General features: G+C 37.2%; 6 protein-coding genes and 2 long non-coding RNA genes across 18 annotated transcripts; 3 read left to right on the top strand and 5 right to left on the bottom strand.

Annotated features, from left to right (window-relative positions):
• The first annotated feature begins 8371 nt into the window (after window positions 1-8371).
• Window positions 8372-42474, top strand: cfap91 (cilia and flagella associated protein 91). Of its 4 annotated transcripts, XM_067410455.1 has the most exons (17): window positions 8372-8806; window positions 8966-9042; window positions 12641-12798; window positions 16322-16399; window positions 16548-16604; window positions 16741-16925; window positions 17563-17740; window positions 18123-18280; window positions 22917-23099; window positions 23572-23705; window positions 23797-23910; window positions 24669-24740; window positions 24825-24971; window positions 25565-25786; window positions 26813-26961; window positions 28587-28678; window positions 41772-42474. In XM_067410455.1, the coding sequence occupies exons 1-17, from the start codon at window positions 8590-8592 to the stop codon at window positions 42023-42025; spliced, it is 2475 nt and encodes an 824-aa protein (XP_067266556.1). In that variant the 5' UTR covers window positions 8372-8589; the 3' UTR covers window positions 42026-42474. The 4 variants fall into 4 exon arrangements, 3 of the variants coding, with proteins under 3 accessions (XP_067266556.1, XP_067266557.1, XP_067266558.1); XR_010897155.1 differs by lacking the exon at window positions 41772-42474 and having other exon boundaries at window positions 26653-26961; XM_067410456.1 differs by lacking the exons at window positions 28587-28678; window positions 41772-42474 and having other exon boundaries at window positions 26717-27352.
• Window positions 41227-48523, bottom strand: LOC137036345 (uncharacterized). Its single transcript, XR_010897156.1, has 3 exons — window positions 44406-48523; window positions 42442-42477; window positions 41227-41948 (listed from the first exon to the last, which is right to left on the bottom strand). It is a non-coding gene; the product is annotated as an uncharacterized lncRNA (long non-coding RNA).
• On the top strand, window positions 42504-84984 carry nr1i2 (nuclear receptor subfamily 1, group I, member 2). 3 transcript variants are annotated; one of them, XM_067410458.1, is made up of 10 exons: window positions 42504-44492; window positions 58906-61521; window positions 62758-62948; window positions 65943-66073; window positions 68064-68233; window positions 68344-68624; window positions 68754-68899; window positions 73559-73675; window positions 74077-74182; window positions 74263-84984. In XM_067410458.1, exons 2-10 carry the CDS (start codon window positions 61513-61515, stop codon window positions 74402-74404), a joined length of 1293 nt encoding a protein of 430 aa, XP_067266559.1. In that variant the 5' UTR covers window positions 42504-44492; window positions 58906-61512; the 3' UTR covers window positions 74405-84984. The 3 variants fall into 3 exon arrangements, with proteins under 3 accessions (XP_067266559.1, XP_067266561.1, XP_067266562.1); XM_067410460.1 differs by lacking the exon at window positions 58906-61521 and having other exon boundaries at window positions 42505-44492; XM_067410461.1 differs by lacking the exons at window positions 42504-44492; window positions 58906-61521 and adding an exon at window positions 63407-63439 and having other exon boundaries at window positions 62809-62948.
• A 1321-nt stretch (window positions 84985-86305) lies between these two features.
• Window positions 86306-164077, bottom strand: gsk3ba (glycogen synthase kinase 3 beta, genome duplicate a). Of its 4 annotated transcripts, none has more exons than XM_067410464.1 (11): window positions 163965-164077; window positions 125436-125629; window positions 113088-113171; window positions 100079-100189; window positions 98102-98232; window positions 95202-95308; window positions 94047-94144; window positions 91814-91921; window positions 88993-89179; window positions 88784-88882; window positions 86306-86519 (listed from the first exon to the last, which is right to left on the bottom strand). In XM_067410464.1, the coding sequence occupies exons 1-11, from the start codon at window positions 163981-163983 to the stop codon at window positions 86449-86451; spliced, it is 1209 nt and encodes a 402-aa protein (XP_067266565.1). In that variant the 5' UTR covers window positions 163984-164077; the 3' UTR covers window positions 86306-86448. The 4 variants fall into 4 exon arrangements, with proteins under 4 accessions (XP_067266565.1, XP_067266566.1, XP_067266563.1 ...); XM_067410465.1 differs by having other exon boundaries at window positions 163978-164052; XM_067410462.1 differs by lacking the exon at window positions 163965-164077 and adding an exon at window positions 161293-162990.
• A 4095-nt stretch (window positions 164078-168172) lies between these two features.
• gpr156 (G protein-coupled receptor 156) lies at window positions 168173-189312 on the bottom strand. Of its 2 annotated transcripts, XM_067408747.1 has the most exons (10): window positions 189191-189312; window positions 177247-177400; window positions 176430-176557; window positions 176156-176291; window positions 173844-173954; window positions 173643-173768; window positions 173199-173294; window positions 171391-171627; window positions 170739-170900; window positions 168173-170377 (listed from the first exon to the last, which is right to left on the bottom strand). In XM_067408747.1, exons 2-10 carry the CDS (start codon window positions 177361-177363, stop codon window positions 169052-169054), a joined length of 2439 nt encoding a protein of 812 aa, XP_067264848.1. In that variant the 5' UTR covers window positions 177364-177400; window positions 189191-189312; the 3' UTR covers window positions 168173-169051. The 2 variants fall into 2 exon arrangements, with proteins under 2 accessions (XP_067264848.1, XP_067264849.1); XM_067408748.1 differs by lacking the exons at window positions 176430-176557; window positions 189191-189312 and having other exon boundaries at window positions 177247-177369.
• LOC137035458 (uncharacterized) lies at window positions 175587-200970 on the top strand. Its single transcript, XR_010897078.1, has 3 exons — window positions 175587-176302; window positions 176450-195374; window positions 198823-200970. It is a non-coding gene; the product is annotated as an uncharacterized lncRNA (long non-coding RNA).
• A 1113-nt stretch (window positions 200971-202083) lies between these two features.
• lrrc58b (leucine rich repeat containing 58b) lies at window positions 202084-217467 on the bottom strand. The gene is made up of 4 exons (XM_067408749.1): window positions 216582-217467; window positions 208004-208132; window positions 206091-206368; window positions 202084-203544 (listed from the first exon to the last, which is right to left on the bottom strand). Exons 1-4 carry the CDS (start codon window positions 217034-217036, stop codon window positions 203351-203353), a joined length of 1056 nt encoding a protein of 351 aa, XP_067264850.1. The 5' UTR covers window positions 217037-217467; the 3' UTR covers window positions 202084-203350.
• A 1441-nt stretch (window positions 217468-218908) lies between these two features.
• Window positions 218909-279146, bottom strand: fstl1b (follistatin-like 1b). 2 transcript variants are annotated; one of them, XM_067408751.1, is made up of 11 exons: window positions 278940-279146; window positions 278755-278811; window positions 240405-240509; window positions 238400-238529; window positions 234254-234286; window positions 232183-232313; window positions 227485-227603; window positions 226320-226432; window positions 225156-225266; window positions 222917-223005; window positions 218909-220411 (listed from the first exon to the last, which is right to left on the bottom strand). In XM_067408751.1, the coding sequence occupies exons 1-11, from the start codon at window positions 278940-278942 to the stop codon at window positions 220370-220372; spliced, it is 933 nt and encodes a 310-aa protein (XP_067264852.1). In that variant the 5' UTR covers window positions 278943-279146; the 3' UTR covers window positions 218909-220369. The 2 variants fall into 2 exon arrangements, with proteins under 2 accessions (XP_067264852.1, XP_067264851.1); XM_067408750.1 differs by having other exon boundaries at window positions 240405-240506; window positions 278940-279080.
• Window positions 279147-288358: the final 9212 nt, after the last annotated feature.

The following is a 288358-nucleotide window of genomic DNA, read 5'->3' on the forward strand; positions in this document are numbered from 1 at the left end:
TTTGTTGTTATCTACAAGTATTATTGTTGTGTTCATGCCATGTCATAATATACAACAGGGATGGACAACTCCGGTCCTGGAGGGCCAGTGTCCTGCAGAGTTTATCTCCATCCCTGATTAAAACTCACTTGCCTATAACTTTCTACTAATCCTAAAGACCTTGATTAGCTGGTTCAGGTGTGTTTGATTAGGGTTGGAGCTAAACTCTGCTGGATACTGGCCCTCCAGGACCGGAGTTGTCCATCCCTGATATACAATTTTTAGAGATGACAACACGTTCTATGGACTTGGAATTATGCGTTTTTATGGCAACACTATCAATGCTTAAATTAATCTGCAGCAGTCTGGTGGTACAATGGTCACGTGGTCCAAACGTCGAGCTCTCAGAATACAAGTTGTAATTATGTGAATGCTTTTTACAAGTTCAAATCTTGTAACTACGGTAATTGCAACTTGGCGTAAACGCACCTAATGTGACTTCCACTTCAAGAGGACAGAGGACAGTGAAAAAAGGTAGCCTACAACGGACTGTTTATAATAATCAAAGTCTTCAGACATTACAGTGTTTATATACAGGGCCGTTGCTTGAGGGGGGCCTTTGTGATTTCCACCAAGGGGGGAACAACCACATCCTCTCACAATGATGCCATAATGCCCAAATAATGTCACGAACTACTATTGTACATTTTATTACCACTCTTATATGCAGTGAATACCAAGGTTTTGAAGGGACCATTTTATAATATGTGCTGATTCATGCTCCTGAAACAAAGCTGCGTATGTCAGAATTACCATAATTTTGCCTTCCCATGCTATAGGAATAATTGTAATTATGAGTTTCAAGCTCAGAAATTGGACATGAATGCCTTCTCAAGTTGCATTTAATAAAGGGAAACTGATGATACCCGAGTTTTCGAGTTGGGCGTGCAATACGCTTCAAACTTAAGGGGAGAAACTGTACCAGGCACAGTAAGCTCACATTTCGCAATGCTTGAAATAGAGAGAGAAAAATATAAATATTGCACAAGGGGTGGAGGTTTATATGAACAGATCTCTTGAAAAGGAACTGACTGTCTTCATAAAAGTTATGATGGAATTTTATTTTCCTCTTGCGCTGCTGTACCATAAGCGCCACCTAGTGAATTAGCATTTTCATTCAGTCCATCTGCTGTTTTTGTTGTGCGGGTGTCTTATGTAGTATAATTTCACAAATCTAAAGCCACACCATTCTGTTTTTGCTTTAAATCCTGAATCAAAAACAACTGCTCTTGTTACATGTGTGTAACATCTTTGTTTGGATTGTGATTAAAATGCAGTGGTTGCCTCTAATTTCAAATGGCTACAGATATTTTTTGTATGGCTACAGATATTTTTTTAGAAAATTCTGTCTTTAATTACTCACCTTCATGTCGTTCCACACCCGTAATACCTTCATTCATCTTCAGAACAAAAGTTAAGATATTTTTGATAAAATCCGATGGCTCATGAGGCCTGCATTGAGAGCAAGTTAACTTTCACTTTCAAACGCCCAGAAAGGAACTAAAAACATATTTAAAACAGTTCATGTGACTACAGTGGTTCAACCTTAATGTTATGAAGCGACGAGAATACTTTTTGTGTGCCAAAAAAGCTAAATAATGACTTTATTCAACAATATCTAGTGAAGGCCGAATTCAAAACACTGCTTCATGAAGCTTTACGAATCTTTTGTTTTGAATCAGTGGTTCGAAGCACGTATCAAACTGCCCAAGTCACGTGAACCATTGAAATTTCGAAACACTTATAGGCAGGAACAAACCAAGCTGATGGTCGGCCATTGGGCAGTTTCTGTTCATCAACCGACTAGGTTTTCTCAGTGTGTTCCGCAACTTCGGCTGAAGTTGGTCCTCGTCCGCTTTTTTTCAGCCGTTTCGACATGTTGAACCTGCGTTGGAGCTCGTCGGTCCATCAGGCCATCTGCTACTGCCACCTGCTGGTACGGAAAGGCATTTCATCGCAGGCGCAGAGCGGACATGCTACTCAAGCGTTGGTTTGGTGTGTCAGGGCAACTTTGGACCCAGATGCTTCCGACGTGAGCCAACCCCACAGTCTGCTTTCGTCCCCACTAGTTCATCGGCATCGGCTTGGTGTGTTCCTGCCTTATGAAGTAATGAAGCCTCATTTACTGAAATCATGTGACTTGACCACTGATTCGAAACAAAAAATTCGTTAAAGCTTCGAAGCTTCATGAAGCAGTCTTTTGAAATCATCCTTCACTATATACTGTTGAATAAAGTCGTTATTTTGTTTTTTTTGGCGCATAAAAAGTATTCTTATAGCTTTATAACATTAAGGTTGAACCACTGTAGTCAAATTAACTGTTTTAAATATGTTTTTAATACCTTTCTGGGCGTTTGAAAGTCTAAATTAAATTGCTTTCAATAGAGGCCTCACTGAGCCATAAGATTTTATCAAAAAATATCTTAATTTGTGTTCCAAAGATAAACGGAGGTCTTACGGGTGTGGAACAACATGAGGGTGAGTAATTAATGACAGAATTTTGAGCCTCTGCCCTTTTGATGGCGACAGTTAAAGTGCCCTTTGCGGTCACATCGCGGTGCCCCCGCGTTCCCATTTCTCCTCCCCCGGAATGCAATTTCTACCGAGGAAGACCCACAACACACAGCACATGGAGGCGTCATACAATTACAAGATTCTGACTTGTAAAAAAGCATTCACATCTAATCACAACTTGTAAACTCAAAATTTCCTGAGAGCCTTGACCACATTGTTTATGACATGGTGTATAAACTTGCACAACGAGGAGAAATGCAGAAAGGTAGACTTTAATCATGGCTATCCAGGAGAAACATAAGCATAACCACATCAAAACACAAATGAGAACCGACAGAGACTAATAAGGGAAAACACAGGGTATATATACAAGGCAAACAAAGGGAGAAACTAACTAGACACACCTCAAACGAGGACTCTAATCAAACCAGTAACCAAGGAAACAAACAAGGACAGGACTAATTAACAACCTAGAATACAACTAAGAAACACAGTCTACAACACAACAGGCAAATAGATAAAAAACAAACTATAAACAGATATACCCTGACACGCGTGGCTGATGCAGCTTTATTTTGGCATTGACAGTGTTGCTAAATAAACACAAAATTCTGAGAATGAGGATGTGAAGAATATAACGTGACTTGTTGTTATCTTGTATTTACAGTAATTATAACATGGCGTGAATGCAGAATAAAACTCAGAAAGATATGATGAATTGTTTTTGTAAATTTGACTCTTCATATAGGTTACATCATATAGAGACTGTATAAATGTATGATTCAAATTTTTCCAAAGGTCTACCATCTCAGGCCTACAAACTGTAGATACCAACACTATGCTTTAAACTTCTTAGGCATTACAAACTATTGGTTCATGTAGATGCACAACTGATAAGTTTTCTGAGACAAAGCAACCTCTGAGTAATAAAAGTTTCCTCTGGGCATGAAACATAAATGTATATTAGTGCTGTCAAATCGATTTATCGAGATTATTCTGTGTGTATATGACCCAACCCCCCAGCCCCCAACATACACACACATATATTATAAACACAAACTTTTATGTTAGATGTGACTAATAGTGATAAATCGATTTGACAGCCCTACAAGCTATTAATAGGCTACACAAGTAAAAGAAAAAGGGACATTTGAGTTCAAATTACAAAATGGTTTCAATGAGTTTTGGCAACCTCTGTTGACAAGCAACTGGCATTGCAAGCTCTGTTTTTTTTTTAAGACTGATGTATTACCCCTCTTTGGGCGTCTGGTTTTAGACCACAGTAATTTGTTAGTTTGGTGTAAGCCCTCCTTTTGTGGCCAATACAGCATCAATTCATCTTGGGAATGACAGATACACGTCCTTCACAGTGGGATTCTGAGCCATTCCTCTTCCAGAACAGCGGCAGGTCACTATGTGATGCTGGTGGAGAAAAACGTTTTTTTGACTTGCTCCTCCAAAATTCCCCCAAAGTGGCTCAGCAATACTCAGATCTGGTGACTGTGCAGGCCATGTGAGATGTTCTACTTCTCTTTCATGTTCATCAAACCATTCAGTCACGCTGTGTGTATTGGTGCATTATCATTCTGATACACAGCATCCACTTGAGGGCACAATGTTTGAACCATTAGGTGCACATGGTCCTCCAGAATGGTTCGGTAGTCCTTGGCAGTGATGCGGCCATTAAGCACAGTAGGGAATATTTCAGTCCAAACCATCACTGATCCACCTTTGTTCTTCACTCTGGGCAGCAACAGTGTTAAGCCTCTTTGGGGCTTCTTCACACCGTAACTCCAACGGATGTGAGAAAGACGGACTCATCATAGAACATTACGTTTCACATTGTCTACAGCCAAAGATTTGCACTGTTGGCATCAATGAAACTGACATTTGGCATTGGCACATGTGACCAAAGGATTGGCTATAGCAGCCCAGCCATGAATATTGACCCTGTGGAGCTCCTGACGAACATTTTTGGTTGAAACAGGAGAGTCAAGGTGTGCATTAAAAGGTTAGTTCACCCAAAAGTGAAAATTCTGTCATTAATTACTCACCCTTGTGCCGTTCCACACCGGTAAGACCTTCGTTAATCTTTCCGATATTTTGGTTTAAATCCAATGGCTCAGTGAGGCCTCCATAGCCAGCAATGACATTTCCTCTCTCAAGATCCATTAATGTACTAAAAACATATTTAAATCAGTTCATGGGAGTACAGTGGTTCATTATTACAAAACAACGAGAATATTTTTGGTGTGCCAAAAAAAAAAAAAACCTTACATTCGAGTGATGGCTGATTTCAAAATACTACTTCAGGAAGCAAATCATGATTCAGATCGCGTGTCAAACCGCCAAACTGCTGAAATCACGTGACTTTGGAGCTCCAAACTGCGGATTCGACACACTGATTCATTATGCTCCGAAGCTTCCTGAAGCAGTGTTTTGAAATTGGCCATCACTATGTAAGTCGTTATTTAGTTGTTTTTTTTTTTGGCACACCAAAAATATTCTTGTCGCTTTATAATATTAATATTGAACCACTGTACTCACATGAACTAGTGTTGTCAAAAGTACCTACTTCGGTACCTATCGGTACTGAAATTTTAAAAATGTGACGCTTTGAGAGCTGTTGAGCGCTTTCTTAAACATCTCTGATTGGCCATTGTGTTGACGCGCTCATCAGATATGCCTGTGATTGGCTACAATGATCAACGCATGGGAGCATTTGAAAGCACACGGAAGTGTTTGAATTTGAAAGTGTTTTGAAAGTGGGAGCACGAGCGATTGAAAGCAGGTGTCTAACAGTGGACCGATCCGCGATAGACGCCTGCTTTCAAACACTCCCGTGTGTATATGTGTAAGCGCTTAGTGAAAAGATTAATTGATGACTATTTTACAGCATTGATCATTGAAGCCTATCACAGACATATCCGATGAGCCGTAAAAACAACGGCCAATCAGAGATGTTTACGAATCCACTCAACAGCGCTCAAAGCATCACATTTTTTAAATTTCAGTACCGACTAGGTACCGAAGTCGGTACTTTTGACAACACTAACATGAACTGATTTAAATATGTTTTTAGTACCTTTATAGATCTTGAGAGAGGAAATGTCATTGCTCCCTATGCAAGGCTCACAGAGCCATCGGATTTCAACAAAAATATCTCAATTTGTGTTCCGAAGATGAACGAAGGTCTTACGGGTGTGGAACGGGATGAAGGGAAGTAATAAATGACAGAATTTTCATTTTTGGGCGAACTAACCCTTTAATTCTGCAGTGAGTTGAGCAGCTGTCATTTTAAGGTTCTTGGATACAATCCCGATTAGTACCTGGACATCCCTTACAGACAGCTTCCTCTTGCATCGACTGCTCGTTCTACATGGTGGTAAGCCAGCATTACCCTGGTTACTGTGGCTCTGGATACACCACAAAGACTTGCTGTCCTGGTCACAGATGAGCCAGAGAGACACGCACCAACATTTTGTCTCTTTTGAACTCTGATATGTCTTGCATTATGTTGTGTGTATTGCAATATTTTATGTACAGCTGTGCTATTGCTCTGATGATTCAATCGTTCTTACTAATGGAATATCAAATCAGTGAAGATTGGCCACGAGGCCGTGCATATATACAGTCATAAACTCTCCAACACTATAATGGCCAGTGTTTCAGTTTCATTGTCCAACCATTGTATATTAGGGTACAAAGGGGCTAAAGGCGCCGTGGGGCAAAAGGCACCTTTTATTTTATTTTCTTCTAAACCACTAGATGACACAAAAACTTGCCGCAGCACTTTCCTAAACAAGTTTTTCAAAATGTACATGCAAATTTGTCTGATCCTTGACGCGATCGCGGGCAGCAACGCAAAGTTGATTCTGAGATAGTTTGATCTAATATTTCATGTTTTTAAAAATGTTGTTGATTTAAAGGGTTAGTTCACCCAAAAATGAAAATTCTGTCATTTATTACTCACCCTCATGCTGTTCCACACCCGTAAGACCTTCATTAATCTTCGGAACACAAATTAAGATATTTTAGTTCAAATCCGATGGCTCCGTGAGGCCTTCTTAGGGAGTAATGTCACTCCCTCTGTCAAGATCCATAAAGGTACTAAAAACATCTAAATCAGTTCATATGCATACAGTCGTTTAATATTAAAATTATAATGCGACGAGAATATTTTTGGTGCGCCAAAAAAAACAAAATAACGATTTATTTAGTGATGGCCGATTTCAAAACACTGCTTCAGGAAGCATCGGAGCACAGTGAATCAGTGTGTCGAATCTGCAGTTCGGAGCGCCAAAGTCACGTGATTTCAGCCGTTTGGCGGGTTTGAATCGCGATCCTATTCATGATTCGATACACTGATTCATAACGCTTCGATGCTTCCTGAAGCAGTGTTTTTGAAATCGGTCATCACTAAATAAGTCGTTTTTTTGTTTTTTGGCGCACCAAAAATATTTATAATATTAATTTTGAACAACTGTACTCACATAAACTAATTTAAATGTGTTTTAGTACCTTTATGGATCTTGACAGAGGAAGTGACATTACTCCATATGAAGGCCTCACTGAGCCATTGGATTTCAACTAAAATATATTACTTTGTGTTCCGAAGATTAATGAAGGTCTTACGGGTGTGGAACGGCATGAGGGTGAGTAATAAATGACATTATTTTCATTTTTGGGTGAACTAACCCTTTAAATAACAAATAAGAATCCATTAATGTTTGTATTTTCAGACAAAGGTCTTCTTAATGATTTTCAGTTTTGTCCAAGGTAATTCAAGCAGCAGTTTTTCCATAACGGAAGAGTATGTAAAAGTATGGTATTTGGGGTAAAAAGCGCCCCTGCTGTTGGGGCAAAAGGCACAATAATTAACATGATAATGAATAGCTGGCTGACTTTTCCATTTCTTGACATGACATAGTTAGATTCACATAGCAAATATCATCAAATTGGGTATCCATCTTTGAAATAATACCCATATTTATAATGAAACAATCATATTTTAAAATATATTAGGCTAATCATATCATTTATTGTTACTACTGTAAATCTATATTAAATAGGCTATTATGGGATCTCCTTCAATGCTTTAAGAATCTTTACTTTTTAAAATAATTTTGTTTCTGTATTTTTAAAATCTATTTTTATATTTCATATATACATATATATATATATATATATATATATATATATATATATATATATATATATATATATATATATATATATATATATATATCACATAGGTCTATTTAATGACAATATATTTACTGAACAAATATTAATTATTTTATTTATCAAAATAAACAGAAAATAGTACAAACTTTGCTAAAGTTATTCTAGTCATTATTAAAAACACATTATTTTAGCTACAAATACTTTTAGCTATTTTGATAGCTAAAAGTATTAGTATCAATACTGTGTGCCTTTTACCCCATGTGTGGCCCCCCTCACCACCTCACACATTTATAAGATTTTTAAACAAAATTGACCACTTTATGATTTTTTTTTTTTTTTCACACAAAATATGTTGCTCCATCAATGTCCAATACAAACATATATATTTTTCCTGCAATCATATACTTTGAGAGTAGTGAAAAGCACAATTTTTCTTAAGGTGTGCCTTTAGCCCCGTTGTACCCTATGAAAATGGGATATAGAAAATTTTGATAGTTTGTAATTTTAAGTTTAAAATGCTGTAAAAAATATTTCCAAATATTTTTATAATCATCATTAAATAATGTTAAATGATCTAACAACTTTAAATTGATATTGTTCAGTAAGGCAATGGTCATGATCTTTACTAGGAACTCAAAAGGCAGCGAATACCATTTAAGAGTGGGATAGCCTATTCAATTTACCTTCCAGTATCTCTGTAAGTGCATGATAACAGTACAGTTGGACTCCAATAGTTCAAGTCTACATCCAAGTGTCTATATAAAGCGTCCATCGAATGAATAAAAAGGAGTTCATCATTCATCAGACCGGAAAAACAACAAACAGTTATTTACATACTAGGGTTTTGACATGAATATGTCGTGGTGGGTTTGTATCGACTGCCCCCTAGCGGTGTTTAGCGGCAGTGACGTGATGTTTACGATCTCCATGGTGACCATTACCAAAAATCTCTTAACAAATAAACACACACAAGCAGACATGAGCGTCTCTGTCACACGCGCATTTCAGAAGAAAAATGAGGGCAGAAGAGGCTTCAGACAACAAAGGACATATGATTATTTGTACGGTGAGTCACGTCTGAATTAGAAAAAAAAAAATATATATATAAAAAAATATAAAAAAAATATAAATATATTTTAGAATATAATAGATATGGCTATTATTAGAGAGTATTGCGCCGTTTGTCATAAAAAGTTGAACTGTGGATGACGGTGCTTGTTTTTAGATCCAGTATATACATTGTCAACTGATGTGGATCACGCCAGGGAAAACCTCCGAGCGCAGGCCTCACTGGATCGACTGGTAAGATGAGACAGTAGGATAAAAAAAGATAATGTAAAAGAAAATGTAGTATAGTTTAAACTTATATTAACTCCGAGCTGATCTTTAGAGCCCCTTTTTCCCCCAACCAACTCAGTGAAGTAGGCTACATGAAGTAGGCTACATGTAATTTCATATTTATTTCTGTTACCTTTGAAATAAAGTGTCGAATGTACGTTACTGACTAACATTTATGGTGAAAACATACTTCAATTCTATTGAAACTTGAATAACTTGTTTTTAAATACCCTCTATATATGTAATTATACATTTGTAATGATGAAACTGCAATTAACTTTAATATTGAAAAACACTATAGTTAAAATTATCAAGTTGTACATGTGCTTTATTGTCAACACATCAAAATAAGTGTACTTCTTTAAAGCATAACAATGATTATTAAAAAAATTATTTCAAAATGTTTTTTAAAGTAAAACTTTTAAATTGACATTAGTGCACTTATTAAATAACAATAGCATTAGTTAAAGGGTTAGTTCACCCAAAACTGAAAACAATGTAATTTATTACTCCCATTCATGCCATTCCACACTGATAAGACCTTTGTTAATCTTCAGAGTGCAAATTGAGATATTTTTGTCGAAATACGATGGCTCAGTGAGGCCTGCATAGGGAGCAATGACATTTCCTCTCTCAAGATCCATTAATGTACTAAAAACATATTTAAATCCATTCATGAGAGTACAGTGGTTCAATATTATTGTTATAAAGAGACGAAAATATTTTTGGCGCACCAAAAAACCCCCAAAATAACTTATTTAGTGATGGCCGATTTCAAAACACTGCTTCAGGAAGCTTCAGAGCGTTATAAATCTTTTGTGTCGAATCAGCGATTCGGAGCGCCAAAGTCACGTGATTTCAGCAGTTTGGCGGTTTGACACACGATCCGAATCATGATTCGATACGCTGATTCATAATGCTCCGAAGCTTCCTGAAGCAGTGTTTTGAAATCGGCCATCACTAAATAAGTCGTTATTTATTTATTTATTTTTTTGAAGCACCAAAAATATTCTCGTCGCTTTATAATATTAATATAGAACCACTGTACTCACATGAGCTGATTTAAATATGTTTTTAATACCTTTATGGATTTTGAGAGAGGAAATGTCACTGCTGGCTATGCAGGCCTCACTGAGCCATCAGATTTCAACAAAAATATCTTAATTTGTGTTCCGAAGAAGGTCTTACGGGTGTGGAACGGCATGAAGGTAAGTAATAAATGACAGAATTTTCATTTTTGGGTGAACTAACTCTTTAATTATCATTAGAATAAATATGATAAATGGAACAGGATAAATTGTTGTATAAAAAAAAGAGCAAAATTCTGTTAGGTTGGCAAAGTGGTAAAATGCTGCAAGTCTGAACTGCTGAATTATTTTAGGTTATCGAAATAAATGAAAAAAATGGAAGACCCTGCAGAGACTGAAGTGGTTATTTTGAGTTATTACAGGTCTCTCTGGAATACTTGACAAGAGAATACTTGACTTCTGATACAATACCTGATTGGTCAATCAATCGCAACATTATTATGTGGTCACATAATTAAATATAATGGCCACTAAACAGTAGGCTGCATTTGTCCCTGGCAGCCAGTTTCCTATACTGTGCTAGTTTATGTCGCTTTCTTCTTACACAATTTCTCAAATTAACTAAAATCAATATTCCAGGTCCAGATATTTACTTATTTATTATACTTTTTATTTACTTATTTACTTATTTGTCTTGTATTAAAGCTGCAGTAGGGAGTTTTTAGAAAATGTTGACTTAGCCTGAAAATTTGAACAAGCACAACTTACAGGTCACTCCCCCTTGCTCTATGCTGCGCTACAGCCCTCCCTCCACAGCTCCTCCCCCATCACAACGGAGCCTGCCGTGAACGCGCAGGCTAGTAAGCAAGCAGGGCCACCGATGACGGCAGATAAACAGTTATGGCACATTCACTGGTACGGACGAAACATCAACAATATGATTTACATTGACTATGGCCTGCCCATACTTTGACTACAAACTTGGTCCTCAAAACATTACGTATTTTGCAATACATGTAATGTAACTATATGACGTTGCACTATTGCTATAAGTAATAAATAGCTAGTAAGATAATATAATGGTAACTAACGTTACAGTATGCAAGTAATTATTCTATCGATATGTAATGCTAAATAAGGTTTGCTAGTACATTATTTCAGCAACATGACAAGCCAGTGAATTAGTAGGTTTCAATAGTTGCTTTGCACAGTGCGTGACATTTTATCTGTATGTTATGCGGCTAGAGTTTTGACACTGAGTCAGTGGGCTCCGGCGAGGAATTCACACCCATAGCGACTTCGAGGAGTCAACGGGCGGGGAGAAGAGGAAGCCGTGGTGTGCGGGGAGCATCAGGCGGGGGACGGGCAGGCCTGTTTTTAAATTATCTTAGTTGTGTAGTTCTTAAAAAATGAAACAAATCAAGCAGGGATACTTACTTGTCAAGCAGAAATGTGGCTAACTCTGCATCTGTTTTTAATCCTTTCAGGACACGTAGCTCCCTCCACCTCGAAAAAGCCGCTCCGATATTTACCCTCGTTTTATTTCAGGCTCTATCTAATTCTTTCTTTTTGGCTTTTTTGTCATCGTCATCTGTCTTTTTCCGTTTACCCGTCTTTATTTTATGAGCAGGTGCCACTCGAGGAATTGGCAGTTTGGATTGTTTGTCCGGCATAAGCAAAGCTGCAGCACACCGGTAATCTTGAATTTGAACGCCTGTACACGCTGTGCATGAGAGGAGTGTGATCAGCGCGCACGCAAGCTTAATTGACACTGCTAAGACACTCCTCCTGGCTCTGAGTGACTGTTTCTTACCAGAAGCGGTGCATTTCTGCTAATGGCAATAGGACCAGAAGAGCTTGATTTTTTTCACAGATTATCCTTCTCATATTCTACTGTCAGGACATAATGACAGGTTTAACAAATATGTAAAAAATACATTTTTACAAAAGTTACCTACTGCAGCTTTAAGCGTTCAGGATAATGTACAGCCAGTCATTATCACATTATGATTTCTATATAGGGAACTCTGGCCAAATTCCTATGACTCTTCTTCTCTAAGTTCTCTTTTTCTCATGCTCTGCATAATATCGTCAAGATTGTAAGCATGGATTAGGGAACACATTAAAATGTATTTGGTATTAATGGCACGCATGAACGTAAAGAGCTTACAAGATTTGCTAAGCTCTAATTGTAGTTCATTGAGAATGACTGTTTACTTAGGAAATCTGAAATAACATTCACATTTTTGCTTCATTCTTAATACATCAGAAACCTTGAACATTCTGTAACAAAACATTCTGTAACTTTCAGAACTAAACATCCTTCCTAAAAAAAATAAATTTACTGAAAGTGAACTTGTTCTGTACTTCTGCTACTTCTGCTCTCTGTTTCATTCTAAGGGTCAGAGAAAGAGTGGAAAATGGTCATAAAACTGACTGGTGTTGTGCAAAAAACATAAGTGTGCTAAAAAAAATGATATGACCTGTGATGTGTCCCTTTAAGAGTCCAAATAATTTTTTTTTTTTTCTATTAGCGGAAGGTCCCAGAGTTTGACTCCATGTTTAGTAATCTTCCACACCACCCCCGTTATACATTACGCCTTGAATCCACTGATCCTGTGCCTGCATTCATTGACCGGCGTTGGCGGGGCTACGCTGAGCAGAGGAGGCAGGCCCTGCAGCAACTGACAGGGTAAAATTCACCAGATCCCCACTCTGAACACCATTTTAAGACAATAGTACTTTGTAAATATTATAATAGATGGGTAAAACACCCCAAAACATGCCTAGGACACATTTCACCTTAAAGGGTTAGTTCACCCAAAAATGAAAATTCTGTCATTTATTACTCACCCTTATGTCCTTCCACACCCGTAAGATCTTCGTTCATCTTTGGAACACAAATCAAGCTATTTTTGATGAAATCCGACGGCTAAAGCCTGGCTCACACTACAGGAGTTTTAGGCCGATTTATGCCAGATTTTCTCCTCCTGAGAATCGGAGAAAAAATCTTGTCGAGGACCTTGATCGGCTCCGATGTTCGCCGCAGATTTTCTGGTAATGATAAGATTGAATCTTGCACCTCCCGATCTGCTCTCACACAAATTGGGGCCGCCCTGAACATATCAAACATGTTTGATATTTAGGATTTTAAATCGGGAAGATTACGTCAGTACTTTAACAACAGCCAATGAGAGAAGAGAGCGCTTTTGAAATTGCGACTGCGAAACCAGCTGCTATATAAGTCTGTTGGACAGTGGAGATGGTGGAACTGTGCGTTGAAGTGTTGCAACAACACAACTCCTTGAATAACACGTCTTCAAAAACATGACACAACCGTACGGACAAAGAGAAAAGCTGAGAGGAAATCACTATGGTTTTGAACATACCGGGTGAGTGTAGAAAGCTGCTAGCAAATGTAAACATACCTGTTTATGTCAATGACAAATATGTTTACATCCGCGTCCCAATTAAATCATGTGAGGTGCTCTTCTGGGTATGATAATCTTAATAATATCCTGTAGTGTGTGCTGTGCTACAAATTTCAAAACTTGTAGTGTGTGCATGTTTGAGAGTTGTGAGAATAAAATCTGTAAAGATTCTCCTTATGTGTGTGCTGCAACCAGATTTCATATTCGGTTAGGATATAAAAACTCCTCTAGTGTGAGGTCAGCTTAAGAGAGGCCTGCATTGCAAGCAAGACAATTAACACTTTCAATGCCCAGAAAGCTACTAAAGACGGATTTAAAACAGTTAATGTGACTACAGTGGTTCAACCTTAAAGGAACACTAGGCAATATGAAAATAGGCTCATTTTCCAATTCTCCTAGAGTTAAATAGTTGAGTTTTACCATTTTCGAATCCATTCAGCTGATCTCCGGGTCTGGGGGTACCACTTTTAGCATAGCTTAGCATAGTTCATTGAATCTGATGAGACCAATAGCATCTTGCTCAAAATGACCAAAGAGTTTTGATAGTTTTCCTATTTAAAACTTGACTCTTCTGTAGTTACGTTGTGTACTAAGACTGACGGAAATACGTCTTTAGTAGCTTTCTGGGCATCTGAAAGTGTTAACTGTCTTGCTGGCAATTTTATCAAAAATTTGAATTTGTGTTCCGATGTGGAACGACATGAGGGTGAGTAATTAATGACAGCATTTTTGAGTGAACTAACCCTTTGAAATCAAAAGGAAAAAATACATTTTGTGACATATTGCATTTTTTAACCACATTTCCCTAACAAATTTTCCACCAAATGATTTGGCTGTTTTATTTATTTATTGGAGTTACAGTATTTCTTCTTTATTGTTTGTGGATTCTTTTTGGGATATTTTAAATCTGTTTTCTTGCACTGCTTGCAATTTATATACACTACTGTTCAAATGCTTAGGGGCCGGTTTGATTTTTTTTTTTTAATGCTTTTGAAAGGAGTCCTCTTATGCTCTGCACCAAGGCTAATAAAAATTCAGTAAAACAGTAATATTGTGAAATATTATTACAATATAAAATATATAGGTCTATTTTAAAATGTAAAAGGTGGCAGAAGCCATTACTCCATTTACTCCAATCTTTATGTTATTACTGTCTCTTTTTATAAATTTACTGCAAACTTAATGAATAAAAGTATTAAAGGGGTCCTATTATGCTTATTTAAATTTTCAACTTTCTTTAATCAGCTGACCAATCTGTCACATCCACTCTCAGTCACCAGCTCAGTCACTCTCTCAGCACTACATTTCCCAGCATCCCTCCTGATCCACACCTATACTCTGTCAGCCATCATCACCAGCCCATGAGGCCCATGAGTTCCCCTGTGAATGTTTTTGCTGGGGTTAGGGCCTTGAATTTGAGTAGATAAATTAATAAATAAAACAAGAACAGCAACAAATAATGATTAATGTTATTGAATTTACTACAAATGCAGTTAAAAAACTTGAATATAGCACTTTTGTCACATAGAAACGTTAAACCGATAAAGCACTGATTTTCATGCCGTTAAGTAAATTTAATGCTATTAAATTCTGTCATGATTTACTCACATTCATGTCGTTCCAAACCTGTATGACTTTCTCTCTTCTGTAAAACACAAAAGAAGATATTCTGAAGAATGTTGTCAACCAAACCATTTTGGTTAGGCTACCCTTGACTCCAATTATTTTCTTTTTTATGTTACACAGAAAAAAAGTAATTCATGTTTGTAATGACATTTAGGGTGAGTAAATTATGACATTTTGGATTGAACTACCCCTTTAAAACAATAACATTTTTAAAGGGTTAACACCTAATTTATGTAAGACACTGATATCTTTCATGATGAAACAACATTTTACTTAAAGGTGGTTGTGTTGACTAGCTTGTAGTAGTGTGTATTGGCGTTTTCCAATTTACCTCGTCATGTCTTTACATGGCTGCGGCTGTTTTTTTTTAGCTATATTTACAGATTTCTTGAGAGCTTTGTTCCCCAATATGCAACATAGCCAGCCCCAGAGTCTCGTCCCGTCATGGCCGCCATTCCAGAGTCTCGTCCCGTCCCGTCATGACCACCAAGCCAGAGTCTCATCTCGTCATGGCCACCATTTTAGAGTCTCGTCCCGTCATGGCCGCCATTCCAGAGTCTTGTTCTGTCATGGCCGCCGTGCCTGATCCCTCAGCCAAGATGGCCACCAAACCTCAGCCCTCAGCCTGAATGGCCGCCAAATCTGAGCCCTCAGCCAAAATGACCACCACTGCGCCCATGAACACAGAACACAGTGCTCGCTCCAATCCCAGAGAGCATTGCAGTGCCCCATTCGCACTAGCATTAGTGTGTATCTGGGCCACACACACTGCGGCTCCAGCCCATGAATCCACCTTAGAGTTCTCCTCAGCCCACGAGCCCACTACAGAGTTCTCTTCAGCCCATAAGCGAGACTCTGACTGTGACTCTGACCAGAGACCAGGAACTAAATAGAGTATTACTGACAGACTGGGAAGAGAGGTGCTGCAACAATGTAAAATTTGAAAAATATTTTTTTGTTTTTTGAAAATGAAGCATGAAAACCAATTCTAGTAGACCCTAAAAACAAACTCAAAAGTTTGAAAAATGGCATATTAGGTCCCCTTTTAATTTAATAAATAAATAAATAAAAATTCCAACTGACCCCAATTTTTGAATGGCAGTGTATGCTGTAATTGCATATGAATTAATAATCTTTATATTGTTGTATCTGTGTAAGGGTTGTGTCTGGGGATCATATAAATAGACTGAACCCTGCTGATGTGACAGGAGTGGACCGCTGGAAGTTTTTCAAACGGTAAAAAACACATAGAAAAATGAGTGAGAGTGACACCAGCTAAACATTTTGATTTAGCTAGAATTCTTTGAACAGTTAAATCATATAAATAAGAATAATGATTTTCTCTTTCACTTCTCCCTTTTTTCTCCCATTGTCTTTCTCTCAGCCCTCTTATTCCTTTTGCTCAACAGATTCCTCCTGATGTTGTATTTGCTTTGTCAAAGTAAGTCATGTAGTGCTTGTCACTTCAGCCTTGATCTGAGTTATTGTATTCAATACTGTGATATCAATTATTTGACTTTCTTTCTATCTTTCTATGAGTCTGTCTCTAAACTACTAACTCAACTTTTTCCTCACAGATCTGACCTCCTTACTGCTCCTGATGGAGATGATAAACGGCCCCCCACTCCGTTCCAGCGGAGTGTGGGAGTTCAGACTGACTATCGGGAGAGTGAGACACAGACAGACCCCTACACTCCAGACCATGTGGTTCGTCCTGGGACAGCCTCCCCTGAGTTGCTCACACTGGCCACGCTCACATGGGGTAAACCGCATAAATATAATATAGTCACATTTATTTGATGCATTATACTGACTCTCACTAGCTCCTATTCAGGTTGACAATGAGATGACAATTAGAGAATTTTCAGGAGCAATATCATTGGATTCATTTTCAGAATGATTTTTCCAGCTGATCAATGATAAAAACATTGACATCCATTCAGAAGATAATTCTTATTTTGTTTTATGTTTTTTAAGGAATTTTTATTTATACGTGCACATCATTCTTTTTTTTAGTTCATGTGCCTTGTTAACCTTATAATCAAAATAACTTCTCTTTTCTAATGATGTTTTTACTGGCGCGAGGGCGGGACAACTTGTCAATCACATGAGATCACACCAATAGCAAACCACAACCATCCAATGATCCAAATCCAACCAATTCCTGATAAAGAAAATCATGTCCAGCCATACATTTTTACTTGTTCGAGAAGCTGCTTCACTTGGATAAATGTCACAATAGGGAAGAAAAGACTATCACTTGTTTCATTCCAAGCAACAGAGGACAAAACTGCAGAACAATCTTTTAATGAACAGAACACTAGCATAATATTGTTATAGTTATCTTTATACAGAAATTAATGTTCTTGGTCTGAAAACAAACACTGGTTGTTTTTCAGGCCGTGGGCTGCCCGCAGGGCTGGCAGAAGTGGAGATGATCATGAGGGCAAGAATGAAGAGAGCATGGGAGGCAACTTTGCCCCCACTGGATGACCTCTCTCAGCTTGACAAGAGGAGAAAAATGATGGAGGAGATGGAGAGGAAGGAGTGGGCCTTTAGAGAAGAGGAGATAGAGAAGTGAGCACTACCTGAAGAAAAAGTTTGCCAAAAAACAATGTCATGATTAACTCACAATGTAAATGTGATTTTTTCAAAGAATATTCTGGGCATTCTCTTCCATATAATAACAGTGAATAGGGATGGGGTTTGTCAATTTCCAAAATGACAACAAAAGGACCATATAAGTTTCATAAAAGCAAGCATGGTCCATACTGAATCCCTAAAAACATTTTTCTAAATATCTCCTTTTGTATTACTTAGAAGAGTGCCATATTACTGTTCTTTTTCAGGGTAAACTTATTTCTTAAGCAACAGTGTAAAGAAACTTTCTGTACTTCCTTTGCTTCTGCAATGCACAAACATGTACGTGATGACTTTTGTTTTACTTGTGTTTTATTAGGCTGCAGGAGGCACGACTGACCCTGCTGGTGCAGCTCTTGCGTCAGAGGGAGGAGAAGCAGGAGGAGGTCAAGATGGAGCAACTGGAAGCAAGCTTTTCCCAGCACCAGCAAGAGAAGGAGGCACGGCTTAAGAAAATACGCAAAGACTACATCATATGTGAGGACACAGTTAGATAAAACACCATCATTATGTTGCTCTTAAGAGCCGATTGTATTTATGTCAGTCCTCTTGAAATCCTCTTTTGTTGCCTTCAGACCATGTGTGTTTGCTTTGAGGCCCTATATATATATATATAAAGGCCTCAAAGCAAACACACATGGTGGGTACGGAAAGTATTCAGACCCCCTTACATTTTTCACTCTTTGTTATATTGCAGCCATTTGCTAAAATCATTTAAGTTCTTTTTTTTTCCTCATTAATGTACACACTGCACCCCATATTGACAGAAAAACACAGAATTGTTGACATTTTTGCAGATTTATTAAAAAAGAAAAACTGAAATATCACATGGTCCTAAGTATTCAGACCCTTTGCTCAGTATTTAGTAGAAGCACCCTTTTGATCTAGCCTTGAGTCCCAGTGTGTGTGTGTATATATATATATATATATATATATATATATATATATATATATATAAAACAGGGATGTGATTTTTCCATATGTAATGCATTTATTTTAAACAAAGATGGCGGGTTTTGTCGGATCAGTGTGTTACCCCTGTCGGAGTTTGTTGGCATCTGTCGGAGCTTGTTTTCGCTAAAAAATTTTTTTTCGCCAAATCAATTTTGCTGAATTGGAATTACAATGTCTGAGAGAAGCGATGTGCTGTAATCTGGTGACTCTAAGTGTTGGTCTGCCGGTGCAGTGTGAATTGGCCTTTTCAGAATGAGTGTGGCATTGTGTTAATTTATACGTAGTTAACTTATAAGCAGTGCATTTTTCAGTCTCAGGCATGCATTAAAAAAAAATGCAACACACACCATGCATATTCCCAAATTTGTAACGAGAATCATTTATAAATCCGTTGTCAACAAAAGAGAGGCTTTAAAGGGATAGTTCACCCAAAAATGAAAATTCTGTCATTATTTCACAAATAAACAGTCATTAACTCACACACCAGTTGTGGTAAATGGAAGCTTGTGCATTCTTGCTATAGATGTGCAAGAATCAGTGAGGTTCATTTTAGCATGTTATGCAGCAGGTTTGAACATCTGCATGAACCAATGAGGTTTGTCCTCACACATTAAACAGGAATGGTTGAGCTTCTGCTTATGTTCGCTGATCAATGTTTATATGTGAATAAAAGCCTAAATTCAGTCTGTTCAGCATATAAAGTGATCATGTCTTTTCAGAGAATTTGGTCTAAACTGTGCAATTCATACGGATTATTTTTACAATCTCATTATGAACTTTTTAAAGTATCAAAATGTTGCATAGCTGTCAACACAGGTAGAGAAATCTCTCCAATTTCATTTAAAATAAGCAAATGATGACAACATTTTCATTTTTGGGTGAACTAACCCTTTAAGTTCCCTTTCTTTTGTTTGTGTGTGTGTGGGAAGTCTTGTTTTCTGTGTTAGGACTATGAGTTAAAAAAAAATACAAAAAAGTTTTTTTTTTTTAATACTGTTTTGTGTGTTGTTCTGTCATGCCCTCATTATATTACCAGGGATGACAAGCACAACCTTTGTTTTGCTCTCAAGGGGGCCAGTTGCCCTCATTGTGAGAATCTCACTTTGAGGAATCTCCACTCACGTCTGTCTGTCTTCACAAGCAATGGGAGTCAGGTTTCTGCACCCTGTGGTTCAGGTCCCACGTCTGCCGAGGTGGCGTGGTGGCTTAAATCATGGGGTTAGCAGATGGATCTTGTCGATGAGTTTTAAATGGGCACTGCCCTTACTCTTGCTCAATTTGCCAGAATCCGTGGACTGCTTTCTGGATCCAGAAGCTTTCAGTCACCTATAGTTCTAAGGATTTGGGTGGTGACCCAGATACTTTCAATGGCACTCGAACGTCAACAGTACAGCCTCTTGCATTCAAGAAACTTTTGTAAGTGGTTAACAGTGTAGTAGACAAGTGAAAATTAGAATGGCCAGATGAGAAAAAAGTGGTTATGAGAAGTAAGCTGGATGATGCCTTACTTCTGGCTTTGAACTATACTCTGAAGACATTCAGGTTCAAGATGCTAAATTTCAAAGCCATCATGTCATTCGAGGATTGGTTTGTCACGATAGATATGATAGATATGAAGGATACCTAGTTTCATGTTGAGATTGTGCCACAACACAAGAAGCATCTCGGGTTCGCTTTTTGTGGCGAAGTGTACCAGTATCGTGAACTTCCCTTCGGTCTAGCCTTATCACCCCAAACATTCAAGAAGTGCATAAATGCAGCTCTGTCTCCTCTGTGACTTCAGGGCATCAGTGTTATCAGTTATATTAATGATTGGCTCAAGTTGAAGGAGCTGGTGATTCGACATTGAGATGTCATTCTCGCCCATTTAAAAAGGTAAGAGGACAACCTTTTTTGGGGGTGGTATGGCATTCAACCTCCAGACACAGTTGTCTCCTGTTCAAGTCGATTCTATTTTGACCACGCTGAAGAACTTCAGGCTAGGTCAAAAAAAATCTGTCAGCCAATTTTTAAAGACTTCTGGGTCTTATGGTAGCAGCTGCCAAGATCATACCCTTGGGGCTCCTGCACATGAGTCTGTTTCAGTTGTGACTAAAGAGCAGGGGGTTCCATCCATTTTGCAACCCCCTGGGGAGAATAAGGGTTACGAGCAGAGGACTTTGTACCCTTGCTGTGTGGAACATGGAGATTACTTCTCACCCAGAAGTAGTGGTGCAAATTTGGCAGAGGTTTGGCAAAGGGGATGTAGATCTGTTTGCTACCAAGGAATCGACCCACTGTCCCTATGGTTCTCCTTCATACCTCCAGCTCCGTTAGGGCTGGATGCTATGGTACAGGCATGGCCGAGGCTACGTCTAATTGCCTTTGCCCCCGACTGCTCTGCTCCCCGGAGTTCCAGCCAGGGTTTGTCAGTTCACCTATTGCCAGTTGCTCCATTCTGGCCAGCCTAAGTGTGTTTTTTTTACCTAATATCTCTCCTAAAAGCCTCTCCGTGGAGATTCCGACCAAAACGGACCTTTTCTCCCAGGTTCTGGGCACAATACCGGCCTGAGATATGGAAGCTGTGGGGTACCAGCTCATAGATTTCAGTCTCTCAACTGAGGTTGTTGAGACCATTCTAAACATTGACTAAATAACTGTTAGCAGACAAACACATTTAAAATCTTTCTCTTCAGACTAAAAATATCAATGACTAATCCTGCACTCATGGGCGTTTCCACATTTACAGAAACAAAGCAAAGAAAACTGTGCTTGCAGTCTTTACATTATAAAAAAAAAAAAAAAAAAAAAAAAGTTTTTCTCTAATACACATTGGCCACAATTATTGGAACCCCCAAACATTCTTATGAATAAAATCTGAAGTATATTCCCCATCATATTTACAATTTTTTAGCACACCAATGTGACTAGGAACATGAAATTAACCTAGGAACATGAAATTAGCCATGACTTTCACATGAGTATAAGTAACACAAGGGCTAACTTCCCTTAATCATCCATCATCACAATTGGAGAAATCTAAGGAATAGAGTTCTGATGTGCAACAAAAGATCGTTGAGCTTTACAAAATGAATCTGCCTGGAAGAGGATGTATGTCTATATTATCTTAATACTTGGCAAGGATAGTTCAAGTGTCCAAAGATTACAGGTGGAGAATTGCAGAAAATAGTTTAGTCTTGGGGTCAGAAAGCCTCAAAAAAACATATACAGTATCAAACAGCACCACTAATTGTTTGGGTGGGTTTCAAGAAAAATCCTGTGTTCTCGAACTTCAAACAGGACCGGGCTTTATGGTCAGATAAAAAAAAAAAAAAAAAAAAAAAAAAAAAACAGTTTTGGCAGCTATTATCATGAGATGGGTTCGGTGCACACAGGGGAAAAAAGTATACTGTGTGTACAATTAAATATACTGCTGGATCTTTAATGTTGTGGGACTATTTTTCTGCCAGAGGTCCTGGACATCTTGTTCAGAAATATGGCATTATAGATTTTATGTAATAAAAAATCAATACCTGTCCGCTTCTGCTATAAATCTTATGTGCCGTGGTTGGATCTTCCATCAGGACAATGATTCAAAACAAACATCAAAATCAACACAAAAATGCGTCACTGAGTACAAAATGAAGCTTCTTCCATGGTCGTCCCAGTCCCCTGACCTGAATCTTGTATAAAACTGAACAGGAGAGTCTATCAACATTTGAAGTATCTGGAGAGATGCTGTATGTAGGAATGGTCTCTGATCTTTTGTCAGGTGTTCTCCAAACTCATCAGGCATTATAGGTGAAGACTTATCTTGGCAAAACGAGGCTGTAAAAAGTATTGAATAAAAGGGTGCCATTAATTGTGGCCAATGTCTATTAGAGAAAAACATTTATTTTATTATGAGATTTTCCCTCCATTTTCAATTGTTTAACCTCAATGAAAGGTAAGATTTGTGTGATTTATTTATTTTTTAAATAAAAGGTCTAAAGGATTAACAGCGCAGATTTATTTTCACAGGCTTCTTTGTTCATATTTACCAAGGGTGCCAATAATTCTGACCACGACTTTCATTGTGTTTGAATCTGATTACGTTTTTAAGTCAGATTATCCTCATTTATGAAATAGGCATTTAAAAACAGACATAATTTTATCTATCATGTCTTCCTGTTTCTCACAGCAATGCGGAAGCTTCTGGCAAAGCGGAGAAATGTGGAGGGAAAGCTGGAAAGACGTGATATTATAAAGGATTATTCAGATTATGGGTCTCAGACATACGCTCCTCTGTCTCGGATTGGCCAGTTCCCTGAGCGAAATTCCAACCGCAGTGTGGTTAAAAGCCACTTTCTCAGCACGTACCAAGGTCTGATTCTGTTTACAGATCAGCTAGGTTGTTTTCCTTCTGACTTTTTGGGACACAGTAACGTTTCTTGTTAATGATTTTTGTTTATTTTTTTATTTTTTATTTTTTTATCAATTTCTTCACATATGCTCTGATATTTTTAATTTCATATCAAACAATGTTTTACAAATTTTAAAACAATTTTAAGATTCTTTCTTTCTTTCTTTCTTTCTTTCTTTCTTTCTTTCTTTCTTTCTTTCTTTCTTTCTTTCTTTCTTTCTTTCTTTCTTTCTTTCTTTCTTTCTTTCTTTTTCTTCCAAATCAAATCATGTAGCTGACTGACAGATGTGCTATGACTTTTGTAAGCAATTACAATGTTTTTTGGATCTTTTCACACACAGTACACTGTCAAACACCACTGACTTAAAAAAATGATTTTATCTGATTTAAAATAAGTAGTAAAGATCTGCAGTAACATCTATGTCTTTCTTAGGTCTGTTAGAGCTGGAAGCAGGTTTTTCTCCATCTGTCATGGAGCCTCAAATTAAGGTGCCAAGACCTAAAGTGACTAAAGGCTTCATCACACGCTCAGCCCGCAGAGAACTAGAGCTCATGAAGACTCATCAGGTAATGAGCTGCTGGGTGCTTTTCACACTTACTCACACTGTGGGAAGATGTGAAGTGACAGATATCACCCTGAGTTGTCTTTCCCCACTAGGCTCTGAAAGATGAAAAGGTCTGCAGGGAGGAAAAGAAGCCTCTACGGTTCCTTGTTAAGACGGAAAAACCTGCTCCACGACCCCTGACCCCTGCGGTGGATGACCCTCCTGAGGTACAGCCCACGTTCATACTGTAGACAATTCAGGTCTTCCTTCTGACGTGCAGTTTGCAAGTCAAAACGTGTCTGAATACCTGTGGTTTGGGTAGCTTGTAGGTATGAACACACTTTTGTGATTCTCTAAACTCAAGTGTACCTAAATACAGTGCAATTTCATGATTTTCATAAAAATGTCAAATTAAAAGTTTATGTATTTTAAGTCATTATGGCCCACTTTCACATACAGGGCTTAGCCTAAGCCAGGATTAGGTCTTAACCTAAGCCAGGATTAGGTCGTAGTTCAATTAGGATATTTAAGTATCTTTTATAAACATACACTAGAAAAAAACATAACTGGTGTGCATCTTGAGACAAAACAATTAAGCAGCTAAACTGATTTCAACATTGATAATAAAAAGAAATGTTTCTTGAGCAGCAAATCAACATTTTATAATGACTTCTGAAGGAACATGTGACACTGAAGATGAGTAATAATGCGGAAAATTCAACTTTATTCACAGGAATAAATTACATTTTAAAATATGTTAAAATAAAAACAGCTATTGTAGTAATTGTTATAATATTTCACAACATTTAACTGTATTTTTGAATAAATGCAGCATTTGTGAGCATAAGAGAAACATTAAAAACTCTTACTGGACCCAAACTTTTGAACAGTAGTGTAGTGGACATTGACTCTCTTTGTTTCATGTATTATGTCATTCTTTTCGTATGTCTCGTTTATCATTCTGAGATATCAATTTCTATAACAGGGAGATGAGGAAAGGGAACTGGCTATTATATTTCTGCAGAAAGTGCTCAGAGGAAGATCCACCCAGAATCAGGTAAAGCTTAGTGGGTGGAGCATGTTTTGCTAACTGATGTCTTGTGTAGTTGTTGAATGGATAATGATGTCTGATGGTTGTCAGATGTTCGAGGGAAAAGAGAAACGATTGGAACTGATCCAAGAACTGCGTACCACCCACGCACTGCAGAAGGAAGAACAGGACAAGAAGGAGGCGGAAAAACAGGCCACACTCGCTTTGCAGAGACAGAGAGACATCCAGTCTGACAGAGTAAGCCCAGAGATATAAACACTTCAGATATGACACGAAGCACCTGCTGTACCATGCGAACTTTGACAGATAAAACTACATACTTATCTTAGTACAATCTAAATATGTCTTTTGAGGCATTTACAACATCACCTCTGCTTTCACATATACCACTGATCTTGTCAGGCTTTTATGGGTTCTCATGGGTCATGTCGTTAAGTGTCAGATTTTCCTGTTTTGAAATGAAACAGTTTTTTGTACTATGATAACAATATTCATGTTTTTTTCTGTAATTTTCAGAATTCAAAATTCCTCCCCCCACCCCACCAGTAAAAATTATTAAAACTACTGCAAGCTGTTTTTAATAAAGTCACTGATCATTGCATTCTGATCTTAACATTTTGTAAAAAAAAAAAAAAAAAAAAGAAATTAAAAACATTGTAATCTTGGGATAAAAAATTATTTAAAAAATATGTTTGAGCCCTTTAAATAATTGAGTGTTTGTGCTTTAAATAAAAACAATCACTGAACAAAACAATGATGCAAGAATTAACTATAACTCAGTTATGAAACTGATTAGATTCTTATTCCTTCTCCCACTGTCTTTCTCTCAGGTGTCTCAGATTGATTCCTGTATAGCTGGCCTGTCTGGGGGAGTGATCGTGGACATGCTGGACTTTCTGTCAAAAGAGTTGGTCCGGCTGCAGGAGGAAAGGCGAATCCATGCCTTCACACTATTGGCTGAGAGAGATCGCCGTATTCGTGAGGCTGAGGAGAGTGGAAGGCGGCAGATAGAGGAAAGGAGACGCAGAGAGGAGGATGAGATATTTAAACAGGTCACTAGAATATCAGTTGACAATAAATGTGCTCTTATTTCTACCCAACAAAATCCCTTGAACATACACTACCATTCAAAATATGTTTTTTCTATTTTTTTAGAAATTAATATTTTTAATGACACATTAAATTGATCAAAAGTGACAGTAAACAGAAAATGTATCATTGTTGCCTCGATATTAAACAGCACAATTGTTTTAAACATTGAAAATAAAAAATAAAAAAAATTGCATACTAGAATGATTTTTGAAGGTGACACTGAAGTCAAAAAGTAGATAGATAATTTTGTCTCTAGCATGATTTAACACTTTACTAGCATGATTTACCATAATTGATAACATTTTTCTAGCATTATTTAACACATTGCGAGCATGTTTTAACATTTTGCTAGCATGCTTCTGGCATAAATTAACTGCTAACATATTTTAGCATGTTGTTAGCATGTCTCTACCGTTGAATTAACAATGCTAACATGCTTCTAGCATGATTTGGCAAACTGATAACATATTTTAGCCTGTTGCTAGCATGCCTTAACAAATACCATTAATTAACAAACATTTTAACCTTTGTAGCTAGCATGATTTCATACATTGCTAGCATGTTTCTAACATGATTTAACACTTTGCTGGCATGATTTAGCATTGTTAACATTTTCTAGCATGATTTAAAACATTGCTAGCTTGTCTAGCATTAACAGTGTTATCATGTTTCTAACATGTTTTAACATGAATCAACACATTGCTATCATATTAATATTTTTTGATCAAATAAATGAAGCCTTGGTGAGAGACTCTGATTGACCTCGAACTTTTGAACAGTAGAACATAAAAAAATGGTTATTTTTGTTGTTGTTTTTTTCCCACAGAATTGTCCACTATTGTCACGAAGCAATCAAACTTCACCTTATGTATTTTTTATGTGTGTCCTAGTCATGCACATTTTCATCTTGTACTGCAACCAGCAGCTTTGCAATCTTCTTTTTCTATCAGAGGTCTCTTGTCTATCTGTATATCTTTTGGTATCAGGTGGTCAAGGTGCATCAAGACACAGTAGACATGTACCTGGAAGATGTCATTCTGGGCTCCATTAACCAGACAGCTGATGCCCAGGCCAGAGAGGAGATACACCGTAAAGCTGAGGAGCTGAACACCATCACCTATGCCACGGAGGAGACGTACGTTTCTATGCTCGAATGCTATTGCTATCCAGTTAAAGCCAGTTTCAAGATCTCACAGCTAAACAACTCATTGATGACAATGAACCACAAACTCTTATAATCATGCTACTCATTTCAGCAGAAAAAAAATAAATTTTTCAAATTGCCAAAACAAACCAATTCACTGAACTTTCCTGAAAAAAAGGAATAAAATAAATAAATGCACCTTTAGATTTAAATACATTGAAAAGATTAAATCAGCCCTGTACTGACATCATGTTTGTCACTGTAAGTCGCATACGTCAAAGGTTTTATTATAAGGTTCAAGATCATTTGTGAGCTGCCAAGGATGTATGAATCACAGACCCAAACAGTGTTGACATGAATGTTTTCAATTATTTTTTATCTCTCCATTCATTCATACATCTTTGAGCATTTAGTAAAGACAGAACATATCAAAATAGAGATCTTGATAAAAAAAAAATAAAAAAAACTATCTGATAAAATAAGGCATTTAAAGGGATACTCCACCGTTTTTTCATATTAAACTATGTTATTCCCTTAACTAAGACGAGTTGATACATACCTCTCTCGTCTCAGTGCGTGCACTAAATCGCTCTGTCTTGCGGTGAAACTTTGTTAGCACTTAGCTTAGCCCAGTTCATTCAATAGGGGCCAAGCAGAGAAGCTACCAAATGGCGCAGTAATATCTTCACTCGTGAAAAGTCCTCTCACCGGCCCCCGCTCCCTCTCCTGTAAAAGTGTCGTTGGTTCTATTGACGGAAATGAGAGAGAGGAGGAGAGGGAGCGGCAGGAGGATTACTGCGCCAAGTCAAAGTGCTCCCGAGCACTTGCTATGGTATTCCGCCATACAATATAGTTATCCATTTTACATGCTTAGAAAAGCGCAACGTTTTGTTTTGTGTCACCGTCCTAGGTCGAGTTACACTACTCGAGTAACTGTATTTAAATAGGGAAAACGTGGAGGTGTTTGGTAGCTTCTCTGCTTGGCCCCTATTGAATTAACTGGGCTAAGCTAAGTGCTAACAAAGTTTTGCCGCAAGACAGAGCGATTTAGTGCACGCACTGAGACGAGAGAGGTATGTATCAACTCGTCTTAGTTAAGGGAATAACATAGTTTAATATGAAAAAACGGGGGAGTATCCCTTTAAGGTATACATATGACTCACTTCCGCTTTCAGTATGTCCTGAAAGTATAATGTACAAAGCCATGCTTAGATTTGTCTACAGGGTGACTTCCTCCTATTGTGCTCTGCCTGTTCAAAAACTTAAAACCCTTCTTATCCTTTAATGTGAAATGCAGAGAAACAGTTACAGCCTGAGAAATATGAAATATGTATGAAAAACCTCTATGTCCACAAATTTCGTCCCTCAATAAATAATAAATTAGGGATGTCAGATGTGTCAGCACAGCTGTGGGAAGTCACTAGAATCAGATGCTGTGTATTTGCAGATATATAAATAAACTAATAAACATTGTACGACCAAGTTTCAGAGATCATTGTTATGTTTCCTTCGGTGAGGCTGCCAGCATTTCTTAGAGCATTTTCTTTGTCACAAACAGAATGGATCCGCTCTAATGGGCCTGTGTTATATCTTTCTTGGTCTGTGTATACGTGCAGGAGAAACAGTCAGCAGTCAGAAGAGATTGTGGCAGAACTCGTCTACAGATTCCTCATTCCTGAGGTCCAGAAGATTAATGTCAGAGAAAGAGGTGGGTTATTCAATCAGGCAGATAATCAGTACAGGCCAAGCCAAATTAGTCCTCGATGTCATTATCTTCTTCTCATGCCAATTGACCCTTCGCCAGGAGTTTGATTGACAGACGATATAACCAATCATAATGTCGAATCTGCCATTTCATCCGACAAAGCAATCAGGGGAGTTAGTAGATTAATGTTGGTGGACTTAAACTTGGAAAATGATGTGTACTGATGTCTTTCTGTGGTTGAAATGTGGTTCATTCAGGCTTATTTGATGATATAAATTAAAGGGTTAGTTCACCCAAAAATGAAAATTATGTCATTAATGACTCACCCTCATGTCGTTCCAAACCAGCAAGACCTCCGTTCATCTTGGGAACACAGTTTAAGATATTTTAGATTTAGTCCGAGAGCTTTCTGTCCCTCCATCGAAAATGTATGTACGGTATACTGTCCATGTCCAGAAAGGTAATAAAAACATCATCAAAGTAGTCCATGTGACATCAGAGGGTCAGTTAGAATTTGTTGAAGCAGCAAAATACATTTTGGTCCAGAAATAACAAAAACTACGACTTTATTCAGCATTGTCTTCTCTTCCGGAATCCTTTCCATTGAATTGATTCCATTGAATCCTTTCATCTGTCAGCGTTAGTAATGCACATTTACATCGCCGTGCTTGTTTTTGGCGATTAGGACATCCTGCGACATTTTGAAGCATCGAAAAAACATTTGGGTCCAAAAATAACAAAAACTACATGTAGTACAAACAATGTTCGTTAGTGTAGGAAGGAAGGGGACAGGGTCGGCGGTTAACTGCTGACTGAGCTTTATTTCAAAATTCAGAAATGTAAAACAAAAACTGTGCAAGGCACAAAACAAAATAAACCACAAAGGGCTTCACTCCAGTCACGGCATATACGATCCACAAAGGGCTTCACTCCAGTCACGGCATATACAATCCACAAAGGGCTTCACTCTGGTCACGGCATATACAATTCACAAAGGGCTCCACTCCAACGTGTCGTGCACCAGCGGCTCAGTCAGCAGTCCCCCTCTCTCTCACCGACTCCTGCTTCTAGCGGCGTTTTAACCTGTCTCCGCGCCAATTACTGAAACGAGAAACAGGTGTTCGTGATTTACATTTAACTCGCTCACTCACCAAAGATCTCCCGATGCTCTCTCCCGCTGCAGACCTCGCTGAACCACGCCCCCCTCGCCACATACCCCCACCGCCCGACTCAGGCCGGGGAGCCGTCCGGCCTGCAGCCCCCCCCTCCAATTCCTGGAGAGGAAATCGGCCACAGCCATCTGAACACCCGGCCTGTGGACCACCTTGAACTTAAAAGGCTGTAATGCTAGATACCAATGAGTGATCCGCGCATTGGTATAGTTCATGCGTTGGAGCCACTGCAGGGGAGTGTGGTCCGAACAGAGAGTGAATTCCCGTCCCAGGAGATAATAGCGGAGGGTGAGGACGGCCCACCTGATAGCCAAACATTCTTTCTCAACGGTGCTGTACTTAGCTTCCCTCTTTGAGAGCTTGCGGCTAATGTACAGCACCGGCCGTTCCTCTCCCTCTATCTCCTGGGACAGGACAGCACACAGCCCTCTGTCCGACGCGTCAGTCTGCAACAGAAAAGGGAGAGAAAAATCAGGAGAGTGAAGCAATGGCCCGCCACAAAGAGCAGCCTTTACCTGGGTGAAGGCCTGCTGGCACAGCTCCGTCCACTGGACCATATCTGGCGCATCCTTTTTAGTTAGATCAGTCAACGAGCTGGTGAGGGCCGAATAATTAGGAACAAACCTCCTGTAATATCCCGCCAGCCCGAGGAACTGTCTAACCTCCTTTTTGGTCTTGGGGCACGGACAGGTCGCAATCGCTGCCGTCTTATCAATTTGGGGACGCACCTGTCCATGCCCCAAGTGGAAGCCCAGATACCTTACTTCCACGCGCCCAATTGCACACTTCTTCGGGTTGGCCGTGAGCCCGGCCCCCCTCAGCGATCTCAGGACGGCCCTCAAATGCTGCATATGCCGCTGCCAGTCATTACTGAAGATGATAATATCGTCCAGATAGGCAGCAGCATATGCACCATGGGGCCGCAAAATTTTATCCATGAGACGCTGAAAGGTAGCCGGTGCCCCGAACAGCCCGAACGGAAGGGTAAAGAATTTGTGTAATCCGAACTGCGTCGTGAAAGCTGTCTTTTCTTTGGATAATGGCGACAAGGGGATCTACCAATACCCTTTCGTTAAGTCCAGTGTCGAATAAAATCGAGCCGTACCTAGCCGTCAAGCAACTCGTCCACCCGAGGCATTGAATACGCGTCGAACTTCGACACTGCGTTCACCTTGCGGTAGTCCACACAGAACCGAACTGAGCCGTCCTGCTTCAGGATATCACGTTGCATAATCCACAATGACTAATGCAAAGCGATGCCCTCTTGCTGATCGCTCTAATGGCCCGATGAGGTCCATACCAATTCTGTCGAAGGGGACCTGCATTAATGGAAGGGGGCGCAACGGCGCTTTTGGGGTGGCCGGTGGGTTAACCAACTGACATTCTCGACAAGACGCGCACCACCTGCGCACATTCTCTTGAATGCCCGGCCAAAAGAATCGGGTCATGAGACGATTTAGAGTGGCCGTTTGTCCTAGATGCCCAGCCATCGGGTTAGAATGAGCCACGTGGAAAAGCATTTCCCTGCGGCTCTTTGGAACTAATAATTGGGTCGTATCTTCTTTTGTTTGAGTGTCTTGGGTCACTCGATACAACCTATCTTTTATGATTGCAAAATACGGATAAGAAAGTGGGCGTCCAGGCTGGAGAGGCTGACCATCGATAGTGCTGACCTTTTCAAACACGTTTTTTAGCGTCTCATTGTGAGACTGCTCCAGGGGAAAGTCATCGCGATTTGAAAGAATAAGTCTTCCAATTTCGCTCTGTTCCCCTGAAGCTGAACTCACTGGTCCCTGATCAGTCTCTCCTGCCTGTACTGGCACCTCCTTATCCCGCGATTTTTTCTCCCAAGAGGCATCCGAGCATAATCACCCCAATAATTTGTTAAATGCAGGCCAATTTGTACCCAAAATTATCGGATGCCGGAGGTGCGGATTAACTGCCACCTCCACGCTATGCTTTTGACCCCTAAATTGAATAATGACGGGCACTAACGGATATTCCACCACATCCCCGTGCACACACCTCACCTTAACCAAGCGGCCTGCATCCAATGCCCCGGACGAAATCAGGCTTTGATGCACCGAGGTTTGGTTACATCCTGAGTCCACCAAAGCCTGATACGTACCCCCCTTGACACTCACAGGTATTTGGTACTCGCCAGCTTGACCGGGGGCAGCCTGCGGATCGTCCGGGACCTGGATCAACGCCCCAACCTCCATCACTGGACACCTGTCCACAAAGTGCTCCGGGTCCCCGCAACGCCAACAGGCCGTCCCAGACCTGCCCGCCGCTCTTGTGGCAAGGAGCGGGTTAAATGGTTGACGCGGAGAGAGGGGAGAAGAAGGAGCGGAGTCCCGCCCCCCTGGGCGGGGCTCTTGGTCCATAATACGGGCCCTGTTCCGTTCCACCCCGCCCTCGGGGCGGAATACGTGGCGGGTTGGGCGGATGAGACCTGGGTAGAGGGACAGGTTTAGAGAGAGAGGGGGAATTAAAAGAAGGAGAGAGAGAGGCAGATGGTAGGGGTTCGCCGACCCCTTGGCACGCCACCATGTGGTCCTCTGCCAATTCGATGGCTGAGTCCAGCGACGTGGGGCGGTGGCACTGGACCCACTCGGCGGTTTTCTTGGGGAGCCGAGTGATAAACTGCTCCAGTACCACGCGATCGATAACCAGGTCCATGTCGTTCCCTCAGCCAGTAGCCATTTGCGGCAGGAGTCCCGGAGCTGTTGGGCCAACACGAAGGGCCGGCCGGACTCGCCCAGGTCCAGAGAACGGAAGCGTTGACGGTGCTGCTCGGGGGTCCGGCCGACCCGCTGGAAGATGGCCCGCCGAAGATCGTCAAAGACCAGGAGGTTCTCTGCTGGCAGCTGCTGCGCCGCCACCTGCGACTCCCCCGAGAGGAGCGGGACCAACCTCATGGACCATTGGTCCCGCGGCCAGCCACTTGCCTCGGCTGACCGCTCGAACAAGTCGAGGAAGGCCTCGGGGTCGTCACATGGCCCCATTTTCTTCAGCGGCAGGTGGGTAGGTGCAGCCGGCTGCCCGATGGTCTCCTGGCGAACCTCCCGGTCAATCCAGCTCCGGAACCTCTCGCGGTCCTCTTGCTGGGCCTGCACGATGGCTTGAAAGCGGCGTTCTTGGTCGGTGCGCAGGTCCAGCCCGGCCTGATGTTGCTCCTGATGCAGGACCGCGAGGGAGGCGATGACTTCCGCAAATGTCGAAGGGGAGGACGAAGTTTGCATGGCAGCGGCCACCCAGCTTTCTTCCCGGGTTTCGGCTCCAGTGTAGTACAAACAATGTTCGTTAGTGTAGGAAGGAAGGGGACAGGGTCGGCGGTTAACTGCTGACTGAGCTTTATTTCAAAATTCAGAAATGTAAAACAAAAACTGTGCAAGGCACAAAACAAAATAAACCACAAAGGGCTTCACTCCAGTCACGGCATATACGATCCACAAAGGGCTTCACTCCAGTCACGGCATATACAATCCACAAAGGGCTTCACTCTGGTCACGGCATATACAATCCACAAAGGGCTTCACTCCAACGTGTCGTGCACCAGCGGCTCAGTCAGCAGTCCCCCTGTCTCTCACCGACTCCTGCTTCTCGCGGCGTTTTAACCTGTCTCCGCGCCAATTACTGAAACGAGAAACAGGTGTTCGTGATTTACATTTAACTCGCTCACTCACCAAAGATCTCCCGATGCTCTCTCCCGCTGCAGACCTCGCTGAACGCCCCCCTCGCCACACTACAACTTTATTCAGCATTGTCTTCTCTTCTGTGTCTGTTGTCAATCCACGTTCACGACTCCGCTTCTTCTTCTTCTTTCCTGTTTTACGGCGGAGGCATCCAGCTTATTGGTGCATTACCGCCCCCTTTTGCTCCGGAGTGTGGTTCACGACTCCGCAGTGACGCTGCTGATGTAAGACGCTGCTAACATGTTATCTGGTGCGCCAGAGCTTCGTTTACAGTCTGAGGGAGACGCACGCTGTATTCAAGCTATTCTACATTGTTTGTATTTTGGTATTGCTATATGTTTTAAAATGGTGCATAAGTGTGCATGTCGCGGATGTCCTAATCGCCAAAAACAGCCATGGTGACGTAAAAGTGCATTACCAACACCGACAGATGAAAGGATTCAATGAAATCAATTCAATGGAAAGGATTCCGGAAGAGAATACAATGCTGAATAAAGTCGTAGTTTTTGTTGTTTTTGGACCAAAATGTATTTTCGATGCTTCAACAAATTCTAACTAACCCACTGATGTCACATGGACTACTTTGATGATGTTTTTATTACCTTTCTGGACATGGACAGTCTACCGTACATACATTTTCAATGGAGGGACAGGAAGCTCTCAGACTAAATCTAAAATATCTTAAACTGTGTCCCGAAGAACGGAGGTCTTACGGGTTTGGAATGACATGAGGGTGAGTCATTAATGACATCATTTTCATTTTTGGGTGAACTAACCCTTTAACAAGTAGGAAGAGATATTGGTTCATGAGCTGCTTGAACTGAGGCGCTACAGCGATCCTTCATGACACATTAAAGAGCCACAAAATGGTATTTATTGTTTAAATTTCTTTAAATATTACAAAATTTGAAATTTGCGACTTTGACGTTTCATGTCAAAAGTAAACTGCTCTGTCTTGTCTGTCGATGTATTTTTCACTGCGTGAGAACATGATGTGTGGTGAGAGAATGGCATGGTTGTCGGACATAGCAACAGTAACTAAAAGAGGGGGGTCTTCGCGAATGGTCAATTAAAGGAAGCATGATGTTGTTCTGCTGTGGAACACAACATTTTAAAGATTTAAGGAATGGAATGAATCATGTTGCTTTTCTCCATACAATGAAGGAGATGTTAACAGAGGCCATCAAGCTCCAAAGGACAAAATGTACCATAAAGTCAATTCATGCTATACTGTATGTCCCAAGATTATCACGAGAAATTTAAAGGGGTATCATTTCTACCTGAAAACATCTTAATGTCACACTTTGGAGAAATTAACCTGCAAAGAACTTATTTTTATCATATTATATTAATTATATATTAATAATAATAATAATAATAATAATAGTGAAAGTTCCACATTTAAAATCAATGTATACAATTGTTAAATATAAAATGATAAAAAAAAAAATAAAAAAAAAAATGAAAACATTGACAGGGCAAGTAGAACCATTCCAGCAGAAAAGAAATCCTTATTGTTGATCTTGGAGTTTAGTTTGTAATCTGGATTTGGAACAAACTGTACAGTACTTCAGCATTAAGTTTAGTGACATGAGGATACCGTCACAATCTGCTGGTGTAGATAAACACAATGAAGGCTAGTGACAATCAAACTCAGACTTTACTTGATAGCCCCCAAGGTATATAACAAAGAAGGCAGAAGAATGCACACCACACATATCTACGACATTAAAGCTGCAGTCCGTAACTTTTTTTGGTTAAAAATGGTCCAAAATAAATTGAGCAAGTACATAACCATCCAGTGTTCAAAGCTATCTCATTATCTTAGCTCGATTCACAACGGTAAGCTTGTAATAATGTTTTATAATAAGAGCGACCTGGAGGATTTCTGCGGGAAATTCGAGCATGCAGCAGTTTGTCTTTGTGTCATTATGTCACGTTCGTAAACAGAAAGGAGTCCCGTCCAGGCTAGTCGGTTTTATCATGTGAGGATGCTGCTTGTAGCGGATCATTTATAGCCTGTTCTCACAGCAAGATGTAGAATATGTGATTCTGAAGTACAGTATCCACACCGGTGTAGTGATTGACAGCAAGCATTGGATTCATCCGCGCTGACGAGCTGTGCTGAGGCACAACGCATGTACAGATAACTATTCCGCATATGACTGCAATTGCAGGTTTCAAACAGAGATGGTGACAAAGGGGAAAAATGGTGGACTGCAGCTTTAAACAAGACAGGATTAAAACTGAGGGCTTATATACAAGCCAAACAAATGAGCAAATAAGATAATTAATGAGGTGATTAACAGACCACAGGTGAATTGGATTAATTAAACACATGGGGAAAACTGGGTCAAAGAAAAAAAAAAAAAAAAAAAAATCCAAAACAGACAAAAATCCAAAAGCTCAAAGGCAACACACAAACATATCCCTGACAGATAAGTATATCATTGTTCTTTTTTGTCATTGCTGAGAGATATAAATGTGTCTCAAAGCTGCAGTCATGGCCTATTTCTGAGGTTACAGAACATAGAGAACAAAGCCATATTCAAAAATGAACATGGTTCACAGGCTAGTTCTACACAAACTTTTTTGGCATTTATTCAAACATCTGATTTGAAAAGCTGATCTTAATTCAGATCTTTTCATGCTTTTCATGTCACCTGACCAGTATTTGTTAAGCTTGACTTTTTAGTGACCTGTGAGTTTGACATGTGCACAGTTTGTGTTGTGTGTGTATCACAATGGAAGTCATGCAGCTTGTGTTATATATTCATTGAATTATCCTCGCTATTTTCCATGACCAGTTTTTAATTTGCTACTTCTATTTCCCCATTGTTTGCTTCTGCGCAATACAGACCCTGTTCATACAAATTCATTGACCACATGACTTTATACAGAGAATAAAAGGCAAGGCAAGGCAATTTTATTTGTATGGCACATTTCATACACAATGGTAATTCAAAGTGCTTTACATAAAGAAGAAGAATAAAAATAGAACATAAGGAATAGAAATAACAGTAAAAACAGAGAATTTTGCTATCTGGATGGAAGAGCTAGGAAGTTTCAGGGAGTTTTGTTGTTGTTGTTGTTGTTGTCTGTCAGAGTGGATCTAAACAGATCTATCCATTAGAGCGGATCTAAATGGATCTTCCTCACACAACAGGACTGCTGTCTAGCTCTACCTGTTAAGGCACTTCAAACTGATAAACAAAGTTTCAGTCTCCCCTTTTGCCAAGACACTTCAAACTGCGCCACACAGCCCTACTCCCCCTTCCGGAGATATCTTATCTATGCAACCCAGTTATGATTTCCCCTTTGGAAAGTGTCCTGACTGTAATCCAGAGATATCTTAACCATGCACCACAGCTCAAATTTCCCCATGGTTTGTCCTTGTCCAAATTTACCAAATTTTAACCTAATCACAAATGCTTTCTTCCTAATTCTCCCAGCTCTTTCAACGAGACAGCAATATTTAAATGCATTAAAAGTCAGAAATAACAAGATGATACATAAAAGATATAAAATACATTAAAAATTAAATAAAAAAAAAAACAGGAAAAGGAATTAAAAGAATAAAAGATAATATGTATAAAATAAAATGCAAACAGTTCGGACATAGCACAGGGCTCAATCAGCAAATGCATAGATAAAAAGATATGTTTTGAGTCTGGATTTGAATGTGGCTACTGATGGAGCACACCTGATCTCTTCTGGAAGATGGTTCCAACTGCGGCTGGCGTAACAGCTAAAAGCAGACTCTCCCTGCTTTGAGTGAACCCTTGGTATTTCTAAGTGACTTGATCCTGATGATCTGAGTGATCTGTTTATCGGTTTATCGGTTTATATTCTATGAGCATACCTGCAATGTATTGAGGTACTAGGCCATTGAGTGATTTATAAACAAATAACAGTACTTTAAAATCAATTCTAAATGCAACTGGAAGCCAGTGCAAGGACCTGAGGACTGGTGTGATGTGTTCATATTTTCTGGTTCTACTCAGAATCCTGGCAGCATCGTTTTGTATGAGCTACAGCTGTCTTATGGTCTTTTTGGGAAGGCCAGTGAGGAGTCCATTACAATAATCCACCCTGCTGGTGATGAAAGCATGAACAAGTTTCTCTAAGTCTTGACTGTAGAAAAAGCATCTAAATCTTGCAATATATTTGAGATGATAATATGCTGATTTAGTTATTGTCTTTACATGGCTACTAAAACTCAGGTCTAACTCCAAAATCACACCAAGATTCCTGACTTGATTTTTAGTTGTTTGACCCCTAGAGTAAAGGTACGTGTTCACTTTGAGAACTTCATCTTTGTTTCCAAACATCTTTCTTTAACTGAAGGAAGTTTAGGCACATCCAATTTTTAATTTCATCAGTGCATTGGCACAGGGAGTCAATGGGGCTGTAGTCGTTAGGTGATAGGGCTAGGTAAATCTGGGTGTCATCTGCATAGCTGTGATATGCAATGTGGTTCTTTCTCATTATTTGGCTCAGTGGCAGCATATATAGGTTGAACAGGAGGGGTGCAAGTATTGAACCTTGAGGGACTCCGCATGTCATGGATGTCCCCTCTGACTTCTGGTCACCAATAATAACCTCTCCCTTCTAAGTATGACCTGAACCATTTAAGGACCATCTCAGAAAGTCCAACCCAGTTTTCCAGGATGTCAAGAAGTAATTTTGCACTGCTGTTGACTGTCTCCATGGTGCATTTTGTCTGCCATTCTTCCTGACTTTCACAGGAGCAATGTTATCAATAACATTCTGTACTTTTGAGTTGAAAAAATCAAGGAGAAAATCAACAGAGTCTGCAGATATGCTTGGTGTTAAATATACAGCTTTCATAAATTAGTATTCTCATTTAAGCATCGCATTTTGACCGAGATAGATCTAGCTTCAACAGTCGGAGAGATCAATATATCAAAGAAAATACAGAAATGATCAGATAGTGCTACATCCTTAACGACAATGGATGAAATGTTGGGACCCTTACTAATAATTAAATCTAGAGTGTGTCCATGATTGTGTGTAGGTCCATGTATGCTGAGTCAGATCAAAAGTATTAACAACTGTTAGGATTTTTTTGCCATACTGGATTCTGCATTTGCTATGTGGATGTTAAATCCCCAGTATCCCCAGTAATAGCAAAACAGTCAAACTGATAACAGTTCTGTAAAGTCCTCCACAAAGGCTGGAGAGTATTTTGGAGGCCTGTAAATAACTATAAGTAGAATGCAAGGAGCACCTTTTAACACAATACCCAAATATTCGAATGACAGTTAATCACCAAATGACACTTGCTTGCATTTAGACATCTTTAAATAGAGCAGCTACACCTCCACCTCTCCTAACAGCTCTGCAAACACTAAAGTTAGGAGGGGCTGTTTCATTCAGGATTGTTTAACTGCAACTTTCTTCAAGCCATGTTTCATTTAGAAGCATAAAATCTAGGTTGTTTGTGGTTAAGTCGTTAACTAGAAGTGCTTTATTTTGAAGTGAATGGATGTTTAAAAGTGCTAACTTAACAGTCTTATTTTCTGTCTCCCCAGTTATCTTATCTTGATGTGTAATAGGCAGCAGATTAACTGGGTTTGCCAAACGGTTTGAGAAGGCCTTAAGCTTTCTATCACGTAATAAAACAGAAATAGAGAAAGCAACAAGCACACTGGGTTCCCGCTTGTTCTGTAAACAGAAGAAATCGTTCTGTTTCCTACATACAACAACATTTAAATGAATATTTGTTTGCATGAAGGGATATCTGACCAAAAATGTACTTCCTCTCATTCATTTACTAATTACCATGTCCTACAATCCCATATGAAAAGCAGAAGAATGTTATACAATGCTTTCCATACAGTAAAAGTGGGTTGTGACAATGAACGTTAGCCTCTATAAATAACAACAAAAACATAAATGATCAGAAAGGAACATGAAAGTGTTCTTAAGTTAAGTGTTCTTACTTAATTGTGAAAGAAAAATATTTTGTTCAGTGGTGTTGTTAAAATGCAACACCAAACAAGTGGCAGCTATTAGAGTCTTCTACTAAGATCTTGGCTTTTGTTGGATATGAGTCAATACATTAGACTTTTAATGCTATTTTGTCTTTTTGTGACATTTCTGAATTTAACTGGAAACACAAGCATCATCATCATCCAAAAAAAAAGAAAAGAAAAAAAAAAAAAACATATAAAAACTAGTAAACTGTCATAACACCACACACTCTATTGTGAGCCTGACTTCTACTTGAAGCCACATTGCATACATTTTCCTAGATTTTATTACTAGATAACATATGATGAGTTATCTAGTGGCATTTATTTGCTTTAGAACCCACTGGAAATCAAACAATCAAACACAGTACAAAAATGGTTTATCGTACAAAAGTAAACAAAAAATGTCCCTAAAATCACAAACTGAAGTTAATTTAGTTTAATCATTTGAATATATGATCAAGTGTAGTAATACAAATTATTAAATATTTACAAACAATTTAAAATCATTAAAATACTATATTAATTTCTACAACCAGTTTTTCTTCAAACACACACACACACATAAAATAAAAAATTTCATATTTTCTTTAACCTTTGATCATGGTTTGAGGATGAGGGCATGTTACACAACCTGTCCATGTTGGCATCTGTCTAATTTGACTACTTTTACCAGATTAATTTGTTGCAAAACTTCATGCCTGTTATATTAACCATATTATAGTTGTGCTGATTTTCATTTCTTGTTCTTTTTTTGCCATTACAATATCTGTGCATCAGAAGCTGTAATTTTCCCCAAACATGGTGGGATGGTGTATAAAGCCCCTTAAAGGGTTAGTCCACCCAAAAATGACATTTCTGTCATTAATTACTCACCCTCATGTCATTTCAAACCCGTAAGACCTGTTCGTCTTCGGAACACAAATTAATATATTTTTTGTGAAATCCAAGGGTTTCTGAACCACACATAGGCAGCAACATCAAAGATGGTAAAGACATTGTTAAAACAGTCGATGTGACTACAGTTGTTCAACCTTAATGTTATGAAGTGATGAGAATAGTTTTTGTGCACAAAAACAAAATAAAAATACAGACTTTATTCAACATTTTCTTCTATCCCCTGTCATTCTCTTATGCTGTTGACATAGTAAACACAGTGCAGTGCTTCCTGGTTCTACGTCAGAACGCCGACTCCTGGCCAGCTCCTGCGTCAGCATCACACACATGCGTTGTGTGTGCCGGCGTTCTGATGGAAACACATTGAACTAACCCTAAACTAGGAAAAATATATTTCATTGTTTTTGTGTTCATTGTGATCGAACGCAAACTTTCTCAGAGGAACGCATACACACAAGTTTCTCAGGGGAAAGCAAAACACTTGCGAGAGAATGCAAAAGCATTAACTCCTTTATGTTTTTGCCCATAACACAACTGTTTAGCTCAGAAACTAAATTAATTGTCTATTTACACTAATTGCAAATAGCATCCCATGTTGGCCAAAGCCATTTACACTAGCTATGCCCACCAATGGGCAACTCAACTTTTAAAAAAGACACAAAGAATTCAATGTCTTTAGTGGCGCAGTAGTGAGTAAGACTCACAGATCTGGCTTTTAATGCGATCAACGCATGTTTCGAATCCCCCTATTTCAATACAAATGGAAATAATGTTCTAAAAGTGGAAATAAACTGCGAATGAGTGTTTAATAATATTAAAAGTGTTTATTGGGTAGGGTTAGGGAAAGGTATTGGGAGTTATCCTCCCAATAATGCAGCATTCATTTAATAAATTTAATAAATATAATCATTGATACTCTATGATATTATTGCATCCTGTAATGTACAAAAATACTGTGGTACAAATGGTATCAATATAAAGTACAGATAGCATCTAATTATTATTTACAAATAGAATCTATCGCTATTTTCACCTAGTGTAAATAGCATATCACAAAGAAAATGTCACTTCGTGTAAATAGAATATACTGTTATTTTCACTTAGTGTAAATAGCATCTAGTGCAAATAGCCACTGCCTTTTATTTTTCCTCTGAATACTTAAGTTCCCCAAATCATCATATACATATCAGTTTAATTTATTTCTGTTATTTTTCCATTTAGAAGGGTTTTTTTTTTTTTTGTCTGCCACTCTATCAGAACAGACATACAAGCCAATCTTTGGTTAAAGCCCACCAGTTGAAAACCACTTTAAAAATTGCTCATTCTCTTTTAGTTCGTCAGAGCCAGAGAAGGCATCTGCAAGCAGCTCGTTCAATCATCAGTTGCAGTCCAGGATCTTCTGCGGTCTCCCAGCCCCCATCACCCTCAGACAGAGCCTCTTCTGCAGTCCTGAATGACATACTCAGCCAAGTAGAGGAGGCCGTTCCCAGAACCATGACCCCAAGAGACCCTGGACCAACACAAAACAATCTGTCCAGTGATCCAACAGCAGACACGCATGAGGGGAATGGAAAACATGCAGATTAAGCCAAAGGGCAGCACTACAAAACATTAAAAAGTCCTAAATGTTAGCATTGGCTGTTAAGTTGTCTTTTTTTTTCTACTGTACTTGTATAGGCACAATGAGTGACAGAGTGAATGAACTATACAGCAGCTTGAGTCCAAAGTCAAAAGTTGATGGTTACACAATAAACCCAACATTTAATTTATCATTATAAAAAAGTTAGTTCCTATCCTTGATTCTGATTGGTCAATAGCTGTGTTTTATTCAGATAAAACACGGCTATGACCGCTTCACCCTGTGTATCACTAGTAAACAACACACTTAGCAACCACTCTTAACAACGTAAACTCTATGTTCTCAATTGATATTGTTCATTGAAGCTTACTGTATTATGTAGAAGAGTATTGTGAGAAAGACATCGACTGAGTGAGTTTATTACCTGCATTCAGTTTTAGCATTTTCCTTCAGGTCAGTCCTATGTTGATAAAAAAAAAAATCTATTTAAATGTATGATGTATTATCTTGTCCTTTTAACAGTTAAGGGGTTTTCCCATGACTGACAGCACTAGTCAAAGCATTTGTCAGTTGTGTTTTGTTCCGTGTTCACAACAATTCAGTCTTTTCAATGTAAAAGTCTTTGCTACTGACTGACACACTCATAAAGACAGTCTTTGCCGACATCTAATGGCGTAATAATGTAACTTCTGTTGCTGTTCACGTTCAGGGACTATTTTTTCTGGCGGAAGGAAGGCTAGTATAGGTTAGTATAAGTTTAATTCATGGAAGTTGTGTTGATACATATTTTTGGCTTTAATATTTGTATTGTGTGGTAACTGTTTTATAAAAGCAATTAGGTACTCGAGGCTAGTGCTGTATCGTGAATAAATCGTGGCTGAAGGGCATTGTTTAGCACGACGCAAAGCAGGCTTATTCACGATACAGCACGGCGTCTTGTACATTATTGCTTACGTAAATTACACAATTTTACATTAGTAATGGAACACATTAAAGTCTGTAGACTATTCTGTATTCTTTAGTATAGCACAGCTAAAAGCAGATACTTTTAGACACATTTTCATCTTTATGGAAAATAATTTCAGGTACATGTAGATATAGACCTACAGTACTGTATGTGTGTTAAGCACTGATAGCCTGGGTGGCTTTTTCTGACCATAAGGTCCATTAGATCCTATCTGAGAAAGGGGACAGTATCTCCTGAAATTATCTAGAATGATAAGAGAGATTTATTAGGCCTATTATACCCTGTTTCTCGCATAGCCCAACAGAGGATCTGTAGATCTTATGTTCCTTCTAAAAACCACGAACAGCTTAACCAGTTACTAAATACAAACTCATTTGCGTTTACATGATGAAAGCTCAAATTCCAATAATATTGCCTTCTGCTTAGATCATCCATAATTAGCAGGCAATACTAATTACAGTGTCCAATCCTGCTGCTGCAGGGCCAACATCCTGATGATTTTGGTTCAAACTTGCCAAAAACACACTTGCCAGTAATCCTGAAGACTCTGATTAGCTGATTCAGGTTTGCTTAATGAGAATTAAACTTTTTTTAAGAAGACTTTTTGTATTTTTTGATATATTACAGATCACTGCATTTTGATTTAAATGTATATTTTTGAATTTGTTGCATTTTTAAACTGTGTTTGGCAATTTTACATATTTTGAATGTAATGAATGTCCTGAGAATCCAGATTTCCTTTAGATGTATTTTTATTTTGATGAATTTATTTATTTTTAACATAAAGAGGGCTTTTGTATGTAGGACATGTCCCTTATCTCAAGAATCAGTGAGTGTATTAAACCTAAAATGATTAACAAAATTAAGTTTATATTTTATTTGGTTAAAGTTTAACACTGGCATAAGTCTAATACCGAGAAGTGTAAATTAGCAATGTTGCTATAATCCATCTTGTTTACATATTGTATCTTATATTATTTATTAACATGCATTGTCCCTATCAAATAAATAAAGTACAGTAAAGGTGTAGAATGATTGAGGAATATCAATACAGCGCTGCCTAAAAACGTACGTACTGCAATAGTAGTTGCATAATTTTCTATTAAAAAAAAGCATAATACAATCCCCAGTTTGCCCCGCCTGTGATTGGCTGTGTTTTCATCCGTTTCCCTTCCCTCTTGACGTCCAGACGGTCCTATCTATCGACTGATCAGGCAATTAGGAAAATAAGCAACAGCATTCGTCTCTGTAGCGAGAACGTAGGACATGTTCTCTCGTTTTCCCGTCAAGCGTGTCCTTTGCAGGACATCTGTAACCAGGAAGTAAAAGTGTCTCACGTATAACACACACATCAGTTGTGTGAACTCCTGTATACGTGCTTTAAAAATCAGGACTGTAACTCTGTAAATGTGAAACCTTACCGTGACATGATTTGTGTCGGAACCAGGGCTCGGTGTGCATGGTCGTATTGAAGCATTATGTGAATGTCCTGTTGCTGATATGACATGGTAAGTGACTGTTTTTATTTACAAAAGTAAAGTAGATCGCGAGACGTGACAACAACTGTTGTGCAACATGCAGCGCAAATAATGGTGTTGCTTGTAAACTATGGGAATGAATTTCATCACTGTGTGTGTTTGACGGGATTTTAATAAGACTGTACTGTTGAGACGTCGTCTCAGAGGTCATAAAGCGACAAATCGAGCGATTTACACACTTATCCTGTCAGTATGCATACATACTGTGAAATATGTGCTGAACTTGACTGTGACTGTAAATGGGTTAAAGACTCAAATAAATAAATAACACAAATAAAACATAAATATACATTACAATAGTATTATTTATACAGTTTAACACATTTGTCATGTATCTGTAATATAAAAAAAGATGCTAAAATTCTGTTCTATCGGTGTCAGGTCAGCATTATGTTCTCACTAATATAGTGCAACGAACCTGTGTGTAAACTGTTTTGACATGCTTTGTGGGGACTCTCTTCATAATATAGTGTCTTTATCATTGCATTATGAGCTGTCTTCATAAATCAAATGGCACAATAAACATGCAATGTTTTATTAAAAATGGCCAAAAGTATTCTGTGAGAGTTGTGATTAGAGATTAGGGGATTGAAAATATAACTTAGTATACAAAATAATTACGCCTGTGGAAAGTGTTCATAAGATGTGCCAACATGTGTGTGAACATCCACATTTCCTTTTTTTGTAAACCTTTTCTCTGAAATTTGTTACCCTAGCCTTTGCTAAAGTTTTCCAACTGTTAGGAAATATTATTTAACTTAATAACTCATAATATATATTTAGAAATAGCCTGTATAATTAAATTCTCATTACTGAAACAGAAGATCTCTCTACTGCAACTGGCCTTAAATTGTTGCGGTAAGTGAGAACAGCATTGCGGAGGATGAGGTACCTTAGCATATTTTATTAAATTCAGAGAAGTCATGATGATTTAGCCAACTTTTAATTCAATGTACATAATTAGACATTAATGAAGTACATTTTTCACAGGAAATTGTTAATTTAAAGTTTTTCTGTTACAGTAATGATAGTCAAAATGTTGTCTGACAAGAGAATTTTTAACTGGATTAATATAAACAGATCTGACTACATGGTAGCCATCTTTGAGGTTCTAGCAAATTTGTTGCTTAGTTCAAAATCAAGATTTAATTAAAAATGTGTGTGTGTGTGTGTGTGTGTGTGTGTGTGTGTGTGTGTGTGTGTGTGTGTGTCCTTAAAAAATGTTGCAGAGGATGAGAACATCAGTCATGGTCGCTTATTTTTTCCACTATTTTTTCATTTATTATTGTATATTATACATTAATACATTTGAAAACATCTATTAGAACATCCATATATAATTGTGTCAAGGTAAATACAAAAGTAGTAAATGTGGTAAAATACAAAAGTAATTCATTTATATGTTACAATTACTTGTTGTTCAGTTTATTATGATGTTTTTATATGTTACTTAAATACATGTTTAGTATTTAAATCATTAGTGCCGTGGTGTTTTATTATTTTTTTAAAATATATAACATTCTATCGCAGTCATGGCTGTAGGGTGGACAGCTCTGCATAACAGCTGCGCTTATATTCATTTTTGTGTAATATTAATTTTATACATTACTTAAATAAAGTCATTTAAATGACCCATTAGCCCAATATTAAATTAAATGAAAATCCTATATTATCCAGAAAGGATTTATTTTGCTGTAGAGACAGGCTGGCCGTACTTTATAACTGCATTTTATGTATAGATATACTAACCAAAATATATGCACATTAAATGTTTGAGTAAAAAAAACAAAAAAACAACAACTTATACTTAAATTATTTTACAGCTTCCACTAAGAAAAATAGCTCATTACATTATAGAAATCAGCCTAACAACAAGATAATGAAATTACTTTATGTATTATTATGCAGTCCTGTTCTTCAATTTTAATGGGATATTTCACCCAGATTGTTATTTTTGAAATTATGTCATTTAAGTCATAATTTACTCAATATCAAGTCATTCCAAAACGTAAGTTTCTTCTGTGGAACATTAAAAAAATAATGATTTTGAGAATTTTTAATTGTATTTATTTATTTATTTTTGTCCATACAAAGGAAGTCAGTAGGCACTTTGTTATTTGGGTCACAACCTTCTACAAAATATCTTACGTTGTTTTCCACTGAAGAAAGTAGGTCATAGGTTTGGAACAACGTGGGCGATTAAATGATGACAGAATTTTAATTTTGGAGTGATCTATCCAATTAAGTTCTCATGCAGCTCTTTGTGTCTCTTCTGGTTTCATTAATCTTACATAGCAATGCCTTTTTTTATTATTATTTATTTATTTTTATTTTTTGCTTTAACTGGACACTTCTGAGCTTCTAGCTGCTTGAAAGCTTTTTGTGTTTATAATAAAATTAATGCTGAAGTCTTCCAAGGCCAAACTGTCTGAAACAGTTTTGAAAAGAAATATGGCTGGTATTGCTCACATTAGTATGAAAAGACAGAGAAAGGGTGGACTGATACAAGAGACCTGAAAGTAGCACCATTACGTTCAGTTATACACAATTACCCGGATGAACAGTCACGGTTCAGAACTATTTGACCACTGAATGACATGACTGATCCGAATCAGTTTTTGAGAAAGCTGTGTATGATATGGAGTTACTTACGAATCAGGCTAAATTAGTCAGTTTGTATAGTTGTGCTATATAAAATAGATAGAATAGAATAGAATAGATTTGGGACGGATAACTTCAAAAACACTTTGTTTTTTTTTCCTTAAAGGATAAGAATAAGGAGATGTATTGCCCAGTTGTTGTTGTTTTTTTTCCCCCCAGCTTTAGTTGCATAAAAAACTTCTTGTGCAGTACAATGAATAAGTATAATGCATTTAACATTCAGCACAATACAGATTGAAAGCAAGAAATTAGAATTTCATTCATTATTTAATAAAAAATAACCTCAATGGCCTGAGCAAGGATTAGGCCGTTTAATTATTTGGCCGGAAATTTAAGTAGTTTTAAAAACGTGCCATAGAAAAAAATAAATAAAAATGGTGTGTATCTTGAGACAAAACAATGGCACTGACTTAAAATATATGCCAGTGCAAGTTGCTTTCAGTTAAAACAGATCAAACAGATGCATTTCAGTTCAGACTTAAGCCTGGTCTGTGAAACCAGGGAATATTTGTAAGCCTATTTCAGTTTGAATATCTGAGGAATGCTTTGTGCAGTTTGGCCTGTTTCTGACATGTTGACCCAGTTCAGTTAGAACATGCTGTTCAAATGCAGCGCTCTGTTCTGTTGTTTGGACATTCAGTAAAGTTGCTTTTCCCATAGGGAAGTTTGTTATTACTGTAAATGTCATTCAAATACAAATTGTACACAATTAATACACAACATTTAAAAAAAACAGGTTGATAATTCCATGCAGTGTTTGGTAATGAAGCACATATTGTTATGGCCCTTCAATTTTTAGAAATTAAACTGGGGTTAATTTCTAAGTACATGGGTTAAGTTTTATGTGTTATCTGTTTAGTTATTGTAAATGTTTTAATTTATTCTAGAAATGTCATTGTAATCATTGTAATATTTGCATCAAGTTGTGATTGATTAAATTTACACAGAATCAAAAACAAAAAATGCATTTAAAAATGCCCTTATTATGCTATTTTAAAGGTTCTTAAAGGGTTAGTTTACACAAAAATGAAATTTTTTGTCAATAATTACTCTCCCTCATGTCGTTCTTCACCTGTAAGACCTTTGTTCATCTTTGGACCACAAATTAAGATATTTTTGATGAAATCTGAGTGACTCCTATCCTATCATAATGACTCCTCCATATATAGCCATCACTTTCAGGGTCCAGAAAGATATTAAAGACATCGTTAAAACAGTCGACGTGACTGCAGTGGTTAAACATAAATTTTATGAAGCGGCAAGAATACTTTTGTGCACAAAAACAAAACAAAAATAACGACTTTATTCAACAACCTCTTCTCTTCCCTGTCATTATCCTTATGCAGGTGACGCAGTAAGCACAGTGAAGGCTTTCGTGTTTACATCTGAACGCAGGCTCAGTATTGGCCAAAGCTGATCACATGAGCAGCACGACGCATGAATACGGTGCTGACGCAGGAGCCGGCTAATAATGAGTCGCCGTTCTGACAGAGAGCCTGGAAGCGCTGGATGTAAACAGCGTATGAAAATGACACAAAAGCTTCAGCTTCCTAAAGCTCAGCGACTGTACACACTGTACAGACAGTAACAATGGCGTTGATTTTACCATATCAATCCGATCGCGAGTCCAAAGATGAAATATCGGAACACTAGTTATTTAACCCGAACCTCCGCAAGGATGACTTGAGCAGGACGTTTCTCAGTGATATGCTACTTAGTTTGACTTTCATCATGAGATGTTGCAACTGCAATTCTTCTACATCAGCATTAACAAGTATATGTCCATCAACAAACCGATGTGTATATATTTATAATTTATTGTGGTGCACATGTGGGAACTGTATTATTAACTGCATCAAAAATTGTGCTAACGTTAGCCAAGTACTAAAGTAAATGACTGATGTAACGTAAAATTCGTAAAACAAATCTTGCTCCATTCTTATCATTACTCAGTAAGAGCAGTAAGTACAACAGATAATCTGCATTAATGGACACAATTTTAGGTAATAGTGAGCCACAGTTGATTAGCAAAAGTATTTCAGTAAGACCGTAATAACGTGAGTTAGTTGGTTAGCCCGGAGACCTACACAGTATAAAACATGTATTTTGAACATCCTGTAGAAAATATATACATCAATAATTAATCATACTAAGAGGCTGTGATTCTGAGGAGCACGTTGGTCCAATTAAAGTAGCTATTGTTCTCTCTAATCCCATTGAGGCCTCACAGAGATTTGAGGAGCAATCATGAAAATGTTATTCTGCTGTTGTATCGCTGACTCTTCACATCCTCATCCTTTGGAAGAGTTAACAAAAAGAATTTGCTTTTGCAGAGCAGAAAAAAGCATCTTCTCGACATATTGTGTACACAATACGAACCAGCTACTGCGTTTGAGGGCGGGTCAAAGTAGACATTGTTCGCAGATAGCCAATGAAGACTTTATGTGGCCATTAGGCAAATGTGTTCATTTGTGATGTGTGGCCATCACGGAAGTGGGATTCGAATTCCTAACTACTCATTTAGGTTGTTTAGTCAATTCTTTCATTTGAGAGACAATAACTTTATTTATCATGCACTTTCAGCTTTACAACTTTGCAGATCGTTTACATTCACAGACAGCTACATTATACATTCTATGAAATAGTAATATTCAAAAAAGCATAATAGGTGCACTTTAAGATTGGAAAACATCTCAGGTTACATATGTAACCATGGTTCCCTGAGAACAGGGAATGAGACTCTGCATTTACTGCATATGGGGAGCGTCATACGTGAACTGGTGTCTGAAAGCTAAGGAATCAAACCACTTCAATCCTATTGGCCGGCGACAGCCTATGACATCATTACAGCATGACCGGGAAGTATATAAGGAGCGCCTAGAGAATCAGTCAGTATCTTATCATCTTGAGGGACTGTTCAGCAGGCAGCATGGCAGAGCAACGCAGAGTCTCCTTCCCTGTTCTCAGGGAACCATGGTTACATATGTAACCTGAGATGTTCCCTTTCGAAAGGGAACTCTACTCTGCATTTACCGCATATGGGGAACGATATACCAACACTGCCATGTTTGAGGAGAGTGCATGCCAAGATGGCTAGACAAATATCCAGCAGTTTCAAGCGAAACGCCAGATAGCAACTCACCCTCGGGTCACACAAAGGCTGTCAGTGACAGCATTCCCTATGGCCAACAGCCAAAGCTGAACCTCAAAGAGGCTTTCCGTAGAAAGCCTATCAAGGTCGCTCAAAGGCTTCTGGGACCAAATGTTCCACAGAAAGAAAGTCCCTTTAAGGGAATGTGGCCAAGGAACTGAAGGGAACCCTGGCCAGTCACTAGAAGGGGGACATAGTCACCCCAATGCCACCAGGGAGACCTACCTAACCTGACATAGGACAGACTCAGTCTTGGCCAACCCTGTCTGAATACAGAGTCTCAATAAATGCATTCTTCAGAGAAGACAGCAAGTAAGAGAGACTCAAACCCACACATAGAGACAGGCATCCTGGAGAGCAGAACTCGGCTGAATGCTATGAGCCCTCTTATTGAGGGGAGTATACTCTGTTCAATCCTAGGATCTTCTCAGCACCTGGTTATAGCACTGAGGAGGCTGTGCGCTAAGAAACCCTGATACAGGGGAGCACAAACCAGCCTGGGGGCTGATCCTCAACGGGAGGCCTCATAGAAGCCTTTAACCAATGATCAGCTTAGGGAGCTAAGCACTATTACAAAAACAACCCTAGCAGGGGAGTACAAATCTCAACCTAACAGATAGACCATACTGTAGGAAAATAATCATGGAGGCCAGAGAGGGGTCTACAACTTGACAAAAGCTCTATGTGGAGTTGAAACTACAAGAATAAACCATATGACTTCAGTAACATCAGATAAGACTGTAAAGTGCAAACATAACAGTCCACCTAACACAATCCAACAAGCAGTGTACTCAGTAAAAGAACCTTTTTACTATTTAAAGCAAGAGGAGTACAACATGCGGCATCATGAACTAAAGGAGGCCCAAAAACCGGGCATACAATTTCAGTCAAACACGTGGCGTCAGCTTGTGGAAGTGTTTCAAGCTCCAGGAAGGACAAATAACCGAACTACAGGGAGGTTAATAAGTCAACTGGGGCCCTGGTCAACCAGCAGCGTACTCAGTAAAACACCTCTAACTCTCTCAGTGAGAGGAGCACACTATTACATACACCAACATGCTCTCAAAGGAGGCCTCGAGGGCCTACTACCCATAAACAAGCGGCGTTATTCTAGTGGCCACTAAAGTTCTAGGAGCAAAATAGAACCAACCTACTTACAAGGTAGCAACTTAGCTCAACTAGAGCTAAAGGATAAACATAAACCATGCTCTAGGAAGCAAAATGTAAAAAAACGAATGCAGTAAGGTTTATTACAGAAAGCTCATCCTGAGAGGTCAGCCACTCAGTAACGTACTCAGTAAAAGCACTTTTACTCTCGAAGTGAGAGAAGTACACAACCAAACTCCAATATGCTACACAGGATGCCCAGAAGGCCTACAACTTGCAAGCGCGTGGCATCAGCTAGTGGCAATCATGACCACACCAGCCAGCAGGCCATGTACTCAGTAAAAACACCTTAACTCTTAAAACATGAGGAGTACATACTCCGCCACAAAACTCTATGAGAGGCCTTGACCGGTGGCAGTGATGGGTCTTACATAACAAACACAAAACTGCCAACATGTAATCTGAAAGGAGGCCTAAACGGGGCCTACAACTCCAGCCACACGTGGCGCCAACTAGTGGTTATAGAAGGGGACCAAGCTCAAAAGGGAACCAGTTCTAACCCAGCAGACAGTTGTGGGTAACTAGCTTAACACAACCTGAGCTTAGTCTACACATGAACCCTAGAGGACGGAAGCTAAAAAGCTAGCACCGTAACTCAAACTTGAATGTTAATTCAAGGGGCTCAGGGGAACGACAAATTCATAGCATGAATAAAGTTCTAGAGAGTGGGGCCTAGCATACACCACATATACTTATCTATGCAAAGATATGGGCCTACCACCTGAGACCACAGCACCAGGGAGGCTAATAACAGCCTGCTACCCTAGCTGTTAACCTCAGCCATTGCACCTACATAAACAAGGGGAAAATGGGCATACGGCCTAACAACTCCCTCAGGAGGAGGCCAGAACCTAACAAGGGATAGTAATTTACAGAAGGTGATATATATCAATAAACACCAAACCTTTAGCCTGGGCCACACGCATAGCAATGCCTGGGCTTCACCTCTGAATCTCCATAGATAAGAGGAAATAAAGCGAAGCTCAACAAGCAAACAATGTCAGGCGGCCGATTAAGGCACACCTAGACATAGATACTAACTGAAGTGACGAGTGTTAACTCAAACTTACTCTAGCAAGCAACAGAAGAGAAGATACTTTAAACAACAGGTGGCTAAGAGGTGACCATTTTGTGGCCTGTACAAATATCATTCTAGCCAACCTATCAAACTTGCTCCGAAAAAGGAGGAGGCGCCCGAGCGGCCATACTGGACCTCTGGCCCTGTCTCTGAGCCTGAGCTCGAGACGGACCAGCCTCCTGGCTGTCTACATGCTCAGGAAAAACAAGGTCATCATATTTTAAAACAAAATATAGACCCAGCCTACCTTCCTGTGGCTCGAATACCGAGATTTATATTGGAGTAAAAAGGCTTCTCAAAAAAGAATAACAGCATGTTCTCTAACCAATACGACCATATAACAATATGTAATCATGTGATCATGCAATCGTGGGTTCGATCCCAGGAAACACATGTGCTCATAAGGTGTAAATCACTAAGGTTAGGTTTAGGGATGGGGTGGGTGTAGTCGTTAATAAAAAAAAAAATTGTTTTGCTAAATGGAAATAGGAGAAATGGTGTAAAAAGTCCACACATTGCATTTAAATGAACACACATTTTGATTGGTAATGACAGTCACACGTCATTTCATGACGACAGATGTAACACTACACTGTCATTATTTTTATGCCAGCTAGAGGGCGCATGACTTAAAACGTAAATATAGGTCATAATAAGGTGCTTGAAAAACAACCTATAAGGTCTTTTGTTTTTTTTGTTTTTTTGGAGGACAGACTCAAGAATAAATGTAGGGCGGGACTTGATTTTTACCATTAGGAATTGATTGGACAATTGGGTGGCTGTGGTTTGCTATTGCTGTGATGTCATGTGAGTGACATGTTGATCGCACCTTTGATCGCCAAGTCAATGTTGATTCTTGTTTTATTACGAGGTCTGTCGCGTTTTTTTTTTTTTTTTTTAAACTGGTGATTCTCCGGATTTTTGGAGATTTAGCTGCTCCACTTAAAACTCATAGCTCATTGTGTCAACTAACCTATTTCCCTCCCACACCATACACAATTACGAAGTAGCCGGAGCAACTTTTTTTTTTCTATTTATGGATATGATGAGACACGCACAGGCAAGTGTATGTACACAATTTCCTGCAAAACCATTCAGACAGGTCTAAAAATGAAAACACTTTACAAAAAGGTCTCATTTGTTGACATTAATGTATTAAATAACATGATAACAATACATTTGCTACTATATTTATTAATCTTTGTTAACATTAGTTTATAGCAATACAGCAGTTCATTGTTTGTTCATGTTACTTCACAGTGCATTAACTAATGTTAACAAATACAACTTTAGATTTTAATAATGTATTAGTAAATGTTGAAATTAACATTAACTAAGATTAATAAATACTGTAGAAGTCTTGTTCATTACTTATTGTTAACTAATATAGTTAACTAATGTCAACTAATGAAACCTTATTGTAAAGTGTTACATTCAATTATCATGTCAGGGTATGACAACAAACCATGTTTTAGAAGAAAGATTTATGATGTATGGTCTCAGTTTTTTTTTTTAATTTTTGGTTTAAAAGAAGGTTACATAGTGAACCATGTCGATACAGGCTGTTAATGTTGTCCCTAATGTGATTTTAGTGTTCTCTGTCCCTCCCCCCTTTATCTCGCTCTCGCTATCTCTTCCTGTCTCTCTCCCCCTCCCACTCCCCCTCCCCAACAAAAGAATTTCAAGTGTTAACTCAAACTTACTCTAGCAAGCAACAGAAGAGAAGATACTTTAAACAACAGGTGGCTAAGAGGTGACCATTTTGTGGCCTGTACAAATATCATTCTAGCCAACCTATCAAACTTGCTCCGAAAAAGGAGGCGGCGCCCGAGCGGCCATACTGGACCTCTGGCCCTGTCTCTGAGCCTGAGCTCGAGACGGACCAGCCTCCTGGCTGTCTACATGCTCAGGAAAAACAAGGTCATCATATTTTAAAACAAAATATAGACCCAGCCTACCTTCCTGTGGCTCGAATACCGAGATTTATATTGGAGTAAAAAGGCTTCTCAAAAAAGAATAACAGCATGTTCTCTAACCAATACGACCATATAACAATATGTAATCATGTGATCATGCAATCGTGGGTTCGATCCCAGGAAACACATGTGCTCATAAGGTGTAAATCACTAAGGTTAGGTTTAGGGATGGGGTGGGTGTAGTCGTTAATAAAAAAAAAAATTGTTTTGCTAAATGGAAATAGGAGAAATGGTGTAAAAAGTCCACACATTGCATTTAAATGAACACACATTTTGATTGGTAATGACAGTCACACGTCATTTCATGACGACAGATGTAACACTACACTGTCATTATTTTTATGCCAGCTAGAGGGCGCATGACTTAAAACGTAAATATAGGTCATAATAAGGTGCTTGAAAAACAACCTATAAGGTCTTTTGTTTTTTTTGTTTTTTTGGAGGACAGACTCAAGAATAAATGTAGGGCGGGACTTGATTTTGACCATTAGGAATTGATTGGACAATTGGGTGGCTGTGGTTTGCTATTGCTGTGATGTCATGTGAGTGACATGTTGATCGCACCTTTGATCGCCAAGTCAATGTTGATTCTTGTTTTATTACGAGGTCTGTCGCGTTTTTTTTTTTTTTTTTTAAACTGGTGATTCTCCGGATTTTTGGAGATTTAGCTGCTCCACTTAAAACTCATAGCTCATTGTGTCAACTAACCTATTTCCCTCCCACACCATACACAATTACGAAGTAGCCGGAGCAACTTTTTTTTTTCTATTTATGGATATGATGAGACACGCACAGGCAAGTGTATGTACACAATTTCCTGCAAAACCATTCAGACAGGTCTAAAAATGAAAACACTTTACAAAAAGGTCTCATTTGTTGACATTAATGTATTAAATAACATGATAACAATACATTTGCTACTATATTTATTAATCTTTGTTAACATTAGTTTATAGCAATACAGCAGTTCATTGTTTGTTCATGTTACTTCACAGTGCATTAACTAATGTTAACAAATACAACTTTAGATTTTAATAATGTATTAGTAAATGTTGAAATTAACATTAACTAAGATTAATAAATACTGTAGAAGTCTTGTTCATTACTTATTGTTAACTAATATAGTTAACTAATGTCAACTAATGAAACCTTATTGTAAAGTGTTACATTCAATTATCATGTCAGGGTATGACAACAAACCATGTTTTAGAAGAAAGATTTATGATGTATGGTCTCAGTTTTTTTTTTTTAATTTTTGGTTTAAAAGAAGGTTACATAGTGAACCATGTCGATACAGGCTGTTAATGTTGTCCCTAATGTGATTTTAGTGTTCTCTGTCCCTCCCCCCTTTATCTCGCTCTCGCTATCTCTTCCTGTCTCTCTCCCCCTCCCACTCCCCCTCCCCAACAAAAGAATTTCAACAGGTTTGGCAACTGGTTATATAACATTTATTTTTGAACTTCCTGGTAATTTTACTGTATCCCAAGAATCAACAGCATTTTTAAATGTCAAAGTCTTGGAATGTGTATATTATGCACTTGAATATAACAATTCATATTCCCAGGAATGCTTCTTTCCATATATGTACTTTAAATTGCAGTTATTCAAGGTTGAACATTTTGTCCTAAGGCATTCAGTATGACGTCATCATAGAGAGCAGAGGTCTATAAATGATCAATGAAATTCAGTGTAGCACTTCAATCAGTGAATAAGTGCACAGTGGAGAGACAAGACCCTGTGAGTAATGAGCACTTAAATATGCTCTGTAAGCCTATATGGTTAAAATTATACACAAGGAAGAACACTTTGAGTAGCTTTGTAATGATAAATATATATGCATTTGTGTAAGAGGACTTCTGGACATGCGGATGAACAGTCTTAACCTGGATAAAGTGTTAGATGAGTGAAATACATTGATGTAAATAAACTGTGCTTGTAATTGCAGATTGCATTAAAGAACTCTGTGATGTGTGTCTCTGTGTGAACAAAGTAAAGTAAATGGATACCATTCAATTTTTTATGATAACAATTTATTAATGCAATATGTGGCATTTTTCTGTAAAAATATGGATCAGCAGAGCATTTTAAAATATATGATAATATATAACAGCTGAAGACTGACATGTTAGTTGAAGGGATGTTCCTGAAGCCTATATCCGGATTCGGAAAGGTATGCAAAATGAGTAACGCATTCTACGGTGCCCCTAGGGACGTTTAGGCTTGCTGCAGTAGTCGGTTACATTACAGATTTCACCTATCACAAGAGATGCTATATAATCAATACTATATAATTGCTACAATACTACATACTATATGTGCAATATCACACTCATAGCTTTGCAATATGCCTATATATCAGCATGGCTGTGATTCGACCGTAGGTAATCACAGCGTGCTGATATACAGCAATATGGCATGGTTACAAGTGTGATATTGCGTTTATACAACAGTTCGACGGCACGAGTGTGTAAATAAATAATAAATTACAACAGATTGTCTTTAAAAAAAACTCTTTAATCTCAAGTTGACAGTTTAACAGTTGAGTCCAAGCCTCCGTTACTAATTCTAAAATGTCACTAACTAGTAACGAAGGGACGCTGAGTTGCTTCATTGAAAACCATTGTACTAGAGTATTATGAGAGAGCGAGTGCATTACCTGCATCTAGCTGATATTCTTCAGGTCAGTCTTATATTCATAATCATAAAATCAGTTTGAATGTCTTTGTCTGTGTCCTTTTAACATTAAGACATTCCCATGACAGCGCTAGTCAGTTTCATCTCATAAGATGTTGTTTAAAGTAAAAACAATATCCTTGTTTCCATGTTTCATAAAAAAAGCCTATAAAAGTCTTTGTGACTGACTGACTCACTCATAAAGACTTTCACTAAAGTCAAAATCACTAATGGACTCTTCTCAATACCAAAAAATACGGCATGTTATTTATATAAAACATTATTTATTGAACAATAATATTTAAATGAACAACAATAGCCATTATAACAGTATAAGAAGTAAAATAGGAAATAAACACAAGCAAACAGTTCAGTCAGATGTATAAAAGCAGTGCTCTAGTTAGTACAGGTGTAAATTAATTTAAGTTGTAAGTTAATTTCAGTGTAAATATAAAGATATGTAACTTACTATAACCCTTTAGACAAATGTATTAGCTCTGGAACAAGTAATAGACTAATAAGACCAAAGATTGCCCGTTTGATATACCCAAAATGAATTATACCTCATATTTAAAGACCATCTACATAAGAGCCAGCGGCAAATTCTCTGTAGAAGCTGTTCTCTGCGGGTACATGAGCGCTAAACAGTCGCTGACGGCCTAAAGCTCACATCTCTGAAAGCATCTTAACAAATGTTCAAAAAGGCGCTATATTTATATATAAACACGCATATCTGAGGTCTAAACAACTAAATTCTCTCCAAAAAAAAAAACCTCTTAAAACTACATTCCATTACAAAATAACAGTAGTATCTATAAAAATATGGTGGGCTTGCTTGTCCGCCTTGACAGCCGCTGTGAGAATGCTGACTGTGGAGTGATTGAAACAGTGAAGTAGTTCCCCTAGCGATACTGGTAAAATATAGCATGACTGGAAATACCTCTCTCAGCCAATCAGATTTGAGAACCAGAAAGAACTGTTGTATGAAACCATATAATTGAAATATTTTTTCCTCTGTTCTCATAATTTTTTCCATCAACTTGTCCCAAAGTTAAGCCCAAAGTATACAGGGGCTGTCGCACTACACTTTTTGTTCCATTGATTGCATTCGCATGGGAAAGCGGGTGAGCAGAAATGCAAGCTCTTGTGAAGAAGTTTTGCATTTCGCTGCGTTTCAAAGTTCATATGTTATTGAACTCTAACCTTCAAATTCATATCATGCAAAGCCGTGTGACCAATAGAAGATCGATAAGTCATAGCATGACCTCATTGCTGAATTAAAAGAACAAATTAAAAAATGTAGTCTTGCAGGAAAGTGGAGTAGCTTGTATGATTTTACATTTTGGATTTATTATTATTTGTTATGTGTTGATTTTTGTTTATTTTTTTTAAAAGTTGCTGCAGAGCGTGATGTCATAGCACAACCAAAGAGATTATGCATGCTCAAACTGTACTTCGCTTACTTTGGTTTTTACATGTGCATGAGGGTCCACGTACAGTAAGCGTGAAAATTTCACACACGCTATCAAATGGAGTATACATTGAAAGGCTATGCATTCGACTGTACACATACACTAGCATTTGTGTGAAAAAAATACACTTTGGGCTTTAAGCACAGACATTTAAATATCGTAGTGTCTTCTTACACTAAGTGCAAATAGTGTCTCTTGTTCGCAGATGCTATTTACACTAGCTCCGCCCACCGATGTCTGGTTGGGCCATTCAAGTTTTAAATAAGACGCAAGGAATTCAACATCTTCAAAGGTGCAGCAGTAGTGAGTAAGGCTCGTGCTTACCTTAAACAGCATAAAGTTCACACAGCTAATATAACCCTCAAAATGGATCTTTACAAAGTGTTCGTCATGCAGCATGTCTAATCGCGTAAGTATGGTATTTATTTGGATGTTTACATTTGATTCTGAATGAGTTTGATAGTGCTCTGTGGCTAAAGCTAACATTACACACTGTTGGAGAGATTTATAAAGAATGAAGTTGTGTTTATGAATTATACAGATTGCAAGTGTTTAAAAAATGAAAATAACAACAGTCTTATCTCTGTGAACACAGTAAGAAACGATGGTAACTTTAACCACATTTAACAATACATTAGCAACATGCTAACGAAACATTTAGAAAGATAATTTACAAATATCACTAAAAATATCATGTTATTATGGATCATGTCAGTTATTATGGCTCCATCTGCCATTTTTCGCTATTGTCCTTGCTTGCTTACCTAGTCTGATGATTCAGCAGTGCACATCCAGACGTCCTGCCCTTGTCTAATGCCTTGAACATGAGCTGGCATATGCAAATATTGAGGGCGTACATATTAATGATCCCGACTGTTACGTAACAGTCGATGTTATGGTGAGATTCGCCTGTTTTTCGGAGGTCTTTTAAACAAATGAGATTTATATAAGGAGGGTTTAAGACCCACTGTACTGAACTCTTGTTATTCAACTGTGCCAAGATAAATTCAGTTTTTAATTCTAGGGCACCTTTAAGATAAGAATTGTTGATTTGTTCCAAAAGTGATTTTCACAATGCAGAAGGTGGTGGAGTAAACAGTGTTGTTAATCTCTAGGGAAAGTGAATAGTGAAAGGGAGGAGGCATTGCTAATGTAGGGATTGAGTAGATAAGAAGAAGGGTAATTGGAGCTGCGGGGGAGGAAAATAAACCTGTGCTCATATTGAATAAAGGCACAGGAAAACTCTCTCTGAATATGGCACATTACTTAACCAACAGGTTATTGCTCTTTGTACCCAGAGAATGAACTCATACTGACCTCACGGAGTTCAGCTGCATGAATTAAGGTTTTAAGATCACGTTCTCAAACAATTCAGCCTCTACTGGTCTCTGTAAAAAAAATAGGTATATGGAAACTGAAAATAAAACATGAGGTGATGTAGTCAAGGCCAAACAGTAAATGCTAAGCTGTGATATCAGTTAGATAATAGTTAAGGATTATTAATTACAATTTTACAGATTGCTTAGCCCAGCTTAAAAAAAATTCTAAGAACATTTTTCTAACAATTTTATTAAGTTATAAAAATGTTATTTTGATCTCTGTATGTTCAAAACGTCCTGTTTTTTGTTTTAAATGGTTATGCGAATGGAATGTTAAGGGAATGTTCCATTTCAAAATATTATAGGAATGTTGCTTTTGAATGTTTTCTGAACATTCTGAAAGAAAAAGTAGCATTTTAAAAAATGAGACAAATGTCCAACTAAAACATTTCAGGTAAAAACATTCCATGAATAATAATATTTTTGTGCTAATGTTTTAAAAACATTAAAAAACAAATGAGAATTGTATTCAAATTCTTAGAACAACATTTCTTTATAACAATGCCAGAACTTTTTGAAAATGGCCCCTTGTTAGCGGGTAGTTCACCCAAAAAGAAAATGTTTACAAGGCAGCTCTTTTATTGTTTTCTTCCTTGAATTAATTGATTCTGTTTACATAATTATTAAGTAAGGGTGTAAATTATAAAGTTTAGGGGTGGGTAATAATTTTTAATGTTTTTAAAAGAAGCCTAATACATGCCTATTGATATATATTTTTAAATGTCATTTATTTCTGTGGTGGGAAGCTGAATTTCAGCATCATTAATCCAGTCTTCATTGTCACATCCTTCAGAAATCATTCATATGGTTATTTTCTGCTTAAGAATGAACATTTATTTATTAATAAATGTTGTTATTAATAAATCCGCTAGGACAAAAGCCTCTGCTAAACGAATAAATTGATTGATTACACAAAAGTCTTTGATTTAACAGTTAAAATTAAATTAAGAATCATTTATTCAGATTAAATTAAAAATGTTTAATCCTCTTTTGTAACAACAAATCTGCTATTTTATTCAACATCATAAAAATATGATATAGTAAAAAACAAAATAATAATAAGAAAAAGAACCAGAAAAGGAAAAAAAAAATAATAGTGCATTTTGTTGTTAGACACAAATAATAACATAATATATATTTATAAATATATATTTATTAATTTTATTTTATTTTTTTCACCTAACCCAACCTTCACCCAACCCTGAATAACTATATAGACTACTATTCTGCAGGCACTTCAGTGTTATGGCTAATAGAGAGGGAGTCTGACTTGACCAATGCTTAGTGGTCCCATGTGGATACCATGGCAACACATAATTTCAGCTTTCTTTGACATGGTGCATGTGTGCATGCGCTGTGTTCTTTCGATAGCTTATTTAGGATAAAGGTCTTGGCCTGGAGGACTCACTCCAGATTTCTGCATTTCTTGGATCATGCAAAGGGTATGTTTCCTGAACTTTGAACACCTACTCTGTTTTAAGTTTTAAAGTGACAGCCATGATTTTTTCAGCCTAGTCATAATAACTGTGTAATGATTATGTGATGATTGATGATTGTTTTATTCACTGTGATTTTATCATTTGAGTGTTTATGATTAGATGGGAAGGTTGTTTAGAAGTTTTCATCTCTGTGAATGTGATATTTGTGTTTCATACACTAATGTAATGTTCATAATTGTCTTAATAGTTTAAATTCTTTCATGGCATTTATTGATGACTCATGACAGGTGGATCATAATTGAACAGGAATGAATCAGAAAGGTTTTTTTTTTTTTTTTTTAATATCATCAGACCATTTAAATCAATGGTTGTTTCTTAAAAGCAATGACAAGAGTTCATGAAATTTGAATTGCCACACCAAATGCTTTTGAATTGTTTTATAGATTGTGTATAATGGCAGTCACATTATCTTTCGCTTTCTGTCCTTGTCTCCCTTTTAGAACCAGTTCAAAAAGGGTGCCAACATAATTTAAATATTACATTTTAATAAAGAATGTCATTTTTCGTCAAGCTCTTTATTGTCATTGAACGTGTACAGTGAGATTATTATGTACCGTACTCTAGAGAATTGCATTGCATTCAACTGAAATATATATTAGTGATATATTTAATGTGTGTATATATATATATATATATATATATATATATATATATATATATATATATATATATATATATATATATATATATATATATTAAACATGCATAAGTATAACAAATGCTTAATGCTAAATAGACAAATGCAAAAGTGTTGCATTGGAGATGAGTTGACTCAAGGCAATTCAGAATAATATTAACATTCTGTACTGAGGCAGTGCAAATATTATGTCTGTGGATATTGTTTGCTGGAGGCAGATTCTGAGGTTGTTCAAATATTATGAGGATGTCAAAAGGTTAATATTAAAGCAGGAGCTAGAATTAACAGTAGTGCAGTATGAAGTACTTGCAGTGATTTTGGTCATAATGCTGTATGTTTTATGGTATTTGTACACCATTACCATCACCATATTACTTCTGAGTCATTTGAAATACAGTAAATGTAGCTAGTAGTTTAGTAAATGCAGTTTTTGGTTTATTCAAGTAATCTTTGCATGAAGTCATATTATATGTTGACACAACAAATATATGGGTGCAAATGAGCCATATGAGTGATGTAGTGACTTTTGCCTTGTGTTGCAGTGCTTACTTCAGCTCAAGATGAGTAAAGAAATGGAGGAGCTTTCTCCCCTGGGCGACTCGGGGCACGGTGATGGGTCTGAGGAAGAAACAGAGGAAGATGATGAGCCCAAAATTTGTCAAGTATGCGGTGACAAATCCACAGGTTACCACTTTAACGCCATGACCTGTGAGGGCTGCAAAGGCTTCTTTAGGTGAGTGAGCAAACAGCAGCGGTAATTGTTGTAATTGAAGCTAATTTACTTACCCTCATGTCGTTGTGAACCCGCTTGACCCTTTTTTCTTCTGTGGAAAACCAAAGGAGATATTTAGCAGAACATCCCCGCTGAATCCCTATTAAAAAAAAAAACAAAACAGCCTCTCGTCTCCTTTCCTGCTTATGCAACGTTAGCTGACGCTACAATTTTATTTTTAATTCATTAATTTATTTTTTGCTAACATCGCAGGCTTGCCTTTAAGTGGCTTTGCTGGCATGCTGCCTCCTTTATGCTGGTCTGCTTCGTGTTTCTAGACCCAGTAACATTCAAAGACATACACACATCTAAAACGATAAGAGGAATAAAATCATTATAATACATAGAGCGATTAGAAGGTGTCTTATGTGACAGTGTTACAACAGAACAGGATTAATATCTCCTATTGTTTTCCACAGAAGAAAGCCATACAAGTTTGGAGTGACATAATGGTGAGTAATTTGTGACATAATTTTCATTTTTGGGTGAACTATCCTTTAACCCAACCAGTAGGAACAAAGCAAAATAGTTTCCATAATAAGCCACAGAGAAATTGTTCTCTTTCTAAACAGGAAATGTGAAATATGACCTTCAGGATGTACACAGAGCTTTTAAAAACTATTAAATCATCACTTCATTTTTTATTATGATTTGCATCAAATTTGTGAAAGCAACCTTGAAAAGAGAAAATAATTATAGGGTAGTTGTGCATCTGAATTTGTGACCAACCCACATGCATCACAGCACATTTTGTGCGTCCAACTGCATACATACAGTAATTGTTTGTTTCCTAAGATGCCTTCAGCATATTTAAAAACATGAGAACAGTGCTGATGTCACAGTGGGGTGGCTGCAATAAAGCACGTAACAACAGAGTACACCAAGATCAATATTTAATTATAAATGCTCAATCTTTAACTATAAATACTTCCAATCTTTAATTATAAATACCAAACATAAATGATACTGGACAAAAAAACAGACAGAACTCAGGGATTAAATACACAGGGAGAGATAATAATCAGAACTAGGAACAGGAACAAAACAACCAAGTAAACTGACACAGAAGCACATCCTGATATTGCTGAGTTAGATGCGTTCCTGGGTCAACATATTTTGTTGATCCTGGAACAAAATTCTAGTCTGAAAATTTAGTCTTAACCCTATTCCTATCCCTAAACTAACCGTACCCATATGTTATCCCAAAAAGCAGAGGGAAATGATAGATGAATAACACTGATGTAGAAGCAACAATTCATGATTTTAAGCCTAAACTTGACATAATCTGTAAACTTGTCCCTCAAATGTAATTGGTTGATTTGAATGTTGTTCCAGGATCAACAAAAATGTTGACCCAGGAACATGTTGAACTCAGCAATATCAGGTTATGCAACACAGAGCACAGGCATAAGAGCACAGGTAACAATGTGAAAACCAAACCAAGACAGAACTTATAGAGAGAGAGAGAGAGAGAGATGGCATAATTAATAGCAAGGTCAGCTCGTAAAGAAATAGTTCACCCAAAAATGACAAAAATTATTTACTCACCCTCATGTCTTTACAAAAATGTTTGACTTGTTTTTTATTCTCTGGAACACATATTTGGAAGATTGTGGATTTTTTGCACACACAATGAATGTCAAATTGGTACAGTGGTATTTTGTACTCCATCGACTTTCATTGAATGGACAAAAACAGCTGAAATGTTCTTCAAAAAATGATGGCAGAATTTTTATTTATGGGTGAACTATTCTTGTAGCCAGGGATTAGGAGCAAAAAAATTTCATTGAAAGATATTTAAAATAAGGGGTCAAACATTCATAGTAGCATTTGTCTGAATTCTATTCTATTCTATTCTTTTGTTGGCTAGTTATTGTATATTTTTAGTATAAGTTTAGTGCAACACTCAGTTCTTAACTTAGCAAGTCTCTAAGTGGCTGCAGGATTGCTTAGATTGTTTTAATAAGATTTAAATATTTTTAACTTAATTTTAATGCTAAAAATACATAAAATCTAGGTATAAACTCTTTTATTTAAAACTATTTAAATGTGTTTAAGTGCATTAATAATAATGATAATAATAATATAAACTGTTTTATTAAATAATATACAGTTCTTGAAATTTCTGGAGTAATATATATATATCATTTGCTCTAGCAGTGCAGCGTGACCCTCCATCTTCCCCAGCTCCACCTGTATAGATCTGTATTCTATATATTGTACAGCAGCAGCATGTCTTACTTGCTCACAGCAGTGTGTCGTGTATGGATTGACAGTAGCAAGTCCCGTACTTGCTCTGCAGCAGCAATCTATCCTGCCATGACGAAACATATTAACATTGTCAAATCCATTAAAGTGCCAAACACTCAGAGAGTTGTCATAACATAAATATATTGCCACTCCCAGTTCTGTTTGAAAAACTGAAACCAAGCAACTTTATCACAATTACAGCAGAACGAACCAGAAGAAATACTATAGCTTATAAGTGGGCCCTTTGAATATTGTGTTGGACAGTGGGGGGCCTTCAGGTCAAAAAAGATTGAGAACCACTGGTTTAGTGTGTATGCAGACTCGATAGTGACCTGTTTCTGACTCATTTGTTCTGTATTTGCTTTCGACATTGCGTACAACAAATTATTCAAATGAACTAGAACTAGCAAAGCATTTATTATGTTATAATATTTGATGTATTATACAGTTACTTGTTGATTAGATTTAAATATATTGAGAATTTGTTTCAGTTCATTTTCAAATAAATTGAAGCATTTGATAAATAGACATGGACAACATACAATGTGTTCTATGGGTAGAATTACATTTACCTTGTGAATGTAAAATGCTCATGAAAATATGGCCCTTGAATTAAGTTAATGTCTGACAATGGTCATGACGTATCATTTTCTGCAGCCCTGCATCAGTGTGATTCATTATGTGTTTGTTTGTGCCTATTGTAAGGCGTGCCATGAAGCGACCCGCACAGCTCTGCTGCCCATTTCAGAATGCCTGCGTAATCACCAAGAGCAACAGGAGACAGTGCCAATCCTGCCGTCTACAGAAATGCCTCTCAATCGGCATGAAGAGGGAGCGTAAGTTTAATTGCACCTTACTTTTCATGTTCCCTAACTGCTAGCTGCTCTCACACAGAGTGTATTGTTCACACACCAATTTAGCCATTTTATTTTCACCAGGACCTTCATGGCAAATAAAAAGCAATACGCAATGAGAGTGCCACATTCTGTTATAAAACAGCAGCGGCAACGTGATTAAAGACACAAATGTTTGATTAATTGTTAGCATAATAATAGTAATCAGAATAATGAATGTTCTACTGTCGAATGATTTGTTCCAGATAAGTCTATAGACTGTGTACGGTTGTCAAGCAACATAACAACTCGCCGTTTTAATATTAAATTGTGCATTTACCAGCATTTTACATTTAAATCTGTTTAAATCTGTTTAAAACCTTATTACTTAACCCAGTTAGCCTTATCTCATGTTCTTGCATGTGTGATGTATTAAAGGTGCCGTCAAACGTTTTTTCACAAGATGTAATATAAGTCTAAGGTTCCCCTAAATGTGTCTGTGAAGTTTCAGCTCAAAATACCCCATAGATTTTTTTTTATTCATTTTTTTAACTGCCCATTTTGGGGCATAATTAGAAATGCATCGATTCAGGCTGTGGCCCCTTTAAATGCTCACGCTCCCGCCCACGGAGCTCGCGCTTGCCTTAAACAGTGCATTAACAAAGTTTACACTGCTAATAAAAAATGAATCTTTACAAAGTGTTCGTCATGCATGCGTCGGATTATGTGAGTATTGTATTTATTTGGATGTTTACATTTGATTCTGAATGAGTTTGAGGCTGTGATTCGTGGCTAACGGCTAATGCTACACTGTTGGAGAGATTTATAAAGAATGAAGTTGTGTTTATGAATTATACAGACTGCAAGTGTTTAAAAATGAAAATAGCGACGGCTCTCTTGTCTCCGTGAATACAGTAAGAAACGATGGTAACTTTAACCACATTTAACAGTACAATTTACAAATATCACTAAAAACATCATGTTATCAAGGATCATGTCAGTTATTATCGCTCCATCTATTTTTTTCTATTGTCCTTGCTTGCTTACCTAGTCTGATGATTCAGCTGTGCACAGATCCAGACGTTAATACTGGCTGGCCTTGTCTAATGCCTTTCATAATGTTGGAAACATGAGCTGGCATATGCAAATATTGGGGCGTACATATTAATGATCCCGACTGTTACGTAACAGTCGGTGTTATGTTGAGATTCGCCTGTTTTTCGGAAGTCTTTTAAACAAATGAGATTTATATAAGAAGGAGGAAACAATGGGGTTTGAAACTCAATGTATGTCTTTTCCATGTACTGAACTCTTGTTATTTAACTATGCCAAGATAAATTCAATTCAATTTTTTATTCTAGAGCACCTTTAAACATGTTTAATGCATAATACAATTGAATCATTTTATTCATCAAGGATGGATCAAACTGATCAAAAGTGACAGTAAAGGCATTTATTATATTACAAAAGGTTTCTTGTTTCAGATAAATGCTGATCTTTTGAACTTTCAAGAATCCTGAAAAAAAAAAAATATGTAAAACATATAAAGCAGAACTGTTTTCAACATTGATAAAAATAAGAAAGGTTTCTTGAACGTAAATTCATCATATTAGATTGATTTCTGAAGATCATGTGACAATGAAGACTGGAGTAATGATGCTAAAATTTCAGCTTTGCCATCACAGGAATACATTATTATAACCTTTATTTAACCAAGAAAAAACTCTTGAGATTTAAAATCTCTTTTACAAGAGGGCCAGGCAGCACACTTAAAAAATGTAAACATGAAAACCAACACATTAATTACATATACAAAAATGTACACAATAACAGTTGAAAACAAGTAAATCTTTAACTAAATAATTTAAAATACTTTTTTTATCTTGTAACTGCTTTCAGTCAGATGGAGCAGCATAACTCAACAAGGCAAGGGCTTTTCATTTGGAAATAAACCTTAAAACTTCACTTTGATTCATGTGGTTCTGTTCCTCAGTGATCATGTCGGATGAGGCCGTGGAGAAGCGCAGGATGCAGATCAGGAGGAAGAGGAAGCAGGAAGAGCCCGTAATGCTCTCCCCTCAACAGGAAGCTGTCATAAAGGAGCTGGTCGCCGCACATCGAAAGACTTTCGACATGACTTGCACCCAATTCATTCAGTTTCGGGTAACATATTTACTTTATTTTGTTTGTCCGATTGAGATCCTGACTAATGTATCTACTGAAATATGTTTTATAAGCACTGTATTCCTTTATCGGTGGTTTTATGTCCACAGCCTTTAGATCGGGATCAAAAATCCACGTCTGAAAACAGTCGAGAACCAAAAAGCGGCAGGTCTTGCACAATTATGTATAAACCACCACCCGAAGAGGCAATTCAGCGTACCTTCAGCTTTTCCTCCCTCTCATCCCCTTCCTCCAGCCCTCAGAGTCTTGAAAGTAAAGAGAGGAAGTGGCTTAAAAGTGCCATTTTCACCTCTCTGCCACATTTTGCAGACCTCACAACATACATGATTAAGAACATAATCAACTTCAGCAAGACACTTCCAATGTTCAGGTGAATACTGGCCCTCTTACACCTGAGATAAAGATTCATCACCGGTGGTTTGGTCACACATTTTTTTTTTTGGTCACTGCCAAGCAGCTTGTCTGTGACAAATTTATAATGAAGTTGTGTTTTCCACAGGGCTCTGGTCATCGAGGACCAGATCTCGCTGCTGAAAGGCGCCACCTTTGAGATCATTCTGATTCACTTCAACATGTTCTTTAATGAGGTGACGGGTATTTGGGAGTGCGGCCCACTGCAGTACTGCCTGGATGACGCCATGCGAGGTAAGCGTCTGCACAGGTCTCCATGAACTTCAGGGTCAGATTGGGGTGGGTGGTGTAAACAAAATCAAATATAGTATATTCTACCATTCAGAAGTTTGAGGTCGATAAGATTTTTTTAAAAGAAGTTAATATTTCTATTCACCAAGGATACATAAAATTGATCAAAAGTGACATTTATAATTTTACAAAGGATTTTTATTTTTTAGGATTTTATTTTTAATTTTATTTTTATTTCAAATAAATGCTATTCATCACAGAATGAAAAAAAAAATCTAGCATGATTTTCACAAAAATATTAATCAGCACAATATTGATAATAATCAGAAATGTTTCTTGAGCAGCAAATCATATTAGAATGATTTCTGAAGGATCATGTGACATGGAGTAATGATGCTGAAAATCACATGGAATAAATTACATTTCAAAATATATTCAAATAGAAAACAGTTATTTTAAATGATAATAATGTTTCACAATATTGCTGTGTTTTACTGTATTTTATTGATCAAATAATGCAATCAAATTGTAATAAATTTAAACTTTCATATTTTTCTGGACAGTCAGCAAAAAATTGAATTAATTCTAAAGAATTGTGTAGTAATGATTATTTTGTATCAACTCTGAATTAAATACTCCTCATTGGATTATTTTTGTTGTTGTTGTTTGTTTGGAACAAACAATCAAAGGTAATTGTTAATAGATCCTAACCAGAAGTCTGGGATCAGTGGAGAAACCACTTCACATAATATAACACTTGAGCTAAAGAACATAGAGGACAAAAGACAAAAAAAAAAAAAACGGATGCTACCAACTGTAAATTCCATTTAGATAAGTCACATTAATGCTGTACTTTGTAATGTAAACTGTCCCCAAAAAGAGAGAGAGAGAGAGAAACTGAATTTAACAACACTTGTTTGAGACACATCCTGTTCTGTATGTTCACGTTACTCCATATTTGTTCATCGCTCTCATGTTTAAATTTGTACCATTACACAGCACTATGGATAGATAGATGGATAGATAGATAGATAGATAGATAGATAGATAGATAGATAGATAGATAGATAGATAGATAGATAGATAGATAGATAGATAGATAGATAGATAGATAGATAGATAGATAGATAGATAGATAGATAGATAGATAGATAGATAGATAGATAAAGAAAGAAAGGCGAGTATAACCACACAAAGAAAAGAAAATAGGAGCACTTTAATGAGACAGTGAAAGGATCTCTGCCCCCTGCCACTGACATAACACTCCAGTTAAGAGGAGGAAGGAAGCGATGGAGGAGAGCACAGGAGGAAGGAGGGGGATAAACCCCTTACAGCGCTAGAGAGGTGTTTGGAGCACAGCAGGGAAATATCTGAAGATAATGAGGGAGATAGAGGCAGTGTGGCAATGCCGTAGAGCAAAAAACAAAAGAAAAAAACAGGTGAACAGAATAGCCAGGCTTTCTTTAAAATGACTCTGTGAAGCTGTTTCTGTTCCTGCCCTACTGTTTTTAATGTATGCGTCAATCGGTGCGTGTTTATTGGCTTCTTCATTACTTTAAATGGGATTGTGTCATGTAAATTTCATTTTAAAGCGTATTTTGGTCACACTATGGGCCCTATTTTAACAATCTAAGAGCATGGTGTAAAGCGCACTTAGGGTGTGCCTGAATCTAAGGGTTTTCTTTTAAGAATATTGGGTAGCTTAACTGCTCGGTACAAACAAGGGACTCATGAACAGCCATCACAAAACATAAAAACAGTCATGGATCATCCAGGTAACCACACACAGTATTAAGAACCAATGGTTCACAAACTTTTGAGCAGGTTGTTTTTATAAATTCAGCTATTTTTTTTTTTTTGTCTTGTGTATTAAACATTTTTTTATGTAAAATATCTTGCTCAGGACAGTACTAAATAAAAAAATAGCATGCATATTTAATGATCCCTCTTATTTTGTTAAAATTATCCACAGATTATTTCACAGATTCTGCAAGGGGTTCACAAACTTTCAAGCAGCACTGTATATAATTGTTAGGTACAAACAATGTACTTATTGTCTTCCAGTTGTATTGCAAAACACTTAGTTTACTTTCAAATGAAAATTACCCCAAGTTTACCCACCCTCAAGCCATCCTAGGTGTATATGACTTTCTTCATTCTGATAACACAGTTATATTAATAAATATCCGGACGCATCCAAGCTTTATAATGGCAGTGAACAGGGGCAATGGAAAAAGTGCTTCTATCCATCATAAACGTACTCCACATGGCTCCGGGGGGTTCATAAATGCCTTCTGAAGCGACGAGATGCGTTTGTGTGTGAAAAATATCTACATTTAACAAAGTATAAAGTAAAATATCTAGCTTCCGCCAGACCACCTTCCATGTTCAACTTACGAAAAAAGTGTAAATGACACAGCGGGAATATGGGGGGAGGGGGGGAGTCTATGTGTTCCTCACCCAGTGGCAGAACTGGGAACTGGGAAACCAGTTTGAAAACAGTCATTACTTTTGCTGGAAACGAACACTTCAGCTTTACAAATGTAAAGCTTTTTATGTTGCATACTGCAAAAATGTAAATTATGTGTCAGTGAACAGAGAGAGTTTGGGATGTAATGCAGTGAAACTGGTTGACGTGTAACCCGTGTGTGAAAGTTTTAACCTGTCACAAGCCAAGTATGCTACTGTGTAACTTGCTTATGTCACTAGCATGAGTTATGACTTTTAAAGGGGTCATATCACAGAAATTAAAATTTCTATAAAAAAAAAATAAATAAAATACTGTAAATACTATGTTTACACTAATGGCCAAAAGTTTGGGATTGGTAAGATTTTTTAATGCTTTTGAAAGAAGTCTCTTATGCTCAAAACTGACTTTATTTGATAAAAATATAGTAAAATGAATAACATTGTGAAATATTATTACAGTTTAAAATGACTGTTTTCTATTGGAATATATGTTAAAATATAATTTATTCCTGTGTTGCAAAGCTGAATTTTTAGCATCATTACTCCAGTCTTCAGTGTCACGTGATCATTCAGAAATCATATCATTATTTCTTTTTTGGGGACATGGTGATACAGATTTCTTTCAGGATATTTTTATGAATAGAGTTCAAAAGAAAAAAAGAAAATGGCTTTTATTTATTTTGTAACACTATAACTGTCTTTCATTTGATCAATTTAATGCATCCATGCTGAATAAAAGTATTAATTTCTTTAAAACTTACTGTCCCTAAAGTAGTGTATGTTCTGCATTTTTTGTCAGACAGATGACTACATATGTTTAGAACCTTCAAGACTTAAAGGCACAGCAGCTAAAATTGGACCTGTTTAATTCTTAGGGACAGTGAAAATGTGGAAAATAGTAATATTACTGACTATAAGTAGAACTCAAGGAGGCAAATACATTATAAATATATATAGAATTAAATATGTGTCATGCTTTTAATATTGTATATTTATGTATCTTAGAATTACTTAAACTTGTCTGTTGCTTTTCCAGAGCTTACAGTCACCATTAGCATTTCCTTGCTTTCAGTGACATCGTTGTGGCTCTTTCTATTGAAAGGACTCATATGTGGCATAACCAGAGCCCATGATGCCATTATTTTCTCTTTACATTTGCTTCTCAAGGCTGTGAAGTTTCTGTAGTAGCTAGAGAAGTGGCATTTCAATACATATTGACTAATTACTCTCCATCTCAACACTCTTTAATAGGCTGCTATAAAATTCATTCTGAATTGAATGCCCCGCTGTATGTCATCACCCTGACAACCAAATTCATACAGCTGTCATTCACAACAGCTCATCGGTTTAATGAAACCTTGCATTGTTTCTAACCAAACAGATGTGACTGCTTTACAAAATCCCTGTATAGTCTAAAATGTAATGAAATTAATGAATTTATTTTATTTTATTATGAACATTTACCATATATTTCAAATAATCTGAGCTAGACACATTGAGATTTGTTTTTTTTTATTTTTCTATTTTTATTTAACATCTGAGATAGATACTTAGAACTGTTACAAAAGATTAATCTCATCAGTGTTATGTACTATTATAGTATTTTTTTATTATTATTATTATTTTGAATTAGCTTTTATTTATAGTATTTATATATATATATATATATATATATATATATATATATATATATATATATATATATATATATATATATATATATATATATATATATATATATATATATATATGTTTTGAGTTTTCTTTTTAATTGTAGTAATTTGATGTGCTTTCGTTGTTTTAATACATCTATTTAGCGTTCCGTTTTAGTAATTTTAGTTAATTTTCAGTTAGTTGCCAAGTTAGCCTTTCTAATATTGTTCGTTTTTATCTAATATTTTATTTTATTTTATTTAATCTCTATTTCAATGAAAGAAAACTATTTTTAATAGTTTTAATTTTAGTTAACTGCAATTTGTCTGCCCTTTAAAAAATGTTTTCCTTGTAAAAACTAAAATATCAGTATTGAATTTATAAATAAAATATTGAAATATATGAATCTTAGGTGACTTTTCATGTTTCAGCATGTGTCGCACTCAGTACATCATGTACCAGTTTGTCTATTTTTTTTTTTAATCTTTATCCTTTTCCCATAATTTGTCATTTGTTCCTTATTCCTCCTCCACCGGACAGCTGGTTTTCAGCGCCATCTGCTGGACCCTATGATGAATTTCCATTACACACTGCGCAAGCTTCACTTGCATGAAGAGGAGTATGTGCTGATGCAGGCCATCTCGCTCTTCTCACCAGGTACCTCAGATGAAGCTCACCATACACATGAACACACATGAGCCGCTGTTTAGAGGGATAGTTCACCAGAAAATGACAATTCTGTCATCATTAACTCACCTTTAAGTTATTCTAAACCTGTATGAGTTTTCTGATGAACACATAAGAAGATATTTTGAAGAATGTTGGTAGCCAAACAGTTGATAGACCCCATTGACTTCCATAGTACTTTTTATTTCATACTGTGGAAGTCAATGGGGACTAGCAACTGTTTGGTTACCAACATTCTTCAAAAAATCCTCTTATGTATTCAACAGAAGAAAGAACAACAGGTTTAGTACAAGTTGAGGGTAAATGATAACAGCATTGTGGTTTTTAGGTGAACTAACCTTTTAACCTCTCACGTGTGTGTTCATCCACAGATCGCCCTGGTGTGACTCATCACAGTGACATCGACCGTAACCAGGAAACACTAGCTATCACCCTGAAGACGTACATCGAGGCCAAGAGGGCTGAGCCAGATAAACAGTAAGGACGCTTTCTTTCCATCTCATTAGGAAAACATTTTCTTTGATCGCTCTTTCATTTTAACCTTCTCCTCCTGCTAGTCTGCTGTACCCAAAGATCATGGCGTGCCTGACTGAGATGAGGACAATGAATGAAGAGTACACAAAACAGGTGCTGAAAATCCAGGACATTCAACCTGATGTGTCTCCTCTTTTGTTGGAAATAATAAGCAAAGACGGCTAGGTTTGTACAGAGCAAATGAGACTGTACACGCAGGCCTTGAATACCCTATCGTTGACCTTCATCCGAGGCCACTAAAGATTGAAAAACAGTCAAAACTAGAAAGGACAAGGACGGTGCCTACAGATAATGAACTACTGAACAGCAGCACACAGCAATTGTGAAATTGTACTTTTATAATTGGTGAATTGTTACTAAATGTAATGTAATTGTGTTTGAGTTTAACTGACAGGCAATCTTTTCACTAAAGAACAATTTCTGTGGTTCATAAGCAGATGTAGGATGCCATAAATTATCTACATTTACTGCAGGAATGAAGCTTGAAATGTGGGGTTAGATTAAGATGCCGTTTACACGACACCGGTTTCAACTAAAAATGGAAAAGATTTTATGCGTATTTGGACGTTCATTTACATGACAATATCATTTTGGAGGCTTGAAAACCAACTTTTGAAAAAGCGCAGGTTTTAAAAAACGATACAGTTGTTTACAACTACAAAATGCAAATTTTTGAAAACAGTGATTTCATGTACATGTTTATTACGTGTTCAGTCTATAGGCGTGTAGTGTATCTTTACAAAGTGACATCGCCAACTACTGGCCTGGCATGAATAATACAGTATTTTAGTCGTTTTCGCAGATCCGTTTATGTGAGGATTGTTTTGACAAGGTTGTCATCTGTACGCAAAAAAACGAAAAGAAAAAACTTTTCAGTTTTTAGTACATCGTTGTCGTGTGAACGCACCCTAAGATTTGGTAACACTTTATTTTAGTGTTTGTTACACGTTACATGTGCTTACTGCACTAATAACAGTAAATTATGCATAACCAAACCCTATTCCTAACCCTATAGTAAGCACATGTTGTTAATTAATATTTTTTTAGTACTTAAATGTATAATTACACTGTAACAAGGACACTAACAAAGTGTAACCAAGATTCAATTTGAATTTTCGGTAACATTTTATTTTACAGTGCCGTAGTTACATGTTACTACATGTACCTACTATAGTAATAACAGTAAATTATGCATAATTACAAGTAACTAACTCTAAACCAAAACCTAACTGTAACTCTATAGTAAGTATGTGTAGTTAATTAATAGTACTCAGTACTTATTTGAGTAATTACAATGTAATAATGGCACTGTAAAATAAAGTGTAACCGAATTTTCCCCTTTTGTCATAAACGGTAACACTTTGTTGTAAGGTTCCATTTGTTAACATTAGTTAACATAAACTAACTGCCTAAAGCATTAATTAATACTTCAAATACTTTTAATTAATCTATTCATTTCAACATTTTCTAATACATTATTAAAACCAAAAGTTCTATCTGTTAAAGGGACAGTTCACCCAAACATTAAAATTCTGTCATCATTTACTCTCCCTCAAGTTGTTCCAAACCTGTATGAGTTTCTTTGTTCTGCTGAACACAAAGGAAGATATTTGGAAGAATGTTTGTAACCAAAGCAGATCTCAGCCCCCAAGGGAAAAAAAAATACTATGGCAGTCAATGGAGGGTGAGATCTGCTTGTTTACTGACGTTCTTCCAAATATAGAAATTCTATAGTAAATGATGACAGAATTTTCATGTTTGGGTGAACTATCCCTTTAATATTATTTAACAGACCTGAGCTAGCATGAACTATAAAGTTACATTAACAAACATTAATAAACGCTGTAACAAAGGTATTGCTTATTAGTAAATGCATAACTAATGGGACATGGTAAAGTTTTACCTCAAACTTTGCAGGGTAAGATGCTGTAAGAGATTGTTATTATATCAACAGAGATTACAAAGTATAAAATGAAAATATGAAATATAATATGATGCATACTCTGTTAATGGACTGTGTCTTGACAAATCTGTGTATTTATTGTATAGTGGTATGTTAACCGTTTCTTGGTTTGTTGTGTTCAGGTTATATAAAATATATTTTAGTAGCTACACTTGATTCAGCCATTTTCCAGACAAGAATATAAATGCACTTATGGAGTTATGAATCTCATAAAGAACATGTTCAGTTCATATTTTACTTATTTTCATCACAATTATTTTTCATTACAGTAATGAGACTTTTTTTAATGCAAAATATCTGTCTTTTGATTTTGAAGTGAAGTTTCTGGACCTGGACATGTTCTTCTCAGGTTTCGTGAGATTCACTCTCGAAATGCGTGGCTGGCTATCAAAAAAACTAAAAATAAAAAAATGTGCTAGATAGTCATTTTATGTATGTTGTAAATGCCTTATATTAGAAACAAAGCTTACTGTATTTTGCGCAACATGAATGTCAACAATTTTGAAGAATCTCTGAAATGTTAAGTTTCACGAGAAGTGATTGCCTTTAGAAATGCTTCACTCAGCAGCGAGAGTAACCTTTTCTTCACTGAGTACTTTCAGGTTTTCAGATTTTACTGAACAGACAACAGAATAGCATGTAAAGGTCATTTGAAACTTTTTTTTGGTTCTTTAATTTTGTCAGAAAATCAATGTGAAGATTGTGTGATATGTGTTATATGTGGATGTGACACATGACAATGTAGAGCAGATGTTTCGTGTTCCAAACTAGGTGTGCAGTATTTTTGGAAAATAGACTCACATATTTGCTGCATATAAAAGCAGAGTGTTCAGATATCAGATATCTATATAAAGCTCAAACTATTTTGAAAATGCCTTCATGCTGCCATTTTGTGTAGATTAAGCAATTATTTCATCCATTCTGCACAATGATAAGGAAACTTGTCTCTCATAACATGAATAATTACTACACAATACACTCAGGTTTTCTCTCCTTAAAGTGGTTATTTTTAAATGTGAGATATATATGACCCTCTCAGGAAAATAAAAGCAAAATTGTATGAGAACGTGTACAGAATCGTTTACTGTGCAATTGTGTTTATTTTCTGTGTAAATAATTTCCTCATAAATGTACACTACTGTTTAACTTTACTGTTTTTGAAAGAAGTCTCTTATGCTCACTAAAACTGCCTTTATTTGATTAAATATACAGTAAAATTGTGAAGAAATTATTACAGTTCAAAATAACTATTTTCTATGTGAATATATTTTAAAACGAGAACAGACAGTGAACTGAGGTGAGTGGAGTGCTTACGTAGTGCTGTGGTGATGAGTGGATGAATTGCAGGTGCGGGTGATTACTGATCAGGGAGGATGATGGGAGATTGAGTCCAGAACTGACGGGAACTGTGACAGTACCTGGGCATCCTGGAGACCTACTGGCAGGTGAGGCTAGAGGTGCAGACTGGTACGGAGGTCTCCAGGGCGGGTCCAGGAGCTCTAGGTGCCATGGCAGTTCGGGAGCCGTGGGATGACATGGCTGGTGAGCTTCGGGGTGCCTCGGTCGGGAGCCTCGGGACGCCACGGCGAGTAGGCCTCCGTGGCCTTGGCCATTCTGACCAGGGTTGGGCAAAAATACATTAACATGTATTTTAAAATAAAATACCAAATGCCTTAATTTTAAATGTATCAAAATAAACTACAAAATACAGCAGCCATACCATGTGTCAACATAAAATACTTTTACGAGGGAGCATGAAATTTCTTTGCAAACCTTCCATCAGCTGGATCGATCCCTTCACCATTACACTGACTCAGTTGATAAAGTAAACAATGTTTGATAGCAACAGCTTTTCTTTGCCCGAGTCATGCAATAAATCTGACATATGCAACCAGTTAAATGAATTTTTTAGATTAAAATATCCATTAACCACTAGAACCGTGTTATATATTTTGTTGACTTGTGAACTTATATTATCCCAAATGTTTCCAATAATGTTTAAATCCAGAAAAAAGCAATTTTACAGAGGACACGGACCATGTCCGTGCATCACCTCCGCGTTACCCTCGATTTCTGGTATTTTGTCGAAAACCATGGAAACATCAAAGACGCTTTAATATATTATGTGTTTTATTAGACAGAGGAGCAACTGTTTGGATACATTCGTCGACAGAAAACTAATCTTGTTATATAGCTCAACATCTTATTGTTTGAATCTTGTTTTCTTGATTTACCATGTTTTACCATGACTAATATCGATCTAGCTTACTGCAGTGTGCAACAAGTGTCTCATAGCAGCTGCCGAGCGACTATTTACTTAACATGAACAGCTAAAAATTATAGCAATTTATGCAAAAAAAAAAAAAAAAAAAAAAAATTGATGAAAGCTGACAGCCTGCACGTTTCTTACCTTGACCACCTTCTTCCATATGGATCAATTTTCTGTTTTGATCTCAACAAGTCTCTGCAAACTACTTAGTAGCCACCAATCAGAGGCCACAATTTTATGATGTCATCATGTAGACTTACAAAGTGTTTGACAGTATTTTAAAAACACAAAAATACTAAAGTATTTTGATACAAAATACGAAGCTATTTTCATCAACCCAATCAAACACAAATTACAAAATACTATTTTGTATTTGAAATACGTATTTTAAATACATGTATCATAAATACTGCCTATCCCTGATTCCAACCACGGGTATATTTTTATGCATTTGGCAGATGCTTTTAACTAAAGCAGCATAAAATGCTTTTAGTAGACTGTACGTTTAATTTGAACGCAGGCACTTACCAAAATCAAATTTCAACAAAGAAAGAGTGGATGGGGGAAGAAAAATAAATAAATAAAGGGGTCATATATTGGCAATTTTACAAGATGCAAAATAAGTCTCTGATATCCTTCAGAGTGTGTACTTTTTGAGGCTGAGCAAAAACGCTTTTTGTGTGTGTCCCTTTAAATGCAAATGAGCTGCTGCTCTCAAGATGATGGCGGAGGTGTTAGCAGTTTCGATTACCTCATGCAGACTCACTGAAAAATGTCAGAATCTGTTCAGCCTTAAGGCCCTTTCACACTGAACGTGACGTGAAAAAGCGAGGAGAATCGCAGAAGAAATCAGTTTATAATGTATAATAGTGATAATACATTTATAATAGGCCTACTAACTAAAATTATTTATACTCCAAATAATTTTTTTTTTTTAAATATTAACTTTCAACTGTCAACGTGCATTATATCAGCTATTGAAGAACTTTATAATTATAATTAATATGTAATATGGTGCATACATGTAGCTAAAATAATTAATATGTAGTGCATATTCAGCTAAATGCTCCTCTCTAGAGTTCAATTTTCTAGCTAATGAGTTTATGATCACTGAATATGTTCAGGTAAATGTGACGTTATGTGACATTGTTTACAAGCTTTTTATTAAAGGTGCCCTAGAACCCTTTTTCACAAGATGTAATATAAGTCTAAGGTGTCCTCTGAATGTGTCTGTGAAGTTTCAGCTCAAAATACCCCATAGATTTTTTATTATTACATTTTTTAACTGCCTATTTTGGGGTGTAATTAAAAATGCGCCGATTCGGCATGCTCCCCCTTTAAATGCTCGCGCTCCCCGCCCCAAAACTCGCAAATCTATAATACATTGCATAAACAAAGTTCACACAGCTAATATAACCCTCAAAATGGATCTTTACACAGTGTTCATCATACAGCATATCAGATCATGTAAGTATAGTATTTTTATGGATGTTTACGTTTGATTCTGAATGAGTTTGAGGCTATGCTCTGTGGCTAACGGGCTAATGAAGTTGTGTTTATGAATTATACAGACTGCAAGTGTTTAAAAATTGTAAGACTGATGCCAGAGTGCCTGGACCAAAAGGGCTACTCTTTGAGAAAACAAAGAAAATTACCATTTGAACTCTCTCTTGCAAAATAGACGCAATCACACTGAGTCAATCACACCTCAGCATCTGCCTTAATCTACATTTCACTCCCTTCACCCTCTCCTCCCATCTCTTCTCTCTGCATACAGAGATGATCTAGAATCTATCTGGTTTAATGTGAACAATCATCAACGAATGCTATACATGTTTGGTATTGTTTGAAATGTCTCAGTGCAACTGGTACAATGGTCTAGTCTACGTAAAAGTAAACCAAGGGTATTAGAGGTTTTAAGAGTTTTAGAGATACTTTGGTTGCAACCATGGGTGTGTCCCTTTCCCAAGGTTTTGATCCAAATTACCTCCTGTTCCACAGCAAGGTGCAAACCCCTGAGGTCTGTGACCCTAGTCAATGCAAATTTTGATTGTTAGTTCATGCCCCACATTGGGGGATGTTTTGTCTTGGTCTGAGTATTTAAAGAAATGTTGCAAAAGGCTCAGGGCGCTTCTGTATTTAGACGTGCCCTCATTGCTGGGTGTCTAGGACACTCAGCAGTGTGTATTTTCCTAATGTCAGGTATGCATCTTACTCTATTTCTGAGCATTTGATGTTTGGTATTGATCACCTTTGAATTGATTATGTAATTGGCATGATACATTTACCTGACTAATAAATTGTCACATTTGATTTATTCTGACTTACTCTGAAATTATTGACTTCAGTAGATTACGATGTATCCATTGTTACCGCAAATCTGCGTCAGGCTAGTAACGGACTAAAGTCCAGTTGAGTGGAGCATAGGGTACACTAACTGTGATTTTAGAGCTCCGACTAAGCATTAGTTCAAGTGTACTTAGACTGTAAAGGCTAAAAAGGGAATTCCGTTTAGGACAACTAATCGACCAGCCTAAATAGGGTGAGCCTTACCTCTGTTTATTGTAACGTTATTCTAGTGTACATGAGAAACTATGGCATAACCAAACCAAAGCTACTATAAGAGAAGTAATATTGGTCGGCTTAACTGTAGTAGTGGTTATGACATCTGACTAGAGTTAGTGTTACTTTAATTCAAGTGTATACAGATCTATGGGGGACTAAACCAAATACTTTTAGAGAAAGCAAGCATGAGAGCAGCACTCTATTAGTATAGTCAATTACCTCTGTCTAGTGACCAAGACTGGCGAGTTTGTGATCGTGGGCCCGCATATTAATGAATGGCCAGTGCGAGGACCCTGTGCGACACTGAGAACCGAATGAACGAGTATAATAAGAGTAAAGAGTTAAATATAATATTCAAATGTAAAGCTAAATTATTATACAAATGACCAATAATCAATTGACATTCTAAACTAAATTCAAGGTCATAATAACATGGAGTCAGATAAAAGAATATTTGAAGAGTTTCATTGCAAAACGAGATAAATCCATTTTTTTAATTTTTCAAAAATCTTGTTTTTTGGTTGTGCATTCCAATTAATATCAATTCAACTGCAGTTGGTTTGTTTTGATTTAAACATTCATAACTTAAAAAATACAGCTAAGTAGCACCATAAAACAAAATAATAACATGATAACATAATAATAAACATGTTTTGACAAAAATGTTAAAAACGGATTTATCTCGTTTTGCAACGAAACTCTTCATTTGGAATTAAACTACTTTGCCACGCTGAAAAGACAGAACGCGCAAGAAACCTTCCCCGCCCGGTGGGAAACCTTACAAAATGAAAATAGCGACGGCTCTCTTGTCTCCATGAATACAGTAAGAAATAATGGTTACTTTAACCACATTTAAAAGTACATTAGCAACATGCTAACGAAACATTTAGAAAGACAATTTAATTTACAAATATCACTAAAAATATCATGATATCATACGCCAGCCGTAAAAGCGTCATTTTTTTAAAAATGCCTCGGGTTAGTTTTTTTGGTTTGACGCGCCGCATTAAAAACTGGCAGACCAATGAGATTGGCGCTTTTGTTCACGTGCCTGGAGATGCTGAAGTTACAGTAAAACACGACTTGGTGGCGTTCAAGCACAAAACGCACTTGCCGAGCACATACCAAGACAACAAAGTGGAAGTAAGTAGACGAGGAAGACCCCTACAAACTATGGGTGCTCTGCCAGTTCTTGGCTACACCATTTTTATTTTATTTTTTTCCCCCTTTTACATTCAAGAAATATAGTTGAATGTCTGTTTCATAAATATGTTTATTTGCACTACCGTTCACTTGCACTACTGTCATTGTGACTTATTTGCACTACCGTTTCTGACTACCATCTCCTCATGTCATGTAAATGCCATATATGTCATTTTATATCTGTATTTTTATCTTCTTTAATTTTATATCATAAATATGTTTTTTGCACCGTTCAACACAAGCGCCATATACTGTCAGGGGGTGAATTTGCATGTTCACTCGACGCATCGCCACTGAAAATCACTTGGGTATGAACACATAAAACGTCTCGGAAAAGCGTGCACGATATTCGGTCCGTTGTGTATGAGGCTTTATGTTGTCATCTTGCTTTTATGACATGGTGTTGCATTTGTGTTGGCCTCACCCCTTTCTTGTGTGTTCTCGGGGTAAGGTTTATGTATATTTTAGGGTTAGTGATGTAGGAAGAAGCTTGTTGTAGTCCATACCAGCCATTTGTTGTGGTCCTTAAAGGTGCCATCGAATTGAAAATTGAATTTACCATGGCATAGTTGAATAACAATAGTTCAGTACATGGAAATGACATACAGTGAGTCTCAAACTCCATTGTTTCCTCCATCTTATATAAATCTCATTTGTTTAAAAGACCTCCGAAGAACAGGCGAATCTCAACATAACACAGACTGTTACGTAACAGTCGGGATCATTAATATGTACACCCCCAATATTTGCATATGTCAGCTCATGATCGAGGCATTACACAAGGGCAGGCAGTATTAACGTCTGGATCTGTGCTCAGCTGAATCATCAGACTAGGTAAGCAAGCAAGGACAACAGAGAAAAATGGCAGATGGAGAAATAATAACTGACATGATCCATGATAACATGATATTTTTAGTGATATTTGTAAATTGTCTTTATAAATGTTTCGTTAGCATGTTGCTAATGTACTGTTAAATGTGGTTAAAGTTACCATTGTTTCTTACTGTATTCATGGAGACAAGAGCCGTCGCTATTTTCATTTTTAAACACTTGCAGTCTGTATAATTCATAAACACAACTTCATTCTTTATAAATCTCTCTAGCATTAGCTGTTAGCCACGGAGCTCGGGAGGGGGCAGAGAGCGCGAGCAATTAAAGGGGCCGCAGCCTGAATTGGCACATTTCTAATTATGCCTCAAAATAGGCAGTTTAAAAAATGAATTAAAAAAAAATCTATGGGGTATTTTGAGCTGAAACTTCACAGACACATTCAGGGGACACCTTAGACTTATATTACATCTTGTAAAAAAACGTTTGATGGCACCTGTAAAAAGCGATTTCTGTAAAAGAAAATATCTCCCTTTGCATTGAACTTTGAGCATCATAACTTTGCAGATGTTGTTTATGCTCTAACAGCAACACTAACAAAAGTTTAAAAAAGTGACTGAATCGACTGAATTTGAGGTGAGACACATTTTGAGCTGCGAAAAGAAAGACACATGGCAAATGCAGAGTCATTTCCAAGCTATCCTACTCTTTATTTAATGCAAATTACAGTACCAGGTAACTAGTCTCTGAATCCAAGTCACACCAAGGACCAAAACGGACATATTTACAAGGAGAGGAGACATTTAGCATACCTTCACAGAAAAAGAATATATTTAAAATAAAATAAAAATTTCAGTCACAAACAGAGGCATTCAAGTAATATTAATGTTATACAGGTTGCTTTTTTTTCATTTTAAACCAAGACAACTTTTTTCCCAATAAGTGTATGTAATGCGATAGTCTGTATTTAGCCCACAGTCCTTAAAACATTTTTTTTTTTGTCTTTTTTTTTTGTATTTGTTTTTAACCCTTGTGTCTTTACATTTTTACTCTAACTTTAGTCACAAGAAGTGGTCACACCATTTGTGGAAAGCAACACATCTATGAATGCGTATCTTACAAGCAAGCTTTACATTGAGGGTGCGGGGATGAGGGTCCGGCGGGTGCTACGTGACATCTCTACTGCGTACTGTCAGCTGGCCAACAAGCCAAAACATAAAAGAAATTATTATTGCCCCCAGGATGTTGCAGTTACATCACAACACGCTCATAGTTGGTTCGCTTTGGTAGTGGAACGAGTGTAAGAACGCACATCATGATTGGCTCCACAGGAACACGACTTCGTCCACACACAAAAAACATTTGTGCCAATACATGAGTGAATCACACCTCAAAGAAAAAAAAAAAACACTACAGAAATGCCACTGAGGGTGGTTTCGGACAGGAAATTAAGTCAGCTGTCAGTCATTTTGACTTGACCAATCAACAGCACCTGCAGAGGGTCACATGAAGGGGCGTGGTCTGTCTTGAGTGCAGACAGGAAGTGGGTGTGGTCTAGGGACAGGAAGTGTATGGAAGCAAAGGCACTCCAAACTATAGATACACTATACATTACTAGATATAGTTACAATAATATAGCTGGGACCTACTGTACAGATAAGATTAAACTATATGGCTGGAGAAAGCTCCTTGTCTACAGTATCCAACAAACCTGATCTTTTAAATCTGTTTTTAATCTTTTTTTTTTTCTCTGATCCATTTTCATTTAATTCCTCGTCTTTGTTTTCGCTCATTAACAGTTCTCAGGTCAGCATATATATGTACATAGCAGAACACACGCATGTACACATTCACTCACACATGCTCACAAATTATACAAAAAAAAAAAAGAAAACTAAAATAAAATAAAAAGTAAAAGCAATATTTCTGTACTGTATATATATATACATGTCTGTCATTTTCATGTACTGCTATACTTTGCGTATTAAGACATTTTGGATAAAGAAAAAGTACATTTTTCTGTAATCAGGTTGAAAGTATGCTGAAACGTGACAAAGAAAAAAGTAGTGGTTGAACCAACACAGCCACATCAGTTTAACATTGCGAATGCAGCACAAACACAGTCCGCAAATCGATGAGTTTTCTTCACCTGTTCATTATGTTTAGCTGTAACTCGCTGTGTGAATACGAACAATGAATCTGAGCATTACAACACTGACCCACACGCAACAATAAATAACGAGAGGAAATCAAAACAGAAGGAGATCTGTAATTCTACCGGGTGAACAGAAAACAGCACAAAAGAGCGAAATGCTTGCTAGAAAGGAGCTCCAGCTAAATGTGTCCAAGTTCTTAGTCATAAACATACTGTATTATTTTGGTCAGTGGCAAAATGTTCCACTGCCCTGACAATCCATGATGGATTCTGGACCGATGATGCTAGATATAGATCTATATATAACTATATATATATATATATTTTACATAATGCAAAGTAATATATAAACTGTGTATGTATATATCATACAAGAACACAGAGATGGAGACGCAAGTCTCAACTGTCAATCAAAATGTCTGCCCTTCCCCTAGACTGCCCATTTTATAAAACAAATTAAAACATTCAGCAGACTTAAAACTCCTAGATCATCTGCAACAGAGAATTTCTCTATTGGATTTGTGGTTGGAACATGCGGTTTTTACATTTATACCTCTTGTATAGAGCTTTGTGTTTTTTTTTAAAGATACAATTAGATGCGATATTTCCTCAAGTTTTGAATGCTGCATCATTTCCCCAATACACACATATACATATATACATATATATATATATATATATATATATATATATAAATATATATATATATATATATATATATATATATATATATATATAAATATATATAATACACACACACACTGTATATGGGGTAGCCATGCGCTATAAGAGACCCAGAACAGTAGAGAGGGACAGAACATGTAGTTAGAGACAGTCCAGGTGAGAGAAGGGGAGTCCAAATGGAAATGGAAGTGGATGGATCTGGCTACCGGATTGCTTACATAACAAGATTGTCCTCTGAGAATGAAAAAAGAAAAATTCCGGCTGGTCACGGACCAGGTATTACGGTTTACCCCCCCACCCAACCCATTTCCTCACTGCTCTCTCTGTCTCTGTCGTTCTCGTGAATTACACCTAACAAGGCTTTTCCATGTATCATTTTGAACTCTTTCTGAACTTCGTTAAAAAAAGATGTAAATGAAGGTTGGCTCTTGCAGTCTGAATAAAAGTGGTGGTTACATGACTCAAATCCTGCCCAATAAGCTGGTGAGCAGTGGGGTGGGCACGGCCTTGGAGGCAGGGTCAGGTCTGATTGGCTGGGGCTCTCAGGTTGAGGTGTTGGAGGCGGAGGCAGAGGCTGCAGTTGTGGTCTGACTGCGATCTCCACTATTGGCATCTGGACACAAAGAGAATAGATTCTCATTTTTATTAGTATATGTTGTATGTCATGTATTAATAATCACATAAAAATAATAAAAAGCCACATTAAATGAATTTTTATAAAATTCTCATTGAAGAAAACTTTATTCAGTAGCAAAGTAAAAAAGTTAAAAAAATAAAAAAATAAAAAATAAAACAGCTTCACCGCTTATTACTATTTGAAAAGCATCCATAAAATCAAAATAATGTGATTCAACCAGAAACCATGAACTTGGGTGTGCGATATGTATTGTCACGATAATATTGATACGATAATATCACTTTGCAAAAACCAAACAAAACCATGAGTCCATGCATTCACTGCATGTTGTAGCCTAGTAGAATACATTGAGTATGCCTGAAAAATTCAATATATGAGGGCAAAAAAAAGCCCCTGTATGAGTTTTTGTCTTATATTTTGATATGATATAGCTAAGCAGTATCACACAAGTAAGAGTGCTGTTTTTCCCAAACATTAGCATGATCGCAAATGTGATATTGAATTTATACAACAGTTCAATAAGCAAGAAGTTGCATATGTCAATATTGTCTGTTTTTGCTCTATTTCGCCAATGGAAATATTCCCAAACAAAGCCACAGCAAGAAGGAGGATGTTTCATTCCTGAATTAATCAGTGTTGTTGATGATTCATTCATAAAGTGTCAAATGTAAGAATTTGACATAAACGATGATGCACACATCTAGTAAAGTTAGAAAAAAAAATCCCTTATAAAGGTAAAATTGCCCCTGGAAATCAATTTAAGGTGGCAAACATCACCATTACGTGAAAAAGTACACTTCTGTCACTGCTGTGACAGAATATGAAGAATATGAATAGCTTTGGGAGTCACTTGTTTATGACAGGCCTAAACCATTCAAGGTACCAGCAGAAGCACATGTAACCAGTCCTACTCGACCCACTCCAAGTGGGATTCGAACCGGTGTCTCCGTGTGACCACGTCTCCGCAAGTCTCTAGCATGCCTATTGAGATCAGGGGAGTCAGGTTTGCACTCAAAGTTCTTACTAGCTGGCCTTACACTCACTGCCCTAAACCTTACTCCCATTCAGCTCACGGCACCAAATGTGACCAGTCATACTTGACCCGTTTTGAGCCAGATTCGAACATCCGACATCTCAAGAATGGGAGGGGGGTTGGCTAACAAGGATGCAATAGACTGCAGTCTCTAGCATGCCTCTTGAGGCCTGGGGAGTGAGGTTTACATGCAGAGTTCTTACTAGCTGGCCTCCGTTACATTCATCCCCCCTAAACCTCACTCCCATCCAGGTCACGGCACCAAATTTAACAGTTCTACTAGACCCTCTCAGACTGGGATTCGAACTGGCGTTTCCGGAATGGGAGGCGGGCACTTTAACAATAATGCAAAAGACTGCAGTTACTAGCATCAGTTGCTAGTGCACATCTTGAGGCCTGCGGAGTGAGGTTTACAAGCACAGCTATTACTAGCTGGCCTCAGTTACACTCATACCCCCTAAACCTTACTAGCATCCGGGTCACGGCACCAAATTTAACAGTTCTACTAGACCCTCTCAGACTGGGATTCGAACTGGCATTTCCGGAATGGGAGGCGGGCACTCTAACAATAATGCAAAAGACTGCAGTTTCTAGCGTCAGTTGCTAGTGCACCTCTTGAGGCATGGGAATTGAGGTTTACAAGCACAGCTATTACTAGCTGGCCTCAGTTCCATTCATCCATTCAAATGTAACCGGTCCTACTCGACCCACTCAGAGCGGGATTCGAACCGCCATCTCCAGCATGGGAGGCAGGTGCATTTACAAGGACGCAAAAGGCTGCAGTCTCGCACCTCTTAAGATCAGGGGAGTGAGGTTTACATGCAGAGCTCTTACTAGATGGCCTCTGTTACATTCACGCCCCATACCTCACTCCCTTCCGGGTCATGGCACCAAATGTAACCGCTCTTACTCAACCCTGCTCAACATCTCCGGAATGGGAGATGGGTGCATTGACAATGACGCAAAAGATTGCAGTCTCTAGTGTCAGATGCTAGTGCACCTCTTGAGGTCCAGCTCTTACTCACAGCTCTTACTTGTTGGCCCTCCATTACTCACACACACAGCAAACATTGTCTCATTACCGTTATGGACAAAATCCCAGAAAATATCAAGATATAATTTTTTATTAATATTTTATCAGAGTGAGCTATATAAAATGATAAGGAATGACAGATGAGCACAAAAAGTGTTTAAAACATGAACTGACCTGAAGTGGTAGAGGCGTTGGTGGGAGTAGAAGCTCCTGCCTGGTTACGTGCATGAGCGGGAATTAGGATAGAGGCCAAAGATGGGTTACTGGACAGCTCTGAGTGAAGAGAAAAGAAAAACTGGTATAAAAATATCATCAACAAATGGATTGTCTTGCATCCGACAGAACATTTCTCCATAAAAGCAAATGCAAATGAATGCCTTTACCTTGAGTTGTAAAGTTGAATAAGGACGGTTTCTCACGGCCATTAGGAAGCTTGACATTTGGATCCCGCAGTTCATCAAAGAAGGAATGAGCGCAGGCCTCTAGTGGGGTCAGTCGAGCTGTCGGTGTGTACTCCAACAGCCGGGAACACAATGCAATGGCTTCCGGAGGTGTGCGTGGCCGGAACACCTGCGGAGAAGTTTAAGAAGTTTAGTAAGAGAACCAACCTATATGCAGAGATTAAAAACGATGGCCTCCTTTACATATTTTGGCAGTGTATTATTCTCAAATAAGTATCAATAAACAGCAAGGGCCTCATTTATAAAATGTAAATATGATCAGATTTGGTCCTAAATTCCATTTAATATTGCCTTCATGACATGTGCTATCAGAATATGAGTTTCCTAGTAAAAAAATTATTGGGGAGAATGATTGCTGCTGTGACAGGTATTCTCTGTTAGTTTAATCTGCTGCATCGCCTTGTCTTGTCATTAAAGTAGTACATATTTACATACATAAATAATCATTTGAAGTGTATTGTAAGTTTTATACACAGCGAAAATAGCCTGAATATAATTTGACTGAAATTCCAGAAATGTCAGCAAGCTGACTATCTAGATAGTGCAGTGAATGTTGTGAATGTCAATGAATGGAATGCTAAATATCATTTTGGCCTTAATAAGATTTTCCCATTAAATAGGCAAGAATAAACCTGGTGTCCTCCATGATTCCTGTTCTTTCCAACAACAAAGCACTTCAAAAGTGGAAAGTTGGAAATTTCCGATAGCACACAAAGGCAGCATAATCTTGTCCATTAAAAATGAGAACAAATCAGGATTTGTCAAGCAGTAAGTATGCATGGAAAGAGCACTTTCAAACATTTTTTCTGCACAAAATCTGCACATTATGAATGAATAACTTTTGCATAAGCTTTATATTTCATTCCTTCTCACCATTTTGAAGGATAATTCATTCACTTGCACATTTTGCAATTAATAAAGCAGCATGCCGTTAGGAAATGTTTTTTTGTGCCTATGGATATTTTATGAATCATTAGGAAATTGAATCATCTATGAATCATGTAGAAAATTATCTTACACTTGCACTTAGGATGATTATACACACATCTTTAGAAATGAGGCCCCAGGTGATATCATGTCCCATTATGGGGTGTTATTTAAAGGAACTATATTTGGGTAATAAAGGTGAAATGTTCAAATGCTTTTTGTTGGCAAGTCTTTAAGGTGATTGTCTATAAAGAAATTACCTATCTTATCAAAAACTGAAATAAGCTTTGTTCTGATGGGGAAAGAGAAAGGAATTTCATCTTTTCAGGGCATTTGAGTCACAGGCATTTGGGCATATCCTGTGCAGAAGGTAAGACTGTCTTAAAGGGAGGGGTCTGATTGGAAGCAGGATAAGACAAAACACACCCTGCAGCTCAGTTGTGCAATATACACAATGACCACCAGGGGGCACCTGAGAGACCCTGCTATTTACTTATTGTGGACTACAGTGTTGGGTAAATTTATGTTAGTGCAATGGCCAGTCAAATTTCATTTTCATATCTGCATATTACTTAAGTATAAATTGTTTTTTAAGCAATAAATAAACTGACAATTAGTTTATGCGAAAAATTCCTTTCTAATCATACCAAAGAAAAGTAGCAAGACTTATTACCAGTTGAAACATGTCCATCCAGAACAGTTCATGTGTCCTTCAACTGCATTTTCAAATGACTCAGCAAGTTCAGTTTGATGTACATGGTAACATTTTCAGTTGCAAGGCAAAATCTTAACTACCGTTTAAAAGTTTGGGGTCAGTAAGATTATTTTGATGTTTTAGAACATTGTTCTCTTATAATCAACAAGGCTGCATTTATAAAAAATCAGTTGTGCTGCTTAATATTTTTTTGTGGAAAGCTTTGATATCATTATGAATGACACATTGGATCAATTTAATGCATGCTTGCTGAATAAAAAATGTTAATTTCTTTAAAAATAATTCTTAACGACCCCAAACTTTTGAACGGTAGTGTATATCACAAGCACAAAAATAACAAAAAAAAAAACAAACAAACCCAAAAACACAAAGCAAACAACAATTAAGTGTAATGAAGTCAGTAAGCAATGTAGAGCATATTTGGTGAGGTCATTCAATTCAAATGAACATGCGGATGTGACATCACTGGCCGACAGTGGCTCTGCTCCAAAAACCTAGTGAAATGCCATCATGACTAATGTCTAAATATGCAGCTGCCTTCTTATAATGCATAGAACACAAATACAAATGATTAAAATAGGCCATTTTTAATTAGACTGAACTTTTTTTATGAATTGTATTTAGTACTGAATGAATCATAATTATATTTATAGTATACATTTATAAATTCTTTGCCAGCATCTTAGCTTTTTTTTTATCTTGATAGTGCATTATAAAATTGCCTTCTGTCTTCTAAATCAAGCTATCTATCTAAATCAAGGCAGCATAATTATTCTGAAAACCTTTCTGAACAGGATTCCTACATAGGCAGCTCACTAGGTTTTGGAACAGAACGATGTAAGGTCACTTGGCTAACCATCACAACAGAGCTCAGAAAGAGGATGACTACAGGCAGACTCAATCCTGACTGAAATTTTCCATCCTCTTTAATCAACTAGTTGAGAAGTAGAGAGTCCAAGAACAATAAATGAAATAATGCCGACGAGTCCTGTGTGGTGCAGACGGGTGATATGAATGAATTGGAGCCAGGATGATGAGTCGAGCTGAGGGCTGGAGGTGGAAGGCGGCTGTGCTAGAAGTAGTAAAACAGTTGACCTGTACCTGTTTACTCACCTTAGTCCATGGATGGGCCTTAATCTGCGGGAATTTGAACTCGGTGTAGTTTGGGTTCATTTCCCGAATCTGCTCACGTGTGGGAGTGCCAAGCACCTGTGACCACAAACACACAGAAAGACCAGTCAAGATAACATAATAGTGTTTCTTCAGCTATAGGCAACTTGTTTGAAAAGGATTGTTTAAAATGGAGTTCACCATTTTCTTTTTGTTATACAAATTTCACATGACAAAATACTGAAAAAGTTTTACCAAGCCTTTCTTATTATGTTTGTTTTAATTTTCAAATTTACTTTAGGGATAAAATGTGTTGTACACTTTTGATGACAAAATTCAACAACCAAGGAACTCATTGGTTCTCGCGGAAGTTTAAACATGCTGCGTAACACGAGAATGAACCTCATTGGTTCTCGCGGAAGTTTAAACGTGCTGCGTAACACGAGAATGAACCTCATTGGTTCTTGCAGAAGCTTGAACATGCTGCGTAACACGAGAATGAACCTCATTGGTTCTCGCGGAAGTTTAAACATGCTGCGTAACACGAGAATGAACCTCATTGGTTCTTGCTGAAGCTCAAACTTACTGCGTAACACATAAATGAACCTCATTGGTTCTTGCAGAAGCTCAATAATGCTGCGTAACACAAGAATGAACCTCATTGGTTCTTGCTGAAGCTCAAACTTGCTGCGTAACACATAAATGAACCTCATTGGTTCTTGCAGAAGCTCAATAATGCTGCGTAACACAAGAATGAACCTCATTGGTTCTTGCTGAAGCAAGAACCAATGAGAACCAATTGGTTCTTGCTCAAACTTGCTGCTTAACACATAAATGAACCTCATTGGTTCTTGCTGAAGCTCAAACTTGCTGCGTAACACATAAATGAACCTCATTGGTTCTTGCTGAAGCTCAAACGTGCTGCGTAACACGAGAATGAACCTCATTGGTTCTTGCAGAAGCTCAATAATGCTGCGTAACACAAGAATGAACCTCATTGGTTCTTGCTGAAGCTCAAACTTGCAGCTTAACACATAAATGAACCTCATTGGTTCTTGCTGAAGCTCAAACTTGCTGCGTAACACATAAATGAACCTCATTGGTTCTTGCTGAAGCTCAAACGTGCTGCGTAACACGAGAATGAACCTCATTGGTTCTTGCAGAAGCTTAAACATGCTGCATAACACGAGAATGAACCTCATTGGTTCTTGCTGAAGCTCAAACGTGCTGCGTAACACGAGAATGAACCTCATTGGTTCTTGCAGAAGCTTAAACATGCTGCATAACACGAGAATGAACCTCATCGGTTCTTGCTGAAGCTCAAACTTGCTGCGTAACACGAGAATGAACCTCATTGGTTCTTGCTGAAGCTCAAACTTGCTGCGTAACACGAGAATGAACCTCATTGGTTCTTGCTGAAGCTCAAACTTGCTGCATAACACGAGAATGAACCTCATTGGTTCTTGCTGAAGCTCAAACTTGCTGCGTAACACGAGAATGAACCACATTGGTTCTTGCTGAAGCTCAAACTTGCTGCGTAACACGAGAATGAACCTCATTGGTTCTTGCTGAAGCTCAAACTTGCTGCGTAACACGAGAATGAACCTCATTGGTTCTTGCAGAAGCTCAAACGTGCTGCGTAACACGAGAATGAACCTCATTGGTTCTTGCAGAAGCTCAATAATGCTGCGTAACACGAGAATGAACCTCATTGGTTCTTGCAGAAGCTTAAACTTGCTGCGTAACACACAAGAATTATATGATATGAGGGTACTCATATCAATGATGATATGAAATGATGACAGAATTTTCATTTTTTGGGTGAACTACCCCTTTAAGTAGAATTTGTTTCATATACCATTCGTTTCATAATTACTTCTATTTTCTTTGAAATGTGGTTAAATTGTACTGCCGAATGTACTGACAAGCATTTTTAGTAAACTAACACACTTAATTTTGTCATTTCTATTGAAACTTGGTACGTATTTACAAATATACTTGTAATTAAACATTAACTAGTAAGAGGTTGAAAAGTTTCAAGAGAGTTCCAAGAAAGAAACTTCTTGTACTTGAAGAAACACCCATAAATCAAGTTAACAGTCTTGTACAGAACAAACCATCTAAACCTATGAACTGACTGTGGCACATAAATTGTTCTTCCTACAAACTCATGCAAACATTGAGATTAAATCAGACAGAAGTGCCGGTGTAGTGGCGCCAGTACCTTGATGATTTCCACCAGCTGATCCACTCCACTGTCACCAGGGAAAATTGGTTGTCCTAGCAACAGTTCCGCCAGCACGCAACCAGCTGACCACACGTCTGCAATGAAAAGGGGTCAAAGAGATGGTGAGAATGAGGGAGGGCCATTCTTATTAGGCAAAGGTCAAGGACTCGTACAAAGCAAGACAGTACAGAACTCAGCTTTTACACTATGAGCCTTCTTCGCTCACTGCATGTCCTTGCACAATCACCAATGGCACAAAACAAAACAAAAAAGCATAAATCAATGCTCAGAATATGAGTGAAAAAAAGCCTTGAGCTGAGATCCTTCAGCTCCATAATCTTAGTATAAGGCAGGGGTGTCCAATACTGCCCCTGGAGGGCCACTGTTTCGCTCCAACCCCAATTAAACACAACTGAATCAGCTAATCAATGTTTTACTAGGCATAATAGAAACTTCCTGGAAGTTGGAGCTAAACTCTGCAGGACAGTGGCCCTTCAGAAATGAGTTTGGACACCCCTGTTACAAGGCAAGACACTTTATTCTGATAGTCCACTACAGACATTCTACTTACTACAAGTAACTTTGCAACTTCATGTCAACTACCAGACAGAGTATTAGTAGACTGTGCAAATATGAAATTTGCAGGCTGTAGATTTTGGAACTACTATGACTATGAATCAAACGACCTGGTATGATTATTGCTAGTCTCACAACAGCCAAATATCAAATAAATATTTAGCCTAACTGATACATCAGTGTATCCCCTTGTGAAAAATAAGTGTGCTTAATTGTATTGAAAGTGCACATGTAGTGTACTTCAAATCATAAAAGAATATGTAAAAACAAACCTTGCATATAATATATTAATAAAATAATAGTCCCTACAACTACAATTAGCATGCAATTAAGTGTCCAAAAACATTACATTCAGTTCGCACTCAAGTATATTACTTCCGTAAAAAGTATTAAATATTATATTACTCGTATACAAGTATGCTAACGTGTACTTCTTTTTCACAAAGGTCACTATTGGTATGGATTTGCGTATTTAGAATGATAAGAGGTAATAGCAACACAATGAAGGAGTAGTTTATTGAAGCAGAAATGATTTGCATGGTTGATGTGGTTGTAGTATGATTACAGCTCATATACCTATGCTGGAGGTGTAGTCGGTTGCTCCAAAGATGAGTTCAGGGGCTCTGTAGTACCGTGAGCATATGTAGGAAACGTTGGGCTCTCCACGTACTAACTGCTTGGCACTGTGAACAAAAAGACATATTGTCACAGGAGTAACTCGCTGATCCAGTAGAGTTACTCTGATCTCACTCATCACCATTTCAGTCAAGTATGTCTTTCAGTCAAGCATGTTTATAAATCACCATTCACTTTTTTTGGGCCTTGTCATTCTATGCGTGTTCTCTAATCGGATAGCTATCAAATTTGTTAAAACCATTCCATTTACACTTGGCCTCATAAATGTGTCTGCGAAAAACAAATATAATACTGATCTTTAATTTATGCGCTATATGCAAATATAACAAAGTTACATTAATGAAAGCAACAGATATGAGCTACATTGAATTTATTATCAGCTAATTTAAAGATCAAAGACTGCAATAGGAAAGAAAGCGGAATCACAACTGGTTAGATGATTTAGTCTTACTACTTTTAAAGAAGCTTCAGGATGTGACGCCAGACATTCAGTTTCACTTGTGGCCGTTTGCCACAAGTCAGCTTGCTGAAGAGCAGAGGCGACCTTTGCAACTCGGACCAGACCAGAACTATTGTTACATTAATGACAAAACAAAAACTGCATTCAATCTTCAGCTTAATGAGTTAATTCAGCAAGAACCAATCATTCTGGTTGGAACTATTTTCATTGGCAAAAATTTCGTTGAAAAAATAGTCAATATTGACAATATTGAATCTACAGTACAGTCCAAAAGTTTGGAACCACTAAGATTTTTAATGTTTTTAAAAGAAGTTTCGTCTGCTCACCAAGGCTACATTTATTTAATTAAAAATACAGTAAAAACAGTAATATTGTGAAATATTATTACAATTTAAAATAACTGTGTTCTGTTTGAATATATTTCACAAAGTAATTTATTCCTGTGATGGCAAAGCTGAATTTTCAGCATCATTACTTCAGTCTTCAGTGTCACATGATCCTTCAGAAATCATTCTAATATGCTGATCTGCTGCTCAAGAAACATTTAATGTGTACAATTGTACAAAAAAATTTGTGTACAATATTTTTTTCAGGATTATTTGATGAATAGAAAGTTCAAAAGAACAGTGTTTATCTGAAATCTAATCTTTTGTAACATTATAAATGTCTTTACTGCCACTCTTGATTGATTTAATGCATCCTTGCTGAATAAAAGTATTCATTTCTTTAATTTATTTTCAAAAAAATAAAATAAAAATTCTTACTGACCCCAAACTTTTGAACGGTAGTGTATAATGCTACAGAAGCTTTGTATTTCAGATCAATGCTGTTCTTTTAAACTTTCTATTCATCAAGGAATCCTGGGAAAAAAAGTACACAACTGTTTTCAACATTGATAATAATCATAAATGTTTATTGAGCAGCAAATCAGCATATTAGAATGATTTCTGAAGGATCATGTGACACTGAAGACTGGAGTAGCGATGCTGAAAATTCAGTGTACTATTTAAATATATTTAAACAGTACACAGTTATTTTAAATTGTAACAATATTTCACAATATTACAGTTTTTACTGTATTTTTAATTAAATAAATGTAGCCTTGGTGAGCAGACTAAACTTCTTTTAAAAACATTAAAAATCTTAGTGGTTCCAAACTTTTGGACTGTACTGTAAAATGGAAGTCACCTAATAGCCTAGCTTATTGTTTATTGAATTGTTGTATAAAATCAATAATATTTATTGATTTATTGATTATATAATATCAGATTTGCAAACGTGCTGATATTCGGGAAAACAGCACCTTTGCTCATGTGATATTGCTTATAAATATATCCAAAAACAATATCTTGGGTTTTTGGAAGCATTTTTATTAATTTTGGTAGCATTTTTGCCCCATGATGATGGGGGACAGAGCGGGGCTCACAGGGCAAACAGAGCCCTCTTCTGTTGTGAGGCCTGTTTCAAGTGAAACATAGCAAAGTCTGCTACTGCTGAAGAGAAATGCTACTCATCTGTGGTGGGTCATATGATATGTTTAACAGTAGCGCTGTTATATCTGGCTAACGGGAGCCGGTATAACACGTTCTCACACCTTTGTTTTTTACCATTTTGGGAGAAGTAAAATTGACATTTGTGGCTTCAAAAACCAGACGCATTTACACTTGTCCAGTTGCGTTTGGAATGTGTCTCAAACCACCTCCTGAAGTTGTTTGCATGACTGGATTGAAATCTGTCTAGAAAGTGTTTCGGAGGGCATTTATACCTGGTATTTTCAGGTAGCTATCCGATCAGTGAAAAGGCATAAAGTGGCTAAATGTAAATAGGCCCTTCACTTTTGAGTAACTCCAACCCCAAAGTGTTTGGACCAATCTTTTCTTATATTTAAGCTAAGAGCAATAAAGTCACCTGAAATCTAAAGATGGTTTCTTTCTTTGTCTAAATGTTGAGTTGATTTGCTAACATCTTGTAATATCTCAAGGTCTCATCATAATTCAAGGAAAATTGCATTCTTTTTGTCTAAGTGATCAGTAACAAGCGGCAGAATCACATGCCCTCTTTTCAGTCAACCCACATAAGGCAAGTGAGAAATGCACACCCGAATATCACTTCACCCCAAATCTTCACTAGTATACTAAAGCAGAAAAATGTGAAAAGTAGGCTAAATGAAAAAGGCTGAAGTCAGCACACAGATATCTCAGAGCATAGCGAGACCATCTGGAGGCCTCTGGTGAGGTGTAATATGGGATTATCAGGTTAAATGCAATAAAGCGATGCTTTCCGTTCATAGATCCACTGGGGCCGGCACTAGACCTTTGAAAGGTTATCAGAAAAAGGCATTGTGTCCTATGAATTAGCTAGCAAGAGATTACCAACTGACCTGCCAAAGTCACAGAGTTTGAGCACAGCTGTGTCTGGGTCCAGCAAAAGATTCTGGGGTTTTATGTCCCGATGGCAGATCCCAAAGGAATGGATGTAGGCCAGACTCCTGAAGAGCTGGTACATGTACAACTGCAGACAAAGACAAAGGAAATATACACAGGTTATTAGGTTAGAAAAGGAGTCATAATAAGTCGCAAAAAATGCACCCTGAAAATGTAGAATATAATTTTGTTTCCATTGCTTGAAATATCAAACGATTTAATGGAATGACCAAAAGTGAACATTTTCCAAACCCACTCTTCCAAATCCAAATTACTTTCTTTTTTTCCATGGGACACAAAAGGTGAATCTTTTCCATATAAAGAGAGTGAATGGGGACAGATGCTATCAACGTTCAAAATCACATACAATCACCAAAATATCATTTAATATCAATAATAAATAACTTTGTGTGATGCACAGAATAATATATGGCAAAACCACTGACATCTGACATCAATGCCATCTGATCACTTCAAATTTTAGAACTTTCATGGAGGAAAAGATTATCAGAGCATAACGATTATTAGTATGTTCTTCTCCAAGACTTGTAGTCTTGATTTATGGGAATACAGTTAATGAGTCATATGGACTAATTTTATGATTCTGTTATGGTGCTTTTTGTCATTTTGGAGCTTGAGAGACCTCAGTCCACATTCACATTATTTGGAAAAAGACTAAAGAGTGTCCACAAAATTCACCCTTTTTTCTTTTTTTTTTCCGCATATAAAAAAGCAACATGGGTTTGGAACATTTTACTGGTAAAGAAATAATGACAGAATTTTCACTTTTTTGAGTGAACTATTCATTTAAAGCAGTGGTTCTTAAACTTTTGGACTACAAGACCCCTGATTGTCCACTACAATACTCAATATTCCATAACTTTTCCAATTGTTTGTAATTTACAGGATAAGGTAAAGATTTTTTATCCAATAAAATAGTTTAGAGCTTGACATAACAAAAAAAAAGTTAATTCTTAATAAAACAAAAATGTCCATACCCTATAAAGCTTACTGTATCATATTTGATATGCAAATTTCCAAGGCCATTATCAACATAATCAAAACTTGACAAACAAAAATGCCTTCTGTCATCTGATTGATACTTTTGAGCAAGTAAAAGGCCTTTTAGTATAATTGTAAAAAAGTCCCCCTTCAGGTCATGGCACGCATGTCTTATTGCTGTGAAATCTTTACAGATTTTTATAAACTAAGTGTAAAAATAACTTTTATACTGTTAGTAATATTTCAAAATGAACATTTACTGGACTGAAGCAACTTAGGCTTACTTGATTATTTACTTGAGTTAAAATGTGAGTATCAAATACATACATCAGGTTTTTTTTTGAAAATGACCGATCGTTTAGCTAGATAAGACCCTTATTCCTCGTCTGGTATCGTCTAAAGCCCTTTGAATCTGCACTGAAACTGTAATTTTGACCTTCAACCATCATTTGAAGTCCACTATAAGGAGAATAATCCTGGAATGTTTTCATCAAAAACCTTAATTTCTTTTCGACTGATGAAAGAAAGACATAAACATCTTAGATGACTTGGGGATGAGTAAATTATCAGGAAAATTTCATTTGAAAGTGGACTATTCCTTTAACATCTCCGTGGAAGGTCTTCGCATATAACTGTATCTGTACATATGTATGTATGTGTGTTATGTGTGGGTGTGTGTTTCACTCTTCATGTCACTTCCTGCCAATAACAGGAAGGATATAGCCCAGGACACAGCACAAAGGAGTGATGATGTCATCACAGCAGTCAAGACACTGCTGACGCAAAACTCCACAGGAGGAGAGGGAAGAAATGCCAGCACACACTCGACTGACCCGTATACTCACCAGTGAGAACGAAATCTAAGATTTTCACTCAGGATGTACTCATCATTAAGAGGACACACAATAGAAATGATTAGGAATGATCCTCACCTTCACATAAACCATGGGAAGGGTCTGCTTAGCGCGGCTGTAGTGTCTCGCCACTCTGTACACGGTCTCAGGGACGTAGTCCAGAACCAAATTCAGATACACCTCATCCTTCTGTGGGCAGAGAACAAGAAAGCAAATACTTTAAGTCACAGAGTTAAAAGTGTCAGGCTTTATAGCGCATACATATATAACTTTAGTGAATTTATATATAAAATAAGCTCGGTATGGAAGAAGATAATGACTTTGAGTCAATGTCGACACTAAAAATGTCCCATACGCCCCATCCCTACATATATCTCCAAGACTGAACAGCCAGCTTACGAACTATAAAAAAGCTGCTATGGAAACAACACAAAAACAGCCCTTTCTCTGGCATGATGTCATTGGGGACGTTGACTGCCATGCATTGTGTGGAACTGTGCTTGAAGGCGAGCGATGGTTATGCCCACCATCTTTACATAACATAAATGCTCAGACATTGAAGTCATGTCCTCCTGAAGAACTAAAGAAACGGAAGAATCAATAGAGTGGCCTACAGTGGCCCCTCGTCTGATGTCACATCCTGTCTTTTATTCCCTTCTTCCTTCCTCCAGAAGTTCAGTAGTGAGAGAGTCTATTTCTGCTGTACTTCACATGCGTGAGCTCATTTACTTTAGGCATGACCCAAAAGGTCACGAGTCAAACTGACATCCTGTATTCTGCTAAACATGTGATGATACTTAAATATAAAAATAAGATGTACAAAAATAAAAAATATATCGACAGCCTCAATTGCCATTGGCATCAAAATCGGAAATTAGCAGGGGCTTGGGGAAAAAAAGGCCACCAAAACAAACAAAAATGTCCCCCAAATTTAAGATAAGGGAGCAAAAATTAAATCTAAATCAATTATGACTGTCACAATTAAAATGAAATGTGAAATTGAATGAAAAGTGCATTACATTTAGATCTGCACACTTTGCATCAAAGGTTTCTTTTTACACATTGCTTTTTGCAGCGTTGAACGTTAAAACCAATCACACACATATCTGTTGAGGATATGGATGCAATGGCCAATAAAAGGCATTTAGATTAGTCACCGGTCACAGCCTACTTTACATACGCTGAGATAAATTACATTAATCTCATAACATTATGCAATTGTTGTGCGCCATCTTTGAGTAGTGTTAAGCATGCATAGGCGGAGGGTGAACCAACTCCAGGGTAAAGCTAAGGAGATGCGCTTCCACTTTAAAAACAAACAATTTCGTCGCACAACCTACACAGACCAGCATAAACGTTCTTGATAAACTATATGTTATTAAAGCCACTGTTCATTTTAATAGTAAAGCAAGCATACTGTATGTGGGATTTGGCATGCTAGAAAGTACATAATGTCTACACTTTGTTATTAAGAGTGGATTTGCGAACGTGCAGAACTCACCGCTCAAAACACCAGAGTTTTTGTTTAGTGCTAACTTAAACATCTCTGATTGTCCACTGCATTCAAGAAATCAACAGACATGTTTGTGATTGGTTACATTGCTCAACACTGCAAAAACATGATGTAAACAGAAAGCTTTGATGTTCTCCAGAGCGCAAACAGAAATACGCACTGGATCGTTTGCCAAATCTGTTTTCCATAACATACTATTATTATGAAGAATTCTGATCCTGGACCAGCAGTTATGGGCAACAATCAGAAGCAGCAGCAGCAGTCAGTGGTCTGAGTGAGAAAATTCCATGCTAGTCTCAAGTCCATGGCCACGGAAAGGCTAAGTCTTGCCCAGCCTTCCACACGCGCCGCCCATGTAAGCATGTCATGTGAATTAATTGAATATACTGTCAAGTATTTGACATAAAAGACAACAGATACATTTAATAAGGTAATTTTAAAAATTGCCAATACAAATATTGCCCCTTAATTGAAAAGTTAATTTCAGACCCTGCTCCAAACATTTGGTGTTTCAAACAAGCAAGAAAGTCATAAGGTTTGGAACAACATGAGGGTGAGTATGATGAGAAACTTTTCATGTTTTGGTGAACTATTCCTTTAACAACATCAAATCTGAAAAATATTTACAAAAAAAAAAAAAGAAAAAATCTGGTCATAAGCAACAAACTATTTCATCAGGGCACTGCGGTTCTTCACAAAGACAGAACATGCAATGAATTTGTTAGTGCCACTATTTTTCTCTAGCCAAGTATTTTTTCTCCACTTTAACTCTGATTGATAAGTAGTCCCTAATAACAGATGTTTGATTTCCTAAAAAAAATGTGGGGAAAAAAACCCAACCTACCCCCTGACTGTGCTGTGCAGCTAAAATTAGTCCGAGCCATGACTCACTCTCCGCCCTCGCTACAGCAACAGCAACACTTCCTCAATTACAGCCGATCGGAGAAGCGACTGAGATGCTCTCACCAGATTACATGGCCATCTGATTGGCTGCTGCTCTGTGGTCACATGACTTTGTTAGCATGTGATTGGTTAATCTGTGGCTCACGTCACAGTAGCCAACATCTCCCACAGGTAGAGACTCATTTATCCCCAGGCTGCTATTACGGTCTCTTCCACCAAATGCACTAACCTGAGTGTGTTTATTTATATGCCTCTGCACAACTAGTAAAAATCAAGAAAAATTCTAACTACACACATATAAAGAGTGTCTGGTGAAGCTCCAGACTGGAAAGCAGTACTGCTCCAGTTATATATGAGTAAGTTATATAAACTTAAACCATTATGGATGAAAATAAATTGTTCTGGTTCTGAATCTGATTCCACTTCTGATTATTCCTTAGAAAATTTAAAGCGACAGTTTACCCAAAAATGAAAATTCTCTTGTCATTTACTCAACCTCGTGCCATTCCTGATGTATATAACTTTCTTTCTTCAGATAAACATAAATGAAGATTTTTAGGAAAGTAATCCATCTCTGTCCACCTTTTCATCGAAGAGAACTTGCTCATAAGAATTAAACTACACTGGTTGTGCTGTTTTCTGTTGCCATTAATAGAAAAGAATTTTTGAAAATTCTGAATAAGTATCGGTTCTTGATTCCCAATCCTATTCATTTTGTCATATATTTTTAAGTCTTATACACTACCGTTTTTAAGTCTGAACGATTTTTAAAGCTTTGAAAAAAGTCTCTTACACTCAAAAATACATCAGTAATATTTTGAAATACTGTATTATTATAATTTAAAATAACTTTTTATATTCTTTCAGCATCATTACTCAAGTCTACAATCTCACATGATCCTTCAGAAATCATTCGAATATGCTGATTTGCTTATATTATATCTTATTATCATTTCTTATTATCAATGTTGAAAACAGTTGTGCTGCTTAATATTTTTGTGGAAACCGTGATACTTTTTTAGCTGGATTCTTTGATGAATAGAAAGTTGTAAAAGAACTGCATTAATTCAAATTAGAAATCTGATAAGTGTTTTTTACTGTCACTTCGGATCAATTCAATGCATCCTTGCTGAATAAAAGTATTAATTTCTTAAAAAAAAAAAAAAAAAAAAACTTGCACCAAACTTGTGTGAAACAAGTCTGAAGAAATGCAAAATACATCATAACTGCAGAATACCATGTGACACAACCTAGAGCCCCTACCACTCTCTCTCTTCCTATTTTCGTCTGAGTCGTCTATGTATATGTATTTTTTGACTCATCCGTGCCGGTCTTGTGTGGCTCCCCTGTGAGGAAAAATCAGTGGGCACTAAGTATGGGAGAGAGAGATCATGGGTAACGGCTGGTGGTTGTCAAGGCCCAGCAATATCCTTATGTGTCAGTATACAAGCACCTGTCTCTGTAGACTCATACACCATTCATAAATAGATGGATTTAATATGTTCTATTGGTTAACACACACACACTCACACATATTTCTCTGTACCAAAACCTAGTGACCTACTATGAAGGCAGCATTTTAAATCATCAAAAGGACTCCAGACATTAGGCAGTTCCTAGAGGAAATGAGCATAATGAAGTTTTGCCTTCTGAGACAAAGGGATTGTCAGAAGACAATCCTTCAATGAATCCAATCAAACATACTGAAGAAAGTGCATAAAGTAACAGAAATGTTGATTATAAAAATAAATCATTCAATGCTAAAAATTATCAATGAAAATAGTTGAATCTAATAAGAGACAAGACTATTTTACAAAAGGATATGTGCATTTTGTAGTTTTGTGCTTATTACAGTACTGCATTCTTATCTATGCCAACACGCTAACAGAAAACTATTGAAATCACTTGTTAATCGAGTCTCCCGAGCATTTCATTTAATCTTTTTTTATGATGCACACATTCAAATCAGACACTTATTGACAGAGCCTAAATTAAAATTCACAAAGTGTCAAATGTGAGTAAAATTTGCCTTTGAAATTGTTTCAAATCAAGCCATCTATTATTTAAAACAGCTGTCGTTACCCTCAAATCTTTTTCCTCGGTGGAAAATGTATATGGATGAGGTTTATTTTGGAAGTTTATTTTTCTCTCTCTCCAGTACTACATGTGGCAACACATGTGGAATATTCCTCATATTAAGCCACCAGAAAGCAAAGGAAGAAAATAAGGTAACACTTTACAATAAGGTTCAGTTGTTAACATTAGTTAATGTATTAACTAACATGAACCAATCATGAGCAATACATTTGTTACTGTATTTTTTAATCTTTGTTAACATTAATAAAAATACAGCAGTTCATTGTTTGTTCATGTTAGTTCACAGTGCATTAACTAATGTTCACAAAAACAACTCTTGATTTTAATAATGTATTAGTAAATGTTGAAATTAACATTAACAAAGATTAATAAAAGCTGTAGAAGTGCAGTTCATTATTAGTTCAAGTACACAAATTAGTTAACTAATGTCTAAGGAATAATTGACGACGGGCCGTTGAATTTTTTGAGTTCTTGAGAAACAGGCTGTTGAATTCTTAGAAAATAATGCACACCCGCTTCGCGGCGTGGCCGCATTACCAGCACGGGTTTGCATTATTTTTTAAGAATTCAACAGCCCAGAGTCAATTATTCCAATTATACTATGGCTGCCACATCTCATGACACTGTTCCAATGTTGTATTTCAAGATATTTGTCAGGTTTTTGTCCTTAAAACACTGTTGTGTGTGGAACTAAATTCTTACGCATCTCATCCCAAGCGTCCTTTGTTAATTCCAAAACGTCATTTCACAACTAGTAACAGAGGCAGACTAATACAGTTGATAGCAGACTAATAAAGTTGATACAGTTATTAACACAGTTGAGAGAAAGAGAGAATAAGCATATGTGAATTAGCCTACCTGAGTCTGTGCGTCTCTCACGGCAGCACTGTCTCTACTAATAGCGAAACTATAAGCTTATCCACCACAAGAACCGCACAGTTATTACCTCGCTGGTGAGTCATGTATCTTTTAAGTTGCTAAACTGTTTTACTGATTAATTCGTCAGAGCAGTGCTGACAAAAAGTTTCTGTGTGAGTGTGTGTCCATACTGTACAGAAGGTGTGTATGTTTGAAAGAGAGAGAGAGCGTGAGAGAGTATGCGCTTTCAGGACACAATAAAATGTATTTTGTGGCAAAAACCATGACAATGATTTGGTTTAAAACTTGCTAATACAAGGCTATATCAGAAATGTACAATAACAAATGCACAAAAAATAACATTACAATGCCCAGAAATCAATTTCAATAGTACATCGAGTTTATCGGCATACAGCAGAACTCTTAATTTGATCAGTTCATCCTACCTCTGAGATACTGAGTCTTTATGTCAGTGAATAAATGCATAGATCTGCATGTGATGCTTGTGTGTCCTATTGGGCTGGTGGTAAAATTTTTGTTAGGCATAGGTTCTTTTCTTTTCTTTTTCTCCCCGTTAAAACCAAAGATATTGATCAGTGATTGTATATCAAGAGCAAGGACACGGTTTATGTGCATTTTATTTTGTGATTTCTGCAACAGTGTTAAGCGATAGATTAAATTGATTGTCTGAGCGGAGATTGTACATGAGACACTAGAGAACAGCGGCAATAAGCACTCAGCATGATTCCAAAAACAAGACATGCCAGCGCCATATCACTTCTTATTTAACACAAACTATAGTAATTTGTACTTTGATATTCAACTGGAGATGTTTACTTTGGTTTTTAGGTACATCCATGCAATGAAATGCTTCCAATTTTGGTGGGGGCAATATCGACCCTGGCACAAAAACTGGTGGGGACATTGTGGCGACCAGGGCGGGCGAGAGCCGTGAGGGAACGGTGCGAGGCCGGTGGCGCGAGTGTTAATGAGCTTCACCTGGGAGGCGCACCGGCCTTGAGTCCCTCACGGAGGAGCTCCGGGAGCATAAAAGGAGGAGCGACTACCGTGGAGGACGAGAGAGGACCAGGCCTGGACTTTATTTTATGTTTTATTATGTTTGTGTGGCCGGCAGACGTCCGCGAGGGTCTGCCGGCATTACTTTCGTTTTGTTCTTTGTTTATTTTATATTAAAGTTTCGTTGAATGTTCGCCGGTTCCCGCCTCCTTCTTCCCATATCTACTAACCGTGTTACATTGGTGCTGAAACCCGGGAGGAAGGAGGGACATGCTGTCGGAGAGCCCTCGCTGCTGAGGGGGATCGCGGTGCTGCGGAGTTCGGGCAGCGCGGGAGTGAAGACCGCGAGAGTCTGCCCGAGGCGGTGGTACTGGAGCCTAGTGAAAGGTGGGACGGAGAGCTCGAGGCCGTGCCCCTGGGACGAGGTGGGGTGGCTGCCGTCCAAGAGGGAGCGGAGGAGTCGCCGCCGTTCGCCGTGGGCCGGAGCCTGCTGCCGTCCGCCATAAAGGGGAGGAGCAGGGAACGGGGGACTCGCTGCCGGCTGCCCTCAGTCGGAGGAGCCATCGCCGGCCGCCAGGAGGCGGTCGAGGATCGGGCCGTCCACCGAGCATCCAGTGCCACCGCATGGCACCGCGAAGAAGAGCCTCTCGGCAGGCTGAGGACCAAGCGGCAGTGTGTCGGGGAACCGGACCAAGAATTTTTTTTTTTTTTTTTTCCCTCTCTCCCCTCTCTCGTCCTGTCGCTCCCCTTGCTTCCGTCTCCTTTCTCTCGTCTCGTCTGTCCTTACCCCCAGGTGCTGCGGCCGCCGAGACAGGCCCCGGGGGGGAGTAGAGCGCAGTCTCGGGAGTACCCCCCGGCCTGCGAGGGGCGATGGGGGTATGTGGCGACCAGGGCGGGCGAGAGCCGTGAGGGAACGGTGCGAGGCCGGTGGCGCGAGTGTTAATGAGCTTCACCTGGGAGGCGCACCGGCCTTGAGTCCCTCACGGAGGAGCTCCGGGAGCATAAAAGGAGGAGCGACTACCGTGGAGGACGAGAGAGGACCAGGCCTGGACTTTATTTTATGTTTTATTATGTTTGTGTGGCCGGCAGACGTCCGCGAGGGTCTGCCGGCATTACTTTCGTTTTGTTCTTTGTTTATTTTATATTAAAGTTTCGTTGAATGTTCGCCGGTTCCCGCCTCCTTCTTCCCATATCTACTAACCGTGTTACAGACATATCCCACCTAGTCTCACGTAGCCAGACTGATGGCAGACGTTTTGGACTCTATCGCAGCTTTCACTGGCCGTGGACATGTGATGCAACCAATCACATTTGTTTTGTTCCGCGTCATATTTAGGGGCGTGAAAATGTAAAGTCGATGTCCCTACAATAACAGACTGGTGTGCATCTAATAAATTATTCATTCAAGAACGTTGTGCAAGTTTACTGCAACAATGGAGCTGCGAATTTCACATACTTTTGAAAATCCAGCGTTTAGCTGATCCTGATAAGCGTTCAGTGTCACGTTTGTAACCGCGACAGAATTCTTCTTCCACCAAGGGGGTTTTGCTTCACGGCATTTGTTTCCAGGCGGACCATTAAAGAACGCGACACACACGTCTTCTTGACATCCTGTAGAATTCAACCAACCAGATGACGTCTTCGAAAATCCAGAAGTGTTTCCAGTTGAGTGAGCCATCTGCATCAGACGTTCAGCCAACAGTCCATGGGCGTGACATCTGAGGCTGAGACTATATCCCACCAGTCCCACCCACCTTTGGCAGGTGTGACAATAAACATATGAGGGTCCAATTCACTTAGGATGCTGCTTTAAAAGCATACTTCACAAGTTCGCACTTACAAATAATCGGATAAAGTAAAGAACATGCGTATGTGGCGTGCTGTCTGAAGGGAGGGCTCCGAGTTTGGAATTTGGCCAACCCAGAGTACACCCCCCGTATCCCTAGCCAGTCAGGGATGCAGAAAATTTGAACAGGTTCCTCATGAACTTTGTTAATAAAACATGTGGTCAGAACAGCACTATGTTTTGGAACAGAGCCTGTGACTGTAGTGAGAGTCATTTAAAGGGGTCTAGAGTTGGGCTCCAGAGCACAGTGCTGTCTGCAGTGTGCAACAACACTTCTACTAATCGTGCCACTTAACTGAAGTGGAACTTGTTTGGAGGGAGAGCAGACCACGTCCAGACATGACGCCACCTCATCTTTGTTGAACAGTCTCTTTTCAAGCCTGATTTTAATCTGTCTCTCCAGGCCTACGTCATCCTCCTCTCTCTATCTTTGTGTTTTATCTCTCCATGAGACTCTCTGGGCTCTGATTTCATGGTGGTTTACACTAGGCAAAAACACAGAGCAGCTGCTAAAATTACAGTAAAGAGAACCTAACCAGTCTACTGACTGACTGCTGGGCGGTATAATGGTGCACACCATGCGACGTTAGAAATGTGTCACCGGTGGAGATTGTGCTAAACCATTTATGGCACTGTAGAGTCCACTCTGCAAACTCTGTTACAGACAGACATTTACAGTGTAGACAGCTTTATTGATTATAATGGGAGCTATTTAGCTGTGATGCTCCAGTTGGGTCTGGTGTAGACGCTCGTTCACAGCAAGATCCATAACTATACTAGTGTCCACACCAATGGACGCAACATTCTGTTTATTATAAGCGCATGCTGCAAATATATCATCTGCCACTTTAACCCTTTAAGACCTGAAGGCTTTTTTAGATTTTTTTTTCTAAGCGACACACACAAAAGTAACTCAAAAACTATAGCAAGGAGAGTCAAAAGGTAGGTATCATTTGATAGAACACATTTTAAATTTTTAGAAAATATAAATTACGTTACATTTGGACATTTTCATGCTGAGAAACTGCTGATAAAAGACAAATATATATATATTTATATATATATATATATATATATATATATATATATATATATATATATATAAAAATAATTTTTCTTTTTTTTATTTGACATGGAATAACTCAGGAAGGCAATAACATAGGAGAAAAATCCTTTTTTGGGTGATGCTCTCCTACATGTCAGCTGCATCTGGTTCAAATTTTGTAGTGGTAGCATAAAGTATAGTTGAATAAATTGTTATTATTTTTTTCTCAGCCAGGTGGCGCTCATGGGCGGTAAACTCCAGTTTAGAGGCACTTCTCAGCATTCGTTAGGCTTCTAAGCTTTAAGATGATACCTATTTTGTGTTATTCCACGTTGGAAAACGAGCATGGATTGTTCCAGGAACATTGGATACACACTGCATCCCGAAAGATGAGAGACATGTTTTTAGCCAAGTATGTTAAATCATTCCGTGAGTAAGATCTTGTGATCACCACAATATATTATGTTGATTTTGGGTTCATTTTAATCTGCTTTAAATAATGATGTGTCATTTTCTATGATCTGTGCATTTTTCATGAAGTTATGAGGACGTGAAATCTACATATTTGAATTCAGTTAGCAGCTGTGCTGTTTTTGTTGTAAAGGCATATTACTCAGACTCATTAGATGGTGAAAATAACGCAACAGAAGCATGTTGGAGGCTTGATATGAATGTGTAAAGGTTCTGGTTTTGTATGCAAAAATAATTTTGGGTTCAGTTTTTATTGGCTCTTAAAGAGTGACACGCAAATGGGAGCGCCAACGCTCCATCCGGTCTTAAAGGGTTAAATGCTTGAGCTCTTTGAAGTAAAGTGGATTCTGATTGTCAGTCAGTGTTTTTATCATTCATCAGCTGGAAAAAAAATCATTCAAATCAATGACATTGCTCCACTGTATCATTCTCATTATAGATAATGGTGTAGACTTCGCTATTCTCCTAGTGTATGATTTTTAAAACTTAATGGTTACAGTTATCATATAGTTTTCATCCTTGGTGCAAACAGGCCTGAACTTGATGTTTACAAATGCCAAGCAATGCCATAATACAGAATAGAATGTCTGATCACAGGTGCTGGTGTGTTTTCGTCAGCTCATGAAGAAAAAAATTACACATTCATCAAAGAAAAACCCTAGATTTGTTGGCGAACCAAATGTTCGCATCTGGTGTGAATAGCTCCATATGAATCCAATGTTCCTATTCAAAAAATTCATCGAAACTGAGCATTTGCGTTTGTGGTGTAAAAGGGCCGTAAAGTTTACGGCATAGCCGCACCTCCATCGTTTTGGTTCAACGATATATGATTGATGTTAATGACATCAAGCACATAAGGTGGAGTAATAACTTCTGCTATTTAATCAATTCGAGATTGTAATTAAAGGCACAATGTAAGACACACATGTAAGATTTTTGGATTGGAATATCACTATTTTGTTAAGTGACTAACATAGCATAATCAGATGCAGCTTTATTTTTAGTAACAATAATACAGCATTTTCTCCATCATACAATAAGTTTAAAAATGAATTGCATGCCATTTAGCAACACAAAGCCATCCAGAATTTATTAATATGATATTCTAATATCGATCTATCTTACTGCAGTGTGCAACAAGTGTCTCATAGCAGCTGCCAAATGCGAACGCACAGAGTAACAGTATAACATTTTTATGATAAATACATAAAATGTATGATAAAACAGTGCTATGTTACCCCACATACGCTTGACCGGAAGAAGCGGAAGCGGCGGCTGTGGCATAATAAAAGTTCTGCGCTTTTCAATAGGCAACCTCTAAGGGCAAAAAATTACATATTGTGCTTTTAATGTCATATTATTATAGTTAATTTTCATGAATGACAGAAAGCTGTTCATTTTTTAAAACACATTTACATGCAGTATGTAATTGACACACACGTTTAATCCCCACATAGCCTTCTCGACAATGTAATTTCTCTGAGATCCTGCTGAGGCATCATACATGGCATCTGAGGACAACTTCACTATTTTTGTGCCTTGTCATTTTGCTTTATTTGATGTTTGGTTCAATGTGTGTCCCTCTTACGCCATTCTCAAGGGTTACATCATACGTTACAAATTTATGTACTTGCACACTCTTAAAAACGGCTCCGATTGTTGACAATAAAATGTATAGAATGAAGTGTATATATATTTAAATGGGATGAAAATAGAATTTTCTTGTTTATTTTGCACAAGAGGAAGATCTATGTAAGTCTGCATGTCATAAAAAACTATGCAAGAGCTATGGATCTAACCACACAAACTTGCGATGCCATTTGCAAATGCTCATTGGATCTATAGTTTCTGGAAACGCAGAATCGCTGAACTATGTTGGTAATAATGGAAATTGTGGCCAAACAATTTAAGCCCACCTTTAAGCCCAGAAAAGAGCATTTGAACATACAAATGAAGTTGGTCTAATGTCAAAGACCTGTTCTCTCCCGTATAACTATGGACACAACGTTTTATCTGCCTATCTTCCTTCCCCTTCAGCCCTTGTTCCAGTTACCTAGAATTTTTTTATTGTTTTATAGAGCTGTTCTCCATGCACTCCCTGACAGCCTTTACCCCGGTGCTCTGTGATTCTGGGTTACAGAGGGGCAGGGGTGTGGGTGTGGGTGTGTGAGCGGAAACCAGCCACTGACATTTCGAAAGCATGTTTCTCAGAGAAGAAAAAACGATGGTCAGGCGTTTTTGCAAAGTCATGGTGTGTGGGCGAGAGGTTAAGAGGGTCTGTGTGTATGATGTGTGAGATAATCAAGACCAAGAAAGACAGGGAGGTAGATATGTGGTTTTGTGGTGAGACGATGTTGCAGTGTTGATAGTTTTTATGTATGTATATCTTAATATCTCAGACAGATAGCATCAAACCGACGTATATCTAGCAGATACACAGATAATCACATGGGCATAGAGAAGTTCTCAGAGACGACTTCTCTCACGTCAGCATCTGAGCACCATTAGACTCCATTAAAGATTAAAAAGAGATACACAGGCATTCAGACTAGGCCTGGGTGATATATTTATAACCAAGCATTCTGACAATATTAAATATCTAAATAAAATTAATGTTCAAATGTTTGGGGTCAAAAAAAAAATGTGTCAAATAAATGCTGTTCTTTTAAACTTTCTATTCGTCAAAGAATGATAATCCACAAAAATAATAAGCAGCACAACTAGAAACAATTCTTATTATTATCAATGTTAAAAATCATTGATAATAATAAGAAATGTGTCTTGTTCACCAAATCAGAATGACACTGAAGACTGAAAAATCAACTTTTCAATCACAGGAATAAATAACATTTTAAAAAAGTATTCAAATGGAAAACTGATATTTTAAATTGTAATAATATTTCACAATATTACTGTTTTTTACTGTATATTTAATCAAATAAATGCAGTCTTGCTGAGAATAAGAAACTTCTTACAAAATCATTGAAAAATCTTATCAACCCCAATAATTCTTGATCTTTCTATATTCCTATGCTGAAATGTCTACTGAAATACTCAAAAAAAATCTAATTTTACAACATTTTGAGAACATCTTTCCTACTGCCTAAGTCTTCAGCACACTGCACAGTCAAATAAAAATTACCCTAAAATTATTGCGTCATGAAGCTACTTAATTTTATATCACAAACAAAGACATTGCAAATACATTGTGAATATATTTACTGCATCGCCAAGACCTAGTACAGACATACGACACTGAAAAGGGCAGCATAAAAACACACTGTGATGTAGCGTGAGATAACAACATAAGATGAAGTGATACAAGAGAGACACTTGCCTTATCTCCACTGGAGTAGAAGAAGTAACGCAGACGCACAATGTTGCAGTGGTCCAGTTTCCTCATGATCTGAAGCTCACGGTTCTGAAAAAAAAAGAGAAGAAAACAGTTTGATTAATGTTAATATTACTTTCAGCTACTAACAGAGTGCAGTACTCAGCAATGGCAGTACTCTCAGCAGAGTTCAACAAGTTGATGTCACTTTTAATCCTTGTGATCCAGCAAAAAAGATTGTGAAGAAGAGTAAGACGGCCCAAGTTTAAAAATTAGGGAACATTATAAGTAAATAAAACACTCTCTAATTGGTAATTCATTCATTCCTTCATTCATTTATTCAGGAACTGCAACATTAAAGGTGCGGTAAATAGATTTTGAACAACGCTGTTGGTCAGTGTTGATATTTGAAATCAAAACAAACAAACCCACCCTTTTCTTCATTGCTCTACCTCCAAAACTCACCCTCCAATCCTAACCACCCTGCTCCGACTTGGTCTCGAACCCCGGCCCGATCGCTGCTGGCATGCGAGGCGAGTGCACTAACAATGACACTAAGCACCACGTTATCTAGTGTTCATCAGTTTTGCAGTAGTTTACCTGCACAAATCTCACTAACTGGCTACTGTTAGACACACAATGCGAGAGTGGATGTTTGTTTATCACAGCTGACGTGCAACAAAATAATGCTTCACGAAAAACAAAGCACAGTTGATGAACGAACGACAAGGAAGCAAAAAAAATTACCGTACCTTACACAAGAGTGAATACAAAATGTTCGTTGTTAGTCACAAACAGCACAGCAGCTCCAGACAATCAATGACACTCAAACCCAGTGTTTCTCACAAGTAACAGGATCAAAGCAGCCTCCGCGTCTGTTTTCAGGCCTTCCCGCTTAGCTCTCTTCACCGCTGGAAAGCTATTCAAATAAAAACACGGGTCCTAAAGCGCTTGCCCAGTCATAAACCTTCATTCCAGTGATATTCTTTTGAGCTCTTTTGTATTGTGTCCCATCTCTCATTCAGCAGTTTCATTTATTTATTTATTTATTTCAAATCTCCCTCTTGCTTGTTCTCTCTCCTCAACTGTCATACGCCACCTAATGCTGATTGGTTACACATTTGTTGTTGGTGTTGGCCCAACTAACTTACAAACAATGTATTTCAAATTCTACTAAGTCCACCTTTAAGGGTGTGTTCACACTTGGCAGGTTGGTTAGATTAAAACGAACTCTGGCACAAATCCTCTGTTAGTGCAGTTCATTTGAATAAGTGTGAACACTACCACCCGGATCTTGGTGTGGACCAAAAACCACCTTCCAAATGAACCCCGATATGGTTTGACTGAACTATGAATGCAACATTGAGCAAAACCATCTTAACGAACCAAAAACAGGACATCACAAGTAGCGTTGTCAAAAGTTGCTGAATTCTGATATTGAGAGGATTCTTAAACACCTCTGGTTGGCCATTGTGTTCACGCACTCAACAGATATGTCTGTGATTGGCTAAAATGATCAATGCTTCAAAAACCACTGACAGATGCCTGCTTTCAAATGTTGCTGTGTATCTATCTAATACTTTATCTGTGTAAGCACTCGGTGGAGAGTGTCAAAGACGTCTATTTACAACATGTTTTTGAAGCGATAAACATTGAAGCCAATCACAGACATATCTGTTGAGCACGTGAACACAATGGCCAAACAGAGGTGTTTAAGAATCTGCTCAACAGCTCTCAAAATGCTATGGGGAAATGCTGATATCATCAAAAATGTCAGTACAGACTTGGTACCGAAGTCGGTACTTGTGACAACACTAGTCACAAGATGGGACCTCAAAAAAAGGACAGAGCGCATGAAGCATACCTGCTTCTTGTCGTCATAGGAGATACATTTCCCATTACGGTTTGGTACAGGCACCAGAACTGGCATCTTCTATACACATTTTCTGAACACACCCTAAATTGCTGAAATTAAACTTTAAGACTGTGATATAAGTGATGTGCAATTCAAATAAAAGACGTACAAAGCAACACAAAATGACTTTTTGACAGTCTTTAATAATAATTGAAAAGGGCAATCTTGGGCACATCGCCCAAGCCTAAATCAGAATTCGGAAAGACATGGAAAATGAGTAACGCATTCTAAGGAGCCCCTAAAGGGATATGGTTAGGCTTGTTGCGGTAGTCGGTTACATTACAGTATATCAGATTTCACTTGAAGATAGTAAGGAGAGATGACTGACAGGACGAAGTAGGAGGATTGGTGCGCAACAGATCCTGAGCGTCACTGACAAATAGCTTATCTTTTAAAATGTGTGGTCGGTACCGCCGCTCCCTATACACAGAGTACACATGATCGTGAATTGGAAAGTAAATAGTGAGCGAGCATTAAAGCGATTTCAATACTCTGCATATTGAGTGCAGCTCCCTGATGCCCACAAATTATATACAATCTAATTACCCATCTATATAATTGTGAGAGAATGCAAAATAATTGAAATATATTTTTTTCCTCCCATCTTGTTTTTTTGTCCCATCACCATGTCCTTTTAGGGGCTCTGTAGAATGTGTAATTTCCTTTCCGAACATAGTATACATCCCTACATTGTCGACAGCAGGTATGACAAAAGCTTGAACACAATTAACCTGCAATAGTCTACTCCACAGAGTTCCTCACTTAGAGGACTTGGGTCAGTTTTTGACCCATATCTGACCAGAATAATACATCAAAATAGAGCTACTGAAATGGCTCATTACCATGACAACCAGTGTCGTCTGGAGGCTTCCACAAGAGAAATTGGCTAATCAACGATTTTATTTAAAGCACCACCCACATGGTGTGCATCTGAGAGAGATGCTTCCTCTATTTACAGTGAGAGCAGCAGAAGATGATGGCAGAGCTAATATATCTAATACACATCTAATACAACTTTAAGGCTTTTGATTATTAGTTTAGTCAGGACAACAGTCATTAATACATTCAGTGTTTGTTTGAAATCAGTGTTCAGTTCGTATAGGTTGTGTGAAGTCCACTTGGAAATGTAGTCTGGGTTAAGGTGGTCACTTCAATATAATTTGCAATCAATATGAAAAAAATCTCTACAAATTGTGAACCACTATAGATGACATCTAATTCCAAGCTTTATAATGAGAGTGAATAGCAACCGAAATTCTGAAGCCCCAAAAGCACATCCATCCATCATAAAAGTAATTCATACGACTCCAGAGGGTTAATAAAGGCCTTCTGAAGTGATGTGTTTTTGATGCAAGTCAATTCTGGTGGAAGAGTGAACTTTGACCTGACACGTGACGTATTGACGAATGCAGAAGCACAGAGCATAGAGCAAAACAAAACACTGGTCATGAATTAGAAGTCTAAAATTAAAATTTTTAAAGAGAAATGTCAGAGGAGCTTGAGTTTGTTGCCCAGCCCTATTTGTTTGAACCGTGAGAGGCATCTACTCTCACCTAAGCTTACGCTTCTACATCCTACATCAAACACCGGACTTCGAATCTCTCGTGAACGCACGGACAGGCGTTACCGGAAGCTAATGATTATAGTCTAAAGTTATAAATATGGATATTTTTCTTACAAAAACGCTTCACTTCAGGCGGCCTTTATTAACCACCTGGTGCCATATCGATTATGATGGATGGGTGTGCTTTTTTGGGCTTATTTTTTTTTTATTTATTTTTTTTACATATAACTCTGCTTGTGTTTGACTAAAAGAAGAAAGTCATATACACCTAGGATGGCTTGAGGATGAGTAAATTATGGGATAATTTAGATTTTTGGGTGAACTAACCCTTTAATTACGTTATTTACTCGAATAATCGCATCAAAAATCTGAAGCAATGTGTACCTAAGTGGGAAGTATGAGAAAACATTCTAAATTAAGAGTAAACTATAATAATATTTACATTTTCTATTTTTTATTTTAATGGCATATTTGTTTTTGCTGTAGTATCAGGGATTGTGTAGTTTTATTTTTAATGTTATTAAGTACAGAAATGTTGGTTTGTGGCAACATAGTTGTGAAAATCAATCTGTGGGGACAGAGGGAGGGGTGTCGAATCGAACTTGGGTTTGTGTGTGTGTGTTTTGTGTGACTCTGTTAGCCTGTAACTCCATCAAAATCACACAGTTGGTGGTAATTTGTGAACACACTAGTCACTGCCAACTCTGCATACAGTCACTCTCATCAGGATGCTCCATTTACATACACAGCTTCAGAACCGTCTGTCACACTGGGCTTAAATCAACCAAATTATGACCTCTTTCACAAAGTACAATAATTATTTTTGTGAGTGTTTAATTTTCACGTCTTTCTCTCTCTGTGTAAAGTGCAAAATCTAGTGCGAAAGCTAGCGTATGCATACAGTCGAACCCGAAGCCTTTCAAAGTATACGCAAGGTCGACACATGCATTTTAAACGTTTCATCTTTCTCCAGTGTCTGCGCTATTTTTCCTCAGAAGTTATGACCAATAAAAATGTCTTTGTATTCTTTTAAACTAAAATTGTGCCTATCTCAAAAGCCCTCACACAGGCGCTTGTCAATGTAGGCATCTGTTGCTGTTGCAGCAGTGGCTTAACATAGTATTGACGGGCCCCAGTGCAGCTATTATGACGGGCCCCCAGGGCTGCACAGTTATGAAGCATATACAAGCACATATACAGACTTGTCTAGAAGGGAATCTTATATACACAAATTTGTATCTAACTTAGAATTTAGACCAGCTAAAATATATGTTTAGACCAACAATATCTTATTAATTAATTAATAAAGACATGTATTTAAGAAATTTAATAAAAACAGAAAGATGTCTATTGCTTCAGCTTTATTCAAAGGCCGCGGAAACATGAGTTCTTTGTTACGTACTTCAATCCATTCCACACCCGACGTTCTTGATTTTCTTCCTATTTATTAAATATAGGCAATTGGTTGATGAAACGTTGATTGAAATTAAGATACAATTTCTACAAAATTAAATTCACTTTAAAGAAAGACTTACTACAGGTGCTGATCATATAATTAGAATATCATCAAAAAGTTGATTTATTTCACTAATTCCATTCAAAAAGTGAAACTTGTATATTATATCCATTCATTACACACAGTTGCTCTGATAATGGCCTTCAGCTCTTCTGCATTGTTGGGTCTGGCATATCGCATCTTCCTCTTCACAATACCCCATAGATTTTCTATTTTGTTTGCTGAGTTTGCTGGCCAATTAAGAACAGGGATACCATGGTCCTTAAATCAGGTACTGGTAGCTTTGGCACTGTGTGCAGATGCCAAGTCCTGTTGGAAAATGAAATCTACATCTCCATAAAGTTGGTCAGCAGCAGGAAGCATGAAGTGCTCTAAAACTTCCTGGTATACGGCTGCGTTGACCTTGGACCTCAGAAAACACAGTGGACCAACACCAGCAGATGACATGGCACCCCAAACCATCACTGACTGTGGAAACTTTACATTGGACCTCAAGCAATGTGGACTGTGTGCCTCTCCTCTCTTCCTCCAGACTCTGGGACCCTGATTTCCAAAGGAAATGCAAAATTTACTTTCATCAGAAAACTTTGGACCACTCAGCAGCAGTCCAGTCCTTTTTGTCTTTAGCCCAGGTGAGACGCTTCTGACGCTGTCTGTTGTTCAAGAGTGGCTTGACACAAGGAATGCGACAGCTGAAACCCATGTCTTGCATATGTCTGTGCGTAGTGGTTCTTGAAGCACTGACTCCAGCTGCAGTCCACTCTTTGTGAATCTCCCCCACATTTTTGAATGGGTTTTGTTTCACAATCTCTCCAGGGTGCAGTTATTCATATTGCTTGTACACTTTTTTTCTACCACATCTTTTCCTTCCCTTCGTCTCTCTATTAATGTGCCTGGACACAGAGCTCTTTGAACAGCCAGCCTCTTTTGCAATGACCTTTTGTGTATTGCCCTCCTTGTGCAAGGTGCCAATGATCGTCTTTTGGACAACGGTCAAGTCAGCAGTCTTTCTCATGATTGTGTAGCCTACAGACCTAAACTGAGAGACCAGTTAAAGGCCTTTGCAGGTGTTTTGAGTTAATTAGCTGATTAGAGTGTGGCACCAGGTGTCTTCAATATTGAACCTTTTCACTAATTTTCCTTAGTTGTCAGTTATAATCATCAAAATTAAAAGAAATAAACATTTGAAATATAGCAGTCTGTGTGTAATGAATGAATATAATATACAAGTTTCACTTTTTGAATGGAATTAGTGAAATAAAACAACTTTTTGACGATATTCTAATTATATGACCAGCACCTGTATAAAACAAAACTTTATGAAGTGGTCAAACTCATGTCTGACCTGCTGCATGTCTCCCGACATTGTGCATCTGTCATGCTATTCACTTTTTATAATCAACATAGGTGAAATTTAAAAAATATTAGGCTATAGCCTACAAATATAAATAACAACAAAACCTTGTACTTTTGATAAGAAATTCGTAGGTCTGTGTTAAATAAGAGGCGATCTATCCGCTGGAATATGTTGTTTCTGAAATCATGGCCACTGCTCGTTGCAGCTGTTATCAGTTCTCTTAGCGCTCGTGCACACAGACAATCGAGCATTTCGTTCTGGTAAAAGCACAAAACAAAATGCACACAACGTGTCCTTGCTCTTAATGTACAATCACTGATGGTAACTGAACCTTTGGTTTTAATGAGAAAAAAAAAAAAAAAAATGATGATATGAGGGCAGATTAGAACCCAGAACCTCAGAAATGCATGACAAAAATTCTATCACTAGACCATTACAAAACACAATCAGATTTGGTGAATTTATGAACTTATTCGCTGATGTGAAGAATCTCGGCACTAATTATGTTGTATTATTAATATTTATATTTATCTAAATATTTATATAAATATAGTCACTTCGTGGCCAGGGACGGCTTGCGATGTGGCAGGGCCCACGTGCGTTGCGGGCCCCCCCAATGTCTGTAGTTATGTCACTGTGTTGCAGTCTCCACTATTTTGTTGTTGTTGTTCCTTCACTTTAGTTTTGTTTTCTACTGTGAAACAAAGGCCCGGGCCAGTGTTACCACAAAGTGGAACAACTGATTAGTGCAAAACAAAATCAATCCGCATGTGAGACCAAAAACGTGTGGTTAATAAAAATCAGGCGCCACACGTACTATTGTGGTGAAGAAATTTAACGCTTACTCGTAAAAAATGAAGTGTACTTTGGGCTTAAATATCATCACTTGGCTTTCTAGCTTGCCATGCCATCTGTGCTGCTCTTCCACTGTTTACACTCTCAAAGGACGTGTTTAGCTGTTTCGCTCATGTCTTTTGCAGTGTCTCGTGCATGACAGCATTCTAAAAATGCTGTCATGCATAATACACAAAAAAGTGCTCAGGTTAGAAGAAGTTCAACTTTAAAAAAAAAACCTTTTCTAGACTGAAAAACCTGATCGCAATGGTCAAACATGTCCGTCTAGCCTGCCCCTTAGTTGTTCTGAGTGAATGGCCCTTAGAATTATTTAAAAATCTCCTTTTCAGTGAATCATTTCAGTTATTTACTAAATATTGTATTGCTCCACATTACTATGTATTGTCATATTGGTGTGTATGAATGTTATAAAAGTTATAGTTCCTTGAGATCCTTTAGTGAACAACAGTGGAAAACTGTTCCTGACTGATTTGAACTGTTTTTCATATGACTATTTTTTTTCCTGAATAAAAAATCTACTTGGATACAGTGGTTATTTGGTTAAAGTTATGGTTTCTCTCATTGAAATGAAACCACCATTTTAAGCTATTTTAGAGAAAATGCATGCATTTTGAGACTGAATATCTTCAAAATATTAGAATATGCAAAAATAACTACTTTATATCTCTCATCTATAAGTGGTTGATGGAAATAAGGCTATACTTGGCTAAGTTAAAAGCAAATAGAACCTTTGCTTCATGCACATGGCCAAGTACACATCAACTTCATGGAAAATGATTGATTACTCTAAAAAGCGCCCATTACATCATTTCATCTGCACTATTACATCACACAAGCATAAAAAGGCAATGCTGATTGCTGTCTTCTACTTCTACTTATATATATAGTGCACTTATCTAGGTTTTTCTCTACTTTTTTACATAATATAAATATCCATAGACATCAAAGAAGCCTGCACTTGTGGGATAATAAATAATAGGACTGTTCCCAAATGCTATCACTTATATGCAAATATGTGTGTGTTTGTTACAGGACAAAGGTCATACAGATACACAATCCTACAGATATTGACACACATACAGATCCTCTCTCAGAAGAACTATGAACAAGAGGAGCAAACTCCATTGAAAGGAATGCGGTAAAGAAATGACAGAAATAACTGCAAGAGTATCACATGAAGAGAATTAACTTCACAGATGACGCACGCACCTCACAACACTCTTGCGGTATTTATACTTGACATTTTCACTTTAGCACTATTCTCCGAAACAACAGGTAGCAGCACAGAGGAAAAATAACAAGTCTCACTAACAAGAAATGATAGGTAGTTTACCAAAACTTTACTTGGTAAATAAAAAAAATTGCCCTTATACCATTAAATAGGGCACTATTTGAGGGACAGCCATGTGTAGTGGTGTCTGAAACCATAGTGGAAGTTATCGAGTGCACTCATTCAATCCCAATAACGAGTATACAACCAATCCGGCAGCTACAGAATACCCAAAATTCACTGTATGGGTCAGGCAGAATGAATTTCTGTATCATCCATATATCCATTTTCCAAACCGCTGGTGCAATGTGGGTACAGTGTAATATCATACAGGTATAAATTCCTTTTTAACTGATAATTAAATTGATTAATTAAGGTTTATGCATAGTTTCCATCACAGAGTTCAAGATAAATCTTTTCATTACTAAAGCTACCAGTTTGCTAAGTATTAAATGGTTGTCCAATTCCAATTCCAATCCAATTCACTCACTTGTTTTCATTCACTAATGTAGGGAATAGTGAATGAGGGTATAGGGGGTGATTTTGTGTTGGTGTTAGCATGTTGCTAAGATGACAGCTCAGTAATTCAAAGTCAGTATAAATCTCGCAAATGTTTTGCATTTGCACAAAACTGGTGAATGAAATAATATGAGGTGGGAAGAAAAACTATATATTTCAATGTTTTTCTCAGGGGAAAGTAATATTTTTGCGAGAGAATGCAAAAGTTTTGTGAGTGAACAACTTTTCTCAGGGAATGCAAAACTTTTGCAAGCGAGTGCAAATGCACTGAAATATAACTTCTCCTATCGCATTTTTTTTTTTTTTTTTACATCAACAATAAAATCAATAAAAAAAAATTAAAAAATCATTTTTTATCAATAAAAAATGTTTACTGAATGAATTATGTATTTATAATTGATTTCACAGGTTTCATATGGCATGATGGATTTTTTTTTTACTGGCCTTCTCCAAAATACATGTGATACTACCTTACAATTTATCCAGAAGGTATCATAAAAGGCGGTATAAACAGGCCCTCTACCTTTTGGAACATCCTTTCCGTCGGGAGTGTGCCAGCGATGCCTTATCACCACTATCACCCTAGAGGACCCAGCAAAGTGACAATGGAAAAGGTGCACAGCTTCATAGACAAAACACACACACACCAGCACATGGTGTCAATATCTCTGTCAGGTCACTGTACACACACTGTCCTTCACATGTGACCCATTTCTGTCTCACACACACACCACATAAATGCACTACAGCTCTCTTATGGGCATGGTTTATCCACACTGCTTACTGTCACAATGAGATGAGGTCACATTTTTCACACTAGCGGAAATCACTCGTTGACATGAGTGACCCAAATTTCATTTACACCACCATCTGATCTTATAGTCACTTTTATGTGTCGCTGCTCAGGAAAGGTGACATACTTCTTCTGTCAATCACACTTCTCTGCTGCAGTTTACGAAAAATACGATGCCTGTCATCTGTCAGGAAACACCACAAAGTCCCCTTCTGTAATACTATCGTGAGTTTCTACTCCATATTAAACAGAAAGGTTTGCACAGATGAACTCATCAGAGCAAGGCTGTCACTAATAATGTGAAAAGTGGCAACAATTTTAGGGGCCAAATTAAATGGAAAAATACATTACATTTATAATTTCTTAGAAATAGTTTTTACATCAATGGAGACAATTTAAAAAGATGCAATATATTGGTATTGATGATAACTGTGATATGTAAAAAATGATATCATAATACACATTTAATAATATCATAAATAGCCCAGGGGCAGTTAGCGCCATCTGATTGACACTCCAACACTGCAGGTGGTGGTAGTGTTGTCAAAAGTACCAAATGAGATACCAAGTCGGTGATGACATTTTAAAAAAGTGTGACGCTTTGAGCGCTGTTGAGCGGGGTCAAGATAAAATGTTGAGAATAAACTCGTTAAATTACGAGAAAAAAGTTGAGATAAAATGTTGAACATAAAGTCATTAAATTACGAGAAAAAAGTCGTTAAATTACGGGAACAAATTTGTTAAATTATGAGAAAAAACTCGAGATAAAATGTTGAGAATAAAGTAATAATTTAATGAGTTTATTCTCAACATTTTATCTAGACTTTTTTCTCGAAATTTAACAACATTTTTCTCATAATTTAACAAATTTATTCTCGTAATTTAACAACTTTTTTCTCGTAATTTAATGACTTTATTCTCAACATTTTATCTCGACTTTTTTCTCGAAATTTAAAGAGTTTATTCTCAACATTTTATCACAACTTTTTTCTCGAAATTTAACAAGTTTTTTCTCGTAATTTAATGAGTTTTTTCTCAACATTTTATTTTGACATTTTTCTCAAAATTTAACAAGTTTTTTCTCGAAATTTAAAAACTTTAATCTCAAGATGGTTTTATTTTTTTATTATTGGCTGGCCTTAATCCTCTTCCGTACAAATGCTCCCATACATTGATCACTGTAGTCAATCACAGACATATCTGATGAGCATGTGAACACAATGGCCAATCAGAGGTGCGAATCCGCTCAACAGCGCTAAATGCGGCACATTTTTAAAATTTCGGTATGATATTGGAATTATTTTGCATTTAATACTTGTAGCTAACTTAAGCTGACTGTTTTTTACACAGTTATAGTTTATTGTATTGTTATAATTTTTGCTTGTGTATTTATTTTTACATTTTCTCCAACAGCCTAAGGCTGTCCCATTTCAAAGGCCTCTTCAAATGCAGCCAACAAATGAGTCCTTCACTGCATCCTCCAAGTGGATCATTTGTGGCCCAACCTATCCCAAGATTAATTTTTTTGCACTGGTGACGACTTTATTTTTTGAGAAAAAATGCCAGATTACACTTTGAAATGTAAGTATTGGGTTTTAACTTACCCAAATATGTAATCCACATAAAAAAAATTATAATAATAAAATCAAAAGTGGTTAAAATTTTGACATATCTTACTAAGATGTGATTTTACAGATAGTTTATACTCTTTTATTATGTACATAAATAGACCAAGGTGAACATATTTAGACAGGTTTCAAACCCCGTTTTGTTTTCAGCAAAAAAGTCGTCATTGCCGCTTGTCAATGGTAGCCGTCACAGTTGCTAGGCGACAAGAGCAATACTCTGTAGGCTTGACCGTCCCATTTAACAATGCTCAGTTTGACCTTCATAGACTTTAAAGGCGTGGCCTCTGATGTCTGAGTCCTTCGATGGATGCAGCCTCTGAATTGGGAAACAGCTAGTGAGGGAGTTTTTTGGATTCTGTGAAAAACACCCCAGTCTGCAGGAAGTGCCGACTGACGGTAAGTTCTTACTGTACGCTTCTGTAAAATTCTGTCTCCACCTCCCTATATACTCATACTTTGAGTGTGATTCACTGACCAAAAAAGAGAAAATACAAAAATGTTACGTCTAACTGATAGCATTAATTTACCATTATTTATTTTTATTTTATCATTTTTTATATATATATTGCAATAATATCAACATCTAATTATCCTTTGCATTCATTGTGTCGGGTATTGACAGTATTTGATTGACTTTGGCCATGAAGCACATCAGAATGGAATTCAGCTAAAACTGATTTAAACCACAAGAAATGAGATCAAACATAAGAGAACAGAGATGAAAGATAATAGCATACCAATAAAACTAAAGAACAGAAATAAAGGAAATGATCAAAGAACAGACAAAAAATAATTATAATGATATAGGAACAAAGACAAAAGAACTTTGATGAGAGAAATACTGTCTGAGCTGTTCTTATGAGAGGCTACAAGGCCCAAAGCATTATATAGAGTCAAAGGACCAAGAAAGAATGAATGTCATGCTTCTCAGTCTTACCTTAAATCGCTTATCCTGAAGGACCTTCTTAATGGCCACCAGTTCTCCTGAGTCACAGAGCTTGGCCTGATAGACCACGCCAAAAGAGCCATTACCGATGACCTTGGTGTCGGTGTAGCTGACCTCTTGCGGCCGGTCAGGTCCCTGTCCAGGGGTTGCCACCACTGTGGTCACTTTACTGCCATCTTTATCTCCTTCAGACAGATAAAAAGAGAAATGGGGGTTAGAGACTGATGTTGCAAACAGGCAATAAAAAGGCGGAAAACACAACAATGCCTCAGTAGCAACAACTTCCACCTTGCATTCTCCTAATTAATAATGTAATGATGAGTACCGTGGTTGGGAATCAAGAACCATTTTCTCCAATTATTTAAAAAAATACATTTGAATGAGGCCTAATTTGACATTTGATTCCATTAAAAGCTCTTTAATTTCTTAATGTCTATTAATTTCTGATATATTTTTCTTTTAAATGTAATGTAACCTACACTGCATTCAAAGTATAGGCCTATTTGTTTTCTATGAGTTCATGCAATCTGTGGGAATTGAACCAAAGACCTTGGCATTGCTAGTGCCACAACTGTTTAAGCTACAGAATGCAATGTCAAACTTTTGGACAGACAGTGAAATGTACAGTATCAACACAGTGAAAACATATCTCTGCTGGTGAACAAGCCCTATACTATTCTATATTCTCCCCCTCCAAAGAGCTGTTAACCACTGCAACAGGATCATTGAGTTGAACCAGATCAGGTAAATTCATGAACGAATCTTTCACAAACTTCACCAGTCTTAATTTACATTCATTATACAGGGAGTGCAGAATTATTAGGCAAGTTGATTTTCTGATCATATTTTTTTTCCAAGCACATTTTACCAATTCCAATCCACATCAATCTTAATAACTACTATTAATATTGTTTTTAATCATTTATAAGTGATATATAATTGTTCATGAAGGCTGGAAATGAAGAATGCCCTATATTCAGGTGTGCAGAATTATTAGACAGGTTTTCTTTTACAGATAAAATGAGCCAAAAAAGAGATTTAACTCAGACTGAAAAGTCAAAAATTATTAAATACTCATGAGAAGGACGCAATACTAATGTAATACTAGAAATTGCAAAGTTAAAGCATGACCATTGGACAGTGAAATGCTCATTGGGTCAGCGGGGTCATACAAAAACAGCTGGAGAAGAAAAGACACGTTAACTGCAAAATAATTAAGAATTAAGGTGAAGAATTAAGTGTGAAACCATCAGGAACCCTTTAGTCTAGTCCACTGTTTGAAGAATTTATCTTCCAGAATCTGGCAGTAAGGTGTGGGAGTTCACTTTTAGTCCATCTCTTATCCTGAAATGTCCATCTTGCAGAGATGGACTAAATGATCTTCCAAAACTTACTGCCAGATTCTGGAAGATAAATTCTTCAAACAGTGGTACAAGAGGATGTGGTGCTGGTCCTTCAGGAGTCACTCTCAAGCTGTCTGTCTATAAGGCCTATAAAAACCCAGTCTTCATGTACTTTATAACACTTCAGCTTGTGATTCTTATTAAGAGCGGGTCATTTTTTAGGATTCTTCACCTAACCTAAGTCTCTGAGATCCTGACACCTCACACTTCTGAAGACTCCAGGTAGGTTTCAGTACTGGGAAATGGTGGCGCTGGAGACTAAAGGGTTCCTGATGGTTTCACACTTAATTCTTCACCTTAATTCTTAATTATTTTGCAGTTAACGTGTCTTTTCTTCTCCAGCTGTTTTTGTATGACCCAGCTGACCCAATGAGCATTTCACTGTCCAATGGTCATGCTTTAACTTTGCAATTTCTAGTATTACATTAGTATTGCATCCTTCTCATGAGTATTTAATAATTTTTGACTTTTCAGTCTGAGTTAAATCTCTTTTTTGGCTCATTTTATCTGTAAAAGAAAACCTGCCTAATAATTCTGCACACCTGAATATAGGGCATTTTTCATTTCCAGCCTTCATGAACAATTATATATCACTTATAAATGATTAAAAACAATATTAATAGTAGTTATTAAGATTGATGTGGATTGGAATTGGTAAAATGTGCTTGGAAAAAACATATGATCAGAAAATCAACTTGCCTAATAATTCTGCACTCCCTGTAGATGAGTGGCCAGAATGTTTTAAGATCTCCTTTTGCCTTCCATAGAAGAGAAAATGATGACAAAATTTACCATCTAGAGTAAACTATCCATTTAATTGAAAAACCAATGCAACTTATCTAAATGGCTAACAAGTCTGCTCTGTAAATTAGGACCAAATTGGGACGCACTAACAGGCAAAAGCTGGAAAGAAAATCTACCATGAGCTTATGCATTTTACATTACCGTTCTTGGCAGATGTGTTCTCACCAAAGCGGCATAAAAGAAAGTGCATATTTGGCACTTGGGAGGATTACTTCAGCAGGTGACTTAGGATGAAAGTCAGATTATATTGCTTACAATGCAAACATAGCACGTGAAATATAATCCTTAGCATGATGTGGAGAGGTTTTCGGAGTGACTATACCTTCTTTCAGAGCTGTGAGGGGTAATAAACCAGAGAAATGAATGCAGTGAGCCAAAGCATAATACCATTAGTTTATCAGGGACAGATTTAAAGTTAAACTCATGAAAAGATTTACTATGAATTACCTTATACGATACAGTTAGGACTCAGCTGTATAAACTATGCAATGCGCCAACAGATTCCGCCATATAAAATATTTAATTCCCATTATAAAAATTAATATAAAATTACTCATACCATGATGAAATTTAGGCCCCTAGGACCAAATCAAATCATGTGCGTGTACAATGATGTGATTGAGGGATCTGGTCTGGTATTAGTAGATGGTTGTAACTACTTGGATCAGCTTCTTTGAGTTCCAGACTAGAGTTCAAAGTCTCAGTTAACTTTGTTAAAGGTTAACTACATAGAGTGTCTTGTGCCTTTTCAACCCCCCCATACCCACAGCAGCCCCACAATACAAAATCTCCGACAAGCCTCAAATCAGGCCTCGAGATCCAATGAATCCCTGATCTGCAGTTAGTGGCAGATTGTGTTGTAGCAATGAGTTTTAGAACAGAATCAGAAACTGGTCTAGAGTGCAGCTCTTCTTTCTCCCTCATCACCACCTGAGACTCTGACAGTCAATGCCAACCATACTGATTTGCCGATTAACTGTGATCTTTATTTGAGCATTCCAATATCGAGTTTTAAAATCCCAATATCGATTTTTTTCAATCAATGTCTTTTTTCGGTAGATTCTCATTAATCATTATTTGAATCATGCCTCTCAATCGGCAGATGTCGCTGAGTCAGTGGATTCTGACTGCCGGCCCCTGCACAAAGATCAAAGATCTTAATTCGGTGAATGTCAGCTTTTCTCAATGGGAATACATGCATCGTGTTCACTGAAAACACTTCATAATATATCAACTATGTCCAAATGTTTGGGTTTGTAAGAAGTCTCTTATGTTCACCAAGGCTGCATTTATTTGATCAAAAATACAGTAAAAACTCTAATATTGTGAAATGTTATTACAATTTAAAATAAGTGTTTTCTATTTAAACAAAAACGACAAAGATGAATTTTCAGCATCACTGCTCCAGTCTTCAGTGTCACGTGATTCTTCAGAAATCATTCTAATATGCTGATTTGCTGCTCAAGAAACATTTCTTAGTATTATCAACTTTGAAAACAGCTGCGTAATATTTTTTTCAGTATTCTTTGATGGATAGAAAGTCCAAAAGAACAGCATTTATGCAATAGAAATATTTTGTAACATTATATTATGTCTTCACTGTAAGGCCAGGGGTGTCAAAACTCGGTCCTTGAGGGCCATTATCCTGGAGAGTTTAGCTCCAACTTGCTTCAGGTCACCTGCCTGGAAGTTTCTAGTATGCCTAGTAAGACCTTGATTAGCTGGTTAAGATGTCTTTAACTGGAATGGAGCTAAACTATGCACAACAGTGATTGGACCAAATCCAGGAGCAGGAATGGACACCCCTGTTCTAGGCCTAAGCAATCTAATGTATCCTTGATGAATAAAAGTAGTAATTTCTTTACTGATCCCTGATGCAATCATTGAGAGGACAGTGGAAAAGCAACAGGAAAGTTGAGGGAGAAAGAAGCGGAACATGACCAGGACATGAACCAGGCAGGAAATTAACCCAGATCATTACAAACTCAACAGATCTTCATATGTCAGGGGCAACAGACTACCCTCTGTGCCACACCTCTGATGGGACCATCCAGTTTTTAACGTGTGAATCCTAACCTTAAATTAAATACACACTTGCAGAAGTCAACATGAACCATCTTTACAAATTATTTTACTTCCATAATGTGATCCAAATTAAACTGTATATTCATTGACAGGTCTTTTTATGAAAAGTGTCAGATTTGACTTTTTTATGCTGCCTTTTTTATTATTTATTCAAATGGTAAAAAGGAAATTCTTTGAGTTTCTGTGCATAGCCAATAACCCATAATGGCCTTTTATATATATATATATATATATATATATATATATATATATATATATATATATATATATATATATATATATATATATATATATGTGTCTGAATATGAAAATAAATTGAACCTGGACTGTGTTGCAGTCATGTGATCATGCAATTATTATCATGTTGACATAAACTGAATTTAACTTAAAATATTCCCAAATTAATCAATATAGAAGATAGCTTGTATTCAGAATCGAACCAGGAGATCAGTGCCGATACCTAGACCCTTTCCTTCCATCTCCATGGCAACTGAGATGTCTCTGAGCCTGAGAGATGTTGTGGCCCACTTGCTAAAGACTCACCCACTCATCTGCACGGATACGCACATGCATGCAGAGAGTGTGTCAAGGGTGACATTCACACTCCAAAAATAACACCATAAAAAGGCAACTGAGCGAATGCCAGTGCAAGTGAGAATCAAGATCTGCTGGAATGTCTAACATAGAATTTTATATCTGAAAGTATGACGATCTTCATTACAATGTGAAACAATTCACATGTCATCCATTCAACATTTTGACGTGATGTTTTTGCGACAGCCGAATGCGATCTCAGGGTAAACATGTCGTCAAACTGGTTCATGGGGTTTTCCTTTATCCAGGACAAGAAACCACTTCAAATAACCATTCCTCTCTTTGAATACAGAGGAAACTAGGTTCACTATGCATAACAATGCCCAATTCAGTCAGCCCTTTGACACGCCAATCCTTGTTACTCCTGTTAAATGGAAGACTTTAATTTTCTGCAAACATTAAAAAGCCAAGGGTTATCATGCAGATCATCTAAGATTCCTGTAATGGAACCAGAAAAAAGCAGCCAGATTTCACTAAGAACTAAGAATCATCATTATAGACTGATTTATAAAGGATCATGTGACACTGAAGACTGGATAATTGACGCTGAAAATTCAGCTTTGATCACAGGATCAAATGACATTACTTAAATACAAAGAAAACTATGGAAGCTTATTTCTGCCATGGAATAAAAAAATGTAAGAATTATAAAAGAGCTCACAATTCTGACATTATAACTCACAATTGCAAGTGTGTATCTCACGATTCTGACGTTATAACTCACAATTGTGAGAAATAATGTCAGATTTGTGAAATATAAACATGTCTCGCACTTCTAACATTAAGGGCCCTATTTTAGCGATCTAAACGCAAAGTGTAAAGCGCATGGCGCAGGTACACTCAGGGCGTGTCCAAATCCACTTTTACTATTTTAACGATGGAAAAACGGTCCGTGCGCTGGGGCGCATTTTTGAAATGGGTTGTCCCTATTCTCTTAATGAGTAATGGGCGTAACCTTCAATAAACCAATCAGAGTGTCATCTCCCATTCCCTTTAAGAGCGAGATGCACTCGCGCCATGGCGGATTGCTATTTAAATGGCGGAATTTGTTGGCGGAAAAGCTGAACGCTTTTCAAACGAAGAAACCGAACAGATCATCTACGGGACAAGCAGGAATCCACCAAAGCTTCCCGAGGTGAAGAAGGCGTGGGATGAATTAGCAGTGATTGTGTCCGTTATAAGTAGTAATAGGCTGAATTGAAAATAGGTATCCTAATTCTAATACACGCAATGACTATTCATCATTACATTTTTATATTTATGTAGCCTACACAATAATATTCTTTTACACTGTAATCCTTTTGTTTTTAATATTTGGCATGTTTGTGTGATGCACATCCCTATGTGTAATAAGCAAAGACAATGCGCACTGTGGACACATCCAGAGGCGCAGTTTCTAACAAAAAAATATTGCGCCATATTCAGCTCCTTAAAATAGCAATGCGCCTGAACACACCTCTTTTTTAGACCGGCACGCCCATGGGCGCACTAACTGGCGCAAATGCATTTACTAATTTAAGGATGTGGCGCTGAACGGGAAAACGCAAACGGCGCCGGACGCAAACTAGCAAACACACTTGCACTGCGCCTTGCGTCGCATTGGGCCGGGTGTATTATAGGGCCCTATAAGTCACGTGATATAAACTCGAAAAAAAAAGTCAGAATTATGAGATAAATAACCATAATTAAATTTTTTAATTCAGTGGCAGAAACAAGCTTTCATAGAAAACAGCTCTTTTAAATAAATAATATTTTACAATTGCTAACTGACAAAATCTATGTGAATGTATACAAGTATTTTACTAACTAGATGTCTTTTCTACATAAATCATAAAACATGAGTGAAAATATAGACTAGACAAATTTTGTTCAGTTGGCAAATTAAGCCCAACAGAAAGCTGCAAAAAAAAAAAAAAAAAGAAAAATAATTGTGAACTGAAATGATTTATTAGTATTATGTCTCATTTTAGGCAATAATTAAAGTTGTAATAATGGGATTAGCACTTTAAAATGTTATTGACACAATAAATGACTACATGCAACAAACCATGTATTAATTTACTCATTCGCATGAAAACAGCTCTTTCATTTATATTTGATGAAATACATTAATATCTCTTCATATTCCCCTTTTGGTGGTACCACCGATGGGTTAAACAATCAGTGACTGTAAAGTGATCCATCCAGCCACTTCTCCTCTCCCGTTTTCCATTGACGTAAACTCTTTATCGCTCCTGGCTGTGGTGAGGCATGTTTAGATGTTACCTCAGAGGTATGTGATGTTCAGAGCGCTAGTGAAGTGAAACTAAAGGACACACAATGAAAGGAGGGCCCTATCGAGAGTGAACATGGACACACACCCAGAAATCAATTCACATGTGCACACATAGACCGCAAACCCACAGTAGTCAAGGGTAAGAGTTTAATGTGGAAGAAGAATTGCAGCTGATATATTCCTGCTGTTGCTCTTTGAGCCGTGACCCGTGTCTTGACCTGAGCTCACACAGAGAATCATATTGCACTTTCATGTCAATGTCTCCCTGTGTTTAAATACTATATCCGGCACACAATAAGGAGGACGTGAAGTCACCTGTAGGAGAGAAAAAGAAAAAAAAAAAAAAAACTGCAAATTTGGCCAGTTTTGCAATTCGTCCCCTCAGTTTATAAACTGTACTCACAGATTCTTAAAGCGGGCCTATTATGCCCTTTTTCACAAGATGCAATATAAGTTTCCAGAATGTGTTTGTACAGTTTCAGCTCAAAATACCCCACAGATCATTTATTATAGCTTGTCAAATTTGCCCCTATTTGGGTGTCTGTCTCTTTAAATGCAAATGTGCTGCTGAAGAGGGAGGAGCTTTAACAGCTCACACTTCGGTTGCTCAACAACAACAAAGCTGGAGAATCTCACGCAGCCATAAATGGCCACAAATCCATAAGTACAGTTTGAAAAACTGGAAACGGATTGTGAAAGCATGGGCATGGGATTATGAATTTGTGTGTATGAATTGAAGAAAAAATGAAGGTACGGTTTACAAATCTGAGTGCATGGATTGGAAATTCGTAGGTATAGTTTATTAATCGGTGGGCATGATTTGTTAAACTGAGGAAATAATTTAAGAATCTGTGCGTACAGTTTATAAACTGAGGGGAACAATTGCAAAACTGTGGCCACAGATTTGAGGTTCTTGTTTTTTTTTCCTACTACAGGTAACTTCCTGGGCTCCAAAACACCACAATATCTCAAGCTGCAATGGCTTCAGAGTGAACACACAAACATCTGATGGTGAAAAAACTGTTTTAAATGTGAAGTATTGTTTTGTTTATCGCAGAAAGAGACGGTAATACCCTAATATCACAAGTGGGAGTCAAAGTCACACATCCAAACTGTGCACGTGTAAACGTGCTATTCAAGCATGGTACACTCTAAAAAATGCTGGGTTGTTTCAACCCAAATTTGGGTCAAATATGGACAAAAAAATACATTTAAAAATGTAACCCAATGGTTGGGTTTGTCCATTTTTGACCCAAACTTGGGTTGAAACAACCCAGCATTTTTTTAGAGTGTAACTAGGGGTGTAACGGTACATGTATTTGTATCAAAAATGTTTGGTGCGGGTCTTTCACTTTGATGCACACATGCGTGTCAAACAGATGGAGTGCAATAACTCTGACTAAAATATGATACATTTGGATCCATAAGCACTTCTGACTCTAAATTATGATTGGATGAGTAGCATGTTAAACATTTATAATACACACCTTCTGCACATTATTCATCAAAGGGAAAGATAACCCCAAAATTAAAATTCTATTTTGGTTACTTTATTTTGATGTACTCCTTTAGACATTCTGTTGATTGTAAGTAACTTTGCACTTATGTAAACTAACTCCCATTAGAGTATTAGTAGACTGTTAGGTGTTAGGGTTTGGGTTAGTCGAATGTTGACATGTTGAAAATTGACATGTACTTGCAAAGTTACTTACAGTCAGTATAATGTCTGTTGGGGATCATCAAAATAAAGTGTTAGCCGATATTAAGCAGACAGTCTATTAATACTCTTAACTAATACTCTAATGAGAGTTAGTTGACATAGGTGCAACATTACTTAAGAGTCAACAAAATGTCTAGGGGACCTTCAAAGTAAGCGTTACTGAAATTTTGAGAAATGTCTTTTTGCTTTTTGTCTTTTTTTTGGTCCATATAATAATTGTCAAGGTCACCAAAACCGTTACCAACTTTATTCAAAATATATTCTTTAATTACTTTTATAATATTATGTATTTCAAATAGGTTTGGAATGACTTGAGAGGATGTTCTCTTGGACATGCATCAGTATCAAACCCCTTGGGACTGAGAACATGTTGACTGTTTAAAGGGAACAAGAATGGGACAAACTTGCAGGTGCTCTGCAATGTTCATTTCCGCTTTGAAATCAAGTCATGTATTTTGTCTCTTTATGGTTCCAGAGACAGTAATTTCACAGAAAATTCAAAGTTGACTTGATCAGGTAATTTTTTTTTTTTTTTTTTTTTCTATTTCATTAGTGCAAAAAAAAAGAAAGAAAAGGATGCAGTGTGTGGAGGTTAAACCTCTGGTTAACGGCCCTCAGGCAGTCGAGTCTTTAACCCCAATTACAGAGGAGAGGAGGGTCAGTCAGGACACCTTCAAAAACTTCACATGCTTTAGCGCAGGTAGAAATCACTTCCACTCATACACTGTATCTAATTCAGCAGGTATGTGGCGAGAGTTTATATATAATAATCTGCCTGAGTCTAAATTGTCACATTAATGTTTTATGTTTGTATTTATTGCATGCATATATGAAGTGTACATTTTTTCGAACATCCTGTATTTACTCTAATATTTGTGTAATTATGTGTAATATATGTACATATGTGTATTATAGGTGTAAGTTATCATGTATTTTTATGGTATTATATATGTTTTTGTCTGAGAACTATCCTAAATTTATGGCTGCTATAGCCATCTATCACATACAAACACATTTCCCATACTAGTGTCTAATATAAGGCATTTCATTTCACTGCAAATGAAAAGAAGAAAAACAAGAAATTATTTTGAATAAAGTAAATAACTAAAACCCCTTCAAGATGACTCAAGACCCCTAAACTTAACATCAGGGTCTTTATTTTTGACAGTGAGCAGCTGACTGTACATTATCCCTTACATAACTCCTACAATTGACGTTTTCTGTGAATTCAGCAGTAGTCTGGCGCCCTTTGTCATCACCCATGACCTCATTACCATCAAGCCAATCGGAGCCCAGCATCTCTCACTGAAGGTGCTGACATGTCTGCATCACTCTGCTGCAGCTAATGTTTAATCCCGCTCTATAAATAAACTCTGATCAGCCAGAGAGCGGAAGACAGTGTCTGCGTATGGCATGTGGGTGAATTCATGATCATGTGTGTGTTTGTGTCTGTGAAGCGCTGTAGGCAGGGTCTATAACAGGGTCTGTTTGTTGAGCACACTTGTGTGTGTAAGTTCTCCACCTGTTTGCCAGATGACCTAAATCTCATACTCAGGGTGATAAATTTTTCTCTCAGTCTCATTCACACCGCTAGATTTGCAAGCTATTCTGGTTGTTCGCTAGTAAGCGTTCCTAGTTTGGCTTGCACAAGTAACCATTGTATTTTGGAAACTCTCATTTGTTTGTTCTTTCTTTGTATTCTTATAGTGTTTTCAGATCACCACTGGTTTGCCAGTTGTGGTATATGAATGTTCTTTATAGTATGAGCATATTCAGGAGTTGCTACATTTGTCATGTGACTTAGAGTGTCAGTTGTGGCACTTCACTTCCATTCTTAAATCCTCATGGGATAGTAAAGTGTCCATAATTTGCACGCTTCAGAAATACAAGGTATTTAAGGAACTTTTCACCTACTGTTTGCGGAATCAGTGTGTCTATTTACACTAAGTGCAAATAACGTCCCCTGTTGGCAAACGCCATTTACACTAGCTCCGCCCACCAATGTCTGGTTGGGCCACAAGTTTTAAAAAAGACACGCTAAATTCAATGTCTTCAGTGGCGCAGCAGTAGCGAGTAAAGCTTGTAGACCTGGCTTTTAATGCGATTGACGCAGGTTCGAATCCACTTTTGCCAAGCTTGCATTTATTTTCAATAAAAATTAAAATAATGTTCTAAAAATATAAATACACTGCGAACGAGTGTTTAATAATATTAAAAGTGTTTATTGGGTAGGATTAGGGGAAGGTGTCGGGAAGGTTTTTATTCTCCCAATAAGGCAGCATTCAATTAATAATTTTAATAAATATAATCGTTACACTCTATGCTATTATTGCATCCTGTTAATGTCTATCTATCGCTATTTTCACCTAGTGTAAAATAGCATATCGCTAAGAAAAGGCTGCTATTGTCACAAGAGTAAATGGAATAAATTGCTATTTTCACTTAGTGTAAATAGCATCTACAGCTTTTTGCTCAGTGTAAATAGCATCTATAGTGCAAATGGCCATTGCCTTTAGAAATACTGTGAACGTCTCGGGTTACGAGTGTAACCCTTGTTCCCTGAGTAAGGGAACGAGACGCTACGTCGGATGACGTGATGGGAACCCTCTGTATTTTTGTGTTCGTGAAGCACCTCTGTATCCAACCAATGAAAAGACGCGACGTCAGAGGCGGGTGACGTCACGGATCAGGAAGCTATAAAGCACACCTGAACACAAAGCACGCCAGCTTCTGTAGGTTGTCTGAAGCAAGCGCACCAGGTATGCAGGAGATACGGCCACGTGACGTAGCGTCTCGTTCCCTTACTCAGGGAACAAGGGTTACACTCGTAACCCGAGACGTTCCCTTTCGTGGGAACTATCGACGCTACGTCGGATGACGTGATGGGAACGCAATCCCAACTACGCCGTCTCTCCAAGTGTCTGGCTGCTATCTTGTAGCACCCTGGCCCCCGGAGTGATATTAAGGTGAAGATTGTAAAATCTGATAAAGGTGTGCTGGGATGACCATCCAGCCGCACCACAAATGTCGTCCATAGAGACACCAGATAGAAGAGCTCTGGACGCGGCCATACCTCTCGTGGAGTGAGCCCGCACCATCAAAGGACACGGGCGCCCCACCGTCTCATATGCAAGTGAGATGGCCTCGACCACCCACTTGCTCATCCGCTGTTTAGATGCTGGGCCCCCCTTCTTAGGGGACCCATAACACACAAACAATTGTTCTGTTTTTCTCCACAGGGCAGCTCTGTGGACATACGCATCTAATGCTCTTACAGGGCAAAGCAGATTCTTCCTTTCCTGATCCAAGTTTGCAAAAGGAGGCGGGCAGAAAGCCTCAAGTACAATGGGGCCTGGGACCCTCGTCGGAACCTTTGGAACATAGCCCGGCCTGGTATGCAAAAAGGCTTTCACCATACCAGGCGCAAACTCAAGACAAGATGGAGCTATTGACAGCGCTTGTAAATCACCAATTCTCTTCAAAGAAGAGACGGCCAAGAGAAAGATAGTTTTAAGTGTCAGGAATTTGTCTGACACCTCCTCTATTGGCTCGAAGGGAGCCTCAGCCAGCCCTTGGAGCACAATAGTGAGGTCCCAGGTCGGGGTCTTTGTGCGCACCACAGGCCTCAACCTGAGTGCACCACGGAGGAAGCGTACTACTAGAGGGTCTCGACCCAGCGAGGAGCCCCCTACAGGAATATGATGAGCCGAAATAGCGGCCACATATACTTTCAGCGTGGAAGGGGTTAAACCTTCCGAGAACTTTTCCTGAAGGAACCGAAGCACGTCTGAGACTGAAGAATGGACCGGGTCCAAATTATGTTGTTCACACCACACCGAGAACAATTTCCATTTGTATAAGTACAACTTCCTCGTGGAGGGAGCTCTGGAATGAAGGATGGTCTCCACAACCTCAGTTGGGAGACCAGATCCTATGAGCCTTGCCCCCTCAGGGGCCAGGCCCACAGTTTCCACATTTCTGGGCGGGGATGGAGAATCGTGCCGCCCACTTGAGACAGGAGATCCTGCCTGAGGGGAAGCTCTAAGGGAGAGCCGTGCAGAAGAGACATTATGTCCGAAAACCATATTCTGGTCGGCCAGTAAGGGGCCACCAATATTAGGTCGACCTTCTCCTGGCGAACCTTTTCCAGAACTCCCGGGAGCATTGAGACTGGGGGAAATGCATACAGACGTAGCCTCGGCCACGTCTGTAGCATGGCATCCAGCCCTAGAGGTGCTGGGTGCTGAAGTGAGTACCACAGAGGACACTGAGCTGACTCCTCTGTGGCAAAAAGATCGACTTGAGCTCGACCGAAAGTTTTCCATATTAACTCCACCACCTTGGTGTGGAGTTTCCATTCCCCCGATCTCGCGCCCTGCCTCGACAGGGCGTCCGCTCCCACATTCAACCGCCCGGGGATGTAGGCTGCTCTCAGCGAGAGGAGCTTTCCCTGGGACCAGAGGAGGATGCGACTGGCCAACTTTGATAATGGGCGAGACCGCAAACCCCCTGATGGTTGATATACGAGACCACCGTAGTGTTGTCCGTTCGGACCAGCACATGATGGTCTCTCAGGTCGGGGAGGAAGTGCTTCAGTGCAAGAAGCACCGCCATCATCTCCAGCCGATTTATGTGCCAGGAGAGCTGATGGTCCTCCCAAAGACCCTGAGCCGAGCGACCACTCATGATCGCCCCCCAGCCCGTGAGGGAAGCATCTGTCGTAAGCATTACACGACGACCAGAAGTCCCCAGCACGGGTCCCTGGGTTAGGAACCAAGGCTTCTTCCACATGACCAGAGCACGAAGGCATCGCCGCGTGACTTTGATCATGCGAAAAGGATTTCCCCTCGGGGAAAACCCCTTGGTCCTGAGCCACCACTGTAAGGGTCTCATGTGCAGGAGGCCAAAAGTAATGACGTTGGACGCAGCTGCCATCAGACCCAACAGTCTCTGACACTGTTTTACAGTGAGTGACTGGCCTAATTTCACCCCTTTCACGGCCCCGAGAATGGAACTCACACGAGCAGAGGACAACTGCGCCTGCATCGTGGTGGAATCCCAGATTACACCTAAATAGTTTGCAACCTGACTTGGGACCAGCACACTCTTTTTGGCGTTGAGCCTCAGCCCAAGCCTTTTCATGTGCGACAGAACAACATCTCGATGTTGAACTGCCAATTGTTCTGTTTGAGCTAGTATCAACCAATCGTCGATATAGTTCAGCACGCGGATGCCCTGGAGTCTCAGCGGAGCCAGCGCTGCATCCACGCACTTCGTGAACGTGCGGGGTGAGAGGGATAGGCCGAACGGAAGAACCCTGTATTGGTAAGCTTCGCCCCCGAAAGCAAACCTGAGGAACTTCCTGTGTGAAGGATGGATGGATACATGAAAGTATGCGTCTTTCAGATCTATCGCTACAAACCAGTCCTCGGACCTGATCTGAGGGATGATCTGTCTGAGTGTAAGCATTTTGAACTTCAACTTCCTTACTGATCGATTTAACACACGTAAATCTATGATCGGACGCAACCCTCCATCCTTCTTCGGAACAATGAAGTAGCGGCTGTAAAAGCCCGACATTTTGCTGGGAGGGGAAACCCTTTCTATAGCCCCTTTTTGCAAAAGCGTCGTTACTTCTTGCTCCATCACCAGAGACTGCTCTGGGGTTACCACCGTAGGAAGCACCCCATTGAACTTGGGCGGTCGTGAACCGAACTGAATTCTGTAGCCCTGTTCTACCATGAGCAGCACCCACTTCGAAACATTCGGGAGATTTTTCCACTCTTCCAAATATTCTACTAAGGGAACCAGTCTCTCGAGACTGGTCTCTGGTGTTTTTTGAGCACTTGGCTCGTCCATCTGACGCGGCGCACCGGCAGACAGGCGAATCACGTGCTGGCCAACCCTCCTCGGAGGATCGGCGGAGACCGCTGTGCCCTGACGCACGCTGGGTGGCAGGGTTGACAGGACGGTCCCCTGAGGGCACCGGGAGGGACCCGATATCCGAATCCCCCCGGAGGGGGCTGCCCTCGAGAGATCCTGCACTATAAAGGTCAGGACCTCTTCTTTGAAGCCTTCCGGGAGATAATGACGGTCCTCAGATCCGTCCTACCTCCGGAAGGCTTCGCCTGTGCCACCCGCCCCGGCCCCCCAAATCTTTGTGGGGGAGCGCGGGAGGCGACACTGGCTCTTTGTTGCACCCTGTGTGCTGAGGAGCTGGCTGTCGGCCGAGGCTGCTCCCGCCCAGCAGCCTCGGGGGGATGAGAGCGGCGGGGAATAATTTTAGAAAATGCCGCTGTCTGCTTTCGTGTCTCCTGAAACCTGTCGACGACAGTTGACACTGCGTCGCCGAACAGGCCATCAGGAGACAGCGGCGCGTCCATGAGAACATTTTTATCTCTCTCCTTGATGTCTGAGAGGTTGAGCCAGAGATGCCTCTCCGTGGCCACCAGGGCTGCCATAGAGCGGCCGATGGATTTGGCCGTCTCCTTGGTGGCCCGGAGAGCTAAATCTGTTGCCTTTCTGAGCTCGTGAATAGCCTCAAAGGACGCTTCCCCAGTGTCATCAATTTCCCCCAGCAGGTCGGCTTGGTATGCCTGTAAGATAGACATGGTATGAAGGCATGCCGCCGCCTGACCTGCCGCCGAATAAGCCTTGCCCACCAAGCTGGAAGTTGTCTTTAGGGGCTTGGTGGGCAGCGTCGGGGTCTTAAGGGACGATGTGGGCTCGGGTGAGAGATGGCTCGCGAGCGTCTCCTCGACCCGAGGCATCGCCCCATAGCCGTGACGTTTCAGCCCAACTATATTGCTATATAGTGACGTCTGCGGGCTGTACAGTCTGTATTGTACTGGCCTCTTCCACGACCTCGACACCTCGGTGTGGAGGTCGGGAAAAAACGGCAGACCCCGGCGCTGAGGTAGTGACCGCGCGGGAAGAAATCTTTCATCAAGCTTACTTTTTGGTTTATTTTCAGCTTTTTCCGCGGGCCAGTCGATTTTTAACTTTTCTACTGCCCTGGTCACTACCTCTAATAGCTCCTCATAAGCAGGGGATGAGGATGGCGGTTCCTCATCGACGCTCTCCACATCAACCTCCTCGGAGGAAGATATGTTAAGCATCGGTGCCTCTCTTCGGGGGAAGAAACCGCTACGCGTGCTTCCGCCACCAAAGAAGAGACACTGGGTCTAGCAGGTAAGGGAAGCGATAGGGCAGTGCCCGTCTCTTCCCCCTCTGCTAGATCCATCTGTGAACCCCACGACTGCAGCCTTCCCTGTGCCTCGGCAACAGCGGGACCAGACCCGCGGGGAACACTCGCCTCGGCGCCCTCCTCAAAGAGCGCCCGGCGAGATCGCAGCACTCTGAGGGTGAGCTGATCGCAGTGTACACAGACGGCTCCCTCGAGAGCCGCCTGTGCATGCTCAACCCCCAGGCATTTCACACACATGTCGTGTGAATCTCCTGTCACTATGTAGCGTGGACAAGGAGGAGTACACTTTTTAAACTGTTGCTGCTTTTCCGCCATAATGCTTTTTGTCTTATTTTTGTGCTTTGAAACTCTTGTCCTCGGACGAAGAGATCACTGTGTGAATATGTATATATATATATATATCAGACAGACAACAATAAATAAGACAGACAAGATACAGAGAACGCTTGCTGAAGACAACAGAAGCTGGCGTGCTTTGTGTTCAGGTGTGCTTTATAGCTTCCTGATCCGTGACGTCACCCGCCTCTGACGTCGCGTCTTTTCATTGGTTGGATACAGAGGTGCTTCACGAACACAAAAATACAGAGGGTTCCCATCACGTCATCCGACGTAGCGTCGATAGTTCCCACGAAAGGGAACTCTACTCATTTCACATACTGCTTTTCGCCTACTATATTGTAGGGAAGTATGTATATTCAAATGTAGCCATTCACACCAATTGACCCTTTAATTTTTTTTTCCTGGGGTTATATAATCTTTGCATTCCCATTTGCTCCAATGGCAAAATAAAAAATCCATGATAGCATTTCTATGACTTTCTAAAAGCGTGAAAAAAATAGAGAGATTGATTACGTTCATCAGCCATTGTATTTGAAACACCTACACAGCAGAGTTAACTAGTTATCTGAAATTGAATGTCAAGGTAATATAACACAAAGTGTAATAAATCTATTTTTTTTTTTCCTTTTCAAAAAATGAAAACAGATTTACGATGCTAAATAACTGTGGAAACATGTCATCACAGTCAAAGCATCACAACGTTTGGCAGACACTTTTCAAAAGTGACTTACATTAGATTCAAAGTACATTTTATTAGTTCATGCTTTCACTGGGAATCGTTCCCTTGACCATGGCATTGCTTACACATTGCTGTACTACTTGAACTACAGGAAAATCACTGGCCATTTGCATAAAGTTACACTTTTCTCAACTTGCTCATAATCTTAGGACACCATTCCACTCATATCGCCGAAAGTCTGCAACCACCATTGAAAATCAATGATTTCCGATTGCTTTGTCGCTTGTATGTGTGAAGGGCCCTTTATGGCTCTGATCTCATGAGAGATTTTTGGTTGATGTTTAACAGTGAGCCGGTGTCTAGCTGCAGGGCAATGACACACAGAGAACCAGCGGGATACAGCACAAACACACACAGAAATGCACGCGAAACTTTGATCTGTACCCACTCACTACTCCCATGCTCCAGACTGTGCGTGACAACTATCTGTATGCACCGCACACACAGTAATCAAACCTCAGGCCTCCCTGTCCGTCCAGATACTTCTTGAATTCCAATCTATCTCTTTCTTGCTCACTCACGTAAAACCCACACACTATACAATTCAAATTGGCTGTCTTAGCTACCAGGGTCAGCCAATGGTCACATATCAACACGTGACAAGACAAAAGCACCTAAGAATGAGACAGGAAACTGCAGCGGTTCAGGGAAGAGGTCCAGTAGACACTCCACCACCTCCACAAGCCAAACTGACCATAAAGAACAAAAACAACAGAACCTACAGCAGAGCTAAAGTGGAGAAATATCATTGTGGTTTTTAAGGCAGTATTGGCGTGTATATATTCTCAGTAATTCTGATGATGGTTTGCTCTAAATATTAAACTTCTAGTGTTAGCCAGAAGCACTACACCCAGTTCACCCAAAAATGAAAATGCTGCCATCAATTACTCACTCACACTGTTATTCCAAAGCAAACTTGTATTGCTTTTCTATAGCATTTAGCCTCAAATGTCCACTATACACTGGTTAGGTTTCTTCTTTAAATAAAAAAAAAGTAAAAATATGCATGGTATTACAATGTTTTAATAAAACAATGAGAAAACAGCCGTAAGGGGTTACTTCACCCAAAAATGAAAATTGTGTCATTTTGATACACGCTCCGAACCACTGATTCGAAACAAAAGATTCGTAAAGCTTTGAAGCTTCATGAAGCAGTGTTTTGAAATTGCCCATCACTAGATATTGTTGAACAATGTCATTATTTTGTTTTCTTGGTGCACAAAATGTATTCTCGTTGATTCATAACATTAAAGTTGAACCAGACTGTTGTATGTCTTTAGTAGCTTTCTGGGCATCTAAAAGTGTAAATTAACTTGTTGTCAATAGAGGCCACACTGAGCCATCGGATTTTATCAAAAATATCTTAATTTGTGTTCTGAAGATGAATTATGGGTGTAGAACGACATGAGGTTGAGTAATTAAAGACACATTTTTGGGTGAATTAAAGGCCCCGATATGCTTCAAATGAAATCGAAGAACGAACTGATGTGATGTAATTTCGAACAAAATGTTCAAAACGAATCCGATGGCTCAGTGAGGCCTCCATAGCCAGCAATGACATTTCCTCTCTCAAGATCCATTAATGTACTAAAAACATATTTAAATCAGTTCATGTGAGTATAGTGGTTCAATATTAATATTATAAAGCAACGAGAATATTTTTGGTGCGGCAAAAAAACAAAATAACGACTTATTTAGTGATGGACGATTTCATAACGCTGCTTCAGGAAGCTTCAGAGCACAAATGAATCAGTGTATCGAATCATGCTTCGGATCGCGTGTCAAACCGCCAAACTGCTGAAATCATGTGACTTTGGCGCTCAGAACAGCTGATTCGACACGCTGATTCATTATGCTCCGAAGATCAGAAATTCTATTAATTGTGCAACCCTAACATACAGCTAATCAATGGTAAACAGAAGCTCAAACATGCTTGCTTGACAAGCGAGGAGAAACTTCACTGGTTTCAACCCACAGTGAAACTTCATCGGTCCAAAATCTCACTCAACATAACTGAAAATTAAACATATAATCATTTAGCAGACACTTTTATCCGAAGCAACTTGTTGCACAAAATTCACGTTTTACTAGTTCTTGTGTCCCTCTTTGTGTTCCCTGGAAATCAAACGCATGACTCGGCATTGCCAGTACCATGCTCTACAATTTGAGCTTCATGAACATGCTACCCAACTGGCTGATATTAAAGGGATAGTTCACCCAAAAATGAAAATTCTGTCAACATTTACTCACCCTCAAGTAGTTTCAAACCTGTATGAATTTCTTTCTTTCTTCTGCTGAACACAAAGGAAGATATTTGAAAGGATTTAGGGTAACTAAACAGATCTCACCCTCCATTTACTGCCATAGTAGGAAAAATAAGTACGGGGGCAAGATCTGTTTGGTTTCTGACATTCTTCCAAATATCTTCTTTTGTGTTCAGCAGAACAAAGAAATTCATACAGGTTTGAAAGTACTTGAGGGTGAGTAAATGATGATTTCATTTTTGGGTGAACTATCCCTTTAAGCTGTCACACATCATTTTTTTCTTTCCGCATGAACAGACATATTACTTGATGCTGAAACATTTCACAGAAGTTACCTAAAACGTTATTGTTATACCATCTTTGCAATGCAAAACTAGTTAATATTATTAAATATTATTGTCGTTACAGTGTCACTTGTTTATATATCTGAGAGAGTGAGTGTGTGTAAAGCAGTGAAAAATATGGAAGACTTTCCACATGAAAAGTGCAGCTTTGATTGGCAACTCAATCTGAATTTCTGTCAAGCATAAGTAAACATTGCTTCAAGGCATGATAAACTAAACAGTAGCAATCACCTTTTTATCCCGGGCCGAAGCGTGTATGTGTGTGTGTGTGCGCGTGTATAAATCAGCCCTGAGCAGATAAGAGAAACATGTCAGAATGGAAATGATCAGGTAAGTGGAACGCAGACTCTGCCCTTTAATAAGACACAGATAAAGTAACACACTGCTGTTCCTCAAGCATAAGAAGTCTAACTCAAGACCTGTACTGCAGGTAAACATCATAAAATGTCCTTACCATCAGGAAGGGTTGGAGAAGCTAATTCATTAACTGTATTTCATAAAACTAAAAGTGACTCAGTAGCTCTTTTTGTGTAGTGATGCCATAGAACAACCATTTTAGGTTCCCCAAAGACCCCGTAGTGAGCAGTTCTTAAAAGCACAATTTTTCTTAGTGTGAAAAAATTCTTCATGGAACCATAGATGCCAATAATAATAATAATAATAATAATAATAAAAAACATTTTGTAGAGTGTACAGCCTAGCTTACGTTTTTAAAAAAAGTAGCCAGTCAGCTTCAATACAAGCTACAAACAAAAAGTAGCTAACTACATTGAAACTACGTAAGCGTGCGAAACTATCTTTAGAAATACATTACTGTCAGATGATTCAGAAGATATAATTTGTTTTTACAATTAGATCAGTATTTATCTGGCACAAAAACTGACGATCTCAGTTAACATGGTGAAATGATGAATGATGAAGTGATTAAAATTAGAGTGCTGTTGGCAATGGAAACAATGGCATCTGCCATGCTTAATGTTGCGAAATATAGAATGTAACAGGAGTAATGTAATGAGCCAATGCAGGCAGCCATTGATATATAGGCACTTTAAATGTGAAGATGGGCCAACATTCTGCATACATTTAATTGTAATGTGAGCATCAGTACGCCATGCCTTGTATGTTAATGTCATAGAAAATGTATTGTTAAGCCCAAAGTATTCCCAATTTTTCTAACCGCGTACACTCTGTACCCACGTGCGTTGAATTTTTTTGCACTAATTGGTTGTTCCAAAAGGTGGCAACACTTACCCTGGCGGATATTTGACAAATAAATACAATTTTATTTACGTTTTCGTTTCGTTCTGTAATCTTGTGTTTGGAGGGGTTTGTGGGGGGTTTGGAGGTGGCAAGAGCGCTTTTGTGAGGGTGTTCAGAGATACTCACAACTCTAGTTTAAAACAGTGCAAAGGCACGCTTATCTGTCATTACTTTTGGAGAGAAATAGTGCAGACACTTGATGAAACTTTCTAGTGTGCAAGTGTCGAATGCCTTTGAAAGGCTATGCGTTGGGCTATGCGTTTATGCTAAAAATTTGTCTCAAAACTGTACTATACTTTGCAGTATAGTAAACTTGTATACTTTGGCCTTTATAGCTGTTAAGATTACATGACAAATAAAACTTTAGCATCAAATAATACCTTTGTGTCTTTAACTCAATTTTCAAGTAGAACATAGGAAAAGGAGTACCATTTAAAAGGTACAATTTGTGATATTTATTTCCGCTAGAGGTCGCTAGAAGCCTATTCAAAACAAAGGCGTAGTTTGATGACGCCAAGTTTTAGAGCGGAAACTTGGGACATGTGGTCTCCATCTCAACGGATGGTGCAAAAGAATAGGGATTGGAGTCTGAAAGAACTCCTGTTCGTGGACGCGATTATTAACGTTACTGTAGTATGAAGCAGAGCAGGACCGAGTGTTGCGGGAGCTGAACGAGGAGCTGGAGCGATTGATCAACACACGCCTCATGAGCAGCGGGACTTTTGTTATGACACAGTCGCCGGCGCCGCTTCCGCTTTTCTGGTCATGAGTTTACGGGAGCTGTCCTTGTCGACAGAACCAGCGCCAGATGGTAAACAGTAATTATGTTCGATAAATAAGTAACACAATCCACCATAAAACGTGCAAGAAGTAAATAAGGAACTGCTTGAAGCAAGCTAGTAGTTTGCTGGACGCTAGACTCTACTTCCGCATTTGTCCACGGCACTGTTGTCATGTGGTTTCTAAGTCAGTAAAGGCGGTAACAAAGGTAACTGCGTCATTGACAGGCGACTGCACTGCCCCGTGTCACTGTTTAGAATGGGAATTTTCTCATGATTTACAAGTAGTTGAAAACATTAGAGATATTGTTAGTAATCAGCTGGACAAAATATATAACAATAGCCTAGTGGTTTTTACTGTATTATGTAACATTTTACTGCAAAAATGTTACATATTGTACCTTTAAATGCTGTAATTTTGCATAATTTACAATGCATAATAATAATATTAGTGTGTAATTAAATGTAATAGTATGCTATGTAATTAAAATTAACTGCAATAAATAAAAATACTGTTAAGAAAAAAAAAAAAAAAAAAAACATTTGTTTTTTCACATGTAGTAGACCATTTTTGTGCCGTGGGTAATAGGAGGATTGTTCACCCGGCTACCACCGCAAGTATATTTCAAACCTGTGGGAAGCACTGCATGTGATTTTTCAGAAAATCATGTATTAAAATATATTTAAGAATTACACAAGTACAATTCTGAACCATGTATTCCTTGTTTTTCCATTCATCTTTTCATGCCTGTCCAGTGTTTCATAAGAGAAAAGCGTATTCAACCTCCTACACATTTTTTTTTTTATTGTACAAAGGAAATTGCAAAGATCTCAGAATGGGTACCAAGGTTTTCAAGCCATTCAGGGAATTGTGGGTGGGGGAAGTGAGAGAGAGAAAATGTGTGGAATGTACTGGCCCATAATTTAGGTTGCTGCAAAAAATCTGTGCTGGAAATGCAGATTTTATCAACTGGTCCATTTCAGTGAGACAAAACTTCCTACCCTCCGTTCTAGCATGGATCTTCACATACTTAACACAATTAGGCCAATGAGAAGAGATAGCTCAGCTAAACATGAGGATGTTCCTATGACCTTATGTCAAACGTGAAGAGTTAAGGCCAGAACACACCAAGCCGACGCCGACGAACTAGTGGCGACGAAAGCAGACTGCGGGGTTGGCTCACGTCGGCAGCGTCTGTGTCCAAAGTTGCCCTGACACACCATACCAACGCTAAACAGCCGACAGCCAAGTAGCACGTCAGTTCTGCGCCTGTGTGAGATGAAATGCCTTTCCGAACCAGCAGGTGGCAGTAGCTGAACAGCCAATCAGAATGATCAGATGGCCCGACAGACCGACGAGCTCCGACAGTGATTCAACATGTTGAATCGGCCGAAAAAAAGCCGACAAGGACCAACTTCAGCTGACGAAGAAAAAATGCCCAACCGTCGGCTTGGTGTGTTCCTGCCTTTATGGTGTGTACAGAGATAACAAAGGCTAAAAAAACAACAGGCGTTTACATCCAAACGCTTCCCGTGTAGATACTGAGATCAAGCAAACATCACTGAAGTGCCACTTTTCAGGAAACCCCACAGATTCAAAAACTGTTACCAAAACCCCCCCCCCCCCAAAAAAGCGAAAATCCAGATGCAAAGCTAGCAAAACATAATATAATAACCTTTGACTTATTGACTTTGGATAGGCCAATCTATGTAATAATTAGGTTTCTAAACACAACAGATGTTGCTCTATGATTTCATTCCTCCATGGAGCCCTGAAGTACTCACACTTTATTGACATTTGGGAAACACATTCTGTGATAAGACTAAAACATCAATGATGAGAAAAAACATCTCACTTCTCTTTAGCCAGAAATCTATGATCAAAGTCTGATCATTTCCTGACGTCCCTTTTTATCTCCAGGCAGAAGTGTAAGAGCGTTTTCATCTTTGTATCTACATGACAGTCAACATTACTAAAAACCTGGATTGCACAAAGACTTTATCTTACCAGAAAATTCAGTGACAGGTCCCTGGCATAGTAACGTGTTCTCAGTGCATTCAACTCTCTTCCAATTCGGTTCCATAACCAGCCATTCATGTGTGGCATACATTAGTGTAATCTCTGATGATATAGCTCAGTTGGGATCAAACACATACTATACTCTTATTGTAGATGGCAAATCTGCTCCAAAGCTGCTTTTTTCTACTAATAATCATATAATTCCAATCCTATATTATTTTCTTTTTTATGAAAAACAAAAATGGAGATGAACACTACTACTTGGGGTAGGTACGAAATTATTATTTTTTTCAAAGAAATAAGTATTTGAAAGAAGTCTCTGCTCACCAACGCTGCATTTATTTGATAAAAATAAAGTAATAACTAAAATATTGAGAAATATTATTACAATTTAAATGTTTTCTGTTTTAATCTATCAATACATCTAAACAAGTTGTGTTCTAAATTTGAGGCTGATATCTCAAAAAATGAGCGTTCAGTAAGATTTTGTTTGGGAACAGTAGAATGCTGTAGAATTGTTATTTCTTAGTTCATGTTAACTAATGAAACCTTATAGTAAAGTGATACCTCAAAACCTTTACCATGTTTCATACCATTACAATAAAGTAAAATAGGGTCTGGTGGCTGGTGTATTCTGTAAGTGTTGAACTGGGATTATATCCCAGTTTTATTTCTTCTTATCTACAGTTCAAGCAGGAATCGATGTGTTCAACAAACATTAAAACAGGTTGTGCTAAACACAATGTAACTCTCAGTTGGGTCAGAACTGAATACGACTGAGTTATGTTGCTATTAAAATGCTTGAAGTTAAGAATCAAGTTTGCATCATCTAATTATTGTATATCTATCTCTCACAACTCTTGCTAATAGGTCTTTCAGTAAAGGCACTTGACCTGTGAGGTGATGTTATGTAATATCTGCACACAATGCACACTAGAGTTGTTTTTTTAAATTAAGACATGTCATCTTCATGGTCTTATCAGTGAGAGCATACAGCTGCCTGGAAATAAAGGCTATGTGGTCATCAACATGTTAAAACGTCTCTTGGAAAAGTACACACAGTACTGTTGCATCAAATGACCTAAATCATTGGCATTCATATCTTGCTACTTTATCACTTCAGCACTGTCTTTTATCTCATAAAAATGTTTTATATAATAAAAGCTACCATTTCAAGCTTGAATGGCATTTATAAACATGGTTTATAAAATGAAGGGAACAAACCATTTGGTAAGAGAATGGGTGTAGAGAATGATCAATATAGAGTATATACTGTATATGTACAGCTTAGTGAGCCACACCCTGGAGCTGCTTATGACTCCCTCTTCCCCTTTTTCTTCTCAGCTCCCATCCCCCAACTCTCTCTGTACTCATGGTATAGGAAAGCGGTGAGGGGCCCCTGGACGAAAATTTCACCTGAAAGGTTCTGATCCTTAGCAGGTGGCTTAAAGTTTGTGAAGTAAAACTAAAATTACAGCTATACTAACTGTACAGATATTTTGAATATTAACAATATACATTTGGAATGAGTTTAATGTGCTTTTTATTGCCCCCCTAAGTTTCTTAAAGAAATATTTTGTAAATAATTTCTGAGTGGCAAAAACATGTTAAGATTTGATGGCTCCATTCATTTTTGGTGAATCAGTTCAAACTTCTGGTTTCAAAGAATCAATGACCCTTTTTACACCTGGTATAGAGATGTCTTTTGGTGGATTGGATCACAAGTAGACCTTGTGATCACATTCCTGTTTATACCTGGTATTTTAATCCATCTTTTCTGTCCACTTTCAACCACTTCTATCCTGATTTCTTTGTGGGGAGGGTCTATGTGTTGTTCTAGATCTTTCAAACTAATGGACAAAATAAGCTTGCGCAATTTACATATGAACGCTTCTGGAGACGACAGAAAAACATACGGAGAGCATCAGCTTTCGTTTCTGCTCTGACAGCCACAAAACATCACCGAAAGTGGTGAGTGCCTGTTAGAAGTCAGGAATGGCGAGAGAACATTGTGCTTGGTACATTTTTTCATCTTCAAAGCAAACTTGGGTCTTGAGCTGACAAAGTTTAAATCCCATCTGGCTAGCGCACTTTCCATAACATTTATGCATTAAATCAGTAGGCAGAGAGTAGGCAGTCTATTGGGGTTGTTCGAACCCATTTGACCAGATAACCACATTAGCGTTTACACTACGAAAGTAATCCGGTCAAATGCGTTTTTGAATACTTTTCTGGAAGTGGTCGAAAGTGGACAATCTCAAAACGTTTTACACCCCGTTTACGCTTGAATTTAGCATCATCCACTTGTGATCCGATCGAGCAAAACACATCTTAAAGGGATACTCCACCGTTTTTTCATATTAAACTATGTTATTCCCTTAACTAAGACGAGTTGATACATACCTCTCTCGTCTCAGTGCGTGCACTAAATCGCTCTGTCTTGCGGTGAAACTTTGTTAGCACTTAGCTTAGCCCAGTTCATTCAATAGGGGCCAAGCAGAGAAGCTACCAAACACCTCCACGTTTTCCCTATTTAAATATAGTTACTCGAGTAGTATAACTCGACCTAGGACGGTGACACAAAACAAAACGTTGCGCTTTTCTAAGCGTGTAACATGGATAACTATATTGTATGGCGGAATACCATAGCAAGTGCTCGGGAGCACTTTGACTTGGCGCAGTAATATCTTCACTCGTGAAAAGTCCTCTCACCGGCCCCCGCTCCCTCTCCTGTAAAAGTCACTTTGGTTCTATTGACGGAAATGAGAGGGAGGAGGAGAGGGAGCGGGGGCCGGTGAGAGGACTTTTCACGAGTGAAGATATTACTGTGCCAAGTCAAAGTGCTCCCGAGCACTTGCTATGGTATTCCGCCATACAATATAGTTATCCATTTTACACGCTTAGAAAAGCGCAACGTTTTGTTTTGTGTCACTGTCCTAGGTCGAGTTACACTACTCGAGTAACTATATTTAAATAGGGAAAACGTGGAGGTGTTTGGTAGCTTCTCTGCTGGGCCCCTATTGAATGAACTGGGCTAAGCTAAGTGCTAACAAAGTTTGGCCGCAAGACAGAGCGATTTAGTGCACGCACTGAGACGAGAGAGGTATGTATCAACTAGTCTTATTTAAGGGAATAACATAGTTTAATATGAAAAAACGGTGGAGTATCCCTTAAATATTAGGTGTAAATGGGGCCAATGATTAATTTGTTTTATCTCTCACAAATGTTCGTTGATGTCTCCACTTATTTTGATGTTTTAGTAAAATTGTAGTTTTGTACTTTGTATGTGTTGTATTGGTGCATATAAATGAAAAGGATTAAATATTCTTTCTTTGTGTTCATTCTTTCTTTAGTTCTTACAGTGAACATTTTAGAATCAACCTTCACTACTTTGGCTGCATGGGTAGACCATGGGTTGTCTGAAAAAAAAAAATAAATAAATATATCTATATTTAGCTATAGTAGCCAACACTAACTGTGAAGGATGAACAACGCCAACTAAGGCCATATGTCTGCTGAGGACTTTACTAGTTTTACAGTATTCTCAAAGAGCTATCAATTGTTTTGTGATTGAACACAACCATCAATCACTTGCAAAATAAAAAAGACATCCAAAACACAATGACCAAACGCTCGGCTTTATGCTATAAAAATTAATGTTGTGTCCATTTACACAAGAATATGGTCGGTGTGCTGGCTTTTAAATGCTAAACAAGGATCTCATTGTCCCTGGACAGCTGCCTTTTCCGGAAAACAAACTGAGAAGTGGGGGTTGGGGAGGCGGTCTGAAGAATCACACGTCCCACTTCAGAACCAGCTGCTACGGCTGACCACTAATGCAGTCTCCTCAGATCAACTGCCAAGTCACACACATGTGTGCACGCTTGTAAACGAGACAAGCCGTGAGCAAATCTCTTCATGTGCAAGAACACAACATACAAGTTTTGATTGCAAGTTTTGCGAAGAGGTGGCCTCGATGGAAATTCAAATATGAAGAAGTCATTCTGCCACACAATGCATGCAAAGTATTTTGTGTGTGTGTGTGTGCAGAAAGGCATAACTCTTGAGATATCTGGTCTGAACCTACCTTGAAATATATCCTACCATGTCATCATCACAGCCTAAAGTACTGCCACGTCCATCTTTTTGAAGAACACACCCTTCTCCTCTCCCTAGGTAATATCTGACTCATGGGTTTCCTTTTCCAAACTACGACTACTTGTCAATGAGTGAATCATTTGGATTCAGTGTATCTGTTCAAACAGAAACCCTGTTTAAAACCTGTTGGAGCACGTCTGTTGAGACTGACAGCATATGTACGACGACATCATTGCTGGCATGTGGCGTCTGGCTTTTCTCGTCCTCGAGATCTGTGCCGAATGGAATCCACTCTAATATCTGTTACTAAGGTGACAACGTCACACATCAATAGACTTTCCTCAGATAAATCCCCACAAGAAAACAAAAGAACATGGTTCTGCAACAGCACCTGCTAAGATTTTAAGTCGAGCAACTAACCTAAATCCTAAATATCTTAATTTGTGTTCTGAAGATGAACGAAGGTCTTACGGGTTTGAGCGACATGAGGGTGAGTAATGACAGAAATTTCATTTTTGGGTGAACTAAACCTTTTACAGAAGGAACAAAAAAAAAGAAAAAAAAAAGAGAGATACCAGATGAATGGATAACTGTATAATAGGAGTGTAACGGTACACGTATTCATACCGAACTTAGTGCACGTGTGTACCGGAAGCATTACATTGCAACATTAAGGTCTCCTATTAATCGCAATAAGCTCTGCGTTTTGTTACAAAGTGTCATCCTTTAAATTCTATCCACAAAATTCAAACAGAAAGTGGCGTTTTGATGCGCTTTGATATGTCGTGACAGATCTCTGTACAGGCGCCTCAGTTCAACCGGCAGCACGGAGCATGAGTGAATGCAGTCATCTCTTCCTCTTTAATAGCGCACCCCTAAAGGTACGTTGAAAGATACAGTACAACTTACTGAAATGTATAATATCTTGTGTTATCGCTTATTTTGTGTTTCAACAGCGGAAAGTCAATAAAACAGCTTGTAAACAATGCAAAGTAGCATTTGCCTCAGAAAAGCCATTCAGTGTCCACAGCTTGTCAGTTCGCCAGAGAAATGAACTCTTTCGCTTAATATATGCACTGTATTAGCCCATATATTCATTATATTTTACTTAACCTGTTAGTGATGTCTTGATAATTTAATGCATGTTTAAATAAAATGTCATGAAAATGACAGCCACTGTATATAAATGATTATTTCAACAACGAATTGGAGTAAAACTTAATTTTATAATTAGATTTAGAAGTTAATGCAAAAACTGCCTTATGTGCAGCTTACAAGTTTGCATACAAATTTGTTTGAGTGTTGATTATTATATCCAAAAATAAAAACCAGTTGAATTTAGGGTTATAGTTTGGGCTCAGTTGTTAACCTTAAATATTATAGTAGCATAATGTGCAAGGAAGGGCTCCCACATAGTTTATAGCATCATCAAAGATAATTTTTTTATCCTTATGAAACTTACTTATAATTTATGTATCTAAAGACAAAAACACAATTTGTTCAGTAAACTACTGTTTAATAAGAAAGAAATTTTATGTTTTTCTCCCCACCTGGTGTACCGAATCCATACCGAACCACGACTTCAAAACCAAGGCACGCACCGAACCGTGAGTTTTGTGTACCGTTACACCCCTACTGTATAAGAAATAAAAAAAAAGTGTGATACTGCATAGCATTTACCCTCAAAATTTCCCCTTTGCCTTTGAGCAGTCTGTAAAATGGTCCTGTGGGAGTCTGGTATTTTTTGAGTCTCTCTCCTGATATGCTCAACAGAATTTACCAAGAGGGAAACTCACTCAATGCTAAAAAAAATCCTTCAAAGACTGATCAACAAGTTATACTTTCTGGAATTAGTTTAACTGTGAGAATGAATCTCTGAGTGTAATAATTTACAGGAAAGAAAAATACAACAAAGATGAATACCTCAACCAAAATACAGTTAGTGAACAAGGAACAGCTGAAAGGAGTTTCTATAGATTCCAGTTTTATTATTGTTACATGGAGTAACTTGAAAGATAGGGGCAATTCCAGGTAAATTTACTTGTAGAATTGGATTGATTTAAATTTGTTACATAACATGAAAATAATTATCTGTAAATCAGTATCGGCCACATCCTTCATCAGAATTAAGGCAATTTTTCCATAATTAGGACTTGACATCTCAAAGAGATCATTTTAACTTTTAATTAAGGTACTGAACTGAACTCTACCTTGTTCTTAAGACAACTTACTTAACCATTCGTATTTGTTTTTTGACATTTGCACTGTGTAAAGCTTCCCAACATTGGTAGAGCTACGACTGTAAGGTACAGAACTTCCTGTTGATGGTTTCATGAGATTGAGAGACAAGGTATCCTGTGATGTGTGAGACAAAGGCTAAATTAATCATAAGCTGTGAGAACTTTTGTGGCTTCTCTGAATGAATGGCATGCCATCAAAGAGAACTGCAGTAAACTTCCTGGAGCACACTGTCAATCAACCAAAAATAGAGCATTTCACTGGTTTACTCCCTCTAAGGAACAAAGAACTAACATTAAATCCAGCATAAGTCCTCCATACTTTGTGGCATGAGCTCAACAGTGTACATGAATTTCCTGTTTGTCACATACTGTCAAGTCCTAATTCAGGAGCAATTTTACAACAATCACACAACCAAACTTTCAAGGTACTGTATGCGTTTTTGCACTTATAAGAGATAAATGTTTGCTACAATGTAAGAATGAAGCCAATACGCAAAATATATTTTTTACAGACCTCATTAAAACGTTTGACATGCACAATTTTCTTTACAAGTGCTAACCCATTTCCTTTGAAACAGGAAGGACAAATAGGTATATCAAAATGCTTGTTCATTTTTTTTTAATAAGCAACAGCCTTTTCATTTGCTAATCTTTTGCAGGTGATAATAATTTTGCAGGTTATCATGCGAGTCCAAAAAATTCTGAACCATAACATGGAACTTTTAACTGTAAACAAGCCAGAAATAGGATGTATATCATCTCCTATTATAATATATATTAAATCATCTCCTATTTCAATAATGTCTGAGCTTCATGTGTGCCTTCCTTTTCTTCTAACATCCGGCTAGGCTAATAACCATGCAATACCAATACAAAGTGCCACCCACAGAAAAAAAAACAAAAAAAAAAAACTTTTTGCCAATACTTTCAAAAGCTGTTATGGAAAAAAAAAAAAAAAAGATCAACCTAATGTGTATTAAGCTAACAGACTTGCACCAGTATATATCTCTTGAATCATCAGTTACTGTTGAATGCTACTTGTGATTGCAAAAGAAGGTATGGATGTACACACATGCAAAGATACAAGGAGTTGTGCTGAGGGTGCAGGAAAGCTTCCACACATCCACAGAAGCTGACAGAGGCAGATGATAATGGAGTGGGGTGAAAGGTGACACCTGCCTTACCGAATCCGCAGAGAGAGAAATAGAGAGCGTTTTGCCACTGGATGAAGCTTTGAACAGCAAAAAATAAAAAAATAAAAATGAAAAAATCAGCTCAGATTATTGAGAAGCACAAATCTGATCAACTGGGTGAATGAAGATCAATGAAGATCTTGAAGATCCTCTTGAATATCTTGAAGATCTTAGATGATGAGATACATATGTAGCACAGAATGAGAATGAAAAACGAAGATGAAGAAGACAAAAATAAAAGTATGTGCTAAAAGTCTGGCTAGATTACACTTGAATTGATACGGAAAAACCTACGCCATCGTTACGGTTCGTATTTACAAACACTGAGGAATCCTCCGGAGCTGAAATTCAGATCTGGAAATAGGCATTTTGTTTCCAATACGCGCTATAAGCGGTAGACCAATCACAACAGAATGGGCCATCTGACCAATCAGAGCAGAGTAGGTTCTCAGAAACATGGGTTTAGAGAGACTGAATCTTCAAACAAACCTTCGAACGACTCTTTGAGAAATGAGGTAATGTGCAGTGTATATTATGAGAAACTTAAAAGTGTTTTTTGACCTTGCATGCATGTAAACCTATTATAGGAGACCTCCAAAACAAAATTAGGAAGCTTTAAAATAGCATAATAGGGGCACTTTAAATTCAGTGTAAATTCTGTTCACCAGATTTTTTGCATAATCTTTTTTTCCAAGTGAAACTGCTGAACAGAACTTGATTTCATCCATAGGGAGTTGACTATCAGGAAAACATACTAGAATAAAGCCAAGTGGTTTGAGGGGAGGGGTTGAAAAAAGGGACGTCAGCCGAGAGGTAAAGACGTTTTACTGGCATAGCACATAATTAGATTTTGATAAAGGATTGGCAAGACAAATGGAATATGGAATAATATTTTTCAAATGAATCTTTTAAAAATAAGATCATCCCAAAATAACTCACTATTGTTACACTGTGAATGAACAAAAAGTAAGGCTGAACATATAGCTATGAATTCTGAGAGAATAAGTCTGAATAGGGACATTCCTATCTCTATTAATATGATAGAAAATGGGACAAAAAGACATCTGTCTGAAAACAGATGGCACAGCTGTAGCACCATAACAACAGCATCCATCATATTAAGGTTGCAATGGCTATTGAAGTAAACTAAAATTAGCTATTTATAGGTTACTGATGAATCCTGCTTGTGAATATTTTTGGGTCAAGAGTGTAGTTTTAGGTGGTAGGATAAACCATTACTTAACTCAAACCAGATTCAAAAAGACATTTCCAGCGCTGTCAACCTGGACACTTCAAGGCATTTCATGTAATTACTGATTCTTCTGTACTGTTAATTTTAAAGATAAAAATAAATAAATAAAAAGTTCAAGCAAGGAGGGTAATGGAACTAAAGGTAAGCAGGAGTGAGCTGGGTCTGCACAGCTAAATACTCTTTAAAAACATTATGATTAACACACGTGACACATGTGATCAAGTGATTTTTTGTTTTAAAGTTGTGCCAATGGCCTTTCAAGGATGGATTACAGCTTGCTGTAGCTAATGGGGTGAAAGGGATGAAAGTTCCTACAAACCTTTCTGTGCTTTATTTTCAAAAGGTTAAGGGTTTTAGAATGAGATAAGTACAGCCAGCCATTTCAACACTTATTTTTAAAATAATAGCATCTATTTGTGTGTTACTAGGACTTTTTTAATTACTAGAAAAAATCCAATATGACTAATAACTTAAGTTTCATTAGTGACCACTATCAGATATGACTACTTATTCAAATTATAGCATCTACTATATACTATAATATATCATTAGTATATGGCTAGTATATATTCAATTAGTAACTGCTACATATTCTTCAGTTCTTCTGTTTTTTTGCTACTTGTCACAAATTCAAATTTTTACCTTTGAATTTCACATTTCATCTATTTGCTTCCGACAGGTAAAGATTATTGCCTTTGTCACGGTTATGTTCACATGACATTGCAGTGTTGTGTCATTATGAAAGTTTATCATTGCTATGGGTTTTTAAGCCTTGCCAGTTTTTCCATTATAAACACTGACATGCAATAAGCCGCAAAAGAGAATTCAAGTCAGTACTCGCACCATCACAGCATCCGAATTAGTCCTTTTTCACAGCTTTTTGTGCTTAAAGGAATAGTTCATCTAAAAATGAAACTTATTCCATGATTGACTCATCCGCAAGCCATCCTAGGTGTAGATGACCATCTTCTTTCAGATGAACACAATCGGAGATATATTTAAAAACATCCTTAATCCTCCAAGGTTTATAATGGTAGTGAATGGCTGTCCAGATTTTGAAGACAAAATAAAAAAAAATAATCCATACGACTTCAGGGGGTTATATAAAGGCCTTCTGAAGCAAAGTGATGCGTTTGTTTAAGAAAAACATCCTTATTTAAAACTGTATAAAGTAAAATAACAAGCTTCCGGCGCGACAGCCATACGCATTGGACGTACGCCCAAAACGTGTTAACTTCCACAACGTAGTACACAATGCCATGGCGTGCTACACAATGACATGATGTACTACGCGTAGCACATAGCGTAGGACATAGTGTAATACGTCATGTCATTGTGTAGAACGCCATGGCATTGTCACTATGCAAGTTAACGATTTTTGGACGTACTTTGAATGCGTATGGCTGTCGTGCCGGAACCTTGTTATTTTGCTTTCTCAAGTTTTAAATAAGGATATTTGTCTTACACAAATGCGTCGATTCATTATAGAAGGCCTTTATTATGGATTAATTTTTTAATGGATGGATGCTTTTTTTTGTCTTCAAAATCTGGGTTCACATTCACAACCATTATAAACCTTGGAGGAACAAGGATATTTTTAAATATATCTCCGATTGCGTTCGCCTGAAAACAGAAAGTCATACACACCTAGGATGGGTGAGTAAATCATAGGATAATATATTTTTGGGTGAACTATACCTTTAAACAGTCAAATACACAAAAATGCCCGTCATGTTGAATATTAATGTAAACACAGAAGGCGTCTTAAGTGATCGTAAACCGTAAACATAAAATCAAAGTGTCAGTAAATTGGATCTGTGCATTCATCACTCACTATTTGCTTCCGACAGGTAAAGATTATCGCCTTAATGGTAGTGAATTATAAACCTTTATTTTTTATTTATTTATGACGTCCTATTACTCATTATTAGTTTATTTGGTTTTATTTGATTACTGACTGTGTAGTTGTCCTTAGATAGCTTGTTTTTTTTTTGTTTTTTTTTTACGTATGTTAATTAGGCTAGTATTAGTTTTTGCTGCGATATCGAAATTGGTGTAGACAATTATGAAATCCCAATGGTATTTAAAATTGCATATTGTAAAAAATGTATTTCAAGCAAACACAAAAACTATATTGTGTTTATTGTGAAATAATTTAATACATATTGTGATATCAAATTTTGATCATATCGCCTACCCCTGTTAAGTACTATTACCAATTTATTTAACTGTTAACTATTTAAATCTAGAATCTAGTATCTTTTCTAGATTTCATAATACTAATTTGAATAGACATTAGTATTTATTTATAAGACTCATACTTCAAGTTACTGGTAACATTTGTAAGATTAAAATTGGACTATAAAGCAGCAATTCTGACTAGTCATCGCATGACTAGATAAGAAATGTTATTAGTAACATCTGGTATAGTTACTAGTCTCATAAACAGATACAAGTATAACTCATACTAATAAAGCTGGGTGCCAGCAACAACTGACACAGTAATCGGAGGCGAATATTTGATACTGAACCACAGACTCAATGACAAAATTTGCAATCTGTTACAAAGAACACAAAGGCATAAATCCAATATGTAGTAAATATCTAATTAGGAACAGAAAAAGATTATTAGATTACTCAATAGTAATTAAAAAAAATAAGTACTCAAAACAAATTATAGTAGTTTAAAATAAGTTTTAGTAACAGAAATATATCTATTATAAACACTGGATTATAATTAAATATATATACACACTAGTATTATAAAACAAATTATAGTTAATTTCAGGGAATAAATTGCATTGCAGTTATTGCCAAAGGACTAACTACAGCCCATGGCAGTCAGATTGAGATTACATATTGATGTGTTCATCTCCAGGCTGATTCAGCACTGATTCAGTCTCCTTTACAAGAAAACGCACAGAAGTAACGTTAGTTCACCAGCCATCAACCCGCACTCAATCAGTGCCAGTCATACCCATCTAACCCATGGCAGGGTCCCGGTACATGTTCAGCAGTGAACTAAAGCACGCTGACCGATTTAAAATGGGGCACGTCATATTTCACCCAAAGGTGACACTTGAAGGCACTCGAATCTCAGATCTCATGTGCCTGACTCGGTCGATGTGCACAGATGCGCCATTCTCGGTTATTAAAGCGAGCAGGTAAGGTCAACAGCACCCTCGACAAAGCACTAAAAGCAGATTTCCCGGTGTCCGAAAATGATACTTACTGCTGACTTTCATGCTGCCGAAAGCCGACGGCTGCGGCACTGGCTTGCAGCTTTCTGCGAAGGAGGTGGTTCTAGGCCGACCGGACATTTTCCAATCCGAAATCCCACGCGTCTCTCAGAGTAATATACGCTTGTTTGTCTTTAACGAATCCGTTTCGACCCACGGGAACCAGTTTATCTCCCACTTAAATAATACGGGAAAATGGGCGAAAGCCACTCGACTGTCCGGGGTTCCTTGGCTGTCGTTTTCTTCAGCGAGCTCGCGACCGTCTCGCTTTCAGAACATTTTCCACGGGAGCGTTTTTCTTTGACTGTTACTATTATCTTCAGTGATGAAACCTCAGATAAATTCGATTATGAATGAAGGTGCTCTTAAATCGGTCTTTTCCCAGTTTCCCTCGAACCCCACCGATCCTTGTCTCTCTCTCTCACTCTCTGACTGGAACAGAGATTTACACAAAGAACATAGTCTGTATCTAATATACCCTCAAACCGCTGGGAAATTGGAGAGGTTTTTCATCACCATGCAGTATTTTTCATATACTGAGGTGGAGACTCAACGATCCAGTAGCACCAGCCATGGCGGCTTCCTTGCTCTAACCAACGATACGAATGAGAATTTTCCAATTGCCCAATTTCAAGACTGATATCCTCGACCGTTCCGACCCACTTAACTCCATGCACACGAATGGCGAAATAAAAAATCCAGTATGCGCACGGGTAGTTAAAGAAACGAGCCAAAAGTGCGGTTCCTACAGGAAACTGCGATCACAATCCCCACGGTAATTCAGAAATTTCCTTTTTTATTTCTTCTCCGTCGGTCTGTGCTCGTTCTCTTTGTCACTCCGACCGATGAACGTAAACTACGTTATGTGCGCAATAGTGCTGATATAGTTGAACGGGAGCACAGACGGGGTTACGCCATAGTGTGCCGTCGAGAATCGGAAAATGTGAACGCGCAGGAAGGCCTGGGGAGGTCGGAGACAGCCAATCCAACGTCTTTCTTCGTAGATGGGCGGAGCGACGGCGAGCATCTCCGCCAATCGAGTGCAAGTGTCCGCGGAACACATGGCGTAATTTGCCAATCTGTCAGTGTTCTGAAGCCATGGATGACGCGCGGAAGTCGAAAGGGGGCGGGCGCGTGGAAAGACTGATTGTAAAATCATCCAATAAGAGTAAATGAGGGAAGGAAACAGCCCAATCCCGAAGAAGCATCAAAGGTGCAAAAGTAATCAAGCTACACTGTTGCTAGACAGCTAAGCTCCAGTGATCTATTCTGTGCCCTGACGCTTTGCCATTGGTACAGTGTAATTTACAAATCACTCACATATGTTTTCCACCAATTTTTGATTATAATTATGTAATTAGAGCGTCAGAGTAATATAATGGGTCTAATAGTGCTTTTTAAGATCTAAAAACTAATATGCATGTGTTCTAAAATAGTCTAATCTAAGAAAGTGTTTAGCCTGTAGTAGTAGACTAGAATATATACTCTGGTCAAGTTCAACCACTTAAACTTTAAAAATGATAACTTGTTTATTTACACAGGAAAATGACCAGGGTGGAATTAAAGAGACTAGTTATTGCTCGGTAAGGAATTGAATGCTAAATTATATGAGGGTGTCAATCTAAAGGTAAATGTGATATTTTTAAACTTTTGAATTTTTATGTGAAATTAATCATGTGATGCAAGAATTTTTAAATCTCAAATAAAATAATATATTCAGTGTTATTTTAATATCATTTATATAGTCTTATAATATTATATTTATTTTATATTTTATATTTTTATTTTTCATTTTACTTTTAGTTTAAATTTTAGTAATTTTCTAATTTATATTATTTTTAAAATATTTTTTAGCTTTAATTTATTTATTTCAGTTTTAGTTTTAGTCATTTTATTTAATCTTAAACTTATTTTATTTCAATAAGTTTCTAACTAATATCTACATTTTATTATAACATATATTATTTTGGAGTTTTTTTAAACTTCAAAACAAGAACATCTTGATTCCATCTAAACTGTAAAAAATAATTGTTGGTTTAACTTAAAAAAAAGTAAGTTTAAAATTTAGAGTTCATTAAAATTAAAATTTTGAGTTAATACAATGAAGGTGATTGGTTTAATCAACGGAAACTCAAAATATTACGTTATCTGAACAACATTACCTAAGTTGATTTGACAAAAGAATAAAATGTTGATAACAAATCATGAAAATAATTTTTTAAATATACAATGAATAATTTTAAATGATTAATTCTGAGAGAGTTACGCATCTGTGGTCAACATGCATCAACAAGTTAAAATTTACGTATTTTTTTACATAAAAAAATTACGTATATGGTTAATTGTGATATTGTGATAAAAAAAAAATATATATATATATATATATATATATATATATATATATATATATATATATATATATATATATATATATATATATATATATATATATATATATATATATTTTTTTTTTTTTTTTAATAGTTAGTTTAACATTTCATCCGATATATTAAGACATAGCCAGCATAAGAAGGGAACATGATGAATGTACTTCAAAGGATGAATGACCCTAATATCCTTTACAACAATATTATACAATAGTATTTAAGCACACACTTCACCACAGCACATTGTCTGGTCTCAACTTTGAGAAGGACTCACTTACCTGATCCACTTACCTCCATGCTCCAGCATTCCTATGTCACTCCCGATCCTCTGTGTCTCCAGCGTCTTCCTGTGTGAGTGTGTCTCCGGCGTCTTATCATCCCGGACTCCATCCCACTCCAATATACTCACTTAAATGTGTGCTCAACTGTTCAGGTCCACGATCTCAAAAACAAAGAACTGCCAGTAATCTCATTCAATATTACTCACCTGCTTGTTTACTATCCCTGCTACGATCAATAAAGCCTTATACTCACTTTTACGTTGTTGTGAGTCTGTGTTCCGCAACACCAAGTTATGGCAAATATATTCTTAAGTCAGCAAAACACTGGTTAGACACTGGCAGTGAATGTGCATCTACCGTGCTAAAAGAGAGGTGATGCTATAGTGCTAAGACAGCAGAATTACTGACCTTTTAACTCTAGTTAAAGCAAAACAGCTATGTCATTTGCAAGAATGTCTGGCTTTTACTTGCAAGAGTTCAGTTTTCATGTTGATAGAACATTTTGTAAACGTGGAACACTGTGTCTGACAGTAGGTTGGTGACAGATGTGGGGCAGTTTTAGGGCTTAATGAGAAGCCAGAAAGTGTAAAACTTGCAGTTCAAAAAGCTTACGCTATGTTATGCCTTCCCTATTCAGCTTACGGGAAAAGTGTAACTGACGTGATGCCAGTTTACACTTTCTTTGTATGTTGAATACAGAAGGCAGTCTGGCGGAAGCTAGATATTTTACTTCATAACTTGTTAAATATGGATATTTTTTAACACAAATGCTTCGCTTTTTTTATGATGGATGGAAGTGGATGGAGGCACTTTCTTCAGCTCATACTCGTGACCCCTGTTCACTGCCATTATAAAGCTCAGATGCGTCAAGATATTTATTAATATTTCTCAGATTGTGTTCATCAGAAAGAAGAAAGTCATATACACCTGGCTTGAGGGTGAGTAAAGCTTGGACTAATTTTCATTTGAAAGTGAACTAATCCTTTAAAACAGAAGTGCTTATGTCAAGTAAATACATTAGGTCAAAGAGACTCAGCTGACAAAAAAATTTTGGGAATTCCTGCATTGCATGAACTATGAAATAACATGAATTTATAAATTTTAATGTTTTTGAAAGACAAAAGCCTTCCAGAGACAGTAATATGCAAATCACAGATTGATAGTTAGGGAGAATTAATGAATTATGAATAATTTACTAACATGTAATTATGTCATTGTAAACTGTAGTCTGATTATGAGTATTTTAAAACATAATATAATCTAATTACAAGTACTTCATTTTTGGAATCTGATTACATTTGCAGATTGCGATCAGTTACTACTCAGCTCTGGAAGCCAGATTATGAAACTGACCAAACTGATGGACCATTACTGTTAAAATATGTCACTATAAATTTGTCATGGAAGTATCACACATATGAAGGCATATAAGCATTTTGTTATATTTCATAGTACACATTAAAGGTGCTACAGAGGAACTTTTCGTCGACTGAGAAAACAAAGACTGTTAGTGAGTTTTTGAAAAACAACCCCCCTCCTTCACAGCTCATTTCGAGGGAACGCCTCCCAAAACTCGTGCACGAGTATTGGAACACGAGTGTTTGTTTACCACCGGCATTCGCTGTGTTGTGTTAGTGGATTCATTATGTCGGACTCACCGCAGGTAACTCATAATCTGCAGTTGTTACTCCTGTCTCCTGACAAAAACATTGCATGCGGCGCCTGTGGAGTGTGGAAAGTTACTGGAGCGCGCAGCCGTGCTCGTCTCTCACAAGGAACGTCACGGCAGTGAGACAATCCAGAGGACCAATCGTTTACGCCATGATCGCGTCACAGAAAAGAGTAAATAATTTTAATAATAAATAATTTATAAATAATAATTAATAAATATTTTTTGAAGATTTTTGCAATATTACTTGAAACTGTCTTTACTAACTAATTAAAGACTATCAGTTAGTAAAGACAGTTTCAAGTAATATTGCAAAAATAGAACAAAACATCCTCTGTAGCACCTTTAAATTTGATGAAAAATTAACATGCCATGTTGGCGTTGTCTTTCCACTGGTGTATTCTTTACCTACCTTTGAAGTAGTATCAATTGTGAAAACAATGTAATAAGGTTGATGAATAAGTTTTCTGCACCCCAACACCCCCCAACAAAATAGGCATGTTTCAACTAATGTTTGCACATTCCCGCAGTGGGCTTACATAACACAGCATGCAACATAATTGCTTATTTACAATTTGTAGATGGGCAGATTCTCCTTTTCACCCCACCATCAACATGATTGTGGTTTAGATCTAAAGTGCACGTTCCATTTGTAACCAGTGTACTGTACATCCTGTGCTATGCAGAATATTTCACAATGTCTGTGCTTGTTCTCTGCCACCACTCTTTTCTGTGATGTGATCATGTTGCTTTGAGCACATTTTACAATGTTGTTTCACAAATAGCCCTACATCTGCAATAGAACAAGTGATGCAAGTAATCCAAGTTGCAGTTTTCTTTTTGCCTTAAATGCAAATACTTCCTGGGGCAATTGTGTATGTGTGTTTGCACACATGCACAGATGTATATACACTTGTAAACACATTTATTCACCTAATATAAGCACACATCTCCTCAGTTACATTCAGTCTTTTAGTATGCGATCATGTAAATGTATTTGTTTAGGAGTGATTCAATAAATTTAGGTTCATAGAGAAAGCATGTTTACAGGAGGGAATAGACACATAAACATTTAGACACACTTAAATATTTACACAAATGCAATATATGCAAAATATTTCGGTTTCGAAAAACACTGTTAAAACAAATAACATAAGATGCAGCTCAGGTTCTTCAGTCACATTTCCTGCTCCTTAAAGTTTAAATTAGATAAATAAGGAGATAAACACATATATAACAGCCTTGGTAAACATATTATCCTCTATCAAACAAAACGGAACACATCAAAAAGACTAGCCAAAAATAAATACCAAGTACGTTGTAAAGCATTCTGAAAGAGAGAGCCTAATATTCACAACATGTATCTTCTATGGAATGTTTTATGTAGCATAAAATAAAGCATTTTAATATTGCATGAAAAAGATTCATCAATTGGAAAGATTTAATTGATATTGAATATCACAGAACTGCAACTTAAAATGACCAAGGCACTACATCACATAAGAGTCCAAACAGTCCATGCAATACAAAACACACTAAAAGCTAACTTCACAGCTGATTGGGTTTCGTTTTGACAGTATTTGCATATTCCTTCTTATCTAATTTCTCTTTTAGGTTTTGCACAGTGTTTCTAAATTCAAATGAATGTAAATAAAATCAGGCATACTCATAACCTAAAATTTGTAATTAAATTTGAATTACTGAAATGTCTAAAGGTGTATGGATATGAATATAATAGCTTTCTTGAAGAAATAAGTGTAAACACATGAATTGGCTCTTGGCTCACACAAAAATGGCTCATTTCCATTTAGTTATGCTAATCAGAGAAGCAAGACCACCATGCCATTACTTTATTACCCAGTACATTATGTGCACCCCCCACCCCCCACCACCCACTGGCTTTAATGAGTGTAAAAATGCCTAAAAACTCTAACAAAGTGATGTGACCATCAAATAAATTAATAAAATATGTGTACACATCTTTAAACAGCTTTCAAACATACACTGCCTGGCCATAAAAAGTCACTTGGATTTACATAGGCAAATACTTGCCTATACAGTCTATGAGTGGATGATTACTGCAGTGATTATTATGCTTCTAGCATGTTATATGTCTGGCAGCAGTTCTTTTAACTGTAAGTGATGGAGTGTGTAGCTTTTCATTACTTAAACAACCAAGTAGGATGTATCATGGCCATATTCCAAGATGACAGCCAAGATTCATCAGGCTCAAATTGTGAAAGAATGATTGGAAGGGAGCATGAAGAATCATTTTCACACATGAATTGGTACCTCTGAATCCAGACCTTAAATTCATTTGAAGTCTTTGGGATGTGCTGGAGGAGACTTTACAGAGTGCTCACCTCTTGCATTTTGCAAGATCTTGACCAAAAAATTATGTACCTCTTGTTGGAAAGAAGAGGTGCATCAAAATTTTGGTCAAGATCTTGTATTGACAATGCAAGAGTCAAGCACTCTGTAAAGTCTACTCCAGCACATCCCAAAAACTTTCAATGAATTTAAGGAGGTGCTCAGAGGTGCCAATTCATGTGTCAAAATTATTTTTCCAACCGTTCATTGACAGTTTGAGCCTGATTATTCTTGGCTTTTTGCCTAAACTATGGCCATTGATACGTCTTCCTACATGGTTCAAGAAATGAAATTAACGATTAGGGTTAAAAGAACTTTTGTCAAACATTTGACACTTGTATATGTAAACCTATTGCCATGTCTTATAAATTTCAATCATTTCAAATCATTCCCTATTTTTATGATTTAATTAAAAAAAAAAAAAAATTATACCATTTAATTATTCTTAATGAACCACTTAAAGGGTTAGTTCACCCAAAAAAATAAAATTCTGTCATTTATTACTCACCCTCATGTCATTCCAACCCGTTAGACTTTCATTCATCTTTGGAACACAAATGAAGATATTTTTTAATGAAATCTGAGAGCTTTCTGTGCCTCCATAGACAGCTACCACTTTGACGCTTCAAAAAGTTCATAAAGAGATCATAAAATGGGTTTGGAATGACATGAGTGTGAGTAATTAATGACAGAAGTTTCATTTTTTGGGTGAATTCTGCCATTATGACATAATACAACAGAGATAATTTTGACTTTAAGCACCATCAAAAATATCTACATTTTTAATAAACATGTAAGTTTTAAATAAAACATGTCCATCATAAAAAAAGTATTCAAGTATGCATGAAGTGCATTTGTACTGTACACTGGCCAAATTTTGGAATAATTTTTTAATAAAAGCCTTGGTGAGGATAAGAGACTTCTTTCAAAAACATTAAAATTGGAATTATTTCAAACTAGGTAGCCTAGTGTATATCTGAATACCTTAATCAGGTTTAGACAAAACAAAACTGACCCATATATAAATAATGGATGTGCAGTCTGTTCAGACAAAGGTTGGTTTAAGGTCAACTTTAAAGTTCACGACAGGATGTGCCGAGCGGTAGAAGTCCTCATCCTCGCTGTCAGAGGTCCCTGAGGTGAGACTGTCTGTTGAGTAGTAGGGGTGATGACAGGCCCCGCAGTAGGGCCGCTGGTAGTAACAGTAGTCCTCTGAGCTGCTGGAGTCTGAGTCCGAGTAGTCATAAGGCTCCGCTGAGTGTTTAACCCCCTCTATCAGCCCAGCAGAGGCAGGCTGAGGAACCTGTCCTGTGAAAGGAGTAATGGAACATTTGTGAGAAGAACATTCCCAACTGTTCTGTCCAGAGCCTCGCCGATTCTTTGCTTTCTCGCCCCTCTTTCTCCTCTTTCCCTCATGCCAAAAGTCATGTCTTTGAGGGTTGCTGGTGGGACTAGTTTTAGAGTCATCATCTCTCAACTTTTCATGGTCTGGTAGTGCTGATTCCCTACTGCGCCCTGGAGGTGCAGAGCCTGGAAAATAGTAAGGGGGAGGTCCACCTCGGGAGGAGTAAAATGGAGGTCTGCGTTTACGCATGAGATAGGGTGAGATGGTGGGGAAAAGGAAATGTAGAGGAGATCGAGGAGAAAAAGCCACATTAAGATCATCTGTATTGATGATGGGACTCCGCACCCGATCAGGCGATTTGACAGAACTGCTTAAGGCATCCACACTCAGGTCCTGCAAGATCTCCACCAGCTGCTCATTGCTTACAAAACCTAGTCGCCCTGCTGATGACATGGCTGGAATCTCCAGGGAGGCTGATGGCTCTGGAGACTCAACCTGAGGAGAACTACACCGAGCCGGACCCAAAGGAGGGGAACCCTGTGCTATTTTTTCCTGATCCGAAGGCACATCTAGTGACTTCTCCAAATTTTCTCTTTCAAGACCTGAGTTTCTAACATTGTTCACAGCTGGAATTGCATCTTCTTCATTTATATTTAGACTCACAACCTGATTGGCCTCAACTTTAGGAGGTGGAGGTGTCAGGTGTGGTGGAGAAGAAGGAACATTTGTAGCTACTGAACCTTCAGGGGACGTTTGCTTTGAGGTAGTGTGAGTGGGAAGTGGTGGAGGAGGTACATAGGGAGGTGGAGAGAGAGCTCCGGTGGGAGCAACTTCTGAGTATTTCTTTAGAAGAAGGGTTGGAGAATCAGGAGATACCACTGTGGTTTGGGTGGAGGTGGAGTTGAGGTTAGTGTTGGAGGAGTCCATTTCTCCTTCATCCAAGGGGTGGTTAGTAGTCATCAGTTTGAGCAACTTGTCCTTGGCATTGTTCACTTGTTCCTGTAGGCTATCAATAACAGCATTCTTCTGCAAATATGGAGGAAACATGGGGAAAATGGGTTAAATCTTCATCACCCTAATCACGGTCATTATCTACGATGGCTCACTTCACTAAGTAGGTGTATGGGATAGATGCCAATTTTACAGGATGTGAGATCATAATGCGGTGCCTTGAGGAAATGTAAAACAAAGGATCCAGCATCACTCGTGGGGTAGTGACGCAAAACGCACTGATGTCCACACCCAGCACTGGAATTTATCATCAGACACATAACCTAACCAGGAATAACTGTGTGGACACTGTGTTTCATTGCTCAGTGTAATCAAATGAGCTCAGTTTAATGTTGTCTTGACAAAATCACAGTGTAAATGCAATAACTTTTGGTACCTCATTGATGAGTCTTTTCATGGAGTCATTTTCTCCAAGTAGATAATAGATCTCATCCTCGCTGTACATGGAGTGTGTGGACTTGCTAGGACTACTGAAGTATTTGGCCATTTGACTGGGATGAGAATTTGTCTCCTCCTCAAACTGTCTCCATTGAGTCAGCTAAAGAGAAGAAAAGAAGAATTAAATAGATAGGTACAAATGCTGCAGGGGTATTAAATTATATACATTTACTGAGTGTTTCGTGTTGATGTTCAGTTATTAAATGATTTAGTTGTTGTGCAATAACTAAGTTGAAGCATAATCAGGCCTTTGTGATTCATTAACCAAACCAACTACACACACACTTATAATACATGGATCTATTTGGTTCTGATCTATGCTCAATGAAGTGGTGTAACATTATCCAAAATCCACGACGTCATAAAAAGCTAACATTAGCAGTGTCCTCTCCAAATGTACAGGACACATTGCATAAACACATTTGATGATGAATGCTGACTCATTACTTGCTTCACCTCCTGTGGTAGATATATTGATTGGTTGTACCTCAGTCTTTTCAGATCCAAAAATTTAAATGTCTGGACAAAGACAGACTCAGAGTTTGAATTCAAATCATTGGCACATTGGCAGTGAATTGACCAGGACATACTTGAGGGACAAACAGCAGACAGTTTATGGCCATTGTACAGATGAAGATGGCTCCAGACACTACACTGTAGACCACATTGGGCCAGGCATACAGGTAAAGAGAGACAGGCACGGCCACAGCGGTCGACAGGGTAACCAGGCACACAGCACCCATGATGGTCATAGACTGGTTTACTGGAGGTAAGCTGACACTGCTTGTCAGGCCGGCAAGATACGTGCCATACAAGAGGAGGCTGCCCTGTAAAAAAAGAGAGGGACTTCAGTGTGAAGCAATATAGCTTACTGTGGTAATTAATCTCAATATTTTGTGAATTCCAAATGAATGATGAGAATGATGGTGTGTGTGTGTGTGTGTGTGTATATATATATATATATATATATATATATATATATAGCTTTTCAGTAATGAGAGGTAGGGGTGCTTAATTGTCATGAAAATAATGTCACATTCAGGGTTGTTTCCTGTTAAAGATGCAGTAAGCGATTTCTTAGAAACACTGTTGCAAGTGGATCGGTCCAAAACACACTTGTAGCCAATCAGCAGTAATGAGGAGGGAGGTGCCTGTGTTGCATAGCGTGTTCATGGATTTGGGGGCGGAGCTATCAATATTGTGATCCTTTTGGGTAGGGGAATGTTTGTGTTGGTGATTTCAAATATCAACAGCGTTTTTCAGAAATCACTTACTGCACCTTTAAGCCCAAACTAGACTTCAGTTTTACTTTAGCGCAGACACTGAACAAAGATGAATCTTTCTAGAGCGCATGCGTTGGCTGCCTGCACTCACACACGCTATCAAATTGAGCATACTTTGAAAGGCTATGCATTCGACTGTATACATACGCAAGCTTACATGTAAAAAAAACAAGTATACTTTGGACTTTAAAACCATTAAAAAAAAACAAAAAAAAACAAAAACATTTTTATTACTTGAAATAAAATAAACTGTTTAAATAAAAAAACTTCAAAACTATAATAAATTAACACATAGAATTGATATAAAAAAACTTATTTTTTCATCTAGGTGCCAAAGCAATCTTTTTCATTTTAATTGATTTTAACCTGATATACTAAAATTACTGAAACTAAAATAAAAATTAATAAAAACTATACAGACATATTTAAAAATAATAATAAAAATACCAAAAATCAGAACAAAATTACTAAAAACATGAACAAAATATAAAAATATTAAAATAAAAATGAATTCAAAATATAAATAAAACTATAATAGTATTTCAATTATATTAAAATAACACTGGCCACTAGGGGTGGGGGAAAATAGATTCACATATGAATCACGATTTTACCTTCCGCCAGTTTAAATCGATTCACAATTTTTAAAAAGCGTTTTTCTAATCGCTCCCCTATTATTTGCATATATTTTAATCGAGGACTGAAAGGATTTATTCCAAGGGCGGGTGTGGAGCATGCAAAGCGGTAATCTCTCGTAATGCATGCAGTCAGCCCTCTTGAGAACTGACCATGCATGCTCCGCTCCCAAGCAAACCACGCACAAATCATGTGTATCATGTAACACGATTTAAATGCTTGTTTCCTCGCCATTATTGTCTTGGCAATGGATATTGGATATTGTCTTTGTGACTTGGACAAACAACACTAAATAAGACAAACAATTCACACAGGGAGATTTCCTTTAAGCCTACTGGTCCTGACGTCACTCGCCTGTGACGTTCCGTCATGTTATTGGACTGATTTCATACACATGCTTCAGACGCAATCACACAGAGAAGTTCCCAAAGCATCACTGACGCAGCATGAGTTCCCTCGAAAGGCAAGGTTAATTTTACCTTAAGCACGGAGAGCAGGATTACCCACAGGTCTGAGTAGAATGAAGAACAGGAGTCTAGCTGGGTCAGAGAGTAGGATGCGTCCAGGTCTATTACCTGACATGAAGAAATAAGACACAATACTTTTCATGCCATAAATGATTTGAGCTTGCATCAGTTCTCCTTTTTATGGATATTTATATACCTCTATTTAGGAATAATGGTGGGGCTTTTCAAAAATGAAATATGACTTCACTGCTTTAAGAATGCAATGAGTAAATTTGGGTCTTTACCTCACACAAAATTATTATATAGTGCTATCTATAGTGCATTTATGGTGATTTGTTTTTTTTGTTTTTTTTTTGTAGTTTTTGAAGCATGACAGACATTGTCAATTTGAATTGTCATCGTTTTGAAAATAGCTGTGTGAATAAACTATTTAACTATAAATCAGGATGAGTATACCTTCACCATAGCACTAATAGACCGAGAGCACTTGATCGGATCCGTCAGGCCCCACGTTGACAGAACAACAACATCCACTAGGACCAGCATCGCAACTAAACCCATCAGCTGGATGTCTCTAATAATCTGAAACACAACAGAACGCTATTATGAAGCCAGTGACATCATAGCTTAATTATACACAGACATATCATAACTCACCACTCTCTTGTCGGGCACACGCTGAGTGAACACTCTGTAGAGCCGCCATGTTTTCCCAAGAATGGGGCCAAACACTAAAGAGCTGCCAATACACAGTGTCCACATCCGTGCCTGAGATGGTAGAGAAAAAATGCACATTTAACACAAGAACCACATTAATTATGTTCTGATGGTGGTGACATGACATTCACATTATGAACTTGATGCAACATTGTAGTTACATACTGATGTTTATTGTTTTGTCTCTAGAATAAACAATTTACCACATTTCAGATGACTGTGCACACACTTATGTTACACGTTCTAAATCCAGAGCCATTTCCAGCATAAAAAATGGATATGCAATCAATCACAGATGTAGGTTTTGTGAAGCCTTACAGCTTAAAGTCAACAAGAATTCTGTTAAACGAGTTTGGTGCATTAAAAGAGGTTTATAGAGTTGTAAAATGCAAACAGCCCTTTCGCAATTCAGAGCATTAAGCCAGCTGTGTGATTTATAGGACTGCTTTAAATATACTAAAGTAAAGGATGGTACAAAGAGAAGGGGGTCTTATGGTAATCTCACTGTAAACCCAGATTTTGATTCAACTCAAAGAGATTGAGTACATATTACTTAAATGTGTCTAATTTATTGACATTACTTGTTAATTCTGATTAAGCTGAACTTTTTCTTGTCCTTTCTTATTGTAATTGAGTTTTTAAGTCCAATCAGTAGTGTCTACTCAAACAAATTGAGTTTGTATTACTTAAACATGTGTCATTTCTTTACATTAATTATGAATTCTGAGTAAACTGTACTTTTTAATGGCCTATCTTATTGTAATTATGTGTTTGAGCTAAAACAACTTAATATCATCAAGTTTTGCCTGTCCAACGGTAAGTTTAGAGGGTCAAAAACAAAATACGAAATCACAAATTTTTTTCCAGATGGAGTCACTGGTAAGTTCGTGATTACTCTTAGCCCGGATTTTATATTTACTTAAAAATATAATTACAATATACTTAAAATATTTAAGTTTGGTTGCATTACTTATAAAATATAAATATATTCTACTAATTTGTGGGTGTATTTGAATGTGTTAATAAATGTCAGTTAAATGCACTTAAATTATTAAGTTTCTCCTGACCACGCCTCCTTCACACTGGTTTACGGCAGGTAATGATGCCATTTTCTTGTGGTGTGTGTGAATTCAAGGAGCTGTTGATGAGCAGTTGGAACATTTGTTTTGGCTGTTCTTCAGACATTTTTTCCAAACATTTACCTTTTTTTATAATTTTTCACCAAAGGAGAAAATCACAATTTTTAAGTTACCATCATCGAGGGTCAGGGTTTGTTTTAGTTGAGCTCTTGACCCTTGACTTTTTAACATTAAATTTTGTTTGGACAGTTTTAACTGCAATAAAACCAACCAGACAAACAAAGTCAAAAAATGATCAGGTGGTGTTGGTTATGTTTTCACATAATCATAATTTGTCCTGAATCACTGAACTCATCTAGAGTCCAATCTCTGAGTTAAATTTACATTGATTACAGCAGCACTGTGATACTTTAGCGGAAGATCAACTTTTACAATACAATACAATTTTTTTTTTTTTTTTTTTTTTTAAAGTTGTCATTATCACAAAAAAAAAAAAATATATATATATATATATATATATATATATATATATATATATATATATATATATATATATATATATATATATATATTTTAGGCACACACAGACATCAATAATCAGCATATGAATCTCAACAATGGTGACAAGCAACATATTCTGATAAACAGATCAACTCTGAACATTAGAAAACAAGCTACTAAAAAGTCAGAAAAACAGCAAAATTTAAATAGTTAGAATAAAGAAAATTACTGAGACAATTCAGCTGATAATTTATTCATGCAGCAATGCATGATGGGAGCCATGGATGAATTTTGATTGGTGGCAAGTTAACTTGCTTAGTACATTGAACTTAAATATACTAGGTGTAATAACTACAAAGTAATTAATACTACAAAACATTTTAAGTTAAATGAACTCGAATTATTAAGTTCACATTACTTAATTTTTTATGGCAACCAGTTTCCTCAAAATTTTTAAGTAAATTCAACTTAAATGTTCTATTCCATTCCATTATGGGCTTCAGTACATTGAACGTAGTCCACTGCACTTATTCAACTAATGCTTCATTACTTAAAAATTTTAAGGCAACGAGTTACCTCAGTTTTTTTAAGTAGATTCTACTTATCCGGGTTTACAGTGCTGATGGAATTGACTTTCAAAAACTAAATAACCATGTGTGTGTGTGTGTCTACCTGTAAGACAGCTCTTGATCCTGCTCCTGACAGTAGTTCCCTCTCCTCGACGGCGAATAAGAAGCCGCTGCTGTATGTGAGTACACTGCCACAGAGAGTCAACACATTCAGATTGGGACTGGACATCTTGACTATCCTGTGTCAGAGGTACAGAATCAAAAGTCATGTTTGTGGCTATAGTTAGTGGACACAAAGATAACCTATAAACCAATAAATGAGTCATAAGTCATGTTTGAGAGCTATGAGTACAAGAAGAGATCCAGCTATTTCGTACCTGTTGTTTTTGAAGCGCAGAGTGAAAATGAGGAAGAAAAGAGTCAGCAGAATCCCACAAGAGAGCAGCGTCCAGACCACAGCCCGAACAGCAGGAGACAGAGATTGACTCTGTACACCCACACCCCTCTATACACAGACAAAAACCGCAAAATATGCTTAATATATACAATACCGTTCAAAAGTTTGGGGTCAGTAAAAAAATTTGTGAAAGAAGTCTTATGCTCACCAAGGCTGCATTTATTTGAACAGTAAAGACAGTAATAATGTGAAATTTTATTACAATTTAAAATAACTTTTCTATTTGTATAAATGTGTTTTAAGTGTCATTTATTCCTTTGATCAAAGCTGAATTTTCAGCATCATTACTCTAGTCTTCAGTGTCACATGATCCTTCAGACATCATTCTAATATGCTGATTTGATCCTCATAAAACATTTCTTATTATTATCAATGTCAAAAACAGTTGAGCTGTGTAATATTTTTGTAAAAACCATAATATTTTTTCAGGATTCTTTATTATAGAAAGCTCAAAAGAGCAGTATTATTTGAAATAGAAATCTTTTGTAATATTAGGAATGTCTTTACTGTCAATTTTGATCAATTTAATGTGTCCTTGCTGAATAAAATTGAGCAAACTTTTGAACACTATAGACGATACTATAGTGTACATGATCCTTCTACAGTCTTAAGTTTAAATTAGAAAAAATACAAGATATAAGTGTTTTCACTAGTGGTCTCACTCAGACTGTTTGTAAATGTGAATGTTATTGTCTCTGAGTGTGCAGTGGTGGACTGGGGTTAGTGTGTATATGTACCGCTGAGAGCGCACAGAGTCTCTGCAGGACATCCCAGCCCTGCTGGCTGTTCACTCCTGGGTAGATGAAGCAGACGCCAGACTCACAGTGAGAGCTGCAGTTCAGTCCTGCCTCCATCACTGGCCTGAGCTCTAGCTCAACTCATACACACATCCTGAAGGACAGAAATGAAACAACATTTCAAATATATAAAAACAATATATCATAGATCTCACACACACACACACACACACACACACACACACACACACACACACACACACACACACACACACACACACACACACACACACACACACACACACAGGGGGCAGTGGGCAGCCATTTTGCTGTTGCCCAGGAAGCTACTGGAGGTTAGGTGCCTTGCTAAAGGGTATCTTCTGACTCTCTAACCATTAGGCCACGACTACCTATTATAGAGTATGCCTAATATAGTTGTATTACAATATATTATAATGTAATATAGGGGAAAGCTAAGCTACAATATAAGAAATATTAAACATTATGTTTGAAATAAAAAATACAAAAATGCTCAGTGTTGTCTAGTCATAGGTATCAGACACAATGATTACACAGCATTGCAGCTGAGATGTAAAATGTATAAAACGACTGCCTATGATGTTTTTAAGTGCACTGTAGAAGACTGAACACAAGATGGAGCTGTTACTCATAGTGTCAATAGACTGAAATATAATAGTTATTCCCAGTTCAGCCTGTCTTTATAGGACTGTAAAACACAATATAAAATGATCTGTGATAATTAATGATTAATGATTAAATAATTTTTTTTTGTCATTGGCTTCTTCAGATGAAGATGTAAGGCACAGTGCAAATACAACCCTCATCTTATGATGAAATTGACTGAGTTTCCAGAGATCCAGTTGATATATGTGTAATAATAATAATAATCCCTTCAGTTTTCCTTCAGATTCTTTTAATTTGTTCTACAACCTAAAAAATTGTAACTTGACAGATATTATTGAAGTTTTACACTGCTGACTCACAAATCAGGTATATTTTTCAGAAATGTGAGTTATCTACTATAGTAACATTTTTTTTTTTTTTTTTCTGTTTGTCCCTGTGACAGAAAATGGAAGGATAGATGGATATTTTTGTTATTATTCGGACACTGACAGAACACAATGTAGTAAAACAAATCCAATCAAAACAGTTAGTATGCGCTACTATCCGATGGCTCTGTGAGGACTCCATAGCCAGCAATGACATTTCCTCTCTCAAGATCCATTAATGTACTAAAAACATATTTAAATCGGTTCATGTGAGTACAGTGGTTCAATATTAATATTATAAAGCGACGAGAATATTTTTGGTGCGCGAAAAAAACTAAATAACGACTTATATAGTGATGGCCGATTTAAAAACACTGCTTCAGGAAGCTTCGGAGTGTTATGATTCTTCTGTGTCGAATCATGATTCATTGAGACACCGTGTGTCAAACCGGCAAACTGCTGAAATCGCGTGACTTTGGCGCTCCGAACTGCTGATTCGACATGCTGATTCATTATGCAGTGTTTTGAAATTGGCCATCACTATATAAGTTGTTTTTTGTTTTGTTTTTTGGTGCACCAACAATATTCTTGTCGCTTTATAATATTAATATTGAACCACTGTAAGTGTTTAATAATGAAAATAGTGACGGCTCTTGTCTCCGTGAATACAATAATAAACAATGGTAACTTTAACCACATTTAACAGTACATTAGCAACATGCTAACGAAACATTTAGAAAAACAATTTACAAATATCACTAAAAATATCATGTAATCATGGATCATGTCTGTTATTATTGCTCCATCTGCCATTTTTCGCTATTGTTCTTGCTTGCTTACCTAGTCTGATGATTCAGCTGTGCACAGATCCAGACGTTAATACTGGCTGCCCTTGTCTAATGCTTTGATCATGGGCTGGCATATGCAAATATTGGGGTCGTGCATATTAATGATCCCGACTGTTACGTAACAGTCTGTGTTATGTTGAGATTCGCCTGTTCTTCTGAGGTCTTTTAAACAAATGAGATTTATATAAGAAGGAGGAAACAACGGAGTTTGAGACTCACTGTATGTCATTTCCATGTACTGACCTCTTGTTATTTAACTATGCCAAGATAAATTCAATTTTTAATTCTAGGGCACCTTTAATTTGTGTTCTGAAGATTAACAAAGGTCTTACAGGTGTGGAACGGCATGAGGGTAAGTAATAAATGACAGAATTTTCATTTTTGGGTGAACTAACCCTTCAAGCGGCTGTTAACTGTGAAATGCGTTACTGTTGAAAAAAATGAGACACGGGCAGTGGAATTAGAAGAAAAGCAAAGTTATTAAACACGAGTTTAACTTATTTTAACTTGACCGCCGCGTTTTTTAGCATGCCATTTCATGGGTGAGACACAGCAAAAGACATGAGTGCAACCACCAAACATAAAAACAATAGGAAAAATAGCACAGTGGAATTGTGTAAAGAACTACTACTGTATGCTTGATATTTCATGATTGCATGATGGTGACAGGCTGAAGGTGCTGCTATTTTCTGTTTTTACAAAGCATTTGCTGTTAATAACAACTATTACTAGTGTTATTTATTGCTATTATTTTTTTTTTTTTGGCTAAGAAATACTTAGCATTTTATATATATATATAAAATATATATTATTTTATTATATATATATATATATATATATATATATATATATTATTTCTGAGTATACATGATTTAAGATAGGTTTGTACAACATTTGCCTTCATATTTCATGCATATTTTCTGCAAAGATATTTAACAAATAAGTCATTTGTTTTACATTTACACAATGTTGATCACTTCAGGTGTGGTTCATTTGGAATAGAACTTTTTTTAACCAGATTGTAATAAAGAGAATGTTACTTGAATCATATTGTAGTAACAAAATCATGAATCGGTCAATTGTTCTGAAAAAAAATCAAGAATTTATTTTCTTCCCATATCGCCCAGCCCTATGTACAATATAGCGTACATGAATTAGATAGAAACAGATAGAAATTTGTTGCCCATTCTCGATAGGAAACTGCCCAAGCAACATCGCTTTGCAACACTGCTCAGCAACATCATTGTTCAAAAAGTTGCCCCATGTATCATCACCTAAGGCAAACGCTGACTGAGTATTTGAAGGTTGAGCACACAAGCTCATTGGCTTCTGATAAAGCATGAACCAATCAGCTGTGCCCTATTGAGATTGATGTGATTGCAGCAGATTGAGTTAAGAACCAATCAGTCTGTGCCATCTAGAGTTTCATGACAGAACTTTTAATAAAAACAATTTTTAATACTCACATAGAGAGCAAACACAACCTCTGCATCCGTTTTCAGGCCTTCCCGCTTAGATTTTTCTAATATTAACGCGGGTCCTAAAGCTCTTGTCTGATCATAACCCTTCTTTTCCCAGTAATATTCCTCTGACCTTTTCTCTTTTGTAATGTCTCTCAGCCATCTCTCTTTCTACAGTCTTTCTTCAAATAATGTCCCTCTTGCTCTCTCCTCCCCCATCACGAGTGGAAATTCAAGTGTGTTGTGGTGCTCGGTCCAATCCACTTTCAACAGTTTTTCTCAGTAATCGCTTACTCCATCTTTATGGCATGTTATCAAGTTTTGCTTAGTATCAGTTCTGAGAATGTTCTCAGAATCTCTCAGAGCCCAACAGAACAGCATCAGTAAACCGAACAAAGTGACACCAGACTTCATTGAAATCACAGCTGCCTCCCATGTGACGTTGAACATTAGAACTTAAAAAAGTACAGGCTCATTCTCCTCTTCATTACATAATTATACCCTTGATGTTTAAAAACTGTAATCATGTTGCTCCTCAATCCCTAATGAAAAAAGGAGGGAAAAGCTCAGGCTTGCCTCCACAATACACAGTTTAAAGAGCTGCAAGCAAGACACTAAATCCCACATGGATGCACCGTTTACCACTCACAATGCAGCGCTGTGCGTCACATCGGCAAAATAACCGCATGTATGAGCCTGAAAGGGCAGACCACATTACCTGTGCTGTGATCTTCACAAAGTCTGAATGTCTATAGCAACACTTCCAATGTGCCAATCTTTTTGAGGCATGTAAACATGAGTAGAATCGCCCGTATTATGTAATTTCAAAATGATTTTCAATGCTGTCCTCACCTGTTGTTGTATTTGTGGTACTCTGTTTATGGTGAACTTTCAAGTCTGCCTTTTTAAATTTTAAATATGGGTGTGTCCGCTGTCTTACTGAAGGTATGTGTTTATGAGCAGGGCATGTGGGTAATTGGCATGAAATACTTTTGGGAAGTTGACACATCCTTGCTAATTCTTTCTAATAATTATTCATTCAGCTTTAACCTTAACAAATGGACAATTCGGGGTTAGTCAACTTTTTTTAAAGAAAGAAATTAAGACTTTTATTCAGCATGGATGCATTGAATTGATTAAATAGATTATAATGTTAAACAAAAATCAAATAAATGCTGTTCTCTTGAACTTTTTATTCATAAAAAAAATTCTGAAATGTTATCATGGTTTCCACAAAAATAAAATAAAAATCAACATATTTGAATGATTTCTGAAGGATCATGTGACACTAAAGACTGGAGTAATGATGCTGAAAATTCAGCCTTGCCATCACAGGAATAAATTACATTTAAAAATATTATTTGAAATTGTAAAAATATTTCACAAGATTTCTGTTTTTACTATATTACTATTAACAATTATAGTAAGATATACACTTTGACTTGTATATTCATATAAAAATTCATTTAAAATACTGATAATAAAAAGTGTTCATGGTCATGTTATGCATCAACTACCCATTTATCCAAATCTCCTACCTTTCATTATGTCATATTTTTATTAGTAATGTCATAGATTCCTATAGCAGTATCATATTATCTCATTTGTTTATGAATCAGTATATTTGTGTCTGAAAGTTTGAAGTCTGACATGATGCCTCGCATGAAAGTGTGACTAAGCATTAGAGTGAAGTTAAAGTTGCAGTGGATCCTTATGACTGCATGTCATGAGCTCTATGAGTCTATCAGAGAGTGCCAGCATCTGCTATGATAGTATGTGGATGTGATTGAGACTGTCTTCAGGAGTTTGCACGGCTCCAAGCGCCTGAGGCACAGACATTCATAAAGCGCCTCTCACAGACACGCGGTTACTAACAAACAAACGACTCTGGAAACAGACAGCAGCCGCATATACAAACACTCATCTGCAACACATTTGGACCCAGAAAATTTGCACATCAAGTATGAAAACCTTGAAAGGTAAATTCAAAATTATTCATTTAAGAAGATCCAAGGTCAACCAACACTCATCAGATTCATATAGAAACAGGTAAATCAATAATACGCAAGTTCATGTAACCAACACTAAAACACAATTATGACGAAATTATCACTTTAGACACAAGAGTGGAAAAGCAAAATACAACCCGAATTCCAGAAATGTTGGGACATTTTTTTTTATTTGAATAAAATAAAAACTTTCAAATCACATGAGCCAATATTTTATTCACAATAGAACATAGATAACATAACAAATGTTTAAACTGAGAAATTTTACACTTTTATCCATTAAATGAGCTCATTTCAAATTTGATGCCTGCTACAGGTCTCAAAAAAGTTGGTGGGGGGGCAACAAATGGCTGAAAAAGCAATACATTTTGAAAAGATTCAGCTGTGAGAACACTAGCAACTAATTACGATAACTGATATCAGGTCTGTAACATGATTAGCTATAAAAGGGATGTCTTAGAGAGGCAGAGTCTCTCAGAAGTAAAGATGGGCAGAGCTGTGAAAGAGTGTGTAAAAAGATTGTGGAATACTTTAAAAACAAAGTTCCTCAATGTCAAATTGCAAAGGCTTTGCAAATCTCATCATCTAAAGTGCATAACATCATCACAAGATTCACAGAAACTGGCGAAATTTCTGTGGGTAAGGGACAAATCCAAAGATCTTTATTGGATGCCCGTGGTCTTCAGGCCCTCAGATGACACTGCATCACTCATCTGCATGATTGTGTCAATGACATTACTAAACAGGCCCAGGAATACTTCCAGAAACCACTGTCAGTAAATACAATCCTCCGTGCCATCTGCAGATGCCAACTAAAGCTCTATCACGCAAAAAGAAGCCATATGTGAACATGGTCCAGAAGCCCCGTCGTGTCCTGTGGGCCAAGGCTCATTTAAAACAGACTGTTTCAAAGTGGAAAAGTGTTTTATGGACAGACGAGTCCAAATTTGACATTCTTGTTGGAAAGCACGGACGCCGTGTCCTCCGGGCTAAAGAGGAGGGAGACCTTCCAGTGTATTATCAGTATTTAGTTCAAAAGCCAGCATCTCTGATGGTATGGGGGTGCATAAGTGCATATGGTATGGGCAGCTTGCATGTTTTGGAAGGCACTATGAATGCTGGAAGGTATATAAAGGTTTTAGAGCAACATATGCTCCCCTCCAGACAACGTCTGTTTCAGGGAAGGCCTTGTGTATTTCAGCAGGACAACGCAAAATCACATACTGCAGCTATTACAACAGAATGGCTTTGTCGCAAAAGAATGCTGAATTGGTGCTGAAAGGGTGCTGAATTGGCCTGCTTGCAGTCCAGATCTTTAACCTATAGAGAACATTTGGTGCATCATTAAACGAAAAATACTTCAAAGACGACCACAAACTCTTCAGCAGCTGGAAACCTATATCAGGCAAGAGTGGGACCAAATTCCAACACCAAAACTTCAGAAACTCATAACCATGATACCCAGACGTCTTCAAACTGTTTTGAAAAGTAGAGGAGATGCTACACCATGGTAAACATGCCCCCGTCCCAACTATATTGAGACCTCAGTTTAAACACTTGTTATGTTATCTATGTTCTATTGTGAATAAAATATTGTCTCATGTGATTTGAAAGTCTTTTAGTTTTCATTTTATTCGAATTAAAAAAAAATGTCCCAACATTTCTGGAATTCGGGTTGTATGTTTAAAGTGCCCATATTCTACTTTAAAGACTCATAATTTTGTTTTGGAAGTCTACAAAAGGTTTACATGCATCCAAGGTCAAAAATCACTTTAAATCTCACAGTGTCTGAAATGGTTCCATAACGCATTCAGTCTCTCTAAACCCCTCCTTTTTGGACTGATTGGTCAGATGGCCCAGTCAGTTGTGATTGGTCTATTGCTTACAGCACGTATTAGAAACAAAATGCCTATTACCAGATCTAAATTTCATCTCTGGAGGATTCCTCAGCATTTGTAAACACAGTGATACAAACAGTAACGATAGTGACGGTTTTTCCATATCAATACAATCCCAAGTCCTCACCCCTTTGAAGTGCATGCAAAGTGGATTTGCTTTCGCAGCACAGAAGAGAGCATCTTTTTGACATGTTGACAACATGAACCAAACTCTACCAGGCTTCATAGGGGCACTTTAAGTTTGTTACGGCAGTGTTTTGTTTTTTGAAACTAAGAAAGCATCTGTCAAGCAACTACATTTGTAATTTAACATATGATGCAGGCCTAGACTGGTCTTGAGAGATATGTGAGACTGAAACTTCTTGAGTGCAGGAGATAAGAATTTTTACAAATGCTAGTTGTGATTTTGCAGACTTGAGCTGATGAGTCAAGATGAGTCACAGACAGAGCCTCAAACTAGCTGCTTTTTAGTACACAGGCCGTGTGAACTGATTTATACAAAAAAAAAAAAAAAAAAAATTCTATCCAGTCTATGATGTCAATATCATAAATTTTATTGGTCATACTTGTCTTGTCATACTTGTCATATCACATAAAGTTTATCATGTCTGAGACTGCAGAACAGATATGCTGCCTAAACTTTGGAGCCAAGTTATATAGTATCAAGCTTTAAGACATATTGTTAAATAGACAGTGTCACAGCAATCATGAATATTTTAAAATGTAATAATTACAATCATAAACATGAAAATAAATATTTGGAAAATTAATTTTGACTATTAGTGTGTATTTCCTCATTTTAGAGGTACAGAAGTTTAAAAAAATTTACATGCGTATTATTTATTAATACGATTTAATAAGCTCAAATTAATTTATGGCTCCAATGAGACCCTGTAAGTAATAAGTCTTATCCAGTATTAACGGATTTGACACTTTTTTCTTTTTTTTTTTTTTTGTCATAATGGTTGCAAATAAACATGTGCTTTAATACAAACATCTCAGGCTTCCTGATTTCTGCAAAATTAAGAAATGTGATGCACAAATAGATACATGAATTAATTTGTTTGTTGAGAGGTATACATATGATTAAAACTACTTTTTTTTTTTCAATCAGCAGCATTTGATACATGTAGATTTTGTTTGGGCATTAAGCTGAAACTGCAGTTTTACCTGATTTGACTATTAAAATGATTGTTATTCGTGTAACGCAATGTTTTCAGATTGATGTAGTCATAACAAGTTATGTTAAATAAAAATGTTACCAAATGCACCATGTTTTTTCAGGCCGTCTGACAAAACATTTTTAAAGTGCAGTTTCCTGGCACTTTAGTTTCTGTCTTTAGGTGATTAGGATTATCTAAGCCAGCAATAGTTCAGGCATTTTAGTGTTACTAAAATGAAACCGTTTAAGCTAAAACTTCGTTTTATGTGTCAATGACTTCAGAAAGGCAATGCATTATAAAGTCAGCTGACTTTATAACACTTTAATTCCTTCTGGAAAGGCACCAGCCAGACAAAATCTAGCGTTCCCATTTAATACATATTTTTTTTTTAACATCAGATGAGTTTAAACATGCATGCATTATATAGTATCAGATTCATGACACATCTCTTTTCAGGGTGGTTTGGAAATTCCTGTAGTTCCTTCCTAAAGTTGTATTGTCATCTGTCCCAATATAGATCTGTAGTTTACAGTTTCCTGCAGGCATGACCGGCGTAGAGAGGCATTTCCGACCATTTTTCACTCTTTACTGAGGAATGAGGAGATGGTGTAAAGACAGAGCAGGCCTGTCCAACTAACTAGCCCATGACTGGACAGTTGAGAGCATCTCACAGGACAACTAGCACATGGAGTTCATGTGAGCTCTGCTTCAAAACACCTAGAAGAGAGTTTTGTCTGAGAGGTGTGTCTTCTCTTCTCATTAGACTTATCTCTCATGAACGAGTAAACACTGCATTTAGCTGTTTTGTATTGAATGTTCTCTTTAAAAGAGTTTTCTAAGCATTGATTTATTCCTCACAGCAGGTCTAGCATTTTTGCCTTATGTACAGACTTCAGAGAAGTAAATGAGACATTGATAACTGGATCATTGACAAATAAGGTTTTTAAAAGTGTAAAAAAACAAAAAAAAAACAAAAAAACATAATGGAGATATAATTAATTTTGAAGTTTTATTAAGTGTTAACAAAGAGATTATGTGGTTTTTACAATCAATTAACACTGCTTTTGTCATTTTTTTACAAGATGGACAAAATTTGCCACCAAAAAAGTAATTCGGTTTAACCAAAATTTCAGTTTTACCGAGTGACACTTTTGGTTATACCGAATGACGATATTTTCAAACAATGCAAACTTATATCTAGCAAAAGGACAATTAATCATTTTATATATAATACAAGTTTTTAAAATATTACAACATTTTCCATGTTTTATAGCGGTTGTACCGAATGACCTGATGTTTCGGGACATGCGTATGAGCAAGTGAAAACATTAATTTTTCAAATAGTTAAAAGAGAGTCAATTACTTCACTTCATGACCATGTGGTCCTTTGCAGGTGTCTGAATTATGTCACATCCTGTCACATAATATTGACCACATGACTTGATCCAAAATGGTTCCTTCATATTTGGTTACTCCAAATGACATCAATGAAATGGTTCTTTCTCATAACAAAGCAATGACTTCTACACATAATTTTAATACAATTTTGCACTATGTTAATATATGATGTTATAAAATCATGCCAGAATAAAAAAATATATACATTTATTACATTTTAAGATATTTTAATTACAAATGAAATGGCCGTATTGGCCTTTGGACGGTTAAACCGAATGACTTTTGATACTTCAAAATCTTTAAAATACCTTTAGGGTAGAGTGGGGGAAAACGCCCCCCTGGGGTAAAACGCCCCCCACCTGTTTTTCTCAAAATAAGCACTAGAGGTAGTCAATATACATTTTCACTGTTGCTATGCACTACGTTTGACAACGGGGATAAACAAATCTTCTTGGAGAAGCTGACACCAGCGATGTATTTGAAGAGAAGAGGATTACATGGCATTTTCCGATATTAGTAAACAAGTGTTTAAGAGAATATTGTTCTGCTGGATATCACAGTGATGTGTGATAGATGAATAGTGAAGTCTGTAGTTTGAGAGTATATGTTATTTATAAGGAATATAATTATATTTTAAAAATTAAACATTTTTTAAAAAAGTCGTAGCTTGTGGGGTAAAACGCCCCCTACGCTGAGGGGTAAAACGCCCCCCAGAAGGCATAGTTTCTCTCTATCATAATTACTATAATAACATATTTCTGTCTATCAAATCCTTTGTTTTACACTTAATGCAGTATAACTAGGTGGTAAAATCAAAATATTTAAACAAAATTAAAGAAAATAAAATACAAATTACCTCAAGTGAGCATTAGGCTAGCTTGATAGCACAGTTGGCTCACTGATGGAAGGTGGTTAGGTGACCCAATGAAATTGGGTGGCTTTTAATGCATTTATTGGATAAATTTTACTACATAAATATACAAATTTATAAGTTTAATATTTATTTAGGGTTTTCTGTTTGTCTTGGTGATAGTGGTGAACAAATACATCAATTATCAAATGTTAAAAATTTGGATATGTTGGATATTCCTCAAATAAATATTAAAAATATTAAATATATAGGCCTATACATGTTGATACATTACTTGCCTTTTACTTTGAGAGATTAAAAAGTGGTCTGTTCATTTTGCTGTTGATCTATGAAGCAAACTGGTTGGTAAAGAAAAGGGGGCATTTTACCCCACCTTGGGTAGCGTTTTACCCCACCGCTGGGGCAAAACACCCCCTTTGTACAAAAATATTTTCAGTCAAAATACGAATTAATTATGAAGGCTGAGCAATTTTAATATTTGGTGAATAACTCCTGCCATAGTCACTCAAAACCAGGATGGCAATTCTAGTCACATTTATGTTTTGTTTCACTGTAATGTCACATTTTCCTTAAGGGGGGCGTTTTCCCCCACTCTACCCCTATATGTAGCAAAATATAATTAAAACCTTTTGGATTCAATAAAAGAGATCTAGTTGTACTACCTTACATACTTTGGATGTCATATCTTTGTTTTTTTATATATATAATTATTATGGCCTTTGGGGAAAAAAAAGACCCGTCACATCATTGATTTACAGAAAAGCACAGCTAGTGTTTGGGGATCATATATGAACAATCAATCCCCCTCACTCTGTTTTAATCCGTTTAGCAATTTAATCTAAGCTGATCAAGTATGAATGCCAGTTATTATTGGTTTACCCCCGCCGACTCAACGCCCACTGAGAAGACGCCAATAAGCCGCCAAATGAAAGTCACGGCACATCTCAGAAGAGAAAAAAGAAAAAAAAAAAAGAAAAAAAAAACGTTTCGTTTTAGAAGCAAACTTAAATTTACTCAGACAGCTTTGTTTTTTAGCCTAAAAATAAATACCTAACTAAATAATTATTTAAAATAATGAAATTAATACATTTAAAGCATTTATTATTGCTATTATTATTATTATTAAATTATATTTAATATTTGTTGCTGTTGCTATCAATGTTGCATGTATTCTACGATATTTTACCACATTTTTGTGTAGAATATGGCAGCAGTTTCCAGTTCATTACTGTTTCACGTACAGAATCTGCAACATCAAATTGCCTTATGAAAATAGATTAAGCAAACCTGTGATCCATGTCCTGATGTCCCCACATGATCCTTGAGAGATCCGATACAAAACGTCCCATTTAACAAGCGGCATCACATTACAGCAGCAAAAAGTAATAACGGGTGATCCAAAGGTTTAGTCTGTAGTTTTTGAGTTTTGATTGTCTGTGCCATCTATGATGAACAGCAAACACTGTATAAACTCCTGAAACACTGAAGTGAATTCAGCAGACTGAGTCAGAGAGAGAGAAAGAGGAGGTGGCTGAGAAAGGGAGGGAGAGACAGAGAGAGACTGCAAAGTGGATATGGTAGTAGGTATAACTTAATCGATCTGAATTCATTAAGTCATTTTATAATTGACTTTTTGTGTATATTCTAATCACTTATAATACCAATGTTACCTTTTTATTTTTTTAATTTTTTTTTTACTTTTTAAAATTATTTAAAAGGCATTTTAATGTTTGAAAATGACATTTTTGTTTATTATACTCACCACGTTATGCCCAGCGCAAAAAAGTTAACCAGTGTATGGTAGTAATTAATTGTTTGTCTTCTCATAACGTGTGTTGACTTAACTAAGAGGTCTCGTGGGACAGGGTGGAGTGTGGGATAGGGTGGATTCTGTACTGCATGGGAGTCATTATAAAAACAGCACACAAAAAAATATATCATACAGTACAATGGAAAGAAATACACTCGTGTTTTTCACACCTGCTCCATTACGCAGTAGTGAGCGCATGCGTGTTGAGATAGCAGACTGATTTGGGGGTTCGGTGAGTCGATGACGCCATCTCGCTCCAAGCGAGCAAATAATAACGCAGAGGATAGAAGCTCGCTGCGAGCCATAAGGGGTTATTAAAACTTCACGGGTTCTTACTGTGAGTCTAGGCATGCGGTTATAGCGATTCCTTGGAAAGCAAGTCAAACTGTATGTAGGCCTACGACAATATTGTCTTTAGCATTGTGACCCACTGTTGCTGTCTTGCAATAATCGAAAATTTCATGTGTAATGCAAATTGTTTATATGTCTTTTTTATTATCATTATTTTTTAAATAGCCTATATTCATTATTTTAGCAAATGTAGAACTTTTACGTGGCCAGCGTCAGTTGTGATTTTCAACAGCAGATGTCGCTGTCGGGCTCAGTCAAATTCATACACTTATGTCAGAAATAAGGTTTAAAACATGACATTTTTGTAAAAAAATAAATGCAATATTTAAATTGTAGCTCTTAGTTAAAAACATTAAGCCTCATTTATAATACAAATATAATAAGGACGAATGGGTGGGGGTGTGTAGACTGTCTGAAAAAAAGAAAAAAAAAGTGTTTAAATAATTGGCTAGAATTTGTGCAGGTTGGCATCAGATATTTAATGGTTTAGAGATTGTTAGTTTTCTATAGGGCTGTTAACTTCCTTCCCCTAAATGAAGATCAATTTCTCTGAGTCTGAACCTGGGTAACCTCAGGGCAGATGCTGTGCTTCCAGGCTCATGTTGCAAAGAACTGCTAAATTTTTCATCCACACGAGGCAACAGTAGATGGCTGTCTACTTGTAGGGAAAGAGGAGACAGTGTACAACTAATTTGCCCAATGACAGTGGCATATGGGAAACGACGCGTGCACAAATTTAGCAAAAGCTTGGCCTTCAAAACAGACACCAAAGCTGCATACAGGCCAGAAACCATTATTACTTTCTAGAGTGTTTCAAGAATGAATATGGAAAATGGACTTTTTTCCTCAGTGAATTGGTCAAACTATAAAGCGATCTGAATGATTCATTTAAAATGTACTCACCCGGAAGCCAAGTGTATATGACTTGTCTTCTTTCAGATGAATACAATCAGAGTTATAGTAAATAATTCCCTGGCTCTTCCAAGCTTTATAATGGCAGTAAATTGTGTAAGAAAAATATCAATATTTAAAACTATAAGAACTAAAATAACTAGCTTCCGACATATCGATTTACATATCGATTTATGACGAAAGAGTGAACTCTGACCCAACGCATGACGTAATGATGAACACGGCAGTGCAGAGGATAGAGCAAAAAAACCAACACCGGTGATGAATTATAAGTCTAAAATGAGAATTTTTAAAGAGAAATGTTGAAAAAGATGTAAGAAAAGAGGAGCTTATGATACTTACACTATATTGCCAAAAGTTTTGGGACGTCTGCCTTTACATGCACACAAACTTTAATGACATCTCATTCTTAATCTGTAGGGTTTAATATGGAGTTGGCCCACCCTTTGCAGCTATAACAGCTTCAACTCTTCTGGGAAGGCTTTCCACAAGATTTAGGAGTGTGTTTATGGGAATTTGTTACCATTCTTCTAGAAGCACATTTGTGAGGGTCAGGCAGTGATGTTGGACGAGAAGGCCTGGCTCGCAGTCTCCACTCTAATTCATCCCAAACTCGCTCATCCATGTCTTTATGGACCTTGCTTTGTGCACTGGTGCGCAGTCATGTTGTAACAGGAAGGGGCCATCCCCAAACTCTTCCCATAAAGTTGGGAGCATGAAATTGTCCAAAAATGTCTTGGTATGCTGAAGCATTAAGAGTTCCTTTCACTGGAACTAAGGGGCCAAGCCCAGCCCCTGAAAAACAACCCCACACCATAACCCCCCCTCCACCAAACTTTACACTTGGCACAATGCAGTCAGGCAAGTACCGTTCTCCTGGCAACAGCCAAATCCAGACTCATCAATCGGATTGCCAGACAGAGAAGCATGATTCGTCACTCCAGAGAACACGTCTCCACTGCTGTAGAGTCCAGTGGTGGTGTGCTTTACACCACTGAATCTGACGCTTTATATTGCACTTGGTGAAGTAAGGCTTGGATGCAGCTGCTCGGCCAAGGAAACCCATTCCATGAAGCTCACAAAGTTTGGAGGTCTGTAGCTATTGACTCTGCAGAAAGTTGGCGACTTATGCGCAATGTGCGCCTCAGCATGCATTGACCCCGCTCTGTGATTTTACGTGGCCTACCACTTCGTGGCTGAGTTGTTGTTGTTCCCAATTGCTTCCACAATGTTATGATACCACTAACAGCTGGAATATTTAGTAGTGAGGAAATTTCACAAGTGGACTTATTGCACAGGTGGCAACCTATCACGGTACCACGCTTGAATTCACTGAGCTCCTGAGAGCGACCCATTATTTCACAAATGATTGTAGGCATGCAGACTGCTTCTAGGTGCTTGATTTTATACACCTGTGGCCATGGAAGTGATTGGAACACCTGAATTTGATGATTTGGAGGGGCGTCCCAATACTTTTGGCAACATAGTGCAAGATACTCTTTTGGCGAAAGTCAACATGCATACGGCTGTCTGCCGGAAGCTAGTTAATTTAGTTTTTAAAAATTTAAATATGGATATTTCTCTTACACAAACTCATCACTTCGCTTCAGAAGGCCTTTATAACCCCCTGGAGCTGTGTGGTTATGTTTTATGATGGATGGTTGCACTTTTTTGGGTTTCAAAATCTCATCCTCTGTTCACTGCCCTTATAAAGCTTGGAAAATCCAGGACATTATTTAATATAACTCAGATTGTATTCATCTGAAAGAAGAAAGTCATACACACCTAGGATGGCTTGAGGGTGAGTAAATCATGGGTTAATTTTCATTTTTGAGTGAACTATCCCTTTAACTTAAAATGATAAAAATTGTGAGAAATACAGTGTGTTTCAAACTGGATATATCGCCCTCTGAAGGGCACTTTGGAGTGAAAACAATCATGGCCGCCATATTGAAGGGTTGTTCCAAACTGGAGTGCTCAGAACTGGCCAGTTCAAAGGGCCCTTTGGAATTAAGGATTTTGAAGGGTAAAACCGATGGACACTTTGGGCCCCCATGATCTTTTGCACAGGTAAGTTGTTTGGCATCAGAATGGATACAGGAGTTCGATTTTACCTATAAATGTATGTATAGTATTTTTCTATACTACTTAAATATTTATATGAGTTAGATTTGGCACATTATTATGGTCAAAACGACATTGTACTTCAACAAAAATACATTTACCTTCATCAGTCCATTCAAATACATAGACACAATACAATATGGTGCGAAAACCTGAAATAAATAAATAAACTAACATTAAGCAAAAGTCACAGCTTGCACAATCTACGCATCATTCACATCATTTTTTGGGGGGGGGTCAACCAGCATACAAAATGTGCGACGAAGGTGCCTCCTTGATTGTCTCGTTAAGATGAAGCAGAAATGCATTCCAAAAAACGAGTTTTTTTGACCCCTACACCCTTCATCCCTTCGAATCTCTCACTCCGGAGGGTAAACCCTTTGAAGGGATTAGGGCATGAGCCCTTCCTAATGGAATGCAGGGTTAAAGTCAGAATAAGTGTGTTATAAACACAATTCTGAAAGAAAAAAGTAAAAACAGAGATATATCCTCAAAATAATGAGAAATAAAGTCAGAATTGTGTTATTAACTCTTAATTTTGAGAAAAAAGTCAGAATTGCAAGATATAAACACAATTAGGAGGAAAAAGACTGCATTGTGAGATATAACTCAAAATTGAGCTGAAATCTCAAAATTGTGATTGTTATTGTAATTTTGAGAAAGTCTGAATTGCAACATGTTAAAAAAGTACACTATGTAACTTTTTTTATTCAAAAAAAGTTTGTCTTAACATGATTCACTATGGTAAGCCTATTATGTGTTTATATTTTAGACCTTTTGGGATGGTTTTTACAGGAAATTGTGTACATATGTCACTCACCCATGCATGTCTCGTCATATCCGTTAATAGAGAAAAGCTTCTCCGGCTACTTTGATTCGTGTATAGTGTGGGAGGGGCATAGGTTGTCACAACACAACAAGTGAGAAAGGTTGACATGATGGAGCAGTTAAATACCATGAGCAAGAGAATGCTATGTCTATTAATGGTTAAGGCTACACTAATGTCTTCAGTTGAACTGGTTATATCTCTTAAGCCTAGTAGTGGATATTTTACGAGCAGTAGTAATATTCATCAGCACAGTCACTCAGAGCCGACCACATCCAAAGCATGTTCTTCCACAAAATGTAACAGTTTTGTTTAACTGCCAGAGGCCCAGAAGTTACATAGTGTTCCTTTAACTCAAAATTATAGGATATAAACTTGGAATTGCGAGAAATTAATTCAGAATTGTGTTATAAACGCACTATAGAAATTCTTATGCAGAAATCAAAATCGACAGGAAAGATGGAAAAGTAGGAACCTAAATTTAACACTACAGCGCATTGTTGTTTTCTGGAGAAATGTGTAAAGCCATAAAACTACAAAGTGATCCACATTGACCTAATTACTATGTCTATGATTGATATCTCTACGGTGAAGGTTACATTTTATATTAGAGAATAATGATTCTTCTTGACTAGGCCAAAAGTCATTAAACTGCACTATCTTTATGGCCGAGCTTGATTTCAAGATATAACTTGTATAGACAGAAATCACTGGTGACTGTACACTGACGACAACACTCACCTTGGTAAGTCATAAAAGGTCCATATTGTAATGGAAAGAACCACAGAATAATCCTAAGAACACAGATCCTCATTCCATCCACCCACTCTAGTCATGGCACAGATATTACTCACCTCCTGTGGCAGGTAGTCCTGCCCAAAATGACAGGTTATTGATGCTCATATGCTGCTGTGTGAATGTGGCTCATATTCCAGACATGTATAAAGACTGTTATTCCAGAATAAGGTTCTGTCATGTGTACTCGACAACAGGATATTCTCTGTAGAGTGAGTGCAGGACATCGTACAACGCTAAACTTTGTTCACAGCTCTCAACTTACATCCATTTAAATGTGAATGCTTCAATTTCATCCTGGCGTCTTTCATGTGTCTCAGGTTGCAAGTAATTGCAGCTATACAGATACATACACACACACACACACACACTTAACCACACGCTAAGTACAACTACTAGCTTATCCCCAGTCATTGCTTAATAAACTTCACACAAATATGTCTATATGTTTTTGGTTTTTTAAATTAGCCACTCACAGTTTCACAAGAATTGTTTGAGGAAATTGTTTGAGAATTGGTATGAGGAAAGATCTGGATTTTTTAATTATAGAGTTTAGGTATCATTTATATTTCCTTAGAAAGATGCAATATCCCTCCTGATGTGAAGACCTCAGACGCCCACACAGCTGTCTACTTGCACATTCCTGTGGTCAGGTAGCTGCACACATATATGGAGTGTTAAAATGTGTTGTGTATATTTTACGAAACTCAGTGAACGTTTCTTTATTTATGAGGGATTTTTTTTTTTTTTTTTTTTTTACACCTTTGACCTTTAATCAAACCTTTGATTACTGCCCTCAGAGAATACTCAGATCAATTTTGTAAACAATAAATTAAATTGATTACAGAGTTTCATGCTTTAAAGGGACAGTTCAGCCTAAAATTGTCCAAAAAGGAAAAAAGGCAACCATTCACACCACAGAATGCATTTTTGCATTTAAAATGAGAGATTTGAGGGCAGAAAAAAACAAGGTTTAGAGGCACAAATTTTAAAAGATTAACTTAAGAGAGATCTTTTTGTCCACAAAATTAGGCGCCCCTTAAAGGTGCAGTTAGCAATTTCTGAGAAACGCTGTTGAAAGTGGATCGGACCGAACGCCACAACACACGTGTAGCCAATCAGCAGTAGGGGGCATGTCCACTCATAATGGGGGAGGAGAGAGAATGGGTAAGAGGGAGATTATTTCAAGAAAGAGTGATGGCTGAGAGACATTACAAAAAAAAAAAATGTCAGAGGAATAGCATTGGAAAAAGAAGGCTTACTATCAGGCCGGAGCTTTAGGACCTGCTTTAAAATTATAAAAGCTTTCCAGTGCTGGAGAAACCGAAACGGGAAGGCCTGAAAACTGATGCAGAGGTTGTGTTGTTTTTGCTCCATACGTGAGTAATATTGGTTTTGCCATGTTTCACAGAAACAAGATATGCTGTGGTTCTAGTGTTAGCTTAAAGGATTAGTTCACTTTTAAATAAACTTTTCCTGATAATTTACTCACCCCCATGTCATCCAAGATGTCCATGTCTTTCTTTCTTCAGTCGAAAAGAAATTTAAGTTTTTGATGAAAACATTCCAGGATTATTCTCCATATAGTAGACTTCAATGGGCACCAGACAGTTGAAGGTCAAAATTAGTTTCACTGCAGCTTCAAATTGTTCAGAACAATCCCAGATGAGAAATAAGGGTCTTATCTAGAGAAAACATTGCTCATTTTCTGAAAAAAATTGAAAATTATGTAAGTTTTAACTAGAAATGTTCATCTTGAACTAGCTCTTCATCTTCTTCTCTATTTGAATTCCAGCAGTGTAGATGCTGCTAAGCGTAATACTGCCCTCCACAGGCCAAAGTTTGAATTAATTTTTATATGCAATATGCTAGTTCAATAGTATATAACAATTAGTTCAAACGTTGTCCTGTGGAGGGAAGTAATACACTTAGCAGTTTCTACACTGCTGGAGTTCTAATAGAGTAGAAGAAGAAGAAAGCTAGTTCAAGATGAGCATTTAAGGTTAAAACTTACATAATTTTCAATTTTTTTTTCAGAAAATGAGCACTGGTTTCACTAGATAAGACCCTTATTTCTCATCTGGGACCGTGTTGAACAGTTTGAAGCTGCAGTGAAACTAATTATGATTGGTTCAATTGTTTGGTGCCCATTCAAGTCTACTATAAGGAGAAAAATCCTGGAATGTTTTCATCAAAAACTTTAATTTCTTTTTGACTGAAGAAAGAAAGACATGAACATCTTGGATGATATGGGGGTGAGTAAATTATCAGGAAAAGTTTATTTAAAAGTGGACTAATCCTTTAAGTAACTGGACAGTTTTGAGTGGCATTAGCTATTAGCACATTTTGGGATATTGCATAAAAATGCTCGATGGAAACGCCAAGATGCCCATAAATTCTAATAATCTGAATTAAAAAACATGGGGTGCTCAGCTGGGGTGGATAATTTTTTATCCCAAAAGAAGACGTGTGAATATGGTGGAAACACATTTACTGAATAAATCAACTGTTGCATGACAAAAAAACTCACATGACTTTGCCTCAACAGTGGATGCGATTGGATAACGACTAATCAGCAGACCAAATGCCTGAACCAAAGTCTGTCATCAAAATGATTTGGTTTAATTCCCTCCCAGACGGGATTGCATTTCAACACTAGACATCAGAATGCAAGATAACATGACAGCATATCTTGCATTTTATCTGCAGAATCTGAGATGCACTACACTTAGGATGTAGGAAAAAAGTGCTACAGTGGCTTCCCTGATTGCAGAAACTTTTGTGCCAATTTCCCGGGAAGTGATGTTTTTGTTCTCTTGAACACGTCATAGAAACGCTGCTTTATTCGCAATTTCTTAATGCGATATTCCAATTTTGCGCATGTTAAATTCGCAAATTAGGATGGAAACAGCTATTGTTTGTCTCTAGCTGGCTTAGCTCTTGATTGTATATACCCTTCGCCTACTGTGTACACAAGATTATATACAAGAGTATATCTTCATCTGTGCTTATTTTTCATGAAGCATTATTTTGCTGTCATAAAGAGACATCCACTCTTGCACTGCGTGTTCATTTGTACATTTTAGATGCAGAGCAATGAAGGGAGGGGTGTGTTTGTTTGGGTTGATTTCAAATATCAACAGTGTTTCTTAGAAATTGCTTACTGCACCTTTAAAAGAAATAGACTAGGAATTCAGGGAAAAAAGTCAGAATTGTGCAATATATACTCAAAATTGTGAGAGGTAAAGTCAAAGTGATTAACTTGCAATTCTGAAAAAGTCAGAATTTCAAAATGTTTCTTAAATTCTGAGAAAAAAGTCAGAATTGTGAGATATTAACATAAAATTGTGAAAAAGAAAGTCAAAACTGTGAGATAAAAAGTTAATTACTTTTAATTTTTTTTCAATTTGGTAGTTTCATATTAATAAAAACATACGATTTTTAAAAAAAAAGTAAGCATGAAGGTCCAAAGCTAAATATAACCATTAATAAGCAGATGAAGTATGAAATTATACGAATGAAACCACCAATTCACCAAAATGTAAAATAGTTATAGCATATTTCTAACATGACACACTACAAATCATATTTAAATTGTGGTGCTTCTCAGGGAAAAACTAACAAGCGAAAGACAAACATACAGTGCAACCTGTGTAGTCCAATTCATGAACAAATGACTCTTATAAATCAGTTCTTTTAAATCGGGGTTTTGAATCAGTCTGATGAATTCTTTACTGAAACTATCAGAGGAGCTACAGAATCAACTTATGGCTAATTTACTGAACTGCAAGTTCCTGTATCTTGTCCAAACATAATTATTTCAATGTAGTTTTATGGTAATGTAATGAAGTTTAGTTCTATAAAAAGGGAAATTTAAAAAAAAATAACAAATGCAAAAAAAGTTTTGGTCTCAAGGTCATCTTATCTTGAAATATATGAATACAAAAAGGTTTGGGAATCCCTGTTCTAGCCAGTAAGTCAATAAAGATTTCAAGTACAGTACAATTATGAGCTAATAGATCTTTTGTTCTCTAAACCTTTAGCAAGACATTTAGAGATTTTTCTGAACTCCTGTATGAATATGAATAATTTGCTCTCAAGGTACAAAATCACGGATAAAAGATGGATGAAGAGATAAAGGGTGTGAAAAGAACCATTTAACAAATGGGCAATCTATGGAGAAAGCGACATCTCAGCATTCACAATACTACATTGAGGTGCACTGAAGTGAGGAGAGACACTTTCAGTGTGCTGTCAGTAGGGTGCCATGGGGCTTTGAGCTACTAACAAGTGTTTAAGAAGTGGTCAAACAAACTGCAGGACAAATAACACATCTGTCCCTCAAAACCCATCAAGGATCACAATCCTCACAGAGAGTGAAAGCAAGACAGAATGAAGTGGGGGAAAAAAATAGTGGCATCAATTTGTTACCAGGTCTTTCTCCTTCAAAGAAAGAGTGTCCTGTATAGAGTAAAAACTTTGAATTTGGAAGGTGAAAAGAAAGTCCCTCTGTATTCAGTACCAGTGATGAGATGGCTTTCATATGCAAATGCAGGAACTCAGTCCTGTATGTTCAATGGCCAAATGCTGAATCTCTCTCTGACTGTCTGAACTGACAAACGTCTTGCTAATGGATTCTGAGGGGAATCAATCTTGCCAACTAAAACAAATTTAAATTTCAATGATACCTTGAAAGCACCAAAGGTTTCATTTTTTTTCCACAGAAGAGGTTACAGAAGCGACAGGTAATCACACGGAGCATGTTCAGAAAAGTGCAGGCTTCACTAACATTTACAAAATGTTAGCCAGGAGCAAAAGGACCACATGATCACCATCACAATTTAAACAGATTAAAGAGATTGGAGAACGATGTATGTAAGGACCCTGCACATGACATGCGGAAGATAAAAAGTAGGCATCTACTTTCCAACAACTTATCAATGCATGTGTCAGACACAGATGGAGGCAGATGAGGTAAGTAACAACTTAACAAGTTTGTTGCAGAGTGCAGGTACAGCAGAGTCAACAGGAGAGAGCGGAAGATTCAAGAGATTGGTCGCTTCCTCTGTACCTTCTGCCACCAGAACTCTTGGAACCAGTATCTGGGTTGGGCCGAGTACGCACAGAACTCCCTGCGCCATTTGACCACTGGACTAACACCTTTCCAGTGCGTGCTCGGTTACCAACCCCCACTGTTCCCCTGGTCTGGGGAACCATCGGACGTACCATCTGCGGATTACTGGTTCCGAGAGAGCGAGAGGGTCTGGGACTCAGCACATCACCAGCTTCAATGTGCTCTTTGTAGACGCAGGATGACTGCGGACCTCCGTCATTCAGAAGCCCCAGCATACCAACCTGGACAGAAGGTCTGGTTGTCCACCAGGGATAGCTGCATGCACCTACCATGCCGTAAGCTGAGTCCCAGGTTCATTGGCCCATTCACCATCATCGAGCAGGTCAACCCAGTCACCTACAAGCTTCAACTGCCACCTGAGTATCGCATTCACCCCACATTCCATGTGTCACTATTAAAACCTCATCACCCTTCTGTTCCTCTATCCACAGAGCCTGGTGTACCCGAAGCCAAGCCCCCCCCCTTCCACTCATACTGGACGACGGAGCTGCATACGAGGTGCGAGAGATCCTGGACTCCCGGCGTAGTGGTGGGCAGCTCGAATACCTCGTGGACTGAGAAGGCTATGGCCCTGAGGAACGTTCCTGGGTTCCACATAACGATATCTTAGATCCCAACCTTGCTTCCACTCGACCATCCCAACAGACCTGCCCCTCGTGGAAGAGGAAGACCACCACGACGTCGGGGTCCTTGGCCCTCAGGAGCGGGGCGTACTGGAGGAGGGGGGTACTGTCACAGACACACCAGGCTCCAGCACCATCCAATCACAGCGCGCACCCTCTCCCGAATACTAATCACCGTCACCTGCACCTCATCAACCTCATCATCACCAGCGCTTTAAAAGACACTCTCACACACACAGTCACTTCGGTCTCGTTCGCATTAAGGATACTTACCTCCATGACTCCTGTTGATACTTAACTGTCTCCTGTGTCTCTGAACTCCCTCCTGTGTTCCTGTTCTGTGTGAGTGCCGTCTGCCAGCAACTCCTCCTGATCATCTTCTCCGTCAACCTGCAAGTTACAAGGACAGTATCATTCACTATTCTATCTGCTCTCTGCATCTCAACCATTGCTTACTCACCTTACTGCACTATTACCTCTGCTTGTGTTCAATAAAGACCATCTTCTGCTGTATTCCGTCTCCGACTGGTACATATTGTAACAGATGGCAGGACAGGTGTGGTGACTGAATCTGTGACAGCATGACACGCTTTACCAATTTGTTCCCTCATTTTAGTTAAATTGTTGCCACATTGTAATACTTTTAGTTTGAGAGAAACATTAAAATTGAACAAATTGAAAAGTCATGGGAACAAATTAGGTTCAAATTTATCAATTCGGTTCCTTAAATTAAATTTGCTATGAGGTCAAGTTAAGTCACCTTTATTTATATAGTACTTTATTGTTTCAAAGCAGCTTTACAGTAATAACAGGAAAATGATTCAATAATGCAAAAAGTTTGTTTTGACTGTACAGTAGCTCTAAAGAAAATAGTGTCATTGTTCATCTGAAGTCAAACATCTGTAAAGATCATTATTAAATTACTTAATCTATAAAGCAGCTCTGCAGAAAACAGTGATTTCATTATTCAGCTCACTTCAGTTGTCATCCAATAGTGTCAGTGCAGTCAAATCAATAATATTGTAGAATATTAAGTGTCCCCAACTAAGCAAGCCAGAGGCAACAGTGGCAAGGAGGTATAAATCACAAATATGTATCAAAATATGATACAGAATTTGATATCATTTGACCAGAGCATGTTCACTAAGAATAACAATGGAAGAGCAGTGAAGTGGAATGCAAAAACACATTCTGTGTGAACTTTGCGAGAAGCCTCAAATCAAGCCACACGCCCAAAGATTGTTGGGGGTAGCAAATCAGGCCCAAAATCGGGCTTAAAGGATTAGTTCACCCCAAAATGAAAATGCTGTCATTAATTACTTATCCTCATGTATTTCCATATCCATAAGACATTTGTTCATCTTCGGAATACAAATTAAGATATTTTTGATGAAATCTGAGAGGTATATGACTCGTCCATAGACAGCAATATAGCCACCACTTTCAGGGTCTAGAAAGGTACTAAAGACAGCATTAAACAGTCGATGTGACTACAGTGGTTCAACCTTCATTTTATGACGCAACGAGAATATAGGTTTTTTTTGTCATTCTGTGGGTCCCTGGCCAGAGTTGAGAGCCACTGCTGTAGACTGACAATTTCCCTTGCTTTATATGACATTTGCCACTTCTCCAGTAAATGTATTGCTTTACAAACCTAGTTTATGCAAGCTCTAGCCTTTTTTTCTTTTTCAGAAAACATATATTAATTTGAAAAAAATAAATAAAAAGTGACCGATACACAAATTAATCCTTTTTTATTATAGTACTCTACATAAGAAATGCAAATACATGTTTATAAACCATTAGAGGAGTGAAAGTAATTCAAATCGACCTTCATCATCTTAAATAAAATACATTCTATCTTGTCAATGATATATAGAAAATATCATAAAAGATCATTTAATATAAAAGCCTTATACATGAATTTTAAAACTCTGTGAAATAACAATTGCATTAGGTATTTGCATAGTAAATATTGGTTAGGCCTAAGCATGTAAGACACATTTGAAGAAACTAAAGATAAGTAATTGTAAAAACAGAAAGTGTTAAAGTCATATTTAAAAAGAAATGCCAGAAACGCTTCACAATTTTGTCCATTGGCTCTGTAACAATGTCATATTTTTCCTATTGATGCAAAACTGGTCTACATGAAGAATAAACCTTCAAAACAAGGTGAGTGGTGACCTTTGTCACCCTTTATCTCAAGATTTCAAGCATTGCCCCAGTTTTTGAATGCAACCGCAAGGTATTCAATACAAAAATGAAACCTTAAAGGATAGGTTTTGCAGACATTTAAGCGTATGTTTGTGAAGATGTGTAGCACTGTTTGACAGTGAGGTCTGCAGGCCACTGTGATAGACCACAATTACAAACACGAAGAAAACAATCAAATACTTCTAAACCTCTCACAAACCCCAAAAGAAAATATTATCAATGTTTATTTTTTCTTAATTCACAGTAAATCTTTGTGCGTAATGTGTAAAATTTGAGTTAGCGCTCTCCTGTGATTGACAAAGCAAACTAATGTATTGTCAAGCAAAAGATATGTGTACCTAAACTGCATCTTATACGTATTACGAAAGTGCAAGAGCTAAACAGATTGATGACCAAAGCAACTTAGTTAATATAACAATTTATAAAACAACTTTTCTGAACCGCCAGTGTTTTTGATTTTGCCTTTGCTAGGCCTTTGTAAGAGAAACTATCTGCAGATGTCTTTCCCAGAATGCTGCAGGATTCCATTTGCTCAATCACTTGGCAACAAGATTTGGCTTCAGCTGAGAGGTTTTCAGGCCAGCTGGCTGTAAAGTTCAATGTTCTTGCCGATAACACTGTAAGCCAGAGAGAAGAGACGTGTGCGGGGTGAGCAAGGTTATCCCAGCAGAACTCTTTGAAGGCGATCGGCGGGCACGCTGTTGTCATCATCCGAGTCAGCATCGCTCTGAGGGTTGGAGCTGCAGGGAGAGGTGCATTCTGGGGAGCACAGGTAGTGCATCAAGGGCAGGCGATACTTTCCGCAGAAATCCACAAACTTGATGTGACGAACACACGAGTCGAAGTAAACGCCTGGGAATGAGGTGGTGAGATATACTGTGGTTAGAAAACAATTTTACATTGCCTAAAAAGATCCAATATGATTTAAAGGGATAGTTCTGTCATCAATTACTCTCATGTCCTTCCAAACCTCCTTTTGTTCACAAATGAAGATACTTTTTAAGGCATGACACCACAGGTGAATTGAGTAAACATTTTAACTAACAGATTTCACCATACTTTCCCCATTTGAATTATCACAGTACATTACGACAATTGTTTTGTAAGTTTTCTGAAATGTTTTGATTAAATATGACAATGATCCATTATTTAACCCTTTCAATTATTGCGATAGCAATTACGTTTGTTCCCGTTTGACCAGCAGATGGAGAAGAACTTCATACAAGTTGAAAATTGCACGACTTTGTTATCAGAACAGTAGGACATGATTCCATCAAAGATCTGGTGGAGGTACAACTCTGTGGAAACCCAACCCAACTATGTAGAAAGTACTCCCCCCATTCTATCAGAGTACATCAATTTACCCCTATGAGCTGATAATTCTGATTATGTTCAAAATGGACACATTTCTACTGTAGCTCTCCTCTCTAAGAAAACCTCAGACTGAAATCTACATTGATCTACTGATGTTTTCAGATATGGAAAAAAACTAATCAGATGTTTTCAATCTCATCTGAAATGAGCAGCGTTGTTGGTAACGCAATACAAGTAACATGCATTACATAATCAGATTACTTTTTTGATGAAACGAGTAAAGCATTACAAGTAAAATGCATTACACAATCAGATTACTTTTTTGATGTTATAAGTAAAGTAAGGCATTACAAGTGATATGCATTACATAATCAGATTACTTTTTTGATGTTACGAGTAAAAGCATTACAAGTAACATCCATTACATAATCAGATTACTTTTTTTGATGTTACAAGTAAGGCATTACAAATGACATGCATTATGTAATCAGATTACTTTTTTGGTGTTACAAGTAAATTAAGGCATTACAAGTAACATCAATTACATAATCAGATTACTTTTTTGATGTTATAAGTAAAGTAAGGCATTACAAGTGATATGCATTACATAATCAGATTACTTTTTTGATGTTACGAGTAAAAGCATTACAAGTAACATCCATTACATAATCAGATTACTTTTTTTGATGTTACAAGTAAGGCATTACAAATGACATGCATTATGTAATCAGATTACTTTTTTGGTGTTACAAGTAAATTAAGGCATTACAAGTAACATCAATTACATAATCAGATTACTTTTTTGATGTTATGAGTAAAGGCATTACAACTAACATCAATTACACAATCAGATTACTTTTTTGATGTTATAAGTAAAGTAAGGCATTACAAGTGATATGCATTACATAATCAAATTACTTTTTTATGTTACAAGTAAGGCATTATAAATGACATGCATTACATAATCAGATTACTTTTTTGATGTTATGAGTAAAAGCATTACAAGTAACATCCATTACACAATCAGATTACTTTTTTGATGTTATAAGTAAAGTAAGTCATTACAAGTGACATGCATTACATAATCAGATTACTTTTTTGAAGTTACGAGTAAAGGCATTACAACTAACATCAATTACATAATCAGATTACTTTTTTGATGTTACAAGTAAAGGCATTACAAGTAACATCCATTACATAATCAGATTACTTTTTTGAAGTTACGAGTAAAGGCATTACAACTAACATCAATTACATAATCAGATTACTTTTTTGATGTTACAAGTAAAGGCATTACAAGTAACATCCATTACATAATCAGATTACTTTTTTAATGTTATGAGTAAAGTAAAGCATTACAAGTAGCGTGAATTACATAACGTGAATTGATGCACTAGTGTCCAATGCAGTGGTTGTTCAAAACCCATGTATAGGCAAGATATGGCTTTTCAAATAGCTATCAACTGTAGTGACCTCTATATGTGAAAGGGTTAATTAAATATGCTCTAATTTGCATACATTTCTAGAACAGATTCTATCAAAGAATAAAAATAATAAAAAAAATAGCAAGATGCTTTATATATATATATATATATATATATATATATTTATATATATATATATATATATATATATATATATATATATATATATATATATATATATATATATATTTATATAGTGTATAAAATAGCCCAAAATCTCAAAATTGACCAGTGCCTGAAAAAACAAATGTTTTGCCTGTATGAATAAAAGCCTAAATTAAATCTGATTATCATTCAAAGGGATTCGGCTCTGTGCAATTCATATGAATTACTTTTTTTTTAATGATCTTTATTGACTTTTTGAAGGTTGCATGGACAATGGAGGAACAAAAATGATGAAAGAATATTAAAAATTCTTCATTTGTGTTCTGAAGATGAATGAAAGTCATACAGGTTTGGAACAACATGAAAGTGAGTAAATGATGACAGAATGAGTGCACATTCTTCTATATACATGACTTTCATTGATTGTGAACTCTCTAGACATTTTTAACTTATATCTATATCTAACTTGTCTTTATATCATTTTTCTTCTCCCACCTGCACACTTGGGGTTGGGGCACTTGCTGGCCATGTCTAGGTAGTTGACTAGATGACTTGGGAGGTCTTTATATGAGTACAGAAGGTTCTTGCTTTTGACGGTGCGGCCAGCCAGCTCCAGCAGTGACGGGGGGTCATAAGTCATGTCCTTGACGAAGCGTACGACCAAAGGATTTCCACGGAGACTGAGCTCCTGAAGTTGTACCAGGCTCAGGATCTCTCTCGGAAGATACGTCAGCAAGTTATTATGCAGACTAAGAGAGCGCAGGGAATGGAGCCTGTGAGAGTGAAAGGAAAAGCGAGACCGGCAAAAACATTTTTAATACTCATTTTATGATTACTACTAGTATACTACTGTAATATACACTCACTGGCCATTTATTTAGGTAAACCTGTTCAACTGCTCGTTAACACAAATATCTAATCAGTCAATCACATGGCAGCAACTCAATGCATTTAGGCATGTAGACATGGTCAAGATGATCTGCAGAAGTTCAAAATGAGGATCAGAATAGAGAAGAAAGGTGATTTAAGTGACTTTGAACATGGCATGGTTGTTGGTGCCAGATGGGCTGGTCTAAGTATTTCAGAAACAACTGATCTACTGGGAATTTCATGCACAATCATCTCTAGGGTTTACAGAGAATGGTCAGAAATTGGATAATATCCAGTGAGAAGCAGTTCTTTGGCTGAAAATGTCTCGCCAGAGGTCAGAGGAGAATGGCCAGACTGGTTCGAGCTGATAGAAAGGCAACAGTAACTCAAATAACTACTTGTTATAATGAGGCCTGCAGAAGAGCATCAATATAGTATTATAAAAATGTTAACATCTGTTGAGTCTTGATTTCTGCTGCAAAATTCATATGGAAGGGTCAGAATTTGGCATAAACATCATGAAAGCATGGATCCATCTTGCCTTGTATCAATGATTTAGGCTGCTGCTGGTGCTGTAATGGTGTGAGGGATATTTTCCCTTACTTTGGGCCCCTTAGTACCAATTGAGCATCATTTAAATGCCACAACCTCCCTGAGTATTGTTGCTGACCATGCCCATCCCTTTATGAACAGACAATTAAAGGCCCCGTATACTTCAAACGAAATCGAAGAACGAACTGATGTGACGTCATTTCGAACAAAATAAGGCCAAAACGAAGTTCGTTTTGTGTTCTTTTTGGAAGTTCGAAACGGCTTGCCAAAGCGAACTTTCAGGAAAAGTGAACACACTGGATAGTCGCTTTATAGTACAAAATGAAGTGCTTCTGATAAAATGAGGCACTGACACAGTTTTTCATGTTTGATACTGTAAAGCTGCTTGATTTTATGCAATCTAATAAATAAAGTGCTATATGAAGACGTGACGTGATGGAGTGCTAATTTGCAGAGCTTGTGCTAACATACCCATGTTGTTATGATCAGATACTTTTCTTATGCTTAATAATAAATGCTTGCTGTTTTCTCATTTTTGTTGTGTTTATTTTGTTACTGAGAAGAAAGTGCACGGCACATATTTACATATTCATATAACCGTCGATCTCAGCAGTGTGGGCGGCGTCAGATATTCGTTAACAGTGTATCGCTGGTCATGCATTTTCGAACTTCGTTTTACCCCTAAACGAAGAACGAAAAAGAACTTTGTTTGAAGTATACCGGAGCCTTAAGGCTGTTCTGAAGGCAAAAAGAACTCCAACCTGGTACTAGCAAGGTGTACCCAATAAAGTGGCCCGTTAGTGTATATAATAATATAATTGTGGTACAATATACCAGTAGAATAATAATGGTAATAATGTTTTTTTTTTTTTTTTTGTCATATCCAATTATGTTTTCTTTATGATATATTAATATAATAATAAAAAAATAATAAAATCTGCACAAGCATTGTTAGCAAGCATTTGCATTGCACATCTAAGACTTACCTGTTGAGTGTAGGTGGGACACTCTGGATGCGATTATCACACAGAACTAGGTAAGTGAGGCAGGGCAAGTTAGCTAGTTCAGCAGGGATGGAGGAGATCTGGTTACCACCCAGATACAACAGCTCTAAGCTAGAGAGAGAGAAAGAACGGTTGTGAAGCAAAAATCGATGTCAAAATGGTGACAAAGTGACTAAGAACTTAGTAATACATGGCAGTTTGTTATTGGAATCTGGCATGGGAAAATAAAGTGATGCAGGTGAAACAGACACTCTAGAACCCTAAAAACATAAAATTATTTCATCCAGTTGAATAGGATGAATCCTTTTTTCTTTATTTCATCAATACTAGGAAATCAAGAGAATGCACATTAAGGCAACTTTTTGAATCCAAGGCCTCCCTTTATCTAATACAAATTTGAATGCTCTCCTATCTAAACTATTTATGTACCTCTGGTATTTCTGTTGTAATGAAAAAAAAAAAAAACTTATTTTAATGTTTCTTTAGCATTTTAATTAAGATTAGGTTAATATAACTTAATTTAAATTATTTGAAAACTTGTAAGTTTGGCCCCCTGGAAGTTTTCTGATGCCCTCTAGTGGGGCCCAACTCCCTGCATTAAAGTATATTGAAAAGCAACAGGAAGTCTTCACTGAGCAAACACAGACGTGCGAGAGAAAAAAATAGATCACAGTAAACATGCAAAGTTTGGTTATGAGGAAATCACCCTAACTTCAGCTGTTCTAAGATCAATGTTATACAGATCAATGTTTCATGATAACGAAGATATTCAGCAAACATCCCTTTTGTTGCATAACAAACACTTGTGTCCTGCACACACATCCAGTGCTTCATGGGATGACTAGTTTAAAGGAATAGTTCACCCAAAAGTGAGAATTCTGTCAACATTTACTCACCCTCAAGCTGTTCTAAACCTGTATGAATTTCTGTCTTCTGCTGAACACAAAGATATTTTGAAGAATGTCGGTAACCAAACAATTGATGGGCCCCACTGACCCCCATACTATGGAAGTCAATGGGGCCCATCAAAAGTTCAGTTACCGTCAGTCTTCAAAATATCCCTATTTGGAACACAGTCTTGTACCTTGGTCTATTTGCCTTGAATTAAAGTTTGTAATGTTGTGATTCATCTCAGAGCCAGCTCATTTAGTTCAAGGCCCTGATATACTTCAATAAAACTGAAAAACAAGATGGTGTGACTTAATTTAGAACAAAATCGGGTGAAAATATAGTTCTAGACATGAAAGAGTATAAAAATTTAATATAACGATTATAGTGTATAAATTGATTACGGATTTTAAAATGTGCTGTGTTCACAAATTCAGTCAGATTTTTGCATTGGTCTGAACGAAAATGGCAGACAGAATGAATGAAAATGTAACTCCACTCTCTGACAGTAGGTGGCGAGAGTGAAATAAAGCTGTTTATCCTGTGATCTACGCTACAGGCTGCGCGTGCGGGAAGCTAACTTTGCTTAATGCTGTACAGTATTTATGTTTTTCAAATACTCTGTAATCAAATACAGTTTTAATGATAATTAAAAAATGAAACTGTAATGCTAAACTTCATGAATTTTATAGTCGAACCGGTAACCGTTTCATCCCTATGAAGTTTGTTTGGGGAGTTTGAAGGTGAACTTTCCAGAAAAGTGTACATTTAGGTAAACGCCTTTGAACTACTATTGGTCGCGGCGATTATGTAATAGGTTGTATTGTGCTCTGAGGCTCCACCCTCTTTGATTTGGAAGTCTTCTCTGGTTCATTTCTTCTGTTCAGTTTGTTGAGGTCATGTGTCCACATGAACATACTGGAGAGTTGCTTTATAAAAGAAATTGAAGCTGTAATTCTAACTGAAAGTGACACTGGCACTGTTTTTTAGTATTACTGTAAGGGGGCGTTCACACACAAAACATTTATCCATTCCAATGCGCTACTTTTCCATTGTTTTTCTAAGTAAACAAGCTAGACATACGTGTATTACCTTTGTGCTCATGTCTTGCATCTTTTGCAGCGTCTTGCGCATGACACAGCATTCAAAAAACGCGTCTTGAAATCTTTTTCCCAATTCCACTGCCCGCCTCTCGCATTTTTCAAAGCGTTTTTTCTCGTTCTGTGTGAACGAGCCCTAAAGCTTCTTGCTTTTAAGCAATCTATTGTATTTAGTGCGAAATAAATAAATGCGATGTTATGTGTCTGGAGTGCCGAATTGCAGAGCACATTTCCACATCGCTATAATATTATAAAGCGACGAGAATATTTTTGGAGCGCCAAAAAAACTAAATAATGACTTATAAAGTGGTGGCCGATTTCAAAACACTGCTTCAGGAAGATTCGGAGCACAAATGAATCAGTGTATCGAATCATGATTCAGATCGCGTGTCAAACTGCCAACGGCTGAAATCACATGACTTTGGTGCTCTGAACAGCTGATTCGATTCACTGATTCATTTATGCTCCGATGCTTCATGAAGCAGTGTTTTGAAATCAGCCATCACTATAGAAGTCGTTATTTTGTTTTTTTTGGTTGCTCGTAAAAATATTCTCGTCGCTTTATAATATTAATATTGAACATTTTAGTTTTTAGTACATTAATGGATCTTGAGAGAGGAAATGTCATTGCTCTGTATGGAGGCCTCACGGAGCCATCGGATTTCAACTAAAATATCTTAATTTGTGTTACGAAGAATAACGAAGGTCTTACGGGTGTGAAATGGCATGAGGGTAAGTAATAAATGATTTTTGGGTGAACTAACGCTTTAACTTTATTTTTTCAATGCTCAATGCTCAAATTGGGATGTTCACTAACAGTATACCTCGCTCAGGTATTTCAAACTTGTTTTTACCCGAAGAACTAAAAATAACTTTGCTGTGAGTATATCAGGGCCTCTAGAATCGTTATTGAAGACGTTTTCAAACCCCCTGGAGAAAAGGAATTCTTCCTCTGCTGGGGACAAAGAATGAGACAATGAGAAACAAGGAGCGAGTGAGAGAACTTCTACCATTTTACCCTACTTGGCACTTTCTCCATTTGTTGTACTCCCTGAAGAGAGGCATTCATTTCTTCATTCCCTTCGCCAACCCATCTCAGCTTAGTCTCTACAATTACCACAGCAGGCAGAGATAGCAAAGGGAAAAGAGGCCCAGATCTCTCAAAAAGGACCAACCCTGTGTGTAATGTGGGACAACAGGGCACATCTCTTTATGATGGGATGGCTCGCAGCCAAGTCGGCCTCAGCAGACTCACGTCTCCAGCACAGCTCTACTGAGGCCACATGGCATACTGATCCTGTGGCCTGCAGCTCTACTCCTGAGAGCTTCCTATTCACACTCACTGTGAACCAAAGCCCAAATGAGATACTATTCTGTGGTGAACTGAGAAGCACTTCTCTGTCATGACATGACGGCTGGATTTCAATATAACCAGATTATAATTGTACAAGTGCAAAAGCTCACCAAGGCTGCATTTATTTGATTGGAAGTGCAGTAAAACTACAATATTGTGAAATATTAATACAATTTAAAATAACTGTTTCTGATTTTAATTTATTCCTGTGTCGCAAAGATGAATTTTCAGCTTCATTACTCCAGTCTTCAGTGTCACATGATCCTTCAGAAATCATTTTAATAAACAGGCCCAAACTACAGGTAGACTGTATGATGTTTGTCTACAGTTTGCCATATCAGTCATTGCCAAAATCAGTTAATAACGTACCGTAATCATCAACTACTGAGCTGGTCCTTGACATTACGAAAGGTGTTTATTAATATGCACGTGACATGACTAATAATTAAGACAACACTGATAAGGTTCAGAATTAACTTGACAGCTTAAGGAAGCAGGTATTCGGTAAACAAACATTAGGCAGAGAAATGCATCTGCTAACTTGTAAAGAGTGCGACAGCCTACTTCCCATTCACTTTCTCCATAGGGAAAATTCTTCAGTAAACACTTCTGACTAACCAAACTAGGTCCAAGATGAATCACACAAAAAATTGCATTTTTATTTTATTTTGGAATAAACTAATCATCATTTTTGAGTGATATTTTATATAGAAATTATAATATAATCTAAAATATTGACTATACAGTCAGTATCACAATATAGCCAAATATATTTATGCAAACATACAGTAAATATATATATATAATATATATATATATATACACACTGTATGTTTGCATAAATATATTTGGCTATTGTGCCCTCCAAAAGTTTGGAAACGCTCTAGAAAATTTATACATAGAAAAAAACTTAAATTTTCGATTCATCAAAATATCCACCATTAGCAGCTATCTGACCTACACTGGGTTCTAATTGGTTCATTGTATTCTAAACTTAACTGACAATCAATTGTTGAAGCTATTAAGGTGTGCTGACCCAAAAATCTTTTACAAAAAAAAAAGGATTTATGCTGATATCGTCCAAAAACACACTTTGCCAGGGGTGTTTCCAAACTTTTGGAGGGCAGTGTATATGTTTGCATAAATATATTTTAATATAGATTTTCACAATTACTGTGGTTCTCATTTACATGGTAACAGTGGCTTCTCAGTGGATTTTTTAAATTAAGTTGAAAACACTGACTTTGTGTGTCAATATATCAGAATGGTAATGCGTTTTATGTATTGCTCTCTACAACATCAGACACATAACGGTCATTAATATGATTAGCCTTTTGCTTGATGGTATCAAACAGCTAATAATGTGATGCTAATGTTAGACAAATCATGTTTCTGTTTGCCATCTCAGAGTCAGATAGCTGCCTTCTAAAAATCAACATCCTTAGAAACTGTTTAAAAAACTCAGAACGTCAGTGGAGAAAGGCATTTAGTTCATCATAACATTGTAATAATATACATCATATTCATAATTCACCCGCTATATTGCTAAATGTACCCAATTTTTCATATCAACAGAAAAATATAGGATAATCTGGCTTCTCTTGAGACTCCCCTGCATCAGAGCATAATAATGAAATGCTAAAGCCCGCCCGCAGATTGCTGGAATTGATGACAAGGTAGTTTGTGACCTAAGAATCTCCAACGATTTTAAATCCACGTTTTTGAGACTGTCTATTTTTCACTGCAGTGTTAAGGAGAAAATACTCAGCAATGGTGTTGACTTATGAATTTGCACATGGTTTGTCTTAAAGCATATTAAAAACACCATATACTGTATATAAACAACATTAATAACTTGATTTTCACCACAGGGGGTCTTTAAATTCTGTTACATGTAATTGTGAAATTAAATATTTATCATTTTTTCAACTTCTCTGCATACTAGCTTAGCATACCGTTAGCCAGCTAGCTTATTAAATCTCTCATTTCCTGTAATCATTTGGTAAGAAAATGCAAATACAATATGAAACAATAAACTTTTTATATACCCAGAATACAATCCCCTGTTGTACAATAAAGCAGGCTACAGTAGTGCTAAAGCACAGTAGCAGAGAACTGACAGCATACAAGCTAGGCTCACACAGCTATCCCCTGGGTCCTAGTGCGAACCTCTTTGTGTGGAGGGACCCGATTGTTCATGACACCCAATTGTTGAGTTCAGTTGGCTCTTTGACAGAATTACTGTAAAAGAGCTCGGGAACACTCTAAAGAAGCTGACATATGAAGGGAACAAGGCAAGATAATTGTCAATGACCTCTTTTTTGTACACACTGCACTTTGTTCAGAGCACAAGCTATAAACAGGAAAAAAAAAGCAGCATGACACTTGGCTTTTGGATTACACTTCTAAAGTTGCATCAGCCAGGACATGAGGACTTACTTTGCAACAGTAGTAAAGAATAGCATGTTAAATTCCTAGTTATTTAATAACAAATGGAGCACAGCGTACATGTCATATCATTGTGACAGGCCAATTTCACATTGTTCTACTGTTTTGTTTTATTGAACTTCTTTGGTCCAGCAAAGAAAGCACAGTGTGGGACAGACATCCAGAATAGAAGATTAGAGTCCATGAAAGATGAGTCTTATTCAGGTATAATATGAGAGTATGGTCAGTAAATTATCTGTTTTAACTCAATGACTGATCACAGGTCATATTATTTCAAAAGATAAATTACAGTCATACTTTAGGATGAGTTGGGTAACTCATTCTGGCTTGTGACTCATATCCGGCTTCACGTACCTCTACCTCTTAAAATCCTTGCTGTTGTGTAATCAGCTGCTGTGCCTTTCATAAGTCCATAAGGATACAGTTAGAATATATTCTCACATATTCATTTACATGTGCATTACATGCATTCCGAACAAAAATTCAGTACATGCGCAGTGCCCAGTCTGTTTTATTCCTTGATTACACATCTAAAAGGGAAACTGACATGCCAGTAGAGTTTTTTAAGCAAATATACTTAATGAATATTTAGTCTACTTCACTGACCAGTTTGTAAAATAAACATATGCATGTTTGTATTATGTAAAACATATGTAAACTCATTTTGCATCATGGCATGTGCTCAAGGTATTTTTGAATTTGATTGAATTACATGTTTTGTTTTGTTTTTTTTTCTGATTATCGGATTATTTCAGATCTATACCACCTCTTCCAATCCATTTGAAATTTGTTTCAGATCAAGCTCAGTCAGATCACAGAGGTGTTTACATGAAGGCTTTTCAGTCCAACTGAGCCATTAATACGATTACTGATTATTTGGTTGTATGTAAACATAGCTATTGTTAAATATTACAAATATTAAAATATTATATAACTGCCACAACAAGGATGTGAGCTTACATGTGTGTTGAATCAAATAACTGTTGTTGATCTTAAAGTCCCCATGAAATCAAAATTGACAATACTCTTTTTATAGAATATTGGATTATAAAAGATTTATATATGCAGGTTATTATTATTATTATCATTATTATTATTATTATTATTATTAATTCATGTGCCCTTCTCTGTAATAAAAATAACTTCGCCTCCCTCTTGCTGCATCTCTTCTCTTTTTTGATGCCTTTTTCGGCATCAAGTAAATTTAGCCCTACATTTTTTCTTGTTCGAGAAGCTGTTTCAGTCGGATATACATCACAATAAGGAACTACGGTGGCCCAGTAGTGCACAACACAACGAAATTAAAAAGCTAACATAAGTTCACAACACAAAGAAATCAAGCCACAACACAACGAAATAAAGCCACAACACAAAGAAATCAAGCCACAACACAACGAAATCAAGCCACAACACAACGAAATCAAGCCACAACACAACGGAAACAAGCCACAACACAACGGAAACAAGCCACAACACAAAGAAATCAAGCCACAACACAACGGAAACAAGCCACAACACAACGAAATAAAGCCACAACACAAAGAAATCGAGCCACAACACAACGGAAATGCTCCCGACCACTTGGGGGCTCTCAGAGCTCGGTAATATTCCTTGCCACTGTTCTATAAAGTCGACAGTTTTACAAAAATATCAATACCATGATTAGTTTTAAGTATGTAAGCATTGTATATCGACATGAAATATTAATTAAAAATCAACTACGTTCACAACAGCTTCATCTTTATACCTGTGAATGATTTGACGCAATAACCACGGCGCATGATAAAGGGAACATCCAACAATTCCACCAAGTGGTTAAAACGTATAATTTGTATTCATTACAATGACTTTGTTTAACATTTAAAAACAGACATGTTCAAATTCCAAAGCTTGTTAGTTCCTGTTGGTAAGACTGACAAACTTTGGAATTTGAATATGTCTGTTTTTAAACGTTAAAAGTAATTTTAATGAATACAAATTATACGTTTTAACCACTTGGTGGGATTGGCAGACGTTCCCTTCATCATGCGCCGTGGTATCGCGTCAAATCATTCACACGTATGAAGCTATTTTGCATGTAGGTGATATTGAATTAATATTTCATGTCGATATACGCTCGTTACATACTGTTAAAAATAACTGTGGTATTGATATTACTGCCGACTCTATAGAAGTCAGTGGCAAGGAAAACTAACTTTACCGAGCTCTGTCAGCCCCCTAGTGGTTGGGAGCATTTCCGTTGTGTTGTGGCTTTATTTTGTTGTGTTGTGGCTCGATTTCGTTGTGTTGTGAACTTATGTTTGCCTTTTTAATTTCGTTGTGTTATGCACTACTGGGCCACCGTAAGGAACAACTTTCGCAACATCCATTTCTACACTTACTGATGGTTGTCTTTCCACCTAAAATGATGTAACTTCCTGGAGTGTGACGTCATTACGGGAACATTAAAAGTTAGCACTCAGGGACATGGCAAAAATGCATCCACTAAAGGTAGTGAAATTAATATATCATTTTCATATTTAAAACTAATGAGTTTGAAGTTTCATTCAACATATTAGGATATATAAGATCACGGGAATTAAGTGTTATTATTAGTTTAGTAGCCAAAATCATGAGGTTGATCAGATTAATTTAATTACACCGAGTAACGTTAGACATATTATAAGTGTAAAGAGTAATATGGCAATCCTCCAGCGATTAAACTGCCTCAAACCCTAGTGCTCACTTTGTTTTTAGACAGTCGAGGTGCAGTCAGGTGTTTCTGTATTACCTGGTCAGACTCTCTATCTCTGCTGGGATGCTCTTCAGTCTGTTTCCTCCCAGAGACAGTGACTGTAGTCGCAGAAGCTGCAGACACTGGCTCGGCACCTCCTCGAACCTGTTTCCGCTCAAATTCAACATTTCCAGCTGCAGAGACCCAAACTGTTTTGGTAGGGAGAACTCATTTAAACGATTATTCTTGGCTATGAGGGTTCTGAGTTTGGTCAGTCGGGTAATGTCCTCGCAGATGACCGACAGGGTGTTGTTACTTATATCGAGAAACTCCAGGTTAGAGAATAAACAGATTGATTCCGGCAGAACCGTCATTCGGTTATAACACAGATACAGCTGCTTCGTGTCTTTCCGTCGTTTCTCGCTAACCGTGTCCAAACTCTGATTGTTCAGATTCATTCGGGACAGATCTAAAACACTCTCGGCGCTGCTGGCTCCTTCAAAACCCTCCATTTTATTAGCCGATAACGAAAAACAATTCCCCTTCTTCTGGTTCAAGCTGTTCCAATACTTTGACCGAGTTTACTTCCAACTCCAGGCGCCCCGAACATCCATGTGTAACCTAAATTATCCGGCCTAATGGCAGCATTCACACATTACAGTTATCAAAGACGTTCAGTCTTTAACATTCATGTTTCGGGGCTCTACTGTCGTGTGGCTCCGCCCGACTGCATTAACCCTTTACTAGAACTAGCTAGAGAAAAACTGTACTTTACACGCTTACTACAAACAACTCGAACAAACTCTGTGTTCTCTTCCAGAACTAAATATTGGCATGCAGTCTCTTCTCTTTAGAGTGAATTGAGGAACATTTGTTTTCTTTAGTTTTCAGGGTTCTTCGCTGGTTATGTAACCACAGCTGTTGCTAAGATTTTCTTATGCAAGCAGTCAGTGAGTTTCTTTTGACCATCCATCATCCAATTTCCCGCCTCTTATCCAGGGATATAATTTTCACAACTCATGGCTGTTTATAGCAAACAATTCTACAGCCAAGTCTGTGTACTGGGTGCATAATGCATTTGGTCCAGTTTTATGAAAACAAGTACTGTTTTGTAATTGGTTACCCCCAGAAAGTAGCCTACTAGTGTTGTTATTGTCAGCTAAAACTATTAAAAACTAAAACGTTTTGTTAATTGAAATAAAGCTGAAATAACAGAAAATATAAAATTACACTAAACTCTAACGCTGAAAATAATGAATTGGTTTGAGTTGGACAAACTTAAATTAAAACAGATTAGTTCAGTCAAATTAACTTTCATGAGTATTTAGAACTTTTTTTTCTTTTAAGTTCACAGAACTGATATAGTTTAAGTAAACTGGACTGTTTCATTGTTTTGAGTTTTATGAACTTATTTCTTTTAATTTAGACAAACTTAAGTTTAACTAAAACTGTACTGGGATTTCTATTTCCCAGCATGCTTTTCCCATGACACTCAAAAGGGAGTGTAAATGCTAAAATTAAGTGTTTTATTATTATTATTATTATTTTGTGCAAGATTAATGTTAAGTGGAAGATTTAGTAGTGATTGTTTTGTTATGCTAATTTGTTATGCAACTGATTGCCTCAATTTTTTTGAGTTTTGCCAACTTATTTGTAATATCATTGCGCCTGCTGCACCCATGGTACGGCAGCAAAATTCCTTGATTATTACGCCGCAATGAGAGTATAGTTCCTTAGCCATATCGGCCTAGAAAATCACAACTTTTCATTTTCCGTCGGTATTAGTACACGATGTAACTACAGAAGAGTCAAGTTTTAAATGGGAAAAATATCGAAACTCTTTGGTCATTTTTTTTGAGCGAGATGCTATTGGTCTCATCAGATTCAATTAACTATGCTAAGCTATGCTAAAAGTGGTACCGCCGGACCCGGAGATCGGCTGAATGGATTCAAAAACGGTAAAACTCAACTGTTTAACTCTAGGAGTTGGAAAATGAGCCTATTTTCAAAAAAAAGTGATGTGTTCCTTTAAAATGTTAATTCACCCAAAAATGAAATTTCTGCCATCAAAAATCCACACAATAAACCGTCAGAATATTTGAGACTTAAGATATCAAATGGTCATACTTTTATTTTTATATTATTATTAGCACACAGTACATATCAAATTTTAACCAGAGAAGTAAACATGAATAAAACAGAACAAGGGTTTTTACAATAAAATGTTTTAATTCTGCCCCATTGAATAAAACAATCATACAGACATATAAAAGGCAATTGCTAGGTGTCTACCATAATACTGGAAAATTCATGTGCACTGTGTCCTATATTAGGTGGTTTATACCTACAGAAGAAGCCACTTAACCCATGGCACACTGTTTGTATATATATATAAGGCACTAATTACCACAAAGGATCCGTACTGTTAGTGGAATTACTGGAAATTAAACAAGCTCACACACACACATGCATTTTGCACACACACACACACACACACACACACACACACACACAAACAAATTCTCCCAATTCGGTAGGAATGCAACTACACTACAGAGGCAATAGCGACTCTAATCCTTATTCTGACAGTTATTTTACGTAACAGGTATAAAGTAGTTGCTGGGTCCAGAGTAGTGGTATACCTGGAGGTTTTCGTACAACAATTTAAAACATCCTAAACATCAGGCTTTGGTTTCAGGTCACTCCTTCTGTACTCAGTCCCACCTTGGTGAGCTCAACTGCTTAATTAAACTCCTTTATTTTTTTATGAAACCTGGCTTGTTAGTTCATTTTTATCGATTCAAACCCAGCATCAGAGTGAGACTGAGCACAGTGTGAGAGTTTCAGCATGAACTGCCTCTAGCAACTAACATAAATACAAGCTCAATGCATTTGTGCAGCAGTGTTCTTCTAATCTATGGAGGTGATCTACTCTAATCAAATGACTTTCGATGCAATCGCTCATGGCAGAAAAGGCATGTTTGTCAAGTAATAACATGGTGGGTTTGTTGCCCCATAATGATATTAAAATTCGAAGATATTGTTTGCTCTACTTTACTGAGCCACAATCTGCTTCTAGTGTTTTATGAGCGTATCTACCATCTAAAGCATGAGAGCAAAGCAGCAAAGAGAGGAATACTAACATTAGCACCTTTACGAAAGGTCTCAAGACTATGACTGCCTTCATGATGAGAGTGAAAGAGAGAGAGAGCTTCATTCAAGTCACATTTTCATCTGTCAAGCAAGCTCCTACTAGTGTGTAGTTGTTTTAGCATGACTATCTACCATCTGACTGAGGGTTATCTCTAGTTTTGAAGCTCTGAAGTCACAGTTTGATGGATGAACCCGTGTTGTTTTACTCTCTCAACATCACTCTCGAACCCTTTCTTATTCTTCGTTCTTCTTCTTTTGCCATTGTCTCAATAAAAAAAAAAACATATTTCCACATATAACTGTAGACAGACAAACAAATAAATGGTATAAAGAATAATACATAAAATCAAACAATAGTGAATAAAACAATGGCCCCCATAACAAAGTGCTGAGGCCTCTTCGGCAACGTTTGGAGTGACACAATCAAACAATTTACAGCACTTGAAGACATACAAATGAACATAGAAAATAATGAAAAGCTAATGAAATATGTAGAAAAATGCAACCGTAATGTAAAACACATTAACCAGAGAATAGATGCAGTACGTATAGCAATAAAAGTAATAACCTATTCATTGAAAATGCTGTGATTTTTCCAATAACAGTACATAATTTCAGGAATCCTGATTGTGATCAGTAGGAGAGGAATTTGTCCACATCTTCTCCCTCCTCTTGTCTCTCTCTGTCCTGTTTTAGACCTCCTTTGTGCTGGTCTTCATCTTCTCCACAGTCTCCTGATGGAGGGGAAATTTACAAATCAGTCCATTTGTAGGTTCTGCCACAGGCTAACAAACTGACAGTGACGGCTTTTATTTAACCCTAAATCAAAAAGCAGTTACTAAAATGACATGTAACCGCTTATGAGGAAGGTCACCACCTGCAGTTTACAGCCCTTAAAAAAGTGTATTAGTCAGATAACAAACTAACTCCTCCTTCGAGTTCAACCTGCCTTGACCTGAAGTAGCTAGTTTTTAGATTATTAAGTCAATGATGTCCACACAACAAGACACCACTTACTAATGTATGTCACATTCAACTTCACTTTTCTTGTTTTAAGAGTTAGTGTATGAAGTAGTGTAAGGCTATAAAATGCTCCTTAAATCAGCAAGCTCCTGCTTTTACTGATGGATTCAGTGTGTGTGCCTGTAGTGTATTATGTGAAGTGATAAACACTAAGTAAAAACACATTTGCTGAGCGCTTCCTATTTAAGGAGCTCTCTTGGCATTATATCTAAAATGGAAGCACATTACTGACAGATGTTGAACTTGGTAAGACACTTGGCCTACTAGTTACTGTAGTTGAGTTCAACTGAGTTGATGTTGCACCCAGAGAAATACTGGGTAAAATAGTTGATTTTTAATTAGATTAAATTACACTACCATTCAAAAGTTTGTCGGTAAGTTCCATTTCAAAGTGGAACTCTATGCTGCATCAAGAAAGATACATGTTATGGGGAACGCCCTCGTGAGCCAAATTCTGAAGCACGTGTGGTATCCAGCAATTTTGATCTTTGGCTACTACTGTCAGGTGATGTCACAGGCACACCGGCAGGATATATAAGACGCCCAGAAAGGACGTCATCAACTTTCTTTGTCTTCAGGAAAGCCGTTTGTCTGTCTGCTAGTTCTGTAGCTCTCATGCCAGATCCAGAAGCACGGTCTGCATTTTCTTTCGATCCGGCAGAGAGCATGCTATTGGGCTGATCTAGTTCTGAAGAATTAGACGTGGCAGGAGATGATGCAGAAGAGTTGAGTGAGCCTGCTTCCTCCCTCACCCCTACATATGAGGAGCTGGTTGACATAATGCCCGGGCCAAGCTGAGTTTAGATTGGTCTGTGGACATAGAGGAAATCGCTCCGGGCAGGTTAAGATGAATGTTTCCTCATGTGTCATGAGTGTCCCGCTTCATAGAGCCTTCCATTTATTGCTGATTTTCATGATGAGTTCATGAGTTATCGTGGGATAAACCATAAATCTCAACGCGTGTTAACACTCCTGTGGCAAACAGTTACGCTAATGTCAAAGGGCTTGCTGAAGACAACTACGCAGGGATGGCCCTGGTAGAAGATGCGCTTGTGAGCTATCTTGTACCTGATGACATCTAGGCTGCTGTTCGCACTGTGGGCCACTCCATCGCTGCCTTAGTAGCCACGGAGAAGTATTTATAACTTCAGGACTCAAGAAAAAAGACAAAGCTTTTCTTCTTGATGCCCCAGTGTCGCCTTCGAGACACCCACTGTTGAGACAGTGGCCCAAAAGTTCAAGGAGGTGAAGGTTAAGTCCTTGGCATTCGAATGGTACCTCGCTGTGGTCAAGATCCTACATCCCCTTTCCAGCTGGGGACGGCTACAGGGCCAGACGGAAAGTGTTGCCGCCTGCGCCCCACCTCCAAGAAGTTGGGGCTTAAAGCACTTACCTCGCAAAAAGGAGACCCAATTTGGGTAGAGGGCTTCACTAAGGGTTTGGCGGAAATGTTTTTTGGTACTCAGAGGAGGATGGGCAGTCACGTCCCATGATGATCAGCCATGGAGGGCTATGCCTGCTCGTTGGGTCTCCCTGAGAAACTTTGCCGTGTTTCTTGGTAGAGCAGGCAATTGAGAGGACACAGTTCTCTCTTGAGGCCTGTCCCCCTTAGTAGAATGGGATGCTTTACTCTTTGTGCTCCTTTGACTAGGATGTCCCTCTGAGATGAATGGCCGTAATAGCCTTCTAGTCTGCCCCGCCTTACTTCACAATGAGCTTCGCTCTACCTAATCAGCTACTTCTGCTTCATAATGGACCAGAAAATATGAGTGATAGAGGTTTGTGGCTGTTTGTTTCAGACACCTGCTCACGAGGGTGTTCTACATAGCGTCATCTTGAGACGATTTTTTTTTGAAAGACGTCTCTTAAGCTCAACAAGGTTGCATTTACTTGGTCCAAAATAAAGTAAAAACAGTAATATGAAATATTACAATTTAAAATAGCTGTTTTCTATTTGAATATATTTTAAAATGTTTATTCCTGTGATGGCAAAGCTGAATTTCTTATTATTATTATTATCGGTGTTGAAAACAGTAGTGCTGCTTAATTTGTTTTTTTTGTCGAAACCGTGATAACAGGAAACCAGGGTTATTTGATTAATAGAAAGTTCAAAATAACAGCTATTATGGCATGTCTTTATTAGATGGGACAGTCAAGGACATTTATTAATTTGTAATAAATGAATGACATTAATTTGTTGTAATCAGTCAGCTGACCTGATGCTTGTTGAGTTCAGCCACACGGCGGGTCCACTCCTCTTCAGTCATCTCCTCATCCCCATTAGTGTCGATAACTGGGCTTTTCTCTATGGAGCCATTCAGTCTCATTATCATTTCATTATAAAATGAAAATTCATTATAAAATCAGTACTTCTTATTTAGGGAAAAGTGGGGCAAGATGTGTCAGTCCCTTAACCTAAGAAACCTTCTTGTTATGTAATGTGATCAAATACAGTTTTCAGAACTTCAGAACTGTCACTTCACCACTTTTTAGGCAAGTCATATGGCTCTATATTGTCAATGCTTTCTGAAATATAACATCCTGAAATAAAATTTAAAATTACTATCTCAGTCTCATTTCGCCTTAAAGGATTAGTTTACTTACAAAATTACCCCAAGTTTTACTCTCCCTCAAGCCACCCTAGGTGTATATGACTTTCTTCTTTCTGATGAACACAATCTGAGATATATTAATATACAGTGCTCAGCATAAATGATTACACCCCTTTTGAAAAGTAACATTTTAAACAATATCTCAATGAACACAAAAACAATTTCCAAAATGTTGACAAGACTAAGTTTTAAATAACATCTGTTTAACTTATAACATGAAAGTAAGGTTAATAATATAACTTAGATTACACATTTTTCAGTTTTAGTCAAATTAGGGTGATGCAAAAATGAGTACACCCCACAACAAAAACTACTACATCTAGTACTTTGTATGGCCTCCATGAATTTTAATAACAGCATCAAGTCTTCTAGGCATGGAATGAACAAGTTGCCGACATTTGGCAACATCTATCTTTTCCATTCTTCAAGAATGACCTCTTTTAGAGACTGGATGCTGGATGGAGAGTGATGCTCCACTTGTCTCTTCAGAATTCCCCATAGGTGTTTGATTGGGTTCAGATCAGGAGCCACTGAATCACTTTCACCCTGTTCTTCTTCAGAAATCCAACAGTGGCCTTATGTGTGTTAAGGATCATTGTCATGTTGGAAAAGTGCACAACGACCAAGGGCACGGAGTGATGGTAGCTTCTCTTTCAGTATAGAGCAGTACATCTGTGAATTCACGATGCCATCAATGAAATGCAGCTCCCCGACACCAGCAGCACTCGTGCAGCCCCACATAAGGACACTGCCACCACCATGATTCACTGTAGGCACCATGCAGTTTTCTTTGTATTCCTCACCTTTGCGACGCCATACAGTTTTTTGAAGCCGTCAGTTCCAAAAACATTTATCTTGGTCTCATCACTCCAGAGTATAGAGTCCCAGTAGTCTTCATCTTTGTCAGCATGGGCCCTGGCAAACTCTAGGTGGGCTTTTTTGAGCCTGGGCTTTAGGAGAGGCTTCTTTCGTGGACGACACCCATGCATGTCATTCCTCTGCAGTGTACGCCGTATTGTGTTACAGGAAAGAGTCACCCCAGTTTGGCTTTCTACTTCTTTAGATAACTGCAGTGAACTTGCATGCTGATTTTCTTCAACCCTTCTCAACAGAAGACGCTCCTGTCGAGGTGTTAACTTCTGTGGACGACCTGGACGTCTCTGTGAGATGGTTGCAGTTCCATCTTTTTAAAATTTTTGTACCACTTTTGCTACAGTATTCTGACTGATAAGTAAATCTTTGCTGATCTTCTTGTAGCCTTCACCTTTCTGGCGTAAAGAAATTGTTTTCTTTCTCAGGTCTTGTGACATTTCTCTTCCATGTGGTGCCATTGCTGACAGCATGAAATGGGAAGGGGTTTTAACACCCTTTTATAGTCAACTGTCTGCTGGACACCTGTGTAATGAATAATTAGACTCACCTGTGGATGAATTCTTGTTAAATTAGACATTTGTAGTCTAAAATTTAGCTTTGCTCCAGAGACTTTCAGTGGGGTGTACTCATTTTTGCATCACCCTAATTTGAGTAAAACTGAAAATGTTGTTCTCTAAGTTATATAATTAACCTTACTTTCATGTTATAAGTTAAACAGATGTTATATAAAACTTAGTCCTGTCAACATTTTGGAAATTGTTTTCGTGTTCATTGAGATAATGTTTAAAATGTTACTTTTCAAAGGGAGTGGACTCATTTATGCTGAGCACTGTATATCCTGACACATCTGAGCTTTATAGAGAAAGTGAACTAATCCTTTTAAATACACAGTGCAATGTGGCACAGATTACCTCCACTCTCTGCCAATCTATCAAAATATGATATCATGAATCTGGTGATTTAAACTCACCATCACAAGTCATGGCAGTGCAGACCCAGTTTCCACATGCACAGACACAGCGGTTGCACTCCACCTGTGTCTCGGCACCATCCTCATAGGTCTCATCCTCCAGAGCACATTCTGTAATAATACACAAACCATGTTACCACATGAATGGAGAAACAAAATATTTGCTCCAAAAATATGCTATAATTTCCAAAACCAGAAGGCTCCAAAAATTAGACACTGATTACCATGCTTAACACTTTACACTTAACACTATTCTTTATAAACTAATTTGAACTCAGTGAAATCTCTCTGAACATAGCCAGCCATTTTGTGTGAAAGGCATGCATTACACAAAAGTGCCTCTAATCAAATATGCCTGTGTCCCAGATTCCCAAATACAAAACAGGAAATTACTGTGGAATCACTATGGTGCTACAACCATCCAGAGGAACTAGAGTAAATGAATATGACTGAATTGTGCAAGCTGAAGCCAGGACATCTGCTTTAGATTCTGAAAGATACAACAATGCGGCATTAAATACTGTCATGTAGTATATAAGTAGTGATACCCTTCTTCAGATATTTATATTGTTGCTTTTTCATCCTGTGATGAATCCAGATGTTCATGATCCAAGCAGTATTTTTATGAATATATATATATATATATATATATATATATATATATGTATGTATAATATATATACTATTTACTATTATAGTATTTATTTATATTTTGAATTAGCTTTTATTTTTATAATTTCAGTTTTTATTTTAATTTTCAAATTTTAGCTTTTGTCATTTTAATTATTAGTTTTTTTATATTTCTATTTAGCCCTTTTTTCACTTTTATTAATTTTTGTACTTCAAATATATAATATATAAATAAATTTAAATATATTTATTTTAGCTAGTTGACAAGACATCTACTTTTCATTTAATTTTTCCATCTAACACTTTTAGTTAACAATAAAAAAGCTGCTTCATATGATGCTAGAGAAGGCAGTCCCTCCCACTGAACTTTCACCTAGTTCTGCATACGGAGCCGATCAGCCTGAGGAACATTCTGTGGAAGAGCGGAAAACCCCTCTCTGCCTCACACAACTACAATTCTGAGAAAACTGTAAAAAAAAATAACTCTGAATCTCCATGCTGGTGCAGAAAGAAGCAAGATAGAAAGAGACTTACTCTTCTCAGGAGGGTTGAAACCTGGTTTTAGGCAGTTGAGGAACTCATCAAAGCTCAGTTTCCAGTCGGCATTCTCATCTGAGAGCTCAATAAGAGCGTCCACACAAAGGCTCCTGCAAGATATATGTGGGATCATTTGTACATTCCTTTTAGGACAAAACATTTTATTCAGATGTGATCAAGATGGCATTTCTGGAATTAAAAATACAGCTCTTATTTGTGTGTTTAAGGCACTAACTGGCAACTAACCAATAGGACAGTGAAATGTTTTATTATCAGTGTTTGCAGAGTTTCCACTCTAGGTCATTCTGACCGACAGCTGGAAACACATAAACTCCCATAACCTTTACTGTCAGAGAAACAGGAAGAAGTTCTGTGTGAAAGAGATGATTATGGTGATTATAACTGTAGTGTAGGCTAGTGGTTAGGGATTTTTCACTCAAAAATATAAATTCTGTCCACATTTAAACAAAAGGATACAATATCCTGGCTGCTGCTCTTTTGCATTCCACTGAAGAGATTTCTAAATTTGTTTTTTTTCCCGACCAGTTTTTTCACAGAGGAAAAAAAGTTAAAGATCAGGAATTTTTTTACTAGAATAAATCCAAATTCAGACTTTTGCATTTTCAGCTGACCACTGAAATGTGTGTAATCAATGTGTGTAATATGTGAAAAGTGGGGTGTAATCCCCACTTTCCCCTCCCTCCATGTTGATTAATAATTGTCAATGACAGACTTTTAAACTATTTGGTATCCCCATTCTTGCAAATTTGGTTATATCCTTGAATACTAACATATGTCACACTAGACAGTTTGCACACATTCAGTGTCACATGATTCTTCAGAAATCAGTGTAACATGCTGATTTGGGCTCAACAAACATTTATTATTATTATCACTGTTAAAAACTTTTTTTTTTTTTGTGGAAACCATGATACTTTTTTCAGGATTCTTTGATAAATAGAAAGTTCCAAAGAACAGCATTTATTTGAAATTCTGTAACATTATTAATTTTTTACTGTCAGTTTTGAACAATTTACCTTGTTGAATAAAAGTATTAATTTCCTTCAAGGGAAAAAAAAAAAAAAAAAACTGACACCAAAATTTTGATGGGTAATGTACATATTAATATATATTCTGTGAGTGTGACTGTGTGTGTTTTAACCTGAGCAGACGGTTATTCTCCTCTTCAACGTAAGAGTTCATCTGAACAGCGGTCTCATTGTGCTGAATGAACTTGAGCAGCTCTGCAGAATCCAGCTGAGAGTCTCCGTTATCATAATTCTGCAAGAAGCATAAGAGCATACTGAAAATCAGTAGGGCTTTTCACACTAGAAATAGTTAACCTGGGTCATTCTAAACCCTGGGTTGTCTTGCTTCATGTTCACTCAACCAGGGTTAACAATTAATTCTGGTATTCATAAATTGACATTTCACACTGTACATTCCTAAGCCCTGGGTTCACGTTATTATTTGCGTGTCAGTGTCATTGATTGGATGAACACAGTATGAGACTCTATTGCTTCGTATTGCCGAATGAACTATCAAGCTTATACTGAATGGACTTTTTTTGGACTATAAAAAGGTAAGAATGAAGCATTTTCTTCTTCACTCCAATTGCCACATTTGCTGTTGCCATTTGACATTGTTACCTCAAATGCTGAAACAGCTGTTTATATACAACACACAGTGTTTCCGCTACTGTCCAAGGCATGATGATATGATATCGGCTATCGGTTCCGAAGCATCTAGTCATAACTTTCTAATACCTCATTGTTTCACACTGCACAAGTTTGGCCCCATAATGTGGGGATAATACTCTAAAACCAGTGCAGTTTATGTCAGACTGTATGACAATCAAGACGTGTTAAAAACGGACGCGTGCATGAAAAATTGTCTGGAGTTTTACGTCATCAACCCACATGTGTTCGGTGACTGTGAGCTGCTTTACACACAGGACTGAAATGGTGGCCAACAAAGACATCTCTAGCGTTAATTTTGATCATGGCTTGTCTTGAAAAACAAAGACAATGACGTTTGTCGTAGGAGAAGTCACACTGCAGGACTGAGCGCCTAATCTTCTGACACTGCCAGAATTTCGCCGGAGGAAAAATTGGATTGCAACGGTCATTAACCGGCTGTCGGTGAACATGTCAAACTAGCGATCAAAGACTACAGATTTTAGCCTAGGATTACAGGAATCTTTTAGGACTCTCAAAATTTGTCTCAGGCAACCAAATTGTGGCCACAATCGTACAGTGTGCATCCGGCTTAAAATAGGGCCCCTAGTGTAAAGGTCAGACAAAAAGTTATGATATATATATATATATATAATTCAACTTAATTTAATTAACTTTTACATTTTAATTCACAAACTAAAATAATTACAATTAATTTTTACTACAATGAATTAAATGTTAATTCAATACTGTTTGACAATAAGTTTTTATTGTTGGATAAAGTAGAGAAGGTCATGACAACTAGAAGGCCAATATAACAATTTTAAGTGGAGGAAACAGACATATTATATGTGTTTACATCTTGCTATTTTTCATACCAAGATATATCATATTCTTACGGAGCCCCAGACATGACGTGCAGGGAAAAAAAGTAGGCTAAATCGTGCGCACGATTTACTATTTCATTCCCTCGATTTACTAAAATGTGTGCACGATTTATTATTTCGTTCCCTTTCGAAAGGGAACTCAACACTGCGTTTGACACGCTTTGAGGAGGCGTTCGCCAAAGCGTGTCAAACGCAATGTCGCGTTCCCTATTCTTAGGGACCCATGGTTACATACGTAACCTGGGGGAACAAAATAGTAAATCGTGCGCACGTTTTAGTAAATCATGGGAATGAATTAGTGTGCGCAATTTAATTTTATTTCTTGCATCTCATGTGCGGGGCTCCGTATATTCTTAATAGTCCTCACAACATGGAATTTGTTCTTCTGCAGGGGTGTCCAATCCTCCAATCCCTAATTAAACACACCTGAACCTGCTAATCAAGGTCTTCTGGATTACTAGAAACTAGGTGTATTGCAGCAGATTGGAGCTAAACTCTGCAGGGCACTGGACTTCCAGGAGTGGGATTGGACATGATTTGTAATGCTTTAAAAATTGAACAACAATAAGCACACTATTTGTGGAAAGGCACAATTGTTTATTTATAGATAAAACTTGTTTACTGAATTTTGCCAGCTTCCCCACACATCCGTCTCAGCCATTTATCGACTCTATGTTATTTGAAGAGAGGACCAGGAAATGAACTCTTCCTGAAATGGGATTTGTGAGACGCGGCAGGCCAGACTCTGACCGCTGAGGTTATCTGGTCTCTGTGCAGTTGCTGCAGTGAAGTTTGCTCTGAGCAGATAGTCTGATGACTGATATGTCTGATATGTCAGCTATCTACTGAGTCGTCTGCAAATTTGTATCTAGATGAGAGAAGGCGGCAGACTGTGCGCTACTATATATAGACCCTTTTCACATTTCATCATTTGGGTAAACATATAGTGGTGAAATTTGGTTTCTCTCTCAGTCATTGATTAAGAAACACTATAGTTATCTGAAATTTAATACCAAGGTAAAAATGAAAATTCAAAATACATTGCAAGATTTACAATTAAAAAAAAAAAAAAACTGTGGAAACGTCATTGCAGTCTGTGAAAAGGGTCTATAGTGATAAAACTACACCGACTTAAACAGCCTTAGGAAATTATTCAGTATATTCAGACATACACCAACATAAGCTACTTTGAAACTTTTACACATCATGCTCTCGGTTTAATCTTATCTCAGCAGTTTGTCAGAAGACTGTACTCTGCCTGGTACAAGTGATTTTGTCATGTTGACCAATAAACAAGAGGTAAAGGACATGTTCATGATTGAGTCAAACTTCCAGGCTTTGTTCTCCACCATTAGAAAGGATAATTGACTTATTTCATCATTTATTCACCCTAATGTCATTCCAAACCTGATAATGACACTGTTTCTGCTGTGGAACACAATAGAATATATTTTGTAGAATGTTTCAGCTCTTTTAGTGAAGGTCAATGGGGTCCAAATCAACTTGTGACCCCATTGACTTCCATTGTATGGAGACAAAAAATATGTTCTTTTGCGTTCCACAGAAGAAAGAAAGTCATAGAGGATTGGAATGAGAGAGTAAAAATGGACAGAAATTCATTTTTGGGTGGACTCCTATCTTTAGAGAAATATTTTTAACTGATCTTTGCAGCAAATGGATTATTGGTCTGGTGACAGCGGTCAGTCAGATACATGGATTGTGCTGACAGCTGCAGAGGCTTGTTCGTCAGCCGTCTGTGCAGCTCTGCGAGTGCAAAGGTAAGCTAATATTGAAACAGACTGATCCATAAAAAGATCCATCAAAATGCTGCTATGCAAACAGAAGTCATTTTAGGTGTATTTTACACGCCTTAGGAGGCTGTCAGAAAAATGATGTGGCGCGTCCTGAAGGCGCTTTGAAGAGCAACAGGAGGGCGCAGATATTCCCTGCTGGAGGAAAATATACAAAAAGCCCTGATGCTGAAGGAACTAGATCAGAATAAATGTCATTCCTTTCATGAATACATTTAGACTGATATAAATGCAAAAGAGACGTCAAACATTTGTTTGTAAATTTGCAGACATTTGGAAACAAAAACCATCACTTAACCTATTCTGTTTATGTTATGATGTTAATAATTCTGCATATTGTTGGGCCTATACAATTCCTATACAAAAAGTTATTTTGAAGGATTAGTTCACTTTAAAATGAAAATTAACCCAAGCTTTACTCACCCTTAAGCCATTCTAGGTGTAAATGACTTTCTTCTTTCTGATGAACACAATCGGAGTTATATAAATAAATATCCTGACGCATCCGAGCTTTATAATGGCAGTGAATGGGACCAATGAGTATGAGCGGAAGAAAGTGCATCCATACAAAGCAAAACATACTCTGTTGCATCAGTTAAGCTTTTTTTGTTGAATACGGAAGGCGTAGGACGTAGCGTAAGTGTTTTGAACTGCGAGGCGTTACACTTTTTTTGTAAGTTGAATACGGAAGGCGGTCTGGCAGAAGCTAGATATTTTACTTTTTAACTTGTTAAATATGGATTTTTTTTTTTTTTTTTTTACACAAACGCATCGCTTCACTTCAGAAGGCCTTTATTAACCCCCCGGAGCTGTGTGGAGTATGTTTGTGCTTTAAATGGATACACTTTCTTGAGCTTCATGCTAGTTGGTTTCACTCAATGCCATAATAAATTTTGGATGCGCCAGGATATTTTTAAATATTTCTCAGATTGTGTTCATCTGACAGAAGAAAGTCATATATACACCTAGGATGTGTATATAGGAAATTTTTGAAATGGTAAGACAAGACACTCTATGGCCTATGTGAATAAAGGGTACAAAAATAGGGTAAAAAAAAACCCTAATAGGTACAGTCATACAATTACTTGATTACATTAAGAATTTCAAACTTTTTTTTTTTGTATTACAGGTTTTCTGAAATATTATGTTTAAATAAGCAAGTGAGGTATTATCTTATTAAATATGCACTCATTTGCATACATTAGATATAAAAACTATAAAGTTTGGTGTAAGTGCTACTGAAGAGGCGATTTCTTACTCATTTTGAGAAAACAGGCTTTTAAGATTTGTATTACAACTGAAATCTACAGATGCAAATAGATAAACACTTAAAAGTGTATTTTGGATGTTTTCTTATAGTATGAAAACATAGCCCAAAATCTCTGACCAGTGCATGAAAAAAACATGTTTCTGCCTGTAGTGTCTTGTCATAAAGTACAAAACTATACATTCTTGCTGGATTATTATTTTAAATGACTGCACACACCTTGAAGTACTTAAGGAGGATATCAGTGAAGTTGGAGCCCTTAGTGAACCAGCCATCTGGAACAACCTCTGTCTGCAGCCATTCGATCACACGTCTGCGCAGCTCGTTACGATCAGCAACGTAACACACAACTTCAGAGATCACACACACAGACCATCAGACAGAAAGTTAGAAAGAAGAACAGAGAAATTATCCAACACATACACTTTATTGCCAAAAGTTTTGGGATGCCTGTCTTTACGTGCGCATGAACTTTAATGAAATCCCATTCTTAATCCGTAGGGTTTAATATGGAGTTGGCCCACCCTTTGCAGCTATAACAGCTTCAACTCTTCTGGGAAGGCTTTCCACAAGGTTTAGGAGTGTGTTTATGGGAATTTTTGAAGCACATTTGTGAGGTCAGGCAGTGATGTTGGCGAGAAGGCCTGGCTCGCAGTCTCCGCTCTAATTCATCCCAAAGGTGTTTTGTCGGGTTGAGGTCAGGACTCTGTGCAGGCCAGTCAAGGTCCTCCACACCAAGCTCACTTATCCATGTCTTTATGAACCTTGCTTTGTACACTGGTGTGCAGTCATGTTGGAACATGAAGGGGCCATCCAAAGTGTTCCCACAAAGTTGGGAGCATGAAATTGTCCAAAATGTCTTGGTATGCTGAAGCATTAAGAGTTCCTTTCACTGGAACTAAGGGGCCAAGCACTACAACTGAAAAACAACCCCACACCATAATCCCCCCTTCACCAAACTTTACACTTGGCACAATGCAGTCAGGCAAATACCGTTCTCCTGGCAACTGCCAAATCCATCGGATTGCCAGACAGAGAAGTGTGATTCGTCGATCCAGAGAACACGTCTCCACTGCTCTAGAGTCCAGTGGCGTGTGCTTTACACCACTGCATCCGACGCTTTGCATTGCACTTGATGTAAGGCTTGGATGCAGCTGCTCGGCCATGGAAACCCATTCCATGAATTTTTCTACACACTGTTCTTGAACTAATCTGAAGGCCACATGAAGTTTGGAGGTCTGTAGCTATTGGCTCTGGAGAAAATTGGTGACTTCTGCGCTCAGAGCGCCTCAGCATGCGCTGACCCCTCTCTGTGATTTTACGTGCCCTACCACTTCGTGGCTGAGTTGCTGTTGTTCCCAATTACTTCCACTTGGAAGTGATTGGAACACCTGAATTCAGTGATTTGGAGGTGCGTCCCAATACTTTTCGCAATATAGTGTATCTCATTTGTGAATTGGTGTTTCAGGTTTAATGAATGCAGATTTATCCTCCTGGGATCCAGCAAATTAGTTTTGTCCTTGGCAGAGAACATTTTATTAATGAAATCCACTGGTGCATCTTAAAGAGGTCATCATGGGCTTCTTAGAAATGTTTGTTAGTTTGGCCGACAACATCCTCTCCTTGATTTTTAAAAATGTGTGATTACCATGTCTGATTTGAAAAATGTCTGATATTTGAAATAAACCAATTTTATGGAATGAGAAACCTCACACTGTGAGAAGAAAAAAATCTTAAAAAACAGAAAAGGTACTAGTGACTAGAGAATACTTCTAAAGCACTTATTAATCTAAGGGGTTGTTGGTTAAAGTTAATGCATTAATGAGACCTTATTGTAAAAACATTACCAAAATATTATATAAGTCAATTATTCTGTACCATGTGTTTGATAACTGATTTGTGGATAATAAATTAAACATTTAAATGGAAATTAAATTTTCTGAGGTAAAATGCGAAAGAACATGTTTATTCTAAACATGTAAATTCTAAACGTTAATTCTATCTTTATTTTCTTAATAACTAATGTAGAGCACAAACAATAAACTGATGGTCCAAATACTTTAAAGCCATAAATAAAATGGCAAAAACTGGGTTCCAAGAGATTAAATGTATTCTCTACATCTAAAGAGTTACTATGTTGAGCGCACGTAATTCCACCGTGTCAGAGAGGTTAAGTCTGCTCTCAGTATCTCTGAGCTCATATTATGTTGGTAATTAATGGTAATCTGTGCAGCAGGGAGATAACTGGAGCCATCTTTGGCTCTGAGCCCGCGGTCATATTACAACTCACCTGGGCTGGCTGCAGCCTTCTCCTTCTTCTTTTCTGGAAGAGACCGAGATAAACGTGAGTGGATTGATGTCTCACAGGTGAACAATCTGCATGCAATTATGGCTGAATTTTCCCTTGGTTATCAGATGAGCAGATCCTTGCATCAAATATAGATAAGAGGTTACAACGTCACCTCATCACATGTTGTAATGTAACAATATAAATGGTCAGAATATACCGGAATATATCAGATATCAGATATCGGACTGAGACCTGCATTTGACCGTATGTTCAATGTTCAATGATCCAACACTCTTTGCTGAGATGGTAATAAGTCTAAGAGGTCAATGTTACAGAAGCTGGTCTATTGATGAGTACAGCAGTGAGAACAAGAGCAAACGTCCTGTTCCAGTCAGATAAACTGCTCCCAAAGGATCTTAGTGAATCAATACATTACCTTCCCCTCTTTTTTTTTATCCTGTTATCCAGCAGAAATGTGTGATGAAGCTTATCCGCTGTTCTTACTATCAAAATCTTATAATCTAAACCTAAATCTAATCTCTGAACTGTAAAACAGGGAAAAACTGCTTTTGTCTATATTAAAACATTAAACTAATGCCAGTAGCTGCAGATGGATCCCAGAATTCTCATGATGCCTTTCCTGGGTAAACATGGTCCTGACTGAGATTTTTTGGTCACACTTTAGTTTATGGTCCAATTCTCACAATTAACTATTAACTATAACTTTTGCCTCAATAAATTAATTACTGCTTATTAATAGTTAGTAAGGTAATTGTTAAATTATTGGGTAGGATTATGGGATGTAGAATATGATCATGCAGAATATTCCATTAATATCTGCTTTATAAATACTAATAAACCGCTAATGTCCCAGTAATATAAATGCTAATAGAGGGTATGCATCAACGTCACTTTTCCGCCGAAAGCGCGCTCCCTCAGCTGGAAAACGTGAGTAAAACAAACGTTTACACTAAAGGTTGGAATTGAATGTGTTCCTTACAACTTGTCAAATAAACCTAATCCATGGATATTGACATGCAGCCAGGAGTCGTGTATTTATATGTGCCCGATTTCGACAGCGGGGAAATAGGCTACATTAAGCGAATCTGCCTGTGAATATTTTATATAACTACAATATAGGTAGGTTTAAATCCGCGTAATCACTTATATCAATGTTATATCGTCATATTGTCCAGCCCTAAAACATATACCTCTGGTTTCACAGTCGAGGTTTAAGCTAGTCCTAGACTAAAATGCATGATTGAGCTGTTTGAACTGAAAGTAACTTGTACGGACAGATATTAAAATATGTTATTGCCATTGTTTGGTCTCAAGATGCACACCAGTAATGTTTTTTTTCTAGTGAAAGTTTATGAAAGCTACTTAAATGTCCTAATTGAAATAAGGCCTAATCCTGGTTTAGGCTAAGCCCTGTCTGTGAAACCGGGCCATATAGTTTTATAGTATAGTTTTTGTCAGTGTTGTTTATTATTGGGTTTATTAACACCCAATTATGCAGAATATAAGATGGAAAATATTTAATTGATCAGTTATCAACACAATATATAACAATACAATATATACAGTATGATTTTACCTCAAAATCCAACAATTTGACACAAAATGAAAGCGGCATGTTTCTCTGCCTGGAGTTGTTGCTTTCTGCAGTTTTTAAATATATACCTCAGGTTTTGTGTCAAAGCTATTTGTACAGTCAATCACAAAGCTCTTTCCTGTTTTGGATGTGTTTTGTGTGTTTTTCATGACATTCACGCAGAAAACCAATGCTGCCGCTCAAGGGGCTCGCACACCGGACACGAAGCTCAGCGCCGCGACACGTCTTTCAAATAGTACGCATTGTTTTATATTTTTTTTCTTAGTCGTAACTGGGCGCCGCGGACAGGCGCTGAATGTCGCCGCTGGTGTTCGTACACTCATAGAAAACAATACTTTGAATTTTAAAGACGTGGCGAGGCGCTGAGCTTCGCGTCCGGTGTGCGAGCCCCTTCAGTCTTTTGCCACTCAGTGGGCGTGACCGCAGTCGTAACGGTCGATGGTGACGTCACGTGCATACCCTCTATAAGCAACTAGATAATAGTGAGAATTGGAAACTGACGAAAACATCCAGAGTCGCGAAATACGGAGCCCGATCACATGAAAATGCGTATCAATAGTACGAGTTTGTAATCTCGTAGAATATATACGCCAAAATGAGTTTTGGCGTGCTTATGGTACGCAGTTTTTCGCGTGCATATGATACGCACTTTATGGTGTATTATACGTACGAACCCTCCACTCCCCCACCCCCATCTTAACCAATAACGTATCATATACACGCCATAAAGTGCGTATCATATGCACGTGAAAAACTGCGTACCATAAGCACGCCAAAACTCATTTTGGCGTATATATTCTACGAGATTACAAACTCGTACTATTGATACGCATTCTCATGTGATCGTGTTGAAATACGTACCACTGAGAGGCGCCAAAAGTGTGTTCCTTTTTTTTTTTTTTTTTGCCAGAGCAGATAATAGCGTGAATGCGGTACATTTTTATGACGTTTTTTTTTTTAGACTAATTGCGGTTCTCGATTTGACATTTGCGCTTCGTTTCGTTTTAACATAACATCCCACCAGCGCTACGCCTAAACCTACCTGATGGCGTTAACAAAAGCAAATGTGACGTAATAAGCGTCCACGATCGTGTACTGTTTTTCAGCTCGTTTAGATCTCTCTCTTTTTTTTTTTTGCCCCAGTCAGTCGCCTTTCGCGGGATTCGTACCCAGGCGGGGGGGGTGAAGGAATCGACTCCTCGTCGTAAGTCCAACTCTGTATCGGCTGAGCTACCGAGCAAGTTTGGTTGCGGCCAAAAAAAGCGAAACGCGTAGAGCCGGAAAGTCCAAAGTACGTTTGTTTACAAATCGGGCACTCCGGTAAGAAGCATTTTGAAGTCGCGACATGATATTGCGCGAGGAGAAGTCAAAACGAGGCTTTACGAATCCATAATCCGACCCCGGCCATCGTCGAAACCATGTGTGAAAACAAGCCAAAGTGCTCATTGATGTTTTACCGGCCTCTAGCATTCGTTTCTGTCGGAAACTGCGGCCAGACGTACGCGCTGGTACATAATTTTGTGTCTCGCCAAAACGTGCCAACGGGTATGTCTCTTCCAATTTATTACAAGCACATTTTTATGAAATTAAATGAATTCTCTGTTTATTAAGCAAGGATGCAATAATTTGATCAAAAGTGACAGTAAAGATATTTATAATGTTACAAAAGATTTCTGTTTCAAATAAATGCTGTTCTTTTAAACTGGGAAAAAAAATGGTTTCCAAGCCGCACAACTGTTTTCAGCATTGATAATAATTATAAGATATGTTTATTGAGCAGCAAATCAGCATATTAGAATGATTTCTAAAGGATCATGTGACACTGAAGACTGGAGTAATGATGCAGAAAATTCAGCTTTGATCACATAAAAATATTAAAATATATTCAAAAAGAAATCAGTTATTTCAAATTGTAATAATATTTCAAAATATTACTGTTTTACTGTATTTTTAATCAAATAAATGCAGCCTTGGTGAGCATAAGATACTTCTTCAATAAAATAAAAAAAAAAAGAAAATAATTATTGCTGGTCTTCAATTATAATTGATATTTACTTTAACGCATTTACACTAATAAATTATTAAAATTTATGTGGATATTGTCCACACCCTCACTTTAGAGGGCTCTGTATATAATATATGCATAATTACAGATTAAATTAAAGCAGCATTTTTGTACTATTTTTTTTTCACAGATGTTGTTTTTGTCACTTTTATTTACATGTTTTGTAATGTTCAAAGTAACATGTTTTTAACTAAAATTATGTTTGTTCAGTGATTGTGAGTTTTGTATGCTAAGTGCTGATAATACTGCTATTTTTACTTATGTAAATAGCATCTATCACTATTTGCAAATAGCCGCTGCCAAAATTATATTATATTATATTTACGACATACTATAGTGTTAATAAGTTATGACCAATCACTAAATTTAGCTTTGAATTACTGTTAAATCCTTGCAAATTCACAGAGAAAGTCATCAGCCTCTGTTCCTGCAGTTCATGTTGTCCAGCATGTTAGTCTCCACACACCTTTGCAGTGTCCGTCATGGGCCACTTGGATCTTGAGTCCAGTCAGACAGGCGTCACGGTGCAGTTCGCAGTGGTTACGGTATGTTTTTCCATTACTGCCACACACTGAACGCTTATGAGGTTTGCATTGCTGCAGGAGAACACAACATACTGTTTAAAAACACAACAATTTAAACTATCACAACTGCCTACCTCACAAGCAAGAAAAATGTAAGAAATAAGCAAAGGATGGTGTCTAAATGTGGCGTGGCACTGTGGCTATAATCTAATTTTCCTCTCACAGCTCTGGTTTGAAGTTGTGTTTTGTGTTGAGGCTGTGATGTCTTGTTTGTATATGGAATATTTTTGCTGTATAATCTAAGTAGACACACATGGTATATACATTATGCCTGACCCCCATCCCCACACACTGCTGTCATTGTTACATATATCAAAGTGTTTGACACTTTTTTCAGGACATTGTTCAGAAAAATTTTGATAAGTCTAAGAATAATCCTAGTTTCAAGAGGTTTCATCCCTTGTGTATTGTATTGAATATGCACTTGTAGTGTACTTAAAATCTTTATAGGCTATTTTTCAAAAACTGTACTAGCAGATAATATAATATTAAAGGTGCCCAAGAATGCTTTTTCACAAGATGTAATATAAGTCTAAGGTGTCTCCTGAATGTGTCTGTGAAGTTTCAGCTGAAAATACCCCATAGATTTTTTTTAATTCATTTTTCTAACTGCCTATTTTGGGGCATCATTAACTATACACTGATTTTTTCAGGGCGCCGCCCCTTTAATTCGCCTGCTCCCTGACACACGAGCTCTCGACTATATTACAGTGCATTTACAAAGTTCACACAGATAATATAACCCTCAAATGGATCTTTACAAGATGTTCGTCATGCATGCTGCATGCATGCTTCGAATTATGTGAGTAAAGTATTTATTTTGATGTTTACGTTTGATTTTGTATGAGTTTGAGGCTGTGCTCCGTGGCTAACGGCTAATGCTACACTGTTGGAGAGATTTATAAAGAATGAAGTTGTGTTTATGAATTATACAGACTGCAAGTGTTTAAAAATGAAAATAGCGACGGCTCTTGTCTCCGTGAATACAGTAAGAAACGATGGTAACTTTAACCACATTTAACAGTACATTAGCAACATGCTAACAAAACATTTAGAAAGACAATTTACAAATATCACTAAAAATATCATGCTATCATGGATCCTGTCAGTTATTATCGCTCCACCTGCCATTTTTCGCTGTTGTTCTTGCTGGCTTACCTTGTCTGTGCACAGAGCCAGATGTTAATACTGCCTTTCCTTGTCTAATGCGTCGAACATGGGCTGACGTATGCAAATATTGGGGTCATACATATTAATGATCCCGACTGTTACGTAACAGTCGGTGTTATGTTGAGATTCGCCTGTTTTTCGGAGGTCTTTTAAACAAATGAGATTTACATAAGAAAGAGAAAGCAATGGAGTTTGAGACTCACTGTATGTCATTTCCATGTACTGAACTTTTGTTATACAACTATGCCGAGGTAAATTCAAATTTTGATTCTAGGGCACCTTTAATTAAATTATAATAATTAAATAAAGTAAATAAATAAAAGGCCACTTAAGTGTACTTAAAGAGAGTATACTTTCATGACTTTGTAATAATGTCAAATTAAGCACATTTTAAATCATTATGTTTTCATATTTTGTCACTTTTTAAAGAAGTACACTTATTTTTGTGTTTGACTAACATACAAAGCAAAGGATATTCAGTGTTCCCAAAGTCATGGAAAAACAGAAAATAACAAAACTTCAAATCATCAAAATATTTTTTTTTTTTTCTAGTTTTGCCCAAATATAAATATTTCATCAGCTAGAATTGCTTTTCTGCAGTCTCTATAAAATGTTTTAAAATCCAGTCATCTAAAGAAATATAAAAGTCAAGGAAATCCATTGGTCAAAACCCTGTATATAGTTAATTTCATGAATTACTTTGAAAAGAAGCCTTACTTCAATGCACAGACAGCTGGGCTCTCCTTTCTCATTCACGGCACACTCTCTTCCAGCGCCACAGAACACATTTGCACACACCTTTGATTTGCTCTGAACCTCCTGCTGACAAACACAGAAATAAACAACATAAATAAAACAGACACACAGCTGCAGAAAACTAATTAGGTACTGCCCTTACAAAAAAAAAAAAAAAAAAAAGAGAGTTTATTCAAGTGTGCTTTTAGTATACTTCTTTTTAACTAAAAAAGTAAATAATAAAATATACAAGAATACTTGCAGAATAAAATTGCAAAACTAGTACTTTACTGAAAGTATACTTAAAAGAGTACTTTCATAAAGTAAAAAAAAAAAAAAAAATGTGCTACAAGTATTGTGCTACAACTAGTAAAGTATCAGTATAAGGTCACTTGCAGTACAAATGAAAAGCGTAGATGTAAACTAGTTGTCAACTAAAAATTATAATTTAATACACTAAAAAGCGGACCAATTTAGTCCCAAGTAGTCCCAGGTGTAAAAAAAAAAAATATTTTTGCGCACTAATTATGTACTTAACATACTAAAAATTCTTCTTTAGTACTTATTAAGATAATCTTAAGAACATCTAAGTGTACTGCTATTTTGAGACACTATAAATATGACCTAAAATGTGCTTTTAACATACTATCTCTGTATTAAAAAATGCATTTAGTTACCACTTGTAGTACACTTGAACCCATAGTGTACTAGTTTGTGCACATACAGACTCTCACCACCAGAGGGCCCATAAAATCTGCATCTGCTGCAAATGCACTATTTACTAGGTTATTTTTTTAAATGTCAGAATCTGTAATTATTCAATTGACATTTAATCATCTACAAACATATTTAGCATGCATAATGTTGCTTTCTCACAAAAGACTGTATGTAAAGGATGTTTTGTGGTTTGACATCACTGATATCTCATGAAACCAGGGCAACCACTAAAAAACCTCTCGAAACTGAAACACTAGCTACAAGACCACAAATTCACTTTTAACACAAACATGGACAAACACACACTACTCCTAAACCTACCATCACAGAAAACTGTCTGCATTTTTACATTTTTAATAAAACATTGTTTAGTGTGTTTTTAAAGCCATTTTAAATATGAGGACTCATGAAATGTCCTCATATTTCATGTTTACATCTTAATACCAGTGTAATACCCATGTCATTATACAAATTTGTGTCATCATAAATCACAAAAACAAGAACACGCACATGCGCACACACATTTATTTGGATCTGAAAGACACAATGAAAACAAGATCTAAATACTCTGGGAAGGGTCTTTGGCAAGGTGACAGATCTACAATTTATGGCTTACATACTTGATTGTCAAAAGTAGTAGCGAAAGGTCAACTATGTCGAAATACACTTCCCTGCTTTAACGCTGGCAGTTACGACGGGTGTTGCTGCTGGAAAATCACTCCAGTGCGGCCATGACACACACACACACACACACACACACACACACACACACACACACACACACACACACACACACACACACACACACACACACACACACACACACACACACACACACACACACACACTCTGTGTCTGGGGAAAGAAGATTGATAACTATCTTTAAAAATGACCAGACTCTCTCCACTCTAAACACTCATGAGAGCCACCAGTTTCCCTGACAACTAGCGGTTCTCCTTGAAAACTAGGACAACTACAGATTCGGAACAGCAGTGTCTCATGTGTGTCCCACAAGGTGCAAATGCATTAAAATGCACTAATAGTATAATAATTTACATAACTCGATCAGCCTGTATTGCCTACCAATTGATTCATGATTCAGGCTACTCTTGTTTTTTTTATAACATTTTTATATACCTCTAAATACATTTTAAATAGTATATAAGTGTATATGCTCTACGGTGAAGTCATATAAATAATAACCAAGGCTTAGCTATATAAAAGTATCTGCTAGTGATAAATGACATTTTTTATTGCTATTTAAATTGCTTTTTAATTTCTTATTAAATATAAATGTGAACATAGAAATTATATGAAATTATTACAAATAAAAATTTGAATATAAGCATGATATTTATCATGCCAACAGATGAACAGATGGAGGGGATTATTATAGTTTCCACAAAAATATTAAGCAACTGTAATTCAACATTTCAAAATGTTGAAACATTTTCAACATTTATAACAATATTATCAATATTAATAGTGTTTTCACTGTATTTCTGATCAAATAAATGCATTATGCCCAAAATGTTATTGAATACTAAGAACTCAAGGTCTGATTTACTCTCTTCTACCAGCAGATGGCGCACTGCTATCACTGATATAACAGCACAATTAACAGGCCGTTCACACAGGATGTGTTCTTTCCTTTAAAACTAGCTAGAATGAGCACAATGAAATGAGCTTGTGTTTTAGCATGTTTCTAAAAATGTTTAACATGGCATTGTCTTGAAAACGCAACAAAACGAAAGAAAATGAATCCTGTGCGAAAAAGTTCAAATGCATATTTATAGACATAGGGTCTTGAGTCATATAGATTAGACAGCGCTGGGTTTTTACAGCAATCTTTTTGTCTTTACACTCTTTTGTCCTGCTGAACCTTCTCTCTAGCCAAACCTCTGAACGGTTTGATTTATGTTTGAGGTCAGTGAATCTGCCTCACGTCTGAAAATTCAGAGCAATTCCCTTTTTTCTTTGTGTTGCTCTATACAGGACCCCAGACTCCACATCACAGCAAAGTCATGTGAATAGAGAGCTAGCCAATCACGTGCTGCCAAGTTGTGCCTGGAGTAACGATTTAGGAGTTTCCAGAAATACCCCTCCTGCTCTCCAAAACCTCCCTTGCGTCCAACCATAATCAAATGCAGTCTGTGTGTGTATGTGTGTTCAAGAAGGGTGTCGTCACATCTGGAATCCTGCCTGTTCTTTCCTTTCCCATGAACCATGATTGCTGGTTCCACCCTGGACTTACTCTAACACACACTTACAAGCACACACACACACACAAACGGACGGACCCTTCCCCCCCTTCCAGCTCATGCGTGAGTCATACTATGTAAGCAAACTTTCCAGAGGGAGATTTTCTATCCTGAGGCCTGCATTTTTGTCAACAGTTTTAGAGGAATTTGGTCAGTGTTGTTCTAAAACAGATCAACCATCCTTTCTATTCACAATCTGCTCCGTTTGAGGTCATCAGAGCACATGCCGACACACAACGCTGCCATATTAAAAGTTTATGGGATGTTCATTTGACAGAGTTTTGTCCCGACAACTGAGGAAGATGCTGTTGCGGACCAGCGGTAACGGAGGTACATTAAAGTAAAGAGAACACCACCAAGCCTCATGTATAAATGAATCTCCTTCTCCACAGGGAAGCCACGCTGACATTTAAACGAATGAACGTTGTAGAGTACTTTAGCTAAATCGAATCAAAAAGCAGATATGTTTCCATGACAACCAGGCAAGAGGGCTTAAGGAGAGCTATTAAATTTACTGTAGGAGACAGTGAATGAGAGATGGGCTACAAGATGCCTGCAGCTGAACTATGACCTCCAAAATTTCATTGCAGACATGCTGTCAGACTGTCTCAAACGATCAATCTTATGATCTCGCTCTCTCTGAAAGCTGTTTCCTTTATTGACAGTATTCTTGTTTTCTTGTACAAATATAATCATCTGAGTTTAAATGCTTACACACTGCAAAAATAAATAAATACATAAACATGTGCCTTGTTTTTTTTTTACAGTAAAAATATTTCAAATAAATTTACCTAATTAGAAAAAGGGTGTAAGATAATAAGAATATATTCTACCATTCAAATTTCAGTGAGATTTTTTTTAATTATTTATTTATTTATTTATTTTTAAGAAATTAATACTTTTATTTAGCAAGGATGCATTAAATTAATCAAAAGTAATGGTAAAAACATGTATAATGTTATAAAAGATTTCTATTTAAAATAAATGCTTTTCTTTTCAACTTTCTATTCAACAAAGAATGCTTTAAAGAATGCATTAAAGTGCCCCTATTATGCTATTTTAAAGTTTCCTAATTTTGTTTTGGAGGTTTCCTACAATAGGTTTACATGCATCCAAAGTCAAAAAACACTTTCATTTTCTCATAATATACACTGCACATTACCTCGTTTCTCAAAGTGTCTGAAAACTCTCTAACCCCTCCTTTCCGGGAGCCTACTCTACTCTGACAGATGTCTGTTGTGATTGGTCTACCACTAACAGAAAACGAAATTAAATGTCCATTAATATGTCTGAATTTCAGTTTCAGAGGATTCCTCAGCACTGTAAATACATCGGTAAAAAACAGTAATGATGGTGCAGTTTTTTCGTATCAATTCCAGCGTAAGTCCTCATGATTTTGAAGTGCATGAAAGTGGAAAACAGCATCTTCTCAACATGACGACAAAACGAACCAAACTCTTCCAGGCCTTAGATCAACTACAGTGATTGAGGATCAAAGCAGACGTTGTTAGCAGGCAGCCAATGAACACCATGGGATGCCATTATGCAAATTTAGGCTACACTTTATTTTAAGGTGTCCTTGTTACAATGTAATTACACATTTAAGTTCTGAGTAATAAGAATGAACAATAGGGTTAGTTTTAGGCTTAAGGTGTGGTTTAGAGTTAATTGCATGTAATTATTATGCATAATTTATAGTAATTAAAGCAACTGCATGTAACGTGTTACAAGGACACTGTAAAACAAAGTGTTACTTAAATTTGTTACATTGTTACATAGGTATGTAACAGGAAGTGAGACTGGAACTACTGACGATTCGATTCAGGCAGTACAGAATTTATTCTTTCTTTTAGGAGACAATAACTTTATTTGCTGTGCACTTTGATCTTTAAAACTTTGCAGACATTTTGCATTCACAAACAACTATACTGCACACTGCATGGAAGGTAATACTCAAAAAAAACATAATGGGGCACTTTAAGCAGCACAACAGTTTTCGACATTGATAATAGGAATGTTTTGTGAGCAGGTAAATTAGCTTATTGAAAATATAAAACAGTTATTTTAATATTTTACTATTTTAGTTTTTAATGTATATTTGGGTGACACTTTTTTCTTACCAACCCCAAGTTTTTGAATGGTACAACCTGAATTCCGGAAATGTTGGGATGTTTTTTAAATTTGAATAAAATGAAAACTAAAAGACTTTCAAATCACATGAGCCAATATTTTATTCACAATAGAACAGATACACTCAAAAAAATGATTCTAGCTGCTTGTTCAGTTTATTTAAATAAAATAAGCTGAACCAACACAAATCTTTAGTTTTTTACTTAATTGGCATTCGCACTCAATTGTATTATGTTAAATGAAATTAAATTTGCAAAATGTTAGGTCAACCTAAACCATTTGTGTTGGGACTACATGAATCATTTATGTTGCATTGATTGAACCTGGGCAGTGGATTTCTAGTTCCCAGCATGCTTTGCATAGGGAAAGATTGGGACAGTAAATGTTGAACTTAAGTGCTGTTTAATGTGTTTTTTAGTAAAGGGAAATACCTTTTAAAGTTTGAAGTTCAGTTATATTTGACATTTAAAAGAGTTTATGTTATGTCGATTTTTTGAGGTTACCATTATGCTGAAGTGTAGACCTTGTGGTTAGGCTCTAAGTGGCTATGTAAAACAAATTTATATTGTTTTCAACGAGCATTAACTGTGCTCAAGCCAGTAATGAGAAGTTCTTTATCTGATCATTACTTGCATGCTATAAATGTTACTTAGCATATGAAAAAGTGTTATTTTAGTTTTTATAGAAATATAAATAAATTACTTGGAGGGCCAGCACAAATTTTACACAGTCTACATATGGTCATCAGCTTTTCCCCTCTCAATGGTAATGAAACATGTATGTCTGTGTACAACAGCTACTCAAAACCTAAGCACAAGCGCACATCTTCACCATGATGGTAACAAAAAAAAAAAAAAAAAAAGCACTGGTTGGATCAACAAGAATGAATTATGTTCAGGAAACATACACAGAATACGTCAAATGAAACTGGTGTGATCTCATTCAATTAGGATGAATTTCACTCATTAGTACAATTAACCTAGCTTAAGTTCAAATAAATCAGTTCAACTGTGTGGAAATAGGTGTCATAATTGAATTAAGTTAGACCAACAAGTTATTTTTTTGAGTGTAATATAACAAATGTTTAAACAGAGAAAATTTGCACTTTTATCCACGAAATGAGCTCATTTAAAATTTTATACCTGCTACAGGTCTCAAAAGAGTTGGCACGGGGGCAACAAATGGCTGAAAAAGCAAGAAATTTTGAAAAGATTCAGCTGGGAGAACATCTAGCAACTAATTTAGTTAATTGATATCAGGTCTGTAACATGATTAGCTATAAAAGGGATGTCTTAGAGAGGCAGAGTCTCTCAGAAGTAAAGATGGGCAGAGCTGTGAAAGAGTGTGTAAAAAGATTGTGGAATACTTTAAAAACAAAGTTCCTCAACGTCAAACTGCAAAGGCTTTGGATTCTCATCATCTACAGTGCATAACATCATCAAAAGATTCAGAGAAACTGGAGAAATCTCTGTGCATAAGGGACAAGGCTGAAGACCTTTATTGGATGCCCGTGGTCTTCGGGCCCTCAGATGGAAACGCATCACTCATCATCATTATTGTGTCAATGACATTACTAAATAGGCCCAGGAATACTTCCAGAAACCACTGTCGGTAAACACAATCCACCGTGCCATCTGCAGATGCCAACTAAAGCTCTATCATGCAAAAAGGAAGTAATATGTGAACATGGTCCAGGAGAGCCGTCGTGTCCTGTGGGCCAAGGCTTATTTAAATGGACAGTTTCAAAGTGGAAAAGTGTTCTATGGACAGATGAGTCCAAATTTGACATTCTTGTTGGAAAGCACAGACACTATGTCCTCTGCACTAAAGAAGAGTGAGACCTTCCAGCATGTTATCAGCGTTCAGTTCAAAAGCCAGCATCTCTGATGGTATGGGGGTGCATAAGTGCATACGGTATGGACAGCTTGCGTGTTTTGGAAGGCACTATGAATGCTAAAAAGGTACATAAAGGTTTTAGAGCAACATATGCTCCCCTCCAGATTACATCTATTTCAGGGAAGGCCTTGTGAATTTCAGCAGGACAATGCAAAATCACATACTGCAGCTATTACAACAGAATGGCTTTGTAATAGAAGAGTTTGGGTGCTGAATTGGCCTGCCTGCAGTCCAGATCTTTCACTTATAGAGAACATTTGGCGCATCATTAAATTAAAAATACGTCAAAGATGACCACAAACTCTTCAACAGGTGGAAACCTTTATCAGGCAAGAATGGGACCAAATTCCAACACCAAAACTCCAGAAACTCATAACCTCGATGCCTAGACGTCTTCAAACTGTTTTGAAAAGAAGAGGAGATGCTACACCATGGTAAACATACCCCCGTCCCAACTATTTTGAGACCTGTAGCAGGCATCCAATTTGAAATGAGCTCATGTTGTGCATAAAATTGTAAAATTTCTCAGTTTAAACATTTGTTATGTTATCTATGTTCTATTGTGAATAAAATATTGGCTCATGTGATTTGAAAGTATTTTAGTTTTCATTTTATTCAAATTCAATTTTTTTATATCTTGAATTGTTTAATGTTCTTTCCAAATTGGCAAATTGCTACTTCTTGTTTTAAATATTAACCTCACTAAATTTAAGCTAACAATTAATTTTTGTAATGATTTAGAAAAAAATATTTTTAAAAATATTTAGAATTATTTAGAATTATAACAAACTGAACATAGCTGAATGTTTGAATGTTTTTTTATTCTCAAAAAAATTAGGGATGGAAAATAAAGAATGACAAAAATACTGACTAAACAGAGTTTTTTGCAGTGTAAATGCAATCAGCCTCAAGTGTCAGAGTTGTGGTTAAACTGGTTACAGATCACTATTTCAGTGGGAAAAGAGACTTTCCCTCTAAGCACATCTGAACAGTGTTGCTGTTGTTTACCCAGAGGGCTGTTCTGGCAGGCCGTGAGGCCAGTGTGATTGCCAAGGAGAGGGATATACAGGGAAGACAGAAAGCAAACATTCCTGGTGCAGAAGAGTCGAGGAATGTGGGGTTTTGTCTGACTCTTGAATCATTACCACATTGAAATGTGACCTTCCTTTCAACTGCATCCCATTCGCCATAGCTAACTCATGCACTAATACAGTCCTATATGAAAAACGACAATGTCGGACTAGGACATGAGAGCTAAAATGCAAAATTAGTTCACATTTAGTACGTCAGGGGCTAAATTAAAATAATATGAAATCAATCTCCTCTATACTTATAATGGCACTAATTACTCTCTGTGCCCTTCTGATTTAATGGTGTGGGTTTGGTTTTAACATTACTATACACATTTCATCTACTGTATATATAGAGTGTGTAAGTGTGTTTGTGGCTCAAATGCAACACAAATGCTAAAATAATATTACATCAGCCTGACCACTTAACAGTCTCAACTCAGAGGTTGGTCAGTGGCTGTTAACCAAATGTTTTCAGTGGTCAAATTTAAGTTTAACATAGTGGGGAAAAAGGCATGTGGGTTTGTGCCTCAAGCAAGAAAGAGGCAACTTAGTTGATCAAAGCAACTCAGAGCATGTGCACGTGTCTCTATGCAGTCAGCTCCCACTCGACTGCAGTATAACTGTATGAGGCAGTGGTTGTATTGGTAACTGTATTAATAGGTGCTCATTTGCATACATTAGAACTCTGCTCAAGTATTCCTCATTGCCAACCATCTGTGCTGCTATAATGTCACTGGAAATCGCAAACTCTCATAAATGACTGCATGTGAACGCCCCTTAATGTTGGGCGTCTACATGAGCGGCAGAGAACAGCTGAAATCTCTCTGAACCGGACGACAGCTGTTCGTTATGAGAGTAAGATTTTGAAAACTGCTGAGACAGTGAGAATAACATCTCACAAGCCAGTGATTGCAATACTTACTATTAAAAATGATGTATGATGTATGATTTAGGCAATAACAAGCTGTTGCATATTAGTTATAAGCCCAGGAATTCAGTATAGATAAACTGCCGGGGTCAGTAAGATTTTTCAATGTCTTTGAAAGAAGTCTCTTCTGCTCACCAAGGCTGCATTTATTTTATCTAAAAATGCAGTAAAAATCATTATGATTTAAATAAATGTTTTGTATTTTAATATACTTTACTGTATAAAGTAATTTATTCCTGTGATGCAAAGCTGAATTTTCAGCATCATTACTCCAGTCATCAGTGTCACATGATCCTTCAGAATATGCTGATTTGCTGCTCAAGAAACATTTCTTATTATTATAAATGTTGAAAACAGTTGTGCTGCTTAGTATTTGTATGGAAACTGTAATAGTTTTTTTTCACTGTCACTTAATTGATACATTTAATATGACCTTGCTGAATAAACATATTAATTTCTTTAAAAAAAAATCAAATTATTAACCAAAACTAGTAGCTATAAATATAATCATCAATTTAATGTGTTCTTGCTGGATAAAAGTATTCATTAAAAAAAGTTACTGAACCTAAACCTTTCAGTAGCTATATTTCCATTCAAAGTTGCGAGTTTAACTTGTGCACAAAACTGAAATATCGCATAAAACATTTGCAAATAAAGCACAGTTTTCATCTTACGTGTTCAAAAGATGTATGTACTGTATCTGTAAAGAAATTAAAGTTGGGTTTATTCTGTAAATGTGTTTGTGCACGTCTTCTTATCGGATAAAAAAAAATTGTATCTGCCCCAATTGAGCGCATATGTTTTCGTGAAGTTTTTTTTTTTTTTTTTTGGGAAATTATTTGCATCTTAATCCTAAAATGTACATAAAACTAGGTGGGTGGAAACAGCTAATGGTAGTGTATATCCTCACTCATGTTCCTCACTTGTGCATGAGTAAGGAACGCGTGGAGAAGACAGTCACAAGATAATAGAAAAATGGAACAAACAGGAAAGAGGGAAAGTGTTGAGGATAGAAAAATCCAGTATCCTGGGAGGGAAGAGAGCTCCAATTAAATGACACTGCCTGAGAGGAAAAGTCTTCAGCTTCACACTTCACCCTTATAATGTCCACATATATATAAAAAATACAACACTTCTCATATGAACATACTTCATCATATCTGTCCAAAACTTCTTGAAAGAATAATAAAAAAAATGGTCCTACACAAGCTAAATCATTTAAACTCTTAAAAAAAAAGGATTTTGAATTATACGTTGCGGTTCTAGAAGTAGAAATCCAACTGAAAAATTCCAAAGAGATTTTTTTTTGGAGGAATGTATAAACCTTTGAAGACTTCCTAAGCTTTGAGGTTGTGAAGCGATTGTATATGCCTCTATAGAAGCAGCAACCCTTTGTGATTTCGACTTTGGACATTTTTAATAGCCGAATTCCTGATGAAGTACTACACTACCCAAATTCCTGAAGCAAGATCCACCAATCAAGAAGGCACTGTTGCCATGGAAACAGGAATCGTGGCTACAGCTGTGAGGGCTAGCTGAGCTAACTACCTATGTAACATTAAAGACAACTCACCCAAAATATAAATCTGTCATCATTCACTCAATCTTATGTCACTCCACACTGACAGCTGAGGTTTCTTTCCACCGTGGAACACAAAAGGAGAAATTCTGAAGAATGTTACAGTACCAATAGTCTGTCAAGCTCCAAAAATTTGAGAGGAACAACATAAAAGTATTGTAAAATTGGTTCATCCAGCTTGAGTACTGTATTTCTCTGGTTTAAAGTTGCAATGAAATTTCTTCCATATTGTAAAACAGATAATTGGAAAAAAACTAAAATTGTAAGGCGGGTCTTGATTCTATCTATCAGTTGTTGATTGGATGGAGGCAGATGTGAATGACATCTTGCATTCGATTGTAAGGAAGGGGCGGGTTTAAGCCGACTTAATTGGAGAAGTCCAGCATACGTGACTGGAGAGGAGACTGATGTTTCACCAGAAGATACGGTTATGATGTTTTGATTAAAAATTAAAAGGTCAAAGACCTTTTTCAAAGTTATGATTTTGTTTTGGGGTCTACTAGAAGAGGTTTTCATGCTTGAATGTTATTTTTCAGCATTATTTTTCACATTGTTGCAGCACCTTTCTTCCCAGTCTGCCAGTAACGCTCTGGGATGTGTTTCCCATACAACAACGTAACTCACTGCATAAAGGGTTAGTTCACCCGAAAATGAAATTTCTGTCATTATACTCACCCTCATGTTGTTCCACATCAGTAAGACAAAAAAAAAGCATAATGGGTCCTCTTTAAAAAACATGAAACATATGCACGAATGAATAATTCAGGATAAGTTCAATAACATGTATTTAGATAACAGTTGAATTTTCATTTACTTGTATTGGTTTGGTTGGTTCATGACTTAGAATGCTGAGTGATTTTATGAAACGGACACATATGGAGAAAATGAACAGGAAAGATGCTTCCATAACCAAGGCCGCTGAAAAAGTTTTCTTCCTGTCCTTGCCTATAGTCCACTGAGAAATGTTTGTCACATCTCTGTCATCTGTTCTCATTTGTTCCTGGACCTTGTGGAGGAACACTGCACCTTAAAACGCCTTTCATATAGTCAAGATAACATGTTACACTGCAACTGAAGATAACAGTCGCCCATTTTCTCTTACAATAAAAGCAGAATCATGTCCTATTTCACTGAAAGGGTCTCACATGGTTTCAATCTTTAATTTACTTTATTCTTGCCTTTTATTCATTCTCTACCTGTTTTCTTCTCTTTCTTTATCACACCTTGTGCCTATTGAATTTCATAAATTAGACTTCCAAGAACGGCATTGTGCAGTGCTGACTACAAGTGTATAGAGGGCAAATGCCAGACACTCAGCAGAGAAAGAAATTGCAGAATGAATAGGGTGAAAGAATGACAACAGGAGAAGGAGGAATATTAGTTCCAGGGGAAGAATTAATAGGCGCATGCAGAGAACAGTGATTGATAGATTGAGGGAAGTCTGAACTGGCTGCAGGTAGACTGACTTCAGGGTGGAAGCAGGGAAATACAGATGGCAGCTTTTTATTTCTCCCCTTGATAATTTACCCCATTATAGAGTCTGTCCTCCATGCTGAATCTCTATCCCCTCCCCCAACAGAAAAAGCACATTTAAGGACTCTCTCACTCCACAAACTGATTTAAAGAGTGTAACTATATGGCTTTATAATGAAGATCATCATCACTGCAGAGAAAATCATTACCTGCTCCTCTCTCCACAAAAATGACTAAACATCACACTTCAATTCACACTGTACCCACACATGCAGTGTGGAAATCTTTTTCAATAAACATTTATATAAAACATTATACAATAAACATTAATAAAAACTGTATATTTCATTAACTGATATAATAGTCCCTTAAAATACCTGCACAGTGCCAACTACACAAAAATAAAACACCTTAATGACATACATAACACGTATGACAATAAAGTAATGCAAGAAACATGAACAAAGGATTAGCCCTAAATGATGAATATAAAATAACTATAGACTAACTATCTTTTTACATGAAAAATATAATCAAATGTGATGCATCACACAGGCATCTTTTTACTGTTTTCCACCATAACATACATATTGATGATTCATATTTTTTATAAACATATACAATTTTAGCAATACTTTTCTGTAAAAGTACATGTTCAAATGTTTGGGGTCAGTAAGATTTATATATATATATAATATAATATATAATATATATATATATATACTAAGATTTTTAATGTCTGCTCTTTTTTTCGTCTGCTCACCAAGGCTACATTTATTTAATTAAAAATACAGTAAAAAACAGTAATATCGTGAAATATTATTACAATTTAAAATAACTGTGTACTATTTAAATATATTTGACAAAGTAATTTATTCCTGTGATGCAAAGCTGAATTTTTAGCATCGTTACTCCAGTCTTCAGTGTCACATGATCCTTCAGAAATCATTCTAATATGCTGATCTGCTGCTTAATAAACATTTATGATTATTATAAATGTTGAAAACAGTTGTGTACTTTTTTTTCAGGATTCCTTGATGAATAGAAAGTTCAAAAGAACAGCATTTATCTGAAATACAAAGCTTCTGTAGCATTATACACTACCGTTCAAAGGTTTGGGGTCAGTAAGAATTTTTAGTTTTAGTTTTTTGAAAAGAAATTAAAGAAATGAATACTTTTATTCAGCAAGGATGCATTAAATCAATCAAAAGTGGCAGTAAAGACATTTATAATGTTACAAAAGATTAGATTTCAGATAAACACTGTTCTTTTGAACTTTCTATTCATCAAATAATCCTGAAAAAAAATATTGTACACAAATATTTTGTACAATTGTACACATTAAATGTTTCTTGAGCAGCAGATCAGCATATTAGAATGATTTCTACAGGGTCATGTGACACTGAAGACTGAAGTAATGATGCTGAAAATTCAGCTTTGATCACAGGAATAAATTATTTTGTGAAATATATTCAAATAGAAAAAAGTTATTTTAAATTGTAATAATATTTCACAATATTACTGTTTTTACTGTATTTTTAATTAAATAAATGTAGCCTTGGTGAGCAGACAAAACTTTTTTTAAAAAACATTAAAAATCTTAGTGGTTCCAAACTTTCGGACTGTACTGTATATATATATATTCTATTCAAAGAATCCTAAAAAATATATCACGGTTTCGACAAAAAAAAAAAAAAAAAAAAAAAAAAAAAAAAATTAAACAGCCCAACTGTTTTTGTTTTCAACATTGATAATAATACGAAATGTTTATTGAGCAGCAAATCAGCATATTAGAATGATTTCTGAAGGATCATGTGACACTGAAGACTGGAGTAATGGCTTTGCCATCACAGGAATAAATTGCATTTTAAAATATATTAAAATTGAAAACAGTTATTTAAATTTGTAATAATATTTGACAATATTACTGTTTTTAATGTATTTTTGATCAAATTAATGCAGCATTGGTGAGCAGAAGTCAACTTATTTACTGTATTGTTCTTTTTTCTGTTTTACATAATTTCTTCATATCTTAAGTAACATTTGAATTGCATCTATTTCTGGTATGTGTTTAGGTTTATGTGATTCTTCTATATTATTTTTTGCCTCCAGCTCTTACTTAATGGATCCATTTACTCAACCACTAGTTTGTCAGTGACAGCTAAATAGACAGCTATATGGTACAAAATACTGCAATAATTTTAGTATTATAATATTTAACTTGTAAATCTAACATTATATTCTACATTTCAATGTTCATAATATAAACTGTCGCCCGTGGTGCTTTGCTAAATAAATAAAATTGATGTAAGAGCACAAACATTAAAGCAGCGCACCATGTGTGAGTCATTACAGTCGTGAAAATGTACTTGCATGTTGAATCTTTAATTACTGAAAAAGCTGCATACTAATCATACGGCTGCAACAGAAAACATGTTTACTGATGAATTAACTGGAACCAGGAAATATGTTGTCCAGACTGCATCAAAAATAGGTGCTCAAATTGAGTGAATTTCAACAGAAGACCTGCATCAATGAACAATAACATTCTCTGACATGCACATTTAGTCCACAGGTTTCCAATGATGCCACTTATCTAACAGCCTTCACTGTCTATGCTTTTAAAAGCAAAGTTGTTTGAAATAACACAAAAGACATGAGGTTGGCGGTTTCTTTTCAGCACAGCAGTAAGAGACTGGAGAATTTAATATAAACAGAAAGACTGAAGAAGGCAGTTTGTGTTGGAATACAGAAGGGGGAGAACAGAACAATCTGAAAACAATGAGCAACAGCAGATACTGCTGGTAAAACATTATGGCTGTACTGGACAAGAAAGAATGAAAGTCTTGTTTGTGGGACGAAAAATACAGATCTTCTTATGTACACTCTTAAAAATAAAGGTTCTTTATTGCCATCGATGGATCCAAGAACCTTTATAGCTTTTTTGAGATCTGCTCATCAAAAGGTTCTTTGCGCAACCCGGAATGATTCTTCTTCATGATTCAGACTACACAATATCAGCCAGATATTGTAGGGTGGTGATTCGTAAACCAATTGATGTTGACCAACAGGAGCAGAAGCTCTTCCGAACACAGCTTTCAAACATGGCGAAACGATAGAAAGACAGTTGTATTGGTGCTGCTAAGTGGAAATAAGACACATGGAGCTATTGGCAACAATACTCCTAACTATATGATGTGAAAAAAAAGAATAAATATAAAGATAAATGCTGGCGAACGATAGCAGAGGCACTTCAGCAACTGGAGTACTGGAATTAGCATTAGGCTAGTACAACCATTGTTTGTTTACTCTCTTATAAAGTCAGTTACTAGTTTTGCCTTCTTGATGACATCAGGAACATTGTTAAAGGTGCCCAAGAATGCTTTTTCACAAGATGTAATATAAGTCTAAGGTGTCTCCTGAATGTGTCTGTGAAGTTTCAGCTCATCATTAACTATACACTGATTTTGGCAGCGCACTGCCCCTTTAATTCGCCTGCTCCCTGCCACATGAGCTGTCGACTATATTACAGCGCATTTACAAAGTTCACACAGCTAATATAACCCTCAAATGGATCTTTACAAGATGTTCGTCATTCATGCTGCATGCATGCTTCGGGTCATGTGAGTAAAGTATTTATTTTGATGTTTACATTTGATTCTGAATGAGTTTGAGGCTATATGCTCTGTGGCTAAAGGCTAATGCTACACTGTTGGAGAGATTTATAAAGAATGAAGTTGTGTTTATGAATTATACAGACTGCAAGTGTTTAAAAATGAACCACAATTTAACCACATTTAACAGTACATTAGCAACATGCTAATGAAACATTTAGAAAGACAATTTACAAATATCACTAAAAATATAAAAAATATGAAACTCAATGTATGTCTTTTCCATGTACTGAACTCTTGTTATTTAACTATGCCGAGGTAAATTCATATTTTGATTCTAGGGCACCTTTAAAGACAGCTAGTGATGCTTGGTCGGGAAGCAACGTGTAGACTAACATGTTTCTTGTCCACAACACGACAAGTATTTAGAAGTCAAAATCGAATTATCTGACACAGTGACTATCGTAACAGACATTGTGTAGTCTGAACCAGGCATAAGGCATCTCTGTGAAAAAACACTGTGAAACTTTTTTTTTTAAGAGTGTTGCTAGACTTTTAGTCATCATGAAGCAGCCAATTGCATTTTATTTTGTTTTAATGTGCTGGAGAAAGAATATAAAATCTGTGACACCACAACAATAAACTGTAATGGGAAAAAACTCATTGAAATTCAAAGAACAGCATTATAGTTTGTTCATGAACGGTGTGTAAGACTTTATAATCACAATTTCTGTCAATCCAGAAGTAAAATGACAGATTATTTGACAGAAATGAGTCAGAAAACCGACTACAGTTCATGAATATCCATTAAAGGAATGTCTAGCTTACTTGCCACTAAACGCCTCAAATAAAACTCTAAATGTCTTTCAAAGATTTGATGCCAGCAACATGGAAAATTCAAGATACTGAACCAAGAAAAAAACCCAGGAAACTATTTCTAGAGTCTATTGTGTAGAACTCATTTCTCTGGCTTGTTTAGCTAAGGGGTTCATTGTTTTCTGTGTATACCGATAAGTTGTACTGATTAGAATAGAGCTGTTTTCTCATAATAAAGTCAGCAGCTGGGTGGACTTGATTAGACTCACAAATGGATGCAACCCAAACCCCTGTCGATATGGGGAGGAAACCCCAAAGGAGCCTGTTTGTTTGTTTTTGAACATTATTTCTGAGTCAATACTGCCAGAGTGAATGTCACCAGCCAGTGAAAACCTCCATTGATCTCCCTCCAGGAGCATCTACATCTCCATAACTCAAGCATAAATGTCACCCTGTGAGGAAACAGCAACACGCTGACTTCAGCTGTTCAGAATGCTGCTGGGCGTAACTGTAAATGTGTGAAGCAGAGGATGTACAGATGAAAACTGGTGGAAAATCATTGTAATGATCGTAAAAAATTAGAATTTACAAGAGTGGTGTACACTGATCTAAGTATTATGGGACAGCATGAAATTTAACTACAACAGATGTTCACTAGTCATCAAGGTATTTCAATGCAAATGTTTTCTTTTTTGTGTGTGTTCATGCAGTATATTGGTCAATGACAAATCTTGGAGAAATCTAGTTTTAGCAAGTTAGTGGAAATCTAATCTTTGTATTTGTGTTGGTTTCAAACATTTATGACTCTAAAATTTGAAGTTGTGTTACCTTTAACCTTTTAATATTTTTCTTCTCACACTATAGACATTTAAATCTAAATTGCACAAAATGCAGTTTTTATATCAACCTTTAACAACAGAATTGTTTCTACTCACCTTTGTTGGTGAAATATAAACATTTAAACAAAAATTTAAACAGTAATAAATTGTTTTCATAGATTTATTCAAATAGATTAAGATAGATTTATTCAAACATTTATTCAATAGATAGATTTATTCAAACATACATTAAATAATGAAGACATCACTAACAGGTTAAGTAAAAATCAAATTAATATGTAATACAGTGCATGCTTTTAACAAAATGCTCTTCTCTAGAGTTATATTTTCTAGCTAACTAATGAGTTTATGTACATTGAATAGCTTTCTTGAGCTAAATGTGACGTTTAGTGATATTGTATAGCCTACAAGCTGTTTTGCTGACGTTTTTCCCCGGTTGAAAACACTGATTGAGCGATTGTATGAGAAAGGATTCATTTCGGTAAGTTCTAATGTATCTTTCAAAATACATTCTGGTGTTCATCCATGTTATTTTGTGCTGTAACTAGTAGTAAAAAGGAGATGAAATGATCTGCTCATATGCGCTTGATCCATGCTGCCGCTTGAACTGAAGCGGCTATAGTGATCTGTCATGCCACATTAAAGAAAGCCAAAACAACATATTATTTGAATTTTGTAAATAAAACTGACATAATTTTAAAGTTAAGACTTTGCTGTCTATCTATCAATCTAGCTATCTAGCTATCCTCAAACAATGAATTGTTGGATTTACTTAAAAAGCACTATCAAGTGGTTCCATGCAACTATATTGAGTAATTTGTACAAATAACAATTTAGTTGTATGAACAAATGAAATTCAAGTAAAGCTGACAAAATGTATTTCAGTAAATACAAATCATTTGAATTTGTCACTGTTAGATAATATTTATATGTGCAGTTTACTTCAAGTTATTTTAAATATATAAAAGATTATGACATAAGGTGAACACATTTATTGACTTAATTTACCTTATTTGCTCTACAAAATACACTCAAAAAATAACAAGAAACAACTAAGTAGATAACAAATAAGTAGAAACAACTTGGACAAATTAAGTTCATGTAATTACATGAGTTTTTTTTAAAGTAATGTGAACAAGGATGGTTTGAGTGAAAGGCCAACAGTGAAAGTTCTATCTACATTACACATATCTGGAAAAATATCATGATATTTTGGAGGTTATTCCATTTGACACCTGAAAACCTGAACTAACCTTGTCAAGTCATAAAAAATATCTCAATTACTGACCTTGACACACAGTTTGGAGGGTCTACTGGGGTCTATAATTTCCTAGCTGTTTTATAAAAATGGCTTTCAGCATGTTGGTTATGCCACATGACTTTTTAAAGAAATTACTTGAGAAATTACTTTATAGTTTTTCATGTTTTTAAAGAGAAGTTTTTCTTTACAATTACAATCTCCAGAATGTGTTTACACATTCCAGACATTTCAGCCCCACAAAAATTGAATTTTAATTCAGAAATGAAAAACTCATTATAAAAGAGGTGTATTCAAGTCAGTCTGCATGAATTAGTCTTTTTAATGTATTTTTGAACAACTTAATCAAAAACAGTGGCATGCTATTGACCCATATGTATTTGACAACCCCGAGAGTCAGAGAGGATAATTAAAATTTCTGGCTGAAGGCTCATTTCATAAACATCATTAACTCTGTCCCCAAGACGCTAGATGACATATATTTGCATAAAGCACATTGATCTTAGAACGCAAACAACCTGAGAGGATCATACATCAGCTCCTGGATTAGGCATGCACACACTAAAAAATACACTCTACTAAATACACTCAACTGTTGGGTTTAAAATTTTTATTTAAAAATTGGGTTTGTCCATATTTTGACCCAAACATGGACTGAAACAACCCATTATTTTTTAGAGTGTACCTTTTACAGGCACACAATGCTTGTTTTAGTGGTTTGCATGGTGAATAGATGTTATCAACCACATAACTGCTGTGGGAATGTGCCTCCACAATGACTAATCCCACTCATGATTGCTAATGTGTCATTATCCTCAATTGGGAGATAATGTTTTAAACCAATTGTGCCTGCATGTCCACATAACATACTTTACCTTTGCTCTATATGCTAGATAAATGGTTGCACATGGTAGGCTGGGAATTTGAACAGAGATTTTTCCTCATAAGAATGCAAGAGTAGAAATCCTTCTCTAGACAAAGCCAAGCTTTCACTTCCTGACCTGCCCCCACACAGACACACTAAACCCGTGCATATAGTCCTGGTGCTGATCACACATTGAGAGGGACATGCTGGGAGACTGTGGACTGGAAATGAGCAGGGATGAGAGGATGCAGGGAAAAAAGATAGCAACAGATCTAAAGAGCATGAGAGAGTACAAACCACACTCAAGGCCTCCTTCTAGCATCACTGTAAGCTGATTATGTTAGATGAAAGGCATGTCAAGCAGCATCTATATAACTTTAGCAATCCTGCAAAGCCACGGCTGAGCAAGAATTCAAAGCACTCAAGTGCATTTCTGTGCAGTACTATGCACTTACATGATAATAGGAAAGAGAGGTAAAGAGCCCCGGAGACAGAATGTATCACAAAAATATGATTGTTCTGGGCAATTTGTACTCATGTTGTCTAGCCAAAAGAGGAAAAACTAATATTTCTAATTATATTTCATTATGTCTGCTTTTACCTGAGATTACAAGATCTAACACAGGGTTATGGAAAGATGATTTTTCAAAAATGTGGTCCCGCATTAAGGGAATGCTAAATCATTGGGGAATACGTGAGCAATTTACTTTTGTAATAAATATGATCACACATTTGTTTTTTTTACAATTAATTGTTAAGAAATTATAATAACATTTTTCCCTATTCCAAATACTTATTGTGCGTATTACCGAGTTTATCTGCATTGTTCATATTTTCTTAAAGGTGCCCAAGAATGCTTTTTCACAAGTCTAAGGTGTCCCCTGAATGTGTTTGTGAAGTTTCAGCTCAAAATACCCCATAGATTTTTTTAATTCATTTTTTTAACTGCCTATTTTGGGGCATCATTAACTATACACTGATTTTGGCAGCGCGCCGCCCCTTTAATTAGCCTGCTCCCTGACACACGAGCTCTCGACTATATTACAGTGCATTTACAAAGTTCACACAGCTAATATAACCCTCAAATGGATATTTGCAAGATGTTCATCAAGCATGCTGTATGCATGCTTCGAATTATGTGAGTAAAGTATTTATTTTGATGTTTACGTTTGATTTTGTATGAGTTTGAGGCTGTGCTCCGTGGCTAACGGCTAATGCTACACTGTTGGAGAGATTTATAAAGAATGAAGTTGTGTTTATGCATTATACAGACTGCAAGTGTTTAAAAATGAAAATAGCGACGGCTCTTGTCTCCGTGAATACTGTAAGAAACGATGGTAACTTTAACCGCATTTAACAGTACATTAGCAACATGCTAACGAAACATTTAGAAAGACAATTTACAAATATCACTAAAAATATCATGCTATCATGGTTCATGTCAGTTATTATTGCTCCATCTGCCATTTTTCGCTGTTGTTCTTGCTGGCTTACCTTGTCTGTGCACAGATCCAGACGTTAATACTGCCTTTTCTTATCTAATGCCTTGAACATGGGCTGGCATATATGCAAATATTGGGGTCATACATATTAATGATCCCGACTGTTATGTAACAGTCGGTGTTATGTTGAGATCCGCGTGTTTTCCGGAAGTCTTTTAAACAAATGAGGTTTAAGAAGGAGGAAGCAATGGGGTCTGAAACTCAATGTATGTCTTTTCCATGTACTGAACTCTTGTTATTTAACTATGCTAAGGTAAATTCAAATTTTGATTCTAGGGCACCTTTAAATATGCCCATAAACTAGCCTTAAAAGAAATTAATATTAAGAACATTTGGGGGGGTGGTATTTACTTGTTAAATAAATATATGATGACAAAATTGTACACATTTTCTTAAAGATAAACTAGCCTAGAAACTTTGTTAAAACAATTTACATAGTTTCGTTCTTTTGCAATTCAACAACATCATCATATCACATACAGTATATTTGTGATCTTGATAGGTTATCGCTTTGAGATAAAACCCATTTTATTTGCCACATACAAATTTAACTTTCCCTTTTGCAAATCATATTTATAAAGTTCCCCTATAATGCTTTTTCGAATATTAGCTTTCCTGCAATGTATATATCTGCCTGTGAATGAAAACGATCAGCAAAGTTGTGAAGCCGAAAGTGCACAATAAATAAAGTTATTGTTGCTCAAATGAAAGAATCAACTCTGAACAGCCTAAACGAGTTGTCAGGAATTCAAATCCCACTTCCGTGACAGCTACACATCACAGGCTAACACATTTGCATAATGGCAGCTTGTGTACATTGGCTGCCTGCGAACAACTTGACCCGCACTCAAACACTGGCTCTATATACCTGTCGAGAAGATTCTGTTTTCTGCTCTGCAAAAGCAAATTCTCTTTGTAAACTTTTCCAAAAGATAAGGATGTGAAATGTCAGTGGTTAAAATTACCACAGGGATACAACAGCAATAACTAAGGATTTCTTCTCAAATCTCTGTGAGGTCTAAATGGGATTTACAAAACGCTTATCCATTAAAGCTGTTAATGTTACATCAGTCATTCATGTTAGTGCTCGGCTAACATATGTGCTGTTATTGATACAGTTAATAATGCAGTTCCCACATGTGCACCACAAAAAAAAATATAGAAATATAGACCTATAGCCTTGTTAGACAGTGACTGCTGTACTGCTGACCTAGGGCCTTTACACAACTCTGATGCTGTGTCTCATTTCGAAGATGTCCTCCAGACATCAAATTTGTCAGCCACATGCGTCATTGAGGCTGCTTCATTTCAGTAAACTGACCGCTACATTCCAAAGTTATTAAGAAATGACAACAATTTACAATTCAGTCAATTTTATAATTGTTACTGTACTGAAATAAGACGTCCTTTATGACGTATGCAGCAGACAAATGCCACCTCCGGAGGATGCAGCCTTCGAAATGAAACACTGCCCGGTGAATCACTATTGAAGCAAGTCAAAATACAGAGTCCGCACATGACATGCAGGAAAAAAATATCTATATTGTGGCCACAAATGAACAATTCGTTACTTCAACAATTTGACTTACTAATATGTCGGCATGTTTTACTAATCTATATGAATGTAAATTCTAGTTTTACTAATCTTTTAATTTTATGAGTCTATACACTTATCTATACTAATTAATACAACATGGCCATGATTTACTATTGAGAGAACATATTATTATATTTTGTGCACATTTTACTAATTCACTTCCTCGTTTTAAGTAAATTCTGTGCAAAATATAATGACTTGTTCCCTCGATAGCAAATCATGGCCATGTTGTAGATAGTATCTATAGTATATTAAAGCATTAAGCCCCAAGAAACCGTGGTTTACAGTGAATTTATAACAGCTAAGGTGCGTTGTTATAACCCCCCTTAGCTGTTATAAAACTTTCATTTAAAATCATTAAAAGGCTTCCTTCCCTGGAAAAAAAAAAATAGTCCCTGACCGTGAACAGCAACATAATTTACATTTATTAACCCTTAAATGCATGACTGTTTCGCCAATCATTTTTACATTTTCGGGTCTTTATAGACCCGGATCTATATCTAACACTGAAGGATCTCTACCTGTAGCGATAATATAAAACTCATCTGATATTAAAGTAACAATTACAGAAGAATAAAATAAAGCATATTTTGTTAACTTTTGGAACTTGAAAGGGCTCCGTTTGAGCAGATGTTTAAGGATGCCAGTGATGTCAGCCTCGTCAGAGCTCATTTCCCAGTAAATTCAGCAAATAATGGGCTAGTTTTCTGTTTGAGGTCACAAATAGGAGCCCATTCGTGATCTCAAATGTATTCTCAAAACTATAATTTTCAACATCTTCAAAATCAATATTTCGATCACTAACAGCTTCACCAGATCCATCCATTGACAGTTACAGTCATATTTGATTGCGTTCAGTACTTGCTCTGCAGTAAATCGCTGAGCCATTTCATGTTTCTCTTATTCTTTCGTTTTCTGTCTGTAAGAGTCGTCACTTAAGCATTGTGTATCAGACATTGCCACCTTGTGGAATAAAGGTGAATTGCACTTATTCCGTCATCTAAGATTCAGTTATTGCTGTGCAGAAAAAATATACGTACACTCATACACACCTCGGGTCGTTAGATACAAAAATAGGCATTCTTTAATAATTTTATGATTTTTTTTCTTGTTATATTCTTCATAATGAATTGATTGAGGAATACCAATAAGGTTGATGTCGAACTTTAAAAAATGAACGAGGAGGAGGGTAGTGAATGACGTCCCGGGTCACTAAAGACCCGAGGTATGCACTTAAGGGTTAAGCCATTAGATGGCGGCAAAGATGGTCTTTATGAGCAAGTAACTCAGTCACAAAGACTTTTATATTGAAACTTGTGAACACAGAACAAGACGCAAATGACAAATGTTTTGACTAGCTCTGTCAAGTGTCAGCAGGGCATGGGAAAACCCATTAAATGTTAAAAGGACAAGATCGCAGTGGACATTCAAAGATTTTTTTTTTTATTCTAAACATAGGATTGACCTGAAGGAAAATGCTAAATCTGAATGCAGGTAATAAACTCGGTCACTCGATATCTCTCTCACAATACTCTTCTACATAATGCGGTAAGCTTCAATTTAAAAAATCAGTAGAGAACAAACATGTTTACATTGCTAAGAGTGGTTGCTAAGACAGACGCAGCAATATATACATTCAGTGATGTAGCGATACTTATGTAATGCATTCAGCTGTAGTTTTTCGTGAATTTTACAAAGGCTTTGAACACTGCTCAACCAATCAGAATCAAGGGCCAGAACTATCCGTTTTATAACAGTGGCTACGATATACCAAAATGAGAGAAGGAATTCTTTATTCGTGGCCACGATATGTATTTTTATGTCCACATGTCATGCGTTTTATTTTTTCCTTTTGGATGGAAATTTAAATGTAAAAATCAGTTTGATTTGCCCTGAAACCTTGATCATTCTGGGTGTGTAGTTAATGTTTGATGTTTAAAAGATGATGTCAGAGCTAATGAGCACAAGTTCTCTCTCAAGTATGCAATGGTATGATGTCATTTTAAGCTTTTCTCTTCCCTCTCTCATTCGTCTTTTCTTTTTCTCTCCACTTTTCTTTTCTATTAACATTCTTGCTAAACTCAGTTTGAATTTCCCACAAACAACAGCATTAGTTACTTCCAGTCAATAGAAATGCCTTCTAAAGAGAGAGCAGGGAGGACAGAGAGGAATTCCTCTCATGGGTCTCTCCATGGAGTCTGTCCTGTTTCAAACATCTCAGTTATATGGGTCAGAGGAGCTATCACAAATATGCAGATGAAATTCCAGTGCACTAAAAGTGCTCTCAAACACACTGCATGCATTTTGTTATGAATTTTAGTTGTTAAAACGTCTAACTGTTACATTAAAACTAGCTCATGATATTTATGGTCTCCCAAAATATCCATCAGACAAAAAAGAGTGCTGTCCCATCTGTCCATTCTTGCTCATTTTTCTCCTTTATTGGAATGGAATGCCAGTGATGTCATTCTATTCTAATGCATCACATTCCAGGTTCTATGGAGCTCTCAGTTAAAGGCGGCGCTGCATGAGGCCTCAGGAGTGTGCTCTCAATGACACACGCACAATGGAACAGAGTGTGTGAATGTGAGAGAGCTCTTAAAAGTTCCAAAGAGCCAAGCAGATTCTTCTGTAGCAGTGGGACAGAGATAAGATGAACTGCAAATGTGCATTGGGAGGGGGTGTACACAGGACTCAAGAAAGATAACAGCATTCTTTTTCCCATTTCAATTGTCTACAAAGACTAGCTAGACTTGGCTAAAAGGACTTTGGCTTTTACATTAAAATTACTAAAGCAATCTGTTAACTCTTTCCCTGCCATTGATGGAATTTTACGTGAATTTTACGACACAATGCAATCCATGTTATATGGTAGGGGGCGCTATTATGCATCTTCTGAAAGAGTACAGAATCTCCTGATCAAAACACTGGTGAAGAAGCAGCAGAAACAAAGATAGAAGCATTGCTTACGCACATGTAAAATTTAGCGATCATCAAACATTAAACAGCATATTAATCAATGCCTGACATTACCGAATGAAATGTCGACCCAGCAGGAGGTTTAGGACTGTGAAGCTTTAGGGGTGTTGATGGAATTCTGCTCTTCTACATCTATATTTTGATCATCGTTCTAAATCCAATCCGGACATAGTCTTTGTCAAAAGCACGATTTTCTCAGCTTTTTGTTCAAAATGTTGCTTTTTTATGAAACTTACCCACATTCAAGTGTTGATTTGAGGAAAGCATGCAGTTAAAATACAAATTTGTTTAAAAGCAGAGACCCTCTTCTTTCTTTTGATATATATGTATGTTTAGATACAACAAAGTATTCTGGGGTCTATGACATTTTAGTGAAAATGATCAAAAATGCTGGCCCTGACTTTTTCTTTTCTTTAAGATGTTAAGATGTTGTCTAGAAGATATTTACTTTTTATTAAGTTAACAGTGTACCTTAGAATAACAACCCCATGGAATAAAAGAATCACTATTGATCTCGTGATTTCTGACCAGACTTTAGAAAGAATGAATAATGAAATGGTAATGTATATTAAATGTTATCATTAAACACAGGATCTTTTGGTTATCTAAGATTGTATTATCTATAAAACAGCACAGCTTGTAGCCTGTTAAGTAGCCCAGGCTGAATTATTCGCAAAAATTATTTGAGTAAGTCAATAAATGCTACCTTGCAAGTACTGTAATAAAATATTAGCTCCCACAAATGAATCCAAAAAACAATCTTATCGGCGAAGTGACACAATTTTAATGTCCATTCAGCAGTTTCCAAATCTGGTCTTGGCAATGGGATGGTGGATGGACGCCAGCACACTGCGGGCAGCGTGGGACAGTCTTTTTCTTTTTTATTTCCTACATTTCAGCTGCTGTAATTACATGTTCTTTCTTTTCCTCTCCTCCATCTCTCTCTTTAAAACTTCCTTTCAAGTGGTACCATCTCTTGCTGCACCTCAGTGAATCGATCCATTTTATTCCTCTCTGGTCTCTATTCTTTTGTCTCATTTTGGCTGTCGCTCAGGATTACAGCCAGTCTTCTGCTTTTGGTAGATCCCGCCAACTTCTCTCTTTCACTTTTCTCAGTCTATGTCCCGCCTACCATCTGAATCTAGGCTCTGTTCCAGCAGTCCCGGCTTGTCTGCTGTGGTTTTGTCTGAAGGGTCATGGACTGGGAGAGCTAGGTTAATGGCTGACATGTGTTTGGAGAAGGAAGTGTGCTTGTTTTCAGTCCCACATTCTTACCAATGGCCTTGTTCTTTGTACAAGGCGCCACAATATGGTGAAGGACCTGTCTGCGAGTAGATGGATGTTGTATTCTCAATCAGAGATGGCTACACATTGCTGTGTTTTCTTAGCTATCATTAGCATCCCTTTAGCTGTGTATTATGGTAATGTATTCAAAGTACAAACAAAGGCGTTTTATGGTATCGTGAGGCCCCAGGACACCACACTCTTGTCCCCCACTAGACGCCTGATGCAAGTTTGCGGTATTTTACGTTGTAATAGATTGTAGTGAACCTACTTTTGTTGAACTGTTTTTACTGTATAACTCTCTCAATAGTTTAGCATGTTAATGGACATGACCAGTGTTAATGTATTTGGTCTTGGCGGAGTAGATCTGCTACACACATTGCTCCTGCAGTTGAATATTGCTGATGCAGCTGTAGAACAAGTACAGAGACTTGCTACTATCAATACATCCACAGGACAAGACATACTGCTGCAGCACAAATAGCATACATGAAATTACCCAGAGCAGATCTAGACAGGTGGAGCTGGGGAAGGTGGAGGGTTTAATGCAGTGTAACACCATGTCTACACTGGACGCAAGTGGTGCAACGCAACACGTCAAAAGATAATAGAACCCATTATAATCAGTGATATTGTCTACACCAGGGGTAGGCAAGTTCGGTTCTAGAGAGCCGCTGTCCTGCAGAGTTTAGCTCCAACCCTGAAAAAAAACCTTCAGCTGCCTATAGCCTTACTAATCCTGAGGAGCTTGATTAGCTTGTTCAGGTGTGTTTGATTAAGGTTGGAGCTAAACTCAGCAGGACAGCGGCTCTCTAGGACCAAACTTTCCTACCCCTGGTCTACACTGAATGCGGCGTGGCGCGACACAACAAATTCCCGACAGTAAACTGATTGCCCATTCTATTTCTGACATAGTCCAAGTGCTTTGCAACGATTGGTTTGTCATCGCGTTCAGTGTAGACAGCTTTTAGCTGTTGCGGCGCGATGTGAAAAAAGTCGTGTCTGGTGTAGACTTACAGCAAACACTGACCCAAACTATTTAATTGCTGAGGAAGCAATATCATTGGCTGCAGATGCAGCAGAGAGTTTCATGACTGAACTAGATATTTAGTGTATGAAATGTTTGTATTTATTGTCAGTGTCTACTGGACAAAGTGTTGTTAAAATGTTTAAAATGAAGAGTTTGGTTCCAAAATGCGATAGAGTTTCCGCCAAAACCAGTATTGTATCTGGTCGGTATTGAAAAGTCATTTATTAATTTTGCGCAAAATGCGATATCCGGTGTGTTATTCTGTCATGTTTTCTCCCTTTCTCTCCAAAACGCGACAAACGCCAGCCTAATTTTTCTGCAGAACGCGATATATCCGCTCAACCAATCGCAGCGCACCATTCCACCCACTGTAAACATTGAAGGCTTTTTTGAAAAGCCGTTTTTAATACCAATGTACTCGGCAAATTTTATTTTTTATTTATTGTTTATTTATATTTTATATAAATATACAATATATATTTATAAATATATAAATATATTTTTTATATTTATATTATATTTTTATATTTTATTGTTTATTTAACCGTGCTGTGGCGCCAGATACTCTTTAATCGGTGATAACAAATAATTTATAACATTAACAAGATGACCCATTGAATTTATTTTGGGAGCGACGGCTGAATGTATTTTTAGTAAAATGCCTGTATATAAGATAAATATTGGCAAAGTTTAGATTCTGTCATATATGTGAATCAACTTTGTTGTGCATTTTCAATTTGAAAAATAACTTTTATATTGATGGATTACATTTGCATTTTGAAAAAAAAGTGTCATGGATTTATTGCATTTTGGGGAAAAAATATTACGTTTTTATAATAAACTTTTTAAAATCAAAATGTAGATTTGAATTGTATGCTATGTGAAAGTTTGAAACAGAAAATAGTGGTTTTCATCTTGCCACTTTCTTGGTAAAGAAAACACCTTTTTACTGAAAAAAAATAATCAAAATGGAGTTATTGCGTTTTGGAACCAAACTCTTCGAATGTTGTCGTATTTCAAATGATAATTGATAATTGAAGGATGAGGAGAAATAAACAGCAGCATGAAGAGAAAAAAATTTGTCGGTCAAAAAAATATTGACTTGATGTACTCCCTAAGATATTAAATTTGAATAATTTATCAAAACATTTGCATGTTAAGTTTGCTGATGTTAGTTAATTATCACATGGCATGCAAGTAAACAAAATATTTATCTTTTTTAAAGGTTTAAAAATAAGTTAAGGTTGAGGGGTGAGTTCGAAGTTAGTACCTAATACATAGTATGGTCATGTGAAACAGGACTGTAAAATAAAGTGCTTTTCAACTATAAACTATGATTTTTTAAGGAAAAATGCCTGTACTCTGTTGCACTCTGTCTGTCTAGCTGTTGAACAAAAGAACACCCCTAAGAAATGTCTCAGGGTATGCTGGACCCTAATTACACAGGGCTTTCCTGAGACTGTCGTTTACACATCTCGTTTTGATAACCTGTGATTTTGTGTAGAACAACAAGTATACCACAAAAAATAGTTTATTTTGGATATAACCAAGAATATACAGTGGGCTAAATGTCTCTTTAATATGTCTTCCTTTACTCTCTTTGTCCCTGTATCACCTCATGTACCAGTACCACAATGAGCAGAGCTAAATTTCTTGATCCCTTGTGTAATTTCCTTCATCACCTCATCCTTCCCACTGTCTGTTCCTTCCTCTCATTACAAGGCTCTTTCAAGCTCCGATGGCTACAAAACAAGGCCATAAAACACATGCACAAAGCCAGTGACAAGACACTGTGCTTTCATAGAGAGACTTGGGGGAGGGAAATGACGAAGGAAAATGGGTGAGAGAAAACAGATGGTAAACAATGCAAACTACAGAACACTGATGAAGGACATATGAGAGAAAACAAAGAAAAGGAGTGGAATCAAGATAAGAGTGAAAGCTTATCAAACATGAGGCATGTTTGTGACAGATAGAAAAAACTAAATAAAAACAGAAAAGAAGGGATATGTATGAAATGTTTTTTTTTTGTTTTTTTTTTTTTTAAAGTTGATATGCAGCAGATGGTTTTTGAGACACTGAATATATTACAGCTGAAAAGCAACACTGAGCAACACAACAATTATAGCAGTTTGCATCAACCCTGTTCTTCAAACAAAAGTCTTTTATGTCTGCACTAAAGTTCGCTTTTAGCATTTAGTTGTTTCTGTCAGTCTAAACCAATACATGACCAGGTTCAAACAGAATCTGCAGACTTTTTTGTATTTTCTTTGCTGATTTTGATCTGTCAGGTAAAATGTGTTAAATGGAACTATGAGCTATACTTTTATTGGTACCAATTGGATATTCAATTCTGTGGAAATCTACCAACATTTTAATCAATCATTGCATTCAGATGCTATGAGGGCCTGCAAATGACTATTAAAATGGGACAAAATGTTAAATTATCAGGCAAACAATTCCCCTTCTTATATGGTCATGCTTGATTATTCAAAAACAATTTGAACAACATTCTGTTGAGTTAAGAGAGCATACGTATTATACAAAGACTGAGATGAGAAGCTTGTATTTAGTATTTTCTAAATTTCAAACATTTCAATAAAAAAAGAAAATCAAAGACAGATCATGCCTTAAGCATTTGATGAGATTTGTCATGAAAAAATGAACATTTTTGACATTTTAGCTCTGTTTAGTTTACATACAGTACAGTCCAAAAGTCTGGAACCACTAAGATTTTTAATGTTTTTAAAAGAAGTTTAGTCTGCTCACAAAGGCTACATTTATTTAATTAAAAATACAGTAAAAACAGTAATATTGTGAAATATTATTACAATTTAAAATAACTGTGTACTATTTAAATATATTTCACAAAGTAATTTATTCCTGTGATGCAAAGCTGAATTTTCAGCATCATTACTCCAGTCTTCAGTGTCACATGATCCATCAGAAATCATTCTTATATGCTGATTCGCTGCTCAATAAACATTTATGATTATTTTCAATGTTGAAAACAGTTGTGTACTTTTTTTTTCAGGATTCCTTGATGAATAGAAAGTTCAAAAGAACAGCATTTATCTGAAATACAAAGCTTCTGTAGCATTATACACTACCGTTCAAAAGTTTGGGGTCAGTAAGAATTTTTATTTTTTTGAAAAGAAATTAAAGAAATGAATACTTTTATTCAGCATTAAATTAATCAAAAATGGCAGTAAAGACATTTATAATGTTACAAAAGATTAGATTTCAGATAAACACTGTTCTTTTGAACTTTCTATTCATCAAATAATCCTGAAAAAAAAATTGTACACACATATTTTGTACAATTGTACACTTTAAATGTTTCTTGAGCAGCAGATCAGCATATTAGAATGATTTCTGAAGGATCATGTGACACTGAAGACTGGAGTAATGATGCTGAAAATTCAGCTTTGCCATCACAGGAATAAATTTGTGAAATATATTCAAATAGAAAACAGTTATTTTAAATTGTAATAATATTTCACAATATTACTGTTTTTACTGTAATTTTAATTAAATAAATGTAGCCTTGGTGAGCAGACGAAACTTCTTTTAAAAACATTAAAAATCTTAGTGGTTCCAAACGTTTGGACTGTACTGTATATATTTATGCATTAAGCAGACACTTTTACCTAAAGCAACTTTCATAGAGCAACTAAAACAATTCTTTAAAGAGTCAACGTAATATACAATTTCAGGTTTATTAGACAACTAGATTAGGAAGCAGGCTAGAAAAGAGGAGAAATGCAGAAAAGAAAAATATTTTTTTAGAGTCTCTTGCCTGTTGGAGTGTGTTTATATCCCCTTAATAAAAGATTGACCAGCTGTTTGTGGACACTAGACTCACACCCTGAGGGAGTAAAAATTCCTTCTGCCAGATCCTCATTGCAAAAGATTACTGAAAGCATTTTAGTGAAGCTTTATAAATAGTGACTGTGCTGACAGGAAAAATGCTGTGTATCATTATATGGAGGTATGCAGACAACAAGTCCAAAACCAATGTTTCAGTAACATCCTGTCAAATAAAGGTTGGAATACACTACACAAATTTTCAAATCTGAACAGATTTTAAAACACTAGACATCTGGGCCTTGAGAACTAAACGGCTGAGGGTCACGCACTTTCAAGTTATTCCAAACACCACAAACACACGCAGAATCATGTGCCTCTTTAATAGGAGACGCACAACAAATAAAAACAATATGTGTTCTAAAATCAGCTCAAACTATCAATGGGCCCATTTACACCTGGTCACTTCATGTGTTTTCTCTGACCGGATAGCTGTCAGATCATGAAAATACCAGGTGTACATGTCCTCCAAAATGCATTTAAATTTGAGACTGATTTCAATCTGAACACTCAAACCACTTCAGGAGGTGGTTTGAGATGGATTCCAGATGAAATGTAAATGCATTACTCCTCCCAAAACAACAACCATGGGAGAGCGCGTTATCGGCTCCTGTTAGCCAGATATGACATTGCCCATTACAGATGAGAAGCCTATCTCTTCAGCGAGGCCATGCGCGCAAAGTGCTACAAATGAAACTGAAAAGTTTGACATCGTATCCTGAAGTCAACACACAATCATTTTCATTAAATGTAGTAACACCAAATGATCTTACCAGCGCTGATGCCGCTCTCTCTCTCATATTGCGGTAGCTGATGAGAAATAAAATGCAGTTCATACCTGTTGCTTTCATTGATGTGAACTCCTTAAATTCCTAAGATCAGATTTATATATATATATTTTTGTGGGGATACATTTATGTGGCCAAGTGTAAATGGAACAGTTTTAAAAAAATCTGAAAAAACTCAGGTGTAAATAGGCCTAAAAATGACCAGGCATAAATAGGTCCAATAACACAACTTGTTTTACATCCCCTGGATGGAATCTGAAGCTAAAAAAACAGAGTCTATTCCCACTGTGATTTCCTATGAACTCTGCCAACTTGTATCTGCTCTGACTTTGAGCAACTGGCTTTGACTTGTCCAAATTGTAATTGGGGGCAAAAATCTGTGAAATTGTACAGTGCATTCCAGCTTTTAGATCTGGTTGATGGCAGCAGATGTGTCCTTTGTGTGCATTTTGGTGGGTGGTGGAAATAATGAAAGAATAAAAATGTTAACTAATTAAAAAAACATATACATTGTTAGCCTGTAGAAGTACTGTTGTCATTAAAAATTGTTCGGTTATTGCCAAAATGGGTCATTTAACTGGCTAGCTTCAGTGGTTAGCCCTGCTGTTAGATGCAAAAATCATGTTTCTCCATTGATGGTAATTCTCCAAGGTAGCTGTGTATTCTGACGAAAGGGTTTTTTTTTTTTTTTTTTTTTTTTTTTTTTTTTTGGCAAGTCACATTTACATAGATTTCAAAGGGTTTCATTGAGATGAATGGGAATGCTAACAGTCAGTTCTCATCAGGTCTTTCTGAGCTCCTAGGTTATTTCCTAAGCTCACATGAATGAGTTTTAGATCATTAGACATGACGCTATGGTGCCTTGGAAGCCTGTCTGAAACCAGTTTCCATATGAGGAGCCTTCATACAAAGACATTAAGTCATTGACTGACTGGGCAGTGAGGCAGTGAGGCAGCTGGCTTTTCTGGCACAGCCACTAACATGCGTTAGGAACAAAATTATAGCTATAGCGCACATACATTTGAAAGACAAAAGCATTGCATTGGGAAAGATCAAAACAATAATTTCAGTATATAGTTGAAATCCCAGCAGATCATTACCCTCCGTAAAGATCACTATAGCTCCAGCAGACGGGGCACTGTGACCCTGACAGTGTCCTCTTTCACTACACCTCTTTTTTCCCCTACCTCACTCTCTCTTTCTCCCTCATTTTCTTTTTCCCTCGGTAACTTCTATTTTTATCAGGGCTTAAAGCGCAGTCAATTCACCTGCTGTAAGGCAGAAGAGAAACGCAGGTAGAAAGCAACTCAAGGTAACTGCATTATCCTGCCTCTGCTATTACATTTAGCCGTTTTAAAAAAAGAGCCTCGAGAAGAGCTGAAATTCATTCTCCTCCACAGTTTGTGATAATGTGTTTGTGTGTGCGTGACAATGTTTCATATTCTGAACAGTGATTTCTTCTATTTTCTTTAATGTATCCTGTAAACATCAGAGAACCAGACAGACTGAAAGCTATTTTTTGGATTCTTTTTTTTTTATGTTCCTTTACACGATGATAGATATGTATAATTTACCCCCCAAAAATGAAAGTTCTCCCATCATTTACACACTGTCATTCTAAACCTGTATGACTTTCAGGTGTCATTGTGTTTTGTTTTGTCCATACAATGAAATTCAACGGTAACCAAAAGTGCTTGGTTACCACCATTCTTCATAATAACGTATGTTGTGTTCCACCAAAGAATCAAAGTCATGCAGACTTGGAACAACATGAGTGTGAGTAAATGATGGCAGAAGTGAACTATACCTTTAATTATTTACTTTTACTTGCTGACAGCAAATCATAAAACCTCCAAAAGAGTGCAACAGAAGTGTTGAAAACATAAAACCCATTCATTTGCTTTGTATAGACAATTGTTTGGCAATAATGTGCAAACCTTTCATTTAGGACCTGCCACAGTGATATGAGCTTCTGTAGATGCCACAAAAAAAAAAATTAGTTACTGGTGAAAAACTACACTACCCAATCATAGAAGCTGCTGTTACCATGCAATACTTCATATTTACTGATTAATTAAAGGATTAGTCACTTCAGAATTAAAATTTTCTGATAATTTACTTACCCCCATGTCATCTAAGATGTTTGTGTCTTTCTTCAGTCGAAAAGAAATTAAGATTTTTGAAGAAAATATTCCAGGATTTTTCCCCATATAGTGGACTTCACTGGGTTTCAACGGGTTGAAGATCTAAATTGCCGTTTCAATGCAGCTTCAAAGGGTCTTACACCAGTGGTTCTCCAGTCCTCAGGACCCACGTTTTGTATGTCTCTTTTATCTGACACACTTATTTCAGTCCATGGAGCTCTCTCTGAATCAGGTGTGTTAAATAAGGGAGATAAAAAAATGTGCAGAGCAGTGTAGAAAGATGGCTCTACACAAACCCAGATGAGGAATAAGGGTCTTGTCTAGCAAAACAATAGGTCATTTTCTAGAAAAAAATTAAAACTTCTATGCTTTTACCCACAAATGCTTGTCTTGCATTGCTCTGCGATGTGCCACACTTTACGTAATCACGTTGGAAAGGTCACGCGTGATGTAGGCGGAAGAACCAATCCAGTAACGCCCATTATAAAAAAGGTAAAACAATGATGTCTGATGATTTTGAAGTGGAAAGAGACAATGATATTCACCCTATCGCGGTACTTCCGCCAACATCACGAGTGACCTTTCCAACATGATAACGTAATGCGTGGCACATCACAGAGCAATGCAAGACAAGCATTTGTGGTTAAAAGCATATATTTTTTTGTTTGTTTGTTTTTTAGAAAATGAACAATCGTTTCCCTAGATAAGACTCTTATTCCTCGGCTGGGATCGCGAAGAGAGCTTTGAAGCTGAATTGAAACTCCAATTTGGACCTTCAACCCTTTGAACCCTGCTGAAGTCCACTATATGGAGAAAAATCCTGGAATGTTTTCCTCAAAAACCTTAATTTCTTTTTGACTGAAGAAAGAAAGACATAAACATCTTGGATTACATGGGAGTGAGTAAATTATCAGGAAATTTTAATTCTGAAGTGAACTAATCCTTTAACTTGGCAAAAATCGACAACTTCCATGAAGCTTTGCGTATGACGTAATTCTAGACTCTCAAACTATTTTTATATTGGTCTGTATCTAGATATTTCACAATACAATTGTTTATATGCTCAAAACCAATACTTTAAAAAGTGTTATACTGTAAACTCATTTTTGATTCAATTACATCATTCACAATATTTCATGGCATAAGATTAATTCTGAATATTTAAAAAAAAAAATTATCTACAGTCTTTCATTTTTAGTTGCTTAAATGTATGATTTATGTGGGAGCTAGTTTGTTTCTCTTCTTTACAAATCCATATGGAGAAAATTAAGGGGGAAGATTCAAGGTCAATAAAAATGGTCTGCATTGTGATCACAATCTATATGCACATAATCAAAACAATGAACATTCCAATACTGTACACACACACACACACACACACAAATCAATACACTTCCACTAACAATGTGAACACTCTATCAACCCACTATAAAATCCTCCCAGCACAAACTGTATTTGTAGGAGTAGGAAATTCAGTGTGTTTTAATTTGGGGTGACACTCTTTAAGAGCTTGTCTATGTAAGCAGCATATCATGCCTTTAGGGAACACAAGCTCTGACAGCTCCAAAGCCCCCACTGAGAGAGATACAAGATAGAGACAAACCACAGCATGAACTGCGTGAATAGCGGAGGGAAGAATCATGCGGGTTGCATGACACCCATTATGAGTTGCTGTTCTTTTAGCTTAAGTGTTTTCTTATCAAGCCTGTCAGCATGAAATTACTTACACATAATTCTAGTGCGGTCTACCACACAATATTGTGCGTGTTGTAATACAATAGCACGCTCTAACTACAAATGTAGTATCCATTCAAATTAATAAATAATGCTTGGGAATCTCATGCAATACATTTTTAAAACTAAAGCCACTTTGTTTTTAGCACACAGTATATTTGTGCTTGTTTGAGAAACTGCAGATGTTTTACACAGGAAGTACATTCTTGATGCATGTGTCATTGGCACTCGGGACAACTTTCACCAAAATGTGTGTTATTTGTAAACATAAACATAAAAGTAAAAAAGCATGAAAAACAAATGCTTAGGTTATTTTCACAGTGCATATAAATTAAAATATGGTGCAAGAATGTTTGCGTTTGCATTGGTTGAGTTCCTCTTGTTGTGTGGCTTAAATGCAGCTCACCTGGCAGGTTGTTATTGCACTACAGAGCGTAAGAACACAATTAACACAACACTGACAAAGACAACATATGGCCCCCATCAGCAGCTGCATCTGAGCACTGAAATCAGTGTAAACTCACTGACCAAACACCACCAAACATGTTGTTATCTGATTGGTTTTAACAGCTGTCTGTTTACAGCTCTTTTGAATTCCCAATGTAAAGGCCACCAAGCCCTCACCACACACAGAGTTCATTAACCACACAAACACAAACCAGGTGAAGTAAATGTGTGTTTTGTGACAGATGCATCTTGACATCTCAGCTGGTCCAACATTCTTTATAAACAGCCCCTTAATACATGCACTTTACATATTATTTTTATTCATTGAATGGTATATATTTTAAATAGTATGTGCATGGAGCTAAATCTTATCAAATGTAATGTATTTTTAGGTTAAATTTTATTCATATATTTACCAAAGAAATAATAATATAATAAATAAATTTAAAAAAGCCATGAAACATTGTGAAAGGAATATGGATTACACAATCAGATTCCAAAAATTAATTACCTGTAATTAGATTATAATCTGACTGCGGTTACTTTTTTATTGACTACATGATTACGTTATTCTCACAATGGCAGTAAATTATTCATAATCAATTGATAAATGATAATTCATTGCTAAGTCAATAATAATAATATTAATACTAATAATTAATAATAAAATCCACAGTTCTCTGATGTCAGCTAATGGTCATATGACATGCAGGTAAACATTTTTTTTTTCACTAAGTCTTTTGTTTTGATTGTTTTTTATTTATTTATTTATTATTATTATTATTATTTAATTACTTAACAACTTTTCATTAAACTCACCAACCCCAGTCTGGGAAACCCTTACGTAATGTAATAGCATTTTGAATGCACTTCATGTTGTTGATAAAGAATGGAATATATTTTCTTTCTCTTTGCATTTTTATATTAATATGGTGTAAGATTGTATTATTAAAGACAATATGATAAACGAGTTAGGTCAAAGGTAATCTAAAAGTAATCTAAAAGTAGTCCGATTATACCCTACTACTTTGATGTAATGGATTGTCATGCAATTTAGAATCAGTAACCAACTATAATTTGTCAGTAATACCATCACTGGCAGTATTAATATTATTAGACAATCGCACAACTGATCATGTGATGTCAACATGACGCCGCCCATGAGGTTGCGACCCGCTCCATGCAGAATAAAACCTTTTTTTTTTTCTTTTTTTTTTTTCTCTAGAATATGGATGTCTGGAGTGTAAGCAAACATCATTAAACATTCTTTCCATTATGTGTAAAACTTTTTCAATTAGCAAAAAATTACTGAGTTCAGCTTTAATATAATAATCATTAGCCTGCCGCTTTTTGTTCTAAGTTGTTAGTTGACCGGACTCAGGTTTCTTCTGTAGTTCATAAGATGCAAGTTGGATTTCAGAGACACTGTAATCCGGTTTCCCCATAAACACATTTACCCCCAAAAAAGATTTTCTCTTTATCGAATATGGGCTTCATAACGGCTAACTTACCTCAGCATGACAGCAGACTACAGCCAGGAGGAAAAGCACGGGTAAACATCGAAACATCTGTAACGGGCGTAGAGAAGAAAGATTAGGGATGAAAATACATTACAAACACAGAAAGCGTTCAAAGCAATACAACACAAGTTGTTTAGACTGTGTAAAAGGTTGTAAATAGTGTTCAGGTTTCTCACCATTTTTGTTAGAAAAGCCGATTGAGTGTGTTGTAGGAGGGAAAGCGCAGCGTCTCGGTCCGCTGTAGATGTGGATCTGAGGATGTGATCGCAGGAAACTCGAGCAGCGCTCAGGAATCTGTTTCTTCCCCCCTCCGTGACGTGACGTGGCCCGTGAAAAGCCGTGGAGCAGATCCAGATAAAGAGCACACACTCAAATTCACACACCCCTCAGTGAGTGACCGACTTAAACTGCGAGAGCTTTACTTTGAAGAGCTTACCATTTTATATTGGTCCACATTACAAGAAAATTAATGATTGGAATTGCAAGAAAATGGCTATCGGGGAAGCAAAGCAACAAAATATTGTTTTGTCAAATAACAGAAAAGTTGTAAGCGCAAATATAAAAGGAGAGAGAGAGAGAGAGAGAGAGAGAGAGAGAGAGAGAGGCTAATGTGGCAAGTATAGCCTACATAACGGATAAATAAAGACAGCTTCTGCTTCCAGTGTGGCTACGAAAATAATGAGAACAAAGAAAATCTATCGCAAATCATTATGTGGAAAGATTAAAAACATAATTATAATATGCAATATGCCATCGCTGTCGGTTACATTTTGAATGCTGCTGATCATTCATTTATGGCTGAGATTTTAATTTTCTTCATAAATATGCTCCATTTGTAGGCCTATTAAAATTAAAGTTTTTTTAAATATTAAAGCCCCATTGTGTTTGGCATTGATATTTACTACTTTTCAAATGCCTTTAAGCGTAGATTTTATACAATTTTCCTACCATGCTTTTTCTATCTTAAAATATAAAAATCATAAAAATAATCATTATTAATTTAAAAAAAAATCTACACGATGCAGAAATGTCATAAACCATTTCAATAATTGTGTTAGAATTATTTATATATTTTCTCTATATATTAGTGTGTCACAGTTGCAGCACTACCACCACACCACTGTAACGACTAATAGAGCACAATGTTTTATTAAAAGCTAAAATAGGTCCATGCCTGTTTAAGGAAGCGTTTGAGATGAAATATGGAATGTGAAGTGTGAAGAAAACAAAGAAAAATCAATGTAGATTTTCACTGTCAGCAGATTATTTTCATTTAAGTTGAGGTGTCTGATCAAAGGCAGTAATCATAATGACCCTCATCCAGTGTTTTTGTAATCTACCACGGTGACAAGGAGCCACTGCATGCCATCCTAAGATAAAGCATCGCCACCCTGGCAATTTGGTTTGCCAATCTACAAAATGTACAAGCAATGATTCTTGGACTGCTTTTCAGCAGCTGCACTTCTTAATGAGATGAAAAGACATGAAGACACATAAAATATGACAAGAAAACCACATTTTACAGCTAACTCATGGTTTCTCTAAGAAATCTAATCTTGACTGGAAAGGAATGTCTGTGATTGTGGTGTTATTTATTTATTTATTTATTTATTTATTTTTCACAACGCTTGTCCTATTTTGACCTTTATCAAGTACAAGCCCGATTCCAAAAAAGTTGGGACACTGTACAAATTGTGAATAAAAACAGAATGCAATGATGTGGAAGTTTCAAATTTCAATATTTTATTCAGAATACAACATAGATGACATATCAAATGTTTAAACTGAGAAAAATAAGTTGATTTTAAATTTCATGGCATCAACACATCTCAAAAAAGTTGGGACAAGACCATGTTTACCAATGTGTGGCATCCCCTCTTCTTTTTATAACAGTCTGCAAACATCTGGGGACTGAGGAGACAAGTTGCTCAAGTTTAGGAATAGGAATGTTGTCCCATTCTTGTCTAATACAGGCTTCTAGTTGCTCAACTGTCTTAGGTCTTTGTTGCATCTTCCTCTTTATGGTGCGTCAAATGTTTTCTATGGGTAAAAGATCTGGACTGCAGGCTGGTCATTTCAGTACCCGGATCCTTCTTCTACGCAGCCATGATGTCGTAATTGATGCAATATGTGGTCTGGCATTGTCATGTTGGAAAATGCAAGGTTTTCCCTGAAAGAGACGACGTCTGGATGGGAGCATATGTTGTTTTAGAACTTGGATATACCTTTCAGCATTGATGGTGCCTTTCCAGATGTGTAAGCTGCCCATGCCACACGCACTCATGCAACCCCATACCATCAGAGATGCAGGCTTCTGAACTGAGCGCTGATAACAACTTGGGTTGTCCTTGTCCTCTTTAGTCCGGATGACATGGTGTCCGAGTTTTCCAAAAAGAACCTCAAATTTTGATTCGTCTGACCACAGAACAGTTTTCCACTTTGCCACTGTCCATTTTAAATGAGCCTTGGCCCAGAGAAAATGCCTGCACTTCTGGATCATGTTTAGATATGGCTTTTTTTTTTTTACCTATAGAGTTTTAGCCAGCAACGGCGAATGGCACGGTGGATTGTGTTCACCGACAATGTTTTCTGGAAGTATTCCTGAGCCCATGTTGTGATTTCCATTACAGTAGCATTCCTGTATGTGATGCAGTGCTGTCTAAGGGCCCGAAGATCACGGGCATCCAGTATGGTTTTCTGGCCTTAACCCTTACGCACAGAGATTGTTCCAGATTCTCTGAATCTTTGGATGATAAATAATGATAGCTTCAAACTCTTTGCAATTTTTCTCTGAGAAACTCCTTTCTGATATTGCTCCACTATTTTTCGCCGCAGCATTGGGGGAATTGGTGATCCTCTGCCCATCTTGACTTCTGAGAGACACTGCCACTCTGAGAGGCTCTTTTTATACCCAATCATGTTGCACATTGACCTAATAAGTTGCAAAATGGTCCTCCAGCTGTTCCTTACATGTACATTTAACTTTTCCAGCCTCTTATTGCTACCTGTCCCAACTTTTTTGGAATGTGTAGCTCTCATGATATCCAAAATGAGCCGATATTTGGCATGACATTTCAAAATGTCTCACTTTCAACATTTGATATGTTATCTATATTCTATTGTGAATAAAATATACGTTTATGAGATTTGTAAATTATTGCATTCCTTTTTTATTCACAATTTGTAAAGTGTCCCAACTTTTTTGGAATCGGGTTTGTACCATAATTAGCATTTTTCTTGAGGCGTACAGATTCTGTCACCTTCCTTACAGATATAAAACTTTTTTGTCATAAAAAACAAAAGAAGAAGAAGAAGTAATTAAAGGTACAATTTGTGATATTTTTTTCCGCTAGAGGTCGCTAGAAGCCTATTCAAAACAAAGGCGTAGTTTGATGACGCCAAGTTTTAAAGTGGAAACTTGGGACATGTGGTCTCCATCTCAACGGACGGTGCAAAAGAATAGGGATTGGAGTCTGGAAGAACTCATGTTCGTGGATGCGATTATTAACGTTACTGTAGTATGAAGAAGAGCAGGAGTGAGTGTTGCGGGAGCTGAACGAGGAGCTGGAGCGATTGATCAACACACGCCTCACGAGCAGCGGGACTTTTACGGGAGCTGTCCTTGACGACAGAACCAGCGGCAGATGGTAAACAGTAATTATGTTCCATAAATAAGTAACACAATCCACCATAAAACGTGCAAGAAGTAAATAAGGAACTGCTTGAAGCAAGCTAGTGGTTTGCTGGACGCTAGACACTACTTCCGCATTTGTCCACGGCACTATTGTCATGTGGTTTCTACGTCAGTAAAGGCGGTAACAAAGGTAAATGACGTCATTGACAGGCGACTGCACTGCCCCGTGTCACTGTTTAGAATGGGAATTTTCTCATGATTTACAAGTAGTTGAAAACATTAGAGATATTGTTTGTAATCAGCTGGACAAAATATATAACACTAGCCTAGTGGTTTTTGGATATTTTACTGCAAAAATTTTACATATTGTACCTTTAAACTGCAAATAAAAAAAATATGTTATTTGCTTTATTTTCATTCTGTGTATTATTTGAAGCATGTTGTCATGGGTTGTAGTATATAAATAAGGTGCACGACAAAGAACTTCAATAAGGAGTAGTTTTAACCCAAAAGTACTACAACCACTCAAATGCGATCAGATAAGAACTGAAAGAATACAGGGCTTATAAACACTAGAGTTCATCAAGAGAGAAACAGAACAAGGTGTGAAATAATTAACAAATTATCAGGAACACAGGCAAACTGAAACCGAATGAAACCGTTACAGTAGATCCCCCCCTTTAGGAATTTGCATCCTCACACCATAACGAGTACACCTGAGGAGGGAGGGGCTTTGGAGGTGGGCGTGGAGCTGGTGATGGGCAGGGAAGCGGAGGAGTCGGTGGAGACAGACACCATGCTGGAGCTGAAAAATCAGTAACGGGACTAAGCTGATGAATCGGCGGTACTGAGGCAAACCAGTGCATTGACAGAGGGAGTGAAGACAATGGGGAACCTGGAGGGAAGAAGAAACCATGTGGAGCTGAAGGGATGGACCCAGAAGTCCATGGTGGATGCAGAGCGATGACTGACTGAGGCTGATCTGGAGGGATGAGGGAGCCCGGAGGAATCCTAGGGCTGACGGACCACGGTGGAGATGAGGGATTCAAACGCACAAGGTCACGGCGTCAAAGGTTCACAGTTTACAAGGAGTTTAAAAGGTTTTAGCTCCTGGTTTAAATGGAGAACAAGGTACAATTATAGACTTATGTTTTTGTTATTTCAATTTGTTTTCTTTATCAAGATTACTTGTTTGTTGTTATTTTGTATGATGTTTAGGTATGTATAAATTATTGATTAGGTTTTCTTATTTGTATTTGGTTTTCTATGTTTGTTTCAAGGTTTATTCATTTTGGTGTTTTGTTTTCTTTTTTTTATAAGCTTTTATGTTGATTCTCAATGAGTCACGGAGATGTATTACATCTTATGGCATCCAACATTCAAATAAAGTGTGGGAATCATCAGTCGGAGAGTCTATCCTTTCTTAAAGGATTAGTTCAATTTCAAATTAAAATTTCTGGATAATTTACTCACCCCCATGTCATCCCAGATGTTTATGTCTTTCTTTCTTTCTTCAGTCGAAAAGAAATTAAGACATTAAAACATTCCAGGGTAGCGTTTCCCAAAAGCATCGTAAGCCTAAGTTGATCGTAGCTCTATTGGTGGCAATGATCAACTTAGGCTTACAATGCTTTTGGGAAATGCAGCCCAGGTTTATTCTCCATAAAGTGGACTTCAATAGTTACCAGTGGGTTGAAGGTCCAAATTGCAGTTTTAGTGCAGCTTCAAAGGGCTTTACACAATCCTAGATGAGGAATAAGGGTCTTATCTAGCAAAACGATCAGTCATTTTCTAAAAAAAAAAAAAAAAAAAAAAAAATATATATATATATATATATATATATATATATATATATATATATATATATATATATATATATATATATATATATTAACCACAAATGCTCGTCTTACACTAGCTCTCTTCTTCTTCTTGTAGAAATTCAGCAGTGTAGACGCTGCTAAGTGTATTACTGCCCTCCACAGTAGGAGGGCAGTGACATATGCATATATATATATATATATATATAGAGAGAGAGAGAGAAGTCCACTTCTAAAAATAGGAAAAATATCAAAACTCTTTAGTCATTTTTAAGCGTGATGCTAACGGTCTAATCAGATTCAATGAACTATGCTAAGCTATGCTAAAAGTGGTACCGCCAGAACCAGAGATCGGCTGAATGGATTCGAAAACGGTAAAACTCAACTGTTTAACTCTAGGGGAGTTGGAAAATTTTCAAAAAAAGTGGAGTGTTCCTTTAAGGAGCTCATCATCCAGGAGTTAAACAGGACATATGTGACAATTTGTCATGAACTTGTACACTCCGTGCCAAGAAGGGTCAGAGTAATATATTCAAAATTATGGAGGGCATACTAATTGCTTGAATATTATACATTTGTTGAATTAAATCTAGGGTGTACACATTTCTGCAATCCTTAATTTAAACAAAATTGGCTAATTTACTTATTTTTTATGTATATGTTTAATACATTTTAGTTTTGCCATTTTTCTATGAATTGTATTAGTGATCATAAAGAAAATACATCATTTGTATTTGTTCAGAGGGGGTGTACTCATTTATACTGTGCACTGTAGATTGTTCTTCACCACATTTCAATCTGCCTGGAGTCAGTAGATTTTGTCATCACATTACAGTTAAGGAGCTCCCTTCTATCACACCAGGTGATGTGATTCATGTCCTTGAGTGAGTTTAAAGACACTGAATAAGAAGAGAGCACAAAGGCATCCCAAGATGACATTCTCTTTCTTGAAGAGCTAAAGGTATAAAGGAAGGTATACAGAGAAATGTTCAAGGCCATTATCAAATGCTGCTTCCTTTTAAAGTGAGACCAAAATTACCAAAAAAGGAAACAGTGTGCTTTGGTTTGACTCAATCACCTCGAAAGCAATATGACAAAGGATGAATAAGGACCATTACAGTGAGTTCATGAGTGAAATCTTTCAGAGATGGGATGCTGAGGAAGTACACAATGTAACATTCCCATAATGTTTGCAAAATGATCAAATGGAATGCTTCCATAGTGATCGCATAACCAAGAAAAAAATGTTTTTGAAACATTTTAAAAACCCGTTTAAACGTTCAGAGAACATTCAGAAATAATGTTTTCATAACTTAATATGAACATTAGCAAAACATTTTTAGAACATATTTTTGTTAGCTGAGTATTCACTTAATGTGTTAGAAAGCGTACAACGCATGGAGATGATGAAGATAACAAGGTTTTTAATCCAAACTAGCAAACTCAGAAGGTCCAGAACACGTTTGACACAAACAATAACCGACAAAGGACTGAACAAAACACGGAATATAAATACACATAGAAAATCAGGGAACTAAACAGGAATAGCTGGACGAAGATGAACTAATCAGACACCATAGTAACTAATGAGAACTAATGCAGACATGACAGAAAGAGAACTAAACAGAACATACACGTGATAGCACTACTGTTATTGCCCTCGAGCAGCATTAATATTCTTAAATTCTACTTTTGTGTTCCACTGATGACATGAAATCAAATTAATTATCACAGTTTTCATTTTGGGTGAACTATCACTTCAACCTTACAATTTACTAGTTGCTTCTCAAAGCAACAAGTCTTTCTTGTGGTTAGCCTAGTTTAAATGCAGAATTTTGATGAGATGTGGGATTGCTGAATGGCTGATCAAATTGAAATGATATCCATGTCTATTCCACACAGGGCCCCTTTTCTTTTTAAAAAGAAAAAAATTGCTTTTGGTGTGTTTTGTCAATGTATATGCTAATTTGATAATAAGTTTCTAAAGAGGTAAAACACCGAAATAATGGCAAAATACTTTGCCTTCAAGTAAGTGCATTTGTTGAGCCGCATTGATTTATTTGTAACACTTGCCAATCATGCAGAGCAAATAGTGGCTTACTCTTAACCCAGACTTTGTCCTCCTAATGTCTTTCAGCCAAGAGTGCTTGGTAATCAGAACAGCACATAATTGCCTCTCCACAGCTACTTTTCATCACTGTTTATCTAACAGCATCTGCATAAATTCACTTCATGAATGAATAACGTGTCACAGATACATCTGCTATTCAATCTCCTGTACTACACCTTTAACACCATCTAGTCACATATTCAGAAACAAGGTCAGTGATGATGACGCCTTTTGTCATTCTTCCTGTATGATCCCTTTATCTTCCCCTCTCACACAACCAGCACATCTACCCATGCAGCGGACACAAACACATGATGGGACGAAAGGAATTTGTCCATATAAGGCATAAAGAGGGGTGTGGTAATGAACAGTAAATGCCTATTTATACTAATTGCAAAATTAAGATGTGAAACAAAAGGCAAAAAAGGGTTTGTTGTCTATTGGTAATAGTGTAGTGATGCATGTTCACAGATCACACAGAAGCCACTTTAAAACTAAGCAACTTTCTGTTAGAGAAAAAATATCAGTGGGGAACAATTTCAACCTCATGCACAGATTCTGATTAAAATGACTGGATTTCACTTGCGAGCAATGGTAAATGTGACCGCTCTCTAAGGGCACATTTACACAACAACTAAAAATGAAAGATTTTGCAATACAGCATTGTCAAAACTCACGGATCTGCAAAAACAAATAAAAACACTGTATTATTCATGCCAGGCCAGTAGTTGGGGACGTCATTTTGTAAAGAAACAATATGAGCCTATACTTAACATGCACAGTAATATGCATGCACATGCCATCACTGTTTTCACAAATTGTCATTTATTTAGTTTACACAGAGATGATAATGGTATCGTTTTCAAAAGCTTGCACTTTGAAACCCAATTTCAAAAGTTTGCATTTTCAAGCTCCCAAAATGCACTTTTCGTGTAAACGAATGGCCAAAACACACACAGTTTTACTTTTTTTTTTCCAGTTCAAAACAGAAACGGCCCCTAAGACTGATATGAGTATTTGTTAGGCTGATTATCAAATGATTACCAAAATTCACACCTGCACAATAGGTGGCAGTGATGAGCAAACAAAAAAAATTCTCTAATTTTTAAATGTTTAATTAAATCACAATCTGTCACTATGTAGAATAAAAGAAAAACTATCGCAGAAATATTTATTATATTACATTAGTACAAAGCGTTCATAAACTGCAAAAATTAGCAAGTGTGTCAAAGTGTACAAGACACAAGAACCTCCAATTCATACTTTAATTGTCAATAAAGCTTTAGCGGCACCAATGTGACAAATTGTACAGCAGCAGTGGCTTTAGAAATATGACAAAACTCATAACTCAGTTTTCCTTGATTTATCTTTTTGTAGTTTTGGCAGGTGTGGTTTCTTGATCTGTTAATTGTCACAATTGCTTATACCATCACATTGAATTGGTCCTAAAACTCTATGCTGTACCTATGTAGATGGTGTGTTACCAAAAATAGTAGGTTATTTCTAATGTATATAATGCAGTATGTATCCATGTCATGCCATCTTGAGCACTCAAGTACACCACTGGTCTGTCCTGCTATTTCCCACTGGGAAAGACTAATTTAGCATGTTAATTAGGCTTTGTCTGTAATTGGACTTAAGTCACAGTCTCAGTAAATAGACTTGTGAAAGCTTTCCTGTCTGTCAATGTGGGACAATTTCCCTCCCATCAAAGACAATCCTGTCAGATTGCTGCAGATGTCCTACACAGCTGATCAGTCTCATACAGTAAAGGAAGGCTGTTGTTCTGTTTCTGCTAGAGATAACTTTAAAGGGTTAGTTCACCCATAAATGGAATTTCTGTCATTCACCCTCATGTCATTCCACACCCGTAAGACCTTCGTTCATCTTCAAATGTCCAGAAAAGTAGTAAAATCAATAGTCCACGTGACTACACTGGTTCAACCTTAATGTTATGAAGAATACTTTTTTGTGCACAAAACAAAACAAAAATAATGACTTTATTCAACAAATTCATCTCTCCCCTGTCAT

The sequence above is a fragment of the Chanodichthys erythropterus genome, chromosome 14, assembly GCF_024489055.1.
Source record: "Chanodichthys erythropterus isolate Z2021 chromosome 14, ASM2448905v1, whole genome shotgun sequence".
NCBI lineage: Eukaryota > Metazoa > Chordata > Actinopteri > Cypriniformes > Xenocyprididae > Chanodichthys > Chanodichthys erythropterus.

Excerpts from the sequence above, each read along its gene's own strand:
- lrrc58b (XM_067408749.1), bottom strand. The coding sequence starts at position 217,036 with ATGGAGGGTTTTGAAGGAGCCAGCAGCGCCGAGAGTGTTTTAGATCTG. Across the intron at positions 206,369-208,003 it reads GTCCCACCTACACTCAACAG|GCTCCATTCCCTGCGCTCTC; the intron begins GTAAGTCTTAGA and ends TCACTCTCACAG. Across the intron at positions 203,545-206,090 it reads CCCCAACCCCAAGTGTGCAG|GCGTTTACTTCGACTCGTGT; the intron begins GTGGGAGAAGAA and ends CCTCATTCCCAG.
- gsk3ba (XM_067410462.1), bottom strand. The coding sequence starts at position 161,380 with ATGTCCGGTCGGCCTAGAACCACCTCCTTCGCAGAAAGCTGCAAGCCA. Across the intron at positions 94,145-95,201 it reads CGACTACACCTCCAGCATAG|ACGTGTGGTCAGCTGGTTGC; the intron begins GTATATGAGCTG and ends TTTTCATTGCAG. Across the intron at positions 89,180-91,813 it reads GGACTAAGGTGAGTAAACAG|GTGTTCCGGCCACGCACACC; the intron begins GTACAGGTCAAC and ends ACTTCTCCGCAG.
- cfap91 (XM_067410455.1), top strand. The coding sequence starts at position 8,590 with ATGAATATGTCGTGGTGGGTTTGTATCGACTGCCCCCTAGCGGTGTTT. Across the intron at positions 17,741-18,122 it reads AGAGAAGAGGAGATAGAGAA|GCTGCAGGAGGCACGACTGA; the intron begins GTGAGCACTACC and ends GTGTTTTATTAG. Across the intron at positions 24,741-24,824 it reads GAAGATCCACCCAGAATCAG|ATGTTCGAGGGAAAAGAGAA; the intron begins GTAAAGCTTAGT and ends GATGGTTGTCAG.
- nr1i2 (XM_067410458.1), top strand. Across the intron at positions 62,949-65,942 it reads GGCTGCAAAGGCTTCTTTAG|GCGTGCCATGAAGCGACCCG; the intron begins GTGAGTGAGCAA and ends GCCTATTGTAAG. Across the intron at positions 68,234-68,343 it reads CCCAATTCATTCAGTTTCGG|CCTTTAGATCGGGATCAAAA; the intron begins GTAACATATTTA and ends TTATGTCCACAG.
- fstl1b (XM_067408751.1), bottom strand. Across the intron at positions 232,314-234,253 it reads GAAGGCTGCAGCCAGCCCAG|TTGTGTGTTACGTTGCTGAT; the intron begins GTGAGTTGTAAT and ends TGATCTCTGAAG. Across the intron at positions 226,433-227,484 it reads GAGAATAACCGTCTGCTCAG|GAGCCTTTGTGTGGACGCTC; the intron begins GTTAAAACACAC and ends TATATCTTGCAG.
- gpr156 (XM_067408747.1), bottom strand. The coding sequence starts at position 177,363 with ATGGAGGCAGGACTGAACTGCAGCTCTCACTGTGAGTCTGGCGTCTGC. Across the intron at positions 171,628-173,198 it reads TCCTGCTCTCCGTGCTTAAG|GGCAGCCTCCTCTTGTATGG; the intron begins GTAAAATTAACC and ends CTTTTTTTACAG. Across the intron at positions 170,901-171,390 it reads GTCTGCTGTTTGTCCCTCAA|CTGACTCAATGGAGACAGTT; the intron begins GTATGTCCTGGT and ends TCTTCTCTTTAG.